The sequence below is a fragment of the Mesoplodon mirus genome (genome assembly GCF_964341445.2).
Source record: "Mesoplodon mirus genome assembly, chromosome: 4".
Classification (NCBI taxonomy): domain Eukaryota; kingdom Metazoa; phylum Chordata; class Mammalia; order Artiodactyla; family Ziphiidae; genus Mesoplodon; species Mesoplodon mirus.
The window spans coordinates 64,926,051-65,187,846 of record NC_138979.1 but is presented as its reverse complement, the minus strand read 5'-3'; the positions used below and the strand labels follow the sequence as shown (position 1 = coordinate 65,187,846).

At 53.5% G+C, this 261,796-nt stretch overlaps 1 protein-coding gene across 3 annotated transcripts; it reads right to left on the bottom strand.

Moving 5' to 3' along the window:
• Positions 1–25,029: 25,029 nt before the first annotated feature.
• LINGO1 (leucine rich repeat and Ig domain containing 1) lies at positions 25,030–230,821 on the bottom strand. Of its 3 annotated transcripts, XM_082617744.1 has the most exons (6): positions 229,576–230,821; positions 206,878–206,991; positions 149,570–149,618; positions 107,183–107,349; positions 90,814–90,911; positions 25,030–27,499 (listed from the first exon to the last, which is right to left on the bottom strand). In XM_082617744.1, the coding sequence occupies exon 6, from the start codon at positions 27,485–27,487 to the stop codon at positions 25,643–25,645; it is 1,845 nt and encodes a 614-aa protein (XP_082473870.1). In that variant the 5' UTR covers positions 27,488–27,499; positions 90,814–90,911; positions 107,183–107,349; positions 149,570–149,618; positions 206,878–206,991; positions 229,576–230,821; the 3' UTR covers positions 25,030–25,642. The 3 variants fall into 3 exon arrangements, with proteins under 3 accessions (XP_082473870.1, XP_082473871.1, XP_082473869.1); XM_082617745.1 differs by lacking the exons at positions 206,878–206,991; positions 229,576–230,821 and adding an exon at positions 151,337–151,365; XM_082617743.1 differs by lacking the exons at positions 90,814–90,911; positions 107,183–107,349; positions 149,570–149,618; positions 206,878–206,991; positions 229,576–230,821 and adding an exon at positions 42,351–42,699.
• Between the last annotated feature and the right edge of the window lie 30,975 nt (positions 230,822–261,796).

Sequence of the window (261,796 nt, the reverse complement as noted above, 5' to 3'; positions counted from 1 at the left end):
GTAAGTTGGCTTAAAGGATTTTAGGACAACAGTACAGGTAGTATAAAAGTTGAGCAGAAGTTGTGGGGTGAGCCTGAATGGCTGCAGCTGCGGAATCTCAGATCTAAGGTAGAGAGCTGGTTTTCAGCTGTGTGCTGATGTGCTAAGGCACTGGGGCTCTGAGCAGTGCTTTGTACTTCCAGGTGTCTCCCAGACCTCTGCTGGCCCCCGAATCCCAACAGTGCCTCCACTGACCAGCCCTGCTCTCCCAACCCTCCTCCCATCCTGCTCTGGTAAGGGAAGGTGGGCCGACGCCATGGGTTAAGAGCTGGGAGACAGGGTGCCACGCGGGGCAGAGCTAGAGTCAGGAAACAGGAACTGAATCCTCCCATTGCCCCTTTACAGCCCCCTCTAAGGAAGGGTCCTGAGAGCGTGAAGAGAAGGCTTTGGTGTGAGGCTCACTGGACCTGGTGGGGGAGGCTGGGGAGGACTTTAATCACCATGCCTGTCACACCCCCAGGCCAGCCGCCAGCTCTTGCCTGTTCATGGGGAGGTGAACCATCGTCACATTTTCTTAGCCTTCTCTTCAATCTCAACTTGCCCTTTCTCCACATGCGGCCTGTAGATCATCCTTAAAGGTTGGTACGAACTGGAAGCGAGGGAGGAAGGAGGGCAGCAGCCTGTGGGGACATCCCCAGGATGGAAGTTTATTTTGGCCCCCGTGCAGCAGTCTTGTGGCTCCAATGAAGAAGCATGGGTTTGCACCGCCACCCACCCAGCCTTGGGGCTGGCTGGATCCCACTCACCCTGCCCAGAAAAAGTACAGTCCACGTGAGGCCAGCTTAGCCTGGGGCTGGTCATTTCGAGCAGGGCCATTGTCACAGCTTCTGACCCCACTGCCCCACTCGTGCATTCTGCACACAGTACTTGCTGGGTTCCCGTTCTGCTTGCAGAATTGACTTCAGAATGAGCATACTGAGCACCTCCTATGCTCTGAGCAAGATTCTGGGTGCTTCCACAGATAACACCGTTTTTTTGTTTGTTTTTTGTTTTTTTTTTGCGGTACGCGGGCCTCTCACTGTTGTGGCCTCTCCCGCTGCGGAGCACAGGCTCTGGACGCGCAGACTCAGCGGCCATGGCTCCCGGACCCAGCCGCTCCGCGGCATGTGGGATCTTCCCGGACTGGGGCACGAACCCATGTGCCCTGCATCAGCAGGCAGACTCTCAACCACTGCACCACCAGGGAAGCCCCAATAACACCGTTTTTGAAAGACTCTTCTACAGCGGGGGAAGGGTCGGGGAAAGGGATAGTTAGGGAGTTTGGGATTGACATGTACACACTGCTATGTTTAAAATGGATAACCAACAAGGACCTACTGTATAGCACAGGGAAATCTGCTCAGTATTATGTAACAACCAAAATGGGAAAAGAATTTGAAAAAGAATAGATACATGTATATGTATATCTGAATCACTTTGCTGTACACCTGAAACTATCACAACACTGTTAATCAACTATATTCCAACATAAAATAAAAAGTTAAAAAAAAAAAAAGAAGAAGAAAGACTCTTCTAGGATTCCAAGGCTGTTCTGGCATCTTCCCTGGGGTTTTGGCTAGAGAAGATCGACGTGGCCTGGCCAGACCTCTGCTGCCCGCCTACCCTTGCTGTCCCAGCTGCTGTTCCTGGACGCAGCCCCCAGCCGCCCTCATGGGCAAAGCTCCGGTGTGTTCAGGCTCTGGTCCTGGACCCCCTGACCGAGCCTACCTGGGATGTCCACATCCAAGAAGGACCAGAAGGACACACCATCCTGTCCATCCGTCTTTACTTGGCATGTAGGCCTCCCAGTCACCTGCCCGGGGCCCATTCCCTTTGGCTCTTCTCCAGCTGTGTGAGTTCTCCCGACACCTTTCCCTCCAGCCAGGACCCATTCCAGCCCTGGCTCTGTCATTGACTTACTACATTAATTGGGGTTCTGGGGAGTGGAGATAGGCCCTGGACAGACTTGCCAGCTCAGAAACCCCAGGGTTGGCCTGGCCTTGCCCACCTTATCCCTTCGTCTAGACTCTCCTCCGACCTTAGTGGCCCCAGCCTCTCCAAATCCTCCCCTGATGCCTCACCTGTTACTCAGGGGCTAGGGCTATCTCAGCTGGTTAGTGAGGTCCCAGATGGATCCCTGAGGGCTTCTCATCCAGGTGTTGTCAGGTTGGGAGGAGGAAACTATCCCTTCATGGACCCAGAACTTGCCCTAGGAGCCTGGGCTGGTGGGGAGCAGAGGGTCAGAGAGGCTGTTCCGCCAGCTGTGCCCCCTTTTCTCTTGGAGAGCTGGGCGCCTGGGTTGCCAGTTTCTTCTGAGGACTGACCGGAGGTCCTCACTGCTCTTAAGGCCTCTTCTTCTGGGATAGACTGGGAGACAGTCTGTCAGTTTCTGAGGTGTCCTGGAGCAGCTCTGCCTGGATAACAGGAATGGCAAGGAGAATTCCCAGGAAACTTCCTAAGGAATTGGAGCACCGAGGATCTAAGACCAAAGGCCAGGAGGGTAGGCAGTGGGCTTGTGGGATGGGGGTGGGGAGACAACACAACAAGCCCGGGTGAAGGAAGTCTGGGAGCTGGGGTATGAGCAGGAGCAGAGTTTTACCAGAACATTCCAGATCCCCATAGTCAAGGGTTCAGACATTCACAAAAGTGTGTGTCAAGGACACGTGAAGGAAATCGGTCCTAGCTATGGCCCATCTGAGAGGAAAGTCCTGGGATGGTGTGGGTCAGGACAAATCAGTTTAGACAGAGTTCTGCCACAGCAAGGGCCGGGGGTGCGGGAGCGACACAGGCAGCCCCTCAGTCCAACGCAGTTACGAGCTCTTCAAACAAGCCACTTCTAAGGGACTCATGTTCTTCTAGACTTCCGTTCTAAGCATCTAAACTGGAAGAACCTATGATGACAGCTCTAAGGAGTGAAAGATTCCAAGAACAGATTCCAAGAGTCCGAGGTGTGGAGACCCCCACCTCTTGAGTCCCCAGTGTCTGTCTGTTCCTTGTTGGCACGTGTCCAGGGACCATTCTCCCGGCTCGAGTGAGAGGATCGGGAGTTACCAGAGATGTTTACGGTGTCGGCTTTGAGCTCCCAACATCTCTGAAGACCAAGCACCGATTTGTTTGGACAATACAGCCACTGCTTTCTCAAGGGACAGGGCTACCTTCCTCCCTCGCTGAGCTGGGCCAGGCCTGGCCATGGGCTGTTCTCTCTAAGGGAGACTGGGGCAGCAGCCTGCTTGCCCCAGGGAACGAGGAACGGCTCCACTTAGCAAAATGTTGAGCCTCCCTCCGCCCGCCGAGGGGGAAGGGGCAGGAGCGAGGTGGGCTTGGCTCTGGGGAGCACCTACTCTCTGCTCACCTGGGGCTCTCGACCCCAGAGGGAGACAGGGCAGCCTCTGGTTTAGCTCCATCCCCCAGGAGACCCCCCCAGTCTCAGAGTGGCAGCTGCTAGGGGTACGGGGAGAGGAGGGAGCAAAGGATGAGGTTGGGGCTGGAGTCTGGCTTCTCTTGGCTAGTAACACTCTCCCACCTCCCTTACCTGCCTAGACACCCCAAGGTCCACTTTCCCATGGGTGACTCCTCTCCTTCCCCCTCCCCAGATAACCCCTAACAGGGAGGAAATATACCTGTTACCCAATAGTCCTCCCTGCAGTTTTTCTCCCACAGCTCCCCTTGCTTGAGTGAGCTCACAGTGCCCTCAAAGCAGGAATCCCATCATCCCTTTCTCATAGCACTTTTTTTTTTTTTTTTTTTTTTTTTTTTTTGCGGTACGCGGGCCTCCCACTGCTGTGGCCTCTCCCGTTGCGGAGCACAGGCTCCGGATGCGCAGGCTCAGTGGCCATGGCTCCCGGGCCCAGCCGCTCCGCGGCATGTGGGATCCTCCCGGACCGGGGCACGAGCCCGTGTCCCCTGCATCGGCAGGCGGACTCTCAACCACTGCGCCACCAGGGAAGCCCTCTCACAGCATTTTAACGGGACACAGGGTGTGACTGTCCAAGGCTGCACTGTCCAGCACAGGAGCTATCAGCCATATGTGGCCACTGAGCCCTTGAGATGTGGCTCGTCTGAACTGAGATGTGCTGTAAGTGGAAAATACATATCAGACTTCAGAAACTTGGAACCATAAAAGAATGTAAAATAGCTCAATAATTTTTAATACTGATTACACCTTGAAATGATAATATTTTCAACTGAAATATATTTCAATTTTAAAATTCATTTCACCTGTTTCTTTTTTTTTCTTTTCTTTTTAGTGTGGTTACTAGAAATTTTAAATTCCGCGTGTGGCCTTGCACTTGTGGCTCATGTTATATGTCTGTCAGCCAATGTTAGTCTAAGGGCAGGTTTCCAGACCTCCCTAAACACAGAGCTGTCTGTGCAGGAGGACTGGGGACTCCGAGGTGTTGAGCATGTGAGCCCTGGAAGGAGTTTCAACCTCTCACCTAAAAGCAAGCTCTGGGCTTGTGGAGGAGCACTGTGGCAGGGGTGGGATCTACCCAGCAGGGGCACTGAGGTCTCTGCTGGTTCCTGCACAGAGTCCACGCCCTCCAAGGCAGTCCTTAGCAGCGAGGTCCCAACGCCAGTGCCCTTGGTGCTTAAGGGCTCTGGAGCAAGCACCGTGCGTTCAAATCCTAGCTCTGCCATCAACTAGCTGCTGACACTGGGTGCTCTGTGCCTCAGTTTCCTCATCTTAAAATGGAATTAACATTAGTACCTCCCTCACGGGTTTGTTTTGAGGATTGAATGGGCTGACACACATAAAGCAGTCAGAATAGCATACGGCACATAGTAAGTGCTCAGCACACAGCAGTCAGGGGTGTCAGAGCCCTGGCCTGGGTCCCTCAGAGGAGAGAGGAGACAGGAGGTGGGTGGATGGGGCCAGCCAGGCTTGAAGCCCAGTTCTGCACTGGCTTCCCTCTCCTCAGTTTCCCTGCTGTCATGTGAGGGTAACCAGAAGCCTGATGACCCAGGCTGGTGACAGAGGTCAGTGAACACACACTTTCCTCCTGATCCCCTTGCCCTTCAGATGCCCCGCCATCTCCTCCAGAAAGCATGTGTGGAAAACTGGAGTCCCACTCTGGTCTGACCGGCTGGGGAAGGTGACCTTGAGGCCTGGCAGGGTGGGAGCAGGCCAGGCTGGTGAGGGCTAATAGCTGGAGGACTCAGGAGCCTCAATTCTGCCAGCCCCTCAGAAAGCCTGGTCTTAACACCGCTGGAAATTCTTAAGCTGGGATTTCAGTTTAATTACATATTGATTAAAGGGAACAAAGGCACAGAGGCTCCAGGGACCAGGCTCAGGGAGTGCCTGATGGAACTTCAATCCTGCATTTTCCCTGTCTCCCACTCTCTTAGAGGCTCAGAGCTCTCTTCGCGGAGGAGGCCTGGCCTTATGTGAGCTCTACGGGCAACAAAGACCCTGCCATGAACAGAGGGGCAGCAGGTGGGTCTTGGCTACACAGTGCTGGGCTTGCTTCCCTGCCTTAGCTCCCAGCAATCCCATCTACCCACCCACCCCCAAAGCCAGTCAGGTCCAGAAACGTCCTGTGCAAGGTCACACCCAAGGCCAGAGGAGGCAGATCTGGTGCTTGAAACTGGGTCTTTCCCTGGAAGGCCCTGGGTGGCATGGAGACCTTCTCTGTCTGCCAGGTTCACCACAACTCCACACGGAAAGGTACCCAAAGACAGTCCTATTCAAGAAGTATTTACTGAGCGCCTACTCTATGCAGGTCCTGTGCTAGGCACTGGGAAGTGAGTCTGCTATGGTCTCTGTCCTTCTTCATGGACCCTTGAGCTGATCTTGGGAACCAGACATGGTCTTCCTATGGAGATGGCATCTGGTCTGAGGCTTAGAGGACAAGAAGAAGTAGCCAACCAAAGGTGGGGAGGGAGGCAGAGAATGGGAAAAGTGTTCCAAGCAGAAGGAACAGCATGTGTGAAGACTAAGAAGAAAAGGGGGCATTTTGGTGGGCCAGAGCAAGCTAGATCACAGCGTGTGAGGCAGGACATGGTAGGCGTAAACTGGAGGCCTGAGCTGGACTCATCTCATGAGGCCAGTGGTGGACAGCGGGGCTTTACATCTTCCCCACACTTTCCCCAGGAATTCAGTCTGAGGGACTGAACTCAGCTCAAGGGAATGGAGTTGCCATTCTATTTCCTCATCAGTGTTTGGCTCAGGGAGGGGTGTGTGACCCACTTCAGGCCAATGAGAGTTGAGAGGAGGCCCACCTACTTCTAGACTTCATGTTTTGTGAGCCAGTACATTTCTTTATGGTTTAAGCCAGTACTAGCTTGATTTTTGTTATTAGCAGCAGAAAGTATATACCAGTATAGACCACCATAAGGACTTTGGACTTTACCTTAAGAGCGATGGGGAGCCACTGAAGAATTCTAACATTTAAAATATGTTCTTTTAAAAAATATCACTCAGGGGCTTCCCTGGTGGCACAGTCGTTGAGAGTCCGCCTGCCGATGCAGGGGACACGGGTTCGTGCCCCGGTCCGGGAGGATCCCACGTGCCACCGAGCGGCTGGGCCTGTGAGCCATGGCTGCTGAGCCTGCGCGGCCGGAGCCTGTGCTCCACAACAGGAGAGGCCACAACAGTGAGAGGCCCGCATACCGCAAAAAAAAAAAAAAAAAAAAAAAAAAAAAAAATCACTCAGGGTGCAAAGTTGAGAAGGGAGGAGGAGTGAAATCAGAGACCTCAGCTGGGAGGAACAGGCTGCTTGGGGAGAGAATGAGCTTCCCATCAGGGTAGTGAGTAAGCAGGGGCTGGACTGCCATCTGTCGAGGGCAAGAGTTGAGCATGATGATACCTCTTAGTTCTTGTCTACTGATAAGATCCGACAGTGCTGCAGACGGCCTCCCTACTTCCTGCTTCCCTGGGAATTACGAGATCCTTGGCCTGAGTAAAATTCCCAGACTTAGGAGCAGCCCAGGAGCCCAAGGCACTCCTAACCAGCACTCCCTATCCCCATTCCCTGCTTTATGGTCCTCCATGGCACTTATCACCTTCAAATATCTGTCATATTTTACTTATTTCCCTTGTTTATTGCCTGTTTCTCCTGTAGACCTTCATGCTGTCCAATCTGGTGGCCACTGGCCACATGTGACTGTTTGATCACTTGAGATGTGGAGAGTCCAAACTGAGATATGCCACTGGTATAAAATATACATCAGATGTTGAAGACTTAGTATGAAAAAAAGAAAGTAAAATGTCTCATCAATTAAAAAATATTGATTACATGTTGAAATGATAATATCATGGATATATTTGCTTAAATAAACGATATTATTAAAATGAATTTCATCTGTTTCCTTTTACTTTGTTAAATGCAGCTAGTAAAATTTTAACTTACTCACGTGACACGCATTATTTTTCTGTTGGACAGTGTTATACTAGACCAGGGACTGGCAAACTATGGACTGTGGGCCATATTCAGCCAGTAGCCTGTTTTTGTGCAGCCCATGAACCAAGAATGTTACATTCTTAAAGGATTGTAAGAAAGCAAACAAAGACGAATATGCAACGGAGACTGTATGTGGCCCACAAAGCATAAAATATTTACTTCTAGCCATTAACAGGAAATGTTTACACTAGACTATAAGATTGACAAAGGCAGGAACTTCTGTCAGCTTTGTTCTTCACCGTGTCCCCAATGCCTACAACAATAGGAGCACTGCCTGGCTGGTGTTCCTGGAACACAGCTGGTGTTCCATAAGCATCTGATGAATGAATAAATGAATGAATGAATGAATTGTTGCCAAACCGTATGTGGCTGCCTTTTGTTCCTACCTTGGATGCTGTCCTCTAAGTGGTCTGGCTGCCCTCAAGAGCAGAGATGTGCCTTTTCTCATATAACCCACTACACAGCTAAACATGGGGCCCGTGGGTTGGGGGCAGGGGCAGGAACGACACACACGGAGTAGTGTGCTGCTTCCTCCCCGCCTTGTAGAGGTCAAAACCACCACTGTCCGTTCCTGCTGCCAAGAGCCTTGAGGGCAGGAGAGATGGATGGCATTCACCCACCCCTTAAACCAGAGAAATCCAGATTCCTCTATGGAACAAGCTCGTGAAGGAAAGAGGGAATCAGCCTTGGCCTGGGGAGGCTGGGGTTTGGATTATTTATTCTTCAGGGTTCAGTCCTTCTCCAAGGAGTCTGTCACTGGGAGGCAAGGTGACCCAGAGCACACAGAACCAGGCCCAGCAGAAACGAGGTTCTGCCTGCCCCGAGCAGGATGCTGTGGTTTTGACACATTAGAAACTAGGACTTGGCAAAAACATCATGCTTTTCCTGCTTTAGAAAAAATTGGGTCTGGGGGGTTTTTTTTTGGCTCCTTTGTGCTTTGCTTTTACATCCCTTGCAATAAAATTGCTCCTAACCATCTCCACCCACCCAGCAAATGCAGTTAGAAAGGGGAAAGGATGTTGGTGGTTCCCCTTGTCCATAGACAACCCCGAGAAAAAAAAGAAAGAGTATATAGTATCTCCTTGCTGGGGCAGCAGAGATAATGATGTGAGAGCCCCAAGAGATGCTCAAACCATCCCTCAGAGGGGGTAGGCTTGCTCATGTGGGAAGCAGCACCATTTCATGGAAAGCGTAGACTTTGAAATCAGACCCACTTCCTAGTGGAGCATCACTTCATCCTCCTAGGCCTCCATTTCCCACTCTGTAGAATGGCTGATGGTAAGGGTGGCTGTGAGGATCAGAGTAGTGGTTGAGCAGAGTTCCCGGCACACAGAAAGCTCTCAGTAAACTGCCTTTGTAACTGATTATCTTTGTTTAGGAGACAATTCCCTCAACAAGAGCCAGAGAAAGGAGGGGTCTAGACAGCTCCTACCTGCGTGGAGTGGCCAAGAAAGCCTCTGGCCTGGAGAGGTCCCAGTGCAGCTTGTCTGGGAGCCAGGGGAGATGAGGGGTCACTAAGTACCAGAGTGAGAGCCGTTCTCCAGGCTGAAAGCCTCCCCACCCACTCCCTCTCTCCTACCACTTTTGTCCAGGCTCAGAGCTCCTGGGATGTGGCAGCAAGAGATTGGCAGCTTCCTGCTTTCCTTCCCTCTCTCCCTCCCTCCTTCCTTTGCCATCTGTTACATGGGCTATAATCAAGGAGGAAAAATCTGTAAAAATTAAGTGATTCTGAAGGGGCTGAACAGGGACCGGGGTGGGGGGTGGGGGTGGGGGTAGGGAAGGGATTGGAGGGAGGCTGTGCCCTTCCTTCTTCTCAAAGGCCTTTTGGAGAAAGGATGCCGGAGGAAGCGCCTGCTGTGTACCAAGCCCTAGGTGAGACAGAGATGGACTAGGCCTCACTCAAGAGGATGGTAGCCTGGTGGGGATGACAGACACCTAAATACACAACAACACTGCCAATAACAGCGGGAGGCTGGGCCCCTGTCCAGACTTCTGTTCTCTTCTTGACTTGCTAAGGAACAAGCCCTCCAGGACTATTCCTCTTTGGGAAAGTAGAGCTTCTTTTAAATTTGTCCAAAATGTAAGCTCCCTTATGGGTGGTTCCTTGAGGTGGGCCCGGAGAGAGACCACTCAACCCAGCCTGGGGTGGGATGGTCAGGGAAGCCTTCCTGGTGCTGGTAACATTGACACAGGGCTTTGTAGGCTGCTCAGGAGGTTAGCAGCCTGGGAGAAGGTAGAGTTGAATTTTTAGTCAGAAGGAACAGCATGGTGACGGCTGGAGACAGGTTGGTGCCCAGTGTGTGAAGGGAACAAGGGTGTGCAGGTGTGTGTGAGTACATGAATCTGGGGACAGGGCAGATCAGGCAGCCTGGAACGCAAGAGCTTGGGAATCTTGGCCTGTGGGTGATGGAAGCCATCTGAGAGGGCATTTATGCCCCAATTTACAGGTGAGGGTCTTGTAAATTGAGACCTTGCCCAAGTTCCCCAGACCACGGGCTGGGCTTGGAGGGCAGGCACCAACCTCTGCTTGCCTCTGATAACAGTGCTAATGACTCTAATTCACTTTGGTCCATTAATGAGTCTTTATTGAGCAGAAGCAGGCGCCAGGAGTGTGGGAGTGTGAGCTACCATGTGGGTCCTCCAGAGCCCTGCTCCCAGGGAAGATGGCCATCTAAGCCTCCCTGGACAGCCATCTCGTAGGCCAAGATATCGCCTCCTGCTCCGTCACCACCCCTGGGCTGCAGGGCCCCCTGATGTCCCTCCTGGCTAGTGAAGCCTTCATTCAGGGAGTAGATGGCAGACAAGGAGGCAGGCTGTCACTGTAATACTTTGTGACCTAGCCTCAGCCTGGTCCCTCCTAGGGTCCAACCTAGGCCTTGAGGTTGTGGTGGGGGCTTGTGTGGCAGGACTGGCCCAGGTGATGCAAGTGTGTCTTTCCACCTGGAGGAAGGGTGCAAAGGCAGCCATAGCAGCAGCCACAGGAAGAAGGGAGTCAGCCTGGCACCCAGAATGAGTCCCCTGGCCAGCGGGCCCCCTTCAGCTCCCAGTGTGGGCTGGCAAGAGGTAAGGTGGGGCCGTTGGTGGGTTCCCTGAAAGAAGCCTAGGAACTCAGGCAGACAGGCATGGTCCTAGAGCACAGGTGAACCCTAGCCAGAAAGCACCACCTCAGCTCAGCCTATAATAGGAATGAACCATGCATATGCATGAGACCTCATGACTATTCATATTAGGGAGAAGCCTAAATGCTCCCAGGTTCTGACTCAGGTGGGCTTGGGACAGGGCAGGAGTCTCTGGCTCCACCATCCCTGTGACCCTAGGACCCTGGGTTATGTGGCTGACAGCTGTTGGAGCAGCTGGAGCAGGAACCCCAGTTCCTGTCTTGGTTCTACTCCTGTCTCTCCCTATGACACAGAGCAAATCACTGCCCTGCCTTAGGCCTCAGCTATCCCATCTGCAGAATGGGAATAAGTCTCAGCTCAAATACCTCCAGGGGTTGTGCTGAAGGTCAAATCCAGGCAATAGCCATCATGTGGATTGGATTCCCCTGGAAGTTTAAGAAGGGTCTTTAAGAGTCAGAGGTTGCCCAAGATTTTCAGTCAAGGCCTCAGAGAAGCAGTGCTGCATATTAACTCCTCTCACAAACTCAAAAACTGTGGCCCAGAAAGGTAGAGAGACTTGACTAGTTACACTAGTGGATTCTAAGCCCTGTGGCCTGGTCCTTGCCCTGGTCAACTTTAGGACATTAGGCAAGGCTGCTCTCCCCAACCTAGGCACCTACGCTGTTTCCTGTCACTTCACCAGGGTTTTCGGAGCCATTTGTTTTTATGTCTGTATGTTGGGTGGCCTGCAAGTGGGGCTGGCGTCTGCCTGTGAGTATAAAACTGACAAGAGGCGCTGGCAGAGTGTGGAAACTGTCAGCAGAGCAGCCGCCTGTGAAATTAACATGATATCGAAAGCGTCAATGTTTATTTACTGGAAATATCTGGACAGGATGCAAAGCAGGCCTGCAGCTGCTGCCTCGAGGGTGAGGGTGAGGGTCACCCCTCCTGTCCCTCCTCACCAGCTACTAGATCCTGCTAGCAGAATCAGTTGACCCCTTAGTTGAGACTCCCACTCTCTTCTTGACTTGCTGAGGAACAAGCTCTCAGGGAGAAAGTGCGGCTTCATTTATGGCTATCCAAAAGTAATCTCCCTCATGTCCCAGGGTTCCAGTGGTGGTGTGTCCTGGATCTGGTGAATGAGGATGAGTCCTTGTTCTCCATAGCAGCCCTCCCCAAGCCCCAGCTGATTGGGCCAGGTTGAGATCACCTGACTAAAATGTGGCCAATCACAGGGTGTCTTGTGGGAATTTGAAATCAGGGCACAGAGATTAGGTTAGCAGCAGGGAATTGAGATTGGAGATTGTGTTGGCTCCAGGCAGGGGCTACCATCTTGGGGTGGTCAAGCTCAGCTAAGCACACGCTGATGAGTGAGGGAAAAGCTTGGTTAGCAGAGATGAGGAGGAGAATAGAGCGGATATGCAGAGGGGAGAAGAGATGAGAGACCTCCTAGCTCCTGAGAGAGACAGACACAGATGGTTTTCATCTTGGGATAGGGAAGCCTGGTAGTTCATTGTGCAATTGTGCTTCTTCAAATTTCTCTGTAACCTTACATTCAAAGGCACTTTTGGGAGAAAGGGCAGAAATCCACTGAAACTGGCCCTAAGACAGAGACTGACTCTAGGACTTGAGATGACAAGAAACAGACCCTCAGATAAAGTGTGGAATTAGCTGGGAAGGAGTGAAGGGGGTGTCAGTAACCCATAGTATATGGTAGCAAACCTGCTAATTATGCTGTGCCCATAGTCGTTGGGACCCAGACCTGGGGCCCACTGAGAGCCAGGCTCAAGGAACCACAGGAAAAAACTAGAATCAGGGACATGCCCTATAGCTTGCCTCTGCTTCTCTCTGCATCCTCTGTGAATTGGAAACATGGCTCTTCGTAGCTCCCAGGCTCACATTTCCCAGCCTCAACTCCAGAGAAAAACCAATATTGGTATTCTCTGTTTCCAAGTTCAAATATCCAAGAAAAGGGTTCTGATTAGCCAGACTTGGGGCAGGTACATACCAATTTCTTGTCCACTCACACTAGCAAGGAGATGTGGGTTGGGTATAGGTTAGCCCAGCTTGGGTTGGGTACCCTCCCCTAGGCCGGGGCATGTCCAGGGGGTGGGTTCCATTAGAAGACAGCAGTTCCTAGTCACACCACAAGGTTGGAGGTGTGGGCACCTCACACAAAGCAGGCAGAACAACTGATACCCACTCCATTCTTTAAGCACAGAGATCTGGGGGCATCAGGCCTGCGCCCATCACCTACTTCTCTCCAGAGGATACAGGTTGGCATCTACTGATGGCAACTATGCAGTGTTGGACTGAAAGCTTTTTTCTGCTTCCCCCTTTGCTACATGGAAGTTTTCATGGCACTTGAGCTGATTTCCCAACCCCTGCCCCAACCCCCATGACTGCATGCCAGGTGCATGGATAGGTGGTAAATTACCATTTAGCCCAGTGTCCCCAACTTGATCAGTGACAAGAATCAGCAGAGCACCTTCCCAGACATTTGGATTCAGTTTGGCTGGACTGGGCCTGGGAATCAGAATTCTGACCTTATCTTATCTGGAGGATGACTTGGGAATCACTGATTTAGGCCATGGAGGGTGAAAGTCTCACCTGGCCTAAAATGAGACCAAAGTAGAGGGATAGATGGCACCCACAGTGTGGACTCAGCCCTGGAAAGTCTTTTAAGTGGTGGTCTGCACCTTGGCTGCACATTAGAATCGTCTGGGGAACTCTTGAGAATCCTATTACTCAGGCAGCACCCCAGACCAATGAAATCAGGATCTCGGGGAGTGGGAGTTAAATAGCAGTTCTGTTTTGTTTTGTTTTTAAAGGTCCCCTGGTGATGTCAATGTGCAGCCAGGGTTGAGAACCACACTGATCTAGAGAAAGCCACACTTTGACTTCACTCACACTCATACTTACAGACCCCAACCCGCCCATAGCCTAGAAGAGGCGGCCTTCCCTATCGCCTGGCCCTGCCTCAGCTGATGGGACAAAGGATAGACACCTCACGTAATCCCGGCAGATCATAATTTCTCTTCAGAATTTAGAATTGAACACGAAGGCTGAGTGAGTTGCCATGGGGAGCTGAGGTTATCCTCTTAGGGGAGCTGGGCTCAGACACCCCCTGACTGGGCAGCAGAGGAGGGGACAGGTGACCTGAGCCGCTAGGCAGCCAGAGGCCGAGCCAAGAGAGGAGAGAAGAAGCTTCCTGTGATGGGCTTCCCTGAGACTATATCCTTGCAGCAATCCCCTTGTTAGAGAACATCTTTATATGGGCTTCTGTTCGTTGCAGTGCGGTCTCATTTTGGATACTGACAGCACTGGAAGCTCAAACTTACCCCAGCCCAAGAGCCCCACATCCCCCTGCAGCCTCCACCATTCTGCCCTGGAGGACCCAGTGAGGAGCAGCGGGCTGGCGCCTACTGGGCACATTCCACAAGCCAGCTACTTTCCACCAGATTTGTCTCTAAGCGTCCCAACAAGCCTGCAAGATGGGAATGATTATCACCGTTTTATGGAGCAGTGCAGTGCTGTGCCCCAGGCTGCCTGGCTGATACATAAAGCCGGGTGTGCCAAACCACTTCCAGTGTATCTCACCGGAAGCCAATTATGCAAAGCAGGGCAGAGTGGAGGTCCTGCTGCGAAAGGGGGTGGGGCTGCTGCTTGCCTGGGAGGAGGGGGGCTGACCATTTGAAAACAACCCCACTGCAGCCTAGGCCCTGGGACACACATGGGCATGCTCAGAAACTGGGAGCTGTGATTACTGTCATCATCCCTGTCACTGTTGTCACACAGGCTACAGAGTGCTTTGTGAACCACAGCCCCCTCTTACCCCATCTGGTGTGATTCCTCATAATGCCTGGTACCTGTAGCTCTGATCACACTTTTTAAATGCGTATTATCTGAGTGATTGGCTAGTTGGAGTCTCCCCCACCAGACACGAAGCTCCCCAAGGGCAGGAACTTTCCTCATAATATCCCTGGTGCCTAGCCCAGTGCCTGCTGAGAGGAGGTGCTCAATGAATACGTGGAAGGGAGGGAGTGCTCAAAAGCAAGAATTATGACTCAATTTTCTAGATGGGAAAGTGAAACCCAGAAAGGGGAAGCCAAGTGGCCAGGGTCAGACAGGGAGCAACTGCTAAGCTGGGCTAGGACCTGACCCAGAGCAGGGGCTAGAGGCCCAAGAAGTGAGATTTCAGGACGGCTGTAGGCATAAGTAATCCTGGACAAATGCATAACTACAAACTGAGTGTGGGATGAGAAAGTGGTGATAAGACCCTGAATGAACCCCTTCCTGCGACTGAGGCCTCCCCCTCTCTGACGGGGAATCACCACCCCTTCCAGTACGAGCAGGTGGAATGAGCAGTGGCAGCTCTCCCGGAGGCTGAGAACCATAGGCCCGACTCAGAGTGAGCAGTAGGTGGGCCACGAACTGGAGAAGGTGAAAGGCCTGCAGAACCTCACTACAGGGCCCATTAGAAACCATGCTTGCTTTTAATGTTCCTAAAGAAAGAGAGAAAGGTGGGCTTGTCCGCTCAATAGGGTAAAAGACAATTATGACTGGTTTTCACCATGGGCTCTTAATTTCTACCCTGATGAGACAAGTCTCCCTCTTGGACAGGGCACCTGGTATTGGAACGGGTCTGGCTGTGCGTCAGGGACAAACCCTCCATTGCTCACCGCCTGTGAGTCTCCTGGTCCAGGGCCCCATGCTTGTTCTGAATGTTCTGAGTGAAGGCTGGGGGCAGGAAGCTGTATTGAGAAGGTGGCATTATATACAATGGGGAGTCCATAAGAATAATAATAGTAGAAGCAAACGTTGATTGGTCACTTGCTCCGTGCCAGACATTATGAGAAGTGCTTTGCAGGCATGGTATAACTTAATCCTCATAAGTTATATGGGCAAACTGCCCAAAGGCACACAGCTGGTATGTGGCAGAGCCAAGATTTAGACCCAGGTCATCTGGCTCCAGATCCCGTGCTCTTAACTTCCTACACTCGGCCCCTTTGACAGGACTTCATCTCTTGGTATGCTTTGTGTTTCAATGTGATTCAAATATTTAGGGTATGATTTTGCCTAATCCCACTGTTGGCAGGTCCTAGGCCAGGGGATTGATTCAGAAGGGGGTGGGGGAGAGGGTGGGGTGGTGGCGATGAGGAAAGGACTATTTGGGGAAGTGACCTATACCATGAGTTGAAGGTTGCCAGAAAAAAGAAGTGAGTGTGTGTGTGTGTCTGTGTGTGTGTGTGTGTGTGTGTGTGATGGGGGAAGAGGGAGGTGGGGGGTAGGGAGCATCCCAAGCAGAGGGAAGAACATGTGGGGAGGTCTGGAGGGGAAGGAGCTTGGGCATTTCAGGAAAAGGAGGTCAGTGCAAGCTCTTCAGAACCTTCTGGAGAGAGGAGACCATACTGGGTCATAAAGGCTCCCCCGGAGTCTTTGAGCCAGGTCCCTTCACAAACCTCGTGGGGTGGGCCCCACAAGGTGCTACTGGCCAGGATGCTGACCTGCCGCGCCCGTCCAGGGGGACCAGCGTCACTGGGATTTATTTCGGGCTCGTTATCTGGGCGCCTCTAAAGAACCCCTACCATTCCTGCCCTCAGCCTAACCCTGCCTTCTAACCCTGTAAAGGAAGAGGGCCAGGGCACAAGGGTCCGGAGCCAGGGAGGGGGATAAAGGGAGGTTCCCTTGGCCACCCTCCTCCTGGCCACCTCCTCCCAGCCCTTAGCCGGGCACCTCCCCTGGTCGCCTAGGAGATAGCGCCCGGTGCGCTCTCATTGGCCAGCCGCGTCTTGGAAGGCGGGAGCGAGGCTCCCGGCTGCTGTCCGCACGTGCACGTGTGTGAGCCGGCTCACGTGTGTGTGCAGGGTGCAGGAGCATTGAGCACAGAGCTGGTCTGGGCACGCTGTGATCCCAGGAAGGAGGGAAGCCGCGGTATGGGAGGCGGGGTGTGGACCCTTGGGAGGACCCAGATGGTCAGAGCTTGGTTGGGGGTGGCTTATCCAGGGTGCACCTGTGAGCTGCGGGAGGGGGCTGTTCTGTAGGCCTGTGCTTTAGTGTGAGTGCTCGGGTGAGAGGATCCAGTGTGGTATACCAGTGTGAACAGCTATTATCTGTACCAAAGTGTACACTGAGGGTGTCTGCTTGCATAGGTGAAAAGGTTTGTGTGTGGATACATATATTGCTGCCTGTCTGTGTGGGAGAATGTGTGAGGCTGCATAAATGTGAGCTCTTCCATGTGCACGTGTGCCCACTGGAGTGTGTGTGTGCATGTGCGTGCATGGGTAGCAGAGAGGTGTGCATAGTCGTGTGCATACTCTGCCTCTGCTGCTCCCACACCTCAGATCTTTCCTCCATAGACTCTGAGATGTGTCACTCTCATGCTCAAGCACCCACCATAGCTCCCCATTGCCCCATGGCACCCTACAGAACACCCACCTCAGCTTCCCCAGCCCCTCACACTCAAGTCGCCCTCCCTCCCACAGGAGCACCGAGAGCCAACAGGAGCGGGGATTCTGTCCCTGGTGCAGGGGAGGCTTCAAGGGCAGGCGTGAAGAGTTCAAAGCAGATTTTCTTAAACCTAAGCCAGGGGAACTGGAGCTGAGGGCCTTAGGAGCCTTGGAAAGCTGGCACCTGCCTTTTGTCTCCCCTATTTTCTCTCTCTACACGAATGGTAACCTTCCCTTAGGCCCCCACTGCCTGTGGGACACTGGACTCCACAGCTGTGGGGTGCTTACCAGGTGTTATTCCCTCATCTACCTCCCCACCCCATCCTCCCCTGCCTGCAAGTTTGTTTGGGAAACTTTCTTTCATGAGGGAGGGCTAGAGGCCAGCTGGAGCGCCCAGCTGGGACCTCGGAACCCATCATAGCCTTTCCAGCTCTGTGCCTCACCACAAAACAATCCTCCCATCTACCCCACACTTTCAGCAGTCCTGTCTGCCTCTGGGCAACTACAGGAGCCCATCAACCTTGCAGTGTCCCTAACCCTTCCAGCTGCCCCGCAGGACAAAGGAAACAGCTGTTCTCCTGACTCCTGGCCAGCCGGGTGCCAGCCAGTGGCCAGGCAGCCCTGCTTGGCACTTCTGGTTGAAGGGCCTTCCATCAGTCCTACTTCTATGCTGGTGGTTCTACCTGGACTCACCATGGGGCAGAGGGTCTTGTCCCACTCCTCATGGGCCATCCTGCCTAGCTGAGCTCTTGGGGCCCACCTGGTCCAAGCCCAGCGGTGCAGAGAGGGGAAGTGAGGCAGAGGGGCAGGGACTCACCCCAAGTGGCAGAAGATTGGCAGGTTCCCTGAGGAGGACACAGGAAGACTCCAGAAAGGTGACCTCCAGGGTATGTGTGGGGAGGGGGCTGCTCTGATGACTGGGCCTCTGGGCGCTTTGGCTGTCCCGGCTCCAGACTGAGGAGCATCTGAGGAAGGTTGAGGTGGTCTGAGGCGGCCAGAGCCGGGGCAGGTGGATGGGCCAGCAGGCCCCTTGGGCCTCTGTGCCAGGTGACTGAGCAGTTGGTATCGAGCATGGCGAGGGGGATTTATGGGCCCAGGCCAGGGCTGGGCAGTAAACGTCATTGTGCTAGAGAGGCTGTAACTCTACTTTGCGTCAGCAGCAGTGTGGGGGCAGGGAAGTGAGACAGGAACCCCGCTGAGTTCTGGGGTGAACCCTGAAGCTGGAAGGGAGTAGGGAGACCCAGTTGGTCCTCCCTCAGGCACCTGGGAGGGTCGGCCCAGAAACGCTCAGGGACCGGTGCAAGGTCACACAAAGAAGTGTCTTCCCCTCCCAGTGCTCGGCGCTGGACAGAGCCCAGGAGACAGGCACACGGACAGCCTCACTCTGACCCAGCTCTGTGCTACCGGGGGGCAGACGAACTCCCCTTCCCACCCAGGGCTGCTCCCTGTGCCCTTGGAGTGTCCTGAAAGAGGCTCTGGCGCTGACAGGAAATGGAAGGGACAAGGGTTTACTGCGCCTGTGTCTCTCCTCTTTAGGACACTATATTTTTTAACGAGCTACGTAAATGTCTGCTAGTCGGAGAGCAAAGTCAGGGCCCCCAGCTGCCCCCCTCCTCTGGGGCTGGATGCCCCCTGGGGCCAGCCTGACCTTGGGTTTCCTATGGGAAAGCTTTCTGGATGCTACAGTGGCTGCCTCACTGTTGCCACGTCCCAGTTCAGCTGAGTCAGAGCTAGTGCTACTACTGATTCATTTTGTGACCTTGGACCTGTCACTCCCCCTCTCTGAATCTCAGTTTCCTCATCTGCAAAACAGGAGCACACACTGGGCATTGTGTGCGCTCTGAGGTGCCACACCTTAGCTGTGCAACTTCGCACAATGGCTCAGCCTCTCTGAGACTCGTGTTTCTCATCATCAAAACAGGGGGACAGTCATGCTGATCACTGCTTTGGGCTCAGCTTTGGACACTGGGGCCTGGGAATGGTGGACCATTGGGAGGGTCCGCAGTCCTCTCACCTGCCTGGCTTTCTCTTTCCTCCACCTCCAGCTTTACCTCCAGCTTCCTCCTCCTCCTCTGTTCCTCCAAAACATCCTGTTGCTCCATCCCCAGGATTGGCTGTCTCCATGGCGGTGTGTCTCAGCCCAGGCTGGGAGTGAGGGGGTGTGAGACAGGGTGGAGCTGGTGGGGGGTACAGGGACAGCCATGCTCTGGTTCCTGCTGGGGTCACATCCAGGGCATGAATTGGCATGGGGGTTGGGGTGTGAAGGAACTGGGAGAGGAGGGGTTTGGGGCTGAGACACTGGGGCATCCCTCAGTCTCCGTGGCCCCCAAGTCCCCAGCCTAGCCTTCCCAGACAACAGAAATCACCTGGCCTGCGCTGGGGTATAGGATGAGCCATAATAGGTTTATGGGGAGGCTGTAAATCCCTTCACAGGTTAAGCAATCAGTTCCCTCAGGCAGTCAGAGCCAGAGCTTAGTTACATGGCCACTGTTCTCAGACCCCTGCCCCAAAGTCCCCAGTTGCCTAGCAGGTACCAGGGCCAAATTGCCAGGTCCTTAGAACAGGCTGCTGGGCCTTGTGTATATCATGCTCTGATCTCAGGGCCCCACAGAGATGCCAGGTAGACTGGGAGCCAGTAGGGGAGAATTGATTAGCAGAAGCTTTGATTGTGACCCCCACCCATGCACTCACCCACCTGTGCCAAAGCACACTCTCCTTCACTGACTCATTCCCATCCCACAAAGGAAGGAGGCCGCAGGAGGTGATGGGACCATGCCCACTCCACAGCTGAGAAGCCTGAGCCTAGAGTGGCTCAAAGTAGAGACCAGTCTGGTGGTTTTTTTTGCCATGAAGTACTGGTGCCCTGAGTACGGATCCTGCCTTCGTCACCTACCTGGCGGTGAGCCCCAGGCAACCACTTCTCCTCCCTGAGCCTCAGTGTTCTCATCCAAAAGGAAACACATGAGAACATCCTTGTGATAGGATTTAATAAGAGAATGTGGGTAAAGTGTCTGGCCTGGTGCCTGGCACAGCCCTTGATAAACAACAGCTGTTACTATTATTGATATATTAACCCTGGTGCCACCTGCCTCCTGCTTCTGCTTGAAAGGACACTGCACCAGGGGCAGCAAACTTGGGCTCAAGTCCTGGCTCTTACTTACCACCTGTAGATCATCTGTAGCTCTGTCACCATCACTCTCTAAGTCCCCCACTCCTGGGTAAACTGTAGAGGCCTGTTCACAAATGAATGGTTCCAGAAAGAAAAAAGGCCCTGTGGAGGTTCCTATGGAAGGTGACTTCCAACAGTGGCTGCATCGACACTCGCATCGATGTGACTTTGCAGCTCCTCCCACCCAGAGCTGGGTCTGACCTCCCTCACCTGAATCTAGGTGGGCCTGTGACTTGCCTTCACCAATAGAAGGCAGCAAACGTAAAGCTGTGGGACTTCCTGGCCTAGGCCTCAAGAGACATGGCATCTTCCGTTTCGCCCTTCTTGGAGCGCTGAGCTACCATAAAGAAGTCCAGCTAGCCTACTGGAGAGACCATGTGGAAAGAGAGAAGCCTGCTGTCCTCCAGCCCTTCCAGCCTCCCCAGCTCAGGTGACAGACATAGCCAGAAGCGGCCCCGGATCTTTCAGCCCCAGTCAGTTCTCCCCAGCTAACACCAGGCAGAGCAGAGATGAGCGGTCCTTATCAAGCCTGCCCAGATTATGAACAAACAATAAATGGTTGCTGTTGTTTTAAACCACTAAGTTTTGGGGTGGTTGTCATGCAGCAACAGATAACTGATACAGTCCTTTAGCCTTTTTGTACCATCTTTACCCAGACTTGGCCTGGATGGGTGGAGCTCCTTGGCATCAGTTGTTTGGACAGGAGATGAGCACCTGACTCAGAGGCAGCACATCCATTGGCTGACAGGTGGCCAATCAGATTTTTTTTCCTCTGGAGACTATGAATGAAAAGATCAGAGATCCTAGCAAGGCAGAATATGAAGGCAGCTGAAGCTGGGCTTTTGGAATGGGAGCTGAGGACGGCTTTCAGCCCTATGCAGGCTGTCCTGTCATCAAAGGACACCAAATTGGGGAGACGAGCAGGAAAGCTGATAGACCATGGAACCAGGTTCTGTGAGGGCCCAAATAAGTCACTTAACTCCAGTTGGCCTGCTCTGACCTTGCTCCTTATACCTCACGAACCCTGACTTCAGGCCCTGCAAGGCTCAAGGTCCCTCAAGACTCCTAATACTTGCCAGGGGTCTACACTGCTCCTCTGACCCCCTCTCCTTTGCTCCCTGTGACCTCCATCCCCTGAAACACACACAGGTTGTGGCCTTGTCCTCCAGGGCCCCAGGGCATGGCCACTCTTTTTCCATCCTGGGCAGTCAGGAGTGATAGCCTAGAGTCTGCTGCCATCCAACCCACACAGCCCCAAGGCCTTTCGTGGCAAACCAGAGGGTATGGCCAGGTTTGGTTTCTACCCCAACCCCACTGGAGTTCCAGCTCTTTGGGATTCCCCATTATGTTCCCCACGCAGTTCCTGAGTTCAACCACCACTTCTCTGCTTGTCCATAATGATGTCATGATAATAACAGTGGTCACTGTTGTATACCAAACAGGTGCCACACCTGAGATGGTGTTTGAACCAGGGTCTGCCTAACTCCAAAGTCCATGCCCCATCCACCGCTCTGCTGTGTGACTCTAGGCAGGTTACTTCCCCTCTCTGAGCTTCAGATTCACGCTTCTGACAGGTAAGCCGGGGGGGTCATGGTGTTTTCTGTTTCCTCTAGTACTTACCCTGCTGGATGCTATCCTTGGCCCAGTCCACTTGCTTGTCCAAGGGTAGGCTCCCAGTCTTATCACCCTTTCTCTTTAAGGTATGCTGTATCCTGAAGGAACAGGCCTGGAGGCTGCCTCTGGTCTTGGTCTTCTGGAAAGCAGGCTAAACTCTCAGGATTCAGTATCTTGCCTTTTCCCCAGTAGCTTGGACCCAGGCTGAAAGGTGAGCAGAGAAGCCAGCTCCCTATAGGGCTTGATGTGGCAGGACACCCTGACTCCACAACCCCATTGGGTCTGAGGCAGACTGGGGTCATGTGGTGAGTGGCATCTGTGCCTTCTCTTTCTCTCTCGGAGGCTGTCAGGCCATGGAGAAAGTAACCTCTCCAGTCTGACTTTCCACGCTATTCCCCCTTAAATCTGCCAGGATTCTTAGCAGTTGAGTTCATTACCCTCTTCTATAGACGAAGGTCCGACAGTTAGGAAGGGGCAGCATTAAAACCCAAGCTGCCTAGCTCCCAGCTTGGGCTTTTCCTGGGGCCCAGGCTCTTTGGCTTGGGCCAACCCAGCCCCGGGACCCGGGGTGCCCACATCCTCGTGAACTGGCTCTCTCCCCCAACTGAAAACAACCTCACAATTTTCTTCTGTACTGAATTTCCTCAGGGGTCCTGTTCCCTCCCAGTAGCCGGGAAGATATTGGCCCTGCTCTTACCAGAACCTTGTGAAGCCCGAGGGATCCCGGCTTCCCAGATGGGTTAAGTAATAATCCCGTGGGCTGCCTTCTGCGTGAGGTCGGTGCCCACCAGGGCATCCAGGGCTGTGGCGATGGAGAGCCTATGCTCTGGTCTCTCTCTGGAGGTGGGCAGGCCTGTCGAGTTCTTGAAGCCTCATGCGATACCACCGGCCTCTTGTTGCATACAAGCCACCCCCATGTCCAAGGACTCCTCTCCCTGCCCTTGAGGTCCCCAAAGTTGTCTCCTGCCAGATGGGGGTCCCCAGGCCTGGCCCTGGGAAGCCCTGAGCCAGGCTTAGAAGTCTGCGGCTCTGGAATTTCCAGGCCCTGGTCCTGTCACTTAGAAGCTGCATGACATTGGCTAAGCTACCACCCTCTCTGCTCCTGGCTCTGCGTCACAGCTGGACCCAACAGTAATCATCACCACCACCACTGGTGGAGGGTTTACTGAGTGCCAGGCACTACATCAATCAACAAATATACCTATGCTCCCTCATTTAACCTCCTAATGGACAAAAGTCTTAAGATCATCTTTATGTTACAGATGAGAAGACCGAGGCTCAGAGGGGTTAAGAAACAGTCCCGGGTTTCCCTGGTGGCACAGTGGTAGACAGTCCGCCTGCCGATGCAGGGGACGCGGGTTCGTGCCCCGGTCCGGGAGGATCCCACATGCCGCGGAGCGGCTGGGCCCGTGAGCCATGGCCGCTGGGCCTGCGTGTCCGGAGCCTGTGCTCCACAACGGGAGAGGCCACGACAGTGAGAGGCCTGCGTACCGCAAAAAAAAAAAAAAGAAGAAAGAAAGAAACAGTCCCAAACAGCTAGTAAGTGCTAGAACAGGACCTGAAACTCAGACCTGACCTCAAACCTCAGGGTCTTATCATCACTAGTCTAGGCTGCCCCCCGACCCCGGGACCTGCAACATTTTCCACATCAAAACTCTAGGATCCTGTGGGGAGAGGATCCTGTTTCTTCCCAGGATAAAACCACAGTTCAGAGGGCTTGAGGCTTCCCCAGAACCAGGCACAGTCTGGGGTGGTGGTTGGGAGACGTGGGCAAGTGTACACAGACTGCCTGGAGCAGAGCAGGCTCCTGGGTACATCTGTAAACTGAACAAATGAATGAGTGAATGAATGAATGAGTGCCAACTCCATGCCAGACTCTGCTCACCCTGCCATCCCACCAGAGGCTTTGTTTAGAAGTTGCTAGGCACGCAGCTACCCAGTTCATGCCAGCTTGGGTGGGGGGGATGTGAGCCCCAGGAGGAGCCCTGATTGGAGGAGCTTCATTCTGGAAGTTTTTTGCTGCTGAGGGCTGACTTCCCTATTGCATCCCCCCACTCCCAAGTTCAGCTAAGTCAGTACCCATGGGTTCCTGCATTGCTGGATTCTCCCCTAGCCTGAGGGTTAATGGGCAGCAGGGTCACCCTGGGCCCACTGTGGGGCTGAATCCAAGGAGTCCCCGAGTAGAAAGAGGAAACTTGGAGGGGTGAAGCCAAGCTTTCCTGGCTGCCCCTCCCTGTCCGACAGAGATGAGGGGTGAGCACATGGTCTGCTGGCTGAGCTACCGCCCCAGATTCTAGAGCCCATGGATCCTGGAAAAGTTACAAGCTGACCTGTCTGGCTCATCACACTTCTATCATCACTCAGAGCACCCCTTTCCAGGGTTGAGTTTGGAGCATGTAGGTTTGGTGAGAATGAACAGGGCCACCTCTGACTCTCCTGGTCAGCTCACATGCAGGTGGCTCCCAATCCCAAACCCAAGACAGGGCATGACTGGGTTGGTGACCTGGGTCTGGACAGTCCTAAGGGCAGCCCCAGAACTGCCTTCCTAGCCCCAAAGACTGGGGACTCTACATGGGAAGTGGCATAGAGTAGGCACTTGATAAATGCTTATGGAAAGAAGGCTTGGAGAGATCTGGTGTTCCCAATCCCTGGGTAGGTCCAGGTCAAAGCTGCAAGGGGCTTCTCCCTGGAGGGACCCCACACCAGAGGTGGTGGAAGCGATGATGCTCATGGGCCTCGGGACTCCTCGGGGGGTCTAGAGCCCTGGCCATCCAGGCAATGCTTGTGGTCACCGCCAGGCAGCTGTCCTGGGAGAAGCCTCTGGAAGTCCCTGGAGGCGGCCCTCCCCTGGCATGCCCCCCACAGTGAGATAATAATGACCATAATGAGAACAGTCACCCACACATGTGCACAGCGCTTTACAGGTTACAAAGTGTTTCACATACATCATCTCATCAAGTCCTCACAACAGCCCTGTGAGGTAGGCAGGGCGGGGAGTAGCGTTTCCATTTATACAGATGTGGAGACTGAGGCCCAGAGAGGGTCAATGACCTGTTTGAGGCCACACAGCAAGTCAGCAGCAAAGCTGGGACCAGAGTTGGGCCTCGGCTCCTGGCTCTCTCCACTGACTGTGCTGTCCTCCAGGAGGACCCCAGCCCCTGTTCAGAGTCTCAGCCACACCCAAGCCAGGCCCCGCCCCCTGGCAGTAGTGCTGCCTGGCAGCTCAGCAGACAGGCCCTCACCCCCATTGGGCAGCCCAGTCCCCTCCACCCGCTCTCTGCAAACAGCCGGCCCAGAGCTGGGCCCAGACCCACCACCCAACCTGCTCCTGGCGACTGCCCTGGACGGGTGGGCAGGCAAGTGGGGCTGGAACCTCCTTCCCTGTTTTCCTGAGTGATCCCTCCCCACAGGGGAAGACAAGAGAAAGGAGGAAGAGGAGGAAGAGAAAAACAAGAAACTGAGTTGGAAGAGGGCCCTGGAGCAATCAGGACGTCAAAAGTTTGCATTCCGACTAGCTATAGGAAATAGTTTTTTTTCTCTTTTTATTATTTCAAGTTTTCATAAAAATCCATAATTACTGAAACCCAAGTTACAGAGGAAGTTCGTAACCTTTTTATTGAATTATTGACTGTGCCGTGTCAGCTTCCGACTCCAGTCTGTCAACGTGTGCCCCTGTGCAGCTGGGGTCCCCAGGCCTGGACTTCTGAGGTCCTGGTAGAAAGAGGGCAGGCGGTGAGGGCCAGCGGGGGCAGCAGGGGACGGCATGGGAGGGAGAAAAAGAGTGTGTGTTGGAGGGGCTGGGAGGAGGTGGGAAGGACTGGAGAGGGAGCGGATGGCGGCCAGGTCCCTTCCCCTGCCCGGCACATCCCAGGGTCCCCGCCCCCCGCCCCGGCCTCATATCATCTTCATATTGAACTTGCGAGGTGCGTCGGCGGAGCTGATGCCTGCGTCCGACTTGCGGGGCACATACTCAATCTCGATGTTGTGCTTGGTGTTGCCCTTGCCCCGGCTCCAGAGAAACAGCAGCACCAGACAGAAGAGGACGACGCCCAAGAAAGAGATGAAGCCCATGGTGGTGGCGATGATGAGGGTCTTGATGTCGAAGGGGAAAGGCACGGTGGCGCGGGTGCTGTTGGCCTCTCCCTCGCCCGGCTGGTTGGAGATGAAGGCGAAGGTCTTGTTGGGCTGATGGGGCCAGTCGGGCGAGTAGCTGCGCACGTGCAGGTGGGCCGGCATGGAATCGTTGCCGCCCGCGTTGGCTGCGATGCACAGGTAAGTGCCGTTGTCCTGCACCTGGGCGTAGCGCACCTCCAGCGTGCCATCGGGGAAGACCGTGAGCCGCCCGTTGCTCTTGGCCGAGACCAGGTGCTTGCGGGGCGAGAGCCAGAGGATGGCGGGCGGCGGGTCACCATCCGCCCGGCACACGAACTGCACTGTGTGGCCCTCATCCACAAACACCTGCTGGGCCTTGCGGTCCCGGATGCGGGCACGGCGGCAGGTGAAGTAGTTGGGCAGGAGCACATCAGGGAAGTCCTTGAACTCCTTGCCCTGGACGAACTCGGGCGTGGCACACGTGGGCTGCTGCCGGTTGAAGTTGAGCCGCCAGCGGCGCCGGAACACCCACAGGAGCCGGCAGTCGCAGGCCAGCGGGTTGGAGTCCAGGATGAGTGTCTCCAGGTTACCCACCGAGTGGAAGGCCGACTCCTCCAGTGTGGTCAGCTGGTTGCCGGAGACGTTGAGCACGCGCAGGTAGTTGAGGCCGCGGAAGGCATAGGGCTCCACCACGGCCAGCTGCCCACCCACCAGCTGGATCTCCTGCAGCCTTAGCAGCTCATGCAACATGGAGCCCTCAATGGTGCTGATGGGGTTGTAGGAGAGGTTGAGGAAGCGGAGATAGACCAGGTGGCGCACCGCCAGGTAGGGCACAGCAGTCAGGTTGCAGTGTGTGATAGACAGGGACGTCAGGTTGAGGCCGTAGAGACAGTTGGGAGTCATGGTGTCCAAGTAGGGCCAGTGAGAGATCTCCAAGACCTTGAGCCGGTACAACCTCTTGAAGGAATAGTCCCGGATGGCATTGATGTTGAGGTGCCGGAGCCGCAGGACGATGAGACCGTGCAGGTGGGACAGCGCCTCGGTGGGGATGGAGGTCAGATTGCATTTCTCCAGTGTCAGCTGCTCCAGGCTGTTGAGGCCGCTGAAGGCTCGGTGGGAGATGTAGACGAGGTCGTTGTCGCCGACTTCCAGTGACTTGAGGTTGTACAGGTCCTGGAACATGTAGTCCAGCAGGATGACGATCTTGTTCTCGCTGATGTCCAGCTTGGTCAGGTTACTGAGGCCGGTGAAGACGCCCAGGGGGATGAGCTTCAGGCGGTTGCTGCGGAGCCCCAGCGTCCGGAGGTTGAAGAGGTTGTTGAAGGCACCAGGCTCCACGGCGCTCACGATGTTCTCATTGAGCTCCAGCTCCTCCAGGTGCGGGAAGCTGGCAAACTCGTCCTGGTTGAGCGTTTTGATGCGGTTCTTGCCCAGGTCCAGCAGGCGGGTCTCGGTGGGGATGCCCTCAGGCACCGCCACAAAGCGCTTGCGGTGGCAGAGCACCGCGCGGTCCTGGGCGGAGCACTCGCAGCGGGGCGGGCAGCCTGTGGCCGAGCCTGACAGCACCGAGCCCAGCACCAGCAGGAGGATGGGCTGCCAGCAGGCCAGGAGGGGGCTGGGCATGCTCCGCACGCCCCCCGCCAGCATCCTCTCGCTCACCTGTGGCCAGGAGCAAGCACAGGACAGAGGGGGCGGTTAGAGGGCAGTGTCTGCTGGACCCCCGCCCAGAGCCCTCTGTGCCCTCTGCCCTCCTGCCCTGTCAGGATGTCCCTGACACACAGAGAGAGGCAGGGGTCCAGAGGGGCATATGACACCTGCCTGGGAACCCACAGTGAGGTCCAGATGCCCAGGCCAGAGGGCCTCCTGCCACCCCATGCTGCTTCCTCCTTGCCCCTTACCCTACCCAGAGCCCTCCTGAAGGACCCTCCAGCATCCCTGGGGTCCAGGGGGTTCATGGAAGGGGCAGGGTCACTTCAGATGAGCCTGGCGTTGGCACCCTAGACTGCATCCACCTCCTTTCCATTTTACATTTTACAGACAATGCAACTCCAGGCATGCACCTCACACCCCACCTGGCACCCTGAGCCTCAGCTTCCTCTGGTGTTCATCAGGGGTAAAGCGAGACCTGTTGAGCTGCCCTCAGGGCTCACAGAGGGAATCAAAGGGGCTCAAAGGCTGAGGCCTCTAGGAATAGCCAGCAGAGGAGCACGTCTGGGCCCCAGCTTGCCAGGCAAGGGCTTCTGAGGCTGCTGGGGCCCACCCTCTCAGAACTCCAGCCTGAGCATCCCCAGGCACAGACACCACGGCTCCCTCCCCATCAAAACTGTGCTGAGCTTGAAGCCCAAGAATCTTGGGCAACCAGCATACCCAGTGGTTCCCACCAGTGTTTGTGAAACTGCTCCCCAGTGGGGTTTCTGGATCAGTGGAGGGTACCCCCTTTCCAGAAAGCCAGGACCCAGCCATAGTGCCTCCCTGGGGAATCTTTCCAACTCTACCCTTCCTCTGGGTCCCCATGGTGACCCACCCAGGCTCCTGAGCTCAGGCTCCTGCTATTCTTTCCTCCTGGAATGTCCCTTCCCCCGGTGTGTTGAAACCCCATCTTTAAGGCCATTGCTCTGAGAAGCTTTTTCTGATCCCCAGTTGGAAGTGTACTCCCCTTCAAAGACTCCCCCCAGGCTTCATCTGTCTGTCTGTCTCTCCGGCTTCCAATCACCCTTCTCCTAGTACCAGGGTTCTGTGCTGCTGCTGGTCCAATGGAGGAGCAGTCAGACACCCACAGCCCAGGACGGCGCAGGCAGCCCTGGAGGTGCGGGTCCACGCTGGGGCACTGGGGACATGAGGCTTGTTACAGCTGGGCCCTGAGGAACGTGCAGGATTTGGGTGGTGATGACAAGGGAGATGGTGCCGGGATAGGGGTCCAGCCTGAGTACAGGCTGCAGGGGGTGTGAGCCAGGGGTGTGCAGGAGCTCACCCCCTGATTACTCTCTCCTAGCGTGCGTTCAGAGGCCACTTGCTCCCACTTCTGCTAGACTGCTCTTCCCTCCTCTATCTCTGTTCCACCCTATGGGAAACTGGCCCAGCAGGGTACTTAGGGGGCTGGGAGGACTAGTCTGGACTCCTTCAAACTCCAGAGGCTGGACCAGATGGTCTCTGGGGGCCGAGGTGAAGCCCTTCTACTGCTAGTGGGGGTGAAGATCCATCCCACCCAGCCTGGCACCCTTGGGGCTCTGCTGCCATCCACATAGCCCACACTCATGGCCCTGAGGGGGCCTCACTGTAGGAAGGGGATGCCCAAGCTGGGAAGGTCCCATCTCTCTGCCCCAGCTCAGGCCCTTCTCCCACCCCTTCAAGCTCCTCCCCACACCTGCACACAGCCTCCACTTCCAAAGCCATAGGTCTCATCATCTGCACTTCAACCCTTATGGCAACTGGGGCTTGGAGAGCTTGTGGCTGCCCAAGGACACCCAGACAGTTGAGGAAGTGGATTTGGGACCAAGGCTCTGGTCTGTCGGATTTCAATGACAATGCTCCAGTGGTCTCCCAGGACTGACAGGCACTCCCTGGTTGTTGATCGACTAAGTGACTGATTAACTAGAGAGTGTCACCTGGTGTCACTGACATGTTATAGAATCTGCAAGGTTTTGTTATTCCCAAGGGTTCTGTCCACCACCACCCCCCCTTCCCCTCAGCCCCTCTCATCCTCTCTCCAGAGTTTTCTGTGGTTTGGCCTCCCCCACCCCACCCTCATCAGGCCATTTCCCACAAGTCACACATGCTCCAGTGACCCACCAGAAAAGCAAACATCCTGACAGGCAATCAATAAGTAATTGGGACGGCAGCTGGGGCTGGCGTGGGTATGAGCTTGGGGACTGGGAGAGGTAAATAGGACTTTTAGCACCCAGCTCACCACTGCGCTGGGGCATGGGGTAGGCTGATGGAGAGGGTGCTAAGGAATGAGAGGGGGGATAGCGAGTGCACAGGCTACCTTGAGATGTCGGTAAGACCCTCATACAGACAAGAATCTGGCATACGAAGACTCCACCCCCTTGTCTCAACCTACCCATCTACCTCTTCTCCCACCATTCCCCCCAGGGAAAACACCCAGGTATCCCAGCCTTGTCCTGCACATTCCTGGCTCTAAACCATCTCATTTTGGAGATCTCTCCCAGCCTCACTGCCCCAGCAACCTTTGTGACCATCCATCCCAAAGGCCATCTCCTCCATGAGGCCACCCCTGATCTACTCAGTCAGAAAAGATCTCTTGCCCACAACTCTGAAGTACCTTAGATTTATTAGTAATGACATTATGTAACTGATGTATGGCAATTTTCATTCTAAAAATGATTTGAGCCAATGGCCAGAAAGATTATGTTACAAGATGATAAGGAGATAAAGCTAAAGAAGGCAAGCCAGTCAAGAAAGAAGGTCACAAAATCCTATATAATGATTAAAGGTGAGAGCTTCCTAGTGACCTGAGCAAAGAGGGAAATGTGCTCCAAAGCCTCAGCATTTGGCGCCTCTCCTGTGTCGTATATTTAATCCTGGGTCAAACTCCCATGGGTACATTTCTCTCACCTGCTAGAGACTGAGGTGCCTAAGGGCAGATGGTGTGTCTGCAGCCTCAGACCAAGGTGTGGCACGGAAAAGACTCAACTGAATGTTCTTTGAAAGGAAGTGTGTGTGCATGAGAGAGTTTTTGCAGGGGCTGAAGTCACTCTGATGAAGCTGACCCTGGAGCAGGCCCACTGAGCAAAGAGAGACCTGGTGGATTCAAATATGTTGACAGAAAAGCTGGTCGGCATTGCCCTGTGTGGCAGGCCTGGCAGTTAGACCCCCAGAGCAATGGGCCATACTCCACGGGACCAGGATAGCTCCAGAAGGGCACATCCTCCGAATTGCCTGTTACATGTGACTGTCCTGAAAGATGGGGAAACTGAGGCCTAGAGGGGCTAACATGGCTTCCCAAGCTGGTTCAGCACACTGGGCCTGGTCTCCAGGTCTAACACCCCCACGGGGTCCCTGTCATCTAGGGATACTGGTAGGGTCGTGTCTGACGGGGTCACCAAAACTGCTGAGTGAGCGACGTGCTGCTCCCACCCTCCTGGCACCATTAATCCTGCTGGTTATTCCTGCAGTGGCCAAGGAGAAGTGTTTTATGCATTTTAATCAGTGTTTTATTTTGGATCCTTGCCCCCTGAAGGGCTTCCCACAAGGGCAAGACTTTAAAAATTGGACCAATAAATACAAAGGAAATGAACATCGAAGGCTGGCAGGTGGGCAGGCAGAGGAGAGCCGTGCCCGGGCCACAGCACACAGAGCCGACAGCAGCCTGCGTCCTCCCAACCCCAGAGTGGTGGGAGCAGCCGAGCCATCAGACCTGCACTGCAGAGGGCCACCTGCCACCATCACACCCTCACTCAGGCAGATACAGCCTGGCTCACTTGCTCCCCACACCAGCCACTCCACTGTGTGCCCAAGGACGCCTGCCCTCTCTGCCCTTTCCCCACGCTGTGCAGGGAGGGGCTGATTCCAGGGTCCCTGAGGGAACACACGCAGAAACTGGATCTTCCCCAGCTAGAAAGTCAGCATCCTCAAACCTGCTTAAGGAATGAAGACGAGTAAGGGCTCAGGCCCCAAACTGCAGTTTTACTGGGACTGGAAGGATCTGAGGTTGGCATCCCCAGTTGGGGCCTCACATTGGGGCTGTCCCTCGGGGCTCAGGGTTGAAGAGCATAACTGGTGGAGACAGAAGGGGCATGGGATCATCCATGGGTGGACTTGGAGAACCCTAAGGGAGGTCAGGGGTCATTCTATCTCCTAAGGCAGCATCTGGAGGCCCCTGGGGGCAGAGGCGTGCCTCTACCACGCAGCCAGCCTGGCCCATACAAGCTGGTCAGATGCCTGCACTTAGGGAAGAGCTGGGACTAGCATCTTCAGACCACTTGCTACAGGCCAGGTTTTAGGCTTTATATACACTGTCTTAGAAACCCTCACCCAGCATTCAGAGATATTTCCTACCCATTTTACAGATGAGAAAAGCTGAGGCTTCCAAAAGGAAATTCCTTTGCCTTTAGGCCTAGGCTACAAAACTAGGAAACAGCAGAGCTCCGTTGCTCCTGGTCAGGCTGCCTGCCCCAAGAGCTACCACAAGTGGAGCAGGACTTCTTTCAGACACACAGGCCAATTCAGAGCCAAAGGAGGGGCAGGTGTGTCGCGGCAGTGCTAGGGTAAGGCCCCCAGGGCTAAGGGAAGGCACTAGTCCTTAGGTAGCTGCATGTAGGTAACTTGCCCCCTACATGACAAAAGCTTTTCCCCAACTGTCAGAAACTGGTATGTTGACCACACTGACTTTTTCCCGTGTTTCCCCACCGTAGCATTCTCCTTTGCCTGCCGCCACTGTCTATGCTAGAATATCACCTAATCTGGGGTCGGCTGCAGCACAGGATGGAAGGTTCAGTTATTTTTGGTTTACAGTATCAATATTTCATGGTGTTCCCACTCAGTGTTCCTCAGGGACCGCAGGGATCCCCAGTACACACAGGCATGAGATCCCTGGCATGGAGGTGCCCACTGCCATCCCCGGGGCCCGGGGCCCCCTGGTTTCTCAGCCTGGCTGTGTGACCTGGGGCAACTGTGACAGGCTGCTTCTTCACTGGGAAATGAGGCTGTTATGCACGATCTCATCTTGTCCTGACACCCTACATTCCTAAGACTGAGCCTGCAGCAGGAAGGAGGGAGGAGGGAGGGCAGACTTGGGGTGGGGGACTGAGGGCTTCAGAGAGCCTGCCTTGGGCCCCGCCCAACTCTACTACCCTTTCCTACTGATTGTCGAAAGCCCTGGGCCTGTTAGCACATCCTGTTCCCGCCACCACCCCTTGAGGTGGGTCGATTACTCGGAAAGGTGAAGGGACATATGCTGTGTCACCAAAGACTGGAGGCAAGGTAAGGTCTAGATTCTTCATGACTTGCCCTGTCCCCAGGTTCCTGCCTGTCTGAAGTCCCTTCTCTGCCTTCAGCTCCAGGGCACAGAGCAGCTGGATCCATTCCATGAAATGATAAAGCACGTTCGTGATAAGAGTACCTGTTAAGGGCTTCCCCGGTGGCGCAGTGGTTGGGAGTCTGCCTGCCAATAAGGGGGACACGGGTTCGTGCCCCGGTCTGGGAAGATCCCACATGCCACGGAGCGGCTGGGCCCGTGAGCCATGGCCGCTGAGCCTGCGCGTCTGGAGCCTGTGCTTCTCAACGGGAGAGGCCACATCAGTGAGGGGCCCTCGTACCGCAAAAAAAAATAAAAAAATAAAAAAATAAAAAAAATAAAGAGTACCTGTTCAGAGGCAGCTGTGGCCACATGGCTGAAAGTAGGGTAATGCGGGGGTGGAGTGAGGCCTGTCTAGAAAGCCCCGATGTTCACTCCATCCCGGGGCCTTTCTCCCACAGCGATGGTCGACCACCTGCCCCATGCCTGGAGATCCCCCACTCAGCCTTCAGAATCCAGCTCAAGGGCCTTCTACCCCAAGCCGCTCTTTGCAAGTCCCCAGGAAGAAGGGATCACCTCCTGGGGGTCCCTCTGGATCTCGGGTGGCGTCTGCCAAGCACTGCTGGTGTGTTTACCTCTCTCCCTTCCTCCCTCTGTTAGAGCCTCTGCTGCCTCTCCTTCTGTGGCCCCCAGACTGAGAGCCCCCCGTACAGGGCTGAGGCTGCTATGGCTCAGCACCGCCAGGCCCAGCTTCAAGGGGCAGAGAGCCCCGACACACAGCTGCTGGGACAGCTGCCCGGAACAGCTCTTGACTCCAGGTCTAAGCTCTTTACAGAGGCTTCAAGGAGGAGGAGGAGGTGTCATGTGGGCTCAGGCTGAACTACAGATACATTTCCACCGGCCAAGTCAGGGGCGGGAGAGGCGCCATTTTAGCCAAGAGAACGGTGCGGGCAAAGGTGTGCAGGGTGGAGGTGACTCGTGTCCGGGAACATTTGAAAGCATCCAGGGGCTCCTAATTGCTTCTCTTGTACCCCAATCCTGACCCGGGTCCCTGGACTCCTTTTAAAGATCCACCATTCTGGCTTTCCCGGGCTAATCCCTGCTGAGGCGTGAATGGCTGATAATGGCTTAAGGTGTGAGCTGCTAATGGGGGAAACTTGGTCTTCCCTGGCCAGTCTAATCCAGCAGGGCTATGCTGAGAGCCTGGGGAAGGGCAGGGGCTGCCCCCTGGCACACGGGGAGGGGGTATGGGGGCAAAGGAAACCCTGGGAGGAGGGGTTAGCACCAGGTTGAGCTCTGGCAGGAGAAATCCAGACCGACTGTGGCCCGCAGGCAGGCAGCTGGGCCGCGTCCGTCTGTCCGTCTGCCTCCTCCTGGGCTGGTCTGCCTGCCTTTGCCTGCCCTCTCCCTCTCCCTTCTCCTCCTAAATCCGCCCCCAACGGGGAGAGAAAAATCAACCTGAAAGAAAATTGAGGTCATGTCCTTTGTTGTGTATAATTCTTTATTTTCCTCTTGCTCTTGGTTCTAGCAAAGAGTTGCTGGGCCCCCGGGGTGTCTGTGTGTGATGTTTGTGAGCAGGCAGCCATGTGTGGCCTATGTGGGTGTATGTCCCTCCTCCTGCCACTGCCGCTCCCTGCACCCACCCTCACCCCCGGCCACTGCCATCAGCCCCATCTCTTAGGTGCACTTGGAAACTCAGTCCTCTCCCAAAGGTGCTCACCTGGCCTCTCAGCCATGGCCGGGCTGGAGGGTGCTGACTGGGCGCAGTGTGGCTGCCTGCCTGTTTGCTAGGGCAGCTGCCCCTGTGTGGCCCTGGGCAAGCACCCGTGCCCCCTGCACCTAAGGGAGGGACGCCCCTGCCCACCCCACTGCCTACCCCACTGAGCACAGCTGATCTCAGGAGCTGACAGCCTTCCAGCCAGTTCGCAGCCCCAGGCCATTTGTGGGATAAGTTATGAAATTTAATTGGCAAAGCATCTTAGTGTTTAAAGGCTTCTATGTATAGGCTTTGCCCTCTAGGAGCTGCTGATTCGTTGCGGAGGAGCAAGCGTGGGGCAAGGCCTAGAGAAGGCTACTTCTGAGTGGGCAAAGGGCACTGGGCTCTGGCCAGGGCACCCTACCCTGCTGTGTGAACGTGGGTGGGTGAGTCCTGGACCACTCTGGACCCTGCCTGCCCTTCCACACGGTTGTTCTGAGGTGAGAGGCCAGTGGGGAAGCTAGGAGCCGGCCTGGGGGAGGCAGGAGGGAACCACTGGTTCTGGGAAGCTTCCTTGTTGTCTGCTGTAGGCCTGCCTGAGCAGACAGCAATCCTAGCTGGACTGGTGCTGTCCCAGAATTGAGGAGGGGTACACAAGCACCCATGTGGTGACCTGACAGGTCTCAAGGAAAGTGATGGTCTTGCACCCCCATACCTCCCTTCCCATCTCTCTCCAGGTTTGAGATGCCAACCCAGGCCCTCGGGGACAGGAAGACGCCCCCGAAGGACTCTGGCCCCATCCATCGCCCAGGCCAGGGGCCCCTTGGGAGGTGTCTAGCAGACATGCCTGCTTCATCTCCCCTCAGCCCCCCTCTTTCTGGGGCGCCCAGGGCCCTCTCCCAGTTGCTCCAGCCCTCAGGCTCCTCTACCTTGGGAACAGCTCAGGCTGGCCCATTTCAGACTTTGGAGGCCTGAAAAACAGCCAGTCCCCACCTGGGAGGGTCACAAGCCTTGGGCTTGGGAGAGGGGAGAGGTCACAGCCTCAGAAATCTAGGGTGAAGATGGGGGAGCTGAGGGGAAGTGGTGGATCTAATGTGGGATTTGAAGGCCAGAGACCTATGATGATGATGATGATGATGATGATGATGATTGGAAAAACCCTAACAGAGGACTTTTTTGGTGTGCCGGCATTATTCTAAGTACTTTACATATAAAAATTAATTTAACCTCACCACAACCTGTTGAGGTAGGTCCTGTTATTGTTCCCATTGTGCAGATGGAAAAGACAGACGCACAAGGAGGTTCTGTAATTTGCTCAAGGTCACAAAGAGGTTCTGAAACTTGCTCAAGGTCACAAAGCTAGCATGATATGAACTCAAACATGAACTTGTTTAATCTTCACAACAATCCTATTAGGTTGGTACTATTATCCTCATCTTAAAGATTAGATAACTGGGGCATAGAGAGGTGATGCAACTTGGCCCAAATCACACAGCCATAAGTAGCAGAGCTGGAATTAGTCCTGAGGCAGTTAGACCACAGGTTGTCCTGACCACTCTTATATACTGCCTCTCTCTGATTCAAGTTCAAGGGCTGCTGAGCTGCATGATCGTGGGCAAGTGGCTTTATGCCTCGGGGCCCTAAACTCCTCATTTAGAAAAGGGAATGGCAGCTTCTATACGGCTCTCATAGGGCTGGGGGCAGAGAATTCAAGGAGAAGGAAGGGAAGAGAAATTTATATGGAGCACATAAACTAAATGTTTTGCAGAATGACCCCACCAACCCTCGCCACATACCCTGTGAGGGAAGTACCATTAGCCCCATTTTACTGATGAGGAAACTGAGGCTCCAAGCCATTAATTCACCTGCCAAAGGTCACTGAGCTTGTCTAACTCCAGAGGCATGATAACCCTAGAGACCATCACTCAGGTGAGGAAACGGAGGCCCAAGAGCATCAGCAACTTGTCCAAGGTCCCACAGCATCTCAGGGTTAGGGCCTAGGAAGAAGCCCAGACTCCTGACGGCAGCCACCTTCTCTCCCCAACATCATGCAAGGATAACATAGCCTCTCCATTCATGCTGCAGCCAGGTCAGGGACAGGTGAAGGTTTGCATTATTTCTGCCTCAGAAGAGGGAGAAGACTTAAAAACAAGCCCCCAGTACATCACAAACCAAGGTCTAGTGAGTTATTTATACCATGGACAGGCAAACTATAAATAAAAACACTTGCCCTTCTCTTGGCACTGTCAAAGCCCTCTCTGCTCAACTGAATCTTGGCCAACCTCTTGCCAAAGCCCATTTTTTCCAACCTGGTATGTATACTAAGCTCAGTATCAAGAGGTGATGAACCCCTCTGGTCAGACACATACAGGTGGTGTGTTCTGCTCAGGAACAACTGATGCCATCACCTGACTGTGCATTCACGAGAAGCCCAAACTTGGGACGGCCCTGGCACCTCTGCAAATCTCTAAGGTGTGTCCCAAGGCAGAGGGTATAAAGGGCCCAGTGCACGCTCACAGGGTAGAACCAAAGACCCATGTGCGGAGTCATAGAGGAGGCCTATTCAGTTCAGTACGAGAAATCAAATGGAAGATCAGACGGCTCAGGATAGAAGATGTACCTTGGTAGATAATGAGTGAGCAGGCTGTCATGAGAGGTATGCAAGCAGAGACCGTGGATCAGGGACACTGCAGGAAGACTCCTCTGGTGGGTCCACACCTCAGCGGCCCCTCTTAGCTCTGAGATACCCCCATCTTGCACCCCAGTAAAGGGAGTTGACATAGCCAGCCCCCCAACTGCATCTGCAACCCTGTGCTGGGCCAGACAGAGGAAGCATGCTGGCCGGGCCCCCACCCCCTCCTGGAGCCACGAGCTGGTTCTCTGCAGAGGGAAGCAGAGGAGGTGGCAGAGAGAGATTAATTCCCTGAAATGGGAAAAAATAGAAAAACACACACACACCACACACCCTAATAACACGTAATAAGAGGTTGGAGACAAGGAACAATGCCCTGGTAATGTCACCCTGGAGGCAATCAATTTGGGTGTCACATGAAATAGGCATAATTATTCCGCCAGCCCTGTCGCTCATCTCTAACCAGCTCCAGGGGCCCAGGCCCGGGCGGGAAAAGCGGTGTAGAATCAATTGTTGGTGCACCAGGCTGGCAGAGGGAGCAGCTCCAGATTAGCTTGCCAGCACCAGGTTTCTCAGCCCCTGAGGGTAGGCAGGGGCTTGAGGGCCTTGCAAATGCCCAGGAGCCACCTTGCTCAGCCATCCCTCACTTGCTCAGTGGGAAGGGAAATCAGGGACAACTCCCCAAGGAGGTGGGAAAGAAGGAGGAGTGAACATATATATGTTCATCATTGTTCATTCCCCAGGTCACCAAACTCTTAGCACTCACCAAGGCCAAGCCCCACACCAGGTGCCAGGGGTTTATCGGGGCCTGTGCATTATTAAAATAATGAAGCAAAGTCTCCTTCTACCTCCCAAGCTAGGACCACCCCTGCCCATCCTGTGGGTGAACACAGAGCCACTAGGATTCCTTTGGCTCTAAGTGTGCAGGGACTTAAGCTCTCCTTGCTCCTCCTTCATTCCCACTTCATTGGGGAGAACTCCCTGACTGCTCTTGCCTATCCCTGACCCACTTGCCCAGGGTTTATACAGCAGCACCTCAACACCTGAGGAAACTGAGGTGCAAAGGGAATGATTGCTTAGTGAGCACCCATTACACACTGGCTGCTGCTGCCTATCTCAACCTCCATTTCATACACCAGAAACTGTGAATTTTGGATATGCAAATCAAGGCCATAATATAAGATCATTTTACACTCATTCAATCATTAAAAGTCAAGATGTCTGAGCATACCGAGTGTAGGTGCGGGTGGGGAATAATGGGGATACTCATCTCCTGCTGGGGGAAGCATAAACGGTCCAACCAATTTGGAAAACACTGTAGCACATTTCCTAGTAAAGTTGAATATGAATATGACCTACGGCAATTCCGCTCCTAGCTGTGTGCCCCAGAGACGCTCTGCCTGTTGTCTTAGGGGAAGGGACAAGAAAGTTCACCGCAGCACTGTTTGTAAGAGTAAAAAGGGAAACAACTCACATTCCCATTAATAGAAGAATAAATACACTGTTTTTGTTCACACAACAGAACATTATGCATCAGTGAAAATGAATGAACTACATTTATCATTATTTGTAACAATATAGATGAAACTTAGGCATACGTTGTTGAAGAAAAAAGGCAAATTCCAGAGGACTGCACAGTTTCATGTTCCTTTTATAAAGTTCAAAACTAACTAAAACTGAACAATTTCTCTATATTAAAATGTGATTTTTAAAAGGCAAGGGAATACTAAATAGATAATTTAGGGTAGTGGCTGCCAAGGGATGGGGTGAGAAGAAACACATGGGAAGAAGCATATCGTTATTAAAGTGCTAGTGTTCAGGTTAGGGAGTAGGGTCATGGTGTTCATTATATTAGTAGTCGTAGTAATACTAACTACATTAATTAATTAACAGGCCATGCCTGGACCGGTGAGCAAGAGTCGTAGACCAGAACTCAGGAAGAAGGCATTCTAGACTGAGCCCCGTGCTTGTAAGCTGGGGTCTTTGGGCAAGTTGTTCTAACTCTCTGGCTCTCAGTTTTCTCAGCTATAAAATCAAATCTCTGTACCACCTACAAGGCTAAGATTGAGAGCACATCACTGATACAAACTATGAGTAGCTAGCAGTTCTGGAGAGTTTACTGTGTACCAGGCACTGTTCTAAGTGCCTTGCATACATGAACACACTTAGTCTTCATAATGGCCCTCTGTTATCCTTACTTTACGGATAAGGAGACTGAGGTCCAAAAGATTAAGTTACTTGCCCACAGTCACAGAGCTAGGCAGTGTGGAGCTGAGATTTGAACCCAGGCATCTGGCTCCAGGTACCACACTCAACAACCTCACTATAAAATGACACTAAAGGAACTGAACACAGGAGGAGGGGACTGCTGTCAGAACAGCTCTACTGGGTCCACAGAGCCCAAGGATATTCATTCATTCAACACATAAATGAAGGTCAGCATCCCTCAAATGCATTTGGAAATGAACTTGCCTTCCCACTGTCTTTCTACAAAAAAACCGTCCCTGATTCTGGAATCCTGCTTTCTGTGTCTCTGCCAAATCTTTTACTGCCTCAAGAGATACCCAGTCTCTCTCTCTTCCTGGAGGACCCCTGACTGCCGCAGCCCCCAGGAGCAAATTCCATCCTTCTCTGAATACCAGTGTGTGCTACTGAATACCCTGCCTTGGCTCTCCCCAACCCCTGCCTGGGGCATCCTTGACACCACCTACCTCTGTCCATCCATTACAGGCTGAAGACACTGTGTTCCTTCCACGTAGGTAGTTTTTGCTACTAGAATCAGATGCTCCCTGGTGTCTCCCAGCATATTTCCTATCCCCAAGGCCAGGCAGGGGAGCCCAGGGGATGGGTCCAGGATTGCCCCGGGTGTTCAAGGCAATCCATGGGGGCCATGGGAGGGCCTAGCCCAGAGCAGAGCAGGCAGCTCGGCCAGGATGTGTAGAATAAATGCATGAATGAATTGGCTGGTACAATATTAGGTGCAAACCAGGCACCGTAGGTGCGTGGAAGAGGAGGGTTAGTGACGTGGAGCAGTCAGGGAGGCTTCCTAGAGGAGGGGCCAGGAGAAGAGAAGACCTTCTGGGTAGGTCTTCTTACAGCTAGGCCAAGAGACCCCAGCCAGCAAAACCAAGGCTCTCACTCTGAAACCACCACCACCTACAGCCTCCCCTCCCTGGCCCTTCCCTAGTCCCACAGGACCCACTTCCTCAACCCTCCACCTGACACACTGCCTCATGCCTCCATGGGACGCTGTGCAAACCACTGCACTGCTTCATCTCTCAGCAGGCATGCATTTCTCCCACCTTCCGTACCCAATCATGATCCTCTCACCATTTGCTTTGGTGGCACGTGGAGAGCAGTACCAGATGAGCCATCTCTGGTACCAGGGATCCTGTCTGGCTTTATGCTGACCAACCCTCACAAGACTTTTTTTTCTTTTCTTTTTGATATCCCCCTGGAATTCTGGGTTTTAGAAAATAATATCTAGTATAGGAAAAATGGGTGCTCCAGGGCAGGGGATAGGGGAACTGATCCCTAGGAAGAAGACTACTGCAAGGGGTAAAGTGGTCTCTACAATGCCCTCAGCCCACAAGCCATGATACCTTAGTCTTGAGCATCCACCCATCCCCCCAAACCTGGCCCCTTGGATTCAGGACCCACTCTAACTCCAGGCACTGGGGAGCACTGCAGCCTTGACCAAGCCCTACCCAAGGCCCGTCTCACACATAAACTGGCAGGGAGTGGGAGAAGGGGCAGAGACAACGAGAATACCACAGGGGGCCCGCCCTCGCCTTTGCTAAGCCTCCCTCCAGGAGGGGCAGCTGGGTGCTGCCAGGAGCCCCTATCTGGGTTCCAAGGAGTTCTTGGCCTCTCCCTTCTGCCACCTAATCCCCTGTCTCCTGCCTCAGGCCATGGGGAGAAAGCAGGAAGGGCAGGCAAGCTGGCCCAGCAGACCAGGTGCTGGCATCTTCCCAGAGGTGTGACGACTCTGAGCCCCCCCTGGCCCACACAAGGACAAAGGGTCTGGGAGCAGCCGACCCTCCCTTCCCTCACAGCACTCCTTGCTGGATGTGCGGAAGCCCCAGGCTCTCTGCCGCCTCAATGCCCCGGCTCATTGCTCCCTGGGCATGGGAGGCACCGGTGCTGAAGCCATTGGCATAACGAGCAGCAGGGCTGAGCCAGAGCCAGAGCTGGAGCCCGAGCCGTGGGCCAGGTTGGGCTGCGCACCCTCCAGCTGCCCAAGCCGAGCAGAGGAGGACGGAGGAGGGCTGGGCTGGCAGGAAAGGGGCTTGCCCAGATGGTGCTGCCCCCACCTCAGGGCTTCCTGCACTCCCACCCCACCAGGGCAGAGCTGTTGCCATCCTCCCAGATGCCCCAACTCCCCCAGCCTGACCCCAGGACCTCTGAGAACAAAGAGGAGCTGGATGGAGCTGGGCTGGGACCCAGGGCAAGAGACAGGAGGGGACTGCCCACTGGGCCTGGCCCCACCCCTCCTCAAAGTGGGATCCACCTGGAGGTGCCTGGGGGAGCAGGAAGCCCACAGCCCACCTTGCAGAGGTGGGGGGCCGAGAAGGAGACCCCTTCTTCTCAGCCGGTTCCTACCTCCCACCAGCTCTGCTTCAGAATGAAAAGTGGGGCAGGGGGAAGTGAGAAGCCAGGGTTGAAGACAAAGGGGAGGCCCCCCAATGGTTCCTGGGTCCTCCTCCACCCCAATTCCCTCTCCTCCACTCTCCTAGCCCCTATTTCCCCTTTCCTCCCCCTCACTGGGCAGGAGCTGGAAAGGGGCCGCCCCTTGTTAAGGGAGTCAGGTGGCGCCCAGCCCCGTGCCTGTGGAGAAACCTGGTCCCTGACCTGCATCCACCGGCTTGGGGGTGCCTGGGGGTGTCTGGGGTCTATGGAGAGAGGTGACCAATGCTCAGAATGGGAGGTGGGACAGAGGACGAGCAGGATTGTGACCCCTCCCCAGCTCCGGGGGTCCCAGCTAGACAACCTGGAATTTGTTGGGTGGGAGGGACGGGAAAGAAGAAATCTTCATTTCTGAGGCTTGGCGGGGGGGCGATCAGATCTGTGACACCCAAAGCGGGTCTGGGTGACGCTGGGGTGCCCCATAGCCCCTAGGTGGGCACAGCCCGGGCCGACGGCGGCCCCCAGGGGCGCTCGCCGTGGGGCTGCCCACTCGGGGCTGGGCCGCGGCCGCCGGGCTCACCTGCATTTCGGGCGCGCTGTCCGTCCGCTCCGCTCGGTCACCAATCGCATGTCTCCCCCGCCAGGGCCCCAGCCCCTGCCCAGCCCCTGCCCAGCCCCCTCCTTCGTCTCCTCCTCCTTGTCCGACACCTCCGCCCGGCAGTCCGCGCGCCCTGGCGGGGCTAGCCGTCCGTCTGTCTGCCCCACGCGGGCAGGAGCCAAGCCGGGGCCGGAGCCGGGGCAAGGGCCGGGGAGTGGGGAGGTGGGAGGCCGGGGCCCCGGCGGGCGGAGGGGCGGGTGCGCTCAGGACTAGCGACGCGGGCTCTACGAGCCTCGTTCTGCGCCCCGGGCCAGCCTGGAGCCGCCGCCGCCGCCGCCTCTGCCACTGGGGCCGGGGTCGAGGCCGGGCGCGCTCCGCAGCGGGGCCGGGGCCAGGGCTGAGGCCGGCGGGCAGCGGCCGCGCATGCTGCTCGGAGCCCCGCGTCGGGAGAGGAGCCGGAGCGGCGCGGGTGGGGACTCCGCGCGCTCCGGGGCCGGGGCCGGAACCGGGACCCGCCGCCGCCGCCTGTGCTGTCGCCGGCCGGCCGCCCGCTCCGGCTCCCGCGCCGGCTCCCGCCCGGGCTCCGCGCTCTGCCGCGGCGCGGGGAGGGAGCGCGAGGAGCGAGCCAGGGAGGGAGGAGGGAGGGAGCGAGAGAGCGAGCGAGCTAGCGGCGGGAGCCGGGCGGGGGAGGAGAAGGCGCGGCCGCAAAACCGAGGTGGTGGGGGGCGGGGGGAAGTAAGGTGGAGGACTCGGCTCCTTTCAGCGAAGGGGGCGGAGAGGGAGGAACGCCCCAACCACCGCCCTGCACGGATGGGGCAGCGAAACTGACAAAGGGGCGCGGGCTAGGGGCGTGCCAGCCTTGCTCCGGGGCCGGCGCCTCCGAGCTCCAGCCCCGCACACGACCTCGCTCCTCCGAGTCCCAGGCCAGCGCGGCCTAGGGGAGTCCGGTCCGCGGTCCTCCCTGGGGCTGTGTGCCCACCCTCGCGTGTGGCCACTTGCGTGTACATGTGAGCGCGTGTGTTCACACGTGTTAACTGGGGTCATTGCACACTGCCATGTGGACCGACACACGCACGTGAACCGGCAAGGCTCCCCACCGACCAGGGTTGTTTGGAGGACGGCGTGGGAAGGGTGAGGCCTGGAGCCGCGGTCAAGCGCCTTGTCCCCTCTTCTCGGAATTGTCTGCGAATCCCTGGAGGGCCCACATCCTGGCGGCCTTGGAGCGAGGCAGGTAGAGAGGGAAGCTCCGGGGGACGCCGAAGAAGGTGCGCCAGCCCCGCGGCTCTACCCCAAGCGTGGTCTTGCGCCCTCTTTTGCAGCTTGGGTCCCCGCCCAGCCTGGCTTCCTGTCCAGCAGAGGGCAGCAGGCCGCTCTGGCCAGCTCTGGCCGCGGGCACTGCACCCAGAGACCAGCAGAGGGCAACGCAGAGCCTCCGTACTCGGCTCCCCAAGGGTCCAGGGGATCCTGAGTTGAGGCACATACTCAGATAGGCCCAGGGAATGGGACCTGTCCTCAGATCCACATCCCCCTTGACTTGCAGATACAGAGATTCGGCTGGTGGAGGTGTCTTGGCAAAGCCTGCAGAGTGGGCTACGACCCTTGGGACCTCACCTCCTTCCACTGTACACCCCCTTCCATCTCCTTGAAGCCAGATGCCCTTAAACACTAAGCTAGTTTGATTAGAATAACCATCAATGCTGACACCACCCCACATGCTCGCCCCTTCTCCACTGTTGGGAGTGCATCACATGAGCACATTAGGGGTAGGGGTCCCGGCAGGCAGAAAAGGAAGCTGAGGCTGGGGGGCACAGACGTAGGGGAGGAGACTGGCCCAAAGCCTTTCAGTCTCTGGGGCAGAAATGGGGAATCCTGCTCCCAGTGCCCTGACCCCCATGGAGCCTGTCTGACATTCACTGCAGTTACCTGGCTGGCATGGTGGGGCCGCCAGTCCCCCCCATCCCCCACCCCAGCACCATCTTACTTCTCCACTGTTCAGCCCCACACACAGCCCAAAGAGTTGCACAGACCTTCTGTTCTAGCTCGACAGAGTTTGGGTACTTCTCAGTCTCACAGCCACACCACAGCTCTGAACAGTCATGCCTGGAGAACCATCTCCTGTCTCCTATGTCTATCCTCAGCCTAGGCCTAGCTGGAGCCCCCTCCTAGTAAGTAAGGATGCTGTGCTGTGCACTCTACATTCATCCTCCAGCGACCCTGGGAGAAGGCACTGTTGCTCCCCCTGTGACAGAGAGAAGGAACCCCAGGCTCAGAGAGGTTCTGTGATTTCCCTGTGGTCAAACAGCTAGTAAAGCCTGGAAAGGGAATTTGAATCGCCTTCCAGGGCCAATTCCAGCAGGGGGCAGGCTTGGTAGAGGGACTTATAAAAGCTGGGAGGGGAAGAGAGAAGGCGACACAGGAGTCCCCTTCGCTTCAATAGCCCAGCGCAGGCGGTTCCCCGGCCCTTCAACCCTGTGCCGTCTGGACCCCCATCCCAGGCTCCCCAGCTCCCCCACCCTGGCTGTTTGTGAGTTACCCGTGAGCTCCCGCCCTCCTGCGCCGCCTCCTCCCACCAGCCAGACAGGAATAGACGCTCTCTCGCTCCTGCGTAAAGGCTCCGCCAGGCACCCGGCGGGCGAGCAGACCCGCTGCGGGGCGGCGGCGGGGGCGGGGGCTATTCCTGGTGCGGCGGCTGACGCAGACACTGCACGGCCACGGCGTATCTCCGCCCCCGACTCACCTGCTCCCTGCCTCAGTGATCTCGACGGAGAAATGGGGGAGAGCCCACTGCTCCCACCCCCAACTCCCAGATGCTGGCTGAAGAAGTTGGCGTCCTGGGGTGAGGTCTTCTGGGGCCCACAATTGTCCCTCTGCACCTTGGAGGCAGCAGGGATGACCAAAGAGCTGTGTGTCTGGGAGGAATTGCCCCAGAGTCTTAGTTCTCCATGTGAACAGTATCCAAGCCATTTCCCCTTCCGTTTCTCTAAAAGAAATGACCCCTCCCAGCATCCCCTGTCTTATTTCACCAATGGAAACAATGGGGAAGGGAAGGCTTCGGGGAGGGAAGAATTTGGAGAAAAGGCCTTTTTGAGGGTCCAGCCTGGGTCTGGTGAGAGTGCAGGTCCCTGGCCTTGTCACCAGGGACCCCATGAAAGGGGAAGGGTGTCACTGGGGACAGGTATCTTTCCACTCCTGTGTGGTGGGGCGGTCCCCAACACAGCCCTCTCAGGGATCCCAGGGCCATGAAGAATGTGGAACATCAGAATGGCCCAGTCCAAGATTTCACTGGCACAACCTGGAGATCATAACCCTGGAGCTTCAGCTGAAGAATGTTCACCCACACCTCCAGGCCTTTATCCTTACTGGTCCACCTGCTTGGCCTTTCCTCTCCCTGGTTCCCACCTGTGCTTCAAGACCAAACTAAGACCATTTGCATCTATTCCTGTCTCTCCTCCTCAGGCTGAAATGCCCTTAGAGGCAAGGGCCCAATCTCCTCCCTCTCTGTCCTCAGACTAGGAGCTCCCAAGAGCAAGCCTGAGACAGCATGTTCCCGGCTTCAGGGTGAAAACTCAGCAAGTCCCAGTAAAGCAGGAATTGGTGGCTGCAAGGAGTCAGTCTGCTACAGCCTGAATGCTCACAGCAAAGCAGAGAAGCTGGGAATGGGTTTGTCAGGGGACTGTGGAGGAGGGGCAGGACCCTCCAACATTTATTTGGCTCCTACTGTAAGCCAGGGTCTAAGCTATACTTTACATACTTCATCCCACTTCAAGATTGAGATTGCTCTCCCCATTGTACAGATGGAAAAACTGAGGCTCTGGGAGGGCTGGTGACTTGCCCAAGTTTACTCTGTGAAAGAGGTAGACCTGGGCTTTGAAGCTCTGTGTGTGTCTGATATCAGAGCACAAGCCCTGCTCTCCCCCACTGTGGGAGACTGAGGAGGCAGGGCCTAGTCCCCTGTGGCACAGGAAGGAATGGGTGGCACACACAGGCCTGCATGCATGCCTGCTTTGTGCTGGTCCTGCCCGCTTGCATCCCAGCAGCTCTCAGGGTTTTACAGTGATGATTATTTCTGAAAGCACTTGAAATTAATGACAGCTCTAAAATGGCTGGGACAGTGGAGTCATTGCTGAGACCTCTAATTAGCAAGAAAAACGGAGACCAGGAGCCAGGGAGGCAGGTGGGGGCTGGGCAAGTGGCACTGGGCATGGAGCAGGGTTGGTGAAGTGGGTTGGAGCTGGCATCCAGCTGGAGGTCTCTGTGGGGCAGGTGGAACCTATGTCCCACTTTATGCCACACATTTGATTCTGAGCACTCATTAATTTGCTGTGTCATGTTGGGGGGAGTCACTGCCCCACCCTGGGTGAAAGTTTCCTCAGTTACACAATAAGGGGTTGGCCTGGGGTTCTCTAAGTTCAGGGTTCTATGGGGAGAATAGGATGAAGCCGCAAGAGGGGGCTCCTTGAAAGACCCTGAGTCCCTAGAAGGCTGAAGCCCAGAAGCTGGGGTCCTATAGCCTCCGGGAGCCACTGAAGAAGCCCTGCATAGCTCTCACAGCCCTCCATATTGGGGTTGCTGAGGCTGCTGGTATAATGAAGTCCTAAAGACTCAGGCTGGAGTGAAGTGGATCAGGAAGTGGCAGAAAATCCATAGGTCAGAGCCCCGTGCTGGTGCAGCTATGGAGGGGGCAAGGGATGGGGGGACACCTGAGGGGGCTGGCAGGAAAGTCCCCTCTAGGAGGTAGGCCTGGAGCTGTGGCCAGGCTTAAGGCCTTCCTGCTCCCTCTGAAGTCCTTCCCTAAGAGCCACAAGGGACTCAGGGATTTCAGGGTCCCACCTAGGCATGTTACAGAGGGTCTGGCTGAGGTACCTAAAAGGGAAAGGACTTACTCAAGGTCATTTGTCCAGGTGCACCCTAGCTCTTGGTCTGCCACATCCTGCATGGGGCAGCTGGCACAGGGTGGGGGCACTGGGGGTCAGCTGAAGGGGACCTATCTGCACAGTGGCTGGCCCAGCTGGACGTGGAGATGTGCTGGTTGACATGGAGGGACACCCACCGTGGGTACAGGCTGAGGCCAAGACTTTAAGGGCAGGGGTGTGAAGAGCCCACCCTCACTTCCTTGGGGCATCCTCTTCCCTGGCAGGCCCCACTGCAGCCATGTCTTATTTATCATTAACAGCTTTAAGACCCTAGACCCACTTCCTTGAATCCTTTCACCCACTCCCCTTCCAATGCAGGGCACTATGTGGCCCCCTCCCTCCAGAAGCCTGCTCAAAGCAGCTCAGTCTCCTGCTCTTGAGCTGGCCTTTGCATCCTTGGGCACCTCTCTAAGCCTCAGTTTCCTCCTCTGTAAGATGGGAATATCAGTAGAACGCATTTCATGGGGCTGGTGTGAGGATCTCATGACAATGTACAGTCATCCCTCCAGGACCCCCAACAGATACCAAAATGCACAGATGCTCAAGTCCCTTAAAGTCGGCCCTCTGAATCTGTGGATGTGGAAACTGTAGATACGAAGTACCAAAATGTATATATAGTACTTGATGCTGGGCCTGGCACCCAGTAGGTGCTTGACAAATGTAGGTATTGTTATGGTTATTATACTTACTGTTATGGTTGCTCTCTGCCCTCTGACCCTGCAGCCCCTCCTCCGTAAAGACAGGGGTCTACCCTAAGCTCCCTTTCAGCATTCCCATCAGGAGAAGCCTGGACCAAGTTCTTCATTCTCTAAGCATCAGGAACACCCTGAAGGCAGGGATTGTTCTTGTGTCTCCTCCAGTTTCCTCAGAGAGCCCGAAGCCCAGATTCCAGAGAGTCTGATGTGTGCAAATTAAACTCAACTGAAATCCATTCATTAAGAAGGACCAATGGGCTCCTCTGGAGAAGGGAACCAGGGCATGGAGGTGAGGGGCAGGGATACTCTTGAATCCCCAGTTCTCACCTCCCCTCATCTTGGGGGCCTCGATCACCCACGCCTCCACTGGAAATGTTCCAGCATCAGTGATGTTCACTTATCTAGAAACAGTGTAGGTAGCAGCCTCCACTACTTGGAATTGCACTGAGAATTGGGGGAGGCCAAAAGGCTCCTGGAGGACCCAAGGCAGAAGCCTGCAGAGAGGTGAGGTCCTGGGGCTGGGCCCTACTCAGTGTGCTGAGCTTGGTGCCTGGTTGCTGCATCCATAGTGGCTGAGAAGCAGGAAATTTGTCTGGGGCCAGTCAGTGAAGGGGCTCGTCTGCCCTGCCCACCCTGAAGTCCCTCCAGGGGAATAACTGATGTTCCTGACCTTGAAGTTAGCTCTCCTTAAGAACACAGGGAAGCGTGCACTCCATTAAACATGCATACATGTGCACACACACACACACAATATCCAAATGATTAAATTGAGAGCAAAAACAAAAAAGCAAATGTAAAAAGTAGTTTGTATAAAGGGATACTCCCTGGCTCCTTGGGAATCTAGACTCCAGGCTTGGCAGAGCGACTTCTCCCAAGAGTTTGGGCTTGGCTGTCCCCACGGATCATGTCAGGGGGAATTTGAGCTAATGTGTGTAAACAGACAGCACTATTAACAAATCCATTTATTAAGCACTTGTCTTGAGTTCTGCTGTGCAAGAGACTTGTTTATCAAGTCGGAACCTGTTATTAACTTGAGCCAAAGGCAGCAAGGCAGCTTGGAAGATGTCCAGCCCTAGAGCCAAGCAATCTTGAGTTCCAGTCCTGGCTTTGTCTCTAACCACTGCATGACACTGGGCAAGCCACTTCGCCTCTCTGAGCCTCAGCTGACTATGATAGGCAGCCCCTAAGATGGCCACAAATGATCCCTGCCTTCTTGTATTTACCCCCCTTGTGTAATCTCCTCCCCTTGATTGTGGTCTGGACTAATTGACCCAATTCTAGTGAACAGAATATGGCAGAAGTGATGGGATATCACTCATGAGATTAGGTTACAAAAAAAGACTGTGGCTTCCATCTTGGGCACCCTCTCTCCATCACTTGCTTATTCACTATGACAGAGGCCAGCTGCCATGTTATTAGCTGTCCTGTTGAGAAGCCTGAATGGAAAGGAACTGATGTCTCTAACCAACACTCCACAAGGGCCTGAGACCTGCCAATAGCCACACAAGCAAGCATGAAAGTAGAGCCTCCCCAAGTCCAGCCGTGAGATGACTGATGCTCTGGTGGACATCTTGATTGTATCCTTGTGAGACACCTTGAGCCAGAGGCACCCAACTAAGGCTCACCCAGATTCCTGACCTACAGAAACTGTGAGATAATAAATATTTGTTGTTTTAAGCCACTATGTTTTGGGATGATTTGTTATGCAGCAATAGATAACTAATACATGCTTCATCTGTAAAATGGGCATAAAAATTCCTTCCTCCCAGTATGGCTGAGGGCATTGAGATAATGCAGGAAAAGTGCCTGTTGCCTGTCAGGGTGAGGAATGACACAGCAACTAGGTGGTTATCTGGTAAAGTTGAGGAGATGCACACTCTATGACCCAACAATACCCTCCTGGGTATACACCCTGGAGAAACACGTCCACAGAAGACAAGCACAGGAATGTTCCCAGGGGTAGTGTTTGTATTAGTGAAAAACTAGAAATGCCCTAAATGTCCATCATGGGGAGAAGGCATGAACAGAATGTGGTATAACCATGCAGTGGAATACTACGCAGCAACGAAAATGGACAAGCTGGAGCCACACATGTCAGTGTGGGTTCTCTCACAAACACAAAGTTGAGGAAAAAAACCAAAGATGGTACCATTTATATAAGGTTTAAAAATAAGCCCCAAACCCTATAAATTATGTATGGACATCTACATATATAAGAAAAGCATACAAACATGCATGAGAATGATCAACTCCGATTCCAGGGGAGTGTCACGTCTGGGGACAGAGGGAGGGAAGGTGGTAGAGTTGGGCTTATCCTGAACCCCATACTCCAGAGTGTTTACCATGAGCATGCACAGTGGTTTTAAGTCACTCATTTAATACTTTCAACAACCCCATGGGGTCCATTCTATTATTCTCTCTTCTTACAGAGGGGGAAACTGAGGCACAGGATCTCCAGGGAGATTTTCCTGGAGTGCAGTGGGAGGCCAGGGCTTGGTTTCTCACTTTATTGCTAACTTGGGGGAGGCCACATTACACCCTGGTCTCGGTCTATTCTTCTGTAGCATGAGAGAGACTTGTTGCCCTCCCCCCTTTCCCCTTCCCCCTTCCTAGGTGTGGACTGAGATGCTGGGAAAGTCTTGATTAATCAATCTGGAATATTTGCAGAGGCCCCCCATAAGCCAAGCCTGGGGCCAGCTACATAGTAGGGGAGACTAAAATCAAGGAGGTGTGGACAAGAGAAGGTGTGAATAAGATGGTTAAATTCAACACAATGCAGTTCAGTTCAATTTTTTTTTTTTTTTTTTTTTTGCGGTATGCGGGCCTCTCACTGTTGTGGCCTCTCCCGTTGCGGAGCACAGGCTCCGGACGCGCAGGCTCAGAGGCCATGGCTCACGGGTCTAGCCGCTCCACGGCATGTGGGATCTTCCCGGACCGGGGCACGAACCCGTGTCCCCTGCATCGGCAGGCGGACTCTCAACCACTGTGCCACCAGGGAAGCCCTCAGTTCAATTTTGCATTGACTCAGTTCACAGACAATAGTTGAGGTGAAGGAATATTGCTTGAGCACCTACAACATGCTGGGCCTGTATTAGGTGCTTTTTCTAAATTATCTCATGTAAGTCTCAACCACAACCCAGTAAGTAGGAACTGTTATTATCCCCACATAACCAATGAGGAAACAAAACCAGGGAGGGTGAGCAACTTCCCCAGGTGGCACAGCAGAGCTGAGATTGTCAGGATTTGTCCTCCCTCCACCCTGACCTGCCCTCTGTTTGCTGCTAGGGGCAGAGATGGAGGATCCAGGCCTTGTTGCCCTCTGGGGATCCCAGCCCAGACCAGGAAGGTCTGGAGGAGTTGGGAGGAGAGAAAGATGTGTGTGGCTGGAGCAATCAGGTCAGGTTTCCTGGAGGAGGGGGAGGGGGAGGTGCTTCAGTGAGCTTATTAATAGTGAAGCAGGTGGAGGCATTCATCCATCCCTTCTCCCATTCATACCCTCAACAAACATTCACTACAGCTTTCTCTGCCCCAAAGAGCCCATGGTCTCATGCACAAGACTCAGCGCACCGTGATCTAGGTTGAGGCAAGGGAAACATGGGGGCTCGTGCACACACAGAGCAGGCACTGGGCAGGCAGGATAGACAACCAGGAGCTGGTGATGGCTGAGCTGAAATCCAAAGGGTGAGTAGGAGTCAACCAGAAGACGGAAGGTGGGGGATGGTACTCCAAGCAAAGAGAACAGCAAGTGCAAAGGCCCTGGGACGGTGGGGAGAGACAGCAGACCCCAGGGAAGGCCAGCAATGACCAAGATGGTTCCAACTCAGCTGAGAAGCGGGTGTGGGGCTGAGGCTGCCACCATCTCTCTCCCAAGTAGGGAGAGTGTCTGCCTGCTGGGTTCTCTAACCAGCTGGGTTCCCACGCCAGCTCAGCCCTGTTGGGCAGGCAGGGCCCCTCTCCAGAAGGCTTAAGAGCAGGGGAGTTCGAACCATAATGGCATGTGTAATTATGTGCAAAAATGAAGGAACGCTCCGTACTAACTGATGGTGGGAAAGAGTAAATATTGGCCGAGGCACCCGGCTGCATCTCCCCGTCCAGTCTGGCTGGAACCCAGGGCAGCCGCCTGGCCACTAATATACCCATAAATTATTGAAGTTATAAAGAAGAAAGCAGGTGTCACGTGGCACCCATAAACAGCTTGGTAGCTAAGACTAACGAAGGGGCAGCCTGCTGCTTGGCCTTGCGTGGGGTCCCCCCACACCCTCCCTGATTGCAGAGGGAGATGCATGAGGGTGGGTGTGGAGAGAGGCAGAGAGACTGGTTGCCCCCCTCCCTGCCCCCCTCCAACATCCTGACCCACTATGGAGTCCGGTGGTGCTGGGAGAGAGAGGAGGTCCACAGACATAGAGCCCAAAATGGGCCATGAGGTCCCCGTCACTGCAGCGTGCAAGCAGGGGCTGGACAAACCTGTCACAGAGGACAGGGGAGCCGGGAAAACTCTGAGGCCTGCCCAGTCTGATGTGCTTAGGCCAACTGGGTGCTGGGAAAAACTGGATGCTGAGGCTAGACACACAGGGTGCACATCACAGGAAAGCCACCTGCCAGCTGTGTGACCTTGGGTAAGTCACCCACCCTCTGAGCCACTTTCCATTCATGTTACCTGGGTATAGCCATGCCTATCATGGAGGATTGTGGAGGGGGTCCTAGGAGCATATGTATGTGATACTCTGGGTGCACATAAGCCCTTGTGCATAGGACACTCCTCTACCTCCCACATCCACCCCCAATCTCACAGGGGGCTTCTAATTAGATCAGGCCTAATGAGGCTTCCCTCTGCCAGGCTCTGTTTACGCTTCATTTAAGCCTGAGTCTGGGACATTAGGAGGAGGGGGAGGCAGCCGAGGCGGGGGAAGGTGTCCAGCTGCCAGGTCTTGGCCCACCCCAGGCTCCACCTCACACAGGGCACCCTCACCCCAGGGGAACAGGGGAAGAAGATGGAGGGGGTGCTCTAGAGCTAGAGCTGCCAACAGAGAGAGGTCTCGGGGAGTGGGGAGGTGTAGGAGTGATGGTTGGGAATGCTAGCATTTTGGCTCCTTGATGAAGAGCTTGAACTTCGCTGTCTCTCAGGCTGGGGGTCTGTAGTCTCTAAGATGCTTTCTCCCAGGAGGTGCAGCCAGGCAGCCTGATTGGGGCACTTGGGTGCCCATGGTGTGCTCAGCTGCCAAGGGCCACACAAGACAAGAGGAGGGGACTAGGGAAGGTGCCCTGGAGAGGCAGCCAGATCGCCCTCCATAACCTACCTGAGGCCACACAGGGAGCAGAAGGGGGCAACATCTGGGCTTGGCTTCGGGCAACAGATGGGTTCCTCTCCCCAATCCTGAAATACCCCCAGGAGAGCGTTCGTCTGTCAGTGGTTTCCTTCTTCGAGGAAAGAAGGGAATCCTGAGAGTTTTTATCAGCTATGCTTCGGGCTGGGCCTCTCCTCCAGGGGTCCTCTCTGCACCCCTTATCTTATCTTGTAGAGGCTTGGTCTGTCCCACTGCAGCCCATTCTGCAGATGCGCAGAGAGGCATCATCGCTGCCCCAGGTCACACAGCAAGTCAGTGCCGACGCCTGAAGCTGGGGCCTCCTGCCTCTCCCCACACCTGTTGGACTCAGCCCTGGGAGGAAGTGGGAGACTCACACTGTCACGCTGGGCGCTGGGCACTGTGCTGTGACTGTTGGGATGAGCGCACTCTGACAGCCACTGTGGTGTGGCATTCCCAGGAGCGTCCTTCCTGCCTAAGGACTCCCAGCCCTCAGCACCTGCCTATCTATCACCTGCCCGGCGGGGTGGGGGCAGCTGGGGTAGGTGCCTGCAGTGACAGCCAGGTGGCCTGGTCAGAGAGGGATGGAGGCATTTTGGAGGGACGGCTCTTGGGGCTGGGTGCTCACCTGGGACCTAAGGACATCTCCCCCCACCTCCAACCTGAGAGGGGACATCTTTTGCCCAAGATCATAAGTCAGATGTGGGGGGAGCTGGAACATATCTGTCTGGTTGCAAAGTCTGCACCAAACTAAACTGGGGGAGCATGTAGACGGTGCAGCGGTGTGGTCACTGGCTGGTGTGTCCTGTGGGCTGCTCAGGTCAGCCCACAGACCCTCATGGCCCCGAGATCAGCATCAGCCCCTCCTTGACCCCTTGAGGGTCTGTCCCTCCCTCCATCTCTCTGGCTTACCCTCCTTCTCTCAAAGTGTCAGGGGAAAGAAAGGCAGGCCAGACCCCTGGGCCAGTGACAAGTGGATCTGACCAGGCCCCCTGGATGGTGCTGGGAGCTGAGGAGTGGAGAGCAGGAAGGCTGCCTGGGCTGGACCAGGTGGGAAAGCAGGGCTGTCCAGGGGGTCAGGGGAAACACAGGGCCCTGGTAGGACTGGGGGCTGAGGCAACCCTCAAAGGCGAGAAGGACCTTCTCTCCTCCCTTAGCTAGGTCAGACCTTGATAAGGACTGTTGACCATCAGCAATAGTCAGGCTACACAGAGGGAAAGAGAGGCTCATGGGGGAATGTGGAGGGTGGGCACACAGGGAGGAAAGCCCAGGAGCCTCAGGTCTGTGGCGCTTCCTCAAGCCTCTTCTGGCTACGTGGGCCTGCACCTCCTTTCCTGCCATTCTTGGGTGTGCCGTCCCACCAGGCGTAGCCCCGGTGTCAGGGAGGGCCCATCCCAGGAGGGCCCACCCCAAGCTCAATGGTTTAGGGCTTCTACCTTGAGAGGAGCCACAGCTCTGGCCCAGAGGCAGCAAGCCAGAGGAGAATCTCAGGTAGGGATGTAGGAAACCAGGGCATCCATCCTGAGAGTCTGGTGCCACCCCCAGGCAGGACGCCTGGGATTTTTGCCCTCTTATCCTTTCTCCCTCTAGTATGGGACTGGGCAGGGGGATGATATATCTGCAAACAGGGAAATGGGTGAGTGTAATGAGTGAGAGAACGTTCTGGAACATGGAACCCTCTGGGCAGAGCACTTAGGCAAGTCCCTTAACCTGCTCCAAAGAGTCGTGAGGATTAAATGACATAATCTATTCAGGTCCCCGGGAACAGGACCCAGCACGTGGTCAGCCCTCAAGAGGGTGCACTGTTGTGATCATGAGTCTAGTTGGTGCAGGGATGTCTGCTTTGTGTGTGTATCCAGTTTTTTGCGTTATGGTTTTTTATGATAATGGTGTTGTATTGCATATCTGTTCTGTGTGTATCACTGTTAAACGTGATGTGTCATTGCTGTTGTGTGTGTCAGGGTTAGGTGTCCCGAGCAGGACTTTTCTGCATCTCCCCCATTCTCTTAGCTCCATCAGTCCACAGACAGAAAACCCAAGCCCTCATTCAGGGCTTCCAGCTGTGTGGAGAGGAGCAGCAACTATGGTCTCTACCTGGACCATGCCTGCCCTCTCTATCCCTTCTCTGCCCATGTTGTCCTAGAAGCCCACCTCCCGCAACTGGCTGACCAGAGCCTGGAGGGCAGGTGGGTGAGGGAGGTACCTTGGTTCCAGGAGTCCCAAGGGCAGACCTGAGTATCTACCTGCTCCTTCTGGGCCTACCACCTACTTGTGGCATTTCTATAACCTGGGGAATGAGGTTGGCACTGATAGAAGTATGAGTGATACCAGGAGGGCAAGAAAGAACCTAGCACATGTGCCCCTGAGATGACAGGAAATGGGTCCCAAAGCAGGGCTGAGCCAGGGGCAGGCTGAGCCCTGGCTGACTTCTCACTGGTCACCCCTGAAGCTGATGGACACAGCGTTGGGCTGGTTCCCTCACTCCCTTCAAGCAACATGTGCAGAGGGCGTTGCTGTGCCCATTTCACAGATGAGAAAACTGAGGCTCAGAAAAGTGAGGTGACTTGTCCTAGTCAGTGGAGCCAGGACTAACAGCCAGGTCTGGCCCTGGTGATAGTCACAGAGGTTTGGGGGTAGAAGGAGGAACCCCAAATGGAAACTTCTCCGTGGGGCAAATGATGTGGCTCAGGCTGGCAGCCTGAGGTGGAAGGATCTGGAAGGCCCCAAATAATGGGGGCCCCCCACCCTGAATCAAAACATGGGCTCATACACTCAGATGCAGTGTGCTCACACCACCTGCTGGGGTGCGAAAACCAGCCATAAATACCTGCATTGTCGTGGTGGCTCATCAGGCGAGTGGGAAGAGAGGTCTGGTGTGCCCTCAGGAAATTTCAGTGACTCACAGACTTGTGGACCCCCGCCTCTGCACACCCAGACACTCCTCCCATATGCACACCCCCGCAACTGGCTTGTCTGGGAGCCTCCTTCCTCCCCCAAAGAGAGCCGGGTAGAGAAGACCACCCATCCACTCCCTGACTCAGGGGGCTGAGGGGTCTGGGAGGGGGGAGCCCTGGCCAGCCAGCTTGCAAAGACTCCATACATCCCAGCCTAGGAAGCAGGGCAGGGAGGGTCCCAGGGCACACAGTGGGGTGGGGAGAATGGGGTGGAGCGGGGGGCTGAGCCCGAGGCCCACTCCTTCTCACTGTCTCTCTCCCCAGAGGCAGCCCAAGCAGAAGTGGAGAGGTGGAACTCATCACCACTCATTCCACCAGTGCCCAGCTCTCTCTCCACTCTTGAACTTGGCAGGGACAGCTTCACATTTAGTTAACACGCAGGAGGTGTGTGTTGGGGTGGAGGGGGTACCTGCACATCTCATGGCTAAATATAAATTCCAGCTAATGTCTGAAGTGTAGGAAGAGTCATGAACAAATTCAGGCCCACAGTGTGTGCCCTCCCATCCCCAGGCAGGTTGGCCCCTAATGCAGGCAGGGCGGCTGCCTCAGACCCTCGCTCATTTTGTTACACACCTGCACTCACCACACAGCTTACTGGTCCCCCTAGAGAGTGGGCTCCAGACCCCCATTAGAAAGGCTAGCGGGCTTTCCTTAAGCCGTTAGTTAGCTCTGGGAACTGAAGAATAAAGAGAAGCAAAGTTAAACATCTTGCTGATAATTCTCCCCTTGTGGTGGACATTAGTCTGCCTTCCCAGTGGACGAGGAGACAACTCAGGGTCATAGGATGCCCCAGAAGAGCCTCAGCTTGGCTGGTAGTCCAGGGTGAGTCCAGGGAATGAGCGAGTGCATGACGAGACCTCAGTTTCCCCATCTACAAATTGGGACTGCACTGTCTATCCTGCCTGCCTCATGAAGGGGCCAGAGACGTGAGAAGGGCCCTCTGCACGAGCCTGGTTGGGGTGTGATGGGGGCAGACACCCAGCCACTGAGGGTAAAGACACATCTATGGCCCCCATAGTCAGTAAAGGCATGGATTGTTCCTGCCTGTGCTTTAGCTACATGTCAGGGAAGTGTGTGTGTGAATCAGGCCTGCAGCCCTGAAGGGACCCCACCCAAACACATGGCCCCCACCGCCACCCCACCACACCCCAGGGTGCGGGAGGACCTGGGCATGTACACGAAGCTCCCCGCTCCGGGCACACGTGCTGGCAAACTCTGGTTCTGTCCCCATACGGAGTCCCGCTTCCCAGAGCCCTGCTGTCATGGCAACCAAGAGAGCTGAGTCAGGGCAGGGATGGGGAAAGAGGAGTGGGCTGAGGGGACTGGGCTGTGGCTCACAACCCACTTGAGAGGGCCAAGTGCTCCTTCCCTCCTCTTTGTGTCCCCTATATAGGTCACAAATCTCTGAGCACGTAGAGCCCAGGCAGGAACCTGGAGCTTCCCCCACCCCCAAGTAGACCAGAGCAGAGGCCAGCCAGCCCTCTCTCCTGGGAACAGATGCAGGAGAGTAAAAACCCACATTCAGGGCAAGGTTTGAGGGCCAACCCCTGGCCCAGACAGCTCCCCCTGCTGAGTCTGCTGTGATTCTTCTCCCATCTCCATCCCCACTGCCTGAGGTTCAAGCATAAGCGATGTCCTCCTTGGAGCCTCTGAGGTGTCTCTGTCCTCAGGAGTACCCCAGGAAGGGCGGGGACTTCGACAGTCACAAATGACTGGGCTGGGATTAGCTGACAGCCAGGTAGGGTGTGCTCCTCTAAACTAGGCCCAGAAGAGAAGCAGGCCCCACCACAGATGGTAGGAAAAAATAGAAATGCCTGAGACTTCCGGAGCATTTACTCTGTGCCAGGTACCAGGGCCCTCCTGTAATCTAGGCATTAACTTATTTCATATTCTCAACAACTCTAGAGGAAGGTGCTATGAGCGTCCCCATCTTACAAGTGAGGAAACGCAGGCACAGAGAAGCACAGTAACTTACCCAAGGTCATAGAGAAGTAAGTGGCCCCCTGGGTACATTTCAGCTGAAGAGTATGGAGGTCGGGGAAGGCTCTAAGCTGGTTGACTGTGTGGTAGGGGACCTAGAATTCATTTGTCTAATTGCCTATTTTATAGGTGCTAATGCTGAAGCTGGGAGGACAGTTTCTCTTGAAGCTTCCCTGGTGGGAGTCTAGGGACGGGTCAGTGCCCTGCTGAGAATCAAGGTCCCTGGAGGCTCCCAGACCAGGCCCTGCTATGGCCCCCATGCTGTCCTGCCCCTGACAGAAGGCACTAGGAAGCCAGAGATGAAAGGGTCCCAGTCCGTTTGCCAGAGCACAAGCCAGGGGATAGGTAGGCCCAGTTCACAGGAGGGTCTGACACAAGATGAGTAGTGATCAGAGCTGGAAAGGAGGAAAGATGAACCCCAGGGAAGGGAGGAAATCCCAGTGGCTTCCCTGGAGGAGGCAGTCTTTCAGGATTGGTAGCCTCCTGACCTTCAGAGAGGGGCACAGACATTCTAGGAGGAAGGAACAGTAGGTATAAAGGTATGAAGGCTGGACAGAGTGGGATCTGTACAAGGCCCATGGAGTGGCCACAACTGCCCAGCATGGGGTCAGAGTCAGAATACAGTCAGAGGCTGAGTGGAAGCCTGGGAATTCCTCTCCAAGGTCTCCCTCCCCAGCACTGAGGGCAGTGTTTTAACTCATTGCTGAGATGCAACCTTTTCTAAAAAGCCAAGGGATCCGAGCAGCTCCCTGAAATTGAGCAGGAAGACTCAGAAAAACAATTCCAGTGTTAAAGATCACAGATGGCTTCTTTCACTAGAGCACATGCTGGGTCAATGGCAGCCTTGCTGAATGCTGTTCCAGGCAGCCTGAGAAAGGCCCTGGCAAAACCTTCCTCCCCTCTCTGCTGCTGTGCCCCATGCCCTCTCTTCCCTGTCTGCTTTGCCCACCCCTCCCTTTCCTCCCTCCCTACCCTCCCTCCCTTCTTTCCTTGTGTCTTTCTATCATTGTTCCTTATTTTATTTTCAGCCCTCAGCACTTTTCCTGAAAGAGAACAGCTGGGCTGCTGGAGTCAAAGAGAAAAATTTTTTTTTGACTACTTTGCAGATTCCCCTTCTCATGAAAACTGACGCCACCATTGCTAACTGATAGATGGACAGTAAGATATCTATTTCCTTGTCTCCTTCTTTTCTCCCCCTCTCTGGGCTCTGTTCTGTGGGAATCTAGGAAAGACTGGGCAGTCATACAGCAGCTGGGGGAGGAGGGTAGTAAATGGGGATGACTTTGGCATCAGGTGGGCAGCTGGGGCCCTCAGTAGCATCATTAAGCCCATTTTACAGATGAGGAGACTGAGCCCAAAGATCACCCAGATACAACAATAATCACAATACTAACACTAACCATAGAGCCAGCACTTAAGGAGCACTTGCTGTATGCCAGGCACTGTGCTAGACATTTCACATGCAATGAACCTATGAGGCAGATACATTACCGACCCTGTTTTTACAGAGGGGGAAACTGAGGCTCAAAGAAGGGAAGTCACTAGCCCAAGGCCACACAGCTGGGCCCGTAGAGCTGGAATGTCCCCCCATACAACCATGCCCATTTTCACTCTGCGAGCTGCAACCTTCCCCTACCCTCCAGCTGGCTGCTAATGGGAGAGTCAAGATTTGAACCCACACTGGTCTACATTCTCATTCCAAAGCTGGGCTCATGCCAAGAGGACATTAAACAGCAGTTCTAACCACAGGACGACCTGGCCTGACCCTGACCCCCACCTGATTCCTCAGGCCGAGGGGTACGCTCTGTACCCCTCCGGCTAAGCCTGGCTCCTCCTCATGACCTGCCCTGTCTGGGCCTCAGAGACCCTGCTAAGGAAGGGGGAGACTGGACAGGCTGGGCCCTGGATAGCAACACATGAACTGGGGCCAAGGTCCCCCAGGACCATGCTGAGCAACCCATGCCTCCTTCCCAAGGGTTACCTTTTGCTCACTCTGTTCTCCAGGGCTGGAGACCACAGGCAGGGCCCTGCTCCTCTGGGATCCCAGTCTGCTCCCTGTGGCCAGAAGACACAAGGAGGGGACAACAGGAACCCTGGCCTGGGCCTCAAACCTGCTGTTACACAGCCCAGTGGCTCCCAGGAATCTTGCACACACACCCTGGAGCACCCCTGTAAGGCCAGGAGGCCCTCAGCTATGCATGTGTTATTGTGGGTCTAGATCTGTGTACCCTCAAGTCCAAACTTAGGGAAAGTGCTTTTAAGACACATCCAAGGAATGACTATCAATCCTGCAAGCTAAGAAAGGTTGTTTGGATCAGACCTGGGAGTAATATAGGATAGCAGTCTGTGTTATCTGCAAACCCAGAGCCCTGCTTGGCTGTCCAACGTATATGTGTTTAAATAGCAACACACATGTTCATGTCAATGGGAATGTTCTAGGCTAATTGTGGCTGGTGTAAATGTTCATGAATTCAAAGTGAACATGATAGGTGGTGATGCTGTGTTCAATGTAAATGTCCAGTCTTTGGTAAGACAGAGGACTTCATGAAAAATACATTTGCTCAATGGAAATGCACATGTGGGGTCAATGGTAACGCATGTGTTCACTACAGATGCAAGCCTGAGGCAAATACCCATGTGAATCTGCAATATGGGGCTGACTATCAGAGATGGAAATCACGGTGAGAAAGGGTGGCACAGGGAGAGCAAAGACCCAGGGGCACGATGTGGAAAGGAGAGGAGGATTCTGAGTGGGGAAGAGGGTGCAGAAAGAAGCTGGGGGTAGTGGACTCTGGCTCCTGGGTCAAGGTGGAGAACCTGCTCAGCTGGGGTCCAGACGTGGCTGGGGAAGGTCTCTAGCTGGAAAACAGAAGCCAAGGGAACACAAAGTGCAATTAGGGGACCTTGGAATCCCGTGTGCCCAGCTGGACACAGGCTGGGCTCCACTGCTCATGACTGGGCAAGTGAGGCCCTACCAAGGGGAGAGTGGGGAGGATGAAAGGGTGGGGATCCTTCCACCTCCCCCCCAACTCTATCATCCCAGGGGGGTCAACGACAGAAAAATAAAACAAGAGTGTCAAGAAGCCTTAGTTCCAGCCCTAGTCAGCCACCAGATAATACTGGTCAATGCACCTAAGATCCCAAGCCTCAATCTTCTCCCATGAAAAATGGAGGGTGTGTTAATACCTCCTGTGCGGTTCCTACATGAGATAGGGTGTGAAAGGGCTTTGAAAGCTGTAAAGTGATGTACAATGTGAGGTGGAGGAGTCCTGGTCCCTGGGGTTTTGTTGCTAATTGATAAGCACCAGGGAGGCCAATTTGATGTCTACGTGGTGTGTAAGCATGTGCACAGCATGTACACACATGTGTGTATATGGTTTTTTTAAACATCTTTATTGGAGTATAATTGCTTTACAATGGTGTGTTAGTTTCTGCTTTATAATAAAGTGAATCAGTTATACATATGCTTATGTTCCCATATCTCTTCCCTCTTGTGCCTCCCTCCCACCCTCCCTATCCCACCCCTCTAGGTGGCCACAAAGCACCAAGCTGATCTCCCTGTGCTACACGGCTGCTTCCCACTAGCTATCCACTTTACGCTTGGTAGTGTATATATGTCCATGCCACTCTCTCACTTTGTCACAGCTTACCCTTCCCCCTCCCCATATCCTCAAGTCCATGCTCTAGTAGGTCTGTGTCTTTATTCCTGTCTTACCCCTAGGTTTTTCATGACCTTTTTTTTTTTTTTTCTAAGACCTGAGACTCTCAGAGACTCCGCCACAGAGGTTTGAAGTGAGGGGGAAGAGAAGGAAGTGAGATTTCAGGATAAGCTTAAAAGCAAAAAAAAAAAAAAAAAATTATTACGTGTCAAAAGGAGTGGGGAGGCTTAAATGGCTCCCAGGTGGGACACAGAATAAAACAGTCTTTGCTGTTATTTTTCGATTGTCTCCACGTAGGGAAGACAGGCAGAGGGTCGCCATAGCAACTCTGGGCATCCGGCAGGGGGCAGCCTGGACTCTGCAGGTTTCTCTGGGCTGAACAGGGTGAGTCAGCCCAGCAGATGCTAGAAGGTGGGGCTGGGTCCAGTACTGTACCCTTGTCCTGGAGGTCACCAGTTCCTTCCCTTCTGGAGGCTACCACGATGGACAAACAGGAGTTGCCTAGTGGTGGGGCCAGGCCAGGTTGAGACTGGGAGCTGAGTGTGAAGGTAGAGAAGTGTCAGGATGGGGAGGGGATGAGATGGGGGCGCTGAAAGGTTGCCAGAGGCAGCAAGGGAGTCCCACAAGGTGGTCACAGAGCAGAGAGGCCATGCATGGCTAATACAGATGATGGAATAAGGATTGGGAGATGGAGTAAGTGTTGGAGGGTCCAGGTGCTGGAGTGGACAGGGCATGGTGTGGCTCACCCCTGAGCCTATGTTAATGGAGGGCAAGCAGTCATTTTAGAGGCTGGGTCTAGAGTGAATTTGGCCTCAGGGCTGTGCTTCAAAGGCAGGGGTCAGGCAGGAGAGAAATGTGGATAAGAAAAATCCTGATTGGAAAAAAGTAGCTATGGCAGATTCATGCATCTGGGTACGCACAGAGGCCACTTTTAATGGAAAACTGAACTGGGGGGAAGAGAGAGTCCTACATTTGTGGAAAGTGGCTGGGAGTTCACTACCTCTTTTATTGTGTATCCTTAGTGTCTGACTTCAAGAAATACTTTTTTGAACAAATGAATGAACGACAAAGGACTGAATGTACGGTGTTCACAAAGCTACATGGAAGCTCTAAGGAGGCAGTTGACACCTTGTCTCTGATCATTTGCAGGCTGGTATTGAAAGCTAAGCAGCAAAAGAAGCCAAGCCAACCTAAAAATACAAAAGAGGAGGTTGCTGGCCCAGGAGATCAAAGGACTCTGAACATCACGTGGCCCAGGGCACACCCAGAGCGTCTGGCAACACAAATTTGGAAAAAGTGGTCACAGTTCCTTCTTAAGGTCAAATGATAAAAGCCCAAATTTGTATCAAGTAGTGACTGATAATAGTCCATTTCTACCAGGAAAGTACCACATTGTACCCACATGTTTAGATTTCTTTAGGTCATGCTCTAACTTAATAAGCCATGATTCTGAAGCTCGTGCTCACCTCACAGCTTGAAGTCCTGGAAGTCACGCTTTCCAAACAGCTTCAGATGAAGAACAAACACATACAAACTCAAAAGTTCTTGATGGGTAAGTAACTCCGGCTAGTGGAAATATAGATTCTGGGGCAGGGTCGTGGCTGACCCCTTCACCCAAGGAACTGGCTACTTTTGCCACAGTCTTGCTTCAAGGGAAAGAGGCTTTGAAGTAATTTCGGGCCTGGGGTCTTTGGATCTCTAGGTTTGGTCAAGCCCTCGGGGACTCTCAGCTGAAGGCTGAGCAAGGGTAGCCTTGGGAGACCTCTCAAACTCGAGAAGTCAAGGAAAGCCACAGAGCAGTGAATCTAGAATCCATTTCCCACTCATGCGAGAACCCTGCTCCCTCTCCTCACCAAGGAGCTGAGGAGCTTCCCCCTCATGAGGGCCCACGTGGCTTCTGAAAAGCAGGCAGAATACACCATAGAGTCAAAGGGCGTGAGCACACCTCCTGGACCCACCGGCTTTGGGCAAAACTTTTGCCTTCTCTGTGAATCAGGGAATCAATGGGACAGAGCAGCCCTCAAAGAGCCATTGTGAGGATTGAATAAGACGATGAATACTCGAGTACTTCATTAACGGTAAAGTGCCCAAAAGAATTACTACTATTCTTGTTGCTGTTATTGATTCACTGAGTAGAAGGGGGTCCCTTCCTACAGTACCCGGGGATTCAGAAGCCTGTCTGGGCCTTCCAGCAGCATCTCTGCTCTGCACTATGAAATCTTGGCTGACAGCTCTTCTGTCTTCCTGGACAATCCCAACATCCCTTGCCTCTGGCTGCAGCTGGGGAAAGTGTGTGTGTGTATGTGTGTGTGTGTGTTGCTAGAACATGGAAATCACCTTTCTCCATGTAAATATATCCTCCAGGTGACATCTGTCACTCACACCCAGTCCAGATGCACCCCACCTCCAAGCTATTGCTCCTGCTGTTCTCCACCTAGAACCTGCTCCCCCTCCTTGTCCAGCTAAGTGGTTCAGGGTCCAGATCCAATTCCTCCTTCACCAGGGAGTCCTCCTGGATTTCTCCAGCCCAGTAGTGGTCAATGGCAGGACCAGGGAAGAGAAGGCAGGAAATTGGGCTCAACCTATAGCCTGTCTGGTTTGTGCGATGGCTGGTAAGGAGTGAGCCTCCCTGGAGGGAGTGTGTCTCTGTCACACCACCTGGTCTTTGCCTGGTTACCTGCCTATCTCTTCCTCTGACTGTGAGCTACTGCAGGGGAGGGCAGGGTCTGACTGGCCCAGTGAATATAGGGTGAGGGGTAGGGTAAGGGAAAGCCACCTCACTTTGGGGAGGGGGAAATGCTGGTTGGTAAAGAAGTTCTCAGAACCCTGATGTCAGAGGTGGGGGGGGGACCTAGGTCAATCCCTTCACTGGAGGAGACTGAGGGCCAAAATGAGAAAGGGACATGACCAAGGTCACACAGCCTTATGTGGCTGTGGACTCAAGCCCAAGTCCTAAGTCACTGTCCCTGCCCCCTCTCCCCTCCCTGCCCCAGCTCTTGGTTACTCATCTTGGACTCTAAGGCAGATGTGTGGCCTCCAGCCAGGGGGGATGGCACCTTCCTGAGTGATGAGGGAAGGTGCTGAGTGAGAGGAGGGGTCCTCAGCCTGGTGGGTCTCACAGACCACCCCAGGCCTTCTCCATGTCAAATGCAACATTTGTTGAACAGAATTGAATTTACTGTTCAATTGCAGGAGGTGCAATTTGATCTGGGTCTTATGAAACCCTTAATAAAGTCAAGGTATTACTGGTATCTCCTGCTTGTTTTCATTTGTTAAAAGAGGCACTGGCTGGGGGGCAGGGGTGCTCAGCTGGGAGTGAGGACATCTGTCTGCTCTCTGCTTGTCCTGGCTCTGCTGCCACCATGCCATGTGCCCCAGAGGAAGACACTGCTCTGCTCTGTCCCAGAAGCAAAAGTCTTCATCCTCAAGGTGGGGACTGTTGGTCAGCCCTGATGACATCAGGGGAGACAGCCAGGAAAGGAAAGGCGGTTGGATTCCCTACAAGTTGGAAGTGCAGGGGAAGAGAGCTAACATTTATTAGGCACATTCTGTGTGCCAGGGTCTCCATTGTATTAGCACATTGAATGCTCATGGCATCCCTGTGGGGCGGTGCCGGTGGTCATCAGTAAGCAATGTTTGCTAAGATCTCAGTTTTCTTCTTTCAGGCATGTGGTAAGGAAACGTACTTCCCTATTGCCTTTGAAGCTGGGCATGGCCATGTGACTTGCTTTGGCCAATGAACTGTTAGTGGCAATTACCTGTGTCGCTTACAACAGCGAGCTTTAGAGCCACCGCCAGCTTGGTCAGGCCTCTTCCTGTTGCTATGGTATCATGGACACACATGTTGAAATGGGGGCAGCTCCTTCAGCCTAAGGTCCTGAGTGACAATTAAGAACAGACCCTCCCTCCCCCTGTTGCAGTCATGCAAGAAATGCACCTAAGCTGTTTTAAGTCTCTGAGGTTTTTAAGGTTGTTTGTTATCGCAGCAAAACCTATCTAGTCTGACTGATACAGTGCCGCTCTGTTCCCGTTTTCTAGATGAGAAAACCGAGACATAGAGAGGTTCAGTACCTTGTTGGGGAACCAGAGTGAGTAGTAGCAAATTTTGGTCAGTCTCAATATACCTGATGCCGAGACCATGCTCTTCCTAAGCTGGGGTCCTGTGTCTGCCCCAGGCTGGCTGGGTGTGGTCAGACTCCAGCCACTGGGGATCGGGGACTGCTGCTCAGCATCCATTTCTCCTCATTTTCCACTCTGCTGAGCATAGTGTCCCTGTAACCCCTCCCAGTGGCCCATTGGAGAGGCCGGACTGGGGCCTTTCAGTCTGTGAGGGCTGGTGGAGGTCAGAGGAGAGAGGCTTGGAGAGGTCATGGATAGGGTTACGAGTTAGGCAGACCTGGGTTCTAGTCCTAGCTCTGTTACCCTAGCTGGGTGACCTTGGGCAAGTTACTGTCCTTCTCTGAGCCTCAGTCTTCTCAGGTGTCAAATGGGAATAATGTTACTTCCCTAGTTATTGTAAGAATAAAATGAGATGCAAAGATCTTAGCACATAGTAGGACCTGATACTTGGGCTCTGTTATCACTGGAGGCAAGACCCAGAGCTGAGGCCACCCCAACTCTCCACCCCTGCCCTCCCCACCTCCTCAACCAGAATAAAGCCAGACTTCCCTGCCCTGGTTTCTCTAGACACATCCTAAAGGAAGCTTGTCCCATCATCTCACAGGGCCCTATCAGCCCCTGGAGGAGGGAAGGATAGCTCTCTGTAAACCCATTTATAGTCAGAGAGGAGAGGCTTTCCCAGCATCACACATCAGGAAGCTCTGGTGGAGCTGGTGTCAGTGTTGCTCAGTAGCCCCATTTTCCAAGGGTCTGGAGGGGACTTCCCAAGAAGGAAGGCTGGCTGCCCCAGACACGCCAGGCAGGGCTTCCAGGAAGAGGAGCTAGGGGAGAGCTGCAGATTCAATGGAGGTGACAGTCCTGCTTTAGAGCTGCCCACATGGCCCCGTTCTGCCCCCAGACCCAAGATCCCTAGTTGCCATCCCAGCCTTTTTCCTGCCAGCTCACTCTTCTTGATCCAGATAGCCCCTCTCTACACTGCTGCCTACCTGAAACATGGCCACACTAGGTCCCACCACCACGCCTCTGCTCAGGGCAGGTCCCCCTCCAGGCTCAGGACCACATAAACTCATCCCTATGTCCCCAGCGAATGCCAGAGATCATGTCCTGAATGACCACACCAGTGGCAGCTACCATTTAATGAGATCTACTCTAGCCCCTGTGCTGTGTGCACACCACAGGAACTCTTCAAGGTAGGGGCTATCAGCCCCATTTTACAGAATGAGGAAACTGAGGCTCAAGGAGGCTCATTTACCAGAGGCACCACAGGTATGAAAAGAGGGAGCTGGACTCACAGCCATGTCCCCAAAGCCTGTACTCTTAGCATACATACCCCCTCAATCCCTGACCAGATGGATGGGTGGAAACAGTCCTCTCCTTTCAGCTCCCCAAATCCTCCCGAGCCGAGCCTCCCACCTCCCACCTCTGCATGGTTCCCTGTTCTCCAGGCAGCCTTCCGCATCTGCCCTGGCCATGTGGAGTTCCACTACCACCCAATGAGTCTAGGATGTACTCCGGTTAGATTTTAATGCCTGCCCCTGACCAGGAGAAGGGCCCGAGTCTTCTGCTGTCTCTGCCCCAGTGTCACTGTCCACAGGGTGAACATTCAGGAGACAGGCATATGGTGAGGAGCCCAGAAAGGGCCACGGAGTCGACGTGAGCCCTCAGGCAGGGCCCAGGGCTGCATGTTCTAAGGGAAGGTTTTACCCAAGGCCTGGACAGGGGGTCACAGGGGACACCAGGCCTGTTTTGGCCCTGGGCTGAGCTCTGGGGAACACAGGACCCCAGTCAAACCTCAACAGCCCCACAGAGCTCCCGCCCTCCTACTGCTCCCTCGGTCTTACTCCATCTCTCCCTCCTTGCCTTTCCCACCCCCCTCCCCTGCCCTTTTTCCCTTCTTAAAAAACACAGAGAAATGGGATTCAGAAGCCTACACCGCCTGCGAAGTATGGTTCAGCCTCCCCCAAAGAGGAAATGCCAGCATGCGGGTTCTCATGGCAACCCCAGCTCCTCCCTGCCGCAGCCGCCCTGCGCCCATATGGTGAGATTCACATGGCATTGACTCAGCTGGGCCCTGGGGTCCCAGGCCTAGGCCTCAACGGGGATAATGTTGGTTTATTCGGCTGCCTTGGCCAGAACCTACCCTCCTGAGCAAACAAGACCACCTCCTGCAGGGACTCTTTGGGGGTGCTAAGTCCTACCCGGGGTGCAGGGAGGTGGGGGCAATATTCAGAAGCTGCCTCAGGCCTGAGGAGGGGGCTTTTCTGATCTGATGCAGACTTTGTTTCTCACCCTTAAAGGCAGAGCAGAGTGGGCTGGCCTAACAGGGTAGGCGGGAGCTCCCTTGCCTCCCCCTTCCCTCTGCCTTTGCTCCCGGTATGTTTCCTGGACTTTAGGATTTCCATGTTAGGTGTGGATGGATACAGGAAACAGTATGGAACTGGGGCTTGTTTCTTTGCTCCTGGCAATCGTGCACCAGCTACTTGCCCCCATCCCAAGCCACAGCACGGGTACCCAGCAGCTCTGGTCTCTGAGCTGTGGAATGAGGAAGCAAGGCTTGGGCCCTTGTCATGGCTGAGCTGCCCCAGGGCACTGCCCGTTCATGCCTCTAACTGCTCTCCATGCCCAGGGCAGCTCCTACCAGCCTACTATGTGGACTCATGGTTTTCCAGGCCAGTTGGCATTTCCATGACTAATGAAATGGAAGCTAGTGCCAGGCAGGCTTGGGGACAGCAGGGCAGGCGGCTGAGAAACAAATCTTCCAGGGCCTGGCACCCACGCTGCTTCCTTTCCCAGGGCCCCGCAGGACAGACAGGAGGGACGTCTAGGTCCCTAGTACTGCCTGGATCCCTCCGCCTGACCCTGGAGCAGCTGCCCAGAACTCACATCACCTGCAAAGAACCACCCTGGGTGGGTTAGGTATAGTGGGAGTTAATGGGGGGACCAAGCCCCAAATCTGAGGGGAGTGAAGGTTGGGACCCACTTAGTCTGGCTTCATGAATGTGGCTCCCTTCACCACCTTGGGGCCATTCTCCCTGGATGCTCTAAACCCAAAACTTCCCTGTCTTGATCCCTCCTGTATTCTCCCGTTTCTAATCCCCTCTCTCCAGACATTTCTATGAGTGTCAGAGTCAGGGAACCCCAAAGGGGATGGGCCTGAGCCCTTAGGAGCACATAGTTGGGGCCCAGAGAAGGTCAGAAACTGCACAAGGTCACACAGCAAGTCTGGTGTCAAGTAGTCCCAGAAATAGGGCCCCTGCCTCCCTGCCCAGTGTCCTCTTGGAGTACCAACCTGCTTCCTCTGATTCTCCCTCCCTCTCAGCTGATGGGAGAAAAGGAAGGAAGGAAGGAAGGATGGATGGATGGATAGATGGATGGATGGGGGCGGGGGGAGCCGGGAGCAGGGATTCAGGAACAGATGGGCTTTGAGGCTCCTCCGCAGGGGCTTGGGGGAGGGGGAGGAGGCCTGGAGAAACTGGAACTGTTACAAAGTTGCGAGTTAAAACATTCTTCACACTCCCGCCTCCTTTACTGTTCTGATGCACCAAGATGTGACAAAAATGTGTCAGATTTTTAAAAAACCACACACATACACAAATGCCAGTCTCCATCTCTGCCGCCTGCCCAAGCTTGGGCCATCTGTTCCCCGGAGGTGGGAGGGGAGTTGGGCTTGGCAGTTCGTGTCATCGCTCTGGACACCTCCAGTCCTAGGTCTGGACCAATGTCCTGGCCCAGAAATGGCCCTCAGGTAACAGCGGGATGTCTAAGAAGGTGAGCGCTTAGACACTTGCTCTCCCCTAGCCGTGCTGCCCCACCCTGCTGCCAGGCCACTGCCAGCTTTGCCCACCCTGCAGTCCAGCTCATGCGCAGCCCCTCACTGAGCTGGGCACTGCCCTTCCTCTCCAGTTTGCTGCATTTGGATGCACTGGGGCTGGGAGCCCACCCTCACGGTATCGATGGAAAACCGAGGCCAGAGAGGAGGAGAGGCTTGCCCAGGTCCAAGTCCATGCCCCTCATTCATTCATTCAATGAATGAATGTCTTCCAGCAGAAGGGTGGTGAAGACAAGAAAACAGGTGGGCCTGGCAGCAGGGCTGGAGGGGAATTAGGGTGACCAATCATCCTGATGTCTCTGGGACTGTCCTGGTTTTAGCTTTAAAACTTTTGCACCCGGGCTTCCCTGGTGGCGCAGTGGCTGATAGTCCACCTGCCGATGCAGGGGACACGGGTTCATGCCCCGGTCCGGGAAGATCCCACATGCCGCGGAGCAGCTGGGCCCGTGAGCCATGGCCGCTGAGCCTGCACGTCCGGAGCCTGTGCTCCACAATGGGAGAGGCCACAGCAGTGAGAGGCCCACGTACCACAAAAAACAACAACAACAAACTTTTGCACCCTGGAAATACCTGGGTCTCAGGTGGAGCAGGATGACTGGTCACCTGGTGGCTACTTTAAGCTGGGCATACATAAGCTGAGTCGCAAATATGGGGATTCAGTGTGAGGGTCTGGGACACTGAGAGAGAGGGGGGCGCTCTAGGGGGAGGGAGTAGGCAGATACATAGGGCCTTGTGGGCCCTGGAAGGGAGTAGGGGTTTTATTTGGTCACAGAGTCAAATTTTATTGTGGTGATAGAATCAAATTAGAGTCAAATTAGGGAGCAGCTGGTGCAAAGGTTATAGCCTGTAGAGAATTTTTTAAAAATTCATCAAGGCTGGAGACAGTGGCTCGAGTATGTGAAGCTGGCAGAGACTAGATCTTGCCAGGCCTCCGAAGCTTCCCAAGGGAACGGGGACTTTAGCCCAAGGGCTTCAGGGAGCCACTGAAGGGTACAAAAGTAGGGGCTTGATGTGGTCAGATTTGCAAGTAAGAAATCCTAAGGCCCCAGGCTGGTCATGCCTCCATGTAGGGCCCTAGAATACCATACATCACTGTCCCCACCCCCAAATGTAGGAGAGTCTGGTCATCCTTCAGGGCCCAGCCCAAATGCCACCTCCTCTGAGAAGTCTTCCTGACTTGCTGAGAGAGGCACGTGCAATCATGCCCTACTCTGGGCTCCTCCACCCTGAGGCCCCTCAAGCATGGTTCCCGAGGGAACCCTCATCACAGTGGCCACCCTGCCAGTTCCCACACGTCACACTAGACCCCCAAAGCCATCTGACCAGATTCACGTCCCAGGTGTGGACACGGAGGCAAGGGTGTGGCCAGAGGGCTGGGCAGCTGCTCGGCCACAGGAGACTTGGAGGGGTTCAGAGACCATGGAGGACGTTGCCTTTGACTTCTCAGGGGGCCTGTGAGATGACCCTCAGCACCAAGGGACTTTCTAAGGGATGCTCTGAGGTTCCTGCAGGAAGGCTGCCAACCCTGGAGCACCAGCCTCCCAGGCGTCTCCTGAGAGAACCGTGAGCCCCCAGGGAGGAGCAGAGACTCTCTTGCCCTTGCAAGGTGACCTCAAGTGAATGCCTGACATAGTTTGCAGTGCAAACAACTGGACTCTCTTCTCTGTGCCAAGTGGGAGGTAATCCCTGTACAATGGTGATGTACTGGTACTTCTCTGTACACCTGGGGTAGAGGTTTGGAGGAGGCAGGGGTTTGCAGCCTGCTCCCCCATTCTCCTCCTACCCCTCAACACTCTTCCCAATTAATTTGGGTTATTAGATTAATTAAATGGCTTAATACAGCTTTTTAATACTTGTACAGTGTTAACAACAGTGCCTGACCCACAGTAAAAACTGAGTGTTAGTGATTATTATTGCTATTATTATTAACACTATTACTCTAATGCTCTTCTGTTCAAATCCAAATACATAGGCAGGATAAGTTGCTACCAATCACTCACACCTTAGTATGAATTAGTTTAAAAAACCATCTTGTGGGCTTCCCTGGTGGCGCAGTGGTTCAGGGGTCCGCCTGCCGATGCAGGGGACACGGGTTCGTGTCCCGGTGAGGGAAGATCGCACATGCCGCGGAGCGGCTGGGCCCGTGAGCCATGGCCGCTGGGCCTGCGCGCCCGGAGCCTGTGCTCCGCAACGGGAGAGGCCACAGCAGTGAGAGGCCCGCGTATCGCAAAAAAAAAAACAAAAACCCATCTTGCTTTCCTGCTCAACCATCTAAGGTCAGCTTCTCTTGGGATGAGGGTAAATTTGGAGCTTGTCGTGTGGGGGGCACATAATAAGAAAGACCTGGGCCTCTGAGCATTGTACTTCAGGGCGACGTTGCCCAGGTGTTCCTAGCCTGGGTGGGTGGAGAAGGTAAAGCGTGAAGGGTGAAAAGCCTTCAAGGGCTTAAGAGTCTGCCCCTAGTTCTCAACCAAACCAGGAGTCTGGTCTGGGATCAGGGAAATCCACAGAGGTAGGGGTGAGATGCCTGCCTGGAACACAGGCCTCTTCCCAAGACTGGCAGGAGGGAAGGCTGGCAGTAGAGGGGAGGCACTGAGCTGTGCCCAAGCCTGGCTGCCTGCCCACCTCTGCTCTGGGCACTGCAGGGGGAGGCTGGAGAGATGGGGACGGGTTAGGGGGTGATTATGGGCAAACAGAGGAGAAAATGAAGCCCTTCAGATGGCAAATGAGGTTAACAGAAATGAGATGGGCAGAAACTGTGATGAGAATGGCAATGCTGGGCAAAGGTGAGCTGATTCTCAAACAGGCCTGGCTGGGAAGGCTGGGGTAGGTCAGCTTCGCCCCTTGCCCTCATGGGCTAGCCAGGCCGCAGGGGCCAGTGTGCATGCCCCCATACCCACCTGGAATGAAGAAGGCAGAGGAACCAAGGAGAGGTAGTAGGGCCTTTGGATTCACAAGACCCCACAGGAGTGGCAGGGCGAAGTCAAAGCATGAGGGACTGTGGTCAGACTTGCAGAAGAAATTCTCAGCCAGCACAAGGAACAGACTGAGGAGTCTGGTGTCCTAAAGGCAAGCGTCGGCCTCTCAGAGGAGCTAGTCCCAGCTCTGCCTCAAGGGAGCAAGAAAAGCTCCCTTTGCTAAGAGTGTTCAGTTGTGGGAGACCCCCCACCAGGAGCACGTCTGTCTCCTACGCGCAGGCACTGTCCCTCCCTATACATAGGCCTTGGAAAAGCCTCCCTTTGGGCCTCAGTGTGTGCATATGAAATGGGGATAACAGTGCCTATCCTGCCAGGCCATATGAGGCTCCAAAGGAGACACAGTGCAGGTCATTGTCCATTCCCCAGCTGGACCACCATCCCTGAGGGCAGGGTGGAGACAAGCCCTTCTCTAGCCCAGGGGATTAGACGTCGCTTGCCGGGTGAACAGTTGGTCACATCCTCACACCACTCTAGATCCTACACCCCTTTCCTCCCTGATCTCCCCACCCTGTGCTCCTTTTTGCCTCCTATCCTTCTCAGAGCAGGCTGAGCAAGCTGGGACAGGGCGGCCCTCACCACACACAGGCACGAGTCAGCCCTCTACCTTCTCTGGGCCTCAGTTTCCTTGTCTGCACGATGGCTATGCTGACTCAGATGTTCTTGCAGACCCTCCAAGGGCCAGTGGCTCTGGGCAGGGAGAGGCTGTCCCAGATTCTGCCTCAGCCTTCACGGGTCATTCCTACCCGGGACACTGCCCACGCTGCATGCGGCCCAGCTCTCCTTCCAGCCAGGATCCTGCTTGGCCCTCTGAATGGAGGCGAGAGGAGAAGGCAGAGGAGGGGCAGGAGCCACCGCCAGCACAATAACTAGGAACCGGGCTGACAGATTGAATTATACCTTTTCCACTTCCTTACCCTATTGACCCGGGAGGACTCCCACGTGTGAGCATGTGTGTGCCCCTAGCCCGGGGGGTTCTGGGGGCTCCAGTGCACGCGCTGAGCCAGTCAGCTTATCAGGGGATGACGTGCTGGCAGCTCGGGCCTTCCCGGTGGGAACTGAGCTTGCCCCGGCTGCCCCGTCTGGCTCCTGCCTGAGGGGCCCTGAGCCTGTGTTGGCAGTTCAGCCTGGCCAGGGCCGTAGAGAGCGGGAGCGAGGGAAGGGCCCGGGCGTAGGGAGAAGGGAAGAGGGATGGGCCTGGCTGGGGTTCTTGGGAATGAGGGGGCAGGAAACTCTTTTCCACATGTTCTCAAGGAGGGGCCAGGCTGTCCAGGAGCCTAAATAATGCCACAGGGACCCCAGTGTGAGAAATAAAAACCCAGTCCTGCTCTGGGGCCCCATCTCAAGAGGCCATGCATGACCCTGCCCTCACCTCTCAAACCTCCACCCGTGCCACCCTCTCTTCCCTGACCCTAGTTGACTCCTCTCACAGCCAGACCAGTGTTTCCCTGAATGCTCCAGCCTGGGAGTCTTCACTGCATAAGTGGCTGGTGAGTCAAGGGAGGCCAGCCACCCTCTCCATGGCCTCAAAAACAATCCCTTTAGCCCCTTCTAAAGATGGATGGTCTCTGCTGCCATATTTCAAAAGAGTTTTTAAGTCCATGAAGCGACTCCTGAGCCATCCTGTGCACATACACACACAGCGCAGATGTGTGGCGACACATCCACACAAGTGACACCAGCATTTCAACAGCCAACCCTCACATGGGACACACGCACTCTGAAAAGACACGAGCATCCCAGCGGGCTCTGGGCCTGGAGGTTCTGGGACAAGCTGAAGCCCCTGCAGGCAGGCAGCCGCCGCTCCCCACACCTGGCAGGCAGGAACTGGCCTCTATGGAAGCTGAGGGTGGCTGGGGTCCCCCCTTCCACATGACAGCCCTTTCGAGGATCTGTCTCACCTCCATCTGCCTCACACCCTGAGGCTAAGGCTACCCCAGTGGCATTAGAAAGTCTTTCCTATGTCTAGCTTAAATCAAATCAATTCTCTATCCTTTCACTAGACAGACATTCTTGGGCAAGCACTGAGTACCCCATGGTCATGCCCTGGTAGAAGGAAGGAGAGATTTGCTGGGTCACCTGAGAACTGTGTGCCAGGGGCAGTAAGAAGGAAGTGGCTTTGGTGTCTCCCAGGGGTGGAGGTAGGGGAAGGCGTCCAGTGTCCCTGGGTGACTTAAACCACAGCAATTCCCCATGATCCAGTTTTCCCAGCTGAAGAGGAAACACCCCTCCCCGCTCTGCCCCTAGTCCAGTGAATGTCTCCCTGAGCTCACTGGGAGTGGCGAGGCTCCCACCCTGGACTTAGGTCCTGTCTCAGACATTGATTTAACTTAGCTGAGTCCATCCTGAAAGGGCAGTAATGTCTTGAGCCGTTTATCTGTCCACCTTCTCTTGGAAACCCCTTCCCACCCCTGAGGCATCCTACCCAGACCTCAGACCCTGCCAGTTGCCTGAAACTCCACCACTAGGGGTCCCTCCTCTGTGCCAGGCATTCTCTCCATGGGAGTGCTATTACACAGGCCCCAGCTCCAGCCAGGCCTCCCCAACCACTCCACCCCTCATCCCCAGAGCCCAGGGGCTGAAGCTGGAGGGTCCAATGGGGGAAGGGAGAGCTTCCGCCACCCTCCATGCAATCAGCAGAGAGTGGCAAAAATGAACTGTGATTCCCGGGGCCTGGCTGGGGAAACACTGAGGCCAGAACATGAGGTCACCTGGACAGAGAGGCCCAGGGAGGGGCCAGGAGGGGTGAGTCTGGGGTCCCACCACAGGGCATCTGAGGCAGGACTGAGACAGGCCTTGGCCTTCAGACCACAGTCTGAGTCTGCAACACTGAGCATCTGCTGGGGAAGGTGGGGAGATGTCACGGAGCTTTCCCTGGGAGACTGACCCAGATTTCTCTCCCTCTCTCAGCCACATAGGAACACCGGGTATGAGTGTGTGTGCATGCGTGTGTGCATGCGTGTGTGTGTTATTCGCAGTCCTGGCAGGCAGAGGGGTGGTGGGAAGGGAGGAAGCTTGCTGAAAGCTCTGGGAAATGAGAGAGAAATCCTCCCCAAATCTCTTGCTCTATCACTAATAGCTAAAATATGCTCTTGACAACAAGGTGAAAGGCCCAGAATACTCGGGCCTGACCTTGCCACCAGGAGCTGGAGCCCCAGGCCTGGCTGTTGGGGGAGAGCCCCAGGCCCTGAGTGGTCAGGGCTGAGCCTTAACCCCACCCTCTGGCCTTTCTGACCTCTCCTTCCTGGGCAGTGTCCCACAGGTCACACTGATGCTGCCCTGGAAGGCAATGAGCTCCCCATCATGGGGGCTATACAAGTGGCAGGGGGAGGGTACCTACCTCTCAGGATCCCATGGCAGGCACTTAGGGTTGGGTAGGGAGGGGGCGAGCACAAAAAAGAGCTGGATGGCCCCTCCCAGCGTGAGCTGTCCCCTTGATGCCAGGTCTACCCACAATGCCTGTCCCCAAGGGATTAGACCTTAGCACTCAGGGAAGGGCTTCGTGAGGGGAGGGCAGAGCTGGGCCCAGGCCTGGCAGCAGGAGGTTCGGTAGCTTTCTGGCTCCGGTGGAAGGAAAAGGGTTTGTCTGGTAGGGCTGCTGGTCATGGCCGGGGGCTGTGGTGTACACATACAGATGTAGAATTGTACTCACAGGGTCACACTCCATCAGACACACACACACACACACACATGACATACACAGAGACCTGCATGTGCAAACAGAAGCAGGGCTGTACACTCAAGTATGAGCTGGTACACTCACAGGCACACAGTGGACAATGGTCGGTTCCCTCGTGGGCTCTTCTGGGCCCCAAGAGGCATGGGGGAGAAACTTTCCCCAGAGACTACTAGGGGCTCAAGGTAAATCCTTGAAAACCTTCCTGTGGTAAGACTCCAGAGGGAGGTGTCCTCCTCTGCCACATTCCAGGCTCCTTGCCAGACCTCTGCTCTCGGCAGGCCCGGCACCAACTCCTCTCCAGCCAGGCCTTCTCTGCGCCCTGCAGGGCGGCCACCTTGGCTCCATCCTGAACCCTGAGAGCTGGGGGGTTTGTCCTTGCTGAGGACCCCAACATCCCGCTGAAGGGCGGGGGAACCCCTATGCTCATCCACTACTCGTGTGAGACCCTGGGCATGGCCCTGCCCCTGTGGGGCCTCAGTCTCCCTTCTGCCCGATAAGGCTGACCCCACCGGAGGGGTCACTGTGAGGACTGGAGGTGTGGCACAGGTGGATGCAGCCACAGCCATGGGTACGCTCCAGGCCAGCTGCAGCCCAGAGCACCTAGTTCCTGAGCATGAGGCAGCCTTCCAGCATGGTCAGGATACCCTTTGTCCTCACGCACCCCCTCCACAGCGGGCTCAGTCACCACCCATGGATGCTGACCTGTCCACGCCTCACCCGACACCAGGCAGGAAAGGAGCAACGCTGAGCTTCCCCAGCATGTGTGCTGGGCCTGTGACCATCTGCAGAAGCCCTGGCCTCTGTCCTCACACGCCCTGCAGTGCATCTCTCCAGCATCTGCAGGAGAGAGGAGGTGCATCCGTCCTCCCGAGAGCTCCCTCAGCCACCCCTACCCTGTCTCCACAGCCAGGCCCCCATGGGTATTCTGTAATTGAACTCCTTGCCTTTTCCTGAGTTTGCCTGGCTCTCTCAGACTCAGAGCCTTTGCACAGGCTGTTCCTTTGCTGTGATGACCTTCCCTCTCCATCAGTCTGAAAACGCTTCCGTCTCCTTAATGAATCTATTCAAAAGTTTCCTCCTCTGTGCAGCCTTCCTCCCCCATTGTGCTCATACCCACGTGATGCTCTGGTACTGTCTCCACGGGGTAAGTCTTAACCCGGCACTGGTCAAGTCTGGCTATGCTCTTGTCCTGACTGGCTGTGGGCTCCCCCAGGGCATGGCCAGAACCTTCATCTCAGCATGCTTAAGGCTCTCCTTAGGGCCTGGCACTGAGTACCCAGCATCCAGCAAATATTTATTGAATGAATGAATGAATGAATGAATGAACGATGCGAACATGTGGACATCCTTGCCAAGTCCCAGCGTAAGCTGAGACACAGCTTTGAAGGTCTCTTTCAAGGGGTAGATGTGCTTTAGGGAGCCTTACAGTCAGATGCTGGTCCCTCATTCAGCAGACACCACCAGCAAGGCATACAGTGTATGAAGCCTCCGTCCTCAGGGAGTGCACGGTGCTCCTGGGAGCAGCAGAGAGCCCTGGGAGGGGAACCATCTGCATGACGCAGAGCTCCAAAGAATGTGTTGTTGCCACCACTACCTCATTTGCCGACCATGAGCACGTGCTGTGGGACCAAGGAAGATGTGGTGCCTACCTGCCCTGGGAGCTCATGAAGTAGAGATGCAGGTGGAAGAAACGACTTGATGGGCTAAAGCTAGAGGCAGAGGAGGGTGGCTTGGGAGCCACACATCCTGGTTCATGCTGCCCACCTCTTAGCGGCCCTGTGATCTTGGGCAGCTAGCTTAATTTCCGTGCATCTCAGTTTTCTTCATCTGTAAAATGGGGATGATATGTGTATTTATCCCATAGGGTTGTTATGAGGATCAAATGCTTATAAGATGCTTTTAACAGTGCCTGGCACAGAATAAGCACCCAAGGAACAAGAACAGCCACTATTATTTGTTTTATCATTAGAAGCAGCCCTAGACTAGGCATGCAGAGAATAGGAAAGCTGGCAGCAAGGGAGGTGGGGAGATGTCTAGGGCTGAGTAAATCAGCCTCACCAGAGGATGTTAGGTTTGGCTTTCTCTGCTCAAGGAACCAACGCATCTAAAGAGATCTGGGTGGAGGGACCCTGAGAGGAGGAAAGAGGGGAAGGCTTCACTGAATGGACAAGTAGTTTCCCAAGGGTCTGGGAGTGCTAATCTTAGCCCTTTTGCTCAGAATGTACACGGATGAGAGAAGGTGTGCTAGGACCTGCTGGAAGGGGCTGTGTTTGCCTTGCCGTGGAGGCCAGCGCCAGCAGGGGCATGCAGATCTGATGTGGCAGGACTGGGGGTGGGGTTGGGGGGCATTCTCCCAGCTGGAGGAGAAAGAGGGCTGAGGAGCTGCTTTCCCACCTCTGGGGAGGCTTCCTGAGATGTGAGGGACCTCAGGCTGATGCCTGTGGACTTTCCCAGGGGTGTGGACGCCTCTGTTTAATCCAAGCTGTCCTGGCAGAACAGGGAGGGGCGAGGGGGCATGGGGTGAAGGAGGCAACCTGGGAAGTGAACTCTCTTGGGGTACACGGGACGAAGCGTGCTCTAGTGGGCTGTGCTCAAGGAGAACAAGTGCCTGGGAGGAAGGAAGAGCTGTCGACCTCCTGCTCAGCCTCTCGCTTCTCCTTCTCCCTACCTAAGGCCACCCCCCCTCCCATCAGCCATGTCAGTGTGACATTAACGGGCTGACATTAACAAGCTGGAGATCCTCCACTTGTCTGCCAGATCGAGCCTCAGCCATGGAAGAATTGCTAATTACAGCCACAATAAGGAAATATCAATGATGGACGTCAATATTATTGCCTCTGCGTCCCTGCCTGTTGATTTGGAGATGAAAAGAGCCCTGTGGCTGTCTCCCCAGGACAATGTTGAATGATGACAGAGGAGAGGAGAGCTCCATGTGGAGAAGGGAACACCCTCCAGCTCGATTCATTCATTAAACTGGGGACTGTTTCCGCTGGGCAGGGTCCCCTCTACCAAGGGCCAGGGCTGCAGCTGCAGGCAAAGGGTAACATACACAGGGAGGAGAAGCTAGTGATCTTGCTTGAAGCCCTGGTTCACCACGTGACTTCAGGCATGTCTTTTGCCTCTCTGGATCTCAGTTTCCTCATCTGCCAAATGGGTACAATAATTCTAGTCCTGCCTATCCTGTGCAATGTGGAGGAGTAAATTAAGTGCAAAAGCAAGGGTTGAGAAGGGTGACCTTCAGTGCAAATACAGGGGCTTTAAGGGCCAGAGGAGACAAGTGGGGTTAGGGTTAGGGGCTCGGGGGCACTGACAAAGAGACAGACATGTCCCAGTTCAATGAACTCTCAGAAGCAAACATGCTCCCCCAAGCCTCCATCAAACACTCAAAACTTGGTGGAAACCAAACAAATGATAAGCCAGAGAGAAGAGAGGCCAAGCTTGACTCAAATGTGCAGCAAACCAGCTGACACCTCTGAGCCCCCGAACTTGTGAGGACTTCAAGGCTTTCAGTGCAAACCCACAACCCTGAGTGCCACGCCGGTCACAGGCAGAACTCACACACAGGGTGGACTTTCACCCACCAAGAGAGTCTCATAGGCAGCCTCCCCAGAATCAGAGTACAGGGCCCAGTGGAGAAGCACCTTCAGAAACAACCCAGAGAGCCGTGTGAAATGCACTGTCCATGCCAGGGTGCATCACAGGCATGTGTAAGCACGCATCCTCAGAATACACAGGTACGGCCAAGTTCATAAATGAACGTGCAGAGGCGACACAGGCAAACACACACCACACACACATATGTACGCAGCATCTTAGGCCCAAAGCCAAGGTTCTTCCTAGTCCATGAAAAACTCTCCCTATCGAGAAGGAAATAAAAAGCCCCATGCTGCCTTCTAGGTACATGTGGCCTCTCAAACTGTGGCCAAGCCAAGCAGCAGTGGTTAGGTGCCTGGAAAGCAAAGCCCAGCATGGCCTGAATATTTCATGGGAGATTTTGCTTCACAGAAAATCCCTTCTTTGCCTCCGTGCATGTCAGGGTATAATTACCCATTAAGTAGTGGAGCAGAAACCTGGGAAGATGTGTGCACAGCTCTGAGTCTGGGCCCCTCACTGTGCCTCTGCCTGCAGGCCTGGTCCAGCCTGGCGGGGCCCATCCCACCTCTCACCTGCCCCCAAGGGAAGGAAAATTGGATGCCATTTGGGACATGGAGTGTTCTGGCTCAGGGTCACCTCTGTGCTAGGTTCTCGGACTCGGCCCCTAGCTAAGGAAGGGCTGCAGTCCCCCATCCTTTTGCCCCTCACCCCACCCTGCTCTCTCTGCAGGGGCTTAAGACCACTGGCTTGTCTCACTCCCTCATCGTCCCTCTTCTCCTCTCCAGCCGGTCGAACTGTTTGCAGTTCCCCAAACAAATGACAGAAAGGACAGGAAAAAAAAAAGAAAACAGAGAAAGAGAAGACTGAGAGAGAGAGAAGACAGACAGGAGGTAAGCGCTAGAGGAAGGGAGAGAGGGTAGCTCAGCTGGCCCCTGGAGCACCGCCCCCCCGGCCCCCCAGGGCTCACCCCTCAGGGAAGAGGAAGAGGAAGAGGTTTCACACCTCTTTGCTTCTGCTTCCCGCTGGAGAACTCTCCCTCACTCCTTTTGCCCTTAAAAATGCCTTCTCAGGGGACTTCCCTGGTGGCACAGTGGTTAAGAATCGCCTGCCAATGCATGGGGCACGAGTTCAATCCCTGGTCCGGGAAGATCCCACGTGGCCACAGAGTAACTAAGCCCGTGCGCCACGACTACTGAGCCTGCACTCTAGAGCCTAAGAGCCACAACCGCTGAGCCCACGCGCCTAGAGCCCGAGCTCCACGACAAGAGAAGCCACCACAATGAGAAGCCCTCGCACCGCAACTAATAGTAGCCCCTGCTCGCCACAAGAGAAAGCCCCCGCACAGCCACGAAGACCCAACGCAGCCAAAAATAAGTAAATAAGTAAATAAATTTATTATTTTTTTTAAAGTCCACTCAGGACTTCCCTGGCGGTCCAGTGGTTAAGACTCCGTGCTTCCACTGCAGGGGGCTCGGGTTCGATCCTTGTCAGGGAACTAAGATCCCACATGCCGCGTGGTGCAGCTAAAAGTTTAACAACAAAAAAGAAAATGTCGGGCTTCCCTGGTGGCGCAGTGGTGGCGCATTGGTTGAGAGTCCGCCTGCCGATGCAAGGGACACGGGTTCGTGCCCCGGTCCGGGAAGATCCCACATGCCGCGGAGTGGTTGGGCCCGTGGGCCATGGCTGCTGGGCCTGCGAGTCCGGAGCCTGTGCTCCGCAACGGGAGAGGCCACAACGGTGGGGGGCCCACGTACCACAAAAAAAAAAAAAAAAAAAAAAAAGGTCCACTCAGCCTAAATTAAGCTCAAGTGATAACTCCTCCAGAAAGCCCTCCCGGACCCCTCCCCAGGTCAGGAACCTTCTCTGGCTCCTACAGCCCCCTGTGTTTCTCTCCATCACTGTTCTGTAATCAAGGGCTGAAAACTTAGATGCCTACAGGGACCAGAGAGGAAGTGACAGTGAGTGAAGAGGTGTAGGTAATGCAATCGGGAGATGGGCAGGACTTGAGAAGTAGAGAGAGCACATACCCTGCCTAAGGCATCAACACCAAGCCACTTTATGGCCCAGTGATTCCGCTCCTGGGATAAACCCAAGAGAATGGAAAACAGGTTCCCACAAAGACCGTTACACAAATGTTCATAGTGGCAGTATTCATAATTGCCAAAAAGTGGAAATATCTAAATGTCCATGAACAAATGGATAAACAAAATATGGAATATCCGGAGAACGGAATATTATCAGGCCATAAAAAAGAATGACACATGCTACAGCATGGATGAACTTTGAAAACATTGTCATGTGAAAGAAGCCAGTCACAGAAAGCCATCACTTGTATGATTCTATTTATATGAAATGTCCAGAATAGGCAAATCCATAGAGACAGAAAGCAGATTAGTGGTTGCCAGGGCCTGGGGGATGGAAAGAGGGGGAGTAACTGCTAATGAGTACAGGGTTTCCTTTTGAGGTGAGGAAAATGCTCTGGAATTAGATACTGATGATGGTTGCATAATCTTGTGAATATACTAAAAAAGACTGAATTGTACACTTTAAAATGGTAAGTTTTATGGTACGTGAATTATATCTCAGTGAGAAAAAACAAATTGTTTAAAATGGAACAAAACCTATCCATAAGCCACATCCCTGGCTGGGGCCTCCAATTTTCAACCTCTAGTTCATACATCTGTCTCCCCAACAAGAATGGAGATTCGGCCCTACCTGAGGCTCCTCAGTAGTCCCCAGAGCTGGCATCCCAAGGGCAGACACTTGAGCCACAACAGTGACCACAGCAGCATGTTAACCCAGGCCACATTTTGTGCTTTGGTCCAGAGTCCCTCCCTCAGACAGCTCTGGTCCAGAGTTACAGACGTATCTCAGGTAAGGCCACAGAGGCCCAGGTTCAGGATCGACTGAACTAAGGTCACATGGCAAGTCGGGGGCAGAACAGAGAAGCCAGGCCTCCCAACCCGGTACAGGATGACCAGGGCAGCTGGTAGCCAGACTCTGGTGGTCAGAGGAAGATGGACACAAAAGCATGGACAGCTCTGCTGCTGCTTCCTGCCTCAAGAACCCCCAGATTCCTCAGGTCTCAGAATCAAGTGCACCTACTGGATCTGGCCTCAATCCCCTGGGGCCCTAGAGGCATCTCAGCCACTGCGGTGAGACCCCTGCCCCTCGCTCCTTCCTCAGCAACCCCGCCCCCCAGGGAGCCCAGAGTTGCTTCCCACAATTCCTAGGCACAGCCGGCACCATGACCTAGACATCCAAGTCCTAAGAGGCCCAGCACGGCTTGCCTGGACGCTGTGGGTTGCCAGGGGCAGAGGCTAAGCCTCCGGTGCAGAATGGCTTTCTGGTAGGGTGACCAACCATCCCAGGACTGAGAAGTGTTAAAACTGGGACAGTCCTGGGCCAAATGGGACAGTTGGCCACGATGCCTGAGAGGGCCCATCCGCTTTCTCTGCTCTGGTAGGAGTCGCAGAGGGAGGGGGCTCCTTCTCCCCTTCCTCTCATTCTCACCTTCTCCTTGTCTCGGCCATCCTCCCTCCCAGAACGATCCATCAGCTGAAGGGAATCCTCTCTTTCAGCTTCCCTTTCAGGTCCCTCAAGGACAGCAGGTTTCCAGTACTAGCCCCGTGAGCCCCTGTGTTTGTGGAGGTGCCCTGGGGGCCACTGGGTGGACGGGAGGAGGTGGGCAGGGTGAGGCCCTTTACTCCTCCTTCAGTCATGGCCTCGCTGTAGACTGGCAGGTCCTGCAGGGCAGGAAACTACTTTTTGTTTGGTTCACAGATGTGCCTAGTCTAGACAACTAGGTGCCCATTTGCTGAATGAACGATTGGGTCTATTTTCCACTCTAGGCATTCCTACTGCAGGTTTGAACTGCTAAAGAGGTCTTCAGGTGGCCATGGAGGCCTCCTCCATCTGACCCCTCACACCTCCCAGCTGCTCCCCAACTCACTGACAGGCCCCACCTCCAGCACCTCCAGAGAGCCCCAGCCTTTTCTCCCATAGGTCCCCTTTCTGGAGCCTCTCTCAGCCTGTTCCTAGGCATCAAGCTCAGTTCCTCCCCTCCTGGAAGTCCGACTTCATCACCTGCCCCCTCCCATGAGGCTCCCTCCCCAGTTGAGCACTTGAGCACCTTAGGGAGGGTGTGCAGGTGAGAAGGAGGGAAGAGCTGGGAGTGTGCCTGACTGTAGGTTACCCAGGACTCGGGCCAGCCTCAAGCTGGAAGGGTATCTGGGTGTCTCCGGGTCTGTCTGCCAGCAACTGGGTGCAAAGCGTTGGCTGGCAGAGGAGAGGAGGGGAGGGGAAGGGAGAAACGGGGAGAGGAAGGACAAGATAGGGAGGAATAGGGAAGATGAGGGAGCTGCTCTTAGTCCCGGAGTCCCAGGAAGGCTAAGTCAGAGTCCAACACAGTGATGAAGCAGCTGGGCAGCCAGTTACATGTGGACACAAATATCCCCCAAAGACACAGATCTTTCCCTGCTGTTCAGAGTGAAGTAAAGGTGGGGAGAAAGCCCCTCCTAACCTGTTCATACATTGACCCTTGAGCCTGGTCACACACTGAGTGCCAATCCTGTTCACACAAGGAGCCCTGATCTTCTTCCCACGCACCCAGAGCCTGGTCCCACACACCGAGTTGAGACCCTCCTCACACACCGAGCCCAAAGCCTGCTCACATGCTGAGCCTGAAGCCTGCTCACACCGAGTCCCGACCCCCCTCACACAAGGAGCTGCAGCCCTGGTCACACGTTGAGCCCTGACCCTAGTCACACGGGACCCCCGACCCTGATCACACAGGGAGCCAAGACTCTGGTGACACACCAAGCCCCACTCTGGTGACACAGGGAGCCCGGACCTTCCTGACACATGGAGCTCCAACGCCCATCACACTAGAAGCCTCAACGCTGGTCAAACACAGAGCTTCATCCTTAGTCACACAGTGAGCTTGGACCCTCCTCACACACAGAGCTGCGACCAAGGTCACGCACGGAGCCCTGACCCGCAGAGCAGACTGGCTCTCAAAGATAGAGAGAAGGGGGCTTCCCTGGTGGCGCAGTGGTTGAGAGTCTGCCTGCCGATGCAGGGGACACGGGTTCGTGCCCCGGTCTGGGAAGATCCCACATGCCGCGGAGTGGCTGGGCCCGTGAGCTATGGCCGCTGGGCCTATGTGTCCGGAGCCTGTGCTCCGCAATGGGGGAGGCCACAACAGTGAGAGGCCCACATACCGCAAAAAAAAAAAAAAAAAAAAGATAGAGAGGAGGTTCCAGAGGCATCAGCCTCTCACCTCCCCCAATTCCTCAGGCCTGGGTGACAGATCCAGTGTTTGGGTGCCTGAGACAGATCCCAGCTCTGAGCGACTGTTGGCAGCTGGTGCCCAAGGTAGATCGTGGTGGCTGATTTCCTGACTTTCTTGAGAACAAGACGGAGCAGATGACAACCTCCTCTGTGTCCAGGACACAGCACGTGTCTAGTAGACACCAGGTCCTCTAGGAGCCCCAGCCCCAGGCTTCCGTGGAGAAGCTGCCATGCCCCTCCCTTCCCCTCCCACAAGGATCCAGCTCCACCTCCCTCTTTTCCAGGAAAAAGCTGTGAATTGCCAGGTACCTGTCCCCTCCGCTTTCACCCCTCCCCTCTCCTGGCCTTCCCCAACCCAGATACACATGGAATAGGCCCTCCTTCAGTGTCCTCAACTGGCTGTCAGTTCATCCCTGCAGAGGTGTTAACTGATAATTAAGATGTTAGCTGTAAACTTAACGTGTGATTCCCTGCCAGGAGTATTTTGGTTTTAACAGGTTGCTCTTTGAAGTGGGAAAACCTTCAAGAGCCAGCCAAATGGCAGGCGGGAATGCTGAGAGGGGGGTGGGGTGGTATTTTGTGTCTGGAGCCCTTCCAGCCTCCCTGAAACGCAACCCCTCTCACCTCCCCTGTCACTGGCATGAATAGAACACAGGCATGGGAGCCCAGAGAGCAGCCTCCCAGGCTGACTCCACCTGCTAAGAGTTGACGCCACTGGACACGTGATGAAACCTCTCTGAACCTCAGTTTCCTCATCTGCAGACGCATATATAGAATACCAAGCTTGCGGAATTGTGATAGCACATAGGAGGCCCTCAACACTGTAGAGCTCCCATCATCCCCAACTTCCCTTTGTTTCTTCCTTCCACTCCTCCCACCTCCTCACACGCTAGCCCTAATCAATCGCCAAGTCTACCTATTCTCTGGACGTCCTAAATCTTTCCCCAGGCAAAGATCAATGGAATCAAACAGCAAGGCCTGGGCAGACACAAGAGTGTGAGGACATTTGGCACATGATAGAAGTGGAGCTTCAGAGCAGGGAGAAAGGACAGCTCACTCAATAAACAGTGTCCAAACAACTGGCTAGTCATTTGGGGAAAAACCATGCAGATCCCTGTCCTCAAACCACACACATAAGAACATTCCAAATGAACTAGGTATTTAAATATTTTTAAATATCATAAAAACTAGAAAACAACATAAGACAGCTTTTCAAAACTCTTCAGTGGGTAAGGCCAGAAACTCTAAAGGAAAATAGTGACAGACTTGACCACGGGACAATTTAAAACTTTTAAGGGTTTTAAAAAAAAACTCCATAAATTTAAATGACAAAAAAAACCCCACAAAACTGTGAAAAAACAATTTGCAACATATGACAGGCAAAAGGGTTAAATCTTTTATCCTCTTACAAATCAGTTTGCTCCTGCAATTCAATAAGATGCATTGCACATACCCTCCCACCATCACTGAACCAAGGTCCCCTGTGACCTCCCCACTGCTAATGCATGATCAATGCTCAGTCTGCATCTTACTCGACCTTATGCTTGAAACATGTCTTGCCCTTGGCTTCCAGGATAGCATACCTGGCTCTCTTCCACCTCATTCATTGTACCTTCTCAGTCACCTTTTCGGTGCCTCCTCAGCTCCCTAACTTCGGACCAAAGGAGGCTCCAGGACTAGGTCTTCTCTTTTCTACCTATACTCAACTCCTTTGATGCTCTTATCCAATCTCATAGCTTTAAATGCTATCTTTATGCTGATGACCCCATATTTGTATCTCCAGCTCAGACCTAGCCTCTGAACTCCATCCTCACGTATCCATTTCTACTCAGATGTCTACTAGCATCTCACACTTTACATGTCCACAGCCAGGGCCTGCTCACAGGTATGCCACCTGGGCAGTCGTACTGGGCCCTACACTCAGAAAGGTCCCAGGCTTAGTTTAATGCTCTACTGTCACCACTTTGAAATTCTTAACATTATTTTTTAAACAAAGGGCTACCCACTTGCATTTAGCTCTGGCCCCCACACTTTATGTAGCCAGTCCTATCCACAGCTGAGCTCTTCTCCCCCCTTACACCAAACCCACTTCTCTGCCCTGTCTCTGTTGATGGCAGCTCCATCCTTTTCCCTACGTGGGCCAAAACCTTTGGAGTCATTGTTATGGACTGAATGTCTGTGTCTCCCAAAATTCGTATGTTGAAGCCCAACTCCCAATGTGATGGTATCTGGAGGTGGGACTTTTAGGAGGTAATATGGGTTAGATGAGGTCATGAAGGTGGGGCCCTCATGATGGTATTAGTGACCTTGTAAGAAGAGGAAGAGACACCAGAGCTTGGTCTCTCCGTGTGCACACAAAGAAGTCACATAAGCACATAGCGAGATGGTAGTTATCTGCTAGCCAAGCAGAGGGTCCTCGCCAAGAACTGAGTCTGCCAGCACCTTGATCTTGGACTTCCCAGTCTAAAGAAGTATGAGAAATAAATGTGTGTTGTTTAAGCCACCCAGCCTATGGTATTTGGTTATGGCAGCTTAAAATGACTAAGACAGTAATCTTTGGCTCCCTCTCTCTCTCACACACACACACCACCTCATCCAATCTGTCAGGAAATCCTATTGGCTCTACCATTAACAAGCACCCAGAATCTGTCCACTTCTCCCCACCTCCATCAAGATCCCCCGGTCCAAGCTCCCACCATCTCTTCCCTGGATCATTGCAACAGTCTACTGACTGATCTCCCTGCTTCCATTCTGGCCCCCTTCACAGTAGCTGGAATGATCTGGTTAAAATGAAATTCAGATCATGTCATATCACTATTCAGAACCTTCCATGTCTCCCTGCTTTCCCTGCTTCATTCTGAGTAAAAGCCAAGGCTTTAGGGTGGCCCACAAGGCCTTGCGTGATCTGGCTCTTGATGCCTCTCTGGTCACACATCCCACTCTCTCCCTCCCTCACCCTGTTGCAGCCACACTGGCCTTCTCACTGAGCCCTGAACAGGCCAGGCCTGCTCCTGACTCAGGGCCCCAGACATCTGTGTGACTCATTCTCTCGCTTCCTACAGGTCTTTTCTTTACTGCCACCTCCCAGTAAGGCCTTGCTGACTACCATATTCAAGTCACCCAGCACCTCCCATCCCCTCACCTGCTTGATGTTTTTCTCCTTAGCACCTAACACGCGTACTACACACACTGTATTTCACTTGTTTATTTTCCCTTGGCTGTCTCTCCTTCACTAGAGCTCGTTCCATGGAGCAGCGGGGGATTTTTTTGGTCACTTTTGTTCACTGTTAGGTCCCTAACCAAAACAGTACCTAACACGTAATAGGTGCTCAATCAATGCTTACTGAATAAAGGGACAGATGAATAGAAAAATGAGCTGAGGGCGTGACATACATAGGCAATTCACAAATAAGTTGAAATGGCCAAAAAATGTACACAGATATGCTCAACTTCATTAGTGATCAAAGAAATGTAAAAGAAATCAGTTTTACCTATCAGATTGGCAGGGATTGATAATGTCATGGTTGGCAAGGGTGAAGGGAGGAGGCCTCTTGTACACGGTAAGTGGGCACAAGTTTCTGGAGGTTGATCTGGCCTATGGATCAAACCTTGAAATGTGCGTAACCTCTGACCCAGACAGTCCACTTCCAGAAACATTCCCAAAGGACCCATAACACAAGTGCACACAGAGGTACGAACTGGGAGGTTCTCTGTGTGAGGTTTATAAATAGCCAAACACCGGAAACAATCTAAATGGCCACCAACAGGATTAATAATTGATAAAATAATTTAAAGATCATCCATACAATGGGCGTAAAACGATAGAGAAGAAGGTTAGAACGATCTACACAATATATTAAGTGACAAATCAAGTGACGGGGCAGTATATCTAGTGTGATCTCATGTTTTTCCTTTTAAAATATGTTTATAAGTACACAGAAAAAAGTCTGGAAGGATATGATATATGGAACTAGTTAGCAGTGGTTAGCCCTGGCGAGGAAGAGATTATGGGAAGGGGTTGAACTGCATGCTTTAAATACTTCTACACTGTTAGATGATAGATAGATAGATAGATAGATAAACACATAGAGAACATGTTACCTGAACAGTTGGAAAAACGACTCCGCCTAAGGAGAAGACACTTCCTTTGTCTCCCCAGATGTTGAAGGATGCAGAAATAGGACATTCTAAGCCCTCATGATCTGGCCCTGCCTCATCCCTGATACCCCAACACCTCCACCCCAACACCCCCAGCATGCTGGGTTCCAAGCTCACGAAACCATTTTCTATTCCTAGATCCTCTCACAGCTCCACACCTGTCTCACAGCTCTGATCACGGGCACAAGGGCCTGACCAACCCTGCCCAGTGACCGCCTCAGCCTGAATTCTGCTGTCAGAGAGCCAGAGGGGAAGACAAGGACCCCAAGAGCACTCTTAACAGCCAGGACTGCTGCCCCAGCGCCCAGCAGGAACCCCAGGTCTCTGCCCCAGGGACAGCCTGCAGGACCTGGGCGATTAGGAAATACCCATTGATTGTGGCCTGAGTAGGCTTGGCCGCCCTTGGCTCCAGGGCACCCTCCACAGGCACTGGATGCAGCTGATCCGAGGGGACCAAGGTGAGCCCAGCAGGGAGGACTGAAGAGAGGAAGAGGGAGTCTAGGGTTTCAGCTCCCACTAGGGTTGCCAGATTTAATAAATAGAATTGTATGTCCCATACAACATTGGGGACATACTTAACGCTAAAAAAATGATTTGTTGTCTTTCTGAAGTTCAGATTTAACTGGACACCTTATATTTTTCCTGGCAAGCCTAGCTCCCACCGCATCCCAGCCCTTGGGGAACTTGGCCCCTAGCAGAAAGCCTCCCTCCACCTGGGGCTCCCAGGAGCAGCAGAGAAATGTCCTCTCTCAGGCCCAAGGACCGAGGGGATTAAAAGTGAGCAGGGCAGTTCTTGGTGCCGGAAAGAGCACCTCTGCCCTGAGGGTGTCCTGTAGAGAGCGGGGACCTTTTGGAGTAAGAGCCACCACTCACGGAATCACCAACATCAGGGGAGTGAGTACAGCGACTCCGGCAGGGAAAAGCCAGTGACAGCAACGGATGAGAAACCTCAGATGCAAAACCTCCCACACCCACACTGGCGGGTGTGTACCACGAAGGATCCTTAACAAACCGCAGGCAGCGAACATGTGAGAGCCAAACGGGGGGCCTCTCAGTGTCCCAGGGAGGCGGCCTGGTGAGGATGGCTTGCTGCTGGAGTGGCCCACTTCTTGAAGGTCTGGGAACGCCTCCCCAGGAGGCCCTGCAGTGACTGGGGACTTCAAACCCCATGCTGGGCCCCTCCCCATTGCCCTGACACTGGCCCATTCAGCCGGGGCGGGGGTCCTTACACTTAGAGCCCTCCCACCCAGTGCAGGGGCATGAGGCAGGGAGAGCCCCCTTTGATCTCCCCCTACCTGGGTTAGACGGCACCAGGACGCAAACAGATGGTCCTCTGGGGGCCCGAGGAGCGGCAGGAGGAGCAGCAGCCTGTCCGTCTCGCTCCCAGCATGCACTGTGGGAAGAGCAAGAAGGTTAGTGCGGACAGAGATGGGGCCTCTGCTCCCTGGGCTGGGCCCACCTCGGCATGGGTCCCCCAAGGCAGATCCTGACCCTCTAGCCCAGCGGACTCAGCACTGCCTCCCACCTCAGGGATGGGCCTTGTGGCAGTGGCCTCCCTACCATCTCCCAGCCCCCTGGACTGCCCTCCCAGGCCTGGTGTCCAAGGGCCTGTTCGAAACCCTCCCTTCTCACCATCTCACACTGTCTTCAATAGGTCAGGTCCATCTCGGTAAGTCTTGTTCAAACACACACACACACACACACACACACACACACACACACACACACACACACACACCACACACCAGAGGCAGCTCTACCTCGTTCTCTCTGAGGTTCCCTTTGCTACCCACGAAGCCTGTCCCCTGCCTCCTGGAAGCTTCACTCACATGTCCTCACCCCCAGCACCCTCAACCCAGGATGTCTGGCTTCTGTCCCACCACTGCCCACGATACCCTCAGCAAGGACCCCCGCCTGCCCGTGCCAGTCCTCCTGCCCCAGACTGCTGGGCCTCTGGCTAGCTGACCACTCCCTCCTGTAGGAGGCTCCTGACACGTACTCTCCTCGTTTTCATCGCACCCCTTCATCACTCCTCCATACACATGGTCACAAGCTGCTGTTTCCATCCTCCCCTCCCTTCTCCTCCCCGGGCCATCTCACTCACACCAATGTTTCAATCACCCTCTATCTATGCCCCCCAGTAGCTCCCATTATGCCCAGAGGAGAGCGGAGGCCCCTGACTTGTCTCCCACCCTCCCCTCTCCTCCCTCAGCTCCAGCCACAAGTTCTCTCTGCCTCCCTCCAGATCCACACAGGCCTGGCCCCTCCTCGTCCAGGTTCAGCTCAAGACACCTCCTCAGAAAGCCTTCCCTGACCGTCATGTGCAGGAGCCCCTCCTTCCCCGTGTCACACTACCCTGACTGACTGATTTCTCATTTGGTTTTCCCTGTCTCAACAATCCCACAATGAGCTTTATTTCCAGTCAGGTTAATTGAGGTATAATTTACTTGCAGTAAAATTTACCCTTTTCAGATAACAAATACTAGTGAGGATGTGAAGAAAAGGGAAGACTTGTGCACTGTTGGTGGGAATGTAAATTGGTGCAGCCACTATGGAAAACAGTATGGAGGGTCCTCAAAAAATTAAAAATAGAACTACCATATGATTCAGCAATTCCACTTCTGGGTATATATCCAAAGGAAATGAAAACACTAACTCAAAAAGATATATGCACTCCTGTGTTCACTGAAGCATTATTTACAATAGACAAGATATGGAAACAATCAAAGTGTCCATCAATGGATGAATGGAAAAAGAAGATGTGAGATATATATCTAAGTAACAAAATATTATTCAGCCATAAAAAATAAGGAAATCTGGGCTTCCCTGGTGGCGCAGTGGTTGGGAGTCCGCCTACCGATGCAGGGGACACAGGTTCGTGCCCCGGTCCAGGAAGATCCCACATGCCGCGGAGCAGCTGGGCCCGTGAGCCATGGCCTCTGAGCCTGCGCGTCCGGAGCCTGTGCTCCACAATGGGAGAGGCCACAACAGTGAGAGGCCCGCATAAAAAAAAAATTTTTTTTTAAAGGAAATCCTACCATTTGTGACAACATGGATGGACCTTGAAGGCATTATGCTAAGTGAAATAAGTCAGACAAATACTGTATGTGGAATCTAAAAAAATTAAAAAACAAACTCATAGGAAAAGAGATCAGACTTATGGTTACCAGAGGCAGAGGGTTGGGAGAGGAGGAATTAGAGGAAGGTGATCAAAACTTCCAGTTACAAAATAAATAAGTTCTAGGGACATAGAGTACAATATGATGACTGTAGTTAACACCGCTGTCTGTTATATAGGAAAGTTATTAAGAGAGTAGATCCTAAGAGTTCTTATTACAAGGAGAAAAAACTTTATCTCTTTTCTTCCTCCTTTTCCTTCTATTGTATCTATATGAGATGATGGATATTAGGTGGTAATCATTTCACAATATATGTAAATCAAGCCATCATGCTGTACACCTTAAATATATACAGTGATGTATGTCAATTATTTCTCAATAAAACTGGTTCAAACTTTACCCTTTTTAGTGCACAGCTCTAAGCTTTGATAGTTGCATAATCTGTGTAACCACTACTGCAATTAAGATACAGAACATTTCTATTAACCCCCAGATCCAAAAATCTCCATGAGCTGTCCCTTTGTAGTCAACTTCCCCCACTCTCTACCTCTCACAACCACTGATCTGTTTCCTGCCTCTATACTTTTGTCTTTTCCAGAATGTCATACAAATGGAATCATCTATATGTAGCCTTTTGAGTCTAGCTTTGTTCATTTATCAAATAATGCATTTGAGATTTACCTGTGTTGTTTCTTGTACCAGAATTTCATTCTTTTTTTTTTTTTTCATTGCTGAGTAGTATTCGATGGTTTATCCATTCACCAGCTGAAGGACATTGGGATTTTTTTTCCAGTTTTTGGTGATTATGAATAAAGCCACTATAAATATTCGCATACAGGTTTTTGCATGAACATAAGTTTATATTTCTCTTGGGTAAATACCTAGCAGTAGGATTGCTGGGTTATATGGTAAGCATATTTTTAACTTTATAAGGAACTGCCAGGTAGTTTTCCAAAGTGGCTGTACCATTTTGCATTCCCACCAGCAACATATAAGAGTTTCAGTTGCTCTGTATCCTCACCAGCACTTACTGTTGTCAATTTTGCAAGAGTCATTGTAAGAGATACGCAGTGGTATCTCACTGGGGTTTTAATTTGCACTTCCCTAATGACTAATGATGATGAGTGATTTTTTTATGTGCCTGATTTATTATTTTAGTACCATCACTATTTGAAAGTACCATCTTGATTTAATTACTTCTGTTTATTTTCCATTTCTCCCATCATATGTGAGAGCAGGGGCCTTGGCATCTACTCCCCCAATATCTAGAAGAGTATCTAGATGGATAATGGATAATGATGATGATGATGATGATGATATCGAGCATTTATAGAGTCCTTATCATGTGCCCAGTGCTGTTTTGAGTGCTTTACAAATATTAACTCATTTAATCCTCATAACCACCCTAAGAGAGACAGATGCTATGCCCTTTTTAAAGAGGAGAAGACAAAGGCAGAGGGAAGTAATTAACCGGTAGCTAATAAGGGACTGAGCCCAGCTTCAATCCCAGGTGGTCTGGAGTCAGAGTCTGGAGTCATAATCAATACATTTCCTGGCCCATAGCAGCCACATTTGCTAAAGGAATGAAAATGTGGAAGAAAGGCAACAACTTCAATCCAGCATGCCATGGACTGAATGTTTGTGTCCCCCCAGAATTCATATGTTGAAACCTGATCTCCAATGTGATGGTATTTGGAGGTGCAGGTTTGGGGAGGTGATTAGGTCATGAGAGTGCAGTCCTCATGAATGGGATTAGTGCCCTTAGAAAAGAGACTCCGGAGAGCCCTGTCACCCCTTGTGCCATGTGAGCTCACAGCGAGAAGAAGGAACCAGGAAGCAGGCGCTCACCAGACGCTGAATCTGCAAGCGCCTTGATCTTGGATTTCCAGCCTCCAGACTGTAAGAATTAAACTACTGTTGTTTATAAGCCACTCAGTCTCTGATATTTTGTTATAGTAGCCTGAACAGACTAAGACAGAGTGGCTTCTAGACGCCGCCTCTTGGATTTTCTCCCTCCAAAGCTGAACTCATTCTCACTCTCAATCCTGCTTCTCCTCCTAAAAAATTCATTTTATGTTGGTGTGGCAGGTGTCCAATGTGGATAAGAGGGGTGAGGCTGAGTCAAACCTGGAGCCTGATGGTAGAGGGCCTGGGCCTGCCATGGGGCTTATTCATTAGCGGGAACTCTTCCTCAAAGCTTTTCCCATCAGTCCCTCCCACAGACCGTGGGCCTCCCCAGGTGGAGAGGATGAACAGGAAGTCATGGCCTTGGCAATTCTGAAACCCTTGCTCTGAGAGCACCCCATAAAACCCCTGCTACAGATAACTTTACTGCTCACTGAATGTCTGGGCACATTTCCTCCATGCCCTCCCCCCCACAGAATGTCCCCACACTTCCTCAGCTCCTTTACAGGTAGTTGAGGCCATATGAGAAGTTTTGGCCAGTGGGCTGTAAACAAAAGTGATGTGTGTCGCTGCTGGGCCAATGCATTTAGGAGCCAGTGTGTGCCTCTACCATTTTCTCTTCTTTGCCACAGTGGCTGAAGGAGGTCACAAGTTCCAGATGGGGCAGCTACCACATGGTGGAGCTTCTGTAAGCCTGGGTCCCTGCGTGACTAAATGGACCAGAGGCTGCCACCCTCCCCACTTCCCACATCGAACATGTAATGTGAATTCATACGGTAAAGGAAGAAAGAAGAAAGGAGCCTTGTCGCATTAAATCACTGAGAGTTCAGAGAGAGCTTGTTCCTGCAGCCCATCACTATGCTACCTACATCCCCACTGGCCACGTGGGGGCATATGGTTTGAGAACATATTTGGATGACTTTCTGGGTGACAGAATTAAGCTCCATTTGGGAGCCCCTAAATGACTAGGATTTTAGTGGGGGATGGAATATCTCAATCACCAAGTTGAAAGGTTTCCCATTCGCAAGGGAAAGGCGGCAGTTCCAGGCCCTTTGGCAGGGTCCACTAGCGGGACAATCCCCATCTGGGGAAGGGAGGTGTGAACCGAGGCAGCCGGGAGCATCTCCATGAGAGCTGGGGCCTTGGCCTACATTCAAGGGCTTGAACTTGACTTTCGAACAAAGGCTGGAGTGCCTTTAGAGCTTTATCCCTAACTTAGGTTTGGGACCAGCTCTCAGAAAGGTGCTTGGACCCCAAACTGGTCTGTCCTGGATGGACAGTTTGGGGTCAGGGAGGGAGGGGGAAGGAAACTCCAACAGGGCCTTGGAGCCGCAAATGACAATGCACTGCAAGCTTAATTGTAGGTTTATATTTTGAATTTACTGACACTTTAGCAATTATCACCTTGAATGTTGTATGCTCCTGCGGGACAACACAGGGAATAGGGAGAAGAGGCCTCCCCTCAAGATAAGAGCGGGGCGCTGGTAGATGATCTGAGGGGAAAGCCCTTAGTTTATATAAAGCCCCTGTGACTTCTTGCCTTTTCCAAGAAGTGAGATTTGGCTACAGTAAAATACACTGTCTCCTGCCACACACCCCCTCCAAACTGGTACAATACGGCTTCTTCGAGGCCATTAAAAAGACTTCTTGAGAATGAGCGCTGGATGCTGGTGTCAATACTTGTCTACGTGCATCCAAAGGCCTGTGGTTTTGAAATGGGGCCAGGGTAGCTGGAAACTGTGGCCTTGCATGGCACGCTGCAGGGGTACTGGGGTGTGCTGGGGTGGGGACTTGGATCAGAGGCAGGGGTGGGGTTGTTTAAAGTGTAGAAGCCCCTGGGGCAAAGGTGGACTTGGTGGAACCCAGGGACCTGGGGACAGAGGCTTCTAAAAGAGCAGTCATAAGGAATCCTCTCTCAGAGGCTTTGGGGGTGGGGGGCCTGCAGTTGGGTGTGGCTGTTCCCTGGGAAGGACTGAAGCGAGTTTTGCCATCTTTTTGGCTAAGAATAAAAGGGTGTGACTGATACAGTTCAACTGAAAACAAAATCCCCCAAGGAAATAGGCAATAACTGCTCCATTGTTTACCATGAGGGTTTATTTACTTGGGGGTTTATTTATTTATATTTTTACATTTTATTTATTTATTTGGCTGCATTGGGTCTTCATTGATGCACATGGGCTTTTCTCCCTAGTTGCGGTGAGCGGGAGCTACTCTTCGTTGCGGTGTGCGGGCTTCTCATTGCAGTGGCTTCTCTTGTTGCGGAGCACGGGCTCCAGGTGCGCGGGCTTCAGTAGTTGTGGCACGCAGGCTGGCACATGGGCGCTAGGGCACAGGCTCAGTAGCTGTGGCGCACGGGCTTAGTTGCTCCGCAGCATGTGGGAATCTTCCCAGACCAGGGATCGAACCCGTGTCCTCTGCATTGGCAGGTGGATTCTTAACCACTGAGCCACCAGGGAAGTCCCTATGTGGGGATTTATTTACTTGGGGGTTTATTTTGATGATGAGAAATCCATAATGATAAGTTTGGTGATTTCAGTGAGTTTTTTGGCATAGGAGAAAATCTAAATTAGGTGCAGACCTGAGATTTTAACCCAGTTTGGACACCTTGCACCTACCCTCATGACCACAGGATTTGCTTAGATATGCTAGTGGTAAGGAACTGTGCCCAGAATTTGCTGTGCTTTCTGCTTTTGTTTCCTACAGGCAAGTTTCCTGACAAATGATGCTGAGAATTACTCATCCTGGGGTCAAGGATCCAGCTATGGCTTGTGGCTAGAGTGGAGATTTGGCTGGGCTGGTGTCAGCTCAGACCCCTGGCTCGAAAGTAAACTTGAGGATCCCCACTCAGGGAGGAAGGGGTTTTAGATTTGGACCTTATGGTTTGGTATCCAGAGGCCTGGGCAATGTTGGGATGAACGCATTGGCTCGTGGAGAATGCCTGACTAGAACTGCTTGGGGGAGGATTCCGTGAGCACGACATGAATCGTTTTCCCCTGAATGGTTTTTGCTGACTGACTGGGCTTTAATTCACTGTCTGCTAAGGGTTTGGGGGATGAAAACAGAAGACGAAGTTTCAAAGACAAATATTGAAAGAAGTTCCTTTGGAGAATTGAGGAAGAGCTGGCACAGGAGAGAGGTGGCAGGTGGAGGGAGGATGGAGAGGGATGGGAGAGGGTAAAGGGGCACAGACATCACCATCTCGTCGCAGTCACCATAGACAGCATGCCGAGGGCTCCACCCTCACTGGGCTAAGCACTTCCCATGCACGAACATGTTCAATGCCCACCAGCACCCTAGGAGGTGGTACTGTCACTGTCTGCATTTTCAGGATGGGGAAACCAAGGCACAGAGAGGGGGAGTAACTTGCCTTATAAGGAATGGGGCTGAGTTTCAAACCCAGGCAGTCAGGCTCCAGCACTCATCCTAAGAGTACCTGATGAAACTGGGTTGGTCAGGCTAGAAATGGATGAAAGGCCCCTCAATGCCATTGGCAGGAATTCTGTCTGTGGGTGGTTAGATCTAGGTTGTCCAAAAAATCCCCTTTCTGACAGTCACTAGCTCTGTGACCTTGAGCAAGTTACTTACACTGGGTCTGCTTCCTTATCTGTAGAACATACTTTATATGGTAGTAAAGATTACAGAGCATGTGTGAGTGTGTGTATGTGTGTGTGTTGCCTTGTACAGTACTTGGTAGAGAACAGGAATTCCACAAAAAGTAGACACCCCTTCTCCCTGCCATGGAGCCACAGCACAGATGTGCTAGTCTCCAGAACTTCCAAGCATGGATATGGGCATGGACATGGGCATGTATATGCATGTATGTACTCATATATCCACATGTCCTTGCCTGGGTGAGCACTCACATGCACAGGCATGCATTTCCCTCCCTGGTCCTGTCCCTAACTCAGGCTGGTGGTGGCAACAGCCATGCAGTCCCCAGCCAAACACCCAGACATCACTCTCGAGTCCTTTCTTTCCCTCTCTCACCCTCACATCCTCTCACCATAGTCAGCCAATTCCTGATTATTTCTCAAACTCATCTTCTCCCGGTTCTCCCTCACCCCCACCCTCGCTGGCTTGCAGTCCTCCCTCCACCCACCCTCCACACAGTGGCAATTAGAATGACCTTTCCCAGTCACAAATTTGACCTCACCCCCACTCCGCTTAAAAGCATTCCAGGAAGCCTGGCCAAGCAAGACGTGAAACTCAGAAGCCTTAAGGAGAAGTCTGACAGATTTGACAGAATAAAGATATAAAGCTTCTATATAGCCAAAGATACCATAAACAAAGTTAAAGAGACAAACAGCAGACTAAGGGAAATATTTCTAACACATATAACAGACGAACATTTTAAAATTCCTAATATACTAAAAACTCCTTTTTACCAATAAGAAAAAGGCAAAAAGAAAAGAAAAATAAGCAAAGGATGTGAATAGTCAATTCACTGAGAAGAAAATACAAATGGCCAATAACCACATGAAAAGATGCTCAGCCTCGCTGGGGAGAAAGGAAGTGAGTGTTGAAACCACAGTGAGATGTTCTCCTGGATTGGAAAAAATTAAAAAGCTTGATAATGTTCAGTGCTAGGGTGGCTGGGGAAATGGCTACCTGCAGATACCAAGGGTGGCCCAGCCTTTTGGAAGAGCAATGTGACAGTAGCTAGCAAAATTTAATAAGCATACCCTTTGCCCTGGCAATTCCATATCTAGGAGTCTATCCTATAGAAAGGCTTACACGTGTCAGCCAAGGTATATATACAAGGATGGTCACTGAAGCATTATTTGCAAGAGTGAAAAATTGAAGACCACCTAAATATCCATCAACCCAGGACTAGTAACATAAATTACGTTATGTCCAAACAATGGAGTATTAGGCAGCAATTAAAAAGAACATGGGAGGGCTTCCCTGGTGGTGCAGTGGTTGAGAGTCCGCCTGACGATGCAGGGGACGCGGGTTCGTGTCCCGGTCCGGGAAGATCCCATATGCCGCGGAGCGGCTGGGCCCGTGAGCCATGGCCGCTGAGCCTGCGCGTCTGGAGCCTGTGCTCCGCAACGGGAGAGGCCACAGCAGTGAGAGGCCTGTGTACCAAAAAAAAAAAAAAAGAACATGGGAGATCTATGTTTGATGACACTGACAGATGCCCACAACACACTGGTAAATGAAAAATGGAAGCTGTAGAGTAATGTGCATAATACAATTCCATTTCTTTTTTTAGATAATATACAATAAGTATGTTTATAAAACCACAGAAAAACTTCTGGAAGGAGGCATACCAGACCAACAATCGTGGGACCTCAGCAAAATGAGATTTAAGGGCAAAGAGGGAACTTCCCTACTTAATAGGACACACTTCTATATTGTTTCAATTTTTGCATGAGCAAACATTGCTTTTGTGGTTAAAAAAAAAAAAAAAAAAAGGAAAGGAAAAAGGAAGAAAAATACTCCATCCATGGCCCCTCACTGGCTGTAAGAGAAAGTCTGAACTCCTCGGGGTGGCCCCTAAGGTCCCTCAGGACACAGCCCTTGTGTGCCACCAGCCTAGGTTTCCCCTTGTCCCATTCTTTGCCTAAGTCTAGATAGACAAGCTCAGCTCCCTTTTAGTCCCCCAGACTGCCTCTGGGCCTCTGTCCCTGTGGTTCTATCTTCCCGCAATGTCCTTTCCTGCCTTCTGTGCCTTATCTTTCAAGTCGTTCCTCATGTGTCGCCACCTTCTGGAAACTCTCCCTGAACACTCCCCCACACTCTGCCTTCTCTCTCCCTCCCAGCAACGGTGACAGCCAACTACCAGGGAGCACACATGTGTCTGTGTCGGGGCTGTGCTGTATGCTTTACATTGTATTGATTCCTTCAATCCTCATAGCAACCCTAGGAAGGCCTGTCATCACCTCATTTAACAGATGAGGGAACTGAGGCAGAGAGGGGTTACCCAACTTGCTCAAAGTCACACAGCCAACAATCAGCAGAGCCAGTGAGTGGTGCCAGGCAAGGCACCCGTGCAGCCCCCTACCAGCGCTCAGCACAAAGTACCTATACCTGCCAGGCTTCAAGACTTGCCTGGGAGTCTCAAGGTTGGGGTTTGTCTTGTTCTTGCCCCAGAACCTGGGCAGGTCAAGCGTGCACAGGGAGGTCTGTGGGCCCAGAAGCCAGCCCCCAACGCCACCCAGCAAGGGCTAAAGGAAGCAGCTGGTCTCCTCAGGGAGCTGGGGCGGCGGTAAGGATGGGGGCTGGGACCAGCACAGTTGGGGGCCAGCTGACCCAGGACTGCTGAGGAAAGGGACGGTTTATGGAGCTGCAGCCCCACCCGAGGCGGGGACCCAAGCTACTCCCCGCATACCTACTGTGTGTCAGGCCCTGGGGTAACGGGCCAGGGAAGCCGGCGGCCAGGAGACTACTCTGCCCTCCACGTGCTGTAAAGTCAGATACATGGAGGCCAGGAGCCTAAGAGAGGGACAGGCCAAGAGCCGTCGGATGGTGCTCGCAGGAGCGGGGGCCTGGCTTCTGATTGGGATGAAGCAGACAAGGGGCCTCCATGAAGGAAGTGGCATCTGGGCTCAGCCTAAAAAGATGAAGGGGATCTGGGCAGATGAGTTGGGAAGGGAAATCTGGGGGGCTGGAACAGCTGGAACAAGGGCCTGGGGGTAGGCAAGTGTGCGGAGCATTGGGGAAGAGTCACTGGTTTTGGCTGGAGCACAGGACAAGTAGGGAAGCAGCAGTGGATGCAGGGGTAGGGGTGCTGGGGGTCCTTGGAGGGGGCAGCTGCCCGCAGGTGAGGAGGGGGCACTCTGGAGCGGGTGGATTGCCTACGATCGGAACCTGGCAGGCAAATCCACCTTTGCAGTTAGCTGCAGGACAGTGGCCTAGCTCCCCACCTTGGTGCCCTCATCTAGAAAGTCATGCACCTTCCTAGACTGCTGAGAGAATTCAATTAGACAGTGATTTGAAGCGCCTGGGACACAGGGAGGGGGGATGGCCACACCTGGCGGGGGCACCGCGCCCAAGGAGGCCAAGGTGGCTCGCGGGGCATCTGCCCATGTGATGTGAACTTGTGGGGGCAGATGAGCCGCAGGGCCTCCCGGCCCAGCAAAAGCATTCACATACTATCCTTGTGTTTAAAGTATAAACTCTAACACTAATGATGAAAAATCTGAAAGTGAAATCAAGAAAACACTCCCATTTACCATTGCAACAAAAAGAATAAAATATCTAGGAATAAACCTACCTAAGGAGACAAAAGACCTGTATGCAGAAAATTAGAAGACATTGATGAAAGAAATTAAAGATGATACAAATAGATGGAGAAATATACCATGTTCTTGGATTGGAAGAATCAACATTGTGAAAATGACTTTACTACCCAAAGCAATCTACAGATTCAATGCAATCCCTATCAAACTACCACTGGCATTTTTCACAGAACTAGAACAAAAAATTTCACAATTTGTATGGAAACACAAAAGACCCGGAATAGCCAAAGCAATCTTGAGAAGGAAAAATGGAGCTGGAGGAATCAGGCTCCCTGACTTCAGACGATACTACAAAGCTACAGTCATCAAGACAGTATGGTACTGGCACAAAAACAGAAATATAGATCAATGGAACAGGATAGAAAGCTCAGAGATAAATCCATGCACATATGGTCACCTTATCTTTGATAAAGGAGGCAGGAATGTACAGTGGAGAAAGGACAGCCTCTTCAATAAGTGGTGCTGGGAAAACTGGACAGGGACATGTAAAAGTATGAGATTACATCACTCCCTAACACCATATACAAAAATAAGCTCAAAATGGATTAAAGACCTAAATGTAAGGCCAGAAACTATCAAACTCTTAGAGGAAAACATAGGCAGAACACTCTATGACATAAATCACAGCAAGATCCTTTTGGACCCACCTCCTAGAGAAATGGAAATAAAAACAAAGATAAACAAATGGGACCTAATGAAACTTCAAAGCTTTTGCACAGCAAAGGAAACCATAAACAAGACCAAAAGACAACCCTCAGAATGGGAGAAAATATTTGCAAATGAAGCAACTGACAAAGGATTAATCTCCAAAATTTATAAGCAGCTCATGCAGCTCAATATAAAAAAAAACAAACAACCCAATCCAAAAATGGGCAGAAGACTTAAATAGGCATTTCTCCAAAGAAGATATACAGACTGCCAACAAACACATGAAAGAATGCTCAACATCATTAATCATTAGAGAAATGCAAATCAAAACTACAATGAGATATCATCTCACACCAGTCAGAATGGCCATCATCAAAAAATCTACAAACAATAAATGCTGGAGAGGGTGTGGAGAAAAGGGAACACTCTTGCACTGCTGGTGGGAATGTGAATTGGTACAGCCACTATGGAGAACAGTATGGAGGTTCCTTAAAAAATTAAAAATAGAACTACCATATGACCCAGCAATCCCACTACTGGGCATATACCCTGAGAAAACCATAATTCAAAAAGAGTCATGTACCAAAATGTTCATTGCAGCTCTATTTACAATAGCCAGGAGATGGAAACAACCTAAGTGTCCATCATCGGATGAATGGATAAAGATGTGGCACATATATACAATGGAATATTACTCATAAAAAGAAACGAACTTGAGCTATTTGTAATGAGGTGGATAGACCTAGAGTCTGTCATACAGAGTGAAGTAAGTCAGAAAGAGAAAGACAAATACCATATGCTAACACATATATATGGAATTTAAGAAAAAAAAATGTCAAGAAGAACCTAGGGGTAAGACAGGAATAAAGACACAGACCTACTTGAGAATAGACTTGAGGATATTGGGAGGGGGAAGGGTAAGCTGTGACAAAGCGAGAGAGAGGCATGGACATATATACAGTACCAAACGTAAGGTAGGTAGCTAGTGGGAAGCAGCCGCATAGCACAGAGAGATCAGCTCAGTGCTTTGTGACCGCCTAGAGGGGTGGGATAGGGAGGGGGGGGAGGGAGGGAGATGCAAGAGGGAAGAGATATGGGAACATATGTATTTGTATAAATGATTCACTTTGTTATAAAGCAGAAACTGACACACCATTGTAAAGCAATTATACTCCAGTAAAGATATAAAAAAAAAACTTGTAATAAAGATGTTTCTAAAAAATTTTTAAAGAAATTAAAAAATAAATGAAATAAAAATAAAATAAAATAAATAAAGTATAAACTCCAGGTAATTTCATTTCACACTCTGCACCTTAAAGAGACACGAGAGGCAGAGCCCCACGATCTTGAGCAGGTCCCTGCCCCTCCCAGGGCCTCAGTTTCCCCATGCGAGTGGTAGGTGACTGGTCGGGTGGCTTCTCCAGGCCTGGTTATTCAGAAGGGGTTGAGCCATGGAAGGAGGGAACCGGGGCGGGGGAGGGAGGAGGTGCAGAAATCCAGAGGGGTGGGATTCAGAGAGGGGAAGAGTGGGGATGGAGGAAGGAGAAGACCCTCCTTCCTGGGGCTAGTCCCCTACCCAGCCAAGGCCCTCCTCACATCCCCTACTCCGAGGCCCACCAGCCCCTGCCTGTGCCCGGTCGTATTCACTCAGTTCTGGGTGGAGAAGTTGGAAGAAGAGGAGCCCCTGCCTCCCAGGGCAAGTTCACCCACGGGAACAGTGGTGTGCAGGACCAGAGACAAGTAAGACCTGCGACCATGCCCCACTGGACTACTTCAGGCTGAGTGTCATTAGGCAAGTCCCTGCACGTCTCCATTTCCTCTTCTGTGAAATGGATAAAGATGCTTTCCTTGTAAGTAATATTGCCAGCCCAGTGCCCAGCACACCACCAACCTGCCCCAGAGGTGAGGCCTTTGGCTCACCAGGAGCTGAGCATGCCCTGGAGGAGTCACAGCCAGCTCTTGGAGGCGGGGAGAATCACTCACCCTAGGCACCCCCAAGACCCCCATGGGTGCCATCTTCCTCATCGCTCACAGGGACCCTATCTTAGCTGCTTCCCCGCTGGCCCATCTCCAGCACCTCCCCCTCCCACCTGCTGCCAGAGGAACACTCCAAGTGAGACCCACTTTGACTCTGATCACTGGGCTGTCATTGACTGCTTGCTTGTCACCTCCCCCACCAGCCCTGTGGGCAGGAACCACATCTGATTCATCTTATCCATTGCAGAGTGTGGGGTCTGGCACAGGAGTCCTGCCCACAGGCAGCAGAGCTAGCAGTGGGAATGAACAAACACGACCATTCACCCCTCCCACCCGGCACCTGTTGCTCTACCTGAGTATCCACGACAATGCTGGGCTCAGTGTGGGGCTGGGGTCAGAGCTTAGCATGGGACCAGGATCAAGATTCAGTCTGCTCAAGATCAGGGCTCAGTGTGGGGCTGGGATCAAAGTTCAGTCTGTCCAGGATCAAAGCTCAGTGTTGGACTGGGGTCAGGGTTCAATGAAGGAAGTTTTCTGCCCCTACCGTGAAGGGCTCAGGACTTCTCCCAGCCTTACCCGCTGCTTTGAAAACAGCATATCCTATTCCTGGGGTGCTGGGGCCTGTCTTCTGAGTCTCCACTATGCCCACCCTCTACTCAGGCAAGGCCTGTCCTCTGCTCCACTCCAGGCAGCTATGCTGGGCTCCCCATACTCACTATGCCCCAGCCACCACCTGACTCCTACAGAAGGGGCTCAAGGCAAGAAGTGCTTCCTTGCATCCTTAACTGGCCTTCAGAAACACAGCAGGACAGTCAGCCTTCTGGCATGAATGCATTCTTAAGCCAAGGAGAAGTGGTTTGTGAGTTAGCTCAGATTTTTCTGTTATTCACCCCACTGTCCCCACTCCATTAGCCCAGAGGATCCAGTGCCAACAGAGGTAAACCCAGGTCTGGCTGAACATGAAGGCGAAGGTGTTAGCTGGTACATGGCAGTGAGATATGCTACCCAAATACCTCCTCCTATCACAGTGCCTGAAATTCCTCCTTTGTGCTCCTTGCTTTAAGTAATTCTTGCTGACCCTCCTCTGAAACCTCCGTCCTGAATCAGTTTTCAGCTGGGTGCGGGGACTGCTGGATCCCTCAGCCCTGGGCGACTCAGGTCCAGCCCAGGTCTGACACTCACAGGGCTCAGAAATGGGAGCTGAATCAGAGACTGGCCTGAGTGGGCATCGGAGCTGGGCAGAAGGCTGCGCCCGCCCCTCAGCAGTCCCATCCACCCAGCCAAACCCTCCACTACTACTCTGCCTGCTACTCTCAAGCAGAGGGTCAAGTTGGTTTGCTGGAAAGACACATCATTCTAGTTTTAATTAATTAAAGAAAAATCTAATCACTGCATTAAACTTCTCATTACTCCACTTGAATACCCTTTAAGTAAATTTAATTACCAGAGGATTGGGTTTCCCAGCCTCTTTCATTAGCTTTTGATAAGATGAGGAATGGGAAGGGAAGAGGGTGGGAAAGAGAACAATGCCATTTTTAACTCAAGGAGGGCAAGGTGGGCATTGTACTGGGGCTACCATGGTCAGGCTTTGGTGCCGCCCTGAGGACAGGCTTGGCCTTGGGCCTGGGGAGACCCCCACCCCAGCTGCCTCTAGAAAGGAAAAGGCCTAGCATTTGGCTGCAGTCAGTGCTGAATGCTTCATTTATGGCCACTCTTGGTTATTTATACCCCACCTCCTTCTAAAAGAGTTTGAGGCTGCTAAGAACAGCACAAACTGAAACATAAGAGAAGAAATCAGAACAAGGGAAAAATATGAGAGAGAAGAAGATGAAGCCAATGGCAAGACTACTGAGCAACTGCATGCCACAGCATCCTGAGCACTTATCCGAAATGAGCCACGAACCAGCTATGAGCTTCCTAGCAGCCAAGGCAAAGAGAGCAACACACTTTGGCACTAATGCAGTAACCAATAGAGTATTCATAAGGAAATGCACACTGAGCCTCAGGCTTTCCATCTGTAAAAAGGGTGGAGCTGGCCGATGAACTAAAGGAAATAACCATTGGCTAGAGCAGTCAGCAAAGGTTTCCTAGAGAAGGAGAGACCTAAACTGGGCCTTAAAAAAAAGGATAGGGCAGACTCATCTATAATAATCATTTGTTATTTGCCTCCCCCAGTTGGAGGCATCTCTTCCTGCCAGCAGGACCCTGAGCTTCCTTTGGAAAACACTCTCCCCCTCATTCCTGGTCACATGATTGGGGAAGGACAGACCCTTATCCCCAGCCCATCCATGTTTCCAAGCCCTGCAGACCCAATTAAAGGAGCAGGATGATCTTAATCCTGCCAGTTGGGCCCAAGAGATCAACTCCAGGACTTTTATTTGTTCTATCAGGAAAGCAGATTTTGTCTCTAGCCCAGACCCCAAATTTCAACCTGGTAGCATGTTGCCCCAGAAACTGCTGGCATGTGAAAAGCCACTAGGAGTGGAGTCATCACCAAAAAAGAGAAGCAGAGAAATACAGACAGAAAACAGATACTGTTCACATTGTTGAAACCACTAGATCAAGCCCTGCCTGAAGCCCAACCTACCCCTGGACACTTCAGTCACATGAGCTGATAATTTCATTTTATTGAAATAAGATTTTTGCTACTTGCATCCAAAGGGATCCTGACAGATACAGTGTTCAGAAATGTATCCTTCCTGTTCCAGAGACCAAGAAGGCTCAGACATCCCCAGGAGCTAGGGAATAGGCAGGGTGGGTACGCCACCTACCGTGACTGCTATTGTGCCTGCTGAGTCCTGAAGCTTAAGGAGTCCCTTCGGCACAGGCTGAGGTGAGGAATAGGCGTGGGAGCGGTTGCAGGGGCTGGACAGGGCCAGAGCCCTGGAACGCGGGCAGGAGGCAGACTCAAGGCAGCCAGGACATGACTGTGGGGTCCCTAGAAAAAGGAGAAGCAAGAGTGAGCAGTTCAGTTCACATGGGAGACAGAGGGGCACAGGGCGTTAAGGCAGATGGTGGCCACACCTTGACAAAGGTGAGACAAAAGTCAGCCAAGTTTATCTTCACTTCCTCACATCTTGTATCTCATTTCCCCCATTTACTTCCCCCTTCCCCTGGAGTACCTCCAGGCTGTAGGAGAGCATCTGTAGAAGGCCTTCCCTCTGAAGAGAAGGGAGGGCTCTGGGGCAGGCATGGCTGGAATCCATGTGCTATGGCCAGAGTGTATGTGCCTGGTGTGGGGAGAGGACGGGGGAGCTTCACCCTCAGTACTGTGGACTCATTTCTCACAGTTCCTCTCCCAGTGCGTGCCCAGAACTAGGCCTAGGGCCTGAGGCAGCCAGAATAGGACAAAGCTGAGTGAGGCAGCCGCCTCCTTTGATATCTGGTCTGGACTTCTAAAAGAATCCAGGAGAGGACAATGTTTAACCCAAGGGCATGAATGGTGGTGTTCCAGGCATAGGCAGAGAGCAGTGCAGGCCCTCCAAGTGCCTTCCTGTTTGAGGAACCAGGAAACCAACTACTCTGGCTTCACACCAGCCTCCCTTGGGCACTGTCCCTGGCTGGGGGGCCACCCCTCGAGGGGCCCACACTCTTCCCCAGCTTCTCTCTGAGACCAAGTTGGGACCTTTGGGGAGAGAAAGAGGGTGAGGATATTTCAGACTCAGGACACTGCCAGAGGTCCTGGGCTTTGGAAAGTCACTAAGCCTCTTTAGGCCCTTAATGAATCCTCTGATCTAAAGGATGCTGGCTTTCTTCCCGGCTCCAGAAAAAGGCATGATGACAGAGATCTTGAATCACAGAACATTGGGCTGATTGGATCTCTAGAAATGTCTCTAGACCAGCACAGTCGAATAGCGCTTTCTGCAATGATGAATGTGTTCGACACCTGTGCTGCCCAATACGGTAGCCACTAGCCACATGCGGATATTGGAATGTGGATAGTGACACTAAGAATCTGATTTTTTTCTTTTATTTTATTCATTTATATTTAAATCAAAATAGCCACATGTGGCTAATGGCTACCACATTGAATAGTACAGCCCCGGACCAACACTTGCCCAGTCCCTGGCCACAGTACCCAGAGAAAACTGAGGTCCAGAGAGGAGAAGGAATTTGCTCAAGGTCACATAGAGAGTGGCAAAGGCAAAACCCAGAATTTAGGTCCTCAGACTCCTAGCCCCGACTCTCCACAGCACCCACTGCCCTTCCCATGGTGGCCTTATGTTCTCCCACCTTGCTCAGGACTGTCACGGAGTGTCTTGCTGCCCCACTACCCATGCTGCTGCTCCTGGGGCAGGGTATCAGGCCACTTTTGAAGGGACCTAACTCTCCCAGCCACTGCTGCTGGCCCATCCCCCAGCACCCCCAGCAAAGCAGCCTCAGTGACTATCCCTGAGGTTGGCTGGGGAAAACATCTATCAGAGAAGAAGTGCTCTGGGCACAGAGCTGTTCACTGCAGGGTTACTAGTAACACCAAAATGCTGGAAGCTGCCTAAACATCCCACACTAGAGATGACAGACTGCATCATGACACCTCTGTTGGATGGAATATTACACAGCCATTAAAAATGATAAACACAGAGACTGGTAGCAGCACAGAGCAATGTTTACCTAACAATATTGAGCAAGAAAACAGAAAATGGATGAGGGTGGGGCTGGGTTGCAGCGGTGTGCAGGTCTCTGCGCTCACGGAGCCCACTTATATCTATTACCCCCATCCCACACCGCAGCATCACGACCTCCAGATTTCATAACCATTCTACAGATGCAGGAACTCAGGCTTCGAGAAGCCACACACATACACCTGGTTACATGGGGAGTGAGGGCAGAGTCGAGGCTCAAACTCTTGATTTCTGACTCTAAGGGACAGACTTCCACTGCTGCCTCTTTGTGCCATGATGGTGGCATTAACGGTGCCCTTTCTTTTCTATTAATTAACTCATCCTATTTAACAAAAACACATTCTAAGTGCTTTACAAATGTTGGCCCATGTGGTCTGTACAACAACTGTACGAGGAGCAATTTATACTCTTATTTTTTGGATCAGGAAACTGAGGCACAGAGGTCAAGGGCCACTTCTACTTCCCACATGTTCTGCAAGGTTCCAGTATTGTCTTCATAGGAAAAGGGTAAGGGGGCAGAGAGGGAACAGCTATTGACTTGGAACAGTAGAAATACAGATGCATGTGTGTTTTCCCTTTTTAGTTGCATGGAAATTCTTTCTGTAGCAATTGAAAGAAAAAAAATTCCAGAAGTAAAATATGGTATCAAAAAAAATTTTTTTAAACACATACACAAAAATGAAAACGTTCAAACTGAAGCTACTGATGCATCCAAGAGACCTCGACTGTGAACGTAATCCACCTCCTGGCAGCAAAGCTCATGTCTCCAGGCTTTCCTGCCAATTTCCTGACCTCGGACTGCTCCCTCCTGCCTGGGTGAGATCCTCACCTCAGAGAGCAGCGGGGAGCAGCCCTGTATGGAGGTGGACTTCAATAAACACCTCCTGGCACCCCTTGGCACAGTGCAGCAGGCCAACAGACAGGCCTCAGAGCGCCAGCTGCCCGCAGTGCTGCTGTTGCTGGCCAGGGCTGACCTCAAGAGGCCAAGATATCCAGTCCTCTGCCTCCAGCCCCAGGCAGCCCCATTCTACAAGTGAAGCAACTGAGGCCCAAAAGGTAAAAGACCTCGTCAGAGATCACACTGCTACTGAACAGGGAAACGAGTGTGTGCGCATGCATGTGCATGCATACAACCCACATGTGCACATGTATGTCTCCCATATGTGCAATGCTTCAGGCCCAGGCACCCTCAAGCCTATAATTAAAAGGGCAGGCGATCCCCTTATACACACACACACACACAACAATTATTACAGTATTAACTGGTACCATATCCACAATTGTGTTTCTATTTCTCCTTTACATTTTTCTCTGTTATTTTTCATTTTGTCACCAAATACTTATCAGGCACTTACTATATAGTAAGTATATTACAGGTGCTGGAGATTCAGTGGAGTACCCCTCATGGGGATGGGGGGTACAGATGATAAGCAAATAAATAAGCAAATAAAGAAACAAGATAATTCCAAAGAGTGACAAGTGCAATTAAGAAAATCGAGCCTGGTAATGTGAGAGAGAGTACCTGGGATGAGGCTAAGGGGTCACTCTAGCTGGAGGATCAGAGGAGGCCTTTCTGCAGAGGTCACATCTGAATTTATACCTGGACGATAAGAACTCAGTCACTCCTAGAGCAGCAGGAGCAGGGCAAAGAGCAGAGTGGGGGACTTCCCTGGTGGTGCAGTGGTTAAGAATCCATCTGCCAATGCAGGGGACACGGGTTCGAGCCCTGGTCCGGGAAGATCCCACATGCCGCGGAGCAACTAAGCCCGTGCGCCACAACAGCTGAAGCCCGCGCACCTAGAGCCCATGCTCCGCAACAAGAGAAGCCACCGCAATGAGAAGCCCGCGCACTGCAATGAAGAGTAGCCCCCGCTCGCCGCAACTAGAGAAAAGCCTGCGCGCAGCAACAAAGACCCAACGCAGCCAAAAATAAAATATTAAAAAAAAAGAGCAGAGCTGGGAAGGAGCCTGGTGTTTTTGAGGAGCAACAGCAGGTCAGCACGCGGAATGAGATGGGCAGAGGTAGGGGCGACAGCAGGAAAGGAGGCCACAGCGGGAGGGTGGGCCCTGAAGGCCAAGGTAAAGTTTTGGACTTCATCCCCAGTGCAACGAAGAGTCACCTGGGAAGTGCTGGGATGTTTTATTCATTGTGAAAAGTTCCTTTGGGCTGCTGAGTGGAGCCTGGATTGAAGGGGAACAGGCACAGGAGCGGGGGACCAGTGGGCTGACTGTCGCAGTCACCCAAGACAGGAAGATGAAGCTCGGGCTAGGGTGAGGGAGGGACCAGACAGATGCAGGCTATATGTTATAGCAAAAACAACTCATCGGCAGTTAGTTGATGAGTTGGATGTGAGGAGGTGAGGGTAAGAAAAAGGAATCAAGGATGACTGCTAGATCTTCTACCACAGACACGTGCTATTTTTACTACCAGACCCCCCCACAAAAATTTAAATAACTATTAAAAAATAACAGCAGATGAGCCACCAGGAATACTGCCACCCCACACACACGCTGAGTCTCACACCCCCTGGGGAGCATCTTTCTTCCCAAGCCCCTGCTCTGTTCTCTGGTCCTATGTGTGGCACACAGGGAGGGGCAGAGATTGGGGCCCAGCCTCAGGCTGACAGGAGACAAGATTGTCCAAAAAGACAGGACAGGGCAGGACGAGGCAGGGTGCAGAGGGGCTGGCCCAGAGCAGGCGCCCAGCACATGTTTGTAAAGAACAAGCTGGCTGAATCTGAAAAGTTATACCAAGGGGGGTGTGGGGACTGGGGAGGTAGGGCCCAGAATCTGGGAAAAGCAGGAGTTTGAAGCGAAGACAATCCTGGGTTTGAGTCCTAGCTCCACCCCCTTGCTCTCTGTGGGACCCTGGCTAAGCTACTTCACTTCCCAAGGCTCAGATTCCTCATCTTCCAAGTTGTAACCACAATCCTCCCACGGAGAGCTGTGATGAAGACTCACTGAAATGATACATGTCAAGAATTGACATTTATAAATATTAGCATCTCTCCCCTTTTTAATAAAAAGGGGGCTTAAAAAGCCTATCTAAGCTTAGACTGCGAAGCTTACATCTATTCCAATAGAGATTCTAGAAGTGTTGCCCAGACGCCAGGAAAGACCATAGTTAAGTTTGAGAAGTTCACTACCAAAGAGTCCTGCAGATAACTGCATGTCCTCTCTTGGCTGCTCAGAATGATGACATGCACTCCAACCAGCCACGACTGAGGCCCCCGTGACATCCCTGCTGGATGAGACAGAAAAATATGGGCTGGGCTTCTCAGTGGTTTGCTACATAACCATGTCCAAGAATGTGGGAGAGTGGGTCGGACTGGTCCCTGGGGTGGAATCTCACCGGCATCAGCAGAGCTGGTCCTTGGCCCTGCCTGGAACGACCTTTCTTGGCAGAGACTAGGATGGAGCTTCGAAAGTAGCTCCAGCCTGGGAAGGGTCAATTAGGGAGGCAGGATCCCCTGTTTGAAGCCCTCCACTTGCCCTAGGAAAGGGCCAAAGTGGACAAGAGAGAGTTACTAGGCTCTGGCTGAGCTCTGTGAGTAGCTCCGTGAGTGGCCAGGAAGTCGTGGCCTCTGTGGAGCCTGGTGGCCAGGAGATGTGGGGCTGGGTGAGCCAGTCACTCCAGCACTGGAGACGGTGCAGCCACCTCCAGATAGCCATGTCAGTCATCACGGTATCTGTCTAGAAGATTTTTGATACAGTGGGGTCTGTTCACAGGGGCTTGACAGGAAGAGGTGGGCCTGGAACCCGTGTTCCCTAGGAAAGCCCCGGGGGCCTGGTCAGGACTTCAGGTCCCTGATAAAGACACTTGGCATTTATGGGCCCAGAGAGCAGAGCTAGGCCCAGTGAGAGAAGATTCCAGGAAGAGAGATCTCTCTTCAGCATGAGGAGTAGTGAGCTCCCTGTCCCTGGGGGCATGCAAGCAGAGGTCTAGAGAACATATATTTTGGGTAGGGATTTGCACTAAACGGGGGGTTGCTTTCAGCCATGAGGTTTTTAATTCTAGTCACATATGAATCAGGGCTAGATTGTGTGGATCAAAGAGGGTTTTACAGAGAGTGAAGGGAAGGCAAGATAATGGCCAGAATAATAGTTATTATTATTATTACTACATTATAGATCACCACACATTCCCATCTATTCTCTAACTGGATCTTCTGCCCACCCCATGAGGAACATAGGGCAGGATGATTAACCCCATTTAGCAAGTGTGAAAATTGAGGCCCAGAGAGGGAATGGGACCAGATCGAGTTCCGACCAGCACGTCAGCCCCAGACCTAGGGGCCTTCCCCTCCTGCACTCCAATGGTCATCCTGCCACCCCTGCCTCAGAAGGAGGGAACAGGAATCTCCCCTCCACCCTGGGCTCCTGTCCAACTGCCACAACTCCCCATCCCTGAAGGTTAGAGGCTCTCTTTGCACACCGCCCCACTGAAACCTGGGAGGGGCATCCCAACCCAGAAGGCTTCTCCTCCCAGGTTACAGAGGCCCTGCTCTTCCACCCTTTCGTCTCATTCCCCTGGTAGTACTGCCACAGTCCCTTAGGTTGGATCCTTCAAGCCAGACCCAGGACCAGACACTAGGCTTTGCCCAGGAAATGAACTTGAGGAGAAGGGTCCCTCCCACTCAGCCTTATTCTTTGCCTCACCCCTATACAGGCAGCTTGTGTCCAGGGGGAACCAGAGCCCACCTGCCAGGTATCCCTCCTGAACACCTTCCCTTTTCCTAGCTGTACGGTCAGAGAGAGGGCATCTGGGCAGGAGAGGTGGGAGCATCAGGAGGTGGGGAGACTGGGACCACCGAGGCAGGAAAGCTGCCACCCCTTAGCACCACTCCATGTCACATCACACACTGAACCCCAGGATATTCCTGTGAGCCAAGTAGCAGCATCTCACTTTACAGATGATGGAATGAAGGCTCAGAGAGATTAAGAACTTGCCCAAACTCAAAATATTAAACCGAACAGAAACAGCCTGTAAGTTCTAGAGCCAGGATTTGAACCCAGGACTGGCTGATTCGAAATACCCTGTGCTTTCCATGCTCCCTGCCGCCTCCACAGAAGTGCAAGGAAGCTCAAATAGGCAGCCTGGTGAGCAGATGAAAGAGGGGCAGGGGCGGCAGAGAGAGGGAGACAGAAAGCAAGACAAAGATAAGACAGAGAGCAGCAGGGACAGATGAATTGACAAGTGGACCCTGCAGGGGCCAGAAGGAGGCAATTGCAGAAACCACCCTCTTGATCAATGAAAGGCCCTCCAGTGCCACCTCTGCAGCCATCTGCTCCTCCAGTTTAGCTACTAGTCTTCCCTAGGTCCTTCCCGGGATGCCCAGGTCCAAGGAGCAGAAGAAACCTCCTGCCCTAGGGGCCCCCAGTCAACGAGGGTGTCAGGCCAGATCCCTGGGCCAGGGAGGTGGGCAGAGAAAGTAGGGGGCCAGTTTTATCCCTGGGCAAGGCCACCTGCCCGGCCTCTGTCTGCCCAGGCCAGGCTGGAGGGTCCAGCTGCCCAGACAGCCCACCAGGTACAGCATACGTGGTACAGCATACAGCACCTCCAGAGCCTCGGTACTGTGCCGGGAACCCAGCACTGAGTCCCACCTCTACGCTCCTCTAACCTGGCCCAGCCCTGCCCTGTGCCCTGGCCAGCCTGCAGATGGTCTGCCTGCCACCCTGCTCTTGCAGACTCATGGCCTGGAATTTGTGGCTGTGGGAGTGTTCCGGGCTCGCCAGGTGTTCCCGTGCCCCCCTGGCAGCCAAGCGCAATTGGCCTGTCCCCAGAGCATGCAGGGTTTAAGCAGCAGCCTCTCAACTGAATATTTAAGAAGAAAAATACCTTTGTTTTTTTAAGAAAGAGAGAAAGGGAGGGAGGAGGAAGCCAGCAAAGGAGGGGGAGGGAAGGAGGGTGGGAGAAACCTACCCCATCACCGCAGTCAAGGTCACAGGCATCCTTGTGGGGCAGGCGCAGGCAAGGAGCCTTTAATCTGGGAGTTCAGGCTGAGGAAACTAAATGCTTGAAGCCGGAGTGCATTACTGCCCTGAATGATCTGTCGGCTTCTATTAGGCTAAATATCTCTGTATAATGGGGAATTATCCTCTGAAAAGGCAAACTGCCGGCCTCTCCAGAAAGGGGGCACGGTGGGAACCTCTCATCGTGAGGGCTCTTCCACGGGGGTGGGGGGAGGGAAGAACAGGACCAACTAGGAAAGCCACCCCCCCATCCCACACCCCCTCCCCGGAAAGTCACAGTCACCAGCTGTGCGATGCTTGCGGCGGGTGCCAGCATCCCGCCCCCTCCTCCCCAGACTCTCCCTCCACTAAGGAGTCTGAAAAGATGCTAGACATGGAGTCGAGGCCTGACAATGCCTCAGTGATAGCAGGTGACCCTGGGTGAGTTCCTGCCCCCTTTGAACCTCTGTGTCCCTGCCTGTTAGATGGAGCTGATGATACGCACCCGAAGGCTGTGCGGTGGGGGTAGGAAGCTGGCACAGAGCCAGCACAAAGTGGGCACCCAGGACAATTTTGCTCACGCTGTTCTGCCCACGGGTGAAGACCTCTTCTTCATCCCCTCCTCCTCGTCCTCACTGGCCCCCATAGGGCACCACCACCTCTGCCAGGAAACCCTCCCTGACCCCCACCCCTGGGTATCTCCTACAGCCAGAACCCCACCTTCTGGGCTCTGCCATTCTCCGGTGGTTGTTTACATGTGGGCTCTTCAGCCTTAGGGGCTCCCTCTGAACGGGACAGCATTTCCTCCTTCCCATCCTCCCCAAGCCCTCTCACACGCAGGACTGGCACTCAGGACTCTGCTCAGATTTGCAGGCTAGGAGGCGAGGGCTGGAGGAAACCAGGGTCAGGCATGGACTGGGTCCACTGAAGGGCATCACTCATGGTAACACATTCAGCACCAGGGAAGCCGGGCCAGGAAGCCAGAAATTCCAGGCCATGAGTCTGCAAGAGCAGGGTGGCAGGCAGACCATCTGCAGGCTGGCCAGGGCACAGGGCAGGGCTGGGGCCAGGTTAGAGGAGCGTAGAGGTGGGACTCAGTGCTGGGTTCCTGGCACAGTACTGAGGCTCTGGAGGTGCTCAGGCCAGTAAGTGTCTCAGGGGTCGAGAGGAGCAGGGCTGACCAGTGTGGGGAGAGGCAAAGGTCAAATGGCTCTAGCTGGGTGGGGAGCAGCAACATCCTGCTGAGTATCATGGATGCTCCTGTCCGAACAACACTGTCCAACTCTGCAAAGCCCTTTTAAATCCATTAGTTACTTTGATCGGCACAGCCCTCAGGGATTAGTTACTTAGTTCATTAATTCAACAAGAATTTCTTGAGTGCCTACTCTGTTCCAGGCATTGTTCTGGCTCACTCAACAGAGGGGAAACTGAGTCCCACAAGTGCTGCCCAGGAAGTTCCATGGCCACATGGGGTGGGCAGAAGTCCAGGGCTGCTGTCAGTCTCCATTAGTGACAGGTGCTATAGGGCTTCTGCTGCAGCCCAAGAGTCTGCAGGAGTGATCGGGAATGACCATGGCCTGGGGGATCCAGATAATTCTCCAGAGTTGGGGAACGAGCAGGGGCAGGAGCCAGACAGGAGCTGTGAAAAGGGGAAGCCTGATGGGGGTGAGGGGGGGATCACGGGGTGGGGGCAGGGAGGAGCCTCAGCTTGGCGTGAAAGCCCCTCTTCCTCTAAGGCAGGGGTAGGAAGCCAGAGAGAAAGTGTGAGGGGACGGAGGCAAGTTCACGATGGAGTTCTCCTCCGTGGGCCAGAGGCTGGAAAGGGTGCAAGAGGCACAGGTGAGGAATGACAAGGTCAACAGCCCCACCTAAGGAGACGAAGGGGCACACAGGCAGGGCCAGAGGGTGAGAGGGGTCAGAGTGGGCACATCAGGAGGACCCAGAGCTGGGCTGAGCCCCCTAAGATGTCTGAGCTAGGGGAAGGGCAGAGGGCAGGGAACCCCGGCAGGGAGAAGCAGGCCCCATGACTGCCCTAGCCGGTGCCCCATACAGTAGCCTCAGGCTGCCCTGTGCTCCTGGGGCACGAAGAACCTCCTTCGAGTGTGGGCTCCCGAGGCCCCAGCCACAGCCCAGAGCAGCCCAAGTGCCTCCAGACTCTCCCTGCCGCTGATGGGAGCCACCTGGGTCAGCACAGGGGCAGCTCTTCCCTTTTGGTTCCTCAAGGCCAGCCCGTCACACTGAGCATTCGCCAGCAGCCTCCTCACTCCCCTGGGCCCTACTCTCCTCATCAGTAAACTGAGGCAGATCCCACCTCTCAGTGGTCAGGTCAGGAGAGCACTGCTCCGTGCCTGGATGCACACACAGTAGGTGCACATGGATGACTGTCCCCTTCCCGTCCCTTGTGGTGGAGTCTCCTCTAGTCCTCACAGCATCCCCAGTGTCTCACACACATTTTTGCTCAATTCACTCTTACTGAACTGAGTTCAACTGCCAACCTGCTGGTAGCAATGTAGGGAGGTCAGAATTCTGCCCACTGGACCCAGTGGGGAAGGGGCTGAGAGGAAGGAGGACATCACAGACGGACATGGCAGATGCCCCAGGGAGCAGACATGAGGATGAAGCAGAGGCCCAGGTTGCTGGGGCAGCAGAGGCCTTGCTCTCAGCACACATATTAGTGCTCCTTAATCATTTAGCAGGCCGGCAGGGGAGCCCGAGGCGGGGAGTGAGGGCTGGGGAATGGCGTTCACCCGAGTGGAGGGTCCCTGGGCAGATGGGCCTCCTGGGCCCAGGCCTCCTCATAGCACCCATAGCCTTGTGAGCTGCTCCTCCAACTCACCCCGCCCACCTCAGAACCTACCCCACTGTGTGCCAGGCCCTACCCAACAAAGAGCATTGGAGAGAAACTGAAACAAGTCAGGAGGAAGGAAGAGCCACTTCTGGGAGAAGGGGCAGAACCTGGAAGGCTTTACAGAGGTGGTGGCTTTTCAACTACTCTGGGCCTCACCTTGCTTTTCTGTGAAATGGGACTGCTATACTACTAAGTACTACTAAGTACTCCTCCTCTTCCTCCTCCTCCTCCTCTTACTACTACTACTACAATAATAATAATAATAACAATAATAATAATAATAGCTTAAGAATTTGGAGCGCCTACTCTGTGCTAGGCTTTGTGTGAGCACTTTGTGTCCAGAGAGACTGAGCTGGAGCTGAGGGCAAGCCTGCCCCTCTCCTAGACTCTCTTTGGCTGGACCAGCCAGTGGAGGGTTGACTGAGGTCTGAGCCTTGGGCCAGCTGCAGGCACGGTGGTAGGTGAGGTGGGTGTCACCAGTTGCCAAGGTCTGCGAGTTGCCCCATGTTTTCAGCATAACTCCAAGTGACCACTCCTGAGCCTGGGTGAGTGGGATGGGGGTAGGGGTTGGGGGAGGGAAACTTCCAGAGTCAGGTCAGAGGTAGCAAGGTCAGAGGTTACACAGTGGCTATGGTGGCAGCTCAGTCTGGCCATCCCAGTGTTTAAAACGCTGGTGCTGAGTATGGCCTATACCTGCAGCTCCCCCCGCCTACCCCCCACAGGACCCACCTCACCCACATGCCAGGTTCCAGAAGATCTCGGGCTCTAAAGAGGCACGGTGGTGAAACTGCACAACAATGTTAGGCAGTAGATGTTATTATTCCCACTTGATGTGGAAACAGGTTCCGGGGGATTATATTATACTTGCCCAAGGTCACAGATGGGAATGGCCAGGCTGGTACTCACACCGAGGACTGTTTCTAATGAACAAGGAGATGCCAAAGGCTGAACAGGCTCATGGGGCTGAAGTTGGAGGGTATCTCAAGCATAATCAGTAGGCCTGAGGGAGGGCTTTGGGGGTGAAGTCTTCCTGGCTCCCCTCCCAGTGGCTTCAAGTTGTCCCATGCCCAGGACTCAGGGGGTCAGGCAGTTTGAGAAGATGAGGAGGTAAGAGGCAGGGGAGGGCGAGGGATATCTCTCCTGCAGCTTCCAGCAGCCCTCTGCCTCTTTCTACCCCTGCTCAAAGCATTCATCTCTCTGGTGAGATGGGGCACCCTGGAGGCCTGATGTTGCCAACAGGGCTTGAGAAGCACCTTCGTATGAGGCCAGGGCGGGTAAGGGTGTGGTTAAAGAGAGATGAATTCAGCCCAGAGCTAGGATGAGGGGGCTGAGGCTAGGTGGGCGGTGGGGAGGCAGTCAGGAAGGCCCAAGAGAACAGGTGTCCATTGCCTGGACTCCCACTGTTTGAGTCCCCAGAGGTATCTAGTTTCCATAAGCTTTGAGCCAGGGCGAGGCACCCTCTAAGAATCCTGGCAGTGGGAGGTAGGGCCCTGAGGTTCTGGTCCTCCTCTACTTACACACTGTGTTTCTTGGCACAAGTATCTTGCCCACTCTGGTCCCCAGTTGCCCCATCTGCAACACGAGGTGTCCAGGCCTAAAGGCTGGGGGACACGGAAGGGGAGTGGAGACGCCCCAGACAAGCCACCCCTCTCAATGCCTGTATCAACTGTATGCAGGCTGCGTGCTCAGTACGATCCTCTGTGACCTTCCTTTATCCTCTCAACAAGGCTGTGATGTAGGTATCGGTACTCCAGTTGTCTAGGTGAGCAAACTGAGGCTCAGACATGAGAAAGGACACTCCAAGGCTCCAGAAAGACAGGAAGAGCTGAGGACAAGTCCTGTGAGTGCTGTTTTGTTCAGCACCCCGGACAGCTCTTGGCTGCTGCCTTCCTGACCACCACCTGGTCACCTCCACCACACACACACCCTTAGCTATGCCTGCTTTTCCTGATTCCCTCTTTCTATACAAACTTCACCCACCTTCCCCTAACTACTCTAGCTGCAGTGATCTCTCCTGGGCTCCTGGCATGGCTAGGATCTGTGCTCAAAGCCCTGAGACCTAGCTCAGTAGCTCTTGCTCCCTTTTATGTCTCTGACTTAAATCTCATTCTCTCAGCAGCTCCTTGCGGGCAGGGAACTATCTTCCTCTCTATGCCACCGTCTGGGCACACAGAGGGGACTCCACTGGCTTTAGATCAGATGTGGGTGAGAATTGGCTGGAAAACTCTAGGCCCATCACTTCACCTCATTTACTGAGTTTCCCGGCTGGGAAACGAGTTGATCCTGTCCATCCCACAAGCCTGCTGGGGTGCAGATAAGCCATGCCAGGGGCTGCTGCCTCCCGTGTCAGTGTGGCTGCCTGCTGACCCCACTTCAGTACCCTCCCAGGACCATGTTCAAATTCTGGACCGCTTCTCCCCATGAAATATTCTAAATGACTCACAAATGGGCAGATTCTTATCGCTAAGAAATGTCTGAGGCTAGTAGAGGGGTCTGGAAAGCCCAAGAGAATAGCTGGTACAGTGCTCGGAGTCCCACTATTAGAATTGATGCCTTTGTGGGCTCATGAGTGTTCAGTTTCCACAATCGTCTTGAGCTTGAAGGAGGGAACACCTAGGAATATTGACGGTGGAGGTAGGGTGCTGGGGTTCTGGTCCCTCTTCTCTACTAACATACTGTTTCTTAGTACAAGTGTCTTCTCTTCTCTGGCCTGTAGCATGAGCTGTCCAGGCCTACAGGAGGTGGCGTGGCCCTCTTTGCACCACTTCCTAGAAGCAGAGGAGGAAAACGCCTGTAGGGGTGATGTCAGAGGTACTGGGAAGGACGCTCTAAAGCTCTCAAATCCAGAACCATGATGCCCAAAGGCCTCCACTGGGATTGCCATGCTCCTTTGTCCTCTAATAGGGCAAAGCCAAACCCCTGGTCCTTATGGGACCCAGAAGACTTACTTACTACATCTCCTAGTCCATCCTCAGGCCCAGCTGACTTACCCAGGGAACTTCAGCCTGAGGAAGACTGAACTTACACCTCCAATCTTGATGGAAAAGGGAATAAGATTCCATGGGGGGACCTGGGCAGGAAGAGCTCTGCTGAAGGCCCCTCTCTGCCCCAGGGAGGGATGCTGAGGGAAAGGGGAAAAGGGACAGAGAGTTTTATCCTGGCTCCATCACTCAACTAGCTGGCTGACCTCAGAAAGTTGCTTTTCTTCTTTGAGTTCCAATTTCCTAATCTATAAAATGGGGGAAATAATCACACTATACAGTGTCCAGTAGTGGCAAGTTCTGGAGGAACTGTAGATATTATGACCAGATTCGTGGCCAGGGCTTTGGTTTTTTCATATCAAGCCCCAGAGTGGGTGACATCAGCCTTGGGCACGTAAATAACAGGGCCCATGGGGGAGATGGGTGCTGAGAGCTCAGAGGAAGTGTGGATGAGGTGAGTACCAAACCTGCCCCAGCAGGGTTCTACCTAGAGAACCAGTCTGAGCCCTGACCCTGGACACACACCGGGTCCCAACCCTGGTCACACTGAGCCTTGAACCAGTCACCAGCCACTGCGGCCAGTCCCCACCAGAGACCAATGTCATAGTCAGCCCTAAGGAGGGCTGTCGGGCTCCCATCTTCTTGTAGAAAAACTGCTGAGTAATCTTCCATCAAATGAACTGGCCCATCCCTGGTGGGGAGGAGACGGGAGCCTGTGGGCTCAGTGTGTGCTCCTGGCCTTTTGCCCCTCTGTTCACACCCTCCCCACATCTTTCCCCTATGCCACTGGCTTTTGTCTGAAGATGCCCCACACACACACCCCAGCCCTGCTTCCATCACCCTGGCCATGTTTTCCAGGCCCCCTGACAAGTTCTGTCCCCTGATCACAACCCCACGACCCAAGCTCTTGGTATGTTTTGCCACTCTGACCTCAGAAGGTGGAGATCCTGGGATGCCTAAGGGAAAGGGCCCCCAGCCTCACCCACTCACTGGGCTCACTGTCCAGGTGGGGACACTGAGGTCACTGGGGGTAAATGGCAGCCTCAGGACTCCCATCCTGGTTCAGCATTTTTTTTTTACCCAGCCCTCTGGCTGCCAAATGGCTTCCCTTCTCTCAGTGCCCCACCCAGCCAACAGAGGAGGGGCCCCTGCAGATGGGAGTCAGGCAAACCCCAAGCCCCCTCACACATCCAGGAAGGTAGCAGGAAGTGGCAGAGCCTCAGGGAACCACGCTGTCCTGGGCTCCTCTGTCCTCAGAAAGCCCCAATTCCTGGCTAATTTTGGACATCTCAGGCTGAACAACTGAAGAGATTTTCCAGATCCTCCCTGGCGTTATGGGGCCACAGGGATGAGCTGCCCCCTCCCTTCCCAGGGCAGCTGAGGCCTCCCGGCCAACAGCACTACAGTGTGATACTAGGGGGAGAGTGTGCATCTGAATCCAGACAGGACCCTGGGTGAAGACCAAGGTGGCGGCACGGGGAGATGACCTGCCCACCCAGGCCTGAAATCCCACCACTGGTGACTCATCCTTTTGGGTAAAGCACTGCCCTTCTCACACACAAGACTAGGCGAGGCTGGGGAGTCACCCCTAGAGGTGACGGCTCTGGGTTCATATCCTGGCTCTCAGTACTACCAGCTGTGTGCCTTTCTGAGCTTCAGATTCCCACATAAGCTGTGGGATTATGGGAACGATAATATGTCAGTCGCCTGACTGTTACCACTAAGATCCTGACATCCTTGCCATGTCCCCCAGGATGTCCCACAAACCCCTCATCCCCCATCTTCCTCCAAGCCTGCTCCTCCTCCTATGCTCCCGCCTCTGTGAATGTCTCCACCGTCAGCCCAGCGGTGCAGGCCAGAAACGTGGGAGCCTTGTAGCTCCTCGTGACTCCTCCCACACTCCCTCCCCCATCCCACCCAGCACAGGTCTAAAAGTGTCTCCAGTCCAAACTCCTCTCTGCACCTCCGTCCAGGCCAAGCCTACCACTGCCTGCTGGACCTCCACCCTTTGTCCTTATGCCTCTCCACTCTGTTTCTCACATGGCCGCCAGGGCAGTATTAGTGAACCCTAAATTAGATTAGGTCCCTTCCCTCCTTAAAACCCTCCAGCAACGTCCTCCTTCTCTTAGAGCAAAACCCACCCACCCTCCTTACCATGGTCCACAGACTCTGCCTGACCCACCCCCACTGGCTTTGTTCCCCTCACCCAACAAGCTTCCTTCCAGCTCCTCAAAACACCAAGGTTCCCCCAGGCATATGGAATGCTCTTCCCCACTCCTTGCACACAGCTCCCGCCTCCTCATCCATCTGATTATGGGATGAGACACCTCCTAAAGAAGACCTCCCAGACTGCCCTGTCTCAGCGGGCCTGGAGCCTTCCCCACCTCCGCATTCTCTATTATTCCCTTGTACCACTTGTCACAATTTGCAATTATACATCTATTTGTTTGTTTACTTGTTTACTGTCTGTCCCCACCCCCACCCTAACAAAAGCTGTGAGCTTCACAAGGGAAGGGGCCAGAGCTGCCTTGTTCTGCCCTGGATCCCCAGTGCCTGGACACTGTAGAGGCTCAGTAAACAGGAATGCCCCCCGAGGTTCATCACCCAGGAGCCGATCAGAGTGTCCCCCCTCCCTGCTTCCACAGTCAGTTCCAAAAGCCACATCTGGAGCCTCAGAGGAGGCCTTGGCAAGCACAGACGCCCAGAAAGGCATGATCCGGCCCCCCTGGCTGGTGCCCATGGCCTCAGCTATGCCAAGGTACCATGCAGATCCCCTGTAGGGGACAGTGCAGCGAGGAACGGAGCAGGGCAGGACCTCAGCAGCTGCTGAGACCGTGCCAGGGGCTGGCTCACGGCAAACCATCTCAGCAAGAGGCAGGCAGTGGGCAGGCATGTGGGGAGGAATAAGATGTGCCCACATCTCCTGATGCTCCAGAAAAGAGAGAGAGACACACAGAGAGAAAGACAAAAAAAAAATCCAAGCTCGCCCCTCTGATTGTTACTTCTCAGTACTGGGCTCTGGCAAGCCCCTGAGCCTGGCCCTACCCACAGCAGCCTCGGCCAAGTCAGCCCTTTGTGGCTGACCCCTGCTGCACCCAGGCTCAGGACAACTTGACCTGGGTTGTGGAGGCGGGGGCGGGGCGGGGAGTGGCCGGCTATGACTGGGTCTCGCACACGGGCTTCCTGGAACTCAGATCATGGAATCGAACTGCTAGAGGCGCTGGCAGGGCAGGGAACCAAACAGCATCTGTCCCCCGGCATCTGGGGTCCAGGCATCTCCCAAGCTGACCCCTTCAACACTCTCCCACACTGATCCTCCCCAAAATTCAGATTCCCGTCTTCCTGCCAGCAGGCCCTGGACGTCCAGTCATACCTTTGCATCTTCCTCTGCCTGGAAAGCCCTTCCTCATCTCTCTATCCAGATTTCGTCCTGATCACGTCCCACTTCTTGCAGGAAGCATTCTAGGACTCCCCAGCCCCAGGGAGCTCCCAGGAAGCAGTACTCTGTTCCCATCATTGTTTCTGCAGGTGGAGGTCAGCACACCTGGGAGACGGGATGGAGACCTGGTGAGTTTAGGTGGAGTGCTGGCAGCAAACCAAGGCCATGTGTGTGGTGAGCGTCCAGCACCTCCTGCTCCTTTGCTAGTCGTGTTCTTCTGAAAGGAGGGTGGAGGCTGGGGGGAGACACCCTCCACCCTCAGATGAGCCTCAGTCTTAGAGCCAGGCGGGATCCCTGCCCCTAAGATTCGCTGGCCTGATGAAGGAGACCTAGCCACGAGGGCCAACCCTCCTATCATCCAATCATTGAGCACATCTGCACCAGGTACCTGGCGCTGCTTGGGCACTGGGGGTACCGGAGTGAATAAGCCCGGCACGGTTCCATGGGAGAGAGGACCGCACAGATAACATTCCTTCAAGCTTGCCTGCTCAGGGCCCCCCAGGTCTGGGCAGTGCACAGGTGAGTGGAGGGAGAGCTTTGTGGTGGCAGTCCAGGGTGCTGAGAGGGCTCACAGTAGGGCCACCTAGACCAGACTGGGAGGGCTCAGGGATCCTGGAGACAGATGTCCTGGAGGAAGGGTGTCTGTGCTGAGATGCAGAGTGGGACAGAGGCTACGGGAGAGGTGTGGTGGCAGGGAGGGTCTTGGGAACCTGGCACTAAACCCCAGGAGCCCTGTCCTCCCACTCAGGGGCCTTCTCACCCAGACTCCACCCCCAGCTCCTGACCACCAGGCCTGTGGGGGGAGGGAACTTGGTGTCTCCTCATAGCTGTCCTAACACTGATACAGCAGCCCCCCTCCCAAGAGAGCCATTTTGCCAGGCTCCATGGACGTCACTGACATTTCCACATGCCGCCATCTCCTGGCTATGGCCCATCTAACTAGTCAGTGGGGACTAAGGCAGTCCCTAGAGCCTATCAGAAAGCCGAGAATTGAAAAGTTCAGGATGGCAAAAAGGCTCCATGGGTGTGGGGGGGGGTATCTCCAGTGAGGGGCACCCTGATGCCCTCTCTTCCCTCCCACTGCAACTCCCCCAATATGCTGGTGACTTCAGGGGAGGGTGAGGCTTAAGGAGTGGCCCGGGCTGTGCCCACAGCTCTGGCCTGGGCACGACTAGGAGGGCAACCAAGAAAAGGGAAGTAATCATCCCTGCAACCAGCCCCAAACACACACACACACCCCTGGGCTGGGGAGGGGGGACAGTGTATGAGGAAGGAGAGCCACATCCACCCAGGACCACCGAGGGATGCTGGGGAGCCATTCCTCAAGTCACCAGAGTGGCCACTCAGTCCAGCATTAAGCAGAGAGGAGAGGGAAAGAAGCCCCCACAGCCAGTCTCTTCCGGGAAAGGAAGCAGTGTGGATTCACTTCCCACTACGCGCCAACACCAGGTGTTCCACATGGGCAGCCATAGCCCATCTCACTACACCCTTGAAGCAGAAACGATCCTGACCATTCTGCAGGTGAGGAAGTGCACCTCAGAAAGATCACATGACTTGCCCATGGTCACACTGCCAGGAAGAGAGGGGCTTAAAATCAGGTCAGCACTGGGGCAGCAAGGGGTTTTAGTCAGACACGAAAGAAATCCTCCGAAAGGCTGGAAAAAACTTGATCCCAGGAAGATGATTCCAGGAAGGCTGGAGTCCCTTCTCAGAAGGCTGCTGGGCAGGACTGGGTAAGAGGCTAAGGGCAGGGACTGGACCTATTGACCTCCAGGGTCCCGCCCCACCGTGATTTTCTTCGACAATCGGGCAAGCTGCACATACCTCCTGGAGGGTGAGCTCGGAAAGAGCTAGGCAGCCCCTGAAAATGGCTGGAGGAGGCTCTGACCATCGGAGCATAGGCCCCCATCCAAGGCCGCCACTCCCAGCCCTGGCCACTCTGCAGCTCTGCTTTCTCTATGGGAGGCTCTGACCTCCTGAGGCCACCAACAGTGACAAGGGTGCCCAGATCCCAGAAGAAAAGGGACTGGAGAGGATTAAATGGGGGAGAGGAGGAGCTCAACCCTAGTGGCCAAACCAGCAAGTGGTAAACCCTGTCTGGAGGTTTGGACAGTGCTGGGCACCAGCTCATCCAGAGCCTCCTTCTTGTGCAAGATAATTACAGTTCTTCCTGTGTAATGAGATGGTTTTTAAAGGCCATTCAAAAGAAATTTCCTATAATGAGGTGAAGGGGTTTAAAGTATTATATATCAAGGCAGCTGGTAATTGGTGGGACCTGGGCTGAGTCCTGGAGTGGAGCGATGGGAGTTCCATGTCTAAAGGCGAGAAGATGAAGAACCTAGGGGCAGGACAGGAATAAAGATGCAGACGTAGAGAATGGTCTTGAGGACATGGGGAGGGGGAAGGGTAAGCTGGGACGAAGTGAGAGAGTGGCATGGACATATATATACTACCAAATGTAAAATAGATAGCTAGTGGGAAGCAGCTGCCTAGCACAGGGAGCTCAGCTCAGTGCTTTGTAACCACCTAGAGGGGTGGGATAGGGAGGATGGTGGGAGATGCAAGAGGGAGGAGATATGAAGATATATGTATATGTATAGCGGATTCACTTTGTTATAAAGCAGAAACTAACCCACAACTGTAAAGCAATTATACTCCAATAAAGATGTTAAAAAATTAAATAAATAAAGGCGAGAAGAGCAGGAGGAGGGATGCCAAAACCTGGGAGGTAAGACGGACACTCTGCCAGAAATGTTTCTGCAACACCAAAAGGTGTCCCGGAAGAGCAGACAAGGGCATGGGAGGCTGACAGAGCTGGGGCTGGGCAGGGGATAATTTCTGGGGGTGGGGTCACAGGGGTGGCGTCAGGAGAAGGAAAATGAATGTACTGGTTGAATTGTGTCCCCAAAATTCATGTCCACCTGGAACCTCAGAATGTGACTTTATTTGGAAACAGGGTAATTAGCAATTGCAGACGTAATTAGTTAAGATGAGGTCATACTGGATTAGGGTGAGTTCTGATCCAATGACCGGTGTCTTTATAAGAAGAGGGAATTTGGTCATAGACACACAAACATGAAAGAATGCCCCGTGAAGAGGGAGGTAGAGATTGGAATGATGCATCTACAAGCCAAGCAATGCCAAACAACCACCAAAAGCTGGAAGAGCCAAGAAGTGTGCATCCCTAGAACCTTCAGAGAGAGCATAGCCCTGCCAACAGCTTGATTTCAGACTTCTAGCCTCTAGAACTGAGAAGATAAGTTTCTGTTGTTTATCTACTAGGTGTGTGGTAATTTGTTATGGCAGCCCTAGGAAATTAATACAATGACCATTCTAACAACTGCAACTATCCAGCAGTTAAAAAGGCAACCTCAAAAGTGGTGAGCATCTCACCTCTGGAGATGTGCAAGCAAATCTGGGAGTGTCCCCATTCCTCCCGACCCTGTACTCTGAACAGATGCCAGGGCAGGTTCACACTTAGTCCCCCATCTGACTTTACTGTATGCAGTCCAGAGAACTGGACAGGAAAGAGTTATCATTCCCATCCCACAGATTTGGAAACTGAGGCCCAGAGAAGGCAAATACCCTGTTCAAGAGAACAAGGTAGCCAGTCAGTGCCAACCACAGGCCTGAAATCCTGGAATCCTGAATGCCATTCCTGGCCTTTTTCAGGCTCATGACCGAGTCTTCCTTCTGTGCCTCCCCTGTCTCTAGACTCAACCGTAGTTCAACATCCTGAAAGGCAGAGAAAGATCCACAGTCTCCCTGAACCCAGATGTTCCAGACTGAAAGTGACATCACTGTTGAAAGCCTTGCCCAACTCTAAACAGAAACTTCTAAGCAGCACTGTTGGCCATTGCATCCTGGTGCAGTCACCAGCCTCTCACACAGCATTCAGCTAAGAGAGGGAGGTGCTGAGACCCTTACTGAGCACCTACTCTGTCAGTGCAAAGCCCTTGGCACAGTGTGGGGTGGGGGTGAAAACCAGGGAAGGCAGGTTACTGCATCTCCTTGGGGACCCAGAGTGCATGCAGATCAGATCACCCAGCAAGACCCCATAGGGTGTCCCCAGACCAAGTGTGACCTCTGGCTGGACATCCTAGGTCCTCTTCTGGGGCCTCCAGAGGAGGAGCTGGACCTGGAAGCTGAAGGATGGGAGGCGACAGTATGGCCTTCTCCAGCTCCTTCCAGGCCCTGAGCCCCGGTGGGCTGCACCGCACCCCAACCTGCAGCTGGCACTTGGCTCCGTCTACCCCAGGAGCTAGAGAACAGCGTGGAGGCCCCCAGCTCTGGCACCAAACGGAGCGTGAGCGCAGCCAAGCTCACCAGCCAGGGCAGCCCGCTCTTAATGCTGGTTAGTTGGCACCGCAGAGCCAAGGGACGGGAGGAGTGGGCTTTGAAGTCACGTGATGTGAATTGTCCTGCGGGAACAATGGGCCACCCAGCCAGTGGAGAGTCTCGGCTCTTTCTAATTAGGTGCCTCTTTGAACACGGAGGCATCAGATTAATGAGATTTACAGCGCTCAGTTTCATGGCGTGGTCGGCTGCCTCTGTTCTCTGATCGCAGTTTGATGCCAAAACCTTGTTCTCTAAATCAAAGGTTCTTCCGCAACTCTGCTTTCTGGCGTGCCTTGGGTTTCTGCTGGGTGTCTAAAAGCCTTCACCTCCATCCCATCACTCCCAGTGCCAGCTTTTGTTTTGCTGAAGAAGACTTCACAGGGCTGTGACACCTCACACAGACCACCTGGGAGAGGCAAGAGGCGGCTGGGGTAGCCCCATTTTGCAGAGCTTGCTGGCCCAGTGCACCCTGGGGCCAATAGCCCCCCTCCAGGGGGCTCCTGGAGGCCCCTCCGCTTCAGCTCTTGGCGGCTTCAGGCGTGCTGGGCCATAGAATCCACTGGCCAATTTCCCACTGTTGGCATCTGTTCACAAGCCTTAGGGACATCTGGTTCACCAGTCTTGGAGAAGATTGAGACATCGCAGGAGCCAGCCTGCAAGGCCTCGCCCTCCCACCTCTTCTGCTCTAGTGGAAGCCTCCTCCCCTCCCCCGCTCTGGGCCTTTGCTAGTACAGCTCCCCTCTCCTCGCCCCCCCACCCCCAAATGCCCCTCTCTCTAAACTCACATGACCCTTCAAAACCCAGCTACATGGGGCTTCCCTGGTGGCGCAGTGGTTGAGAGTCCACCTGCCGATGCAAGGGGACATGGGTTCGTGCCCCAGTCCAGGAAGATCCCACATGCTGTGGAGTGGCTGGGCCCATGAGCCATGGCCGCTGAGCCTGCGCGTCCGGAGCCTGTGCTCCACAACGGGAGAGGCCACAACAGTGAGAGGCCCACGTACCGCAAAAAAAAAACAAACAACCAGCTACACCCTTGCTCCTCCTTCGCCACCACAGTCACCAGACTTCTTTCGCCCTCTGAGATCTCCCAGCCCCATATCCCTGTCACCCTGAGCAACTGTTCCTTGCCTTGTATTCCATTGTTTAATGCTACTACCTTGCCTCATTATTTTGTCCTGTCTCCCCTGTGAGACTGTGGCACAGGGACAGGAACAGTGTCTGTGTCAACTCTGTGTCCCCCACAGTAAAGACTGGCTGATAATAAAGATTCTACCCTCCCTTGGCACTCTGGGATACATAGGGAGGAAAGACACCATTCTGCCCTCAGCTTGCCCATCTGCCAAATGGGAACGAGACCCTCATCCTGCTTGCTTCCTGGGGCTGCTGGAGCATCCAGGATGACCCTGACAGAAGCATGTGTTTGGGGGAAGTGGGGCAGTGCAATGGGTGGGGTACCCCTGGAGCAGGGCAGTGGGCTCTGGCAGGGAAGCTGGGAACCACTGGGGCTTGGACAAGTCAATGCCTCTCTCTGAGCCTCAGTTTTCCTATATGTAAATAGGGTTGGCTCCAGGACTCACAGAATGTGTGTATTAACTCACTCAATCCTCGTGCCCACCTCTGGAGTAGACACTGTTACTAGCTCCATTTCACAAATGAAGAAAGGCCCAGAAAGGCTTAGAAAACAGCTTATAGGTGGCTGGAAGCAGGACTGAAACCCAGCAATATGTTAGCTCCTGAATCTACCTTCTTCACCACTCCACTGACTTTCAAGTGGGCCCTGGCTAAGCTTCCACAGAGCCTATCATTTCTGAAGCTTGTTTAACCTCTCTGGGCCTCTATTTTCCCATCTGAGGGGTGGGTGCACAGTGACACTCTGTAGATGGTTTCTGCTAGGCCAGGCAAGGCTGGCGTGCTCCTTGCTCCTCTGAGTCCCTTCCAGACCTCAGCTCCAAACCTCTCCCACCTAGAATTTTCCTGCCCTTTGGATGCCTACCCCATCGGGCTGTGCCACGCCCATCTCTTCCTTCCAACTTCCTGGCCACTCCTCCTCACCCACCGAAGGCTCCCATCTCCCTCCGAGTCTCAGCCCTTGTCATCCTCTTGGTGACTTCACCATGCTAGGGAAGACCAACACTGGGGCTCTCCGTTCACTGACCTCCGGCCTCCAGTGACTTTTGGCTTCCATGCCCTCCAGCTTCCATCCCAGGCTGTAGCCTGGCCCTTGTCTCCACCACAGCTTCTGACCAAGCCTCCCAGCCCAGCCCACCTGTGCCTCTGCTTGGCCCTCTGCCACCACTGAGACCTTCACACCTCCCTCTCTCCCTCACTGTTCTTCCATCCTCACTCTCTTTGCCTAGCTTGGGTTCCACGGTCCATCAGTATAATAAATCCTTCAAGCACATTGCCCCCCTCTCTCCCTCTGCAACACTTTCATGAAACCCATGTCTGGAGGAAGCCAATTAGCACCCTCTTGACACGTACAGCTGGAAAGTCAAATGTGATTGGAAAAAATGAGCCCACCATGCAGGCTGTGCCCTCCGTGAGCTCAAAATCTCAGAATTTGAGTGGTCCCAGCACTGCCCAGCAGTCCCAGCTTGTGTCACGGGCTGGCTCACTTTCCAGCTCTCCAAGATGGCAATGTCTCCCTTACCCCACTTACCTCATACCTCCCATCTCTGTCTGACCCGTCACTCTCAACTGAGCCCTCCCTTCAGTCTCCCTGAGGAAGCAGAAGCCGGCAAATGTGAACTCCCTCAACTGCCTACTGCAGATTCCAGAAGCCCACCTGCTTCTGCCTGTATCCCCTCTTCCTGCCTGAGGAGGGGTCACGCTGCCTGTCGAAGGTTAGTTGTTCCACCTGGACTCTGAACCGATCACCTCTGGTCCCAAGAATTTGGTTCCCACCACTGTGCTGTCTCCTGATATCACCCATCTTACCCTCTGCTGGATCCATCATCCCCACCCCCAGCAGCAATCATGTTCTGGTATCTCTCGTCCTTTAAAATCTCCTTCCTTAATTATGCTGGGTTTAAAAAAACTCAATCTCAGCAGGTTCTATACTATATGATTCCATTTATATAACACTCACAAAATTACAAAACTACAGAGATAGAGGATAAAGTAGTGGTAGCTGCGGGGGAGGGACGGTGGGGGAGGGGAGGGGTATGTGGTAGCACAGGGAACCTCGTGGTGATGGAACAGTCTGTGTCTTGACTGTGGTGGTGGTGGTTACAAAGCTAGGCATGCAATACAATTACACAGTACTGATGCACACGCACACACACGCACACACACACACACAACTGGGAAATCTGAATAAGGTCTGTGGCTTGTACCAATGTCAGTAACCTGGTTTGATATTTGATGTGTATTACAGTTATACAGAACATCACCGCTGAGGGCAGCTAGGTAGAGGGTGTCTGGGACTTACACATCCTTTGGATTTTCCTGTGACTCTCCCCCTTCCAGCCCCCACTCCATCCACTTCTCTTCCCCTCTTCACAAAATTTCTAGGAAGAGTCAACTACACCCTTTCTGCCTTCTCTCTCCACCCATTATCCTCAGCCCACTTGAAGCTGGATTCGTTCATCCCTTCACAACACTTCTCTCATCCAGGCCTGCCATGGCCTCCTTGTTGTCAAAGGCAATGGCGGTGTCTATGTCTCCATCTTACCCACCCTCACAGCATCCTCGACCATGGCTGACTTTGCCCTTCTGTTTGGAACCCTCTCTTGGCTTCTGAGTTGCCACACCATCCTGGTGTGGATATTTCCTTGCTCTCCCTGGATATGTCCCGTCAGCCTCCTGTGCTGGCTCTTTCACCTCCATCAACTCTCCACGTTGGTGAGCCCAGAGCCCAAGCCTGGGTCCTCTCTCTCCACCATCCACATCTCTTCCTGGGCGATCAGCACCTATGTCTATAAACACCATCTACAGCTTCTGGTTCCTGCATCTCCATCCCCTGCTCAACTTTCTCCCTGAGCTCCAGCTTTATGAACCCAACCATCAGTGGACATTTCTGCTCCAGGAGGTGGTCAGAACCAAACTCTTATCTGACTCCCAATCTCAAACCTCATCTGGTCCTCTGCATCTCAGAAAATGGCCACAGTGGCTGAAGTCAGAAATCAAGGTGTCTTCCTTGCTTCCTTCATGTCTTTCCCCCAAATCCCAGTTCTGCCTCCACAATGGGTCTGGAATCATCTGCCTCTCTCCATCCCCATGGTTACCATTTTGGCCCAAGCTTCCATCACTTCTGCCTTACCCTGTTTCCCCTCTTGGTCCCTCCTACAGCAGCCAGAGAACTCTTTTTAAATCATAAATCACATCAGTCACTCCCTGGCTTAACCCCTCAAGAGCTAGCTGGACGTTGCCCCTTGGAAAACATCTCAGCTCCTCCCCACAGCCCCAGAGTGCCATGCAAGTGCTGTCATGTGAGGCCACCTCCCTCCCACCACAGTCTCCTCTTCCCAACTCAGGGCTCTCCCACAGGTGCTCCCTCACCTGAGAGGGAGCTGGGCCTCATCTCACAGGTGACCCCATTCATCCCATCACTGCACCATTAGCAATTTCGAATCTCCTCTTTGCCTTTATTTTGTTTGTCTTCCTTACCCACCAGCCAGAGGGAGTTTGCACGTCAGTGCCTGGTGCATAGTAGGTGCTCAGTAATTCTTGTTAAGTGAATGGACAAGAGCTCCCTGGTCTCCTCCCCCAGCATCATCCTCTCTCCCCTGAGGAGGCAGGCTCGTTTGCACAGGGGGGAGGGTGCACGTGTCTATAAATATCCACACACTCCACTCTCCCCAAAACAGTAACTGTTACCCAGATGACTCGATGACATGATAATTTCCCCATGTCTTGCTGGGAGCTGCTTCTAGCAGTAAAAGTTTGCTGTTTTATGGCCTCAAGAAGACATCAGCTGTAATGTGCTAAAATTATAACCTAGTAGAATCATCTGTTTAAATACTCTGGAAACCAAATACTCGGGGCTGAGAACTATTCTGGACTGCCCTGGATGCCAGTGGTGGACCTGGTTGTGTGGAACACTGAACGCCCGGGACTGGGCACCAGCCTATTCTACAGGGTGACCGTGGTCACAGGTGGAACGCGGCGGTGCCGTGCATCACGTCCGGCACACTGCAGGCACTCAATATGGCGCACTTTCCATTCCTTTCACACGTCAGTGGGGCCCACTCAGCATGGGCCCATTGGGCAGGGCATGGCCGAGGGGGTGTACGGTGTATGAGGGATGAGTTATAGCAACTGGATTTTGGCTGAGCCTGAATATCACGGTTAGAGTGCAACCATGTGAAAATGACATGAACTGTCCTGAATGGTAGTGAACTCCTGTCACCAGAGGTGTCCAGCAGAGCAGGACATTGCAGGGGAAGGATTTGGACTGGCTGCCTTTCTCCAGCCTTGCAGCACTGGGACTTGAACCACGAGTGGAGTAGAGCTTCAGGGTCAAACAGACACACATTCAAATCCCCCCTTGGGGCTTCCCTGGTGGCGCAGTGGTTGAGAGTCCGCCTGCTGATGCAGGGGACACGGGTTCATGCCCCGGTCCGGGAAGATCCCACATGCCGTGGAGCGGCTGGGCCCGTGAGCCATGGCCGCTGAGCTTGCGCGTCCGGAGCCTGTGCTCCGCAACGGGAGAGGCCACAACAGTGAGAGGCCCGCATACAGCAAAAAAAAAAAAAAAAAATCCCACCTTTGCTACAGACAGCTTGGGTGACCCTGGGCAAGTCACAACTCAATGCTCAGATGCAGTTTCCTCATCTCCACAGAGAGATAACATATACAAGATGTCTGCATGTAGTAGGTGCTTACTAAATGTTTGTCCTTCCCCTCCCTGCTTCCTTCTGAATCAATGTAAGCACAACCATCTGGGCCTTGGGACTCTCCAAATGTTCTTCCTGCCCTTGCAGGTCCACCCTCCTATCTACCTGAACCCTAGTATTGGCACCACCTCCTCCAAGAAGCCTCCCCAGGCTGCTCTGATAGATGCTGAGCTCCTCCTCACTTGCAAGCTGTGTTGCACACCAGATGTTCGAGGCTGGTGGGTCTGGGCACATGTGCCTACTGCATCTCTGGTGTCTCATGGTCAGTGGATTGGCGGAGGGGAGCGTGCTCTGTGTGTGTGTGTCTTAAACAATAATGACAGTACATTGCACTTACTGTGTACCAGGCACTTTACAGGCAACTAACTCATTAATGTGTACAACAAAATTATGAGGGAAGCACTATTTTATCTCTATTTTACAGATGGGGGTAACTGAGGATCAGAGAGGTTAAGTGACTTATTCAAGGTCACACAGCACTAAATGGCAAAGCCAGAATTGCACCCAGGCAGTGTGACCCCCAGAGTCTGTGCTCCTAACCTCGACCTGCACCATTCAGCCTCTCAATGCATACGTGGTTCCCTGTGTGAGCTCTTTCACAAGTCCTGCAGAGGGTCAGAAGTCATCTTAGGTGAACAGTGGTGGTGCTTCATGACCCTGGAGGCCAAGACACTTGCACAAACACTCACACACAGACGTATATACAGATGCAGGCATTAGTGAACATGCAGACTCATGCACAGAAAAGGAATGAAGAGCCATCACTACCAGTCCCTCTGCCCGAGAGGCTCTCACCTCTCCTCTCCCCAAGCCACCATGGGCAGGGGAGTAACAGGGGGATTCTCAGGAACTGCCCACCTCTGCTGTCAAGTCCATCCTAGATGTTAAAAATCAAATCCTCGTCTGCCCATGTGGTGAGATCCATTTATCATATAGGTGGTAACCTGGAAGCTCAGAGAGGCTCCTGTTAGGTCACACAGCAAGTCAGGACAAAACTGGGCCAGTGCCCAGACCTAGGAAGCTCTCAACAAATGCTTTCTCACACCATCCCAGGGTCCCCTCCACAATCTCCAATTCCAGACATCTCCTCTATTCCTGCTTGCTTTGAGCAGGACAGAAATAAAGGACAGAGATGAGGAGAAGACAAGAAGAGAAAGAGGGGAAACAGAGGCAAGAAGGAGAGAGACTTGGCAGAAGAGAGGAGAGGAGGGGAGCAGTGGGAAAGTCTGAGCAGTGAGCTGCAGGGAGCCCGGCTCAGCTCACCAGCCCCCCTCGCCCACCCAAAGCTGCCCGCCTCCGAGAGGAATACAGCGAGGCGGGGGTTAACTCTCTGCTGTGGAGCAGAAAATGAGGTTCCAGTTATTAGTTGATTTATTGCTCTGTCCTCACTCTGTGCTCAGGTCCTGGAAGGAAATGTTCCACTCAAAAGCATTAAGCGTCTTCAAAGAGCAGAGGCATTAAAAATTGAAATCATAAAATAGACACGTAAATACAGTGGAGGTGAGAGGGGGGCAGCCTCCTAGGCAGGCTGAGGTAGGGGTGGCAGGCCCAGGTCCCAGCAGGCCTGTGGGGCCGCCACACGCATGCAGGAGCCGCCACACGCATGCAGGGGCCGCCACACGCATGCAGGAGCCAACTGTGTCTGCTGAGGCGAGGGGGCGGTCCTGCCCAGAAGGGACACACGGGCATTTCTCACAGTGCCTGAAACCCCTCCATCAGCACACCGCATCTTAGGGGTCGGAATTGTCCCATCTTTGAAAACACATTCCCTCTTGGTAGAGGGACAGCCCCGGGGCCTGTCAGATAATGGGAGGAGAGAGAAGGGAGGGGAGGCAGACAGACTTCGAGGGCTGAGCTGACCCCACCTTAGCCAGCGTGCTGGTGGGAAGAGGAAGAGGCCGCCCTGGGAGCCTAGGGCAAGCGCAGCTTCTTCTGTGCCAGGGCCCAGGCTGCTCTGTGGGAAGGGAGCCCCGGCAGACAGGCACCTAGTCCCAGGCCCTCCTCAGTGGTGCTCAGACCCCACTGCACAGCCGGGCTTTGGTTGGGCCATGTGGGGACCTGCCCACCCCCAGCCACGGCTGGGCCTCCGGGGGAGTGGATGAGGAGGGTCCCTGCTCTGCCTTCAGTACATCTGGGCAGTGGAGTCATGGGGCAGGTTATACAGCCCGTGCTCTCTCCATACAAGGGCTAGCGGGCCAGAGAGCTGCCAGTGGGGTGCAAGGCCCACCTAGACACCGGCACCCAAGAGGATACTCACTAGCATCCTGAGCGGGCCAGCTCCCAGCACAATCCACACGTACACACAAGCTCACACACACATGCCTATGGAGCAGATTCTGCCTGAGCAGCATCTGTGATCCTGGCCTAGGCAGAGGTGAAGAATCGAGGCTGAGAGACAGTGAGGCCAGGCTCAGAGTCACACATCACGTCACTGGAGACCCAGGCCCAGAACTCAGATTTCTGCCATCAAGTCCCCCTTCTCATCCCCTTCCAGCTCAGCTTCACTGGGAGGGGGAAACAGGTGTCATCCCCACCTCCCCTTCTTCCTGCCCTCCCTCCGTTCCCTCCCTCACTCTATCTCTCATCCCTGCACAGCAACAACCATCCCAGTTTATTCGGGAGCTCCCCCTGCTCCTTACCCCCCAGCTAACCCTCCTCCCCCCACTCTCCCCACTCCCACCCACCAAGGCCAGGATGGGGTCATCCCCCAGGCTCACCCCTCAATTCTAGAACCACTCCTGGCCCGGGCACCTCTTTCCCCCATATGTAATTTTTCTTAACTGGGAGCTCATTAATTATCCTTATGTTTTCCAGAGGAAATAAAGAGCAATTAGAGAAATAAGTAGGGTTTTTTTGGTTTTTTTTTTTCGGTACATGGGCTTCTCACCATCGCAGCCTCTCCCGCCGCGGAGCACAGGCTCTAGACGCGCAGGCTCACTGGCCATGGCTCACGGGCCCAGCCGCTCTGCGGCATGTGGGATCCTCCTGGACCGGGGCACAAACCCGCGTCCCCTGCATTGGCAGGTGGACTCTCAACCACTGCACCACCAGGGAAGCCCAATAAGTGGTATTTTTATTCTCCAGCAGACTCAGCAGCATGGTGCCCCATCCCATCCCCACCCCGATGGCCAGTCCAGCCGCCTGCCAGGTCTGCTCTCTTGCCCTCTCTCCCCACATCCATCCCCACGTGTATGTGAGCAAAGTGCCTGCCACCAGGCCACCCAGCAGCTGGTCGCCTCTTGGAATCTGCGTGAAGAACCATAAATTGCTGCGAAAGGGCCTCCTTCCCCATGCAACAGAAGGTTAGAGTGTTAAAGAGAGACGTGAAACTGTTTTTATTAATCAGAACTGCTATAAAGAAAGCATTTTAATTAACATAATTATCCCAATTGACAAAAGCAGTCCTTACCCCATAGATACTTTTGAGACTAAAGATGCAAGCTGTCACAATCAGTCATAATTAAGTAAAGCGAGCCACTTTTTTCTTCTCCCGCTCCCTTCCCCTCTCGGGCACCCGCTCCTCCCTAGGTTAGATCTCAAAGTGGAGACAAGGCAGATGTCACACCTTCAACGCACTCATGCTCTCACACCCCGGCTGCCTCTTGAGCTGCATTTCAGAGAGGGTGTGCCCCCCGGGCCAGTGGGCCCTGCACCATGATCCCCTCTCATACCTGACCTCAGAAGGGCCTCCCCACCTCCTAGGGAAGGAAGGAGACCCATCTCCAAAGGTACCCACCTCACCCCCTGCTGGATGACAAGTCCTAGAGCACTGTCCCTCCCGGACACCTGCAGGGACTTTCCTGGGTCAGCAGGCCCAGAAGGAATAATTGGGGAGGACAGCCAGTGGGCACCCCAGACCATCACCCTGGTCCAAGCCACCAGCCCCTCTCACCTGGATATTCACCTTCACCCCCTAACTATCTCTCCAATCCACTCTTGACTCAAATTCAGGCCATTTCCCCACATAACAGCCAGAAATCTGTTCATACCACAAATGTAAGTGTATAACCCTCCTCGGCCCTCACGGAGGCCTGGCCCAGCCCCCTTCAGCCACATTTCCCACTACTCCTCCCTTGGCTTTCTCCACTCCAGCCACACTGGCCTTTCCTCATCCTTCTCAGCTCATGTGCTATTCCCTCTACCTCCTGCCCTCATCCCTCCAGCCACCACCTGCCACCCTCTCAGCTCACGTGTTCATCCTGCAGTGCTCAGCTCATGTGTCACCTCCTCAGGGAAGCCCTCTTTTACCTCCTGGACCTGGTCCATCCCCTGTTAAATCCTCTCACAGCACCGCATATCCGTCCCTTGCTAGTGTGCACACAGTGGATTTACAACAGTGCTGTGATTCTTTATTTAGCTTTAGTCTCCTCTGTTCAACTATAAACTTCATGAAGCAGCCAGACCCTTTATTATTTTGCTTTGATTGTACTTTTGTTTGTTCACTGTTGTGTCCCCAGTGTCCATCACAGTGCTTGGCTTGTGGTAGGTACTTAAATATTCGTGGAAGGAAAGAAGGAAGAGAGGGAGGAGGGAAGGGGAGGGAGCCCCAGCCCATGGCACTCTCTAGGAGACTGTCACAGCCCCCATGTCAGCTGAGGACATTTCAAGGAGGTAAGGGGTCACCCCAACAAACTGTGAAACTCTCCACTCCCCTCGTCCCATTTGGGCATCATTACTCTCCCCATTTTACAGATATGGACACTAAGGTATAGAGAAGCAGGATATGCCCAAGGTTACAGTGAACCAGTGCAAGAGTCTGGGCCTGTCTGAGGATCTGAGAATGTCTGCTTTGAGGTGGGATGAGGAGGGAGGAGAGAGATACAGGACCACCCACTGTGGATGTAGTGTCCCCCTTGGGCTTGCGGGGGTTGAGAACTGCTGGGAGCACCTCTTAGGATGTGTGACCTGGGACTTTTCAGCCCATCTGAGCCTTAGTTTCTCCATCTGTGAAATGGGTGGTCTGGAGCAGGGAACATCCTCCACCCTCCACCCATGACTCCCACTCCACCCCACCCTGACATCTAACACCCCCAAAGCTTCAGACCTCCCTCCTCCTTCCCCACAGAGCTGGCGATGCTGACAAATGCACCTGCTCACCGAGTACATGCCACCCTCTGTGGTCATACAGGGAGGGTGAAACTGGGAGCTTGATGCTCCCGAAACAACACCTACAGGGTGACACGTGCATAGGTGACACCACAGGTGTATTTTACCCCAACGTGCTTCAGTTCCCTCCCTGAAAAGGTGCTTATTTTTTAGTACATCTTAAATAGGAGCTGCAAAGTGTATTGTCAGCTCTTTGTAAATGGCTTGTTAATGCTCCTGTAAAGCTCAGCACTGGCCGGAGGAGACAGCTCACTCCTGATCCTGGTGTGGCCTGGACTCCCTTGCAGCCTGCGCTCTGAGCACACACCCGTGCTGAGTCTTGCACTGGACTCTGGCATTGCCAGGAAGCCCAGGAACTAGACACTCCCCGACAAAAATATGCCCAGATCCCTGCTGGGGTCACAAGATTTGGCAACTCTTTGGGAATGGCTAGGAGCAGAGTTGGGCCTTGCCTGGCAGAGGAAAGAGGAATGAGCACTGGCTTTATAGTCAGGTGGCCCAGGTTCAAATCCCTTCTTGGCCACTTACTAGCTGTGTGACCTAAATCCAGTTGCCAAACCTCTCTGGGCCCCAAGTTTCCTCATCTATACAATGGCAATGCTAACGCCTACCTCGGGGCTTTTTTGCAGAGTGAATCAGGTAATAAATACCAAGTGAGAGGTAACATTCAATTTTTAAGGTGTGGTAATGGCATTATGGTTATGTTTCTTAAAGGGTCCTTACCTTTTAAAGATATACACTGAAACATTTATGGATAAAATTATACGATGTCAAAATAACCCAATGGTGGTGGGTAGTAGGTGGGTATAGAGGAAACCAGTCTGGTCATGAATTGATGTTCACTGATGAGAACGTGGAGCTCAGTAGACTAGTCTCTCTACTTTCGGATAGGTTGACATTTTCACACCGAGCCATCACACAGGCATCCACCAGGTGTTCATTAAATCCAGGGGTACACTCTCCCAGCCGCAGAAATCTTGGACCCCTTGTACAGCAAGATTCAGTGACAGGTGGCAGCAAGACAACATAAAGCCACAGGAAGGAGCATGGGGTGGGGGGCTAAACCTTCATAGAGGTACCCCCAGAGGCTCCTGCAGTCCACAGAAGGGGAGACAGGCAAGTGAGGGGCCCCTATAACCCAGAAACTTGGGATCCCAGGGGAGTCAGGCAGCCTCTGTTTCAGGTCCGCTGTCCCAGCTGTGTAACCCAGGGACTATGGCTTTCCCCCTCTGAGCTCCAGGTTCCTATCATTATAATAGGGGTGGCAACACCTCACCCTTCTTGACCCATCTGACCTACCCCGGTAGCAGGAGCCTAGCCTGAGGCAGGTGCTTAATCACCCTTAATCACCCTTCTACTGGCCCCACCTTCATCAGCAAATTTAATACAACCATCTTCAGCTACTGAAGGCTGGGGTGGGCAGACCTGCTTCCCACTGGGCACAGGGATGCAGACCTGATAAGAGCCATCCTGCCCTCAGGAAGCTCCCAGGGATAAAGTAATTTTTTAAACCACTCTGTACCCAGCAAAGCCTCAGGAAATGGGGCTGAGAGGACTCCAGGCCTCAGGAAAAGAGGGACTCCGGGCCAGGAAAAAGGCAAGGATGATAGTAGTGATAGAAACAACGATGATGGGGCCTGACTTACTGGCACCGGGTCACAGCCTTCACCTGCACCTCTTGTTCTACCCTCACCACCACCTACCAGGTACACGGTACCATTATCCCCCCTGTAGCTGAGGAAACCGAGGCTCCAGGGGAGATGTTGCAGCAAGAGAGTGCAGAGCCACGCCTGAACCCTGTCACCCAAGTCCAAGGCCCAACGGGGGGGGGGGGGGAGACGCTGGGGACACCTGGGCATCCCAAGGGGCCATTAGCAGAAAGTTCTGTGTCTGGGAGCCTGCGGTCCCACCGAAGCCAGCCCTCTCCAAGCCTCAGTTTCTTCATCTGTGAAATAGGGGCAGGGAGACCCCAGCCCCACCTAGCGGGCAAGAGGGGAAAGCAGCACAGGTTGGGGAGGAGGCCACATCTCGAAGGTTCCAAAGGGAGCTGAGGCGGCTGTGAGGTAAGTCGGGGCGCGGGGGTGGGAGGTGAGAGAATGAGACAGATCTCTCAGGCTCTGGCTCTGGTGCTGTGATATTTTCCCGGGTTATATTTTTAGTTGGACTACTTTCTCTCCCCTCCCCCCTGCCTCAGTAGGAGGAAGAACACAGAAATAGCTGGGTGTGTGTGTCTGAGCAGCTATATATAGTGGGCACAAACCCTCACCCAGGGCATCTCCCACTCACTGCCCCCTGGAGAAGGAGTGGGGAGGGGTGGGGGCCCTCCTCTTGCCCAGTAGCCACAGAGTCTGCTCGGCTTCCCTGGCTCCATCCAGGCACATCCCTCACCCCAGCACACGCATGTGCACACGTACACACAGCCAGACCCGCATCACCAGTGACTGCCGGCTGGGACCCGAGCCTCAGGGGGCGTTGAAGAGGGCCCGGAGCAGCCAGCAAGCCCTACCTGGGAGGGTGGATGGGGTGAGGTGGGAAAGGGGGTGACTTCCAAAGACCTAACTCTAATTCTCTCTGCCTCGGGTTCACTGGTCTACAGACTGCGATCAGGGCCCTTCCTTGGACTTGCCAAATCTTCAAAGCTGTGGATACTCTGACACTTCAGCATCCTTAGCAGAATATATATCTGAAGTCAAACACATTCCCCCAAAGGCATCTGTCTGAGGCTTCATTGCTCAGATGTGGCAACTGAGAGCTGAAGGTCACAAGCAATCAGTGGCAGAGCCGCTTTCTAGCTCCGAGCTCACCTCTCTGAGCTCAGTTTCGTCATCAGTAAAGTGGGGATAAGGTTGGCACCCACTTTGTGGGCTACTGTGAGGAACAAATGAAGTGAGGCACATGAAGCCACCGTTCCATAATGAGGAAGAGGGCCACGAGCTCCCAAGGGCTGGAAGTAGCCCACAGCCTCCCTTGGCAAGAGCCCCCACTGGGCCAGGCTCCAGCCTCATGGCCAGGGGCTGGTCCATTTCCACCCAACATCCCACCCTGGCAGGTCTCCACAAACCTCACACCCAGCCCACAGTAGGTGCTTCCCAGATGGCAGGTGGACCCTGTTACTACCTACCCTGGGGGAGCCTGAGATGGAGTCCTGGCTTCCTCTCCATCCTCCCACCGGTCACATAAGCTATGGTGGAGGATCAGGGCAGAAAGATTTACCCTCATGACCGCTCCCCTCCAGGTGGTGGGGCTCCCGCCTGGGTATCAGAAGCTGGTTTGGGTGTACCCAGTCCAGAGGCAGGTCTAATTGAGCTTAGCTGACTTCCTGTGCCAGGACCTGAATAGGACAAAGAGCCCTGGATGGGGGATTCAGTGACTGGAGTCTGAGTCCTGGATCAGCCATATGAGCTTGAGGGTATCAGTTTCCCCATCCATAGAGTGCAGGGAGTGCATTTGTGGTCCCTGGGAACCTTCGGGCTCACAGTCCACTCTTAGCACAGCTGACTCCCCACAGACAGACTTACAGCCATTATCTTTTTGAACCCTCAAAATTTCCCTGTGGGGCTTCCCTGGTGGAGCAGTGGTTGAGAGTCCACCTGCCGATGCAGGGGACGCGGGCTCATGCCCCAGTCCGGGAAGATCCCACATGCCGCGGAGCGGCTGGGCCCGTGAGCCATGGCCGCTAAACCTGCGCGTCTGGAGCCTGTGCTCCACAACGGGAGAGGCCACAACAGTGAGAGGCCCGTGTACCGCAAAAAAAAAAAAAAAAAAAAAAAAAAATCCCCTATGGGAAGGAAACAGTGGTCATTTTACAGATGAAGAAACTGAGGCCCAGGGAGGGGAAAATGCCTGCCTGGGTCACACAGAAAGCTAGTGGCAGACTGTTTAACACCCTGGCTCCATGGGCAGCCTTGTCAGAGGTGGAGCCTGCATCTGCCAGGCCTGGGGAAGTCAGGACACCTGGGACACCTGTGCTGAACCACTGGCTCACAAGATTCCTGAACATGTGCCAATGGACACACCTCGAGGAGGAGGTGTGCAAGCTGGCTCCAGTACAGCACTGCTGCAGTGTGCGTGAAAGTGGCCCTGTCCCCTTCCTGCACCCATCCCCTGGCCATTGAGTTTTTGGACCCAAGTGCAGAACTTCATTTTTCTACCCCTAAGACTCCATTTGGTTTGGTGGGTTTTAGCCCAGAGCTTCCATCAGCTGAGGACCCAAGGTGAGAAACACCTCTCACTGGCAAATGTGGGACTGTGTGCCTTCATCTAAGTCCCCAGAAGACTGGGGCAGAATGAGGCCAGAGCCCTAAGGTGCCCCACTGGGGACCTTCTTCCCACAGACCAACATCCAGTGTTGACTCTTTGGGCCCTTGGTCCCGCCCAAGTCCTCCTGAGCGCACTGTCACTGGGCACCGGTATCTGTCCCGTCACAGAGCCTCTGAATCCACCCAGAGGCCCCAGCAGCCCTGGAGATGGGCAGGGAAGAAGCCTGCAACCCTGCAATGGTCCACACCACCCTAGTGGGGCCGTAGGCCCCTGTCCTGCCTAACCAGGCCTGGGTACAGCAGTGCCTAAAGAGGGGAGGAGGAAGGAGTCGTGGCCAGGGCAACAGTCATTCCCCAGGAGGAAAGGATGTGGGCCTGATGGACCCAGGTATATAGATATTGCACAAGAAAAAAGAAGCTTGCAGTTGCTACGGCCTATGTTCAGTTTCAGGACATCTGCATGCCAAAAAAAAAAATGAAGTTGGACCCTTATGGTACACCATATACAAAAATTAACTCAAAATGGATTAAAAATCTAAATGTAAGCCCTGAAACTATAAAACTCCTAAAGGAAAACATAAGGGAAAAGCTTCATGACATTGGACCTGGCAATGATTTCTTGGATATAAAACCAAATGCACAGGCAACAAAAGCAAAAATAATGGGGCTACATCAAACTTAAAACCTTCTGCGTGTCAAAGGAAACAATCAACAAAGTGAAAAGGCAACCTAGTGAACGGGAGAAAATATTTGCAAATCATATATCTGATAAGGGGTTAATATCCAGAATATATAAAGAATTCCTATGACTCAACACCAAAAACCAAATAAGCCAATCCAAAAGTGGGCAAAGGACTTGAAAAGACATTTCTCCAAAGAAGATATACATATGGGGGGCGGGGGGATGAGGAGGCCCCTCAAACTGAGCCTCTTCAGACATGACCCCCAGGTCAAGGCTGTTTCTCCTCACTCAGACTGGGCCCCCTTCCCCTCCACCCCTGGCTGCCCCCTCACCCTCCCAGTCCAGCCAGGTCTGGTGGTGATAGATGCTGTCCCAGAGCAGGCATTTCAGGCAGCTGCCTCTCCCGCCACCCGGCAATATGATTAATACTCAGCCTGCCAGGAGCCCATTCATCACGGCCACACCACATCCCCACGAGCCCAGGACAGATGGGCTGCACTGGGGCCTGCCTGAGTCCTGGCCCACAGAGTCTTCCCAGTTCCCAGCCAGGCCAGAGACCAAAGCCTCGCTGAGGGGTGGGGCCCAAGTGATGGCCACGTTGGGATGAGAGCATTCTGCAGCCCTCATCACCTCACTCCTGCCCCTTCCTTTCAGTCTCCAGGGAGGGACCTCCAGGGGCAGCTCTAGGGGATCAGATAGAGCTAATGGGAACACCACCCCACGTACTCCTTCCCAGCTATGTGGTCTTGCAGACCTCATTTTCTCTTCACAGCTCAGCTTCCACATCTGTAACATAAGAACAGTAAGAAGCTGCCGGCAGGTTCAGTTGAGGTGATTTGTATCACATGCCCCCCTGAGGCCTGGCCTGCAGCAGGGCTGGGGCAGGATCCTGACTCCTTAGACCTTGAGGGGCTCTCCTGGGACTGCCCACTGAACAAAACCAGAGCTGCGTCCCACCACCCAGGTCAGAACCCTGCCCCACAACTGCATAGTCACTACACCCCCTCCGGCCTCAATTTCCACAGCAGCAGAATGGGCATAATAAAATTATCACTAACCCACGCTTGGCATACAACATCTTAGCCACTGATCATTTTTATTATCCCGGGGCACCTTCCAGCCCACCTTCGGCACCCCCCTCCTGGCAGGTAGGCTGGGTGGGGGGCTGGACAGAGTCATGGGAGGCCTGTGCAGGAGAACAGGCTGGGCCTGGGCACCAGGCTCCGATGTGGAAGCCTCCCCCAGGTGCCAATACCGTAGGAGGTGTCAGGGAGCCGTCCCACTGCCCCAGTTTCCCAGAAGTGTCCAGCCGAAGTCGGGGAGCGAGGAGGACGTGCAGTCACACATGCACATCCAGGACCATGCATGACCACTGCCCGGGACAGCCAGAGCCTAGCACTACAGCCCCACCCGTTCCTGGTGCCCTGCATGCCCCCCAGGGCAGAGGACACAAGTGGGTTCAATCCCACCCCTGCCTCTTCTGTGACTTGGGTCAACTCACCTTCCCCACACGGGCCTCTGTTTTTCGTATGGCAACAGGGCTAGTGACATCCCTCTCCTGTATGAGCAATGAACAATGCTACGTGTGTGAAAACTGTGTCAGGTGCCTAGCAGGTGGCATGTGCCAGGTCTTTCTCCTTCCCCTCTCTCCTTCCTGTCTCCCACCTCCACCTGCCAGGCCTTTCAGGCCAGCCCCGTCATTACCACTGCTGCCCCCCTGCGCTCCATTCAAGCAGCCTCCCCATCTCCTCACAACTTGGATTTCACCCCTCTGTACCCATCTCCACCCTGGTGGCTGAAAGCACCAATCACCAAAGCAGGGACAAGCTGCCTCCACCTCATACCCAGCAGTGCCCCCGGCAGCCTTCAGTAATTGATACCCAGAGGAAGGCAGCAAAAAAGAAGCCCGAGCCAACTCCCCAACCACAGCCACAGGAGCTGGAGGACAGAGATACCACTGGCTTCAGCTGGAGCTGGCTCTGCTGCCTGCCCCACCCATAAGAGCAACCGGCCACCAATCCTGGCAATAATAATAGCTCCACTGACGGGGTCCTCACCACGTGACAGGCCATGTTTAAAGGCTTCTCGTGCATCATCTTATCCAATCTTCCCAACATCCCTATGAAGAAGCAACTGTTATGCCCATTTTACAAATGAGGAGACTGAAGCACAGAGACGTTAGGAAACTTGCTCAAAGTCACACAGCTCACAAGTGGTGAGAACAGTATGAACCCAGGTGGTTTGGCTCAGAACTTGGGCTCTTAACTCTATACTTTTTGCTAAGTCCATCCCCCAGCACCACAGAAATGCCCACGACCGGAGATCTGGTGGGGAGAAGGGAGAAGGCCATGGGGTCTCCCTTCTGTGTTGAGCTGACTGAGGTGAAAACCAAGGAAACAGAGCAGTATTTGAAGCAGAGACACGCTGACTTCTTAAAGCTGAAAATTACATCCCCAAGAATAGGATGTCAATTAGGGCATAGGCCTGACACCCAGCCCCATCATTCCCCTGTTTTAGAAATGAGGGCAGTCACAGCTTGGGTCTGTATCTCAGACCCACATGAAAAAAGCCAGTGAACTCTGGCAGTGATGATAGAGTCGGGGTTGGTACCTGGCAAGCCCACCAATCCAGCCAGGACCCTTTCCCCAGGCCTCCTGGGCTCTTCTGGGGGGGCCCAGGCCTCTTCCAGAGTGGCCCTCACACTTCTGGTCCCCTCAGATGAGTGTACACCCCTTGGTGCCCACGTGTGGCTTCACGTGAGGCTTCACGTGGGGCAGAGCATTGGCCAAGGCTGGCCACCACCCACTCCCAGCCTTGACTGCAGATGGAGCCCGTGCCCTGGTGTGACCTGCAGACCTGCGGCTCCTCCTTCTGCCCCTGGACAGGTGCTGTTGTAACTGTGGCTCCCAGACTTGCATAATGCCTCCCCGCCAGGCTCCCCATGCACCATACACACACACACACACACACACACACACACGCACGCACGCACGCACGCTCTGATCCAGCACAGAGTTCTTCTATTCCAAAGAGTTGACATCCCTTCAGGTCTGTGGTCAGCCTTGTGGATTTGAAGCTGCCCTTCCCAGCCTACCCTTAGTAGCATCCCTGCTACTGAATCCCACGTCTGGGACAAGCGCCTGGAGCTTGCTCTCAGTCAACTGAATGGGGCTAGAGCCCACTCAGCCACCCAAGGGATGGCGGGTTGGGGAGGGCAGCTAAGGGCAGTTACTGCGGGCTAGCTCCTAAGGGCGGGGACAAACTCTAAGCAGAGGGGCTGTCAGTGTGCAGGCACAGAGGAGAGGGAAGTGGGTCATGTCTAGGAAGGATAGATGTGCCCTGGAGAGGGAACCTGAGAGAGCAGCCAAGTGGCTTCATCTTGCAGCCCTGCTGATTGTGGCCTCCTGATCCAGACACGAGTCCAGCTCCCACCCCACATGCCATGGCTTCTTTGGAGGGCAGACCCCAGCTCCTGGGGGCCTGGCCAGGGGACATGGTGGCCAAAGGTGTGGCCTCCAACCATGCCTCTCCCCTTGGGAGGCCCCAGACTGGGAGGAAAGGTGCAGAGTAGTGGAGAGTGATACATAGACTGTGGGGCTTGGAGGGAGAACCTGAGCCAAATCCTACCTTGGCCACCAGGGTCCATCCCCACCTCTCAGCCTCGGCTCTAGGCTCCTTTCCACCTCTAGGAAGGGAACAAACTGCTCCCTCTCATGAGTTGTTGGTAAGATTAATGAGCTAATTAAAGTGTGAAAAATGTTTCTTGTAGACTTAAAGAGGTGATCAACCATGGCAAATTAATAACAATTAACACCCCTCCTCCAGGCAGTCTGCCTGGATTGGGTCCACTGGGCACAGTTTTCCCTTGCAAGAATGGCAGGAAGACTGTGCCGGCCTTTGCAGGGGTGTCTGGGCCACTGTGGGCTGCTCTTCTCTGTTCCCCAGAGTCCTGCAGACACTTCCCAATAATCAGACCCACCCTGTGCCTGGTCCCGGGCTCTGTGTTCACAGAACTCAGTCCATGAGGCAAAATAACTGGTGTGTCTTTTAACATTTACTGAGCATCAACTGTGTGCCAGCCTCTGTACCAGTCCTTCTCCATACAACACAATGCCCGGAAGGATACACTGGGAGGAGCCCCCTTTCAGAGATGAGGAAATGCGGAGGAGTGGGTCGCACAGACAAGGGTGAAGCCAGAACTCCAACTGATTATCTCAGTTACCCCTGTCCTGGGCTGTGTAGCAAGGTTAGGTTGCCAGACGAGGGTGGAGAGCCAGGGAGGCCTGCCTTCAGGTCCCCCACTGCTCCCCACTGGCTGCTGCTATTGCTGTGAAAGGCTTTCAGGGGAATGGTGCCACCTCCCCTACTTCACACCCCTCTGCAAGGCTGACTCGGCAGACACACTTGGGCCCCCTGACGCCAAATTAAAGCCAGAGCCCTCTTAGAAATCATCCACTCAGCAAAGCCTCCTCGGAACTGAAGTCCGAGGAGACACAGGGAGCTGGGGGGAGGGAAAGCGTCTGCCCCGAGACCTGCTGGGGCCTGCCCGTGCAGCCCCTCATCAAACAGTGTTCCCCAGACCCAGGAATCGTGTCCCCAAAATGCTCACTCATTGCAGAGCACGGCCAGGCCCCCAAAGCCTGAGCTCAACCACCTAGAGCACCTACAGCCTAACTTAGACCCTGGCCTGCCCCCCACAGGCAGGCCCACCTCCCCTGAGTGGCCCACAGCTCTGCCCCCTGCTCAGTGAGGGGCCTCCAGGGTCCCTCCAGGGTCTCACTCCTGGCTGGTGCCTCTGCCAGCAGCCCCCAAACCCCAACAGCACCCATAACCCTGACCCCTCAGACCAAGGAGCCACCTTCCTCTTTTCTTCCCCAAAGCTGATTCCCAAACCCTTTTTTTCAGCCTGTAACTCAACAGGACCCCCAGGAGCATGGCTGGAGGAGGGCAAAGGTGGGCTCCAGGAGATAGAAGAGGAGAAATGGTGGCAGAGAGGGCCGAGCAGAGGGAGACAAGGCCCCTGGAACCTGCCCTGCACGCACACACCCTAGGGCCCAGCCTCATCCACCAACCCAGACAGCTGCTGCTGCTTACCTCTCGGGGGGTTAGCGTGAGTGGGCTCAGGGGCTCTTCAGAGGGACACCTGCAGAGAGACAGCAGAGAAGGGGTGAGACCGCAGTCAGATGGAGACCAGCAGACTCCTCACCCACAGGACCCATCTGGCAATCAACCACACCAAACCTCTGCCCACAGCCCAGGACAGAGGGAGCAGGAGACTGGGCAGCCAAAGGATGCCAGACTCACTCCAGAGTCAAGAATGCACTTTCTGGGCTTCCCTGGTGGCGCAGTGGTTGAGAGTCCGCCTGCCGATGCAGGGGACACGGGTTCATGCCCCGTTCTGGGAAGATCCCACATGCCGTGGAGCGACTAGGCCCGTGAGCCATGGCCACTGAGCCTGCGCGTCCGGAGCCTGTGCTCTACAGCGGGAGAGGCCACAGCAGTGAGAGGCCCTCGTACCATGGCTGCAGCTGGCTGGGGAGGGGCCTCAGGAGGGATGGAGCTGGGGTAGGGGTGCTCCCTGTGACAGGCCCGAGTGCCCATAAACAGAGAGCAGCTGTCTCCACCTCCCCATACCTGTGGGTTCTCTGACACCTGGACACACAGGACTAAACCTCAAATTCTCCCTCCTGAGGTCAGATGTGGTGGCCACAGGGAGCACCCAGGCCCTCTCCTTCATCTCTAACTGGGACCTTGACCTGGTCATCTCAGCTTTGTCACTGGCTGGCCCCATGACCCTGGGCCGGCCCTTCCCCTCACTGTGCCTTGATTTCCCCATCAATACCAGTAAGTGCATCAGAGTTACCTGGAGGGCTTATGAAAACATGGCATGCTGGACCCCACCCCCAGAGTTCCTGATTCAGCAGGTCCAGGGTGGGGCCTGAGAATCAGCATTTCCAAGAAGCTCCCAGGTGATGCTGCTGCTGCTATTTGGGGATCACACTTTGGGAACTGCCAGTCTAGATGTGTCTGGCCTGTAAAGTGCATAGTCCACACCCTCAAGGAGTTCATAGGCTGACTGAGGACACCACACTCGTGTGCACACACGGCTGATTCAAAGCAGCCACCGCAGGTCAGCTTATATTGAATAGATCCTAGAGGTGTGGGCTATGGGCCAGTGCAGTCATGGAAGGCTTCCTGGAGGAGGCAGAGACTAAATTTACTATTTTTACATATTGTAGTCTTATTACTATACAAGTAATACAGGCGTACCTTGTTTTATTGCACTTCACAGATATTGTGGTTTTTACAAATTAAAGGTTTGTGGCAACCCTTCATCGAGTAAGTCTGTCAGCACCATTTTTCCAACAGCATTTGCTCACTTCATGTCTGTGTCACATTTTGGTAATTCTTGCAATATTTGAAACCCTCCACCAGCAAAAAGATTATGACTCACTGAAGGCTCAGATGATGGTTAGCATTTTTTTAGCAATAAAGTATTTTTTAATTAAGGTATGTACTTCGTTTTTTCAGACATAATGCTATTATTTAATAGACTACAGTATGGTATAAACATAACTTTTATATACACTGGGAGACCAAAAACTTCACGTGACTCACTTTATTGCAATATTCACTTTATTGTGGTGGTCTGGAACCAAACCCACAATATCTCCGAGGTGTGCCTGTACATGAAAGCTTTCTCTTATTAAGAGCTTCAAATACAGATATTTGTACGGTAAACACACTCTCACTCCCAACCACGTCTCCAGAGGTCCTGACTGCCCGGCTGGTGTGAAACTTTCACTATGCATTTGCACAGACATGCAGAGAGGTGCACAAGTGTTTACATAGAGAACAAACCTGCAGTTACGTGCCAGAGAGTATGGTCTCTATGTTGGTGTATAATCACGTTCCTTACAATAGACTCTGGAGATCTTTCCCTGTCTGTACATAAAGATAACAATAATCACTGCTTGTACTCACTGAGCACCTACTATGTGCTAGATACTGGGTTGAGCATTGTATGTATTAACCCATTTAATTCTCATAACAACCCCCCCAAGACGGGTGCTGCTGTTAGCCTAATTTGTAGATGAGAAAACCAAAGTGCCGAGTAACCTGCTCAAGAACGCCCAGCCTAGGGAGTGGCTGAGCCCGTGAAGTGCCAGTGTCTGTGCTCCAAACAAAGCCCCACTATGCTCGGTCCTACGTGGAGGAACTCCACGTGGTGAACATACCCTCACCTACATAATCAGACCTCCCAGGATGAGTGCTTAGGGCGTTCCAGTTTCTTATTTCAAACATTGCTGGAAAAAAAGCCCACCTCATGTATTTCTAAAAAGCAGGTCAAAAGGTATACACATTTAAAATTTTGATACTCACTGCCAAATTGTCCTCCAAAAATGTCTGTGCCAGTGCCAAGCTGACCATTTCCTCAGGTGAACGCCTACTTAAGAACAATTCCCATTTACTGAGTACCTACTAGGTGCCAGATCCAGTAACACCTGGGTTGTCATCTCTATTTTGCAGATGTGGAACTGAGGCTCAGAGAGGTTAAGTTACTTGCCCAAGGTCACACAGCTGGTAAACAGCATATCAATTTGCCTCAATATTATGAAGGAAGAAAGGGAAGAAGAGAAGGAGGGAGGAAAACACAAAGGGAGAGAGGGAAGGAGATTCCTCAGTCCACGTGCCCTTCCATCTTTCTGCTCCCTTTTATAGCAAAACTCAAGAGCTCTCTCTACTAAGTGTCTCAGTATCCACTCCCTCACCTCCGGCTCTCCCTCACTCCCTCTCCAATTGTGCTTCCATCCCCATCACCCCACAAAACTGCTCTTATTAAGGTTCCCAGAAACCTCATTTTTGCCAAACCCAGTGGTCGCTCTCTGACACAGCTGACTGCTTCCTCCATCGGGAAACACTTTATCTCTGGGCTCCCAGGATTCAGCCTCTCCTGGTTGTGCTCCCAGGCTTTCCTCCCTTCTTACCCCACCCGCCTCCAAACATCAGAGGCCACAGGGCTGGCCGGGACTCTCTGCTCTCTCCTATCTACGCATTCCCTGGTGGGTCAGATGTGTAGCTTTAAATCCCAGCCATGCCCCCAGATCTCTCTGCAGCCCCAGCCCTCTCCTGAGCAGCAGCTGCGTGTATCCACAGGCCTATTTGTCATCTCCACTTGCTCATCTAACAGACCTGTCCAAAAGAAAACTCTTAATTTTTATCCCCCAAACTATGTCTCCCTCAGCCTTGGCTCCTCTCTTTCTCACCCCACACCCAAGCCTTCAATGTGTCGGTTCAACCCCCAAAACACATCCAGAACCTGCCCACTTCCCCGGCTCATCTGCTTCCGCCCCTGTCAGCCCTTGCCTGGATAATTGCAGCAGCCTCCTGCCTCTCCAGGCTCCCTGACCCCACCTTGGCCCCAAACTATCAGGGCAGCCACATGATGGTACAAATGGAATCCTGTCACTCTCCAGCCATAGCAAAGGGTTTCCATGGCAGAGAGAATCAAGTCTAGACTCCTCAAAGCCTACCCACTGCTCAGAACTCACCTTCGACCACAATCTGGCCCCCTCCCACACTGGCCAGTTTCGAGGACTCTATCATTGCTGCTCCTGCTGCCCAGAATGCTCTTTCCCCAGACCTCCCTATCACCCTGGTCAAATGGGACCTCCTTTATCTTCCCTGGTCATCCCCATGCACCCCAATCTCTCCCATCTTTCATAGACTTTATCTTGCTGATTTAGTCCTTGTTTCTCATGGATCTCCTCATCATAATACAAACCCAGTAAGGCAGGGAGGGGCCGTGTCCATCTTGTTCAGCTCTATATCCACCTCTAACTATGTGCAGTACTCAGCACATAGCAGACACTCAGTAAATATTTGTTGAATGAATGAACGAATAAATGAATGAAAGAATGAAGAGGCAGAGGCAGCTCTATCTGGCTCCAAAGCCTGCGCTTCTATTTTCTACACAGTCTGCTGCCATATGAAGTGGGAAGGAGCCGGAAGGCACACCCAGCAGGGCAGGACCCTCTGAGCAAAGGCTGGGAGGTGGGCACAAAGCTGGGACAAGGCCAGCTGGAGTGGCGGATGCACACTCGAGAGCAGTGGGGCCTGAGGCCTCCCTGGGATGCCAAGCCCAGCAGCCCTGCCCCAGGGAGGAACTGGGGCTCTCACACCTGCCAACCTGTCCCATTCAGGAGGGAGACTTGGGGGGCAGCCGGCAACTGAGCATGACTGGCAGGGGGCCAGGATGCCTGCCAACAGCTGGCACTGCTGCCTGGCAGCCAAGTAATCGTGTTAGCCAGCGGAAATTGGTCCAGGGAGCATTTTCCTTCGCCTCCCATTTTCATTCTCTTCCCTTCCCCCTCGGAGCTGCAAGACTCGGAAGATTGATCTTTGCCTGAAACGGAGGAGATAACTCGATATAATGAACTCTACTATCCCTCTTGTTGTTTGGAGCTTTTAAAAAATTTAAAAGGGCTAGGGACAAAAAAGCTTGTCCTCGGGGCTCTCTGGGGCTGCTCATCCTCCCCTGGAAGCCCCCACCTCTGCTCGTGCCTCTGCTCATGCCCCTCTCCCAATTCTCTATCTGCCTCCTTCCCCCTTCTTTTTCCCTTGGGATGCCTTGATGGAACAAAGGTTAAAAATATCTCCTTTCTCTTGCAGGTTTTAAAAATAATTTCGTTGAGGTCAGGGCTGGATCCGCCAATCACCCTGCCTCCCAGTGCCCCGCCCCTGTGGCTGCCCCCCACTCCCCAGAGTCACCAGCCAGCCTGGGGGTGACAAGTTGGCTCAGTCCACCTGTTCTCAAAGCATTTCCAAAGGGAGCCAGCAAGGCCCGGCCAGAGATGGCTTTTGTTCCAGCAAACGGCTCTTTAAAGAGCCGCCTAATGACACACAAAGGAAGCACAGCTCCAACTGGGACCCAGGTTTTGCCCCACCTCACTGAGGTGCGTGCCTCCCCCTCCCCAATCAGCCCCACCGTCCAGCCTGGGACTCACAGCTCTGTGCCCCTACATACATCCACATAATCTATCGACATTTATTGAGCACCTACGCTGTGCCAAGCATTGGGCTGGGAGCTGGGGATGCAGGGGACAACCAATCCCTTCTGATTCCTGCCCTCAGTGGCCTGAAAGCCTGGTGAGCAATCAATGGTCACACTGGTGGGGGGGCAGGGGGGAAGCCCACTCCACACTGGGATGAGGGGGCTCTGAGAGCATGGAGAGTGGTCAGGGAAGGCTTGCCTGAGGAAGTGTCCTTAGAGCAGAAATCTACAGGACAAGTAGAAGATCATAGGGCAGAGGGTGTGGGTGGAGGGCTCCAGGCATTATAGGGAGGGTCTGCTCTCAGGAGGATGCCACCCAATGGGGGTGGGGGAGGAGTTCTTCCCCAGGGCTCCCCACTTGCAAAGGGAGGCCAGATCCTATAATTCCCTACCTGGCATTCAAGGCCCTTCCTAGCCTGGTCTCTGACCCCAAGACCCCCTCATCTCCAGCCTCCCCCTTCAAGGTGCAGCTCAAGTGTTACCTCATCGGCCCCAGGGCAGGAATTTCTGCTGCCTCTGGGCTCCTACACCAGTGCTCCTCCCCATGCCAGCCTCCTGCTGGATGTTACAGGCCCACCTGCTCACACAGGCAATGCTGAGCAGTCTCTGCGTAGCCGGAGTCCCGCACAGAGCCAGGAGTGTGTGCCAAGTAGAAGGGAGCAACTGGGGACGCCATCAGTTTCCAACTCAGATCAGGGACAGCCAAAGGTATCAGAGAGAGCTTCCTGAAGAGGTAGGTCAGGGCTCTGAATAAAGAAGGATTTGGACAATATAAGGGGGGTGGGTGGGGGATCCAGTAACCAACAAGGACCTACTGTATGGCACAGGGAACTCTGCTCAATGTTATGTGGCAGCCTGGATGGGAGGGGAGTTTGGGGGAGAATGGATACATGTATATGTATGGCTGTGTTGCTTTGTTGTGCACCTGAAACTATCATAACATTGTTAATCTGCTATACTCCAATATAAAATAAAAAGTTTAAAAAATAAAATGAAAAAAAAAAGGTGGGTGGGTGGGACTTCCCAGGAGGTCCAGTGGTTAAGACTTCACCTTCCAATGCAGGGGGTGTGGGTTCAATGGGAGCTAAGATCCCACATGCCTCAAGGCCAAAAAACCAAAACATTAAACAGAAACAATATTGTAACAAATTCAATGAAGACTTTAAAAATGGTCCACATAAAAAAAAAAAAAGGCGGGCTTCCCTGGTGGCGCAGTGATTGAGAGTCCGCCTGCCAATGCAGGGGACACGGGTTCGTGCCCCGGTCTGGGAAGATCCCACATGCCACGGAGCGGCTGGGCCCGTGAGCCATGGCCGCTAAGCCTGCACGTCCGGAGCCTGTGCTCGGCAACGGGAGAGGCCACAACAGTGAGAGGCCCGAGTACCGCAAAAAAAAAGAAAAAAGAAAAGGGACTTTCCTGGTGGTCCAGTGGTAAAGAGTCCGCCTTCCAATTCAGGAGACGCAAGTTCAATCCCTGGTGGGGGAACTAAGATCCCACATGCTGCAGGGCAACTAGGCCCACGTGCCACAACTACTAAGCTCGCACGCCTCATCTAGAGAGCCCGCATGCCTCAAACTACACAGCAGACGCACTCTGGAGCCCATGTGCCACAACTAGAGAAGAGAAAACCTGCACGCCATGGCTAGAGAGAAGAGATCCGTGCGCCACAGCTAGAGTGAGCCTGAGTGCCACAACGAAGAGCCCACGTGCCACAACGAAAAGATCCTGCATGCATCAATGAAGATCCTGTGTGTCTGCAACTAAGACCCAATGCAACCTAAATAAATAAATAAAATATTTTTTCAAAAATTAGAAGAAAAAAAAAAGGTGGAGGGGATCCAGAGCTGCTCAGGAAAGGCCCGAGGAGGTGGGCACCCAAAGACTTGAAGCCTGCCTAGGCTGATCTCTAAGCTGCGGCGCTTAAGAAGTCAAGTTGGAGAGGGGGAAACTGAGGCTCAGAGAGCAGCTGCTTCCACTAGGCTATGCAGCCAGGCAACAGCGGCAGGCAGGATGCTGTCCAAAGGTCCTTAAGCAGTCACTGTCCACCAGCACCCATTTCCAGCACCCACGACCCCCACTAGAAGAGCTCACGGACTAGTACTCAGGCAGCTACCACACCATGTGGCCCATGGAAGGCGGATGGGAGCCCGGAGAGCCCAAACCTGAGCTAGGGAGGCAAGAGGTACCTGAAGTGGTTCTCTAAGATGTTTGCTGGGCTAAGAAAGGCACTCCAGATGGGAGTCATCCTGGGCAAGGCCCCAGAAGAACCTCCGCCAGATTTGCTTCTCTGCCCACACCCAGGGTTTCTGGCCTGGCTGGGCTCCTGGGAACATGGGTCAGCCCACACAAGCCCGAACCTTGAAGAAACCAACCCCCTCCCAGCCTACCACCACCTTGCCCTGAGAGGCTGTTCTGGGAAACCCGTAGCCAGTCTCAGGCTTTCTGTCCCCCACTTTTGGCCCTGAGGTCCTAGCCCCCTTGGGTCAAGGACACAGCAGAGGCTAAGGGTTCTTGCGGTTCTTGCCCAGGAAGGTCCCTGACTACCCCTCCAGCATCCCCCAGGCGGCCCTGGAAACCAAGCCTGGCCACCCCAGAGGGGCAGGCCACGGCCCCCACAGACTGCAGTGTGGCCAGCCTCTCTCCCCAGGGCCCACCACCGCCAGGAAGAAACGGAAAGGCCCAGCCTGCCCCTGTGGTTCTGCAGGCGAGTGGCTTCCCACCTCAGCTTCTCCAACACGGCCCCCTGGGGCCATGGGCTCTGCGGGTCTCAGGCCGGTTGGAGGTACAGGAAGCTCAGTGTAACCAGCCCAGCCCCACTGCTGGGGGCTGAAGCCCTGATCCCACACAGACCAGGGAAGCCTCACCCAGAAGGTCCAAACACAAGGCTTCCCAAGACCTCAGCTGAACCCAGAGAGGAAATCAGGGTTCAGACAGAGGGGGAGAGAGTCTGGTGGTGGGGAGGGGCAGAGAGCAGCTTGGGCCATACTCAGTGGGCAGAGCCTGGATGTCAGGCGGATGGAAATATTGGGCATCAGCCTCTGTGCCCAGTAGCTTCATGGGCTGAGCCAAGCAGAGGAGTAGGGCCTTCAGCCAGTTACTGGCAAATGCAAGGCTGGACAGAGGGGCCACTCCAGGGGAGCCGGCTGACCTGGCTGAGCTCCCCAAGCCCAGCTCGGGCCAGGCCAGAAAAACTGCCACTGGGCGTGTGTGGAGCTGAACCTTCTTTCCTAAGCCTCTGAGGGGTAAGAAGGCCCAGGCTGGTCCCCCGACCACGGCCTCCGGCCAGCCCAGCCAGATCTGCCCCTCCCTGTCACTGTACCCGAAGCCTTTGGGAAGCAGAGTCACAGCAGAACAGGGTCTTGCAGAGCCACCATCTGGGTGGTTGACACAGCAGCTTACCTACCCTCCCAGCAGCCCTCTGAGGGGGCTGTGAGCATCCCCCTTACAGAGGGGAAAACCGAGGCTGAGTAGAAGACACAGAGAATCCTGCTCCCAGGCCAGCGATGAGAGAAAAACCAGATGGTGGGCAAAATCATAATTTTTATCCAGCCCATCAGAGAGCTGAGGTCACAAGGCAACCAGGGGAACCAAACTGCAGAGGGTGACAAGCTGCTCTAAGGAGAGTGGGACACACAGGCGGTTTCACCTCTGGCAGAGTCGGGAGGAAAGGGTGCCATCAAAACAGCAAGTGAGGGGCTTCCCTGGTGGTGCAGTGGTTAAGAGTCCGCCTGCCAATGCAGGGGACACGGGTTCGTGCCCCGGTCTGGGAAGATCCCACATGCCGCGGAACAACTAAGCGCACGCACCACAACTACTGAGTCTGCGCACTAGAGCCCGCGAGTCACAACTACTAAGCTCAAGTGCCACAGCTACTGAAGCCCACACGCCTAGAGCCCGTGCTCCGCAACAAGAGAAGCCACCACAATGAGAAGCCCACGCACCACAACAAAGAGTAGCCCCCGCTCACCGCAACTAGAGAAAGCCCGCACACAGCAACGAAGACCCAATGCAGCCAAAAATAAAATAAATAAATTTATTTTAAAAACCCAGCAGGTGAGCAGAAAGCAGCGACAGGTGGAGGAAATCGCAGGGGCTGAGTGTGAACCAGCATATGACCATTCAGATTCCACAGTCCCAGACAAAATGGGAGTTGGCCCTCCCCACCGGCTTGTTTCCACAGCCTCACAACACTCATGAGAAAGCGTGGGGCACAGTGGGAGATGGAAGAAAGACCCCTCAGTGCACAGACAGTACACCCAGCCACCTCCCCTCCCTGCTGACTTGGCTGTCGCCCCCGCCCTCCCCAACTGCCCGCCAGCCTTCCCTGCCAGGAGGGGTCTCACTAGGGGATTTGGGCAGCCCCTTCTCCTCTCTGGGCTCATTCCCTTGTCAGTCACGTCCATCATGACCATCACCTTTGCTACGGCCCACAGGGTGATGAGAGTGGGCCTGCGGGGAGCCCAGGGACCAGGGGAGGGGAAAGAGAGCACCAGGGCCCACACCTTCTCTGTGGAAGGGGGAACATGACCCTGATACCCCCAAAGCGGAGTTGAGGGGCTGAAAGGGCACAGATTACTGGGGGCGGGGGTCAGAGCCGAGGCTTCCTAGCCTCAGGCCTGTGCCCTGTGCCCTTCCTAAAGGAGCCCCAGCCAAAGGAGGGTGGGCAGGGTCTGCTCCATTCCTTCTGAAGATGGTCTACTCTGGGCATAGAGTGGGGGTTGATTTTCTTTTCTCTCTCCTCGAAGAACCTTTAGACAGTCAAATTATAGTTCTATATAAAAGCAGAGGCAAAGACATCAAGTTCAGGAGTTATTCTCTTCTTAATGAGCAAGTGGGGAGGACGGAGGGAGGCAGGAGAGAGGCTGAAGATTTGCAGTGACTGGAGGTGGGGGGCAGAGTAGAAGAAAAAGCCCCTAGGCCACCGCTCTGGGGGAGGGCAGCAGCAAGGCAGGGAGCTGGGTGGGCATCGCAAAGGCCGGAGGGGATACTGCTATGAACCTGGGGGGAGCGGGGGTGTTACCTCCCAACCAGGCAGGAAAGGTGGCGTCTGAGGAGCTCATGCAGTGAGCACTGCAAGCTCCAGGAGCAGGTGAGGAGCCCACCGCACTTTCTTTTATGCAGCCAGACAATCAACAAGTATTTCTTGAGCACCTATTATATGCCAAGCCTTGAGGGTCCTCAGTGTAAGACAGACAAGGTCCTCGGAAGGGAAGAGGATACATTGTAGGCAGGCCTGGTCCAACACCTCCAGGGAGGCCTTGACACTGGTTGTACATTGGACCCATCTGTCAGACCCCAGGAAAGCCCAGAGTAGAAGAGAGAGCAGAGGTTTGGAATTAAACAGGCATTGGCCTGAAGCCTAAACCTTCATCACAGGCTGTGTCCACGGGCGAGTCCCTCAGTCTCTCTGAGCCTCGGTAAGAATAACAATAGCAGCTAACTTTTATGAAAGTTACTATGACCTCAGATTTGTTCTACAACTTAACATGTATAAACTCACTTAATCAGTACAACAACACTGTGAGGTAGGTACTCTCATTATCCCCCTTTCCTTGGAGGAAACCAAAACACTGAGAGGTTTAGTGCCTCTCCAAAGGTCACACAGCTAGTAAGTGCAGTAGCCAGGATTCACAGCGGGCACAGCCTGGCTCCAGAGACTGCACCCTTAACCACTGCATCATGGTCAAGAAGCTGTCCCCAACAGAGGCCTTTAGCACTGTTCCAGGCATTCCACTATAATCTAGAATTATTGCCACCCCAACCTGTCTCTGCCCACTGAACTCCTATTCATGCTCTGGAGCCCATCTCAAATGCCCTCTCTGCAGTGAAACCTGACAATTTCTCTCATAACTAAGGAGGATTAAGGCTCAAAAAGATGAAGTGGCTTGTCCAAAGTCACTTAGCTGGTTGAGGGCAGAACTTGCCATATACCACATGCACCACATGCCTCTAGCAGGGATGAATGTGGGGATACTCTGTGAATGGAGGCCAGCATAGGGTCACCTAATAGTTCCTGGGCCACCTGGGAAGGATGTAGAGTACCTGAGCCTGAAAGAGCAGGAGATTATAAGAACTGGGAACAGGATCAGTTAGTCAACAGCACTGCCTGGGCGCCCACCATAAGGAACATGGGTATGAATGAGGGATCTCCTCCAACTCGTTCCATGGTCTCCCATCCCTCCCCCAACCCCAAGGCTGAAAGCACCTACGCTTCTCTCCACCTGTCCAATTCCTGCCCAGCTATTTTTTCAGGTCCAGAACCAGTACTGCTATCTCCTCCAAGAAGCCAGCCCTGATTGTCCAGCACTCTTTAGAGCACCTTGAACCTGCAACCTAGATGAAGACTAAAGCAGATCTAGAGGGTAGAATTGCCCCCCATGCCATGGGTAAAGGGCAGTCAGGTGTAGAAGCATGTCTGGCGGGGAGGAGAACACTCCCTGGAGGATAACAAGGCACCCTACCCTGCAGGAGACTCAGGCAAGACACTGTGCTCGCTGGCTTGATGGATGACACCATTCGGTAAGAAACAAATCCCGAGACCCGTACGCCAGGTGAACTGGGCAGGGGCGGGCGGTGGTGGGGGGGTGGGGGGTATCCATCATAGAGATGCTTAATGAATGTGCCGGCCGCAGCCGATGGCAGCACATGCGTCTGCCTCCTACCCCTCTCCAGCTCCTTGTGCTCTGGGACTACCCTCCTCCCCCACCCTCAGGCTCAGCCCTTTCCCTAAGCTTTCCTTGAATCATGGACGGAGGATGCAGAGATTAGCTGGTCCAGACCAAAATTCCCATTGCACAGACTCAAAAACTGAGGCCCAGAGAGAGCAGCAATTTACCCAGGGTCACAAAGGAAGCCAAATGCAGAACCTGGACTAGAGCCCAGGCCTCCAGCCAAAGCCCACGTGGCCACTCCCTTAGACTCTACTCTCCAGGGACTTCTCCAAACCCTCCCTGCCTTCAAATTCTGCTGAGTCCACCCCCATCCCCAGGCCCAGGGCTCCTCCAGAGCACCAGTCCTGGATCTCTCTATCCTTCTGCTCCCGTTGTCTACCCATGACAACATGGCCACACCATGGCAGGCACCCGGGGCTCATGGCCACTTCTGGTAGGACTGAGTGGATGAGGGTTCACAGTGGTCAGAGTGGGAGCACAGGAAGGTCCTGAGGGTCTGTATTAATGACCAGATAAGACCTATCCCTAGAGAGTCTTCCCAAGGACCGTACCCCCAGGTTCCCTCCCAGGGGTTAATCACTCCTGCTGTGTGCCTGTTAATTATTCTCTGCCTGGTGACCCCTCACTTCCTAGAAGAGCAGAGGTCAGGCTGGCCCTGGCTGCATCAGAATGTCTGCCAATTCCCAGGGTGGGCTTTCACCAAGCTGATGGGCAAGTACGCTCGGAACAAATCCTTCAATCAAATTAACGAGACGTTGATCTGCCCTCTGCCCGTGAACAGAGCAGAGGGAGCCTTGGGGAAGGGGGGTGGAGAAGGGCCAGAGAATGAGGCTGCACACGACACAGGAACCAGGCAAGCCCCCACCCCAGCATCTCCCACAGCTGCCACCACACCTGAAATGTCACCGTTAAAGGGAAACATCGTTCCTTTGGGGTTCAGAGGCATTAAAGTCTCCTATTAAAGTGAAAATATCCCGGAGAGAAATCACACCCCAGTCATTACCCACCTCCACGCATCAGCAGAGGAAGTGGGCAGAGGGAGGGGGAAGCACTGAGAACCTACTATGTGCCCAGCAACACCGAGGCTCAGGGGCCAAGTGGCTGGCCAGAGGCCACTCAGTCTGTGGGTGGCAGGGCTAGGATTTGAAACCAGAGCCAAGCTCGCTCCTTCCATACGATCCAGACAGGGGCTGTGGCTGCCTCCCTGAGACTCCCTCTGGCAGGATGAACTGCTGCCCACCCTCCCACGCCCAACAGCCCTGCAGGGCTTCAGGGCAGAGCTTTGCTGGGCCCCTGTGAGTGTGAAAACCAGGAATCAAATCCTTCTAGGACAGGTACTCTGAGCCCTCCTAAAGAGGCGTACTTTCCACACTATCCCACCCTCTGGACATGCCACCCCCTTCCCCCACCCCTGCAGCCACCAGTTTACCACCGAGGAAAAGGAACTGTCCTCGGAATCAGACGACCCAAATTCTTATCATGTCCCTTAACCTCTCTGGGCCTCAGTCTCTCCATCTGTAAAATGGAGAGAGTAACACCATCCTTGTAACAGCACTGCGGAGACTCCCTGGGAGAAGATCTGGAAGAAGCCCAGCCCCTAGAGTAGCCCCCTCTGCCTCCATGTGTAGCCACCCCACTTGACTTCCTGTAGAGCCCAGCCCTCCTGGAACTCCTAGAACCCTGAAGTGGCTGCCACCAGAGGAGGGCTGGGGCCCAGTGAGCAGAACCAGGAGGACACAGGAAGAAGCAATGGGTAGAGAGAGGCCGGGTCCCTGCCCTGTCTTCCCAGCCCCAGCCCAGTTCCCCCTGGTGGTCCTGGAGGGAGGTCTGGGCCCAGCATCACCTGCCTGGCCCAGTACAGGGCTCCTCTGAGGCCCCTGCCTTTCCTGCAAGAAAAGAAGCACAACTCCATACCCTGGGCGAGGCCCCAGTGAGCACCCCTCCACAGCTGTGTCTCTGGGCAAGTCCCCCTGACGCTCTTCCTCTCACTCAGTCCTCCCACACCCTGGCCTCGTGAGGAGGAAGCAGGCTCAGCGGGGGCTGCTGGATGGCCCAGAATCTCCGCAGCTGAGCAAAGACTGGAGAAGGGAGGGGTCTCTAACTCCTGACCTGTTGCCAGCCAGGTCTGGGGACATGGCTCCTTAGGAATGGCTCTTCTTTGTCCCCTCCCACAGCCACTTCATAGGCCTCCTTGTTGCTGCCCAGTGAGGCTGCTCCAGCGCCTCTGGGGTCCTCCCACAAGACCACCCATCAACCCACCCCACACCAAGCCATCACCAAGGGGTCCTCTGAAAAAAGGGGCATGACCCCAGCTACTTATTGGCCCTTGAGTTAGTCAATCACCTTCTCTCTGCCATGAGGGCTGTCTGGGAGCAGCCAGAGAGATTGAAACACAGAGAAGTGACCAGCTTGGGGGTTGGTGAGAGGAGTAAGGAGGGTACAGGAACACGCATTAATTAAGCACCAGATATGGGGCAGGCTTGCTCTATTTCATTAAATCCTCCTAACAGTCCCTTATATTAGGTCCACTTTACAGATGGAGAAAGTGAGCCTCTCCGAGGTTAAGGCACATGGCTTAACTTGGGATATGAACCTGGATCTACCTGACTCTCCATTGTTCCCCTGACCCCCACCCCAGGTGCTGAATAGACACCATCAGATGGACTAACTGCCCTGGCGACAGAGCTGGTGCCATTTCCCAGATCTCCCTTGGGACAACCTTGCCAGTGACCCCCTCCTCCCTGACCTCAGGGTCAACAGCTGGCCTGGCCGATCCCAGGGTTGGAGGACGCCTGCTGCCTTCCTGTGGGGCTGTCTCCCTCCCCACCCCTCTCTCCATTCTCGCTTACAAATGAGAAAGAAGAATAGAATTACAGTTTGGCTACACAAGACACAGAATTAGCAGGATTAAATATAAATAGCTATTAAAAGTGCCTTATAATTAAATTCATTTTCCAGTTATTTGTTTTACACACACACACCCGCCCACACTCGTGCACACACGCATGCGCTCCAGGCCGCAGCTCCACACAGAGTGGGTGTCAGGGCTCCAGCTGCCAACCAGCCTCCTCCCTACTGTTGCCTCTTCTTTGGAGTTCTGGTGCCTGCCTCTCTCCCTCTCCTGCCTCTCTTCCTCACCCCCCTCCCTGGCCCTGTTTCGGGTGCATCCACAGAAACTAATACCACTGCTGTTGCCACATGCTGAGCCTACTATGAGCCAGACACCTGACACCATCACCTCCTTTGTTCCATCCAAAGATAGTTTCCATTCAATAAATATTTGTTGAATGCCAAGTACTTAACATGCACAATCTCATTTAATCCACACAATGACACTCATTCCTTCATTAGACAAGTATTAGTTGAACACCGACTACACGCCAGGGTCTGGTAAGTGCTAGCAATACTTCAGCCAACAAGACCGGAGCCTCTGTTCTTGGGGAGCCCACTTGGAAGAAAGCGCAGAGCCAGAGACCAGGCCAGGTGATGGGAAAGATGCAGATGTCACCTGAGTTGGGCCAGGAGGAGGTCAGGTGGGACGGGGATGCACAGAGGGGGTGTGTTGGGGAGATCCTTCCCACTGTGAGCTCCTCGAGAGCCAGAGTGTGTCCCACCATCCCCGTGTCCAGGGGAAGAGGTGGGGCACAGAGTGGGCACGTCATTCATGACTGTCAGCCTAAACTGACCTAGCCAGGTGTGAGCCCGTCTCTGCCGCCTCTCATGCTATGCCCTCGAGAGGCCCCTCCTCCCCTTTAGGACTCAACTTCCTCCTCTGTAAAATGGGAGTAAACCTAGCCCTGTCTACATAAAGTACAGAGGTGAATACATGTAGAGAGCTTTGAACTGTGCCTGGCACATAGCAAGTGCTCGATAAGGGCTAGTTGCGTTTATGACTACGATTACTGCTATTACTGGTAACCATCTCACCTATGGAGTTGATCAGTCATGATATGAGAGAACTTAGAAAAAGCCTCAGAGAGATGGGAAGGAGTATAAGACCTGTAATGGTGGGGGTGGGGAGGATGCCCTGAGAGGAGTACAGTGAAAGTCTATGTGGAAGGGGTCACACAGGGAAGGAATATTTCCACCTAATCCCTGGAGGGCTTCCTGGAGGAGGGAGCAGTGCTTTTGACCTCTCCATCCCAGCTCCCTCCCCTCTGCTCTCTTGGCCTGATCTTCAGCTCCTTCCCATGGGAAGACCCCAGCCCCAGAGCCTGGACTCTAAGGGAGGGGGCACTTCAAAACCTTCAGCCTTTGAATCCAGCCATTCAACCAACCCCACTGCCTCCTGAGCCCTGGGAAAGGAACGAGAAGAAGACCCCATCCTTCTAAGGGATCAGATGGCTAGGAGGAGGGCACATGTGTCCAAGATGAACAGGGTCTGAGACAACACCAGAGTAAGGGCATGACCCCAAGCAGTGAACTGTGAGGCCACCAACATTTTCTAGTCCCTGCTGTGCATCAAGCACTCTACTACACTATCTCTCTCAGGCCGAACAGCCGCCCTCTCACACAGTGGTACGACCCTGGCCCCTTCTTCAGAGGAAGAGACTCAAAACCCAGAGAGGTCGGCACTGACTTGCCCAAGGTCACAAGACCTGCAAGTGGCAGAGTCGGGGATGGATGGACCCTAGATCCATCTGACCCAAGGCCTTTCCTTACCCCACGCTGCCCATGAACCAGGGAGGCTCTGCTGGGGACCACAGAGCCAAGGAAGCAGTGCTCCTAGAGAGGTTCCTCTGTTCAGGCCCTGCCTGCCTGGCCCCTCTCATCCTCCTGCTGTCATCCTCAAGGGTGGACTGCCCACCCTACTAGCCCCCTGCAGAGCCCCTGCAGTCAGCCAGCCCCAGAAGTCCAAGAGTAAAGACTTCTTGTCCTCAAAGTAGGCAGCTGAGCTTGTTAGCACAGACTCCATCCTTTCCTCAGCGAGGACATTGCTTCATTATCCAAAGCCAAACATAGCCCCACGGTGTCCAGCCAACACTCTCAGGCAACTGGCAAAAGCAGCGCAAATCGATGGGCAGCAAAAGGCCTGCTCTGGCCCAGTTTCCACATAGGGCTTTGGGGCTCCATCCCATCTTTCTGACAGATACCAGGGAAGAGAAAGGAGCCTGTGTTGGATGAGAAAGATTACAGGTCGAGCAATAAGGCACAAAGACCCCACAGACAACCCACACCTATTGTCACTTCCAGATGAAATCGGCCAACCCCAGGTGAAGGAAGGAGGGCGGGAGAGGTGGGGGGTGGGATTCTGGTAGCAGGCCAGGCTGCAGCACTGGAGAGCTGAGTGGAAATCCCGCAGTATCCATGGTGATGGACAGCCTTCCCTTGTGCCCACAGGACAGAGACCAGCCCCTCAGCAGGGGCACAGCCTACGTTCCTAGACTCATCGCTGCCACCTGCCCTAAGCCCATTGGATGGGCTTCTCACCATCTCCCCCACACACAGGTGGCCTCACGCCAGCCTCCTCTTCAGTGACCATGCTCTTTCCCCCTCCTGTCCGTCTGGCCAGAATTGGTGCCACCTCTTTCGGGGGCCTTTCTGACTATTCCATCCTGCAGGGACCTGCTCCGCCTCGTGGCTGGAGCACTTCTCACAGGCCCCACAGAATCAGGCACATGGTTCTGTGGTGCCTGCCATGCCCAGCTCTCGTTGTTGTGGTGGTTGTTGATCTGTGGGTCCTGTTGTGGAGAGAACAGAGATCTGGCTGCCTCCACCTCTCCTCCATCATTGAGCTTGGAATAGAGACAGGCCCACGGTAGGTGCCTGATAAGTGTTTGTTGACTGAACACTAGGAAATCCTTCTAAAGCCTCCCTGTGCTGCAACGGGGGACATCTGGAGAGTTTAGAGACCAGTGCTGTAGTCAGCTCTCATGCTAAGCTTCTGTGTGCTCTGGGAAAAGTCACTGGCATCCTCTTGGCCTTGGTGCCCTCACCTGACAAAGCAGGGCTTGAGTCAGAATGACAAGCTGCAGGAGATGGTGAGCCCCAGGCTGAGCTAGGTGCTGTCCGTGGTGCTGAATCTGGGTGTGGCCCTCTCTGAGGCTGGTGGGCACCAAAGTTGAACTGAGCCCGGAGACAGAGGACTGGCGGGAGGGAAGGAAGGCACAGCTGAGAGACAATTTATTTGGACTGCTGGCTCTGGGCACTGCCAGGGTCTGTCAGCATGGGGGCCACATGCTCAGGCTGGGGGAGGAGGCTCAGCCTCAGCCACTGGGAGACCAACAGTCTGGCCAGGGACCCAGAGTCACATTGAGAATAGTCTGGTGGAGGAGAGGCTGGAAGCACACACACGCCATGTGTGCACGCAGCAGCACACGTATCATAATGTCTCCATAAACAATGTAGGCAAGCCTCGCAGGCATCGAGCTTCCCAGCCCAGAGTGCCCTCCCAGGCATTTCCCCACTCCATCCCCGCACACCTGAGGCGGCACAGGGAACCCCTTATGGACCCACTTAAAAGAAGAGGCAAGTAAGTCTCGGTTCCTGGACCCTTCTCACTTCCAGAGTGTGAGAGGCTACTGCCGGATCCCCTCCTTCTCCAAACTGGGCCAGGTGCCTGTCTTCATGAGAGATGAGACAAAGAAGGCATTCGCTCTGGAAGAGCAGGCAGCAGGCCCAGAGCTGGGAGAGAACGTGTGAGCAGGGAGGGGTGGGGGAAGGGAGGGAGGAAAGGAGAAAGGGAGGGAGGGAGGGAAGGAAGGAAGGAAGATAGATTCCACTGCTACTGAGGAGCAGATCTTGGCAGGGCCTTCTGCTGGGCCAGCCACCGTCCGCTTCTGAATAATTTCTCCAGCAGAAACTCCATAATTATGGGTAATAACAATCACTCTGATTTGCACATACTGAGCACCTTTCAGCCTGAGATCTCCAAGTGCTTTGCCAACATTAATTAATTCATTAGGCATGCCTGCTTCCCTGGGACAGGGCGACATGACGCCCCGCCCAGCACAGCACAGCTGGCTCGGCTACTCAGCCGGTGGGTGGCAGTCCCAGCATGGGCACATGTTGGGTGTCCTGGGGGAGGGGCTCTGAGGAGGAGAAGACGGCAGAGCGGCCCCTCTGGCCCTGCATCCTGGCTCAGTTGCCCCCCTCAGAGGTCGAGTCCCTGCCCCGAGGCACAGCCTCCCTGCCCCAGCCTACTAGAGGACCAGGGCCAGAATTGTCCGGTGCACAGAGTCGCAGAGCCTCAGCTGTGCCCTCAGTCACTGGGGACCTTGGGAAACTCACAAGCTTCCAGAAAATCGTTTCTTCACTTGTAAAAAGGGGCCCAGGGTCTCCAGCTCCTCGGGTGGTTGTGGAGCTCACCGCAGGCAGTGTGGGTGGGAAGCATTTAGACCTGACCAGGGTCCTGCAAAAGAAGGACGCTGCTTCTCCCTCTGCTAGCCTGGGCTGTGGGCAATGGGACCAGATGGCCACAGATGGACACACAAACCTTCCCTACTGGCTAGGACCCTCCTACGACTATACTTGGGCACTCAGTCCCCTTCAGAAACATGGAGACACCCCTCACTCCTCACTCAGTCCTGCCCCTATTGCCCACCCCAGGCCCCGTCCCACACTGGCCTCGGTGTCGGAGGCCCTAGGGATCTGACTGGGAAGGAAGCGGTTCCCTGAAGGCCAGGCTCAGAATCAGGGCCAAAAGGGAACTCAGGGGTCAGCAGGCTGTAGCCCCAAAGCAAGGCACTCCCCAAACTCAAAGAGGGCGGCCAAATCCAAGTCATATCCTCCAGGTCCTGATAGTGCAGACGGGAAAAACTGAAGCACAGAAGGGAGAGGAATACAAGCTTTGAAGTCCCACCTGGCATCGAATCCTAGTACCACCATTTCTTTGTGCTGTCACCTTGAGCAAGTCACTACCTCCCTGAGCCTCCATTTCCTTATCTGGAAGATGAAGTGGGAAAATACCCTTGGCTAACAGCACTGCCTGCGCGGCAGGTACTTAACAAATGGAGCCGTTGTCATTAATTACGCTGCAGTTATGCTGTCTATTTAACACCTTCCCTAAGGTCACATAGAAAACTCCATAACTGGATCCCTGGTTTCACCTCACAACTCTTTACTGAGCATCTACTATGTGCCAGGCACTCTGCTGCCCACCTCTCCAGCCCCACATCCTCTGCCCAGGTGGTTGGCTTCCTCCCTGGGGAGGCAAAGAGCTGGGGAGGCAAAGTCTCAACTGCAAGGAACATGCGAGTCCATATCCATGCAGAAGGGCTAGGGCAGGCCACCCCACCACCACCACCACTGGCTACACCCTGCCCAGCTGAGCTCACTTCCTTCCTTGATGCGTCCTGATCTCTACATGCACATCTCCTCATATGGTGACAGAAGATGACCCCTCATGTGCAAAGAGTGCTTTACAGTTATAGAGTCCATGGTCCCCTTGGGGTCCATGAGGAACTCAGGGTCCAAGGAGCTCAGACCCTTGACACCCACACTCACAAGCACAGTCCCACATGCATAAACACTAGCACACAATGACACAATCAGGCGTGCACTGTCTGTCATACACACAGTCACACGAAATACATGGTGACACACACCCATGGACACACCCTCTCACACAGAGTTACACAACACATACGCTGACACACAATGACAACTACACACCCACGAACACACACCATGAAGGGGAGGCCAAGCCGAAGTGGTGGCCCAGGCTCAGCGCGGCTGGTTGGTGAGGCAGCGAACACACGACTGTTTCCCTCCATCTGGGCATCTAACTGGTTTCCCGTCCTCCTTCTGCACATTTTCATCACAGTCTTAAGAACACTTGTGTCAACACGCTAACTTGGAAGATGATTACAAAAGTGCCACTTCAGGGGAATGTGCTCAGGGCACTGACCCTGCACTCCCCTGTTTCCACCCACACATCTTCCCCCACAGGGCACTGGATGCCTCTCCATGTGTGCACGCATGCCCAGTGCTCCACTGCCCGCATACACTCAGAGGCGCTGCCTCTCATACACACTCATCCAGGCTCACACATGCCGGCCTCAGGGACACCTCGGAGCCCAGCCCTAGGGAATGGCCCCACTTCTGCTGTGCAGGTCTCCCCGCACATACCTGCAGCCCCTGCATCCGGGGGAGTGGGCCACAAACCCAAGGAGTCCCACCGTCAGTGAACAAGGTGAGATGCTCAGGGTCTGTTGCCTCCCTCCTTGGCCAAGCCACCCTCCCTTCTCCCTCCCCAACCAGTGTCCCTGTGTCAGGGTCATCTCTTCCCGGAGGCCTCCCTGGTCCCCAGGAATCATCTTGGCTTGATGTTTGAGACTATGCCTTCGAGAATGGTCTTCTCAGGCAGTCTGCCCCGGGGTCTTGGCTGTGGACTGACACGAAAGGAGGTCCTAGCCTCTGGAGCAAGAATGGCTGTGAACCACTCTTGCGGGATGGTAGGATGCTTCCCCCGGCTCGGGTTCCTGCCTCACGCCCCCAGATTGGGCTCCTTAGGCATCGACCACGTGTAGGGGTTGACTCCAGGGACAAGGCATCACAGGGGAGGGGCGTCCAATCAGCCAGAGCAAATCTGAGGTGGGGATGGGAGCACCACATAGGCAGAGACTGGGCCCCCATAGACCTTATGGTGGTCACTTTCCATCTTTGTGCTTCAGTTTCTTCATCAGTCAATGGGGATATTGTGAAGACCAAGCCAATGTGCTTTTTTTTTTTTTTTTTGCGGTACGCGGGCCTCTCACTGTTGTGGCCTCTCCCGCCACGGAGCACAGGCTCCAGATGCGCAGGCCCAGCGGCCATGGCTCACGGGCCCAGCCGCTCCGCAGCATGTGGGATCCTCCCAGACCGGGGCACGAACCTGCGTCCCCTGCATCGGCAGGCGGACTCTCAACCACTGTGCCACCAGGGAAGCCCAATGTGCTTTTGATCTAAAAATGCCATGTAGGTGTTAGGATCTCATGGTGTTTTCCTGCAGGGTGTCCTCAGGGAAGTCTTTTATTCCCTTGGCAACACAGTGGACCCTGAGCCACAGAGATGTCCCTTCAAGTCCCCAGAGGAGAAGAAAGAAGGTGTGGAGACAGGGTAAAGAGAGCCAGCAAGGGGCGGGAGGTTGCCCTAAGGGACTGATAGAAGGATGAAGAGGAAAAGAAAGGCAGCCATAGGCATCTATGAGCACGGGCTGCCTGGAACTACCCAGAACCTGGGGCTCAGTCCCCCACCCCGGCACAGGCCTCAGAGCACAGGGCCCCTGGTAAGAAGCCCAACCTCCAGCTCGTTAGCCAAGACCTGCACGTTAATCACTGCAGCCGCCTCTCTCTGCCTTGGCTGTGTCAGGCCACAATAATATATGAAGAACATTCATTTATTCACCAACTTCCCACTCAAGAAAAGATATATGACGTTGTAGGGATGGGTTTATCCTGACACCCAGCTTTCAGCAAAGTGAGGCTAATTTAAACATTTAAGTCAACAGCTCACCCCTCCCATTGTCTCCCAATTTTTTTTTTTTTAATGGTGGGAGGTGAAGGATGGGAGGGAAGTTGAAAATACACAAGCCTGCATGGCTTGAGGGTAAGAGGCAATGGAGGGAGAGGAAAGGGATTCTTGGCCGGCTTTCCCTCTGGCCTCTCCCCCCACCACCCATCCTGGCCCCATCTCTGAAATAAAATCAGTGCAACAAGTGGGTGTGGAGGAGAGAGCCCTGAACTTGGGGTCCAGAGTCCTGCTCCATCTCTAACTCACTGCACCCTGACAAGCCCCTCCCCATCTCCGGCCTCCATTCCCTTGTCTGTAGAGCAGCGGGTTGAGCAAACTAGACCACATCCAGGTCATCTCCAGCTTCCGGAGCCGGGTTCCTTTGTCCACTTCTGGGCATCTCCTCACCCCTGTGGTCCACCTGCATGCTCTTAGGAGGCTATAGGCGCTGCCACAGGGAGCCCACAGGAAGGGCTGAGATGGCCGCCCTGCTAGGGAGAGTCAGCTGAACCTGGGGGAGTTCAGAGCAGGCTGGGCAGTCAGGGTGTGCTTCACGGAGGAGGCAAGGCTTACATTCAGGCCAAGGGAGCAGCTCTTTAAGAGCACAGCCTCTGGGGCTAGATGCTTGGACTCAAATCCCTGCTCTCCCATCTATTCTGTGGCCTTAGCAGATTGCTTACCCTCCCTATGTCTCAGTTTCCTCGTCTGAAACATGATAATGAGAGGGCCTACCCCACAGGGTTCTTGAGAGCAACAGGTGGGGCCACCATCCATGAAAAGCCCCTGGTACCACGCTCCACACAGAGGAAGTACTCAAGCAACACCAGCGTCATCATCAGGGGTGGGCCGAGGTGGGGATGGGGGGACTGTCTGGGTGAGGTCCATCTGACCCAAGTCTCCCCACTTCAGCCCAGTCCTGTCTGAGGTGTCCCAGCGTGGGGTCTGCTCCTCTCAGCCCGTTGGAAGCCCACCAGACCCCCGACCAAGGCAGCAAGATTGCTCTTTGCTGCAGGCCAAGACCCAACCACCCCACCCTCCATGAGTAAGAATTAAAATCAGGGGCTTCTCTGAAGCCCTGGAAAGCACTTAATAGCAGGGCAGGGGAGCAAGTAGCAGGCACCCAGGGGGCAGGCACGTGACATGAGTAAATGAACTGCCCTCGTGTGTGTGTGTGTGTGTGTGTGTGTGCCTGTGTGTACAAGCACACACGTAAGCACACACTAACTTTCCCACAGCTCCCCCTCCCTTCACTGGCCTCTGACCTGAGGTTACAAGCCACCAGCTGCCCCCAGAATCCTTGGGCCTGAGAGTGGGCTAGTGTGGAGGTGAGATACAGACTGCAAGGGCCCTGTCCAGATGGAAGACTGGAGATCAACTGGGAAGAAGGACAGGAAGCCTGCTAACCCCCTCAAGTGGGCCGGGGGCAGCAGGCCATGGCCAAGTTACTCTCAGAACCTCAGTTTCCTCACCTGAAAAAATGAAGCCAATTAACACCAACTTCACAAGGTGGCTGTAAAGATTAAGCGAGGTCATATACTGAAGCACCAAACCCAGGGCCTGGCACACAGTCGGCGCTCAGTGAGCATCCCCCACTGCCCCTCCTCTAATTTCGGGGGTGCTGGGAAAGCTGAAAGCAGTTTTCTTCTCACACCCCACCAGAACAGGAGACCCCGTTAGACAGTGACAGATTGGAGCTGGCGACTGGGGAAAAAGGAGCCAGCCTATGTGGGGGGCGTCTGCATCTCTGCAAATCTCACTCTCATTGAGCGTCCTATTAAAACATGTTGATTGGTAGCACAGCCACTTTAATAAAAGAGTTTCTGTGTTATTTTTACAAGTCATAACTGAACAAACATGCCAGATCCTCTCCCCTGGCCACGCCCGAAGGGAGCCTGGCATCTGAGCCACATCTTGTAACTGGGATGCCATTGCTCACCTGGTGCCAGCAGCGTCCATACCTCAAGAGGCCTGGAAGGCGGCCACGCCCCAGAAAGTGACAGCCAGAGGGCCCCAGAAAGATATGCCCCAGAAAGTGTCACCCAGGCAGGCCTGGGTGACAATTCTTAGGAGGCAGCTTTTTTTTTCCTCCTCCAAAGGAAGCTTGTCGGTGACTCACGCCTGTTTCCCCGCAGCAGCCTGCTTCTGTGTTGTCGCTCAAGCACACCTGATGGCTCCCTCCCCCGCGGGGGGTGGAGGGCACCCGGGGGTGGGGAAGGTGACATTTAACAGCCCAGGCTGGGTGTGCAAATGTTCAAGGAGGCAGAGTGAGCCCAACCACTGAGGGTGTCCTGGGCCCCAGCCAGTGACCCCAGCCCCACTTGGCCTCAGTGCCTGTCTATAAAAGCAGAGGTTGGACCATACACAGTGCTTGCAAACTGGGCAACGGAATGCTTTATTGGGCCTGCTCAGTGGTTTTTAAAAGATTCGAGTCAGGAGCTTCCCTGGTGGCGCAGTGGTTGGGGGTCTGCCTGACGATGCAGGGGACGCGGGTTCGTGCCCTGGTCCGGGAGGATCCCACGTGCCGCGGAGCAGCTGGGCCCGTGAGCCATGGCTGCTGAGCCTGTGCGTCCGGAGCCTGTGCTCCGCAACGGGAGGGGCCATGACAGTGAGAGGCCCGTGTACCGCAAAAAAAAAAAAAAAAAAAGATTCTAGTCAGTTGCCAACTTTTATGAATCACATAGAAATCTGCACTTCTGGTTTCTCTTGGAAAAATCTGATCTGGCCACAGAGGTCCTGCATTTCCACGTGGCAACAATCAGCTGGGGCTGACAGTGGCCCTCCAGGTCCCCCCAGTCCCCACCCAGCCTGCTTCGTTCATTTCCATTCCCTGCCTGGCCCCTGGAACCTTTGAGTCTGAGACCCCCCGGGCTTCCAGCTCTGAGGTTCCAAATCTCTAAATCAGTATGAGCTCGCTGTGCTCTGCCTGGGGCTGGGGGAAATGAGGAAAAGGGCTAACAGGACTCACAGCTAGACCCAGATTACGGATACAATCTAGGAACATATAAACCATGGACTCTATTGTGAAAGGTTTTATTTTGTTGCTGCTATTAATAAGTATCCATGTTTAATTCACACCATTCCATTAAACCAAACACTTGCTCCAGTGTATGGGGTGGGACAGTGCTGGGACCAGCCACCCAACTGTGAGGGACCAGGCCATGACAGCCCAGTCCAGACATAGGACCCCACACGCAATCAAAGGCTGTCCTAGTAATTTGCTGTTAGCACAGAAGCTGGGATGGACATTCTCTGTTTTCAAATTTGGGGACATACTAACCACTTTAAAGGGTTGAGTTGTAATTGTGCAAATACACAGAATGAAATAAAAGCTTTTTTCCACTATGATTGTGCTCTTTCCAGTTAAGATGCCCAGTCTCTAGAAATACCATTAATCTGGTCCAGGTCAGGTACAGGACATTCCAGGTAAATAATCTCCCACTGTAATTAAGGGCTGGAAGGAGAGATTCTGACAGAGGAGTTCTCAGGAGGAAGGGCATCAAGGGTTGAGGGAGCCCAGGCAGTTTCTTGGCCTCAGGGCATGAAACCAAGTCCCCTTATGGCTGCCTGTAGCTCCTATGCCCAAGAATTCCCCCAGGAGAGTGACGTCAGAGGATATGACCCAAAGGAGCTCACTGAGGCCCTGCCACATGCCCAGCCCACAGAGCTTCCATCCCGGCTCATGGCCTCTTTGAGCCTCAGTTTTCCCATCTATAAAGTGGACATGAATGATGGAGCGAGGCTTGGCTTGCAACTGTGTTCAGGGAGCAGGCTTCTGCTTCCATTTCCCTTGTTCCCCAAGAAAAGGCCCACAAGCCACCTGAGACCCAGTTCTAGGCTGTGCTATGCCACTAACTGCTGGCTGTGTGACCCCCAGGCTAGACCCTGAACATCTCTGGCCTCATGTCCCCCAACTGTAAAATGGGGCTTTACACCCTCTTGGGTCTTCTGAGCCCTAAAACTTGATGAGCCAGCCCTGAAATCACCTGGGCAGTCTTTGTTGAAGCCAGAACAGTCTGAGGCTTCCTGGTACCTGGGGGTGGAAGAGGACAAGGAGCAGGCTTGGGAGGTGCTGGGTGGCCCTTGCTGAGTGAAGGCAGAGCAGGCTGAGGGGTGGGTAAAAAGCAGTGACATGAGGACAGTGAATGCAAGCCAGTCTTTTAGGACCCTGGCTGTGGTGGTCAGGCCTGGATGGAACGTGGGGCAATGGCACACACCAAGCGCATCTTATGCGCAAAGATCCAAGTGCAAGGGCAAGATATAGTCTCAGAGCTCCAGAGGAGCAGGACTTGGGCAAGCCTCCTCCGGGAAGCCTGCACTGATCACCTTCCTCTCAGGACCCCACTCCCCACAGGCCCACATCGATTCTTGATCAGGCCCTCAGTGTACAGATGGAGTGAGGTACCCTGCCCAAGGCTCTCTGCACGGAGCCTCCCAAGCATTCTGTGCTTCACAGCCAGGAGATCTGGATTGGAGCCTGGGAAAGCAAGACCACAGTGGGAGAGCCCTTTGGGGAAGCTACACAATGGACAAGGCTTCAACCACCAGGTCTTTGCCCTTCACCCAAACTCAGGTCTCTTATCTACCTGGCCAACACCTTTCCACTTCTAGCACTCAGTCCGTGGGCCCCCTCCTCCACGAAGCCTTCCCTGACCCCTCACCCAAGGGACACACCACTTCCTCCACTGGACCACCCACCCCGCGAAGCAGTCCCTCACACCTCTACCTCTGTCCCAGGGGCCTTCACTGTAACATCTACTCACAAGGCTGCCTCCCCACAGGGCTGGGAGCTCCCTGAGGGAGGAACCGGGTCTGACTGTTCTCTGTCACCCCAGTACCAGCTCCAGGACCCTGCTTGGCACATAGTAGGTGCTTAATAGATGTCTAAGGAACTACTGGCGGACCAAAGGTGAGAAGGCAAGAGAGACCTGGCCCAGAAAGGGAGATGCCCAGCCACCCCCGCCTCCCAGGCAGGCAGGCATGTCCCTCCCCACCCCGCCCTCACTCAGTTGGCAAAAGCTGCAGAATTAAGCACAAGTTATAATTAAGACGGGATGTTTGAAGAAAAACATAATCTCCGTTTCCGTAGGATCCGCGGGCACAACAGTAATTAACATCTCATTAACATTTGCCTAATTAAGCAGTTTATGAAAGTGTATGGATTTGCATACTGCCATGCCAGGCTCAAGGCGGCAAAATTAACACCTCAGGCCCTGGGTTGGGCTGGGAGGCTGGGAGGACTGGGTGAGGCCTGGGGAGGAGGTAGGGTGGAGTGACACCAGTCAGCAGAGGCTGGGGGAGGGGATGGTCCTCACCTGCCCACCTAGCACCACCACCCCCAGCCCTGCCTTACCAGCCTCTCCACCGGCCTGAGGGCGGCCAGTTCACTCCTCCCCTCTCCCTACTCTCTGGGCCAACAGCAGAGTTTCTCAAAAAAGACATTTTTTTACAAGGAAATTAAGGTCATTGGTCCCACCCCCTTCACTACCCACAAGCTTTTCCCGACCCCCCCACCAACCCCTGAGGGTCTGCCTGGAAGCCCACTGCTCACCCAAGCTCCTGGATGCCCACCCTTCCCTGTGGCTCTCTGCAGGGAACAGACCTTCTACCTAAGAAAACCTTTTTAGCTTCAGGTGCTTTTACCTGCATTATCTCACTCAGCAGCTCCTCCCACCACCTCCCCGAGGTCTGTGTGACTGTCACCCCATTTTATCCCAAAGGAGAGAGGCTCAAGGAGGTGTAAACCCTGTCCAAGATCACAGAGCTGGCAGTGGCAGACCCCTGGGCTCTGTGACCCCCAAACCCCTCCCATTTCCCCAGGGGCTCAATTCTGGGGGCACAAACACACCCAGCCAACAGGAAGAACACACACAGCACACTTGTAGGCCCACCTGGGGAAAAGGCAGTCTGCTGCGTCTCGCCTCCCCTGGACTCCTATTAACTACCCTCCTGGGGGCCTCCTCAACTCCCAGCCCAGCCACCACAGGTGGATCTGAGTCGAACCAGAGTCACCCGTGACGGGCCGTGTCGGGAGGCCTCGGTTCTCCAAAGGAGACAAAGAAAGGGGCCTTTTAGGATGGTGTCAAGGATCAAGAAAAGCATTTCTCTCTAGAGCACTTTGAAGCCTTGAGCACTGCATGAATTTTGGTGTTCATTAATTATCCTCTTACTCCTTGATCTCCGCTCCCACTGCAGTGATGCTCACCATTCGTGCTCCTGGGACATCTGTCAGTTCTCTCCTTCCGAGGGCAGGTTTGGACAACTTTTCTCAGTGAAAATTTAGCAAGATATATCATGGGCCTTAAAAACATGTTCATTCCCGGGCCTCCCTGGTGGCGCAGTGGTTGAGAGTCCGCCTGCCGATGCAGGGGATACGGGTTCGTGCCCCGGTCTGGGAGGATCCCATATGCCGCGGAGCGGCTGGGCCCGTGAGCCATGGCCGCTGGGCCTGCGCGTCCGGAGCCTGTGCTCCGCAGCGGGGGAGGCCACAACAGTGAGAGGCCCGCATACCGCAAAAAAAAAAAAAAAAAAAAAACATGTTCATTCCCAACAAGCTATAAAAAGCATAAGCCATAAAGGTGAGAAATCTGACTTTGTTACAATTTAAAGCATCTGTGTCACCAAAGACACCACAGAAGGAAAAGACAAGCCAGAGACAGACCCGAGGAGTACACCGGCAGTACATACAGCCAACAAAAAATTCGTTTCCAGGCTGTATAGAGAACTCTGCAAATCAATGAGAAAAAGACAGATCGCTCACTTTTTGTAAAAGGGAAAAAAATAGGAACAGTCAATTGGTGGATGAGGAGACCCAAAGGGCCAAACGCATGACAAGACTTGCCTCAGGGCAGCAGAGTTCCCAGCAATGCCAAGTAAAACGAGATACAACTCTGAACCCATTAAGTTGGTAGGCATCTAAAAAGTCACAGTGCCGGGCTTACCCGGTGGCACAGTGGTTAAGAATCCGCCTGCCAATGCAGGGGACACGGGTTCGAGCCCTGGTCCGGGAAGATCCCACGTGCCGCGGAGCAACTAAGCCCGTGCGCCACAGCTACTGAGCCTGCGCTCTAGAGCCCCTGCTCCACAACAAGAGAAGCCATCGCCATGAGAAGCCCGTGCACCACAAGGAAGTGTAGCCCCTGCTCGCTGCAACGGGAGAAAGCCCACTCACAGCAACAAACACCCAACGCAGCCATAAATAAATAAATAAATAAATAAAAAGTCACAGTGACAAGTGTTGTTGGGGACTCTGGGGCAACAGGACAACTCCTGCATTGCTGGTGGAAGTAGAAGCTGTTGCAAGCATTTGGGGAAACAATCTGGCCTTATCTTATAAAGCTGAAGTTGCATACAGCCTACCACCAAGCAATTCCACTTCAAGAGAAACTCCCCCACACACACCAGGAGGATGCACAATGCTCACAGCCGCCTTGTTTGTAAGAGTGAAAAGGGGCAACGCTCTAAATGTCCACCGGCAGGACAATGGATCAGCTGCTGGATGTACAGATTAACTGTGGCAGGTTGAACACGTGCATTTACCTTCACTCCTTTCCAAAACCCCATTACAACAAGAAAGGATCTTTTTTTGTACATAAATCCACCAGGACAAAGAACGGAAGAAGAGGAAAAGAGCAGCATAATTTTGGAAGTTGGAAAGCAGATAGGTGAGTGGTAATTGATTTGGCAGAGCTGAGAAAGCAAGGGCCGGTCCTATTACCTGGCAGAACCCCCCAAAGGCTCAGTAGCTGGAGGCACCAGGTAACCCTGGACATAAGGACTGGTCAGAAGGCAAGAAGCAGGTAAACCCCAAGGAGCTCCCAGCTCTGCCCAGAGAAGACTCGGAGACACCAGGCCGGGTGGAGCGTGGGGGACCATAGTGAACACGGAAGGAGTCGGAGAAAGTTTATGCGCTGGATTTCAGGTCTCGGCTCCAGGCTTCTACCCTCACTCAGCTCCAGGAAGCCCTGCCATCAGGGATCCCAGTGAACCAGCCACAGCGAAGCCACAGTTGATGAGTCTGCCCCCAAACAGGGGACACCAATCAGCCTTTAGTGCCCCAATGCTAAATAAGAGCTACCAAACAAGCATTACCAGACATTTGAATGTCAGCTCCACCAGCTCGAGGACTTTTGACCATTTTGTTCAGGGCTACAGAATGGGGCTGGTGCAGAGTAGGCACTCCATAAATTTCTGCCAAGTGAATTAACTGAGGAAACCTCTAATAGGAAAGACAGAGTCCCAAACAAGTAAGCAAACAGAAAAAAAAAAAAAAAAAAAGCCGACTTGAAGGAAACAGGCAATGCAGATAAAAGGAAACTTAAAAAATATATATATATAGAGAGAGTGCTATTATTATCCTCAGAAATAAAATGCAGTATCCATGAAATAAGAGTTGGATGCAACATATTTTAAAGAGAACATTCAGCAAATAAAAAAGAATTTTTGAAATTTACAATTTACAAAGCAGAAATCAAAAACTCTATTAGAAGGGTAGAATGATAACACAGAAGAGATCTCCTAGAAACAGGGACAGAAAGGGAAAGAGATGTGACAAAGGAGGGAAAAGATAAGGAAGTTAGGGGTCCCTCCGAGAAGCACAACATGTGGCTAGTTGGAGTTCTAGAAAGAGAGAACAGAGAAAATAGAGGTCAGGAAATCACAAAGGAGTAAATCAAAAACTTTTCTGGAGCTGAAGAACATGAACTTCCAGCTTGAAAGGGCAGACCCTCACCAAGGCCCAGCACAGTGAGTTCTCAGAACATGGAGGGAAAGAGAAGGTCCTACAGGCTTCCAGAAAGAAAATCCCAGGTAGGATGCCCAGAATCGATGCCAGAGCAGCCGTGGACCCCTCAACACCAGCACCGTAAGCAACGTTGAAGCAACAACTTTAAAGGGAGGGCCCCCTTTAAATTCTGGGAAAAGAGATCTCCATCTGGAATTCTATACCCAGTCAGACTATCAATAAAGATTTGGGCAGAAGGAAGAGTTTTCAGATGTGCAAGGTCTCAAAACATGTACCTCCCACGCACCTTTTCTGGAAGCTATTGGAGGATGTGTTCCACCAAAATGAGAGGGTCAACTAAGAAGGGAAGCAAGACATCCAACCCAAGAGAGGTGAAGGGAACCTGAGTAACGGAGGGGGGCCATCCCAGTGTGCCTGCAGCACAACGGGCATCTAAATAAACTGAATTGGAGCAGGTCAGAAGGCTCAGGGAGAAATTTCATCAAGAAGATGAAATTGATAGAGTACTTTATGTGTTTACTTATGTTGAGAGAAGATTACCCAACTGGGGGAGAATTGGGAATCGAATAAGTGATAAGCATTTAAAAAAAAAAAAAAAAAAGGCCCTAATCCCTCCCACCCCTCCAACCCTGCAAGAAGATAGTTATAAGCTCCAGGGAAAACAGAGCTGTCAAGAAAGGAAAAGTAATCACAGTATTCTATGTGGCTCAGCTGGGAAGCTCAGCCGACCAAGAATGGGGTGACTGGCGTGGAATCAGGGGGATGGTGATCAAATGGAACTAAATCCTCAGCTTCTTCTTTTTTAAAAAAATATTTATTTATTTATTTTTGGCTGCATCCGGTCTTAATTGCGGCACATGGGATCTTTTGTTGCGGCGTGCAGGCTTCTCTCTAGCTGTGACATGTGGGCTTAGTTGCCCACAGCATGTGGGATCTTAGTTCTCCGACCAGAGATCGAACCCGCGCCCCCTGCATTGGAAGGTGGATTCTCAACCACTGGACCACTAGGGAAGTCCCTAAATCCTCAGCTTCTATAGTAAAACTCACTAGGTGATGCCTGAAACTAAACCAAGGAACAGCCATACAAGCCAGTTATTTAGAAGAAGGGAAGTAAACACACAAAGGATCCACAAAAAAGTTGAATGAGTTTGCTCCAGAGGAGTGGCAAATGGCCCAGGGAAGGGCAGAGGACTGTAGGGTTTTGTTTTGTTTTTTTTTAAGAAGATGTTGGGGGTAGGAGTTTATTAATTAATTTATTTATTTTTGCTGTGTTGGGTCTTCGTTTCTGTGCGAGGGCTTTCTCTAGTTGTGGCAAGTGGGGGCCACTCTTCATCACGGTGAGCGGGCCTCTCACTATCGCGGCCTCTCTTGTTGCGGAGCACAGGCTCCAGACGCGCAGGCTCAGTAGTTGTGGCTCACGGGCCTAGTTGCTCTGCGGCATGTGGGATCCTCCCAGACTAGGGCGCGAACCCGTGTCCCCTGCATTAGCAGGCAGACTCTCAACCACTGTGTCACCAGGGAAGCCCTGTAGGGTTTATTACAAAGTAGCACAAGCGGCCTCACCCACTGCCAGTGGGGCCACCTCTGGCCCTAAACACCACAACCCTTGCCCTAACCTGTGAGTGTTCATTGTCCCACCAGCACCCCAGCCTCCTGGCCAGCTCCTGCCTCCACCCCTGCTGGGTTTCAACACCTGGACCCCTCACCCTCCCTCAAAGGGGCAGAAGCAGGTCCCCTGGGGCAGACAGGGAGGCCCTCAGCTTCCTCTTCCTCCGCCTCTTCTCCCTGGTTCGGGGCTTTCTGAGGGTGGGGGTCTGTCCAAGTCAGCGGTCTACTGAGTTTTTCTTTCCACTTTCCATTCAACAAATAGTTACTGAGCACCTCCTCTGTCCCAGGCACTGGAGAGAGGGCTGTGAACAAGGCAGCAGCACATTAAGCAAATAAAGCAAAAATACAAATTGTGGGGAGAGCCATGAAGGAGGAGAACCAGCTCTGTGGAAGGAGAACTCTGATTTCTTCATGGGGACACTGAGGGGCAGACTGGGATGGTGACAGGGACACAAGTCTCCTGTCTAGAAGGAGGAGAGGAATAGGTGGTGGGGAAGGAGAAGCATAAGAGTCTCTACCCCCATCCCCCCTCACCCGCCCCCCTTTGCTCCCCACCCATCACCCAGCCAAGACCAGGGCCAGGCTTGTCAGAGGACAGCAGGAGAGAGAAATTCATGGCCCAGGCTTTTAGTGGAAATTGATGCCCACCTTGCCAGGGTGTTCTACATCCACAATTCATTCCTCACTCAGGTCAGATGAGGCGCCTCAGCCAAGTGGGGAGGGCAGGGCAGCAGGGTGTGGGCTCAGGGTCCCTCTGCCAGAGAGTTCTCTCTGCCTGCTGCAGCCCTGTCACCACAGGTGTCTTCCTGCCCTGTCCTTCCCCCATGAACCGTGCTTTCATTCAGGTCTCCCTTGCTCAAGATCCTTCCATGGCTCCCACTGCTCTCGGGGACAATTTATGGGCTCTGGCATGCAGTCCCGGCTGTAGCCTGACCCAGGCCAGGCTCACGGCCACAGAGCTGAACTAGGGGCTGATGACCACTTAGCACCATCCTGGCAGAAACAGAGGAGGCTTTCCATGGCAGGGCGAGGCTCAGAGCAGGAAGCCCCCACCAGCTGCCACAAAGTCAGCAAAGACCTCCAGAGGGACCATGCTGAAGCCGGCCTTGGGATGAGAGGAAGTCTGCCAAGAGCTCCAGGAGGGGGCCAAAACCCCACCCGGCCCATTCCTACCTCCACGACTTTGATCTTGCTGGGCCGCTTGCCCAAGGGCCCTCCCTTCTCCTCCCCAGTTAGCCCACTTCAAGTCCCCCTGAGGCTGCTCTTTCAAGCAGCTTTCCATGACCTCTCAGTCTCCCCTGTGACTTGGGCCTCTCTCCTTCCTCCCCCTAGCACAGAGCATGTGCTTTGGGAGGTCTGTCAGCCGACAGAGTGGCCAGGGTCAGCAAGGGGTCAAGGAGGGTAACTTCCCATGGGAGGAATCGCCCTCCTTCCCTGCCATACCCCAGCTTGGGCTGGGCAATGTCAAAGCCAAACACAGCCACGGATGGAGGCAGGGGAACTGACATGGAGAGAGAACGAGGGAAGGAGGCCAGCCCCTCAGCCCTTCGCCCACCGCTGTGGACAGCGACCACAGCTGACGGTGCCGGACCGCTGTCATCCACTTGCCTATGCTCCCTCCCTCACCTCACACCATGAGCAGAGATGGTCCCTGGGAAGAGGGGTCAGGGTGGACCTGAAATAGCCACCATCACCCAGCACCTCCTAGGTGCCAGGCACCTCACATAAGACCTGTCTTTCATTACATGCTCACTCAGTGCTAAATGTGCAACATACGTGAGCTTGTTTAATTCTGAGACCCTGCTGTGCCCCCATTTTCCACTTGGAGAAATCGAGTTCCAGAGAGGTTTAGTGACTTGCCCACAGTCACACTGTGGTTAGTGGGGGGGCTGGGATCTGGGGTCAAATATGCCAACTGGGGGGAGCTTAGTTCTTCCCAGGGACCTCCTGAGATGGGGGTCCCTGGGATGGAGGGACATACAATTTGGGGCCTGCATCCCAGGAAGCAAATAAGCCTTCGTGCTCTCAGCTGCAGTGGCGGTGCCCAGAGGGGCAGATCATTGCTGCCATCTATCACTCCCCATAGATGGGGAAACTGAGGCTCTGGGAGGTCACAGCTAGGAAAGGAGGATTCAGATCCAAGCCTGACTCCAGACCCAGGGCCTCTTCCGCAGGAACAATTCATCCTCCTCAACTGGGCAGGAGTCAGTAGGTCCTTTCTGAGCCCCTGGACCGGCCAGGGCTGGGCTTAGCCATTCCGGGCCAGGGACACAGGAGGCTGGAGCTCCCAGCCTGGCCTGGCAGGCTGCCGCCCAGGGCCAGAGAGAGCCCAGACACCTGCCCCCTTCCACCCCCTGCCTTGGCCAGTCAAGCGGGTGGGCTGTAAAGAAAGGGGCTGGTCCCACCTTCAGGCTCCCAAGTGAGAACTGCGACCCTTCCCTGGGCTCAAGTCACCCAGAAAGCTGAACCCCACACCACACCCAACGCAACATCTCCTCACCCGCAGGCACCTGGTGAGTGAGACAAAGTCAGAGAATGAGGCCAGATAGAGGTGGGATGACAGTGTCACAGCCCTGGGGGAGGAGCAGCCCCGCTTCTCGAGTTGGTCCAGGGGCTCCGAAAATCCAACCTCTTGACAGTAGAGGACCCTGGACCTCCAAAGGTCTGTGATTCCGAGATTTCATGCTTCTCAGAATTTTACATCTGCCACCACTTTTGAGCACTGACTAATGTACAACATCGTATGGCATTTGCCCCCTCCACCATCCCACCAGGAGGTGGGTTTTAACTCACTTTTCTCACGGGGAGCGGGGACCTGCCCAAGGTCTCCAGTGAGGAGAGGCAGGCTGGGTCAGACTCTGGTGCACTGACTGGAGCCGCTGTGCACTGAGCCCACGGCCCATGAGTCCTCACAAATCCCACTGTCTCAGATGGGGTGGGAGGGGAGGGCAGAGGGTCTGCAATAGATTCCTCTGACCTAGAAAACCAAGGGTCTGAGAGCCAGGATTTCTCAGCCCCGGGATTCTCCACTGAGAGTTCTCAGAGGGTAGAAAGGAAGCGCCCACACTGCCCTGCCCTCCGAGACCTTCTCCAAGCTCTAAAGACAAGAGGTCCCAGTGTTCGTGGAGTGCCCTGTGCAGGAGCTGGTGGGGCTGAGTCTCAGGGCCCCGGAAGCTGGGCCACGAGCCTGGGGTGGCACCCGAGAGGTAGAGGGGGCCAGCAGGAACCTCAGAAGCCACTGCCACCCCCTACCTGCAGGATGCTGTTGGGCCCATTCCACAAATGCAATAACTCGGGAAGGAAGATTCTGGGCCCAGCTCCACATTCTGCTCCCATCCCAGCTCTGGCCCTGAAAATCTGTGGGGGGGTTAGGCGGGCTGCCTGCCCTCTCTGGCCTTGAGTTTGTCTCTGTTCAGTAAATTGGGTCATCCCTCTCCAGCCAGCCTCCGGGGTCTGGTGCTAGCCCCGCACTCTGATTCAGAGGCCACTGGGAAGATGGGATGCCCATCTCCACTGTGGGCCCTGCCTCTAGACCTGTAAAGAACACCATTCAAGCAGCATCCTCCGTGTGGAAAGAAGAACCCTGCAGCCCTTCTTCTAGACCAGGGTGACCACAGGTGCTCTGGGGCCAGGGCTGGCCAGTAGCCTGGAGACTCTGCTAGCTTCTCCAACCTGTGCTCCCTGTCCCTGTCCCTGGGAGTGAACTGGGCAGACAGTCCCACTCTGGCTGGACCCCCGCACACCCCTGGTCAGGCAGCGAGATGGAGTAGAAAGAGTATGGAGTTTGGTGTCCGACAGCCCAGGTTCAAAGGCTGCCCACCAACCCCTCCAATTCCAGAGCAGTGTGGGGCAAGTCTTTTAATTTCTCTCGACCTCCTCTTGATTTCCTCATCCACAGATGGAGCCCACAAGCACACGCCTAAAAGGAGGGGATGCGTGTGAGCAGGCGAACCGGTGAGACGGAAGTGGGAGACTCTCTGCCCATGCCTCCCTGAGCAGTCAGCCTGCCCCCAGGTCCTGCCAACCTGACACCTCGGTTCCACCTTCAGTGCCCAAAAGCCACTGACAAAGGGGGAAATCTGTAGTTTAAAATGAAGTAGAATTTGCCTCTCATTAAAATGAAGTTTGTCACCTCTATCATAAATTGTCCCTCTCAGCTTCAGGAAAAGGTCCATTAACACATTTCTTTTCCTTCTCCAAATGAGATGAGAGTGGGTAGGTTTGAAAATCCCTGTGGACAGTAAAAAAAAAGCCAGAAAAGCCCTCCCCCCTACCACCTCCAGCTGCCCCCCGGAAGCCAAAAAAATCATTGTAATTATCTGGCTGGGAGCAGGCTCCGGAGAGCGCCTTAGCAAGGTTCATTAAGGCACTAATTAGCAGGAACCAGCTTCAGCTATGGGGGTTGGGGGCCAGGGGAGCGGCCTTCAGCCTCTCCCTCTCCTCTTACCATCCCCCAGCCTCCACCCACTCAGCTTCACCTGGTTCATGGGCACTTGCTCTCAGAGTCCAGGTCCCTGCAATAGCCCTCTCCCTTTGAGGCCTCAGTCTCCACATCTGAGCTATGGAGACTGATCCCTGTGACTGCTGAGGACTCACAGAGCCCTGGATACCCTGTCCCTGGGAGGCTTTGGCACATACAGAACAATAGAACATGGAGGGGGCAGGCCGGTGGGGGGAAGGGGTTGCCTGGAGCTCTGAGCACTTTCAATTCCGATGTTATAACAATGATGACCTATATTTAATGAGCACCAACTATGTGCAGGCCTTGACGGAATGGACTCTTAATCTGGGCACAAGAGCCCCACGAGCTTGTCCCTCCCAATGTCCTTTACCGATGAGGAGGCTAGTCACAACAAAGCTGAGTGACAGCTAGTAAGTGAGATCTGAACAGAGGCAGCTAGTATCTGAACAGAGGCCGGGAAACTGAGCCCGGTCCCCACCCACCCACCACCCTTGGAGACCATGCATCCCAGCCCCTGACTCCACACAGAAAGGACACGTGATTTTCTGGCACTTTCCAGCACAAATGGCCCTATGAGAGGGAACTACTACTGTACAGTGATATACAGAGATAAAGGCACTCCCCGGGGTCACACAGACCAGGAGAGTGAGGATTTTAAGAATATGTGTCCCTGCTCCCACTTCACAGCCCTGGAAACTCACTTGGGGCCGGGCAGCCCCCCAGAGGCCCTGCCCGGAGCAGAGCTCTCCTCCAGTGCCCTCACCTGGGAACCTGCATGAGGCGCAGCTGCGCCTCCATGGGCTCAGAGACCCCATCTGTCATCATGCCTACTCAGCTGTCTCCAGGCCCCACCCAACCCTCCCTTAAATCCTGAGAGCACCCCTCGGCTCCTGCCAGCCCTCGCAAACAATATCCCTCTCAATCCCACAGCTCCATGGCTCCAAGGGGGTCACTGGGCCATGAGTTCTGGGAGGGCTCCCAACCTCTCCTGAGATCCAACCACCAGAGCTGCTCTGACCCCTGCCCTGCCAGACCTTCTGGGGGCTGCAGGCCGGCCCATGCCCTTTCTGGGGAGGATGGGTGAAGGGAGCCTGAGGCTGCGGAGGGGCAGTCTCGGGGGTGGTGAGAGTGTGCAGGGAGGGTGCCTCAATTTCCCAGAAGGTTTTCTTGGCTCCTTAAGTGAGCAGGGAAGTGTGGGCCTTCACTCACACGAAAAGATGGCCACACCCAACAGGTCTGTCTCCCCTGCCCAATGCCCACTCTGTCCCCAGCCAAGCCCTCCAGCCCCTTGCCCACTTTACCCAGGGCCCGCTGCCCCTCAAGCACCTTCCAGTTTAGATTCCACCTCAGAATCAAGGAGCAGCCGCTACCCGATTCCACTCACACCCCCATGGACACCAGAGATCGTGGGGCATCCTGCAGGAGCCCTGTTCCAACCACCACTGCCCAATGCACACACACACGCTCATACACACGGTCCCGGGTGCCTGCCCCCGGCAGAGCATGAGCGCCCACCACCCACACAATCCATCTGCCACCCAGTTCAAGCCTCTGGTACCAGTAATGAGAGCAGCAGGCCAACAGGTCACGGGGCTGATTGCCACTCAGCAGCGGCAGATGAAAGGAAGCTTCCTGACCCTGGGCTAAGCCCTGACTCTGTTCACAGGGATCAACGATGCGGATGGGTACCCCTGGGATTCTAGTCTCCCCCTTTACCCGGGTTCAACTGTCTGCAGAGGAAAGTGGCCAAAAGGGGCTGGAGTCAGTGCCCAGCATCAGGCCTTAAGGTTCTTCCTCAGCAACTCCCAGCCCACAGCCTCAGTGCTCCTTGCTCCTGCCCAGAGAGGCCAAGGGCTCTATCTGAAGTCACACAGCAAGTCAGACACAAGCTGGCACTAGAACTCGGGTCTCCCATCTCCTGGACCTGGGACTCAGGTGCAATGCACACTGTAATAGGGGCAGAGCCACAGAACAATTCTCATGTCATGGGCCATCTTATCTCCTAGAACTCAGGATGACAGTGACTGCCTCGGGCCTAGAAAGACAGGCCCCAAACTCTCCCCTTTCTCCATCAAGAATTCCTTCTCCAGTCTCCTTGGCCATGGTCATTGAGCCCCTGCTTGCATACTTCTGATGAGAGCAAGCTCACTACCACCCAAAGCAACCTGTCCATCTGTAGCTCTAATTGGGATGCCCCTGGCCAGACCTGGCTCTGCCATGGGGCAGTCGGTGGCCATTGCAGGTCGGGGTCTGGGGAAAGGGTTCTGGGGAAAGGGCTCTGGCCCCTCAGAGATTTCTGGACGACAAATGCATCCCTCAAGCCTACCATTTTCCAGGTCCCAGTCCCTCCTTGCCTTCTACTTCCTGTTAGTGTCCCAGAGGGCCCAGGTGGAGGCCCAGGCTGGAGCACCGACTGGTCGGTGGCTGAAGACGAGTTGCTTGCTCTCTCTGAAATGAGACAATTTAGGTAAAGCCCTGGCCCCAGAGGCTCTGGCAGTGTGGGTCCATCACACTCAGCCCTGGACAAGGCCCTGCATACCAGGCACGACCAAGCCTCCCAGTCATCTCCTCCTTCACACCAGACTCCCTGCTCCTTGTGATACAGCCTCCCACAGCCTGAGCCAAGGCTCTCCAGCACTCTGCCCTATGTCTGTGTCCCTCCAGGCCTAGAAAAACATTGTGTCTCCCTGCCAGCTTGGCCTGTCTCTGAGGTTGGCCCTGGGCCAGAGGCTGGAGGGTCTCCCCCAAACCCTGGCCAGCCACAGGCACCCCACTGTCGCCCTAGATGCCCAGTTCCAAGCCCCCATCCCTCCATCAGCAACCCCGCCATGCCCTCATTAGCACAGCCGGCTGTCCCCGAGCCCCAGGCTTGCTGAGTTACAGCCCATTCATCCCTCCCAACGTCCTTGCCACTGCCACCGTGGGCCCATATTATGGCGTGCACATCTGCCAGACTGTGGCCGCCACCACTGTCACCGTTTCCAGGGAGACAGACTCCGTTTATGCCATTATCAAAAAGTCCAGCCCCTCCCTCCCCCTCCCAACTCTTAGCCCCACCTCCCTTTATGGGGACGAAGATTTGGGCTGTAAATATCACCGCATGTCTTACCTGCAGATTCTAATGGGCCTGAATACATTGCTGCTGCGGAGGACACCACAACCAAAAGCACGCAGCCAGTGCGTGCTAATAGGTGCATTAAGGCCTCTCTCTGGCTACCCTGGCCACCCTCCCTGCCACGCCCAATGCCACTGGAGAGTCCCCAGCCCATCCCTCGCCCATGAACCCCCTGTTTCCCTCTAAGACCTAAAGCAGAATCTGCTCACAGTAGAGGTGGGCTGGGGATGGGTCACCAACCCAGGGTTTTGCGGGAAGGAAGGTAGAGAGCTGGCCCTGACTGAGCCCCCAACTTGGGGGCCCCAACATAACAGACCCTTTACACATCAGCCACCAAGTCCTTCTCCCAGGAGCCCCGCAAGCAGCTGGTGTTAAGAGGAGAAAACCGAGCATCTAAGGTCACACAGCTGGGGAAGCTGGGATTCGAACCCAGAACTGGGGACTGCAAAGCTCCTTCCGCCACAGTCCTGGCCCCCCAAGGCCTGAGGGTTAAAAGCTGACATGTTATAAGCATTTTACATGTTTACATGTAATAATTTAAGCCTCACAATGACCCCATGAGGCCGGCACTACAAATACACCCATTTTACAGACAGGACACTGAGGCAGAGCCAAGGCCACATGGCTTACAGGTGGAGGAGCCAGGATGCAAAGCCAGGCAGGCTGGCCCCAGAGCCCAGCTCTTACGGGCTCTCCTCAGAGCAGCGTTCTAGCCTGGCCAGGTGAGGTGTTCCCACCACCCGAGGAAGACTCAGCCCCTTCCCTGCACCCACCCCACAGAGATGGGCCTTGTCACCGAGATAACACTAGAGGAGCGAAGCCCAGGCGCTGGGCCTGACACATTGTAAGGGTTCACCCAGCCTTCCCCAACCCCCAGTCTCAATCACAGGGGAATCATGAGGAGCAAATGTTCAAGATTTACTCATCCATCAAGGGCCGGGCAAGTGGTACATGGCAACATCATCATCATCATCATCATTATTATTATTATTATTATTATTATTATTGTCATTGCTATCAACACAGCAGAGGTTTGACCCCATCATTGTGGTCTTTCTGACCTCACGCCCCACAGGAGGGCACACATTCCCTCTCTCCATGACCCCGGGACACTGAGGGTGCTTCACTAACTCTCTAGGCCTGTTACAACTGTATTCATTTCCAAGGTCTGCTGTCAAAATTACCACGAACTTGGTGACCTAACAGAAATTTATTCTCTCACAGTTCCAAACTGGTTTCACTGGGCCAAAATCAAGGTGTCAGGAGGGCTGATTCTCTCCAAAGGCTGTAGGGGAGAATCCATTCCTGGCCTCTTCCAGGTGGCCTCCAGCATTCCTTGGCTTGTGGCCACATCACTCCAATCTCTGCCTGTGCAGTCACATAGCCTTCCCCTCTTTGTAGTCAAACCTCCCTCTGCCTCCCCCTTATAAGGACATTAGTGATTGCATTTGGGGCCCACCCAGACAATCCAGAATAATCTCCCCATCTCAAAATCCTTAATTTAATCACATCTGCAAAGACTTTTTCCATATAAGGTAATTTTCACAGGTTTTAGGGATTAGGATATGGACATCCGCGGGAGCCATTATTTAGCCTACCACAGTCACCAAATACCCAACTCAACACCCCTCCTGGACAACTAACAGGGGCATCAAGCTTCACATGATCACAGCTGAGTGCCTTACTTTACCCCAAGCCTGATCCTGCCAAAGTCCCCATTTCAAAAGTAGTTGAACCTCCATCTGCCCAGCTGTCGAGGCCAAAAACCACGGAGTCAACTCTTAGTTCCTCCCTTTCTCTCCCCCGGAATAGGTGATCCACCGTCAACAAGTCTCACTGGTTTTCCCTTCAAAATTGATCCAGGATCTGACCATTTCTTGCCACCCGCACAGCCACCACCTGGTCCAGACACCATCCCTCTCTCCTGGATTACTGCAACAGCCTCCTCCCTGTGCACCTGCTTACACAGTGACCTCAACACAGCAGCCAGAGGGACCCTTAAAACCCAAGTCAAGGTGTCACTCTGTCAAAACACTGCAGTGGCTCCCAACACACTCAGAGCAAAAACTTCACAATAGTCTGCAAGTTCTGGCCCCATGTGCTCTCAGACATCAAGTCCCACCCCTCTCTCTCTCCCTCCCCTCTGTTCTGACACTCAGTCCTCCTCCCTTTTCCTCACACAGGCCAGGCATGCTTCCAACCTGGGGGCCCTTGTTCCCTGGCCTTGAATGCTCTCCCCAGGTATCCACGTGGTTCCCTCACCTCCTTCAGGTCTTTACCTAAAGTCATCTTCTCAACGGAGCACTCCCACCGCTGACGTTTCCTTTTTTCCTCTGCCTTGGTTTATTTTTTTTCTCCTTGACATTATCACGATCTAACATAATACGTATTTTGCTTATTCATCTTGTTTAATGTCTGTCTCCTCTGCTAGAATGTAAGCTCCACGGAGACAGCCTCCTAGGTCCAAAAAGTGCCTAGAAAGTAGGTGCTCGATAACTATTTGTATTCATTCACTCCACAGATAATTATGGAACCAGGCACTGAGGAGGTACTGGGACCCAGTGGTGAACCAGACACAGCCCCTGACAAGGACCATCCAGGGTATCAAACACAGAGACAGGGAAGCACAGAGTGCTGTGGGAGTTCAGAGGAGGGAGAGACTAACTCAGCCCAGAGAGTTGGGGAAGACTGTACTTCAGAGGGTTTTGCAGAATACATAGGAGTTCACTGGCTGGATGAGGAGACAGCTTTCGACCTGGCAGGAGGAACAGCTGGTACAAAAACAGGGAACAAAATAGTAAGACCTGTTCTTGGGACAAGGGAGAAGGCAGGATGTGAGGCTAAAGGGGTCGAGCAAGGGCCAGGTTCAAAGGACCATGGAGAGTAGGCCAAGGGAGTTGAACTTTTCCCTGTGAGCAATGGTGGGGACTGAAGGGAAGGGCGTGGCCGGTGTGGATGTCTGGAGGCTCCCCTACCGCAGATGACCAGTAAGCAGCCTAGATGTGGGGAGAGGCTGGGGTATAGGATCCACCTACCAGGTGCCAGGGAAAGGAGTAGGAAATTCCCTCAAACTCTGGCCTCAGCCAGGAAGCAGCTCAAGCCTCAGTGACATTATGGGGCCCCAGTGTGCCCAGGACTGTGCTGGGAGGAGACCTTGGGGAAAATTAAAGCCAACAGTTTACAACAAATTCTAGACTGTGCAGCTTCGATGCAGCCAGGGGACAGGAGAGCAGGGATGGCATTATGGACTGAATTGTATCCCTCAAAGTTCACACGTTGAAGACCTAACCCCCAGCATGACTGTATTTGGAGTAAAGAAATAACTAAGGTTAGAGGAGGTCATAGAGTGAAGCCTTAATCCAATAAGATTAGTGCCCTTATAAGAAGAGACACCAGAAATACCTCTCTCACCCTCTCTCCCTCTCTCCACACCCCCCTCCTCACTCCCTCGGCCATGTGAGCACACATTGAGAAGGTAGCCATTGCAAGCCACAGAGATTACTCTCACCAGAATCTGACTGTGCTGGCAGCCTGGTCTCGGACTTCCAGCGTCCAGAACTGTGAGAAAATTAACTTCTGTTGTTTAAGCCACCTAGCCTATGTTATAGTCACCCAATATTTTGTTACAGCAGTCAAGCAGTCTAAGACAAATGTCAAAGTCAAGGAGAGCTTCCTGGAGGAGACAAGGTTTGGGGCCATCCTAGGGCTTGAAGACAGCTCAGATCCTGGCTGGCTGGCCCTGTGGTCACACAGCAGACCCCAGCCAAGGCCCTCCTTCATCTGGCCTGCAAAGTCTCAGCAGCTTCTTTGGGGAGTCTAATTCCTCTGCTGAGGAGCACAGAGATAGTTGCAGGGTTGATGGAACTTTGCATCTTCCATAAAGTATAGCCAGACCCCTCGAGACAGGGGTAGGAAGTTGGAATGTTATGGTTCCTGAGCACCGGATACCCGCGTCCCCCTTCTGCCACAATGAAAGGTAACTCAGCCTGGCCCGAGCCAACCAGGAGTCAACATGCAAGGGCCTCCCCCCAACTCAGGATCCCACCCCTAAGGGGGCTGCCTGCACGTGGAGACCTGGGCTGGGCTCTGAATGACAGAAATGATCAGGATATGCAGAGAAAGAAAGAAGGTCTATAAATAAATATACATTTTTATAAAACATGTTTAATTAAAGTGGATTAAAATTAATTTGCTTTAAGAAAATTAGAAGTGCCCTAGAGGATTTCAGAAGCAGGGCAAGAGACCCTGAATCTAGAGGCTCCTTAGAAGGGCCTGAGAGTGGGATAAGGGGGGCGCCCATTCCCTGCTCATGGTGTCCTCAGAAGGAGGTGGCTCCCATTTACATAGCACTCTGTACACCTCAAGGTGTGATCCCGTGGGCTGGCAGGCACGTTCAGCCTCAGTTTGCCAGGGAAACTAAAGCCCAGAAAGGGCAGTGATTTGCCCAAGGTCACATAGCACAGCTATGGCAGGGCTCAGTGGGAAGCCGCTGGTCCTTTCTGCCAGCCCTGGGCATTTTGTTCATGCTCAGCACTCCGAAAGCCCCTCACCCCACATACAGGCCCCCCTCCCCGGCCTGAGGCGCTGCCCCCCAGGATCCTCCCATCTGCAGGGCGGGGACTCTTGCTCTGTGACAATCTGGCTCCTCTGAGGCCTGGAACAAGGAAGGTGGAGGGAAGTAGCCTGGGGGTTGGGGACGGGAGGCAGAAAGGGAAAGGACCTGAAACCAACAAGCGTTCCAGAATTTTAAGCAGTTTTTGGAGGAAAACAGGAGCAGGTTCAGCTGTAGCAATTTGCTCCAGGGGAAAATTATGTTCCCGTGCTCTATTATACAGAACAGAAGGAACATTTGGTGGGTTGAATACTTGTTAATTTATTTCTCTGTTTGTTAATGGGCCTGACGCATGCACGTGCTCGTGTACACACACACCCCAGGCATCAGGAGGAGATGATGCCCGGCTCCCGAGTTTTCCTGCCACCTTCCTATGAAGTATCATTCCTGTTCTTGCTCTCTCCTCTCAGCGTCGACGCAGGGGGTCTAGAGGGAGGCTGTGTGCAGTTCAGGGGCTGAAGTGAGGTAAGAGCCCCTCAGTTTCCTCATCTGAAAAATGGACTTGGCAATGAGATGACCCAATGTGTTTGACCTTGGAACGAGTATAAAGAGATGCAAGGGGCTTCCCTGGTGGCGCAGTGGTTGAGGGTCCGCCTGCCGATGCAGGGGACGCGGGTTCGTGCCCTGGTCTGGGAAGATCCCACATGCCGCGGAGTGGCTGGGCCCGTGAGCCATGGCCGCTAAGCCTGCGTGTCCAGAGCCTGTGCTCTGCAACGGGAGAGGCCACAGCAGTGAGAGGCCCGAGTACCGCAAAAAAAAAGAGATGCAAGAAGTCATTTTGAGAGTGTCTAGAGACACGCAGTAGGTCCCCACAGGGCCTGAGGGAATGATGCTCCACTGGACAGTTCCTCGGCACCTCACATCCAGCAAGTCCAAATGAGGATTGTCATGCTTCTCCCTGGCCTAGAATCCTCTCGGAAGTGGGGCCAGTCAGGCCAAGTTGACCTCCCCAGACCTGGACTCTCAGCCTTCCCCCCACACGGCCCATCTCCAGCATTTCCCCTTCCATCTATTTCTCACCATCCCAAGGCCACCCTCCTCCCTGCTGTGACCCCACAGCTCCCCTCCAGATCCAGCACCCACCTGCCCACCAGGCTCCCTGCTTTCCCTGCCACTGGCTCTAATCCATTCTCTCCCCATGGTGGCCAGAACAGAATTTGAAAAGCACAAATCAGATCCTGTCACACTCCTGCTTAGCGCTCTCCAGAGCTTTCCCCACCCCTCAGTGCTCCGAATAAAACCTGCTCCTGGTAGGGCCTCCCCTCTCCCTCCTTCCCTATCCACCAGCATGCTGTCTTCCTCCTGGTCTTCACACACACCCAGCTCCTTCCCATCTCCAGGCCTTAGTCTTGCTCTTCAGGCACCTGGAATGCCATTTCTTCTCAGACTTGAGGTCACCTCTTCAGAAGGTCCTGCCTGGATCCCTCCCCCTCCAAAGCCACTCAGCCCACCCCAGCCACTCCCTGTTTCATGGCCCTGTTTACTTCCCTCCCAAAATTATCACAGTCTGACACTATTGAAATTATTTGAGGTTTGGCCCCCTACCAGTCCCACAAGAATGGAAACCATCTGAGGGCAGGTGGAGCATGTGTAACTTTCCTCTATCCACAGAACCTAGAAATAGCACCTGGTACTTAGGAGGTATTTTATAAACACTTGAATGAATGAAAAGACAGGTCAGCTCTAAGCCAGAGGGGTTAGTGAGAAGGGGGCCAGGGCTCCCTGTCCCCACTGTCTTCTGCCCCAGCCTCTGAAGGGTGTCAGCACCTCTTCAACTTAGAAAAGGGAATGGGTAGGGATGAGGTTTGTGGAGCAGCACCTATGATCTGGGACCTTTTCTCTAAACAATTTCATGAAGCAGTTACAGACCTGAGACTCAGGCCTGAGTCCTGGCCTCGCCACTCTGTGCAACTTGTTTGACCTCTCTGAGCCTCATTTTCCTCATCTGCATAATGGGGATAATAACAGGACCCATCTCCTAGGACTGTTCTGTGGGTGAATGAGATCTTGTTTTCAAAAATATGAGACGAGGGATTTCCCTGGTAGTGCAGTGGTTAAGAATCCGCCTGCCAATGCAGGGGACATGGGTTCAAGCCCTGGTCCGGGAAGATCCCACATGCCGCGGAGCAACTAAGCCCGTGCACCACAACTACTGAGCCTGCACTCTAGAGTCCATGAGCGGGAACTACTGAAGCCCACGTGCCACAGCTACTGAAGCCCTCGCGCCTAGAGCCTGTGCTCCACAACAAGAGAAGCCACCACAATGAGAAGTCCAGGCACCACAACGAAGAGTAGGCCCCGCTCGCTGCAACTAGAGAAAGCCCATGCATAGCAACGAAGACCCAATGCAGCCAAAATCAATTAATTAATTAATTAATTAAAATAAATAAATTTTTAAAAAAAATATATGAGACAATGATGATGATAAAAAGATTCCATCTCTTACAGATGAGGAAGCAGGAAAGGTTATGGGTGCTGCCTGGGGCCCATAGTTGGAAAGTGGGGAGCTAGAACTAAATGCAGACTTGCCCCCAGAAATCAGGGCTCTTGCCCCTGTGCTGGTCACCGCAGCCCCACTGGCTGGGAGTGGGGAGTGGAGCACAGGAGGCCTGTCTGTCATTTGTGCCTCGGTGGTTGTGTTCCTTTATGTTCCCCACGTGAACTGGCTTAGCCTCCCATTCCCCCAGATTCAGCACAAAGACACTTTAGGAGGCTGGGAGTGCTGGCCAAGGAGAACAACGTGGCTCCCACCCCATCCCCCATGCCTGACGCTAGGGAGCTGGAGAAGAGGCAGTGGCCCAAGCCCTGGACAGGTAAACTGAGGCAGCCTGAGAGCAAGTCTGTTCCAAGACTCCCCAGGATGGTCTAAGGTGGAGGAATGGTCAGGCCTGAGACTCAGGAAACCTGAGAAGAGTTGACCCACACAGCAGGGGAGGAGGAATACCACTTAGGAAACACAGCCCTGTCCCCCGGGCCAAGGGCACAGAGCAGGGGGAGGTGGCAGGACTCCAAAGGCCCTGGGGCGGGGTTCTAAGGACAGACTCGGGGCACACGCACTCCCACTCAGACTGGCTTCTGGGGTTGGAAGGTCATCACTGAAGGTCCAGAGGCCTAGAGGTAAGGCCGCGCTAGCAGAGACCCCGCTCAGGTCCAGCAAATGAGGGACGCCGCTGCGAAGAGCCAAGGTGCCTTCCGCTTGCAGCCCACGCACATTAAGAATTATTCCTCTCGCCAGCAAACAATTTGTTACAATATCCATCGCACACTTTTCCTAGCTGGGTGCCCTCCCATACATCCTGGATTAATCCCGGAAGTCACTCCATTCATTTAAGATACACCTGAGTGTGCCTCCTCTTTTATTAGGGAAATTTTTCATTGTTTTGAAGCACTCATAGGTTTTAATCTGGGGCTGAGATTTTAAAGCCTCCTTCAGTGGCTAAGACACATGAGTAGGCTTGTGGCTGGAAAGATTACCTCTGTCCTCAGATCTGGAAGGGCCTGGCAGGGGCCACCAGACCCTCTAGAGGAGGGGAGCATAGCACCTCCTCTCTAGGGAGCCAGGGACTTCAGACCTCGGTGCTGTGTGGCATTGGGGCACACCCTCGACCTCTCTGAGCCTCCCCAAGAGAGGCAAAGTCGAGGAAGACTGCATATTTGGGTGTCCCTGTACTGAGCCTACCCAGAGAAATCTGGGAGATCATCACCTCTAAAACCCACAGCCCTGGGCAGTAGTGTGGGGCCACTGAAAAAGCTAAAAGTTTGGAGTTCATCAACTATATTCCAATAAAAATTTTAAAATAAAATAAAATAAAAGTTTGGAGTTCAGATCTGAAATGACCTGGGGCAGGTGAGTCATCAGCCTCTCTGAGCCTAGCTTCCAACTCCTCAGGATGAGCTAAGTGCCACCCCCTCTCCGGGCTGTTGTGTAAGCCCAAATTCAGAGCAAGTCTGACTCAGGGCCTGGCACACAGTGGGTGCTCAATAAGAATTACTCTCCTGGCCCTCCCAACCCACCACAGACACCTCCCACTTCTCCATCTCTCAGTCTTGTGGCCCTCAAGAAGCCAGAACCCTTGGTTCCTTAATCCAGGCTTGAGGCTGCCCTCAGGCTGCGGCACCTCCAGCCAGAGCCTCTCCACAGGCCCATCCTGTCAGTCTGGGTATCTGCCACCAACCTCCTCCCAGGCCTTGCACGAGGCCTCCATACCCCCCACCCGAGGCCCCAGGGCCTGGGGAGTTCTGTCTGTACACAGTGAACCCCTGCCCCCCCATCACAGGCCCCATCCCATGCCAGGCTCTGTGCTGGGATTCAGGCTGCATGTTTGCTGTCCCCCTGCCCTAAATCAAGAGACAGCTGTCCCACTCCCAATTTCTAGTCCCCTACCACCACCAAGGGTCCAGGGCTGGGACTTCTCTGGGCTCTGACTGCACCCCCTCCCACCCCCCACTCCCCACCCCCATTACCATCTCCTTCCTGGTCTTTGCTCACCCAACCAGGGCTGCCCTCTCTACATTTCTCCCTGCCCCACCTCCTTCCCCAAATCTTCCTGAACACTAAGGTCCAGCTTCCTCCAGGAAGCCCTCCCTGACTTCTCCAGCCCTCATCTCCTTCCCTTTCCTGTACTCCCAGCATTTCTCCTCAGTCCCACTAAGTTCACGTTGCCACCCAAAAGCAGGAACTATGTCACCTACTCATTTCGTGGCCACCAAGCCCAGTACCACTGGGCACTCAGGAAGGATGGGCTCATTAAATGATTCAGAGGGAAGGGTGTAGAAGACCCCCACTGACGGAGTACACACCTCTGTGAATAGGTCTCATCATGCCCATTGAGCTGATGGAGAAACTGAGGTTAAGAGAAGTGAAGCACCTACCAAAGCAACAGGGATGTGAACCAGCCCCACCAAATGGTGCTGTTAAGACACAGTCCAGGAAATTCCCTGGTGGTCCAGTGGTTAGGACTCTGCGCTTTCACTGCCAAGGGTGTGGGTTCCATCCCTGGTCAGGGCACTAAGATCCCACAAGCCGCATGGTGCAGCCAAAACAAAAGACACAGTCCACAAATCCACATTCCACTGACATGACCCACCAGCCCCGCAATTCACACACGCTACCCCGTGTGCCCCTCACCACCTCAGCTCCACTGTTATCTGTGCCACCCAGGAGGAAACTGGGATCCAGAGAGGCAGGGTCACTTCTCAAGGCCACACGAACTGTTAAGTGGCACCACTGGAACTTGAATCCGAAGTCTCTCCGTTCCCAACCTGGTCAGAGGGCCTGATCAAGACCCCCCTCACGGGGTGTGTAGACCAGCCTTCCCACCCTGGTGCCCTCCCCAGGCTGCTGGATGGCCCCCCCGTCCCCAACCAGCACATCACCTGCTCCCAATTATCGGCCCAACCCCAGGACTCCAGGGAGCACTTGCACGGTTGATCGACCTTTTGGAGGGGCCTGGCTCTCACGGTTCTGGGTATTTACACAGACAGCCTTGCTGCGGTGGCTCCCGGAAAGTAGGACATGTCGGGGGAGGGTAGGAAGGCAGGTGCAGACTGAAAACACTCCCGCCATCCTCCACACCACCTGGACAGCGGAGCCACCCGTGGCACGGTCTCCTCGAATGAACTTGACAGGTCCTGGAGGCGGACACTGTGGGGACCGGGGTAAAGGCCTGGACTGCCCACTGAGGGAAAGGCCTTGGCCAATGTCCCCTCCAACTCCTCTCTGCTCAGTGACCTGGAAGACCTCAGGGGGCATGGGAAGAGAAGGCCCTTTTTAGCAAGAACCCCTCTCTGCGTCTAGGGGTCACTTTACGTCACTGTTCCCTCATCTGTAAGTGGGGTTCAGGAAATAGAGGTCTCCACATTCTAGACATTCAGGGAAACTAGGCTGGCTTATCCCAGCAGGATCTCAGGATGCAGCTCTCCTGGGACACCCAGCAGACATTCAGCTCCAAGCAGGACAGATCTGGTCTCCCAGGAAACCAGCTGGGTAGCACTGAGTAGGGGTGCCAAGCTGAAAGGCAGGTGGACACACCCACCAAACAGCTACAAAACCACACCCAGGATGTTACCACGGAGCCCGGGGTCTCAGAAGCCAAGAGGTGCTGCCCCCTCTGCAAACTGTCTGCTCCTGAGCACAAGGTCAGGTCATGTTCACCATTACAGACTGTCATCACCACACCCCAGCCTCCTCCCAACTCTCTCCTGGCCTGAGTGGAAGAGGACACAGGGTTCACAGTAGAAGGCACCAGTGTGTGGCGTTCAGGCTAGAGCCAGAGGGGCGTTAAGGGCTGCAGGGGGTGGAGGTAAGGAGAGTTTCCCCCTCTTTGCCCTCCCCATGCCAATCCCCATCTCCACCGCTGAGCAGAAAGGAGCTGCACCCCACCCCCATCACACACAACCATCATTCTCAAGGCTGGGGGCACCCGTCTTCAGTGTCCCCCACCCTCTCATCTGCAGCTCAGGCTCCACTCTGTCTCTCTCCAAGCCCAGCTCAAGCACCTTTTATTATTCAGAAGAGCCTCTTGATTGAAAAAGCCTCTAAGGCATCTCGCAAATAAGAATCCTTTAATTGGGAAGTTGTTAACTTCTCAAAGAAGAATTTTAATTTTGCTTCCCCACCATCTCCTCTCCCCGAAACCTATGAAAACTATGGACTAAAAACAAAGACTAACAAAGCCAAACACCCCAGGCACCCTGTCCCCAACTGCACAGCGCCCAAGGCGGCAGAGGCAGAATTGGCAGCTGCCCCCCCAACTTGCACAGACCCCCCCCCCGATCCCCACCTAAGACTGTGCGAAGGCCTTGACCTCTCCCTTTGGGCATGCCTGCTCCATACCCCCCTCACCATCCACACAAAGGGTGGCAGATGGCTGAGGGGTTAATAGGATGACAGGGCACACAGACAGGGCAGGGACTGCGTCTGTCGGGTTCCCAGAGCCAGACTCTCGACGCACATCTCCCCATAACCTCCTCTGCTGTCCTCTATCACACTGTCATGTAGCTGATGACTTTAAATTATATTTATTGAGCATTTACTATGTGCCAGACATTGCTCTAAGCCCTTATGTGCACCAACCGACTTAATCCATACAAGGTCAATGCTATTATTACTCCCAATTTACTGATGAAGAGACTGAGGCCCAGAGAGCTTAAGTAAATGGCCTAAATTTACACCATTAGTGAGAGACAGAGCTGGGACTGGATTCCAGGCAGTCTGACCCCAGAGTGGGCATAACCTAAAGTGCCACCTTCACCCGCCCACCTCCCTCCATGGCCTGTGCGCTCCTTGAGGACCAGGGCCATGACCATCTCATCTCTGGGTTCCTGGGAACAGCACAGAGCCTAGCAAACAGCCCGCACTTAAGAAATGTCTGCAAAAGGAAAGCACTTTCCCAGTGGTTCTCTCCTTCGAGCCTCACCAGAGGCCTGTGACAAAAACAAGCAGGCAAGATGGTTCCTGGTTCACAGTCAAGGTAGACTGAGGCTCAGAAGTGAAAGCAACTGCCCCAGGTCACCCAGCTAGGGGGTGCAGAGGCCAGGGAGTTCCTCCTCCAGCCCCGACTGTGCGTACCTGCCTTCCACCCTGAGTGTACAGGGACTGGGTTGTTACCGTCACACACCAGGTACCATGTTCCTGGGCCCCAATTAAAACCCCGGCCTGAGGGCTTCCCTGGTGGCGCGGTGGTTGAGAGTCCGCCTGCCGATGCAGGGGACACGGGTTCGTGCCCCGGTCCGGGAAGATCCCACATGCCGCAGAGCGGCTGGGCCCGTGAGCCATGGCCGCTGAGCCTGCACGTCCGGAGCCTGTGCTCGGCAACGGGAGAGGCCACAACAGTGAGAGGCCCGCATACCGCAAAAAAAAAAAAAAACCTGGCCTGAAACAAACACCAGGAAGCCCTGGGGTAGGAATCTCCTCTCTCCTTCCCTGACAGCTCAGGGCAGCCTCAACACTACCTTGTATACCTCAAGGCATGAGATGCTCACCACCACCAGAGCTTCCTGGTCCACTGTTCACTGCTCTGGAAATCCCAGGCTCGTTGCATGCTGTTACCAGTTGAGATTTGCCCCTCAAATTTATATGTTGGGTTTCTAAACCCCAGTACCTCAGAATGTGAGCTTATCTGGAAATGGGGTCATTGCAGGTGTAATTAACTAATTAGGATGAGGTCATACTGGAGTAGTGTGGGTGTGGCCAACCAGTATGGCTGGTGTCCTGATAAGAAGAGAAATTTGGACATACACATACCCAGGGAGAACGCCATGTGAAGAGACACAGGGGGAAGATGACCATCTATAAGCCAAGGAGAAAAGCCTGGAATAGATCCTCCCTCACAGCCCTCAGAAGGAATCAACCCTGCTGACACCTTGATTTCAGACTTCTATAGCCTCCAGAACTACGAGAGATAAGCCACCCAGTTTGTAGCTACAGAAGACCTAGGGAGGGTGAGCTGACAGCAGTTTCTCCAGGCTGGTAAATCTGGACAGCTTGTCCGCAAGCCTGGGGTAACAGGCCCGCCCATGGGCAAGGAGCCCCCATGGGCTGGATCCCTAAGCAGTAAGGCCCAGATTCCTCCTCTACATGCTCTTGTCCGGGCTCTGAGGCTTTATTTTTTATCTTATTTTTTTAAATTTATTTATTTATTTATTTGTGTCGTTATTTATTTATTTATTTTTGGCTGTGGGCCTTCACTGCGGTGAGTGGGCTTTTCATTGCAGTGGCTCCTCTTTGTAACACGGGCTCTAGGCATGCGGGCTTCAGTAGTCGTGGCTCGCGGGCTCTAGAGTGCAGGCTCAGTAGTTGTGGCGTACGGGCTTAGTTGCTCCGCGGCATGTGGAATCTTCCCGGACCAGGGCTCGAACCTGTGTCCCCTGCATTGGCAGGCGGATTCTCAACCACTGCGCCACCAGGGAAGTCCCCAGGGTCTGAGGCTTTACACACATCCTTCCCCCCTGCACCCCCACCCTGGGCCAGACTGCTGACAACTCCTTCATTTACATGCCCACCCCAGCCTCTGCCCTCAGCTGCAGCCGTACAAAGCCACGGTCTGTGCATCCCCTCCACGTGGATACTGGCATCTCAAACATACCACTTCCAAACAGGACTCTTCCTTTCCCTTCCAAATTCATCCTTGGCCCCCTGAGCTCAACTCAGTCAAAGGCTCTACCAGCCACCCCGTTCTCAGGCTCTGACCCCTCACAGCCCACAGTCCATCCTTCAGTACCCCTTTAGTCTCCTACACTCAGCCACTCCTCCCCACCCAGGCCCAGTCCACCAGCTCTCTCCGGACTGATGCTGGGGCCTCCACATGGGCCTACCAGCTTCTACTCTCCCCCACAACCCACAACCCCCTCCCCAGTCTTTTTCCCATGAGGCTGTGAGAGGGAGCCTGTGAGCCATGAATAACCTCCATTCACACTCTCTAACAAGAGGCCCCGCAAGCCCATTTCTCAGCCCTTCATCCCCACTGGCTGCTCCCTGCTCAGAGCCTATCCAGACCTCCGGGGCCTATTCCCTCTCCTCAGGTCTCTGCTCACAGGGCAGCTCACCTGAGAGGCCTTTTCCAGACCACCCTGCAGAGGACATTTCTCCCCCATACTCTCTCCCTTTTCCAGCCTTATTTTTCTCCACAGCTCTTATTATTCCCTAACCTTTATTATGAATTTATTTCTCTGGTCATTTTCTGTCTCCTCTGTTAGAATTTAAGCTCTATGAGGGCAATGACCTGGTCTAACTTATTCACCTGTGAATGCTGGGCACATAGAACAGTGCCTAATATGCAGCAGGTGTTTGATAAGTATGTGTCGAATGATGAATGAGCCATGGAATGAATGAATGACTTCAGTAAGCATTTGTGCAGCACCTGGTATAAAGGGAACAGAGGGGCAAATCAGGCTAGGTCTGCCCTGAGGCCTGTGGGGAGAATGACCCACGCCCATAGGTAACCCCACCCAGCGTGTGAGCAGTGCTGGTGTGAACACACGTGCATGGGGAAATGAGGACTGGGAGGGGGCCACCAGATGGGCCCAGAGGTCAGGGAAGTTTTCTGCAAGAGACACCCCACCCCCAGCCTCCCTTCCTGGCTCTCCAAGGTCATGGGCCACCTCCCACTCTCCACCAAGGGGAAGAAGGGAGGCCGGTCTGAGCAGCAGCACTGATTCAGAAGTCAGTAAGTGTTCAGAGCTGGTGTGTGTGTCCCTCCTGCAATGAGACCTGGGCAGGGCTCACCAGAGAGAGAGGGGGGCTTGATTTAAATGCCATTGATCCCTCCAGGGAGCGAGAGGTCAAGGGCTGTGGCATCTGGGACCCCCAGCCTCATCTGCCCTTCCTCCACTCCACCAACCTGCCCCCTGGAGGCAGGAGACGGCAAAGAAAGACCTGAGCTCCCTCCAGGGCTTTGCTGAGTCAAGTCTCAACTCCTCAGCAGGTCTCGAAGGCTCCCAGTGACCAGTCCTGCCCCCTTCCTGGGCACCTCATCTGCAAACACTCCAAAGTCCCCCATCTCTATACCTCTACTTAGCCTGGGCCCTCCTCCTCCCCCAATCCTTTTCCACCCATCATAACTCTACATACATCATCTTGTTCATCCAGGCATTCTTTATGATGACACACCACGGGAAACAATCAAACCCTACCACAGAGAATTGGTTAAACATGATACAGCACACACAGGCTGGAACATTACGCTGCCATTAAAAATCACATTACAGGGCTTCCCTGGTGGGGCAGTGGTTGAGAACCTGCCTGCTAATGCAGGGGACACGGGTTCGAGCCCTGGTCTGGGAAGATCCCACATGCCACGGATCAGCTGGGCCCGTGAGCCACAACTACTGAGCCTGCGCATCTGGAGCCTGTGCTCCGCAACAAGAGAGGCCGCGATAGTGAGAGGCCTGCGCACCGTGATGAAGAGTGGCCCCCACTTGCCACAACTAGAGAAAGCCCTCGCACAGAAACGAAGACCCAACACAGCCATAAATAAATAAATAAATAAATAAATAAATAAATAAATAAATAAATAATCACATTACAGAAGAGTATTTAATGGTGGGAAAATGATCTTAGTATAGCATTAAGGGCAAAAGGCAGGTTAGAAAACAGTAAGTGCAGTTTGATCCCAATTATGATATAAATATGTATTTTGTAAAAGACTGACAGGCAAAATACCCAAGTGCTCACATTTTCTATGGAGAAATGCAGGCTTTTTTATTATCAGAAAAACAGAACATTTTAAATGAATCCTACAGCCTTCCAGTCTCAGCTCAGGCAGCCCTCCTTCAGGGCTCTCCAGCCCCCCAGCTGAGAGGGGTCCCTGTTAGTTCCCCTGTCTCGCTGCCCACTGAGCTTCCTGTTGCCTCACACTGTCGCCTAGCCAGCGGGAAGGCGGCTGCGGCCCCTGATGGGGAGGGGGGGCGGTGGTCAGGGCCCAGCCACCGCCTCCCTGACGCCCCTGCCCCCAGTCCTCCCATCACCCCTGGCTGCCTTGCAGATAACCCTGACCACATCCTCTCTCCCCATCTCCCAGCAGCAATTACAGGTTAAACTGGAGGGGCTAATTAGCTGCTCATTCCACCCGGGGCTGACTGATTAGTAGGAATATTTTGATGGAGGTAACTGGACTTCAAAACGAGCCCTAGTGCCCAGGAAGGAAATCCAGCCGTCTGCTCCCTGCCACACCCCGCAGCCTCCTGAATGGGAGGACAGTGTCGGCTGAGCCGCAGCCATACCACAACTGTCACCCAGTCCTTCAGCAGAGGGGGTTGAGGCCCACTGCCCTGCTGAGCCGCGAGGCCTTCTCTCTCTGAAAAATGGGGTTAACACTCCAGTCCAGACTGCTGCCCTGAGCCCTCCCCTGGTGCTCCTTCTGTGTAGCAAACTTTCTCAGGGGTCACAGAGGCCTGTCCAGAACAAAGCATTGGCCAGGAAAAAGGGTGGAAGTCACCTGTTCAAAGTCACAGGCAAGGCAGCAACCCAGGCCCCCCTCCTTCCCCATCTACCACCTCTTTGGGACTTGCTATAGTTTCTCCACATCCCCTCACGTGAGACACAGAGCGGGAAGGACTGTCACCTCCCACATTCTGGGTGTCCTGCTCCTTGTGATACAGTCCAAGAGGCCATCTACTCTGCTCACACGGAACCAAGGTCACCTGGCCACCAGTGCTTGTCACACGCACACACCTGGGACTGAGCCTCATCCTGCCTTGAAGGCGTCTGGATCCACACATTGACTCTGGCTTGGAGCCCCATTAAAGTCCACACGTTGGAACCAGTGCCAGCCTCTTGACAGTTTCCTGGACCCTGATTGTCTCAGTCCACACGTTCCCACTCCCTCCTGACCTAGAGTCATGCACACATTTGGTCAACGATGGGACAGAACCAAGGACAGAGCCCTTCAGCTCACCATTAGAGACTTGCCATGCCACGCGGGAACCCATTAGCTGGCACGCCCGTGAAACCGCGTCACTCAGAAAAATGCCCCCGGCTTCTGAGCTGGCTGCCAGAGCCCTGCCATAGCAAAAGCACTACTGGGAGGTGGCCCAGCCAAATCAAACCTCCTGGACTTGATTTCACGTGGGGATGGAGAGATGGGAACACTCCCCCGGAAAGACTGCCCCTCGATGGCCTTCCCACAGCCTCTCCCTTGGGGACACCACATCCACCCACCATGGCCCACGCCAGCCCCGCTCTCCCAGCGGCCCAGAGCAGCTTCTTACCTCAGGTCGGACAGGCGTTTGGGGAGTGCAGCTGCTGGGGGATCAGCCTAGTTTGACTCGGTCTCTCTCTTTGCCTGTGGGCACAGGAGCCTCAGGGCCTGTGGGAGCAGGAGGCTGTGGGAGAAGGAGATGAGCCGTCAGCCAGAGCGGAGCAGCAGAGGGCAGTTCTGGGGAACAGCGGGGGGCCATGCACACAGGGAGAGTGCTCCCACCTGGCTGGGCAATAAACACTCACATCACACACACACACACACACACACACACTCTCTCTCCCTCTTGCTGACACACACTTGCACACTCACACGTGCCCTCACTCATTGGCACACTTGTGCTTATACACACGCACATGCTCTCACATGTACACACACATGCACTTACTCTCTGACACACTCATATCACTCACACACTGGCATTTACACACACGTGCTCTCACTCACTGACACTCACATACACTCACATGCCACCATCTAGGGCAGGTGGGGCTCTGGGAATGATGGAGCTTCTGGCAGCAGGCGGGGGGGGGGGTTGTCTGAACATGCCTCCTCCACCCACTGGCTCTGTGACCTTAGGAAAGTCAAGTCCCTGAGCCTCACTTCCCTCATCCGTAAAATGGGGATACCGTCCCTCCCGCCAGGACTGCTGGGAAGATACAAGAAGACAAGGGATGCACGGCCTGGGGCACAGTAGGTGCCCAGCCAACACCAGGGCCTGCCTTCCCCCCCAGCCTGGCTCCAGGAAGCAGGCCCCGGGGCTGGCCCCTGAGAGCGGGCACAGCAGAGCACCAGGGGTGCCTCTCCCTGGGCCTGAGCCCCAGCTTCCTGGTTCCCAAGGATGCCCTCTGCTCCCAGCCACCCACCTCCCCGCCTTCCTTCCCCATCCTCTTCTAGTTCGTTCCTCCACCGAACACTCTCCAAGGGCAGCTCGGGTCCCTGTCTCCCCACCCTCCATGAGTGGAGGAATACACTAGGGAGTCCTGTCTCCTTGGCAAGGGCCCAAGACAGGCCCAGTCCTGGGGCTGGAAGTCCGAGGAGGCAGGTCGACTCCCAGCTTCCTCACTTGCTGGCTGTGTGGCCCTGGGCCAAGCTTCCCCCTCTGAGCCTTAGTTTCCTCAGCCTCTCAGACCAAGACCTAAAATCCCCCTCTCACATAAAGACCTAAATCCCTTTCTGAGCTATTGCCAAGAGGTTCCAACCCCATCAGTGATTCTCTAAGCATGGGACACGCTGCTGGAGGTACATAAGGGGATTCTAGGTGGTATGTAGACAAACATTTTTATTTTCATAGGTGTGTGTTTATATTTCTGCGTATTTTTTTTTTTTAATGACAAGTACATCACAGCTGTGATTTCATGGATGTGTGGCATGGGGAGCGCTGGGTAATCCACCTTCAAACGTGAGTCAATGCAAAGACAAGGGTTAAGAAAACGCGAGTGCAGGTAACACCCAGAGGTGGCTATAACCATGATGGTGAAAGGGAGACACAGAAAGTCGGCATCTAATAGGGCCTGGCTCCCAGCAGCCCTCACGAGGGTTAGCAGCTCCCTTCTTCCCTGACAGCCCAGGCCAGCCCCTCCTTTTCCTCTTAATTCCCCACATGGCACCATAAAACACAGGCCTAAGTCCCCAGGGGGACTCACAAGGCCTTCCAGATGGGATGGATGGACGCATGGATGGAGGGGGCTTGGAGGTAGTTGCCATAACGTGGGCGGAAGATGGCAAAGGCCTCTGAGTCTCTCCCAAAGTCAACATTCCCTCAAGTCTAACATGCAGAGATGGAATTTCTAGCTACATGGTAGGTGAAGATGGAGGGACTCTCTAAAGGCAAGTCTTCTCGTTTCATGGGCTGTAAACTTCTCCTCCAAGAAAGAGGCAGAGAATTGGGTGGGTTTCAGGGTCCACCTTGGCTTTCCTCTCCTGACAACAGAGCCACAAGCTGTGTGGACCCAATAAGAGAGGCCTGCCTAGCCCCACAGTTCACCAGCTCCAAATTATGCCCCCTGCTGCCAGCAGGTCCCAAGGGTGCCTCCCAAGGGCTGTTGATCCTGGAGGACAGGACAAGACAGGACAGGACATAGTGATGCTAGCCTGGGACAGAGGGGTAGCCAGAGCCTGGGCAGTTCCTCAGGCCTGGGTCCTCCAAGCCAGGCCTATCCAGGCAGGGGTACCCTGAGTGGACGCCTAAACTGGCCCCCAGTAGACTGGCACAAGTCAGCAAAGCCCAGGCCAACCCAGGCAGCCCTGTCCCGGGCAGGCCTCCAGACCACCTGGCTGGCAGCCCTGAGCCCATTTCCACCTGAGCTGGCAGGACAAAGCATCCTCACAGCTCCTCTCCAAGCACCCAGCTGCCATGTTCCATGATAATGAATGGGCCTCCTGCTCCCTTCTTCCCAAACCTTCCTGAAGCTCCCACTCTCCACGGTGGCATCACAAGGAGTTGCTATGGAAATGCAACCACAGGCAGAGCATGACAATGATTTGGGGCAGGGGAGGAGACACAGTGGGAGCCGTGAGCTCTCCTGGACACGAGGCCTGCCTGTGTGCTGAGTCCTAGAAAGGACATGAAATCTCAGCTGCAGGCCTCACAGCCCATGGGGGTGATGGGGACCATGGCAGAGGTGGGTGGGGGGTGCTTCCAACCTGCCCTCCTGGCTGCTTACCCCCTCAGTGGAGCCCAGGGAGCCCTGGGAATCAGATGCCTGTGTCTTCAACAGAATTAACACATGCCCCAGGGAATGTGAGACTTCCACAGAAACAACTACTTCAGGATGATGCTAAAGTGGCTTCAGTACTGTGGGGGGCTGGCACCAGTAGGTGCTCAGCGAACACTGTGATCCAAGGGGATAGTACTGGCGTGTGTATATGCAAGTGTGTGTGTGTGTGTAAGAGAGAGAGACAGAGACATGCCTGCTCTGGTCAACACAGTCACAGAATCACAGAGCTTGAAAGGCCCATTGTACAGATGGAGAGACTGAGGCCCAGTGAGGGTCAGGGTCAACCCAGCAAGTCAGCCAAAAAGTCAAGTCCAGAGCCCAGGTCTCCTCTTCCCCAGACCTGAACCCTCTACCTAATACCCCTGGTTTTTCATTCATTCATTCATTCATTCTACTTTTGGTAAGCGCCTACTATGTGCTTGGTGACTGGGATAAAGAGATGTGAAGGACACTGCCCCTGCCTGCCAGAAGCTCAGAGAGGAGACAGGCCATCATAGTCAGGGGGAGGGAGCTGGGACAGAAGTCCAAGGGGCTGCAGGAGCCCAGGGAAGGTTACCTCAGAGATTTCGGTTATGTGCTTCTGAGCCGTGCTTCAAAGAGACCCCGACTTGTCTCCCAACTGCTCCCTCAGCCCAAGGCCCCCTAGAGCCCCCACACAGAGGCCTGCAGTGTGGGGCAGTACTGAGCCCACCTGCCCTCACCTCCAGGAGGTCATGGGGTGTTCCCCATTAGCACGCCCAATCCCCAGAAATGAGGAACCATGAGAAAAGTACCTTGCTACACAGAAGGAGCTCAAAGAAAGTTGGTGCCCTGGCTGCCCTTCTCCTCCCCCAGGCTCAGCATCCTCCTGCACTGTTCACTCTTTCCTTGTTCATTCTTGCTTTCCTGGGCACCTCCCATGAGCCAAGCATAGCACTGGGCCTGGGGTGGAGCAGAGAACGAGTGAGCCCTAGTCATCAGCCATCACACTCGTGGAATTCAAGTCCCCATCTCTGTCAGCAGCACACACATTCTCTCCTGTAGTGGGTTTTCTGGAGGGCGTAGTACTGAGAGGGCAAGAGGGGACACCTTCCAGAGCTTGGCTTGGAAGACCTGCCAGCTCTGCTGTATCCCACATGGGCCACACCTCCCAGCAGCTGTTACATATGCCCACAACCAATTTCACACAGGCGGAAACCAAGACCCTGAGAGGTGGCCAGGTGGACCCCAGGTTGCTCAGCACTGAGAGGGCAGGGGACAGGGAAAGAGCAGTGAGGACAGAAGGGAAAGGCCAGGTCCAGGGCTGTGGAAGTGGAGGAAGGAGCTGTCTGGGATGGCTTCCTGGTGGAGGAGGGATGGGGGTTAGCTCAGAGCCTTCCCTCAGCCTCCCAACAGGAAGTGAGTTTCTGTGAGAAAGAGAACTGAGCCAGGGGCCGTTCTGCCAGCCTATGTGACTTGGGGCTGCGCTGGCAGGCGGATGATGAGGGGGGCATGTTCCCTAACAGCCACTGTCCCATCCCAACCCACTGAGGGCTGCCACAGCCGCCATCTCACATCCCTAATTACCACTGCTCAATGGGGAACCAGCTGGGGATGGGAAAACAGTAGAGACACAGAAAGGGAGAGACAGAACACACGAGAGACAGAGGCCCGAAGAAAGAGCAACTGTCTCCCCAAAGCCAGAGGACAGAGAGAGAGTCAGAGAGATGAAATGGATGGGCAGATGGGGCCATCCCTCCCTCCCCCAGAGCCAGTGCTGCAGCTGCCAGGAGGAGCCCATAAACCAGGGCTTTGCAAAGATTTCTCAGCAATAAAATTCTTATTTGAAATGAAACCTTACACAGTGGGAGAAGCCTTCTATGCCAGACATTAAATCCAGAAGCCATAAAGTGAAAATTTGATAAATCCGACTATATAAACACATAAGAACATCTGTACAGCAAAGACACTATAAACAAAGTTAAAAGGCGAGCGAGACACTGGAAGAAAATATCACTAATATACAAAGAGCCCCTACAAATCAATAAGGAAAAAAGACAAAAGAAGAGAAAAATTGGCAGTGAATTAGAAACCCATAGAGGGGGAACTAAATTGGCCAATAAACATATGAAAAGATGTTCTATCTCACTAGCGATCAGGGGAATGCAAATGAAAACAACATGATATCATTTTTTGCCCATCAGACTGGGAAAAATTAAAATGATTGATAACAACCAGTGCTGGCAAGGATGTGGGGAAATGAGCACTCATGGACCATCAGAAGGAGAGGGAATTGGCTCAACCTTTGGAAGGGTAATTTGGAAGTACTGAATAACGTTTTAAACCCACACACCCTACCACCTAGTAATCTCAATTCTAGGAGCTTCTCCTACAGAAATGATAGCATAGGCACTCACATATAAATATTCTAGGATGCTCATAGCTGCATTGCTGGTAAGAGTAAAAAAGAAATGGCCTAAATGTTTATCAATAACGGAATGTTTAAACAAAATACAGCACATCCATACTATGGAACACTCCGCAGCCACGCAGCCCTTTGACAGAAGGAGGCACCTCTATGTATAACAATATGAAAACAAATCAAGCTGTATAATGCTATTTCAGAAGGAACCCATTTTTGTAAATAGCAGATTGTTGGTTTATGCCCCGAAAGGCTGGAGGATAATATCCAGACAATACAGTGATCGCCTCTTAGGTGGGGGATGAGGGGGCTTTCATGGTCTCCATTGCCTACAAAACGTGTTATTGAATTTTCAATAAAGAGTTAATTTTTTTCTTTAAATCCTGCCGGGACCCCAATATAAAATGCAGATCTGAGTAGATCTGCTGTGGTTGAAATGGGAGGGACCTATGCAGCCCCACCACCACCCCCATAGCCCCCAGGCCCCTTCAGGGACACCAGGGCTCTAGGACCAGTTTGAGAACCTTAGCTGGAGAATGTGGAGCCCATACCTTCACTCTCCCAAACCAAGGCCAGCGGGGCAGAGGGTGGCCCAAGTCACACAGGCAGTACAGATGGGTCGGGGCTAGAGGCCTCTGGCTCCTCGGCAGGGCTCTGGCCCTCCAGGGCTGGGGCAGGAGGTTTCCCTAGGTGTCCAGGAAACCCTGGAACATCACAGTCTTGGGAACCCTAGGCTGAGGCTCAGGGGAACCCAGGGGGTGAGGGCAACATGGGAAGGGCCTTGGTAGAAAACTCCAGGGGAGGGGGCTTTGAGGTCCAGCTCTGAGCTCTCACAGGGCTCCTGTGCTAGGGAAGGAGAGGGAGGGAAAGAGGAGAAGGGAAAGCAACAGGGAAGCTATGGTGTGCTTCCCTCTGTGCAGAGAGAGGCTGGGCGAGCCCGTGGGTACAGGTAGAGGGCACTGCTGTGTGCAGGTGTGTGATGCTCGGAGAGAGGGGGCTTGTGTGGGTCTGCGGTGGTGACTGTGAAGGGCGTGTGTGTCGTCGTGTCTACATCTAGAGTCTGTGTGTGTGTGTGTGTGTGTGTGTGTGTTAGGGTGTCTGGGCAGCCAGCAAGCCCGTAGAGAGGCCAGGAGAGGGTGGCAAATTCCAGAGACCCATCCCCAACTGGCCCTCAGCCTCATGCCTGACCCAGTGCCTCCCAGTACTGCCCCACCCTCCAATGAGAGGAGGCATCAAGCACTCAAGTTTGTGGAAAGAATGAGCGGGTTATCACAGCACTCAGGCCCCAGCCAGGCACCGCGTGGAGCCGCAAGAGCGTGGCCACAGGACTGAGCCGCCTAGCTTCCCATCCTAGGACAACACGACAGGCCACATGAACCATGTCACCTGGAATCAATTAAAGCAGAGTTCCTAACGGGGGTCCCCTGGGACGGGGAACTTAGGAGGTCTGTGAGCGCTGAAACTGCACAAAACTAGATGTGCATTTATGCATATGGTGCAGGGAGGGGAGGGTGCATTGTTTCGGGTCGAGGGCCCTGGCTTTCATCAGATTCCCCAAGTGGCCCACAGACCAAAAGGAGTCAGAACCATCCAGCAGGAAGGGAGCAAGGCTGGGCGTCCGAAGGACAGAGGTCTCAGGGGCTTGGTGTCTGCCTGTACGTCCATGGGGGGTGTTGGAAGGCAGGGGCTAGGGCAGGTTCTGCGGCTCCAGGCCCCAACCAGGACCCCCGCGAGAGTCCCATGGGGTAGATGCTAGCTCCGAGCAGGGACGAGAGCCATCCAAGGTGAGTGGGGCTGCCTCGGCAACGGGGAAGCACCTCGTCGTGCAGGGGTGAGAGCACAGGCTGGACGGGCAGAGGTCAGGGTGAGCAAGTGGCGACCCTGAGTCTCATTCTCAGACTCTGTGGGGCTCAGTATCCCCACCTGACACCCCAGAGCTACACAAGGTGTACCCTGGGAGTCCTTTCTGAGCATGTGAAAGGAAGGGCCAGGGCTATGCAGGGGTGAGGCTCAGGCTGTAGGGCTGAGGGTACGGTCCTGCATTTGGGAGTCCTCCCACCTGGTGTTGGCCTCAGCCCCTCTTCCCTCCTGGGGTAGGGGGGCAGGCTGCCCCGGCTGCCCCACACTGCTGACTAGGTCTGCAGAGTCCAAGACCTTCTTGGGTGTCACCACCTCCCACATGACAGTGACCCCAGAAAGTACAGGAATAAGAGGTTTCATTACAATCCTGGACTGGGGCCAAGGGAGCCCAAGGGCTGGACAGAAGCACTGAGCAGGGCTGGCAGCCAGGCCAAGGCATACGAGTTCAGTGGAGCCCCCCAAACTCTCTCTGAGCCCTCCAGGGGCCTCTCTCAGCCTGGCCTGGGGAAACTGAGGCACAGAGAGAGCCCTCTGTCCTGGGTCACACAGGGAGTTGGTGGCAGATCTGGGCCAGGATCCCAGGCCTCCCGCCCCTGGCTGGGCTTACTCTGGGCACAAATGCAGCTCGTCCCCCTCAGGTGACTCCATGCCCGTCTCAGCACCCCTAATCCTGCCAGAAAGAGGCAGCTGGCACTGGGGCTCCAACACACTGATTCACATGCAGGCCTGCAGGGCCCCCTAGATCCAAACACCCTGAGCCTCAGTTTCCCCCTCTCTAAAACAGAGGTACAAAAACTCCTGTTCTGAGGATTAGAAGAGCACAGATGCACAGGCTGCTTAGGGGCACTTTCCAACCTCCCATCTCTGGGCCTCAGTTTCCCCATCTCTAAACAAGAGGGTTGCTCTGAGTGATTCCCCAAGTCCCCAGAGCCTCTGAGGCTTCTGGGAAACTTGCCTGGTGCCCAGCCCATACCCATGTCTGTGGGGAGACAGGCTGCAGGGGCAGAGACCAGGGCCTGTCCTTAAGGAGGTCCTTGCTAGTTGGAAAGGGAGAAGTGTGGGAACTTCCCTGGTGGCACAGTGGTTAAGAATCCGCCTGCCAGTGCAGGGGACATGGGTTTGATCCCTGGTCCAGGAAGATCCCACATGCCACGGAGCAACTAAGCCCATGCACCACAACTACTGAACCTGTGCTCTAGAGCCTGCGAGCCACATCGACTGAGCCCATGTGCTGCAACTACTGAGCCCGCATGCCACAACTACTGAGCCTGCATGCCACAACTACTGAAGCCCGCGCACCTAGAGCCCATACTCCACAACAGAAGAAGCCACCACAATGAGAAGCCCGCGCACCGCAATGAAGAGTAGACCCCGCTTGCCACAACTAGAGAAAGCCCGCATGCAGCAATGAAGACCCAACGCAGCCAAAAATAAAAAATTCAAAAATTTTTTTAAAAAGAAAGTGAGAAGGGTGACTGTGGAGCAAAGACTACTTAGCAGAGCTGGGTGTGAAAGCGTCCATGGAAGAGCTCCCAAACATGCCTGCACACTGCCACAGTCTCCACCTCTCCCTTTTGCTTCATACCCAGCCTGCTCCACTCATTACCTGCCCGTCCCCTTTAGGCACTAGGTTTGTACCCCTGCTCCAGGGGCCACAAGAAGCTTGAAAATAGAAAACCCATTGTGAGCTGGGCAGTAATCAAGGAAGGCTTTCTGGAGGAGACAGGACAAAAAGAATCAAGTTCACACAGGGGACCTTGAATACCCAGATGAGGAATCCAGACCCTGAGGAGCCACTGGCAGTTTCATACGGGCCCCCTCACCCTGGGCAGAGATGCCAGACCCCACCCCAGGCTGGTCTCAGAGCTGTGTCCCCAGCAGAGGGCTTGAGGGGGTGGGGGACCTAGGCACCAGGCCCCCTCCACCCCTCCTCCACAGCCATGGACTCTGACTCCATCCCAGAGAAATCAGTCCTGGTCGGCGATGCCCAGCGGCCGCGGAGGCCTCATTGCAAACAGCTTTGCTGCTGGTGAGTGCCGTCTGGCCAGTGAGGGCTCCCGGACAGATTAAGAGCAATGCCGGCCCGGGACTCATTCATATTCTGGTCTGGCTGCTGGCTTCAATATGGCTGAGAGACGCGAGGGCAGAGGCAGTCCTCCGAGAATGCCCGGCGATGATTCCACTCCGATTCCAATTTATTTTCTATCATTAATGCTTTTGAAAAGCCCCACATGCTCTGCAAACAGGGAAGGAGCACGGGGCTCGGGAGGGGAGGAGAGGAGAGGGCTGGGGGTGGACGGGGGCGCAACAGAGGTGGTGCGGGCAGCCGGCGAGGGGCCCTGAGACCTGGGTTCAAATCCGCACCCCATCTCCACCTGCCTAGAGAACCCTGGGGGTAAACCTGGCCTATACCTGGCAGTGGGGAACGGCCCCTGCTCTGCCTACCTCAAGGGACAGTTTCCAAGATCTTCGGAGGGGTCAGAGGTGAGCAGGCTTTATATATTGTAAAGGGCTGTACACCTTGAGGAACTGAGAGTGAAGCAAACCTGACTGACCATGGCAACGGAGGCCTATGAACTGGACGCCTGCCTCCCCAGCTACACGGGGGGACCCCCACCCCAGGTCGCAGGAGAGGCCTGGGCTGCCTCTCACCCCAGCACAAGCAGAGGAGATAAGGATTTGGGTACCCTGTCCCCTGCCTTGTCTGTCTCAGACTCACACTGCCAGCCTCCCTACCCCCCCCCCAACAAGCTTACCAGGACCAAAAGCCCCTAATCCCTCCCACCCCTCCAACCCTGCAAGAAGAAGATAGTTATAAGCTTCCCAGCTGAGCCACATAGAATACTCTGATTACTTTTGCTTTCTTGACAGCTCCGTTTTCTCTGGAGCTTATAACTACCCTTGGGATCAAGTCCAAACTCCCCACCTCCGTGCAAAGCTCTCCCAAGCAACTCAGGCCCATCTGGGCAGCCTCAACTCCTCCCTGGCCTGACCCGACCTTCAGTTCCAGCGCTGACCACCCCTGGTCTTCGCACATGTTATTTCCTGTCTGGAACTCCCTCCTCCTTGGCCACAGTTCAAACTCCTGCCCCCTCTTCAAGATGCAGCCCAAGTTCTCCTCTATGCAGCTTTTCCCAGCTTCCCTGGCCAGCCCTGCTCTGTGCTTCTAAGTATCCCGTACCCACCTATGTTACAACTCAGCAAAATGGTAATTATGTTTGTGTGGCAGCTCCCCTCCATTCAGCCAGTGGCCAGGGGCTGCGTCTGATTCATCCCCTGCATTCCCAGTGCTTGGCAAAGTGCCTGGCTCACAGTAGAGCCACTGATTCAGTCAACTGATCTTAATAGAACACCTACTGTGTGTCAGGCTCTGTGCTGGGTGCTGGGGATGCAGAAACAAAGACAGAGCCCGTCCTTGCCCTCAAGTTCTTCCAGTGGATGTACTCAGGGTAATGTCTGTTGAATGAATAGACATACGACCACCTTGTAAATGGGGAAACTGAGGCCCAGAGAGGCAAAATGCCCTGTCCAAGGGTGCCTCTGCCTCCTTGCCCACACCTCTTTCTACTCCATTTCTCTCCCAGAACCTTAGCAGCAGTGAGGAGGAACTCAAAACTAAAGGTTAGAATCAAAAAAAAAAAAAAAAAAAAAAGGAAGAAGAGAACATGGTGGATTTCCCGCCTTTCTCAATAACGTAAAGAAAACTGCTTTTGCCAACTATGGCAGCTTAAAAGCAATTAGAGTTTTTGGAGGGGACTCTGGGCACGAGCAGAAGAGACAGAGTGAGCGCCCGGCACAGAATTTTTCCAGCATTCGTTTGTATCAAGCAAAAGGGGAAAAAAAAGTGTTAAAGGCAGCAATTTCTAGCAGCAGAGATGGTGGAGATAAAATATTTACAGCCTCCAAGGGAGGGGCCTGGGAGGGGCCAAAGACCCCCACTCCTACTCCTCTGGAGGCAGGAAAGGGAGGGCAAAAACTGGGAGACATGGAGAGATGAGTCACCTCCCCACCGCTCCTGTCCCGACAGGAGCCGTGGGGCAAGGAGGGGAGAAGCCCCCAGATGCCCCTACTCTCTCACCCCTTCCCCACCATTCATGGCCCACAGCCACTAACCAGCCCCCAGACATCAGAGATCCATCCCTCCAATCCTCAGACCTGGCTCTGCTCAAAATCCAGAGAACATCACCACTCCGAGCTGGCATTTGAGGCCTGCACAGCCCAAGCCCCTCTCCAGCCTCTTCTCCAGATGCTACCTACGGGGCACGCTGCCCTGACTGTTTTCCGAGGACCCTCGCTCAGTCCCACCTCCAGGCCTTAGCCTGAGGAGGGACTATAAGGAGTGTGCACCCCTCCCCTCAGGGGAAGGTAAGTCAGGTTGGAGGGTGTAGACCCTGAGCAGATGACGGAGCCAAGGACACACAGCTCTAGACCGCACGCTAGACTTCCAACCACGCCTCTCCCACTGAACCGCTCCTTCCCTACCTGGACCCTTCACCTGCCCCTTGGCCTCCTCTCTCCAAATACACAGCAGCCTCCAGCGGCATCTTCCTGAACCCTAACTTCCTCCGTCCCAGCTGCAGCACAGACTCCCCTCGTGTGGCACACAAACGACATAGTCTCCGTTAGAAGCAGACGTTCCTAGATTCAAATGTCAGCTCCTCCACTCACTAACCGTGTGACTTTTGCAAGTCCCTCAATCTCTCTCAGCCTCAGTTTCCTCATCTGTTAAATGGGAATAGTAATAGTACATATCTCATGGGATTGTCTTTAGGATTAAATGAGGTAATGTATGTAAAGCACCTGGCACTATGACTAACATTTAGTAGGTGTTCAGTGAACTCACCTCTGCCCTACTTCGTGTTCAGTCCTCAAGTGTGACTCTCCAGGCCTCAAGATGGCCCATACACTTGCACACAGCCTCCCGCACCATCTTGTCATCACCTGATAAATGCACAGAAGGCACACACCAGCTGGGAGCAGAGGGTGGAGGAGGTGCTGAAGGGCTCTGCACACTCAGAGGCCCAATCCCTCTGCACAGAGCCAGGGAGCCTCTCACTTTGCTTAGCTTAGGAAGGATTCCTCCAAGAACAGCAGGAAGCCTCAGTCAGAACCCTGAGAACTTGCCAGGCCAGGAGGAGGTGACTGGAGGCTCAGCCTTCCCTCCAGCCTGTGGCTGCAGCGCATCCCTCAGCCATCCTTCCAGCCCTACTGGACAAAGGCAAACACCAAGGCCCAGGGAACGGCAGTTAGTAGTAAATCCCAGAGCAGAAACCAAGTCTCGAAGACAGTGTGGTCCAGCAAAGCTGGGTAGTTCTGGTCTCAAATCCCAGTCCCACCGTTGACCAGCTGGGTGACCTCTCTAAGCCTCAGTTTCCTCATCTGTAAAATGGAACCCATAATGCCCACTTTTCAGGGCAGTTGTATGCACTAACAAGGGTAGCGCTCTTCCAACACCCTGCTGAGGTTCCAACACCCTGCCGAGGTTCCAGCATGCAGTCAGCCAGCATGGGGACGTATGCTTGTTCTGTCCCACCTGCTCCCTGGACTCCAGGCACAGTGCACTCCCTACCCCGCAGCACTGGGAGAGCAGAGGGAAGGCCTGGAGGTGGGGGCAACAGGACCTGCCCTATTTCCTGTGATCCTTCCCAGCCCACTGCCAACCCAGCAGGGGGCTAAAGGACCAGCCAACAGACAGGCCAACAGCCATGGCCAATCCTCCCTGCCCCACTCTCAGAGCAGAAGAGGTCCATTCCCTGCCTCATTTTATCCAGGAGAGGTAGTGGCATGTCCCAGGTCATACAGCCCCCATCAAGCCACTTGGTGGAAGTTGGGTGTTTTCCTCTCCTTCCCCAACTTCGGAGAATACACAACCTCGATATAGGGTCTGGCAGTGCCACAGGGCTGTAGACCAGGAATCAGAAGGTGTTTTGAGGTCTCTGTCTCTTGCTCCCCCTCCGATTGCCTTCCTCCCACAGGGCTCTCCTGCCCACTGTCCCTACTCCTGTCCTCAAGAAAGAAGCCCAACAGTAAGTCTGGCACTAATCAGGGCTCTCCTCATTGTGGGGGCAGAGATGGGAGCACATGAAGACTCTCTGAGCCCTGGATGGCTGAGCCTCAGGACACCCTACTTCAGCCTCCTCCCCAACCTACATACACATTCTCCCCACTGGTAAGTAACTGGGGCTGGGTGGGGGGATGTGCATGTGTATGCAGACAGGATCACAGGTCCTAAGAACCTGGGGCCCACCCCCAGGATGACTGATAGCCCTTCCCCAGCTGGGCCCGCCTCCGCCCCTTTGCATCTAGGGGAGAACTGGTCTGTCTGAACCACAAGCCCACAAGGCCCAGGAGCTGGGGTTCTTGGGACTAAGAAGCCAGATGCCTGACTTAATTGCCTAGGCTCTGCAGTGCTTTTCAATTGAGACCCAAGATGCAGTTGGCCACTCCCTGTACCTCAGTTTCCTTATCTGGAACTTAAAAGAATGAGATCATCTCTGAGCCTGCCTTCTCCTTCTGACATTCTCCAATTGCATACCTATGACCTCTGGGACCCTCACAGAGTCAAGAGGTGCTCCCAAGTCACCAAGGGCACTAAGGGCAGAAAAAGGAGTCCCAAGCATGTGTGGGTGCCGGGGGGGCAGGATCACCCTGACCCCAAGGAGACAAGGAATCCCAGGGAGACCTGCACCTACCCTAGGCTGGCAGAGGACACCCATCCTCCCTCCCCAGGGAGGAAAGTGGGCCCAGGCAGGAGAGCGAACACGGCTCCTCAGTGAGGCTAGAGGCAGCCAGAGCCCTCTCTCCTTTCTGCACGTGCCGCAGCTCACCCCTCCGTGCCTCACTTCCCATCTCTGTTCTGAGGCTACAGAAGATTCAGCCCAGCCCAGACCTCAGGCTCGGCTCCAAGCTGTCCCACATGCCCCCTGGACTCCAGGCACAGTGCCCTCCCTACCCTGCAGCACATACAACCCCAATTACCCCAAAGCCCCTGGCTGCCCAGGCTAGGATCCTGAGCCCTCCCTCCAGGCAGCCCTCACCATGCCTTCCCCCACTGGCCTCCAAGGTGGCTGGTGGGGGCAACCCTACTCTTTGTGCCAGCAGGGGCTTCCCTGGCCCTGCATGGCCAGAGCCTGATAACAGTCTGTCTCCTAAATTAAACAATAAACAAGAAGTTGTTCTAGATTTTCCTGACGCTGCAGTTCCTGATTAATCCCCGTAGCAAACAAAAGGAAAAGAGATTCACTTCCTGTTTCCAGGCGGAACCTCCAGCCTGAGCCAGAGGAATCCCCAGAGGGGGATTCTGCTCCAGCCACCTGCCCAGCTCCAGACCACTTACCCCCTCCCTTTCCCCCCACTGTCTCAGCCAATCCTGGGTTGCCACCCTTAGCGGCCTCCTAGATCCCACCTCTCCTCCCCTCCCGCTCTGCGCTATGTGACCTTGGACAGGCCAGGTCACCTCACAGGCCTCAGTCTCCACATCTCTCAAGCATCCTCACCTCTCAAGGATAAAATGAAATATGTGACCACTTGAGGTTAGACAGAAATTTTCTTGTATTTTTTAGAGATGGATGCTGAAATATTTAGGGGTGAAATGTCATGATGTCTATAATTTACTTTAAACTACTTCAGAAAGAAAAAGATAAAGCAAAATGTGGCAAAATGTCAACAACTGTTAAATCTAGGTGAGCGGGTATATGGGAGTTTCCTACACTATTCCCTCTATCTTTCTGTATGTTTGAAAATGTTCCTAACGAAAAGTTAAAAAAAAAACAAAAAAGCATTGGTCACATGAGCCAGAGCCCCACAAATAATGCCTCATGCTCCTGGCAGGCCTGAAAGGCAACTGGATTTCTTAAGTAGGTTAAACGTCCCCCCTGCCATCTCCTTTATGTGGTTTCCCTAGAAATTTCTTTTGCATAAATTCCACTGAGTCCTAGCTCAACGTTTAGAAGCCTTAGCACATTCCGAAGCCAGACACAGTGCTTTACTGAAGCAACTGTTGTCTTCTTTTTTTATTTTTTTTTATTTAATTTATTTATTTATTTATTTAATACAGCAGGTTTTTTTTAATTTTTGAATTTTATTTTTTTTATACAGCAGGTTCTTATTAGTTATCTATTTTATACATATTAGTGTATACATGTCAATCCCAATTTCCCAACTCATCCCACCACCGCCAGCGACTGTTGTCTTCTGACCCACCACCTCCCTGTCCTTTCTGCAAAGCAGCCCTGGGCTAGAGATCGTGATGCTGGCTCCATCCTCATGTGGCCACTACCCTCTCTGAGCCTCCGAATGTCGCCCCCCACCCCGCTTAAGCACAAATGATGACAAGTCAGTGAGTGCCTAGCCTTCTCATTCAAAGGCACAATGTTACCCCACAGAGACTGAAATCCCCATTTAACAGATGGGAAAGCTGAGACTCAGGCCAGGAGAGACCGGAAGCAGAACACAGAAGGTGGGGACAAAGGGAGGTGGGAGTGAGCAAAAGCTCCCTGTCTGCCCCCTCCCCCCTCCTCCCCATTCCTCTACCCCAACCCTGGCAGCACAAATCAGAGAGAGGATGGCCAGCACCTCCCTTTCTCTGGTTCCTATTTACAAGCTTCCTGGTCAGGAATAAATGGCCATGATCACAATCTCCCAGCCAGGCCCAGCTGACCCACACCAACGTTGGCCAGGCCCACCTCTGCCGATCGATAATGGAAGAGTTAACAGTACCCCAAATAATCAATCGCTATTTGCTGAATGCCATGCAATTCATCAGGGAGAGTTACGTGTGGCCAGTGACTGGGCATCCCTGCCCTGGCCTGGCGGAGCCTCCAGAGGCAGAGAAGGCCTCATCTGTCGTGAGCACCTCAGCAGAAAAGCCGCCCATAACTTGGAGCTTCACAAACAGATGTCCTAGGCCCAGCTCACATCCCCAGGCGCAAAGGAGAGGCGGAAGAGGCAGTGGCCGACGAGGGCCTGAGGGATTGGCCACATGCCCCTGGTCAGCCCATCTGGCCCCAGGTCCCTGGAAGTGCCAGGAACCCAGGATGGATAAGCCCAGTCCCTGTCACCAAGGCATTCCCAGGCCATGAAGAGAGACCAACTGCCATGTATCACGGGCCTTGCACACAGTAGGGCTCACATACAGTATGTACACAGCAAACGTTTGCAAAATGTAAAGCAGATATGCTGCTCTCAGAGTTCTGAGGAAGGAGCAGCTACTCCCAGCTAGAGTGACCAGGAGGGGTTTCTAAACATGGCATTTGGGCTGAGTGTTGAAAAGTGGGTGGGATCTATGGGCAGAGATGGAGGAAGGAATCAGGCAGAGGGGACAGCAGAGCGAAACCCTGGAGGAAGGAAAGCCAGAGCGTGTGTGAAAAGGAGAGTGAGTGGCATTTGGTTGGATCCTGGGTGCACAGAGGAATATGGAGGGAGATGGCTGGGAGAGAGAGTCAGACAGTGCAAAACACTGAGGGGTCCAGACGCCAGTCTGAGGTAATGAGAAGCCCTTGAAGGGTGCTGAGTAGGAGCAGGACAACGAGCATGTGTTTGGAAGGACCGTTAAATGCCATGGAGTCCACAGTTACTGCCAGGTTGCACGCCCTAAGAGGGCGGGGGCTGGTCTTATTCATCTCTGCCCCCATAGCAGCCAGCACAGCTGGGCCCAGAGGAAGCACCCAACAAGTGAATCGCTGAATGATTCCAGGACCATCAGATGTAGGACTGGGGACTCCTGGACTCACAGCTGTGGAAGATGCTGTTTGTATAAAAATATATATTTATAGTAGAGTCTCAAACACAGCCTTTTGAGGCAGGCTGGGAGAGAATTATCTCCAGTTTACAAAGAGGGAAGCTGAGGCTGAAAGAGGGAAACAGTGACCTGGCCAAGGTCACACAGCTGGCAGAACCCAGTGCTCTCCCCACCCGGCCCAGAAGGCTGAGCCCTGTTTGCCTTGGCATGGTCCAAGGCTGCCTAAGATGGGCCTAAGGCCCATCCCCTCCTCATTCCCTGACACCGCCACCGCTACCCTGTGCTGGCCAGACAGAGAAATGCAGCAAATGCTGCCCCATTGAGCATCCCGCATACTAACTCCAGCTGGAACTGGCTGCTGTCGCCATGGCAGCCTGTCCCTGCACCTATAATGTAAACAGGGCTAGGAAGGGAATCTCTAGAATCCCCACGCTTGGTCTAGACAGGCCTTGTTGAAGACAGACCCACTTCTCCCCAGCCTCCACCCCTCGAAATTTGGGAAGCATACCGGTGGAGCAAGAGTCCTGGACCAGGAATCCAGAGACAGGGTAAAGGCCAACTCAGTGTGTGACTCTGGAGAATCATTTCCAAGCTTCCTCATCTGTGAAATGGGTCGGTGCTCTCTACTTTACAGAACTGCCATGAGGACTAAATGAGGGAAGGAGTATAAAAACTTATGGAAAACTATAAAGCAAACTTTGTCCTGGAAAATAATGTCTCCTCTCTACTTCAGCCTGGAGATTGAAGCTCCAACAGGACTCACTTCCCTCTCCCAGCAGAGAGCAAAACATGAGCTACCACTTACTGAGATTCTTCAGTGTATCAAGCTAGTGCACACTTTACATGTGTTATTTCAAAGTACACTAATGACACCCCTACAAGATAGGTATCATTCTCCCATATAACAGATGAGGAAACTGAGGCTCAGAAAAGTGATTTGCCCAAACTCATCCCACTCAGAAGGAGCGGAGTCAGAATTCAGACTTGGTTCCAGATGGCATCCAAGCCCAGGCCCTTCGATTGAGGGGTCCATTTCCACACCCCCAAATCTCAGAGCTACAGAATCAGTGCTCAGGGTAAGGATGCATGTCCACACCTGAGCTGCATGTAACACACATATACTCCTGAGGCCTGAGACCCTGACATCAGATGCGCCGTGTCACCCCATGGTCTGTGGACCAGCAGGGCCATGGGAGCGGCATGGGGAATGGGGGTGGGGATGGGGGTGGCTGGCACAGCTGGTCTTGAGCCAATTGGATCAGTCCTGGGCATGGAGCCGCCTGTCCGGCTGCCCTGGCAGATGGGTGCCAGAACTGGAACACCTGCCAAGGCTCCACCTCCATGTCCAAACCAACCTGGACACTGAGGTCCCATTTTGGCCCCCTCCCGTCCTGACCCTGGGGGCTGACAGTGCCTACATAGATCCAGAAGGTCAGGGTGGCAGCCACTATCCCTCCTTCAGCGGCTGGCGTCTCCCCTGATGTGGCCATATGGCCCCATACGCTCCCTGACAGCTGGACTGCCAAAGCAACTGCCTGAGGATGTCCTCTGCAAAGGCCCCCGAGCCCCAGCCACCCCGCCCACCACTGCCCGGCAGGCCACAGGCACAGCCAGGAAAACCCCAGGCTGGAACGGCCTGCCCCCAACTTGCTTTATGACCTTGTGTAAGTCACTGCCCCTCTCTGGGCCTCACACTCTTCCTCTGTCAAATATTGATGCTGATCACCCCTCTACGCCTTTCCTTTGTATTCCACTTCCAAGGTCACTAACTTCCACCCAAACTCACTCCAGGTATCCAGGGAGAAAAATGTATCCATTTTATAGACATAGAAACTGAGGCCCAAGGGACCTCAGGGACTTGCTCAAGTGTGCACAGTGGGAGGGCCAGTAGTAAAGGCTCATTTTATGACTCCAGGATGCCTGCCATCTCTGTATGCCCAGGAGGTGGGAGTGGTGATAACCGAGGCCGTGCCACACTCTGATGGCCTACATCACCCCACCTGGCTCCCCACCCAGCCCGAATTTCTCTCCATCCTCCATCAAAGGGGAACCATGCACGGCCACTTGGCCATCAGGGCGAAGGCTGACAAGGTGCCTGCCCCTGCTGCTGCCCTCAGCACCAGCCTGGATTCCCAAAGCAGCCTCAGGACTGCCTCCCTGCCTCTGGCTCTCCTGGCCAACCCCTCCCCTGACCACCAGAGGGAGAGGTTTAAATTGCAAATCTGATCGCGTCCCTCCAGAACTTCAACCCTACAACCCCTGAATACAGAATCAGCCCACACTCTTCAGTCGGGCACTCAAGATCCTCCTACGTCTTGTGCCAACCTGCTCTGTGCCTGCTGTGCCCCTGCATAAACTACTCCACTGCAAACACGTTCCACCCATGCCTGGCGCCTCCCACCTCCGTGCCTTTGTTAACACTAAGCCATCTGCCTGGAAAGCCCTCACTTGGTCACATGCTCCATTCATTCACTTATTCAACGTATTTACTGAGCATCTACCAAGTGCCAGAAACATCCGAACAGGTCAAATTGCAGCAGCCCTTCCGGTCCATCTGAAATAACCCCTTGCCAGCCTCCCTGCCCCATACTTCTGCAGGGGCCCAGCCCAGTCTGCTTCATACCCAGGGGTGTGGGTCGATGTCTGTGACCCCTTTCAGGGACAGCCCACCCAGGGAGGGGCCCAGGTTTGTCATCAGTACCCCCAGTACTCAGCCCAGGTCTCAAACCAGGAGATGCCCCCAATGTGGAGTGAGCCCCAAATGAAGGGTTCCAGGCAGTAAAGAGCAAGGCCAAGCAAGACATGGTTCTTGGGAGCAGATGTCTGGGCCCTGGAAGTCCGCAGAAGAGACTCTGATTGGCCAGGGTGGCCCCCAGTTCCCTCAAAAGGAGGCCTGAGTGGTCAGGGGTAACTTTACCCTTTCAAGTCACCCAAGGGCCCAGCCCAATCAACAACTTATCACTGAATTTGTTATAATTTAAAAACACAGGGCTTCCCTGGTGGCACGGGGGTTGAGAGTCCGCCTGCCGATGCCGGGGACACAGGTTAGTGTCCCGGTCCAAGAAGATCCCACATGCCGCGGAGCGGCTAGGCCCATGAGCCATGGCCACTGAGCCTGCCCGTCCAGAGCCTGTGCTCTGCAACGGCAGAAGCCACAACAGCGAGAGGCCCGCGTACCGCAAAAAAAAAAAAAAAAAAACCCACAAACTTGGCAGGGCCAGGGCCTGGCTGGACACGGAAATTAAGGGGGCCACACTGAGCACTACCCATTCCCAGTCAGGAGGTTTAGGGAGGGGAGTGGCTGTCTTTAAGAAGACAGTGGGGGCTGGGAGCACCTGACTGGGATTTTCACCCCTAACACACAGATCTGGGGCCAAAGAGGTACCATGTTCTCTCCCTCTCCATGGCTTGAGGTCCCATATGGAGGGCTCATCCTGCTGGAGTCAGTTGGGGGCAGTGGGGGGCGGGGGGGGGCGAAGTAGACATCTGGCCATGCTCCAGCCACGTGGGTATCAACCAGAGCGTCAGTCAGGTCAGCACCCAGGAGGCGAAAGTCCAGACTCAGGGAGTCACACAGGGACAAAGGGGTAAAGAGGTGGGGAGAGAAAGAGAGAGAGAAATGACAGCTAAGAAAGACTGAGTCAGCTAGAGCTGGCAGAAAGGAAGGGGTAGAGGCAGAGAGAGTCTGCCCCAGAGTGAAGCCAGCAAAGAGGCTGAGGGAGCCGCCTCAGGACCCAGCAGGCCACCACCACCCCTCCCCCAGCCCCAGGATGAGCTTTGGTCACTCCTGGGCAGCAGCCTCCCCACCAGAGGCCTTCAAGGGCCTGAGTGGCCCTGGGGATGAGTCCAGGCTGTCATCAGGACTGGGCTGGGGGGAATGGTCACAGAAGCCTGTCTAGAGTTGATAGCTACTCTAGCCGCCTATGTCTCAAGTGGGCCATTTGGGAAGGAAGTGGTCCCAATAGTCACCAGACCCCATCCCCGCCAATACACATTTAGACCTCTGTGTGGAGAACCCATTCACTTGAGGGTGAGCTCTCTGGCCCACAAAGGGACTCCAGGGTAGAGATCCTGAGACAGTGGGAAGGGTTCCAGGGCCCAAACAGGAGGACCTAGAGTACCAGGCTGGGGTTGGGAAACCATTCTGATTCCCAGAATGATACCGACATCCCAGTGCCAGAACCAGGTTTGCAAACCATCAAGCAGAGCCCAGGCAGACTCTGGCCCCAGATCTAGGAGGCAAAGATTAATGAGGCTGGGGTCAAGCCAGGGAGAATCAGGCTGAAAGTGGCTGCACCCACCTCCCTGCCCATCTGGAGAGGGTGTTGGTCACAGGCAGAAGGAGAGCTGCCCTGGGGAGACCTTCCAGCAGCAGGCCCCCAGAGCCCTGCTGCCCAGTCAATAAAGAGGGCTTGAGGGCCCTTCCTGCCCCCTCCCCACCTCACCAAAGACCAGGTTTAAAGGATACCTTCACAGTGAAAGGGGCTGCCCTGAGACTGCAGTTCTCCTAGCTCCATCTCTGCCTCAAAACCCTCTTCTTACAAGGTGGCAGAGAGATTCCAGAAAGGGTAGTGGAAGTGGAAGTGAGGTCTAAGCCTGAAAGCTGGTCAAATAAGATATTACCATACCCCAGAGACCCAGGTAGATACTGAGTGGCCCAACATCAAGATCCTTCACCCAGCATCTAGGCTGAGAACGAGACTTCTGACCCCACAGGCTCATACACTGAGTGTCAGGAAGGGGGGCACATGGACTAGGGCTGCTGGGGAACTCAGCTGCTCCAGCCCAGAATCCAAAGCCAAAAGGAAGGATTGGGAGCAATCAGAGAAGGCTTCCTAGAGGAGGAAGAACCTGCCTGGAAGCAGGGAGGATTTGGTAATGCAGAGGGGCCTGCAGGGGGCCTGAATTCTGACCCTTTCTTGGGCCTCTCACTCCTGAGGACACTGGCCTCCCTCCCTCTCGGGGCACCATCCTGGACCACATCTCCCCATCCTAGCTTCTCAGGGGCAGGGCTGGCATGGCGGGGTGGTGGGGGGTAGCTAGAAAGTTTCCTGAAGTAGTCAGCAGAGGACAGGAATGCGGGAGGAGACTCAAGGAGATGGAGGTGGGGACCGGGGTACAGCACAACCACAATCTCATCACACTGAGTGAGGCACGCAGGATCATGGCTCCAAGCAAAGCAGGGATGGGGGGCGGGGGTGGCACTATGCTGGGGCCCTAAAGGTTCCCCTTCCAATCCCTAGCCTCTTGGGAGCTCCTGCGGGCCAGGGCTGATGGGATGCACTTTGCCGGCAGTTCCCTTCTTCCAGCCGCCTGTCCCACGGAGCAGAAGGAGCAGGGACACACACACACACACACATACACACACATGCACACACTCGGGAACGTCTCCCAACTCTCCCCACCTCAAACCCGTGTCCTCAGCCTGGCTGCAAAGATGACCTCGCGGCCCTGGGACCTGGAAGCTGTGGCTGTGCCTGACCCTGGAGGGGTCACAGGGGTCCAGCGCCCGGAGCGGCTCTAGAGCGGCGCCGCGGGGCTGGACGGGTGTCCCAGAGAGCCGGCGGCTGCGCTGATGGGGTGGTGGAGATGCATCTCTTGGCCCGCCGGGCGGCACAGCCCGCGCCCCCGCCCCATTCCTCCCTCTCTCCTCGAGAAGAAAGGCCGGAGTTCCACCACTAAAGAGCCTCCATCCTCTCCCCCTACACGCAAAGTTGCTCCAAGTCGTCGGGGTTCCCGCGACACGCGAGGGTTAGGCGGGGCCGCGCAGCGGGCGAGAGCGCGGTCACGAACAGGGGTGCCGAGCGCGCCCCCCTGCAGCTCCGCGCGTGCACCCTCCCACAACGGGCGCGCACCCAACACCCCACCCCCAACCCGCGGCCCCTGAGGCTCCCGCCCAATCAGAGGCCGCGCACGCGGCGCTGCCGGCGGGCAGAGACACCCCAGCTCCCTGGCCTTCGCCCCCGCGGCCCCCGCCCAGCCGCAGTCTCCCGGCCCGGCCACACTCACCGTCCCGGGCGCGCAGTTCGCGCGCAGCTCCTCTCCGGGGCCGCATTCCCCGGCTCCGTTTCCCTCCTGTTCCCGCTCCGGCTTGGGTTCCCGCTCCGCAGGGCTCGGCTCTGAGATGGTGGCCGCGGCAATGAGCGAGGCAGGGAGGGCGTGTGTGCGTGTGTGTGTATGTGTGTGTGTGTGTGTGAGCGCGCGCGGTGTGTGTGCGTGTGCACGGGAGGGCCCCGCGCTCCCCTGCGCGCCCCGCTCCTGCCTCCTGCTCTCCACTCTGCGATGCCAGCAGAATCCCTAACGCGCGCTCCCACCCTCCTGGGCGCTCACACTCGCACACACACGCGCACACCCGGGCGCGCACACACCCCCGCCGCCGCACACCCGGCTCCGCACTCCCGACTCTCGCCCTCCTGGGGCGCTCACAAAGGCCCCTGGCCCCGGCCTGCCGGAGCCCCCGGAGCGGGGCCTGAGGAGTGGCCCTGCGGTCCTACCGGGCTGGCCCCGCCTTAGGTCCCCCGGTGCTCCCAGAGGGGCCCCCTCGGGCGTCCCTGCTCCTTCACCCTGCCCTGCCGGGCCGCGGCCGTACTCTAAGCCTGATACCCGGCCGGGGAGCCCGACTCCGGCTTCCGGCGCTCCCACCCAGAGGCGCTGGCTCCCTCCTCCTCGCCTGCTCCGCCGCCTGCAGCCGCGTGCTCTCCCGCTCCTTTCTTTCCCCCTTTTCTGTCACTGCCTATCCTTTTATCTCCTCTCCTTTCTCCCACCTGCAGCCGCCCCGATCCCGGTCCTCAGTCTCTCCGGCTGCCTCTCTATCTTGCCGACGCCCTCTCCCGCGCCTCCTCCCCACCGCCCTGCGCTGCCCTCACATTCTCCGCATTACATGGGGTGCCGCCCGCCACTCGCCGGGCCCAGGGTGCGGACGCACTGTGGGCGGCGAGGGGACCCGCCGAGCCCGGGCCCCACCGCCCCCTCGGCTCTCTGCTTGCTCCTCGCTCCTCGCTGCGGCCTGGCGGGCGGCTACGTCCCGCGCTAGCCTCGGCTGTCGCTGACAGCTCCCATCTCGCCTGGGCTTAAAGGGATAGCGCACCGGGCTCGACCTGCCCCACCCGGGGGCGCCGAGGAGGGCGGCCTCCTGCGCCGGCACAGTCCGGGGCGGTGGCGCGGCCGGGGCGGTGCGGGCGGCGCCCTGTCCGCCGCGGTTGAGCCCAGCCCTCCCGGGCTGGAGGTGAGTCAAGGAGAGGGCGGTCGGGCCTGACCAAGCCATCCAGGGGGCGCTCCGTGCTTGTTGGCGGCTAAGCCTAGGGGCAGGCTCGGGGTGTGAGGCAGTGCAGGCTGGGCGCCCAGCACTGCGGGGCGGGGAGAGGAGGGATCAGGGAAGCAGCTGTCCGGATCTGAGCACAGGGTGAGGACACCTGTCATGCTAAGAGGACAGGGCTCACAGGATGGCCTCCCGCTCTTGCTGTGTGACCTTGGGCCAATGCCTGCCTCTCTCTGGCCTCAGTTTACACTTCCTTGGAAGGCCATTGGCTTCCATCATCTCTGGGGCTCTGATTTGATGGTAGATCCCTCCAAAAATGAGAGAGCAGGAGGTATGACGGAACTTCGGGGCGGGGGGTGGAGGAGGTCCAGGAAAGCTCCTGGAGGAGTTAACACTGAAGCTAGGTATTGAAGATTGAGTAGGAGTTGACTGGGCATCCCATGCCAAGAGAAGAGGATATACAAAGACCTGGAAGCAGGAAACAGGGAAAATGTGTGTATTTTGGGGGGAGGAGAAGCTGTAAGAGCCTTGAATTGAGGAGTCTCAACTTTGTTCTGGGGCAGCAGTGGGGATGCCACTTAGTTAATCTAGGCAGAAGCCCTCCCCATCCTTCAGCCATCACAGAGGCATTGCTAAGGGCTCCCCAAATCAAGGAGCTTTTGAAAGAGGCCTCCTCTCCTCTCTTCTCCTCTCCTCTCCTCTCCTCTCCTCTCCTCTCCTCTCCACCCAGTCCCAACTTCTCCCAATATCTCCAGCCAGGCGCAGCACAGCCTCCCCCTGCTGACCGGAGCTGGAAGTGGGAGAAGCCCAGGCCTCGCTGTAGTGGTGCTGTGAGTCCCAGAAGGGTCAGACTTTAGCACCCACCAACCAAGGTGCCCTGAAAAGACCCAAGCCTTTGTTGTCAGGCCATACCCAGTGCCAATTCCAGCCTCACTGTCCTCTTCTGTTCAATGGGAATAAAAATACTAAGCCACAAAGGAGGTTGGCGAAGAATTCATGAGAACTCACACACAAGAGTGACCCAGCATGCAGGAGGCATTCAGCAAATGTTCTTTTCCTTCTGCACACCTGGCCTTGGCTCTGTGGACCATCCCAAAGGCCCTTACTCTCTCCCTTTTCCCTTCTTCCCTGGCCATTTTCCTTCTGCCTTCCTACCAGACTTCCTGGGGGCCTCAAGGGAAATGAGCTCACGGCTGTTGCCTGCTCTGGTTCAAAGCACCTCCTGAGGAGTCTTCCCAGGGCTTCCAGGTGGGCCCTAGGGAAGCCAAACAGAGACAAACAGCCTTTCCCCAGAGTCCCTGACATCCGAGCAGAGCAGCAGTCTACAACCCCATCCATTTCTCCCACTCTCCTATTCTGGGAGCCACACAGCCTTTGTGTTTGTGCTTGGGAATTTATGCCCCCAGTTTTGCTGTGCAACCTCAGATAGGCAGCACACCCTCTCTTAGTCTCAGCTTCTTCCCTAAGTATGGGGACATGCTGGTGTGCCACACAGGGGCAATGAACATAAATCTAAATCATTTATTTTCCCTCAGCAGGCCCAGGCCGTGTCCCTCTATCCAGGAACTCTGCACAGAGGCAGGCAGGTACAGAAGACTCTTTGGGACCCCCTTATGTCCTGCCGTTGTACTAGTGACCAGGAGCTGTTACCACCTCTGCCTCCCAGCAGGCTTTACAGAGAGGCAAGGCATAAATATGAACAGACCCACTTGGAGGAATCACTCTCCACTGCCAGAGGAGCAGAGGCCAGGGGCCAGCCCACTGTGGGCAGCTCCAGAAAGGAGCTCCTTCACGAGAAGCTAGGATCTAGTTGCTTCCTGCCACAAGGGCTGAGTCAGTGCCTCTGCTGATGTCTGCTCAGGGCTCCTCTGCTGTTTTCAGCCAGGTCTGCAGGCCAGTGGGGGAGACCTTGGCAATGTCCCAGACCCAGCCACTAAGCCAGGTCTAGCCGGGGGCTAAGTGGCCCACATGGAGTCCCAGGAGGCAGTGGGCATTTCCAGCCTGCCTTCTCAGCCAATCCCTGGCTTCCTGGATCAGGCTGAAATATAAATAGGGTCACTAAGGGTTCAGAGAAATACCCCACCCAGGCAGTCTGTCTCTGTGCTGTCTCTCATCCCATCTCCCCACCTCCAAGTCTTTTCCCACCTGTTCTACGGCCTCTTGGCTTCCACACACCCATCCACCTCTCAAGTCCTTGCATCCCTAAACAGCTTTCCTCGAGTACCCCCACCCACTCCCATCTCCTTCCTCCTCTTTACTTTTAACCTACTATGTGTCAGGAGTTTTCATACATTGGTTCATCTTTACACCAACCCTGGTGTTATCATTTTCATTTCAGAGAAGAGAAAACCAAAGTTTAGTGTGAGGTTCCAGGATTTGAACTGAGAGCCACTGTTCTTCATTCTTTCCATGAACATTTGTTGAGGGACTGCTCCATGCCAGCCTCTGTGCCAGGTGTGGCAAATACACACCAGAGGACTTAGAGTCTGGAGAAAGAAACAGACAGAACTCAAACAGACAGAACTCTTTACATTGCAAAGAAATGTAAAATTACAACTAGGACAAGTGCCATGAAGATCTATGGGGCTGTTAAGTTGAGGCCCAGGCTGGTCTTGGGAGTCAGGAAAGGCATCCTGCAGGATGTGACATTTGCCCTAGCACCAGAAGGTTGGGTAGACATTAACTTAGAGAAGTAAGGAGCTCCAGAGAGAGGGACTAGCATGTGCAAAGGCCCTGTGGTGAGAAGAAGGAGAGAAAGCCCATGTGGCCAGAGCATAAGGAGAGGGAATTGGAGATGGGGCTGCATGGGGCCAGGACAACAGGTTCTGATGGGCCCTGCAGGGAGTTGAAGGTTTAGCCTGATGGCTCTGGGCTGGCCCTGGAAGTTTGAAGCAGAGGACAGTGTCCCACTGTTCTTCCAACTGCTTCCCAGCCCACCACCCAGCACCTTTGTACCCAGGGACCACTTCTACCCCCTTCTCCTGATGCCCCGGCCCTAGCACAAGGTGGGGCATGCTGGAGGCTCAGACTTGGCAGCTGAGCTGGCAGCATGGTGAGGGGGAGCAGGAGACCTTGGATCACCTTCACTGAGACTCCAGCTGAGTGACTCTCAGCAGCCCCCGCCCTTCTCTGTCCCTCATTTAACTGTAAGGCAGGGATTAAGACTGATTCCCTCTGCCATCTCTGGTTGATCCTGGGCTATAGCCCATAACAAGGGAATGGAGAAAACACAACAGTCAAAATGACCCCACCTGAGCCAGATTCCAGGGCTTAGAGCCCCGCAGTGGGGACGGCGGTTGGGGCTGCTTGGGGCTGCTGCTGGCCTAGTGCCTTCCCATTCCGCCTCTCCTCCTGAGCTCACCCTCCCCAGCCCTTCCCAAATGAAGCACTCTAAGGGGCTTTCCTCCTCCCCTCCACCCCCAGCATGGCCCATGCCCTCACTCACTTCTCCCCCGTCAGATGTCTGGGAGTCCCTGTTGGCTTGTAAGAGCTGAATTGGATTCTTTGGGCCTTTGGTTTTCCCATCTGTAAAAGGGTGTCATTCTTTACTCCTCCTATCTCCCTGGGCAGGAGAGAGGATGAAGAAATGAATTCTTGGTATAACCTCCATCTACTCCATCAGGGGCGCTGCTCCCTTGTCAAGCATCTTCCTGGGACCTTGAAGTCAACAGCACTGGGGGAAACAGACACACCAGCGAACCTTTTAAAACCTACTCCTGGCAGACCGTAGCCAGCTGCCCCTCCTTAAGGACACCACATACCTTCCAGTAGGACTGCATCACCCTCATGAGTGCCACTGGACAGAGACCGGTTTGTGGGTCCCATGTATAGATGGGAAAGTGAGGCTCCAGAGACAAGAGGCTGGCCCTGGTCATTGCAACAAGCCCTCCTGCCTTGCTTCATCCCAGCCACCTGGGGGGAGTTCAGGGAAGGGGGACTCTGTGGGGTGCCACCTCCCCTCCCCCAGTGCTTGCTTGTGCGTCCAGACAGCAGCCGGAGGGGGGCTTCTTCAGAACTTGCTCCTTTCCTGGGCAGCACTGCCCTCTGCCCTGTGGGAGGCTCTCTTCTCTGAGTTGTAATAGCTGCTTCTGAGCTGGCCTTATCTTTTTAAGGGCCCATCCTAAGGATGCTGGGATGGCCCTGCAGGAACTGTCCCCAGGTCAGCAGGGGCCAAGCCAGGTCAATCCACAGTTCTGTCACATCAGCTTTTTCTACAATAATCGCACCTACCTATAAGTGGGGAAGTCCTTTGCTGTCCAGAAGACTATATCCCATGTGCCTTCTCAGCGAAGGCATGCTACAGCCTGGGGAAGTAGGAACAAGGATTATCCTCATTTTACAGATAAAGAAACTGAGGCACAGAGTTAAGGCCAGGATGGACATGGGGGACCTGCAGTCCAGCACAGTCACATGACAGGGTGTCAGGAAAGGATGGTGCCAGGGGCAGCAGGAGTGGTGGCTACTGGGGATCTGGGCAGAGAGGTGACCCTGCCTACTACTGAGAGGTGGGGCTGGAATTGCAGTTTGAGAGGCCAGTGGGGCAGGGGGCAGTTTAGGGACCTGGGAGTGTGCACAGCTCAGGGGATAAACCTACACTTCAGCTCCCACTCACAGAGGACATGCTCTGTGCCAGGCTCTGTGGGGCCCTGTCCTCAGGGAATTCACAGGCTGTGGGCAGACAGGCACCAGGACAGCCACATCCACAGAGGAAGGCCAGGTCTGGAGTGGGCACTGTGTTGGGGTGGCTGGCAGGATCACAGAACTGAGTCGGAAGTCCATGGGGCGAGTCCCTGAGCCTCAGAGGAGAGGAGGGGCCTCCTGCACTTACCTGGGCTGGTGTCAACCGGATCTGGCTCTCCCCAAAAGACTGTGGATTGGCTGCCCTTGAATGATGCATAGGAATTCACTGGGCATTGGACGGGGCCTGGGGAGGGGGACGTGCAAGCAGGAGTCAACTCTGAGTCCTCAGCTCCCAGCAGTCCAGGCCTGGCTACTGCAGGGATTTAAGGAGTGTGTGCTGGCCACTTGGATGGTGTTTGAATGAAAGAAGGAAGCCAGGGAAGGAGGGAGGGAGGGAAATAAGGAGGGAGGGAGGGAGGGAGGGAGGAAGGAATGAAGAAAGGGAGGGAGGGAGGGAGGGAGGGAGAACTGCATGAGAACAAACAGAAAAATAAGGAGGCACCCACACTGTCGAGGGAGGGGCAGGATAGCAAGTGGGGTACACTGTGGGGAGGGGGCAGGGCAAGGGCAGGGCCAAGTCACCAAGGTCCTTGAATGCCGTGGGAGGATAATTGAACTTTGAAGGATTTTAAGGGGAGGCAGATGATCAGATACGAATTTGTGGACACTCCCTCCGGCTCCTGTGGGGAAGATGGATGGAGGGGGTAAAACTGGAGGTCAGAGCTGGAGAGGAGGCTATTGGGGTCCTCCAGGCAAGGAGATGGGGTGGGGTGGAGGGTAGATCCTTAAGAATTGAAGAAGCAGTACTTGGCGACTGTCTGGGTGTGGAGGTGAGGAAAGGAGGGGCCCCCAAGGCCTTTCAACAGAGTCTACTGTGAGCTGACCCCGCCGGGCTTCATGACTTCGTTCCAGGGAACCCTCACACCAACCTCCCTCGATCGTCTGCCATGTGTAGGGAGCACAGACCCCCTTCAGGCTGAAGCACTTCTCCCTGCTGCTGGGAGTGTTGAGGCTGGCTGGCCACAGATGAGCACCTGCCTCTCAGCTGAAGAGAGAGGCTCCCTGCCCGGGGCCTTGCCCCTCCATGGACAGCTGCATCCAACCACTGGTCAAGGCAGGGGATAATGGCCCAACCCTCTTGTCCCAATTCAGGACAACCCCTCAAAGAGAGCTCAGGTCCAGAGATTCCCGTGGCTCTGTACTGTGAATGCGTCGCAGCCCAGCTTCCCCCTCTGCCCCATCCTGCTTCCCTCACTCCCTCCCCGCCAGGGGGGTTGACCCCAATAAACCTCTCATGCTAATCTTCCTAAACACGCTAGTATTAACATCCCCATTTCACCCATAAGGAAATTGAGGCTCAGAGATATAAAGTGACTTGTCCATGGCTGCACAGCTGGTAAGTGGCAGGTCAGGGGCTGGCTAGGGAGGGAAGAGGCCAGGGACCCTGGCTGGCTGAAGCAGGGAGACGGAGGTGGAGTCAGTCCCCAGGGAAGGCCGGTCCAGCCTGTAGGCCAGCACTAGACCAGGAGGGCTTTATTCCATCTGCCTCTCTCTCCCCATTCCACAGACGGGGAAAAGGAGATCAGGGAAGATACAAGACTTACCCAGGCTCATAATGTCAGTCAATGATGGCCCTGGGAGCATTCCCTAGGGTTCTGCCTCTCAGACCAGCGTGGGTGTTTCCTTTGGCCCACACTAATGTCCTCTTCCCACCTGCCTCCCTTTCCAAGCCCAGCACTAGGTCTCAGGCTCAGAGACCTGGCTGGATTGACCCTTACTCGATTTCCCAAGGCTGGAATGAGGTGCCTGCAGTTCCCCAGGCCCGCAGAGACCTTGGCAGCAGCCTGAGCTGCCCAGCCCTAGCGTGAAGTTGGGATGTACTGGGCTGGGCGGGCTGGATCCGACTGGCACAGCAGAGCAAACAGACGAAACAGACGGGAAGGAAATCGATTTGAGTGTTTGATTTTCATTTTTAATTTGCACAGAGAGTAACGCAACCCATGTGACACTGCATACGCTCTGTGAGCTGCTAACGTTCGCCATTGCTGCCACCGCTGCAGCTTGGTGTGCCCAGCGGCTCCCTGCCCTTGTCAGGCGAGCCAGTCCCTCGCATGGCAGAAGGGCCTTCGGCAAAGCAGGAAGAGAGGGTTTCCCCCGGGACCTCTGCCCCTTCTGCCCAGGAGGACAGTGTCTGGTAAGTCCCTTCTGGGCAAGGTGGGAGGAGCCAAAGACGTGCTCCCTCCTGGGCGGAGACCAGCAGGCAACTGTCTGTTCCAAAGTCAGGGTTGGCAGATGAACTCTCGGGAGTGGTGACAGACCAGTTTGGGGGGAAAGGGAGATCTGGGTGCGCATCAGTTCACAAGCGCTAAGTAATTGCCCAGGCCACCTATATTCAAGGGCAACCCTGTACCTAGAGTCAAATCTGTCTTAAAACTAGGACAGTCTCAGCTCTTGCGTTCTGAGACTTCACCGGTCAAAGCCCTGCTATCTCTTTGTGGATTTGGAATTTAATCACATGCAGGTGGGGAAAGTTGGTCCGAACTGAAGAGACTAATTCCATCACACCCTCTTCCTGGCCCTTCCTTCTTCCCCCACCGGGCCTCATGCCCTGAGAGCATCATCCTATGGGGCTGAGAACAGAGACTGTAATGAGGCAGACCTGGCTGCAATCCTGCTCTGCCAATTATTAGCTGTGTGACCTTGGGAAAGTCACATAATCTTTCTGAGCATGGCCTTCAAGGACCCCTTCAGACCTCATCCTCTCTTGGTATCTACAGAACACAACATTCCATGGCCTCCTCCAAGAAGCCCTCTCTGATTAAGGCTTCTATTTTCCTCACCGCTACTATTCCTGGGTGCTGGCCCTGCCCCTGAGTATGAGCCCTTTCCAACCCCTCCTTGACCCTCAGTAGCTCAACTGTGTGCACTGCACGCTCTGCATGGGGTGATGTGCTAGAAAGAACGTGACCTTTGACATAGACATCCCTGGTTCAAATCCAAGTTCACCTCCATGCCGGCTGCTTAGGCCCATTTCTTGAGCACCTCAGACTCAATGGATCCAAACTGAACTCATCATCCCTCCTCAAAGTCACCCTTGCCTCTTTTTCTTCCCTGTCTCATTAAACAATACCCCTGTCAACCAACTGCTCAAGCCAGCGAGCTAGGAACTACTGAGACTCCTCCATCTGCTTCATTCCCAGCATCCTGTCTGCCCCAGGTCCTCTGTGCCCACCCTCCACTACCTACCCTCTGATGGGGCAGGCAGAGGGGAGGAGAGGAATGCTCCGTGGTATTTACTCCGCTGCATGACAGGGCTGGGAGACCCTTCAGGGAACAGTCAGTCCTCCCCTCTCATTTTACAGATGAGGACACTGAAACCCAAAAAGGGACAAAGACCTGCCCTGGGCCAGATGGTGAGTTGCCCTCAGCAGAGCCACTTTGAGAAGTCATATCTCCTCTGCAGCCCAGGTGTGCATCTCAGGGAGGTCATGGTCAAGGCCAGGCCCTGTAACAGTGGCAGAAGGGAACATGAAGCCCCTGAGGTCTCGGCCCACTTCCCCTCGCACCCCAAACCAAAAGAGTCTGCAGGGGAGGCCTGAGGGGCTGGGGCTGTGTTCAAGTTCCCAGGCAGAATAAATAATCAACTACTGAGAAGCTCATGAAAACCAGACATCACTCCCTGGCGACTCCACAGCCTGGACCCTGGAGTCCTGCTTGGAATTGGCCACGGCAGCAAGCAAGAAGGGGCCTTAACCATGACCGGAACCAGTGGCCATTCTCTGTGTTCCCCTCCCCATACACCCAACTCTCACACTGCCTGAAATTCTACCACTGTGCCGGACTCAAATGCAGATTAATGTGGTCTGGCCATTAGAAGAGCTGGTACAAGGGTGGGAGAGAGGGCCTGAAGAGAAGTCATCCCAGTTAGAGGTCCCTGAGAGGGAACCCAGGGTGGACAAGGCTGTCCCCTTTTACTGAACACCTTCTGCATACTGGGCACTGTGCTTCACAAGCTTCCTCCCTGCTGCTTCAAGGCCCCCTGCCTGTGACCCAAGCATCACTCAACCCCTCCCGACCTGTTTCCTCTCCTATAAAATAAAATTAGTAATAATAGCTACCTCCAGAGGCTACTGGATGATTAAATAAGAAAAGGTGTATAAAGTGCTTCCGACATTGCTGGACATAAAGTAGATGCTAATTAAATGCTAATTATAAATGAGATAACTCCTGTGATAAGGCTGAGAATGGGCCCAGTTCATACTGGTCAAATCTGAGCTGCTAATAAGATAAATGTTTTACCACTTGCCACTGGAATGGGGCAGAGCTGGGGGTGGAGATGGGGGTCTGTCCAGGGCTATGGGACAAAGGAGTTGTTTAGGAACCCAGAGCATTAATGCTAAGACAGAGCATAGAGAAGGGGTAAGGCCACAGGAAATGGACCACCAGAGGCCAGAATCCACTCTTATCTTTTTTTTTTTTTTTTTTTTTTTGCGGTACGCGGGCCTCTCACTGTTGTGACCTCTCCCATTGCAGAGGGCAGGCTCTGGACGCTCAGGCTCAGCGGCCATGGCTCACGGGCCCAGCTGCTCCATGGCATGTGGGATCTTCCCAGACCGGGGCACGAACCTGTGTCCCCTGCATCGGCAGGCGGACTCTCAACCACTGCGCCACCAGGGAAGCCCCACTCTTATCTTTTTAAAAGCCTCTCTCTCTGAGGTTTGGGCCTGGATGGGCCGACTCCAAAGGTCCCCAAGTCTTTTGGATTGGACCAAGTGAGGCAGTCAAGGAGAAGGGATGAGAACTTCATCCACTGGGAGGGAGAGGGGAGTGGAAGAGACCCAAAATGAGACAGAGACATTATGAAGACAGTCGTATGACAGCCACCAATACACAGCCTTTAGAGCACGTGGGCTTGGCCTTTGCCTACATTTTCTCAACTCATTCTCCAAACAACCATGTCAAGGGTATTGTTATGCCCATACACAGTTGAAGCTCCAAGAGGCTAATAATGACTTGCCCAAGGTCATTGCCTATAAGTCTTGGAGCCAAGATTTGAGCCTAGATCTTTCTGGTTTCTCAAGACCATGCTTAGAACCATGTGAAGAAGGATCAGGGAAGGACCTGGTGCCAGCCTCTCCTCTGGGTTCCAGAGCCCCTGGCCCAGGGCAGTGGGGCCTCCCAGTTTCCAAACCAATGCTTCCTCAGTTACTCCAACAGTTTACAAGCCCAGGAAATGTCTGCCTCTTCCCAATCTGACCCTGGAAACAAGACTGGGAAGAACCTGGCCATGCACCAGAGCTGGGGCAGACATGCTTGAGGTTAAAAAATAATAACATTTTGCTGCACTAACTACATGCCAAGCACTGCTTTAAGTGCTTTATATATTATGTTTCATTCTGTAGCACCCTTTGAAGGAGGTGCTTTATCATCGCCATTTCACAGATGAGGACACTGAAGCATAGAGAAGTTAAGTTCACACAGCCTGGGCGAGACAGAGCCGAGATTCAATTTCAGGCAGTGACTTTGCAGAGGCCGTGACTATAACCATCTACCATGCTGCCTATCAGAAGGGCCAAGTACTGCCTCCAAGCCCACAGCAACCAGGATGGTGTTGGGGGTAGGATTCAACTCACAGAACTCTTATTTGCACATAATTTTTAGAATGAAGAAAGTGAGACACCTGTGTCTTTGCAGACTCAGCATAGAGAAGCTAGCTGGGCTGTCCCTGCTTTTGCCTGGGTTCCAGAAGACACAGCCACAGGCAGTCAGGCTGCGGGGAAACCTGAGGCCACTGACCCACTGAATGACTTAGGCAAGTCATGTTCTCAGGGCTCTAGTCCCCAGGTCCCACCCATATGATGATTTCCCAGGATGAGCCAGTTCTGAAAAGCCCAACTCCGCATTCCACGCACCTCCGGGGAGTTTGGGGCACTCTCCAGGGTCCTGAAATATCTCTCCTGCCTGTAAGCAGGGAGTCTGGAGACCCCAAAGCAGCTGACTTGGTTCTCTGAACACGTTCTTAAAAACGAGGAAGGTACATCAACATTTTGGACATGGACTATTACCCTAAGCACATGTGGGGAGCTATTTCTTAGATTCATCACCACCACCATCAAGGACAATCCTTTTGTGAAGTCAATGAATTGATTCACCTCTCCCTCCTCCCTCTGGGTGGCTCAGTTTCCATTTGAATTTTCATGTAAAGGATGTGCCTCAGTGAGGTAGGCTGAACTGTAGCCCTGGAATTGAGGCGAGTGCAGCACGAGGTGTTTAGCCCAGGTGCTCGTAAATGCCATTGGCTGCCATCATCACCACCATAATCCTCATTTTCCCTGGGTAGACCCCTCTTCTGGGATAGCAGCAACACCCAGATGTGTACCTCCAGCTTGTGGCTCCAGAAAGCACACCTGGGGAGAAAGCAGTGGTCTCCATAGCTGTGTGCAAAAGATGGCCAGATGGCAACCTTTAGGGGAAGGAGGAGGAGGGCCTTCCTTTCAGAGGCTACTCAGATCCTCTCTGTCCAAAGTTCCCCCTTGGGGGACCTGGAATATCCTTGTCCTACCTGTGCTTTCAAGTTAAGACTGGGTAAGGATCTGAGAGGGTCTCCCTCAGTCCCCCACCCACCATTCACAAGTCCTGATGGGGAAACCCCATCAGGTGACTCCAGGACCAGTTGATTATAGAGCCATCTTCTCTGTCCATACCTGCTTCTTCGGGCCCCAAGACTCCCCATCTCAGTGGAAAATCAGGCAGCCAGATTCTAGTAATTCTTCTTCTGCCTGAAGAAGGCAGGGACCCTCCCCATTTAAGGAAGGGGCCCAGATGCTGGGGAAAGAGCTGTGTCCCCACCACAAGGGTGGGGAGTGGGGAAAGAGAAGGACTTACTACCCTTTGCTCCCCCCTCCCACCTTCTCACAGTTACCCCAGCTTGGAAGGGACAAGGTCTCAAGGCAGAGGCCCCTTACTCTTGTCATCACGTTCAGCCCCAGCCAGCCAGTACCCTGTTACTCAGTCTCTGTTACAGAGCAACTCTGCAGGCTCCACTGCTGGGCCTGAGAACCCTCAAGTCCTCCTTTCAGCAGACACTTATTAAATACCTACTGTGTGCCTGACCTGTGCCAGGCAGTTCTCTTACACTTGATCCCATTTGATCCTATGACAACACATGCAAGTAGGTATTTTACAGGTGAGAAAACTGAGGCTTAGAGAGGTTATTTTCCCAAGGTCACACAGCTGGGGAGGGGTGAATCAGGAACACCAGATTGCCCCTTTTCCAGTCTGATGAGAGTGGCTCTCCTAGCCCTGCCCCAAATGTTTAATCCCACAGAGCTGACTACGGCACAAACCTTTGCTTAGAACTGGTGAGCTTCACTGAGGAATCGGAGGGGAAAGGAATGTCTAGCCTCGTTTACACCTGCTCTAGGAGAACCTGCCCAGCTGGCTCCCTCAGTCTTGGAAGGATACCCCATGTGGGCAATGGTCAAGATGATGAAGGAGGAAAAGTAGTCACTTCCAAGGCTCAACTCCCTCCTTGCTGCCCACCTGACAGGCCATCAGGCACTGTGAGACTGAGGGGTGAGGAACAGAGGGGGTTGTGCACCATGAGATCCAGGAGGCAGACGTGCCCTCCTCCCCCACCAGAATAGAGGCCCCTCATTTCTCGGGGCCACTGGAGAAGACTCCTTCTGAAATGCCAACATTTTCTGAAAGGGTCAGGGGTCACTACCCCCAGGGTCAGGCAGGTAACCAGAAACGGACCTGCTGAGGAAGGGCCAGGGAAGTACAGGCTCTGCCTAAAAACCCCAACTACCCTATGTGGGCCTGCTGATTTTTCAAGAGAAGCCAAAAGCCAGACTTCCCTCAGAAACTGCCCATTTTTTAAATATTGGCCACTAATTCAATTTTTTTAAGTACCTTAAGGGCCAAACATTTTCCATCTCTGGCTTATGCACTTAGATGCTCCCACTAACCAAGGCTTCAGGGGAGACCAGCACAGGGTGGCCCAGCAGTTCACAGAGCCCCTGCCCAGCCCCCCTCATCTGAGCCTTGGGGATCATGGTCCCCTTTTTACAGCTGTAGAAACTGAGGCTCATAGGGAAAAGAGTCCTTGGTGAGGCCAGGCCATGACCCCAGCCGAGGCCCCCTCCTGCTCCCCAGGGCGGTGAGCTGACCCCTCGTGGTAGCCTAGGGAGCCCAGGCAGGCTCTTCTATGGGAGGAAACCAAGGCTCCTCCAAGGCACAGATGAGGACACCAGGCTGCTCTGAGGAGCAAGGCTCAGGAGCCTGGGGCAAAGGAGGCACAGATTTTATTCACCCCACCATCCTCAGTGGGCCCTTTTGATTGAGGTGCCGGAGCAGGACCCCAGGGCCCAGAAGAGGTAAAACTGGGTGGCAAGAGGGCTGCCAGCAGCCCTGGTAGTGGGAAAGAATGATGGATTGGATTGGATTTTCTCCATTTGGAGGCGATGTTGGCTCCACTGTCCACTAGTCTCATCAGCATTTTTCATCGAGAAGTTGCTACATTGGATGGGGTGGGGACTGAATGGGGACAAGGTGCAGGGGCCTGGGCCCCCAGGGAGCTAGAAGCCAGGCTTCTGATGGGGAGACCACGGGGGTGTGAGAAAATCCACAAGTCCAAGACAAGGAGGCACCAATGTCCTTTCTCAGCTTTTTACACACATGCACATGTGTGCCCAAGACTTGTGCATGGAAACACCAGCACATGCACACATATGTGTATATGGGGAGGTATACGTGCAAACGTTCTCACACATGCCTCCAAAGCCCTTGCTTAAACTGTGCTCCCCGCCTAGGTTACCCTCCCCTTCTCTCTGAATCCTCCTGTATCATTTCTTGGGCCGCCTCCATGCCTAGTCTCTGGAGCCAGAGAGATGTGTCTGGATCATGACTCAGGCCTGGGGGTAATGGGCCCTGGGTGTATGTCTGAGAGAAAGGGAAAGGGTCCTAGGGCAGAGTAGAGCTCAGGGACCAGGACAGTGCCAGTGCTGGCGGCAGGGCAGGGAAGTGTCCCAACACTGCCAGGATGGGAATGCTGAGGCTGCCATCAGGGGACTGAGAAGGACCCACTGTTCACAGAAAAGGGCACCAAATCTGGGCCTGAAAATCTTCTTTGGCACCCCACTGGAAGTCCTCCAGGATTACCCCAGGGCGGGTGCTCTCTCCTTTTTCCTCTGAGCTCCGACAGCCCTGATGGTGGGCTGAACCCACTGGACACTGTGCTCAAGAAATCTTAAATCCATCTTCCCAGGGCACCCAACCTCCTGGATCAGCTCCAGACCCAGGACTGTACTTTTAAAACCCAAGCCCTTTGGTGGTGAGGAGGTAGCCTTCAGCACCTAGCAACAGAGAAACCCGGCTGAGTGTGATTGGTCAGTTCCAGCTTACGGGAGGGAAAGTGTGAGCTGATTGGTTGGCGATGCTTATAAAAGGGAAACACCAGCGACCACGAAGGAGCAAGTCCATGCAAAGGACCGTGGTAGGGCTTGGCTGTCCTCCCGAGAGAGCCAGACAGCCGGCTGGAAGGAAGAAGGATGACAGTCTGCAGCTCAGAATTCCCCCTCCCACCCAAGCAGGCCATAGAGGAGCACTCCCATTGGAAGTAAGTGTCCAGTTTCAGATACCAACCTTGGTGTTCCAGGAAGGTGGGCCCAATTCTCAGTCTGCTCATGGAGACTGGCAATAAAGCAAAAGTCTCTGGCACTCAGAGGGTTAAGCCTGAATTAACTAGAACAAACCTAAAAGCATTCCGCAGAGGGTCACAACACCTGTGTCCCCAGGCAAATTCCTGGAAGGTAGGCCAAGAGCTTCCAAGCTGGAGACGCTTTGGGGATGAAGTAGCCCAGTTCCCATTACACAGATGAGGAAACTCATCTTCCTTAAATGATGAGGCCCAGAGGAAGCAGTTGGGGGTAAGAGGAGGATTTGTCCTTGGTCACACAGGTATTTAGAAGCGGAGCTGGGACTGGGACCCAGGTCTGTCTGCTGACTCCTGGTCTGTCCAGCAATCTTCCATCTGGCCCACACAAGCCTGTAGGTCCTTCATGAGGCCCAGCTATTGTGTACCTCCATGCTTTTGCATATGTCCCTGGAATGCCTTTCCCTCCATCTCTACCAGGCAAACCCCTACCCATCCTTCAGTTTTCAACTCAGGGATCACCTTGTCTAGGAAGCCTTCTCAGATGCCCCCTCTGTCCATCCTTGTGCTCTCATGGCTTCCTTCGTGCTGCCTGTCATAGCTCTGGTCACAGTGGACTCCTACTGTCTGTTTACATGTTTGTCCCCTGACAAGTCTGTGGCCCCTCAAGGGCAGGGTCAATCTGCTCCATCCTCATGTCTCCACCACCCAGGCAGGGCCCGGGATGCAGCTGGAAGTTGAGAATTAAATGTCTTTTCAACAGAGGAATGAAAGACTTTGATGTTTTAATTTCAGTTTGCCTCCAACATGATTCCCATTTTCTCTGTGCCCAGTCCGGTGCGTGGGAGGAGAGAAGGGGAGGGCAGAGGGCCAAGCCCTGCCCTCCAGAGCTCCCTGACTGGAGCCATAGAAGAAGATGTGTTAAGGCAGGGGTTCAGGCATGGTGTGCTCAGGGTTATTACTTAGAGGCCTGGGTGCCAGTAGGGGGAGTAGCACTAAACAGGGCTAGGACCCTGTCTGCCCTTGCCTGGGTACCCATGCAACAGGTAGATCCAGGGGGAGGGCTGTCCCCTTCCTCAGGTCTTCCTAGTAGCTGTAGAGCTGTGAGACTGCTACCCCGAAGAGCTCTCAGGCCTCAACTGCACACCTCCAGGGGGCATTATTCATGTTGTTTTCCACTAATGGCACCCCCTGGAGCCCAACTCCATAGGCTATAATGTGAATGGCACCCCCTGGAGCTGCGTAATGTGGTGGCTCTGGGCGCTCAGGGCAGCCAAGCTGATGGTGGACCCCAGAGGGAGTCTTTAGTCTCACCTTTGCAGTATCCCTAGTGGTGGTCATGGGTGGGGGCTGACTAAAGACTGCCAGCTCAGATGCCCCTGTACAAGAGAGTCTGGACACTGTCAGCCCGGAGCCTCTCTTCCCAGCCCCTGCTCCCAGCCTCCCCCCTCAGCAGTCACCTACCACCTAGCTGGACAGGCCTGTGGATGACATGTCTGCAGCATGTCATCCATGGCAGCCCAGCAGTTGAAAACCACAAGATGCCCATTTACTGCAGGGCAATATTTACATTTTCCAATACCAGGCAAAGAGGTGGGTAATGTAACAATATTGGGGGCATAAGGGCTGTTCCATACAACAGTGACACCATTAGAGGAGTACCCTCTGTGCGCCAGACACCATGTAGCATCTCTGATTCTCACAAAAATCTTGGGAAAGAAGTATAATTACAGTAGAACCACTTCACATATGAGGAAACTGAGGCTCAAAGAGGCTCAGGGACTTGCCAGGCCACACTATGTCATGGCAGAGCTGAACTGAAGGGTGCCCTGCCTGATACCAGGGCTTTCCACCTGCCCCCTAGTAGCCCAGCCCCCAGCAACCTTCTGTCCTCAAGGGCTAAAAAGACAGCAGGAACTTAAGTCTGAAGTAGCTTTGGCCAGTCCAGTGTGATGAGAGGGCTGCACTATAAGGGTCCCCTCCCCAAGGCTGTGGGCTATCCTCTCCTGTAGCAGATAAGAGCTGTCTTTGTGCTGCATGCAGATGTGGCTGCATGTGCATTTGACTGTATGTATCTGTGCTACATGGAACAGTCATGTGCTCTGGTCTCAAACAAGCTGGCCTCAAATCTCACTCATTCACACAGTAGCCTGGACCCTGGGGAGTCATGTCCCAGCTCTGCCACTTACCATCTGTGTGACCTTAGTGGGCTACTTAACCCCTCTGTGCCTCTGAGTCTCCATCTGTACAATGGGGATAATAATAGCACCTTCCTCAGAGGTATATGAGTTTAATACAGTGCCTGGTGCATGGTAGGTGCCATATGGGTGCTGGCTAGTATATTTTTTCAGCAAAGGCTTACTGAGCACCTACTATGTGCCTGGGAGTCTGATAGGTGCTAGGACCGCATACTTATCCAGACAGGCACAATTCCCACCCTCAAGGGGATCTAGCAAGGTTCCTCAAGGCTGCCTCCTTCCACAAAGATGCACTTGCAGATGTGACAGGTAATTATTGAGACAGAAGACGGGAGAGGTGGCATCAGGGACCCTGCTCTCTCTGGTTTTCCTCCTGCCCTTCTGGCTGCACCTCCTCCAGCTGCCCTTAGGCTCCCTGTCCTCCACCAGTCCCAGCTGTGGGGGGCTCCCAGGGCTCTGTGCTTTGCCTCTTCTCTCCCCACTGCCCACCCTCGCCAGCCCACCCACCCTCTCCCGTCTCCACAGCCATGGCACCCACATCTCTTTCACCTGGCACACCCAGCTGCCTGCTCCACACCTCCACCTGGGGGTCCACCATGTCCAGATAACAAATCACCCTCCTCCCCTACCAGATCTACCCTCTTTCTGGGTGCCCATCTTAGAACCTAGCCCTCCCAGCTACCCAGTCACCGAAACCAGTAGCCTGGAAGCCCCCTTGTCATCTCACTCTCCATCACCCCTTCATTCAATCACTGAATCCCATCAACTCTACCCCCTAAATCACCATGAATCCATCCATTTCTCTCCAACCCCACCACTAATAGGTGCTGTTGGTGCCTCACCCAGATCCCTTTCGCCAGTGCATTTGCCCCCCAGCTGCTGTGAGTGCTGGCTTTTAACAGCTCACAGCTGCCCTTCTCTGGAGCATTGCCCTCCACCAGGGAAGACTGACCTTATCAGGAAATGCTTGAAGGTTTACAACCCACAGCCAATGGCTGACAGATCCAGGAACAAAAGCCCACTCCCCAGCCCCCTTGTCTCCTGACAAGTCTGACACTATTCAAGCTCCAGGGCTCCCCTGGGATCAGGCTGAGACCAGACTTCAGCTGACCCCCCTCATCCTTGTCTAGCTTCCTCCCCATCCTATCTCACTCTCTTGTGGGCATCACTTGAAAGAACTCATTTAATAAACCTCTAGACTCAGATCTCCTTCTCCTACTCTGCTTCTCAGGAACCCAATCTAAGAGACCGTCTCCTTGCTGGGCTAGTCGGAGTGACATATCCCAGCCCCTGGGGGAAAACTTGAAGGACAGGTGGGGGCGAGGCTGGGGTAGGGGACCATCGGGCCCTGGGAATGGAAAGAAAATGAGCCCTGATCCTCCCCACCCATTCTGTATAGGCTGGCCTGAAGGAGCAGCTAGTGCCCACCTGGCCTCCCAGACACTGTGATTAAGTTTTGTGCCAGAAGGAGAATGGGGAGCTAGTGCTTTCCCTCCTCCCTTTTTCTTTTTACTTCTCTTTTGCTTTTTGTCAAAGGCTGAGCCCAAGTTAATCAGATAAATTCTTCCCCAGTTGCACCAACAATTTTTCTAAAGTTCAGTCTCCCCAGAGCGAATCATAATTACTCCAGACTGAGACATTAAAGCCAAGGGGAAAGAAGAGGGGGAGGAAAAAATGTTTTTAATTAAAAAATTAATTTTTCCAACAGACCCACTGATGGCTACCCGGCTGTGGTGCTTCACTACCCCGGAGACAATCCCCCTCCATCCATCTTTTCCTCATTAAATCTCGAGGAGGGGGGTGGGCCTGGAGAGAGCAGCCCCTCCCTGAACAGAGCTTTCTCACCCTCCAGCTGAAGCATCCAACTCTCTGCCCTCCTGTAAAGTAAGTGGTTGGATTACAGGAGTCTAGGTGGGAACAGCAGACCCAGAGTGCAGGCTTTGGAGTCAGACAGATGCGGGTCCCTAATCAGTCCCTTAGGACATAGGCAACCTGGCAGAGCCCCCCGGCACCTCCCTACTCAAGTGAGGTCCTCCGACCAGCAGCATCGACATCACCTGTTAGAAACCAGAATCTAGGACCCCTCCCCAGATCACCTGAATCCAAATCTGTGTTTTAACAAGATCCCTGGTGATTCATGTGCAGACTGCATTTTATGAAGCACTGCCAGGACTTCCCTGGTGGCACAGTGGTTAAGCAACCGCGTGCCAATGCAGGGGACAGGGGTTCCCTGGTCCAGGACGATCCCACATGCTGCAGAGCAACTAAGCCCGTGCGCCACAACTACTGAGCCTGTGCTCTAGAGCCCGCAAGCCACAACTGGTGAGCCTGCCCGCCACAACTACTGAAGCCCGCGTGCCTAGAGCCTGTGCTCCGCAACAAGAGAAGCCACCGCACTGAGAAGCCCGTGCACCACAACGAAGAGTAGCGCCCGCTCGCCACAACTAGAGAAAGCGTTCGCACAGTTATGAAGACCCAACCCAGCCAAAAAATAAATTAAAAAAGAAGAAGAAGAAGAAGAAGAAGCACTGCCGAGTAGCTCTGAGTCTCAGTCATTTCCTCTAGAAAATGGGGAGAATAAGGACCTCTGCCTTACAGCTTAGTTTGCAAGGATTATGAAGATGTAGAAGAAAACAGTTTGGCAAACCGTAAACAGGAACCTCAAAAAACACTCACTACTTATCACCCTGAGCCACTTCGTTGTTTGCTGTCAAACCTCCTCACATCCGGTAGCATTTCAGGAACTTGATTTGGTGAGCCAGCGGCCTTCCTGCTCACTCGGGCACTTTGTTCCCTGTGTCTGGCGCCCAACCAGGAGTCTCTTAAAGGAACTAAAGAGTTTGTAATCAGGGAACTCTCGACCAGAGGAAATAAAGTCACTCACTGTCAGAGCATTATCTGTGTGTCTCCCCTACTCACAGCAAGCTAGGAGCTGCTGGGAGTGGGTAGGCTGAGGTGAGGGCAGCTCAAATCCCAATGTCATAAGGATGCAGGTATCCACTCTAGACAGATAGCAATAGCCAGGGCCTCTGATTTTTACTTCGTCATTCCCTTCTGGGGTCTTTCCTGAAGACATAATCTCAAGTGTGGACAAAGCTTTATGCTATCAGATTACCTCTAATTAAGAGTAGCTGGGGGGCTCTGCTACCCTTGTAGGGTGTGAGAGCTCCCCTTTCTGGTCTCCAACTCTATTGTAATTGAGGTTTCTGTTTATTAACTTTTTACAACATTTTATCTGTAAGGTTTTTTTTTGTTTTTTTTTTTTTGTGGTACGTGGGCCTCTCACTGTTGTGGCCTCTCCCGTTGCAGAGCACAGGCTCTGGACGCGCAGGCTCAGCGGCCATGGCTCACGGGCCCAGCCGCTCCGCGGCACGTGGGATCCTCCCAGACCGGGGCACGAACCCGCGTCCCCTGCATCGGCAGGCAGACTCTCAACCACTGCGCCACCAGGGCAGCCCTGTAAGTTTTGATTTTTCCCACTCTCAAGAGTCTCCATTCTTGGCGAGAACATGGGAATCACAAATAACTGCTGAACAATCATCCACAGGAAGACACTGGAACTCACCAAAAAAGATACCCCACATCCAAAGACAAAGGAGAAGCCACACTGAGACAGTAGGAGGGGTGCAATCACAATAAAATCAAATCCCATAACTGCTGGGTGGGTGACTCACACACTGGAGAACACTTATACCACAGAAGTCCACCCACTGGAGTGAAGGTTCTGAACCCCACGTCAGGCTTCCCAACCTGGGGCTCTGGCAATGGGAGGAGGAATTCCTAGAGAATCAGACTTTGAAGGCTAGCAGGATTTGATTGCAGCACTTCAACAAGACTGGGGGAAACAGAGACTCCACTCTTGGAGGGCACACACAAAGTAGTGTGCACGTCGGGGCCCAGGGGAAGGAGCAGTGACCCCATAGGAGACTGAACCAGACCTACCTGCTGGTGTTAGAGGATCTCCCGCAGAGGCGAGGGGTGGCTGTGGCTCACCGAGAGGACAAGGACACTGGCAGCAGAAATTCTGGGAAATACACCTTGGCATGAGCCCTCCCAGAGTCTGCCATTAGCCCCACCAAAGGGCCCTGGTAGGCTCCAGTGTTGGGTTGGCTCAGGCCAAACAACCAACAGGGAGAGAACCCAGCCCCACCCATCAGCAGTCAAGGAGACTAAAGTTTAACTGAGCTCTGCCCACCAGAGCAACACCCAGCTCTCCCCACCACCAGTCCCTCCCAACAGGAAACTTTCACAAGCCTCTTAGACAGCCTCATCCACCAGAGGGCAGACAGCAGAAGCAAGAAGAACAAGAATCCCGCAGCCTGTGGAACAAAAACCACATTCACAGAAAGACAGACAAGATGAAAAGGCAGAGGGCTATGTACCAGATGAAGGAACAAGATAAAACCCCAGAAAAACAACTAAACAAAGCAGAGATAGGCAACCTTCCAGAAAAAGAATTCAGAATAATGATAGTGAAGATGATCCAGGACCTCGGAAAAAGAATGGAGTCAAAGATCAAGAAGATGCAAGAAATGTCTAACAAAGACCTAGAAGAATTAAAGAACAAACAAACAGAGATGAACAATACAATAACTGAAATGAAAAATTCACTAGAAGGAATCAATAGCAGAATAACTGAGGCAGAAGAACAGATAAGTGACCTGGAAGACAGAATGGTGGAATTCACTGCTGCAGAACAGAATAAAGAAAAAAGAATTAAAAGAAATGAAGACAGCCAAAGAGACCTCTGGGACAACATTAAATGCAACAACATTTGCATTATCGGGGTCCCAGAAGGAGAAGAGAGAGAGAAAGGACCTGAGAAAATATTTGAAGAGATTATAGTCAAAAACTTCCCTAATGTGGGAAAGGAAATAGCCACCCACGTCCAGGAAGCACACATAGTCCCATACAGGATAAACTCAAGGAGAAACACGCCGAGACACATAGTAATCAAAATGGCAAAAATTAAAGAGAAAGAAAAACTATTGAAAGCAGCAAGGGAAAAATGACAAATAACATACAAGGGAACTCCCATAAAGTTAACAGATGATTTCTCAGCAGAAACTCTACAAGCCAGAAGGGAGTGGCATGATATACTTAAAGTGATGAAAGGGAAGAACCTACAACCAAGATTACTCTACCCGGCAAGGATCTTATTCAGATTTGATGGAGAAATCAAAAGCTTTACAGACAAGCAAAGGCTAAGAGAATTCAGCACCACCAAACCAGCTCTACAACAAATGCTAAAGGAACTTCTCTAAGTGGGAAACACAAGAGAAGAAAAGGACCTACAAAAACAAACCCAAAACAATTAAGAAAATGGTCATAGGAACATACATATTGATAATTACCTTAAAGGTGAATGGATTAAATGCTCCACCCGAAGACACAGGCTTGCTGAGTGGATACAAAAACAAGACCCATATATATGCTGTCTACAAGAGACCCACTTCAGACCTAGGGACACATACAGACTGAAAGTGAAGGGATGGAAAAAGATATTCCATGCAAATGGAAATCAAAAGAAAGCTGGAGTAGCAATACTCACATCAGATAAAATAGACTTTAAAATAAAGAATGTTACAAGAGACAAGGAAGGACACTAAGTAATCATCAAGGGATCAATCCAAGAAGAAGATATAACAATTATAAATATATATGCACCCAACATAGGAGCACCTCAATATATAAGGCAACTGCTAACAGCTCTAAAAGAGGAAATTGACAGTAACACAATAATAGTGGGGGACTTTAACACCTCGCTTACACCAATGAACAGATCATCCAAACAGAAAATTAATAAGGAAACACAAGCTTTAAATGACACAATAGACGAGATAGATTTAATTGATATTTATAGGACATTCCATCCCAAAACAGCAGATTACACTTTCTTCTCAAGTGCGCATGGAACATTCTCCAGGATAGATCACATCTTGGGTCACAAATCAAGTCTCAGTAAATTTGAGAAAATTGAAATCTTACCAAGCATATTTTCAGACCACAACGTTGTGAGATTAGAAACCAATTACAGGGAAAAAAATGTAAAAAACAGAAACACATGGAGGCTAAACTATACGTTACTAAATAACCAAGAGATCACTGAAGAAATGAAAGAGGAAATCAAAAAATACCTAGAGACAAATGACAATGAAAACACAACAATCCAAAACCTATGGGATGCAGCAAAAGCAGTTCTAACAGGGAAGTTTATAGCTATACAGGCCTACCTCAAGAAACAAGAAAAATCTCAAATAAACAATCTAACGTTACACCTAAAGGAACTAGAGAAAGAAGAACAAACAAAACCCAAAGTAAGCAGAAGGAAAGAAATCATAAATATCAGAGCATAAATAAATGAAATAGAAACAAAGAAAACAATAGCAAAGATCAATAAAACTAAAAGCTGGTTCTTTGAGAAGATAAACAAAATTGATAAACCATTAGGCAGACACATCAAGAAAAAGAGGGGGAGGACTCAAATCAATAAAATTAGAAATGAAAAAGGGGAAATGACAACAGACACCGCAGAAATACAAAGCATCCTAAGAGAATACTACAAGCAACTCTATGCCAATAAAATGGACAACCTGGAAGAAATGGACAAATTCTTAGAAAGGTATAACCTTCCAAGACTGAACCAGGAAGAAATAGAAAATATGAACAGACCAATCACAAGTAATGAAATTGAAACTGTGATTAAAAATCTCCCAACAAACAAAAGTCCAGAACCAGATGGCTTTACAGGTGAATTCTATCAAACATTTAGAGAAGAGCTATCACCTATCCTTCTCAAACTCTTCCAAAAAATTACAGAGGAAGGAACACTCCCAAGGTCATTCTATGAGGCCACCATCACCCTGATACCAAAACCAGACAAAGATACAACAAAAAAAGAAAATTACAGACCAATATTACTGATGAATATAGATGCAAAAATCCTCAACAAAATACTAGCAAACAGAATCCAACAGCACATTAAAAGGATCATACACCAAGATCAACTGGGATTTATCCCAGGGATGCAAGGATTCTTCAATATATGCAAATCAAGCAATGTGATACACCATATTAACAAATTGAAGAAGAAAAACCATATGATCATCTCAATAAATGCAGAAAAAGCTTTTGACAAAATTCAACACCCATTTATGATAAAAACTCTCCAGAAAGTGGGCATAGAGGGAACCTACCTCAACATAATAAAGGCTATATATGACAAACCCACAGCAAACACCATTCTCAATGGTGGAAAACTGAAAGCATTTCCTCTAAGATCAGGAACAAGACAAGGATGCCCACTCTCACCACTATTATTCAACATAGTTTTGAAAGTCCTAGCCACGGCAATCAGAGAAGAAAAAGAAATAAAAGGAATACAAATTAGAAGAAAAGAAGTAAAACTGTCACTGTTTGCAGATGACATGATACTATACATAGAGAATCCTAAAGATGCCACCAGTAAACTACTAGAGCTAATCAATGAATTTGGTAAAGTAGCAGGATACAAAATTAATGCACAGAAATCTCTTGCATTCCTATATACTAATGATGAAAAATCTGAAAGAGAAATTAAGGAAACACTCCCATTTACCACTGCAACAAAAAGAATAAAATACCTAGGAATAAACCTACCTAGGGAGACAAAAGACCTGTATGCAGAAAACTATAAGACACTGATGAAAGAAATTAAAGATGATACCAACAGATGGAAAGATATACCATGTTCTTGGATTGGAAGAATCAATATTGTGAAAATGACTACACTACCCAAAGCAATCTACAGATTCAATGCAATCCCTATCAAATTACCAATGGCATTTTTTACAGAACTAGAACAAAAATCTTAAAATTTGTATGGAGACATAAAAGACCCCGAATAGCCAAAGCAGTCTTGAGGGAAAAAAACGGAGTTGGAGGAATAAGACTCCCTGACTTCAGACGATACTACAAAGCTACAGTCATCAAGACAATATGGTACTGGCACAAAAACAGAAATATAGATCAATGGAACAAGATAGAAAGCCCAGAGATAAACCCATGCACCTATGGTCAACTAATCTATGACAAAAGAGACAAGGATATACAATGGAGAAAAGACAGCCTCTTCAATAAGTGGTGCTGGGAAAACTGGACAGCTACATGTAAAAGAATGAAATTAGAACACTCCCTAACACCATACACAAAAATAAACTCAAAATGGATTAGAGACCTAAATGTAAGACCAGATACTATAAAACTCTTAGAGGAAAACATAGGGAGAACACTCTTTGACATAAATCACAGCAAGATCATTTCTGATCCACCTCCTAGAGTAATGGAAATAAAAACAAAAATAAACAAATGGGACCTAATGAAACTTCAAAGCTTTTGCACAGCAAAGGAAACCATAAACAAGATGAAAAGACAACCCTCAGAATGGGAGAAAATATTTGCTAACAAATCAACAGACAAAGGATTAATCTCCAAAATATATAAACAGCTCATGTAGCTCAATAGCAAAAAAACAAACAACCCAATCCAAAAATGGGCAGAAGACCTAAATAGACATTTCTCCAAAGAAGACATACAGATGGCCAAGAAGCACATGAAAAGCTGCTCAACATCATTAATTATTAGAGAAATGCAAATCAAAACTACAATGAGGTATCACCTCTCACCAGTTAGAATGGGCATCATCAGAAAATCTACAAACAACAAATGCTGGAGAAGGTGTGGAGAAAAGGGAACCCTCTTGCACTGTTGGTTGGAATGTAAATTGATACAGACACTATGGAGAACAGTATGGAGGTTCCTTAAAAAACTAAAAATAGAATTACCACATGACCCTGCAAACCCACTACTGGGCATATACCCAGAGAAAACCATAATTCAAAAAGACACATGCACCCCAATGTTCATTGCAGCACTGTTTACAACAGCCAGGTTATGGAAGCAACCTAAATGCCCATCGACAGACGAATGGATAAAGAAGATGTGGTACATATATACAATGGAATATTACTCAGCCATAAAAAGGAACAAAATTGGGTCATTTGTAGAGATGTGGATGGATCTAGAGACTGTCATACAGAGTGAAGTAAGTCAGAAAGAGAAAAACAAATATCGTATATTAACACATATATGTGGAACCTAGAAAAATGGTACAGATGAACCAGTTTGCAGGGCAGAAATAGAGACACAGATGTAGAGAACAAACGTATGGACACCAAGGTGGGGAAAGTGGTGGGCATGGTGGTAGTGTGATGAATTGGGAGATTGGGATTGACATATATACACTAATATATATAAAATAGATAACTAATAAGAACCTGCTGTATAAAAAATAAAATAAAATTCAAAAAAAAATAAAAAAGAGTAACTGGAAATAACACTGAAAGACTGAATAAATGATAGTAAGGACCTTTGAAATATTAAACTATTAATGACAAGAAGAAATGTTTATAATGTAATGTAGGATATAGAACAGCTATAAACTTATACCTATGTTTAAAAAAATTGTAAACATAAGTTTGTGTGTGTGCAAGTGTGTGTGTCTGGGCTTCTGGCCAGAGAATGCTGTAGTCCTGGTTTCCAGGGTCTCTATAAGCCCAAGTCCCCATAGCCAGGGCATCCTGTAAGCAAGGCCCCGCCCCCGGGAGAAGAGGGCTGGGGGAGGAAGAGAAAATAACAGAGGAGAAGGATCAGGGCCACAGCAGACTGAGCCAGAGTTCAGGGCTTATCTCCAGCACCCACAGAGAACTGCAGAGACCAATAGAGGGAAAACAGAGAATGAGGCAGGCATGGACCACATTGCAGGGGTGTGAGGGGAATGCTGAGGCCCCAAGATGGAGCTCACTCTAAGCCATGGGATGCAGGGCAGAGCAGCTTCCAGTATACTCCAGGCGTGGCTCCTGAAGCTGGGACCAAAGCTTCAGCATCAAGCCTTACAGTGACGTTAGCCCAGAATAGGCAGGAACTGACACCTTGTCACAATATCCAAAGGCCTTTGGCACTGCCAGTGTTTAGGGGGAAAGGTGCTGGAGTTATAGTAATGTTGAAGTTTATCCAATAGCTAAAGTGAGTGGAGCTTCAGTCAAGATGCTTCTCTAGGGCTTCCCTGGTGGCGCAGTGGTTGAGAGTCTGCCTGCAGATGCAGGGGACACGGGTTCGTGCCCCGGTCCAGGAAGATCCCACATGCCGTGGAGCGGCTGGGCCCGTGAGCCATGGCCACTGAGCCTGCGCATCCGGAGCCTGTGCTCCGCAACGGGAGAGGCCACAACAGTGAGAGGCCCACGTACCGCAAAAAAAAATAATAATAAATAAAGATGCTTCTCTAAATTTGTGCTCTGTGGGCCTACCACCAACTCCCTCTACTTTTCTGAAAAACTTTAACAGTGACAGAGAAAATTTTAAAAGAAAAAATAATAAATAAGGCATAACCTAGGAAGGCCAGAGGAAGATGACCCAGCAAAGCCACATTCTGGCTCTGGGACTGGATTTGCAATACCTACAAAATCACCAAGGGATAAGAGCCTTAAGCAGGGTATAAAAGGAGGGTAAAACCAAAATTTTAGACAATAATAAACAAATAATAATAAGACCTGGTTTTGCACTTGGGACTTCAGGGGATTAAGGGAGCAACTGCAAAACCAACAGTTGTCAGGCACAAAAAGACAGAGAAAAACTTTGTTTTGAAAGTTATCACCTGTTTGGGTAACCCCATTATATCTGATGTTTTTCTTTTCAGGAGGTTTGATGATGGATTTTAAATACAGGCCTGAATGTTTTGACCAGGGAGTGAGGATAGAAATCTTCACCAAATACTTTTAGGCTTCCTACCTCATCCCCATCCTCTCAACACCCAGTGAAGTGGAAGATGGGGCTATCACTGAGGGCCAGAGAGGCAGAGACTGTGGACAATGGTTAGTGGCACAGCCAGAAACAGAATCCACATCCCACCCCCACCCCCCCACAACCCCAGTTTTTCCCATGTCTCCCCAGGCCACCTCCTAGTTGCAGGGGGTTGTGAAGTCCTTGAAGTCTCCTTCCTGGGGCTGATTCAAACCAACCTCGTGCATATGACCTCATTCAAGATGCCAGAGGTGAGAAAACGCCAATGCCCCTGGGGGACACTGCCAAGCAGTCCAGCCTCCCCTCACTCTCACTTGGTGAGTATGACAGATCTTAGACCAGGAGAGCTCTGCACTGGAGCGCAGTCTCCAGCACCTGGTGTTTGAGGCTCACCTTTGCAGGCAGACAGCAGGGAGGGGCTGCCTTATAAGATCAAAGACAGCGTTTTCCAGATGGACAGAAGAAAAAGCTCTTGTGAAGAAAATCATCATTCTTTGGATCTGCTTAAGACGATGCCCAGCTGTTCTTTAGTTAATCTCTCCATCTACTTAGGAAGAAAGGTAAATCATTGACAGCTTCTCACTAGAATGACTTGGCCCAATATTGTGGTTATAAAACCTTAGGCTGGTAAATTCCCTCATCTGTGAAATGTCCTTCCCCAGAGAGCTGCTGGAGCACGGCAGACATCCAGCGATCTGAGAGTGGGCACAATTAGATCCAGCCTGAGATGGACCAGAGAGGCCTGCACTGCCACCCTTCTCCCTGCATGGTCTACTCCATGTTTATTGAGTCAAGATGGCATCTGGTTCCCCCACAAGCTCTGACCTCATAGGTTGGACTCTAAGACAGCCTTAAAGAGAGTCACCAACCACTGGCCTGGGGGCTAGTAACGTGTTTCCCTGGAGGAGAAAGAAGGATGCCCTCATTGTCTGGGGGTCCTGTGGAGTGAAGGGAAGACAGAATCCGCGTGCCCACCCAATTCCTTCACACTGTCATGATCTTGGAAGAAAACACTCTGCAATTTGCTCTGAAATCTTAAAAAAAAAAACAAAAAACTAAGCCACAGGAACCTCAGAGAACAACTGGTCCAACCCCCTGACTGTTCTGAGAAGGAAACTAAGGCCCAAGGTCACACAAGGAGGATGAGATGGACCTGAGTCCGCAGCTCCCAGGGTTGGCCTCCACTGCCTACAGCTCACAACCCCAAGACCCAAGCTGCAACGGGGACTGAATCTCGGCTTCCCAGAGGGGAAGTCTAAGGAGCAGGAGAGAGAGGAAAAGAAGGGGGAGGACAAAACACAGGGTGGCAGGAAGCAGTGTGAATTTGCTCAGCCCAGTTGTACTTCATCAATCGTAAGTGGGGCGTGGGAATAGGAGCGGGAGCCGCTGCTGGAACCACAGGTGCCCGGAGTCCCATCACTCAGCGATATGGTAATAAAGTGGCCGGGGCTGGAAAAATGCTATGAGATTCCAGAGAGCTCAGTCTCAGCCTGCTGGGTTATAACCCTGTTATTGACACCCCTGAGGCTTGTTCTGTCTCCTTCGGCCCCAGGAGGGGATGCAGCCTGACCCAAGCCCAGGGCTGGGAGAGAGGGGAGGTAAGTGGCGGGAGAAACTGACTCCCCAGGGCCACACCTGCCATCAATGTCCCTTCTCCCTGAACCCCAACTCCTGTGTCCACTGAGGCCTCAGCCATTCACAGGCTGTACCATGAGGGACAGAGGGAGGAAAAACTGGGCTCAGGCTTGAGGGTCCTGGAGTGCTGGGAGCACAGTCCTCACCTGCCAAAAGGTTAGCAGGTAGCAGAGATTGTGCGGTTCAGCTGTTGATACTCAGAAGAGAGAAAAGGCCATGGGGGTTTCAGAGGGGAAGACAAGCTTCCGGGGGGAGGTGCAGCTACACCGGGCTGGAAGGGTCATAATTCTATTCCGGAACCATTGCCACAGGCTCATGCAGACCATTCTCCTCCTCCCCTCCTCCCACACATGGATCAGAGAGCATCCTTAACAGCAGGTGCCCGCTGTCATTCTACATGAAACTCTCCCCAGCATGCCAACACTTCCAGGAGAAAGTCAAAATCCCATCACGTTCCAATAATATTCAGCCATAAACAGAAATGAAATTCTGATACCTGCTACAACATGGGTGAAACTTGGAATCATTATGCCAAGTGAAACAAGCCAGACACAAAAGGACAAATATTGTATGATTCCACTTATAGGCTGTACCTAGAATAGGCAAATTAGTAGAGACAAAGTAGAATGGTGGCTGTCAGGGGCTGGAGGCAGAGGAGGGGGATGGGGAATTATTGCTTAATGGGTACAGAGTTTCTGTTTGGGAAAATGAAAAAGTTCTTGAAATGGATGGTGGTAATGGTTGCGCTACATTGTGAATGTACTTAATGCCAATGACTTGTACACTTAAAAATGGTTAAAATGATACAATGGAATATTACTCAGCCATAAAAAGAAATGAAATTGAGCTATTTGTAATGAGGTGGATAGACCTAGAGTCTGTCATTCAGAGTGAAGTAAGTCAGAAAGAGAAAGACAAATACTGTATGCTAACACATATATATGGAATTTAAGAAAAAAAATGTCATGAAGAACATAGGGGTAAGACAGGAATAAAGACACAGACCTACTAGAGAATGGACTTGAGGATATGGGGAGGGGGAAGGGTAAGCTGTGACAAAGTGAAAGAGCGGCATGGACATATATACACTACCAAACGTAAGGTAGATAGCTAGTGGGAAGCAGCCGCATAGCACAGGGAGATCAGCTCGGTGCTTTGTGACCCCCTGGAGGGGTGGGATAGGGAGGGTGGGAGGGAGACGCAAAAGGGAGGGGATATGGACACATATGTATATGTATAACTGATTAAATTTGTTATAAAGCAAAAAATTCAAAAAATAAAAATAAAGACCTTGAGAAAAAAAATGGTTAAAATGGTAAATAAACTTCATGTTATATATATTTTACTAAAATTTTTTTTAAATCCTTACCCTTGAAACTAATGTTGTATGTCAATTTTATCTCAATTTTTAAAAAATCCATCACACGCTGCCATGCAAGGCGCCTGCCACCTCTCCCTAATTTCAAGAGGGCATGGGACTTCCCTGGTGGTGTAGTAGTTAAGAGTCCACCTGCCAATGCAGGGGACACAGGTTTGAGCCCTGGTCCGGGAAGATCCCACATGCCACAGAGCAACTAAGCCTGTGTGTCACAACTACTGAAGCCCGCACGCCTAGAGCCCGTGCTCTGCAACAAGAGAAGCCACCACAATGAGAAGCCCGCACACCGCAACAAAGAGTAGCCCCTGCTCACCGCAACTAGAGAAAGCCCACGCACAGCAACAAAGACCCAACGCAGCCAAAAATAAAATATAATAAAATAAAATAAATAAAAAGAGAGCATGTGCCTGGAATGATGGGAGAACCAGAAGTCTTGCTGAGCACAGGTAAAGTCACCACAGGCACATAGTTCATCCCCTGAATGACCCTCTGTCCTAGCCTCTGCCAACTGATGCCGCCTCCTGTCGGCACCATGTCCTGTCCTGTCTCTGTGACTTTGCACATGCTGTTCCTTGGACTAGAACTCCAGT